The 288358-nt window shown below is 42.2% G+C and overlaps 3 protein-coding genes across 3 annotated transcripts; all 3 read right to left on the minus strand.

The window, feature by feature from the left end:
• Positions 1-1480: 1480 nt before the first annotated feature.
• LOC104478706 (uncharacterized) lies at positions 1481-2281 on the minus strand. Its single transcript, XM_010119127.2, has one exon. The coding sequence runs from the start codon at positions 2279-2281 to the stop codon at positions 1481-1483; it is 801 nt and encodes a 266-aa protein (XP_010117429.2).
• A 7173-nt stretch (positions 2282-9454) lies between these two features.
• On the minus strand, positions 9455-210959 carry COL22A1 (collagen type XXII alpha 1 chain). Its single transcript, XM_086742654.1, has 64 exons — positions 210869-210959; positions 205601-206167; positions 167795-167869; positions 149528-149639; positions 140329-140452; positions 138111-138386; positions 136968-137048; positions 136245-136358; positions 135610-135654; positions 130756-130809; positions 129927-129962; positions 112754-112807; positions 110089-110142; positions 108675-108728; positions 103803-103856; positions 102107-102151; positions 95398-95451; positions 93597-93650; positions 91863-91898; positions 90185-90214; positions 89272-89325; positions 88285-88338; positions 78480-78533; positions 70900-70953; positions 70469-70522; positions 69263-69320; positions 67749-67798; positions 67369-67404; positions 66899-66961; positions 64053-64106; positions 62792-62833; positions 60686-60718; positions 56765-56818; positions 56186-56239; positions 55562-55615; positions 53426-53479; positions 51782-51835; positions 50790-50894; positions 50224-50268; positions 48051-48128; positions 44509-44544; positions 43525-43578; positions 36818-36862; positions 36322-36369; positions 34776-34889; positions 34545-34598; positions 32549-32602; positions 31713-31766; positions 30119-30172; positions 28759-28812; positions 27890-27943; positions 26768-26821; positions 26151-26195; positions 25136-25189; positions 24080-24133; positions 22094-22147; positions 19510-19581; positions 17630-17665; positions 17299-17343; positions 16814-16993; positions 14540-14606; positions 12163-12345; positions 11717-11794; positions 9455-10740 (listed from the first exon to the last, which is right to left on the minus strand). The coding sequence occupies exons 1-64, from the start codon at positions 210957-210959 to the stop codon at positions 10553-10555; spliced, it is 4845 nt and encodes a 1614-aa protein (XP_086598780.1). The 3' UTR covers positions 9455-10552.
• A 50913-nt stretch (positions 210960-261872) lies between these two features.
• On the minus strand, positions 261873-278246 carry LOC147601860 (uncharacterized). Its single transcript, XM_086742655.1, has 2 exons — positions 278146-278246; positions 261873-263720 (listed from the first exon to the last, which is right to left on the minus strand). Exons 1-2 carry the CDS (start codon positions 278185-278187, stop codon positions 263238-263240), a joined length of 525 nt encoding a protein of 174 aa, XP_086598781.1. The 5' UTR covers positions 278188-278246; the 3' UTR covers positions 261873-263237.
• Positions 278247-288358: the final 10112 nt, after the last annotated feature.

The following is a 288358-nucleotide window of genomic DNA, read 5'->3' on the forward strand; positions in this document are numbered from 1 at the left end:
AACATGTTCAGCTCCCAGCAGGCCTGGCTTAGCCCTTCTTTCCATGAAAGACACAAAGCTGCAGCTTTCTGTACGTTGGCCAAAGGAGAAATAGGAAACAAAGCAGGCAGGGGGCAAAGAAAAGCATTTATAAGGGAAAAAGTGGCTCTTGATGAGAAAATAATGAAACACAAAGATAATGTCAAAGAGAGTAGCCGCAGAGAAAACACAGTGAGCAAAGCTAAGGAGAGGTGGGAGAAAAATGCTGATGAGAAGCTGGGGGAAGAGAGAGCAACATGAAACAGAAAGGAGTCTCAGCGAATTTCCATAATGTAGCACTGATGAAGCCTTTATGCTTATAGACAGGGATTCTCGGAAATGTTCCCTTGCAGGAAGTTTGCATACTCATATTTTAATATCTCTGAACACTTTCTCAGCCTCAGTAGAAGCAGAAACCATTTTGCTAGTACTCCATGCTTTAAATCTGGGCTACCTCTGTGCATAGAATCATAGAATCACAGAATGGTTTGGGTTGGAAGGGACCTTTAAAGGCCTGAAAGGAGCAGGGACATCTCCAACCAGATCAGGTTGCTCAGAGCCCCGTCCAACCTGGCCTTGAATGTTTCCAGGGATGGGGCATCCACCACCTCTCTGGGCAACCTGGGCCAGTGTTCCACCACCCTCACTGTAAAAAATTTTTCCTTATGTCCAGTCTGAATCTGCATCACCAGGGTCCATGGAGCAGCATCACTGAGGTCTATTCTTGAGGGACTGACACACCGACTCCAGGTCCATGCTGCCTCCAGAGACCATGACAGCCCTGCACTGAAACTAATCTTCAGAAGAAGCAGGGTAAGAAATATGCTATGTCCTGTCAAAGCAATGGAGACATCACTTGCATGGTACTTTGTGGGACCTGGACACAGGTTGGTTCTTATCCAGAGCCAGACAGAAGCCTGAGCTGATTCTTCCTGTATGTGGGATGTAAAATATCAGGGAAAGAAATGAGATTCTAGGCTACCTGAAGCAAAGCCAAGTCCACCAGACAGTACAGCCTTAAACACTTCCAGCAATTTCAGCCTGCGCCTTCTTCAAGTCCAGATTCAAGCACCGACTCAGTGTGCAAACAAAAAGTGTGCATTATTTGTATTTACATACCACCGGTCATTTACCTGACTCTGTCCTCTCAGACTAGCTCTTGTTCATTTTCTCAAACTGGACGTTTGGCTGCAACATTTCCTGAGATAGCTCTATGCAACTATAAATAACAAAAATATTATAGTTATCCCTGAATGAATTTTTGAAAGGTATACACCACTGTCAAAAAAAAAAAAAAAAAAAAAAGGACTGACAGAGAAATCACTGCACGGCAGAGAGGAAACTTTTGAGCCCCACGAAGTGATTTTACCAGACTTTGCCATCTGAAATACATTTTGCTTGTCCAGCTGGTTTGCATGGAATAAATCCACCTCAGTCACTTCAAGAGACTGATATGAGTTGTCTAGTGTCTCTGAGTCCTATGAAATGACAAGAAATAATCTTTGATTTCTTCAGGGCCTCTGCTGCAGACTTCAGGGGGAGGACTTTCCAGAGGATTCCCTTCAAAGTTGCACGAACAGTAATTGTATCCCCAGTCCAGGTTCACCAGCTCCCCAAAGCTTGTTGGAAGGGACTGTAGATGGTTGTTTCCCAACCAAAGTGTGCGCAGATTCCTTAGAAGACAGACATCCTCGGGCAGACTCTCCAGTGAGTTGAAGAGCAATAGCAATGTTTCCAGTTTCTCCAGCTGCCGAATGCTGGAGGGGATTGTGCCTATTTTGTTGTCACTCACATCGAGAAAGGTGAGGCTGCTCAGCTGGCAGAGGGGTGAGGGCAGTTCCGTGAGGCTGTTGTTGGCCAGGTGGAGGCTGTGCAGCCTTTGAAGTGCCCCCATTTCTGGGGGCAGCGAGCTCAGGTTATTGTTGCTCAGAGTGAGCCTCTCCAAGTGACTCAAAGTGCCAATTTCAGCAGGGATTTTCTTCAAGTTGTTGGAGTCCACGTAGAGGCAGGTTAGGTTCCTGAGGCGGCTGATCTCTTGGGGAAGCAGCTCCATCCGGTACCTCAGGCAACTTTCTCGTTCTGGGCTCATCTCCAGGACCTGCAGCTGGTCCAAGCTGAAGATTTGTGTGGGAACTGATGCCAGCTCTCTGCCTGAGATCTTGAGTTTCTTCTTCCTTTCATACTTTGGATCATGCTCTGTAAGGTACCTCCAGAGTGGATCAGGACCCTTAGAGGCACATCCAAAAGAGGTGGCTGCATCCATTGTCCCACCAGCACTGTGGCTGGTTGATTGAGACAGTCAGTGACAATTTGCTGCACACTCTACGGGCAACCTCTGAGCTTCTTGGCACATCGAGGCCCTCTGTCAGCTTTCCGCTCTGCCAGGCACGTTACCAACACACATGCAGAGTGTTTGGGTTGCTCAGCTACATCACACTGAGTAAACACTTGGCGTTCTCACTTGATCAGGTGTTTCCCTTCCAGCTCTGCAGCACACACGAAACCCAGCTCCCAGTCTATGACGTTGCAGCCAGTCTGCTGGTGGCAAATATCTGTCGGTGTTGCAAGTGAAACAACGGCACTGTGCCTGTGCTTTTCAGCAGATTGGTTCAAATCCTTGTTTGTGTGTAGCTCTTTCCTTCTGGGAGCACCTAGGGTGCCACTGCCAGAGGAATTCACATTGGTCAGTCCCAGGGTATGGCAATGGAAGAAGCAAGGCTGGGTAGATAAAACACATGGTATGGGACAAAACAAAGCAGATGGTAAATGAGACAAGAAGACAGACTCATAGCTGGTGGCTTGGCAGCTGGGAACCATGAACAGGTCTTGTCCTAAGGTCAGTTTGTGCCTTTAGCATTAAGCAAACACAACAAAAAATCAATTTTGAAATCTGGAAGTTCTCCCCCCTCCTGCTGAGCATATGAATCCCTGCAGCACAGAGACATCTTCTATTTTGTACTGCACTTGCTCTGGCATATTTAAAAGCAAATTTTTATTCCTCACTGGCATAGCTTTTGTAAGAGAAATGAAAAATGCCAGGTTTATCCCAAGCCACTCAGCACAGCATGCGATGTAGAGAGCAAAGCATTTTCCTGGAAGGACAAAATTGTGGGTTTGAAGCCTCAGGCTGCGAAAGCCCACCTCTTTTACTTCATCCTCTAATCCTTAAAACTTTCTGCTGAAAAATGCTTTTCAAGGAGAGGTCTCCACAGCATCCCACAGGCTACTAAAGGTAGAACACAATGTGTTAGATAGATAGACAGTTCAAGCGGGTTTACCAGGTCCGGTGTTGCGGGGTGGGGGGGAGGCGGGGGCGGTGGGCACAGCAGCTCTGCATTCCCACCCTGCTCAGTTCTGACCTCCTCAGCCCAGGATTGTGCTGAGTTTGCAGGAAGCCCATATCCCAGTGCCAGGGGCGTGTGTGACTGCACAAATGGGTGGCGAGTGCTGGAAGACCTCTATCCAGACCATGCTGACAAGAGGACTGTCAGCATCTGAACTTACACTTTAGAGCCTGCTGCTTTTTATTGGGTATCACCCTGAAATACAGATTTTCAGGGCTATTGCATACCGGCTCTTACCCTTGACTTGGATTCAGAGTGCAAATAGCACAACCCTATTGAAATCAAGCCCTGAATTTCCTCCAGATTCATTTTCAGCATCTGTAAGAGAAAACTCTATCACTTGCCTAGTATCCAGAAGTGTTGTGAGGCTTCTTTGGCATTATAAGCTCTTGGAATGCTGGTGGCTGGAGACAGGCCTGCTGAGCTTCCCAGTAGGAGCTGCACGAGTTATGGAGCTGGGGCTATCACAGCTGAGTACGCAACGGCGTGAGCAGATCCTGGGGACACTGAAAGTTGTTACTCCTGTTCTTTAGGGGCACCATTAATGTCACTGGGCTCTGAAGGCTGTGCTAACTTCATCAAGAAAGGCTGGGCATTTTATAGTAAAAAGATTGAGCAGAATGTGAGAAAGTCTAATAGTTATTCATAAGTAAGAAGGGGTACCATAGTTTGGAAATAGATGTACATTGGACATGGATACGGCAGCCATGGAAAAGTGAGATTTTCACTTGCAAGGGAAAGTTGCTAACCAGAAATGACAGACCTCACAATTACCCATCAAAATAAGACTCAAAGTTCAACTGAGCTCTCATCAAGAAAGTGCTGAAGGAGTTATTGCAATGAGAGTAATTTCAGACTTGGACAATAGCCATCTCCCACATTACTAAGGGGAAAAATGTGTTTCAAAGAACACATTGTCAAATACGTCTGTCCTGTGAAATAAACTGAATTCCTGTGTGTGCTGCCTTCTGCTTAAACAGGCTTATCTCTTCAAATGAAAACCTGAGCCTTTCAGACAGCATGTCATGCAGAGCCAAAACCATGGTCAGAGAGAGGTTTTTGTGATGTTGCTGCTCTCTTGCTGAACTTTTTCACACCTGGAGTTTGACCCTGGGTTTTCCTTTACCAAGGTGGCAGGTTCTTTTCTGCTCCATCTTGCAGGACATCCTTCTTCCTGATGCCGATCACTGGCTTATCAGGAATGTCAGAGTATGATTAATGTCTCTTTGTCAAATTGTTCCCTTGTGCTTTCAATATAAGGTTCACAATCCAAAATGTAAAATAAAAAGAGCCCGTATTTTCAACACGAGACCCAGCAGGATATCCTTATTCTCAGTTCAGACAAACTCCAACAAGAATACTGCCAGCATCAATATTCTTGAATCAAGCTATGCAAGGTATTCAGAAGTTATCCCTTACAGTGAAAATCTGTTTTGTAAAGCAGCTCTGAAAACCAGTCTTCTGTTCATCTTCATGGTTTTCTAATCAGTTGTTCCCATTTCACAAGCCAGAAGATAACATCTGTGTTTGTAACTTCCAGGTTTAATCCAGATAGATAAAGCTAAGCAGGCTTTCTTTTCTTAATTCAACTTCACCGTTTATAAAGATGTTGAAAGGAAAGTCCAGACTGATGGACTCTGATTACCTTAAGGACCTCAGACAGGTGCTGACATGGGGATGTAGGAGTCCATTGGGTGGCTGATGCAGAGACTCTTCCCCCAGCAGCGCTGGCTCCGCAGACAGCAGCACGGAGGACTCCTCGTGGTCTCTGATGGATCTTCACCCCTATGCAGGGCTACAGACTGGGTCCAGAGCCTGCCTTTACCCCTAGGCTGGCTCTGTCCTTCTGCTACTCTTCCTCCTCATGCCATGGAATGCCAACCTTAACCCTCAGCAGCACTGGACTCCAGCTCATGGAGGCTGAAAGACGTGGTAGTGGATTTTTTTCAATCTGTGTAGTTACTGTTCAGTTAGTGCAGTATTTTAAGAAAATTTTCCTGTTATTCTCTGTCACAAGAACAGTACAGGTTCATGCCATAACCTTGTCGCTCTCCCTCTGAGTTTTCTGGCTGCTAGTTATATAGCATCTGACATCTCGTTATCTGTAACACATATATTCCCACAGCAGCTCACTGGGAAAGTGAGTTAGTAATGGTGGAAGATAAAGACAGCTTTAGGATAAGCTGAATCACTCTCCAGGGTCCACAGCTCATACTGGAGCCACCAAAGTGCAGGTAACATGCCCTGATTCTGCCTCCCACTGTGAGACATTAAGTATGGGATTCAGGTATCTAGGCATAAGCATCTTACATCGTTTGACATGCTGTATAATCTCCCTTAGGGTCACCGACTGCAGATCTGGAAAGACTCACCCAGGTCCTACATCTTATCTGCCAGTCCTCTGTTGATGTCTCTGGCACCCAAGACATTGTCAGATGGTGATACCCAGCCATGCCTAGGCATCAAGTCCTGCTTCAGAAGCCGTCAAAATTCAGTCCATAGCAGGGCAGAGCTTGTCATGTTACCACATTAAAAGACTGAGCCATCAGTAAAGTCTATTTTCCTTTTTTTTAAAATAATTTTAATTATATTTTTTTTAAAAAAAAATTGTCCGGAATGTAAAAGCTGTGCTAAGCTGTCAGCCAGTTTTGTGGTCAGAGCACACAGCTTGGTCTTAGCTGTTACAGCATTTTTATTTTCTCTCTGGAAAAAGAAAAAAAAAACTACACACATATGGCTTAGTTCTGAACAGAGTAGTCTTGCTTTGACTACACATCTCCAAATAAAAATGTAGAACAGAGTTCAGCCTTACACGGTTTAATTAACCCGTATTAACAACAAGAGGGGGAAAAGGACAGGTCAGGAAAATAGCATCACAAGGCTGTACAGAAAAGAGTCACTCACAAGTGGCAAAGAAGGAAAATAATGCATTCCCTGCTACAGCTTCCAAGAAGCAGCTAATTCAAAGCTCTTTAGAAAACAAGTATAAATTGTTAAATAATGTAACACACTAAAATATTTTCCGCAAATGAGTCTGTTGTTTTCTTTTGGTTGTTAATTTTTTTTTTTATTTGACAAGCAAAAATTTTAATGGAATAATGGTCTGTTTGCTATAGTTCCAATAATTTACACACTAGATTTAAAAAAAAAAAAAAACAAACAAAAAAGAACAATCCATAGTGATGCTGAGAAGCTCATGTGTCATTAGCACCTTTTTATTATGTAAATAATGCATTGCCTGGCTCTCTAATGCAATTTTAACAGTATAGAATCATAGAATGGTTAGGGTTGGAAGGGACCTTCAAAGGTCATCTAGTCCAACCCCCCTGCAAAGAGCAGGGACATCCCCAACTAGATCAGGTTGCTCAGAGCCTCATCCAGCCTGGCCTTGAATGTTTCCAGGGATGGGGCCACCACCACCTTTCTGGGCAACCTGTTCCAGTGTTCTACAACTCGCATTGTGAAAAATTTTTTCCTAATTTCCAATCTAAATCTACCCCCCACTATTGTAAAACCATTACTCCTTGTCTTATTGCAACAGGCCCTACTAAACAGCCTCTCCCCATCTTTCTTGTAGGCCCCCTTGAGGTACTGGAAGACCACTATCAGGTCTCTGCGGAGCCTCCTCTTCTCCAGGCTGAACAGCCCCAACTCTCTCAGCCTGTCCTCATAAGAGAGGTGCTCCAGCCCTTTTATCATCTTCGTGGCCCTCCTCTGGACCTTCTCCAACTGGTCCATGTCCTTCTTGTGTTGGGGGCTCCGGAACTGGACACAGTACTCCAGGTGGGGTCTCACCAGGGCAGAGTAGAGGGGGAGAATCACCTCCCTCGACCTGCTGGCCATGCTTCTCTTGATGCAGCCCAGGATGCGGTTGGCCTTCTGGGCCGCAAGGGCGCATTGCCTGCTCATGTTAAGCTTCTCGTCCACCAGCACTCCCAAGTCCTTCTCCTCAGGGCTGCTCTCAATCCATTCTCTGCCCAGCCTGTATTTGTGCCTGGGATTGCCATGACCCAGGTGCAGGACCTTGCACTTGGCCTGGTTGAACTTCATGAGATTGGCACGGGCCCACCTCTCCAGCCTGTCAAGGTCCCTCTGGATGGCATCCCTCCCTTCCAGCGTGTCGGTGGCACCACACAACTTGGTGTCATCAGCGAACTTGCTGAGGGTGCACTCTATCCCACTGTCCATGTCACCGACAAAGATGTTGAACAGGGCCGGGCCCAACATGGACCCCTGAGGGACACCACTCGTGACCGGTCTCCACATGGACATTGAGCTGTTGACCACCACTCTCTGAGTGCGGCCATCCAGCCAACTCCTTATCCACCGAGTGGTCCGTCCATCAAACCCATGTCTCTCTAGTTTAGAGACAAGGATGTATATCCTCTCTTACCAGAGGACCAGCCAAAAAAAAAAAATCAGCATATTCCTGGGTTTAAACCTCAGACTCAGTCAACAGCCCGTGCTTGCAGGTCAGAAATCCTGCAAATATATGCTCTTTTCTTTCTTACCTTTTATTGTAGGTGACTTTTTAGGCACATTCATATAGGGCTTGCTTCTGTAAGAGATGGCAGCTATAGAAACCTCCCTTTGATGACTATACCCATAGAAACTGGGTGGCTCTAAACACAGATCGTGATCTGGGTCTGCAGCTTGTGTCTGGTACTCCTCTCACCAGTGACAGAGAGTCGCTGGGTAAATGCCATTTCACTGGATGGAGAAAAAAGATGATCTAAGAAAAAGCAGAGAAATGGCACCCACTGAATTCAGGGCACAGAAACAGTCTGGGGTGTCTCCAGGGACAGAAAACCATATGGTAGGGAATATGCTGGAGCAAAGGGAATTAGGCTGCGTCCCCTCTTCTGGGTGGAGAAATTGCAGACCTTCTAGTCTGTGCCTAACCCATGCAGATCTTTTAATTGCTATTAAAATTACAGTTGTGTCCCTCGTGTTCCTAACACAGACTCTTGGCAATGGTTCCAACAGACATTCAAATGAAAAAGGTGGTTATCCAAAAAAAACCCTAGATCTCCTTCAATTAGATAGCACTGCTCCATCTCACAGGGATGAAAGAGCCTGAAATTTGTTTGACAGAACATCATTATTTATCTGCCCTTTGCATGGTGCACTGGGGTGTATGATAGTCTGCGCCATGCTTGGCACATGGAAACACACAATGAGAGATCATATTCAGAGGCTGAGGACTCACTGTCAGGACAGGAATTAAATGTCACATTAACATTTCCTAGTTAACATGATTGACCTGCTCATTGCCATCGCATTTCTTAGAAACGATGGCTTGTGCAATGCTAGGAGGTGTCTCTTGCTTAGGAAACCTGTTCTACCTCACCACTGGAGGGATGGAATCTCCGTCAGCCTGGACTGGGAAAAATGATGCTGTTAAATACAACGGTGATCAAGAAACACAGTAAAATCATATCAAAGAGTTTATTTGCATCGGAAACAGCAAAAATAGCACCACTAAGAGCTACACAGTAAAGACTTTGTTGAACACTGGCATGTGAACATGTTATTTAATTTCATTTTTCAGTAACACAGAGACAAATTTTATCTGCTACTGGGTGAGAAAAAGGCTCCAAGTCTGGCAAACGGTTATTGCTGGGCTTTAGCTTCAGGGCCTGATTCTGGGGTGGTTACAGACAGCTGTGGCGTCTGCTTGGCTTGGCCAGCTTGGAAGCACCATGCCATGCAATGAAGATACCAGGAGGGCAGGGTGCCTCATTTCTGTCTCTGTAAGACCTGATGAGATTTCCAAATACATTCAGCACTTAGCACCTGTGTCAGGTTCATTGTTCCAATCTCTCAATACAAACTGCTTTGTGAAGAAGAGTTTTGAAAATGCAGCTGCTTTGCTGGCTGGCACATATGTCTGAGGCCTGGCCACCTCTCAGATCCACACCTTTGTGGGTGGGATTATTTCGATCAGAGGCTTAAACTCACAAATGACCTATTTTGAATGCCTTTTCAGACTCCATCTCCTCTCTACTTTCTTTTTCCATTCTCAGGTTGGTTTTGGCAATTAGCTGATGGGGAAAAAGGCTAGTGTCTAACTTTTTGCTGTCACCCTCAAACAAAATTTCCTCCAGATTTCTGAACATCTCTTTGCTCTGACCCTTTCATCAGAGATCAACCTCCTCCTAGACCAGCCTGCAACTTCTCGCCTATCCTCTAAAACACAACCTTGCCAATTTATTGACAGAGTGGATCATCCAAAATGGTGAAGTTGGGTCACACTTGGCCTCCTGAGATTTTTAATGCCAGGTGACTCTCTGTTCTGCTCTGGCTGATGTTTTTGGGTGAAGCAGTGGTAGGGAGCTGTGTGTCTGCTGACAGTGAAAAGGGGATTTGGCAGCCCTGAGCTGAGGGAGGACAGCATCGTGGGTTTTTGTAGAGGCATCTCCCTGACAGAAGGAAGCTAAGCTCCATCTGGTAGGACCAAACCCTCTCAGTACTGAAGTTCTTGCACAGGGAGCAGTGAGGAGGTTTAGATCATCTCTGTGCTCTCTTCAGGCTTTACTGTGAGATCCCACATGGTCCCATAAAAAGTAGCTCCTATACCATACAGATTCACTTACGGGCAGAAGAATATTAAATTTAACAGGGATTTTCTGGGAAACACACTGGCTGTTCATAACTTTCTGTCTGTTGTGAGTTGAATGTACTGGAGACCTCTTCCCCAGCTTTGGCATGGCTTTGCCTTCCTCCCCTCCAAGTGGATGGCAGATAGCACCAACAATCCTGCGATCAGCCTGTGTCTTACAGTTAATGCCCCAGGCTGCACAGTGAAGGATTTGATTTCAGTTTCAAGGGTGAGGGGTAAAGCTTTGGAAAGAATTAATGAGATAACAATTTGGCATCGGAATGGTTTTACATAAATAGCTACACAAGGCATTGATATTATATGCACTTCAAAAGAGGAAAAAACTTATTTTTAATGTTTTAATATGCCCTGATGTTAGAGAAAACAAAAACAAATTCACATATCACATCAAAGATAATAATAATAATAATAATTATTATAATTCATAAAAATAATCTGACCGACCGGCAGCATTTGTTGGCTTTAGAAGGCCTCCCATGAAAGAAACACAGTTGAAGTCATCTGACAGCTCTTGGCAGGCGTGATGAATTCAAGTTTTAAAAACAAGTCTGGGGATACTTTCTGCATGCTAGGGCCCTTTGACGTTGGCGGGTCTGGCAGCCAGGCTTGCATAATAAGCACATTGAGTGGGATCACACTGTCCGTTGGCTCCCGGAGGTCCCTGTGGACCCATGAGACCAGGCACTCCAGCTTCGCCTTGAGGGCCAGGTGGTCCTGGCATCCCATCTTTGGCATAGCCAGGCTCCCCTGGGAGGCCTAAAATAAATAAATAATAAAAAAAGCCCTCGGTGAGTGACACCCCCAAGGTGCAGTACTCAGCAGTGTAACATCACAGGAGATGGCTTTGCTGCCAAACTGTGATGCAGACATCAGTTTCCACAGATTTGGGTCTGGCTGACATGTATCTACAAAGACATGACAAGTGTGGCTCATCTGAATGAAAGATTTCCACCCTCTGTGGCATCTTTGGGCTGCACAACCCTGCCATGGCTGCTCTTCCTCTGTCACCACACTGAAGTTGTGCAGCTGTGTCATTAGTGAGCCAACTAATGACATATAGTCCTCACAGAGAGGAGGTGAGGATGGGAAAGCTTGAGGTAAGAGCCAAATTTGGGATATAACTCATTTGTATGAAGCATAGTGGGTTCATTGTTATTGTAAGGCAATGCAGGTCCAGTATGCTCAATACAGCCCATGGAGTTATGAAAGCTTCCCAAAGTTTCCTCCCCCAACAAAGCAGAGTGAAGGCAAAACTGATCAACAGCTCCTAATTTCAAATTAGAAACAAAATATGTTTGCTGTTTCTTTATCAGCAAAGGTAAAGCACAAACTCAAGCTGTATGCCTGAGTCACAGGTGTTGGATATGACCTTTTATAACATCTGAATCTACCTGGATCTCTGGGTTCAGCTTGGTCACAACAAGATTCTGGCAAGGACAGACAAGAAGCTTCACCGTGTATGTGGTAATTAAAGCTTCACTTTGATTAGTCTCAAAGGTCAGTTAACCTAGCTGTTACTGAGATGGATCATTATACCTGTCAATCAGGCTGAGGAAACAATGGTGGCCAGTTATGATGCTAGTGATACATTTCCTCCCTTTGGGCTACTTTCTACAGAAACTGTGTATGCTGTATTTATGTTATCTTGATCATCTGTCTAATACGGCAGAGACCTGTGTCCTTCCAGCATTTCTGAGTGATGTGTTTTGTGGAATATTCTGAATAAACACACCTGGAATTCCTGGAGGACCTATTTCCCCTCGTTGGCCAACACCAGTGTCTCCTTTCTCACCCCTTGCTCCTCTTTCTCCTGTAGAGGAGGAAAGAAAAACAATCAACTGATAAGCATGATCTACAGAACTAAAGAATACTACCATATATCTTCCATCCACACTGAAGCCAATATATTTACTAAAAAATAATTCCTAATTGTGACCATCCCTCTGGGATGAGATGTTAAGTGGGAATGAAGGCTCACCCCACTCCAGTTCTGTACAGAGGTGGAACACAGCAGCAATTGCTGGTCATATTCACCGCCTCTGGTTCAACAGATTGAGGCTGCCTCTAAGACACGTGTCTTGAGGACCACTTAGATGCTACTAACAGGAGAGGTGGACATCAAAGTGTGGTGGACACATCCCTTTATTGGACTTACCAAACACACCAAGTTTCACTTACCTTTGGGACCAATAGGTCCAGGTGGCCCTTCAGATCCAATCTGTCCAGGCCGGCCAGGCTCTCCTGGAGGACCTGTTCTTCCTGGGAGTCCTTCCTTCCCAGGGGGACCAGGAGGTCCTGGTCTGCCATGGGATGCTTTTACATGTGCAGGCTGTATCTGAGCCAGGATATAGGCTAACTTTGCTGTGAAGAGAGGGAGGCGGAATTGTTAGACTAGAAGGTCAGTGCTCCAAGACATGGAGAGCCAGAATCAGTGGCCCAGTAAAGTCTGAGTATTGTCACAGATAAATTTTTCAGGGTCACCCATTTGGTGTCCCCATGTAATCCTTCCCCATAAGCCATGACGGTGCCTCCCTGATGCTCTCTAAATTTTTTAAATCTCATTTCTCAGTAGCTTTAAACTTCTCCCAAATTTCATACTTAATCTCATACTTAATTTCATACTTAATTTCATACACTTCTCTCATCCTATGCTTCTTGTCCACCAAGGATCTGAAATGTTCTTTCCTTTAGTTGTGCAGCTGGTGGATGTTTGTCAAACTGGAATCATTGCTGACCAGAAAAGAAGAGCCTGTTTCCACCTTGCTACACAGAGTGAGATGCTACATGGCTGCTCTGTAGGGAGAAACCTTACTTTTCCTTTTCTGGGCTGTTACACACATGGAGTTAAAGCTAACGTACCAATCTCTGGCTGTGAAGTCAAAAACAGTAAGTAAATCAGCAAATTCTCCAGTTTCTGTACAGGCACACTGCTTGCCACTTCCAGATTCAGACCCTGAGCAGCCTAGAGAGCTCTTAAGACACACTCAGCATCACAAAAAACATCTTACAGAATGGAGAGAGAAGGGTTTTCTATCTTCTCTTCATTGATCCAAAATTTTGAATGCTTTTAGATTGGCACGAAATTTGAAGTCTGTGAGTGCATCCTTCAAATAAATCGCTCTGTTGAATCATGATCTTTAGCCTCAAGAAAATGCCCATAGCTACGTTTCAGCTGCTCCAAGAGCTGTGTGAGGAGAAGCACTACAGCTCAGCATTTCACTGGAGATGAGGTCAGTAGTGGTCTGCAATCCATGTACTTTGAGAGAAGAAGCAGTTCACATCCACTCCAACCCCTCTTTTCATGCTGAGGAGTATCAAATGTCACAGACAAATCAGGAACATTTCTCCTCCAGTTGGGACCTCAAAACCAAGTTTACTTTCTACTCTGATTACTGTTCTGCTTGAGGATTGGAAGGTTCTACAGAGGGATCTGGACAGGCTGGATCAATGAGCCGAGGCCAATTGTATGAGGTTCAACAAGACTGAGTGCTGGGTCCTGCACTTGGGTCACAACAACCCCATGCAACACTGCAGGCTTGGGGAAAAGTGGCTGGAAAGCTGCCTGGTGGAAGACGGCCTGGGAGTGCTGGTCAATAGCTGGCTGCATATGAGCCATCAGTGTGCCCAGATGGTCAAGAAGGCCACCAGCATCCTAGCTTGTATCTGAAATACTGTGGCCAGTAGGACTAGGAAAGTGATCGTCTCCCTCACTGCTGAGGTTACACCATGAATATTGTGTTGAATTTTGAGCCCCTCACAACGAGAAAGACACTGAGGTGCTGGAGTGTGTCCAGAGAAGGGCAACAAAGTTGGTGATTCTAGAGAACAAGTCCTGTGAGGAGCGGCTGAGGCAACTGAGGTTGTTCAGTGTGGAGAAAAGGAGACTGAGAGGAGACCTTAGTGAAGTGGGTCTCTTTCCCAAGTAACAAGTGATAGGACGAGAGGAAATAGCCTCAAGTTGTGCCAGGGGAGATTTCAACTGGATATTAGGAAAAATTTCCTCACTGAAAGGGTTATCAAGCACTGGAACAGGCTGCCCAGGGAAGTGGTGGAGTCACCATCCCTGCACGTATTTAAAAGATGTGTAGACATGGCACTTAGGGACATGGTTAAGTGGTGGACTTGGCAGCTGACACGATGATCTTAAAAGTCTTTTCCAACCTAAACAATTCCATGATTCTATGATTCTACTTTCTCTTCCAGGATTGCAAATTTGTATCTGTTTTAATTTTCATCTTCTCTTGTCTTACCATCTCAACCCAAGCATCTGCAGGAATGAGTCTGCAGCAAAATGAGTCTTTTTAGGTAGCAAAAAGCTGTAGGGTGATTAGCACACGTAATGGCCTTGGGGTGAAGAAGGGAGAAAACCTCTAGGGAACAGTAAAGCTTGCTAAGGACATTTCATTTTACGCAGTCCTCTTTCCAGGCAGGTTTGTCGCAACATTGCTTTCCATAAGCAGGAGAAGTTCAGGTGCCAGTTATACCACCACAGCTATGGAAAGTACCTTTGGTACTCTCAGATATACCTGCTGGCTTCCTAGAGCTGATTACTTACCATCTAGTTGCTTGGCTACCTCCTCTTGGATGAGCCTTCTCAAAGTTTCTAGAGATGGAGGTTCCCCCTAGAAAGTAATAATCACAGTAACAACAAAACATAATAATCACAGCCAGGGGATGTGAAATGAAACCCTCCACAAAGGGTTTAGTGGGTTGCATTTTGTCACTCACTGTATACAGAGGGCTGCACAAACTGCCTGAAAGAGGAATGTAAAAGAACTCTCAAAACAGCCACTGTTCCCAGCCATGGCAAGCCATGGGCTCAATGGTGTAAGCAGGGAGCCTGGCCAGAGGGCATAACTGGTACACTGTCCCTGTCTCCTTCCTAGAGAAAATCTCCCTCCTGTACACTCATAGGAGAAACAGTAGAAGTCGAATCAGGAGACATCCTCTGCCCTACTAGACCATAGTGGAGAGCCTGCCTCCTTCCTTAGCACCACACTTTTCCTTGTAGAGGGAAGTATGCGTGCTCCCAGGGCAGGTAAGGTGGGTATCTGACTTGCTGTAAACAGTCATACCGGATGCGTTGCTTGCTAATATGCCTTATCTCAGGAAACAGAAGCCAGTTTATGCAGGATACCCATTCTTCCAAACAAGTACAAGGATCTGTCTGATTTCAGGCTGTTGAAGGGAGACAGGGGATGGGGCTGCCTCGCCTTGGTCCCTTACCCAGCCTGTGAGAGACGGTAGCCTTCATCCTCTGTCTCAGCTCTTTTGTGCCACAATGCTGCTGAACAGCTGTAATAGCTGTCAAAGCTATGTGAACAACAGCTCTGGTGATCCAACTGAAAAAATGGCAAAAGCATTTTCGGTAGGCTGGAATGAGAATATTTTGGCGTGTGGCTTTCCAAGAAAATAAAATTTTAAAAAGTGTTTTTAAGGTAACCAGACTCTTGTCTTTGCATAAACTCAAAGGAAAAGCATTAAATATATTTTAAAAATAAAACATTTTGAACAAACAAGATCAAACATTTTCCTTTGTAAATCACAAGGTGAGATGTTTCACTTGAAATACACTTTTCTTTTTTTGGCTAAAATAATTACTTGAATTTCAGCCAATTTTGAAAATACTTCTGACCAACCTAAAAACTGCGTTATTTTGTGAATGAGCTATTCACATGAAAGTGTTGCTTTTCCCTCACACCTCTCCTTTTGACATACAAGGGTGCAGGCTGTGCCTTCCATGTTTATAAAAACTTCATGAGGTCTTCTGAATCAGAAGTTACTCTTGATTTTAAAATGTAGATTTTATTAAATAGATAAGGGACGTTTCAATTTTAACAAATAACATTGCTGAAATGTACAGAGTTGGTCTATTTGCTGCTTTCTCCCCAACACAAATCTTGCATGAGAAACAGAGGTGCTTGTTGGTGACAAAAGAAACAATTGTGCCATTAAGGACTAACCATTTGTGATGGCTCTTAGTGAATATCCCAGTAAGTAAATATGATTGTGGAACATACTTTGAAGGCTTACAAATAACCTTTCCAAGTTTTAACCCTATTAGTTGCATTAAGTCTCCATAATTGTAACTGGATTTCATCAAATCTCTGTGTTGTTGAGACACACAAGGAAATGCTTTGTCTAAAATTTACTCATGTTTTACATGAGAGATGATTTCACTGTTTATTTCCCTCTGAGAGAATCTCAAATTCATCCTTAGGACGAGCATAGCAGCTTCACTAGTGTTGATAGCATTTCTCTCATTCTTGTACATACATTACCCTCAGGCATTTTCAGTAGAGAGAATGTTTCCCATTAGGGGAAAAAAAAAAAAAAGAAAAAAGAAAAAAGATAATGTTAAACAAAAATAGGATTTCATGAATTCTGATGAGCTGACTCTAGGATTTCCAGGAATAGAGCAGTGACCTTTCCAAGCCTCAGCATTTTGTCTCTCATAACAACCAGGAGCAGAGGAAGGCATAAGACCTCCATATGAAATGTTCTGCATTAACATCCTTACAGAAAGAAGCTTTTCCAGACTCCAGACCCATGGCCATAGTCACATTAGCTGATGGGGGCTTTTAGGGGTATAAGGTGTCAGGGACTGGATTACTCATCTCTCTTAAAGCTCAATGCAATCCCCCCTAACACATCCCTGAGATGCGCTGAAGCTCTCCGGTTCGTGTATCAAGAGAGAAAAACGCTGCCTCCCTGGTGTAACACACACTTGTTCCAGTTTCTATCAGCCATACTGTAATCTTAGGTACTTTTCTGACCACACACTGTATCAGTAAAATTACTGTAAAAAGCCCTTCTCTGGCAGTCTTACCCTTGGTCCTGGAAATCCTGGCTGTCCTGGGGGACCGGGAGGTCCCACTTGCCCAGTGTCTCCTGGGGGTCCATGGGGACCCATCAGTCCTGGATGGCCTTTATGACCAGGTATCCCAGGATCACCTGGAGGGCCCTTTTCTCCTTGAGGGCCTTTTTCGCCTTTGATGCCAGGATCTCCCTAAGTGACAAAAACCGACATTACCACCACAAAATAAGAGGCAAACTTTTGATTTCCAAGCACAGCGAAAAAACCAAACAGCTGAGCTGGCAAAGTTACTGAATACAACATCTGGTGCATTACAAATGATCCACAAATTATTACTGACAGAGAATGATTAAAGAGAGGGCTGGGAAGGTGGGAATCACTGCAGACCTCTGCAGGCCAAGCTTCACTCTTGAATGACCTCTTTCCCCAGCCCTTAAATCAAAATAGCCCTCTTTATTTCAGTGTAATGAAATAACTAATAAAATTCTCCAACCTACCCTGTCTCCTCTGGAGCCAATTTCACCTGGTTTCCCTGGTGCACCCTGCAAGAAAATAAGGATCAGCATGAAACAGCTATCCATAATAACAATAAATAATAAAGCACATGCCTTCACAATTATTCTTGTGACCTGAGGAAAATGTATTTCCCTATCAGTCCCAGAGATTCCCGAGAGCTCCATGTTTGCTCTCAAATATCAACAATTCCAGAAAAAAAAAATTCCATTTGTTGCAACCGAGGTAGCATCCTTTATGTTTGTTTGGTTGTTTGTTTGGTTTTTTTCCCCAAGACACCAGCCCTACTTTGAAAAAATTAGGAATTTAACTTACCTCTTTTCCGGGAGGACCTTTCTCTCCTGGTTCTCCCTGAGAGACACAGAGAGAGAATTTAGCACTGCACTGCAAGGGGTTGGAAGAAAGACCCTACCTGGTAACCACAATTCTTCCTTTCTGTTTAGAGCCCAAGTTTTCTGCTACACAGCAGTGCGTTTGGATGATTTATCCCTATCCTACTGCTATAGGTCATTCCTGGAAAGACACACCCTGCTATTTAGAAAGCCTTTTTTAGTAAAGTTGCTTACCATGTAAATGTTTGTAAATAAAAGGAAGTCATTTCTACTGAACCAGCTGAGATCAGGACAGATGTTTCCTTGAATGTGTGTTCCTGCTTTCAATACATTTTATTCATTTTTCTTACAGATGTTTCACAAAACTTCATACACTTTACTGGGGCTAGTTTAGCTTAAGCAGTGTCAGTGTTATAGCCATAACAGTGGCTATATTTTGTAAGTAGAGATACCATTTTTTATTACATCAGCTGAGAAAATGAATACAGAGCCAGCGATAAATCAAGTTTGAACCTGAAAGCTTGCCCGTGTTTCAGAACTATATCGCAGAATCACAGAATCGTAGATTCATAGACTGCTTTGGGTTGGAAGGGACCTTTAAAGGCTATCTAGTTCAATACCAGTATCAAATAACCTCAATTTCAACAAGCACCCTACTGGGATCTCTTCTTTTTCCCTGTACTTTGCATTTATAATGTGGTAATCAGGCAATACAATCTTTGCGGTTTAGCATTTTGGTGAAAAAAAAGTCACCGTAGTCCTGAAGTGCAATGATAAAGCAAAGCAAACATTAAACTAGTTATTGCTAACATTCCACCCACTTTCTCATGCTATGAATGGAAAGATTCATCTTTGTAGTCCATTTGCGATCCACATACATGATCATACCTACAATGTACGCATGCAGGTGGCATTTTTCCCAGAACCTGGAAACACATACAGCAACTCCAACAGTGCTAGCATACATCCATGTACACATGAGCAATGTAACTAATCACGGATTTGTGATCACATCAGCTACAAATTAGGCACCATCGGACTCACTCAAGTATTCCTGAGGGCCACTTCAGTTTTAAATGGCCACTACGTTTGCTGCTTTAAATTAATTTTCCAGAGAAATATTTATTTCTCTTTTTATTGCAAAACTCCCTTTCCAATCACAAAAAGAAAAAAAAAGAAACAAAGAATCACCATGTGGAAAATTCAGCTCTGCTAGATTCATATGAAAACCTTTTAAATCTCATTTTAAGTCACAACAGAGCTAGAAACAAAAATATTTACCTAACATTCACCTTTTCCATCCTTCTAGTGGAATGCAACTTATTTCTCTCACCTTGGAAGGGCTAAAGATATTGGATTTAGAGGCTGTGATATTTTCATTCGTACAGGTATTATTTTAGATCACTTTGGGAGATATATGAATGCTTTAATTGCAATGTACCTCTGTTGCTGCTGACAAAGGAATTTTCCTTGGAACAGGAAATATCAGAAATACCCATCTTATTATTGGCACTTAAATTTTCCCTATTTAGCCCTTCTGGGGTTCATGCAGAGATACAGTCTGAGAAAATTAAATACCCCATATCCACATCAAGACTATTGAACCAGCCTGATTAATGCATACATTATCGGGGCTGACTGACAAGTAAATGAGATTATGGATGTTTGTCCATCAGAAAAAAAAAATTTCTTTTTACTGTCCAGTTTCCTTTGGAAGTAAAGGGTATGGCTTCTAGATCTATCAGATCTCCTGCTTATGTTTTTTTTTTTTACCCTGTTAAAGATGACCGTGTCCCATCTCCATCAGTCCAACATTTAAAAGCAGGTAATTAGTGGGTCTAATCCATCCCCAGACATACTTACAGGTGGTCCTCGGGGTCCTATGAAGCCAGGGAGTCCCGGGCTGCCGTTTTCTCCTTTATTTCCTTTAGGACCCTTAGGACAGAAATGAGACAGACACTAGCAGCCCTTTCCCCAACATCTTTTTTTTTCCAGAGCATGTGTTTACAGATACAATGGATCTGGGAAATTTCACTGTAGAAACAGGACTCCCCAAACTGACAAGGAAAGGAAAAAACAAAGTCATTTAGAAAAGCAGATTGCAAACACCATTATTGCATTATTAATAAGCTATGTGGGGTCCCTGTGAAAAGATGAAAAGGGAGTGACAATGATGGAAGTGACAAGAGGTATGTTCAGTGGCTCTTCTGGCGCCGCATGGTTTATAAGGTGGTGTCGTGGAGTGGAACTGCTGTGACGGGCAATGACAGGGAAATGAGGCAGATGTTCATTCTGCTCAAATCTGAGAATACAACTGACAGCTACTGTGCTGTTCTTTTGCCTTTATTTCCAGGTTCAATTTAAAAAATGTCTGCCTTTTACTTATCTGTTGTGATGTTCTGCCAAATTATCTCTTTTTCTTACAGATCAGTGCTGCTTAAATGGCAGTTCATAATGCAGAGCCATTTCACCTACACTTCTGATAATTTTTTTTTTACTCTTATTTTAAACTTTTCTTTCACAACTTGGTCCCCACCTCCTAGTTCAGAACATATCCCTTTTTCTTCTTAGAGTAAAAACTTGTCTTCATTGAGCCCATCTTGTGTAAAGTGAGCACCAATGAGCCTGACAGGCACAAAGCGCATGGCTTTCGAGTACGCAGTCAGCCCTGGAGATTTCAGGGGCCGAGCCGGGTTACTGTGTGCAGGCTTACTATGAGCGCTGTGAATTGGGATGGGCACTGTCAAACACCAGATGCAAAAGGAGAAGGCTGCTGTCAGGTTTTACCTTGTGGCTATAAGTCAGCTGTGGTGAAGGTGGAAAAGAAACCCTCATTGCCATTATAACCTTTTTCGTTTCTCCATTTTTTTTTTCAAAACAGAAATACAATATTTTGGCTTGTCAAACCACATGGTAAAGGAAATTAGTGCATTTCCAGAGACGGCTGGAAATAAATGGATTCATGTATAGCACAAGGAAATACGTCCCCTAATAACCCCTATGAAAGGGAGAGGATTCATTTTAATGACAGAGAAGTATACTGATGAGATGACTGTCTGTTCTGCTGACCAACACTCTCTCATTGTTTCCTATTTCTGATCCTTTATCCTTTTCCAATCTCTTATGTTATTTTTGGACTGTAAATCCTCTGGAGCAGAGGCTGCTGTAGTTGTGTTTGTGCAGGAAGCTGCCTGGTGAGTCCCTGGTCACTAGCTGACTATCTATGTAATGTGATAACACAAAGATGATTAAAAAATAACCCCCATTTGGCACTCACAGGGCAATCCAAAGCCACAGTGGCCTGACGAAGACCCAGAAAGCCAAAACGCAGTAACAGGAATTGGGAACAGGGATGGGTGTGATAAGAAGTGAAGGTTGGAAAGGCAACAGCAGGGATCCACGGCATAAGAAGCAACGGCAGTGGTCCCAGGAAGGTAAGAAGTTACATCAAGGAGAAAAAAGCAGCAGTACTAATTCTTGGCTGCAACAAGGCTGCGAGACTGCATCCCTCCTACTTCACTTATAACCTCTGAGTTATCAGCTCCCCATGCAGAAAGGTGTTGCTTGCTTCACTGAGACCGCTTAGGAGGAGACATCCCCGCAGCAAAGCAATTCATGCTTAGGGCACAAGTCTGTGGTGAGGCTGAGGTTGCTTTGTGGCATTGCAAGGGCCACAAAGAGTGAAGTCCTGCTGCAATTTTTCAGATTCTCCAGCTATGCCTTTGTTTCTATCTGAATTGTACAGCTCAGCAAGCTGTAATGTCTAGGCAGACTAAGAGAGGGAAGAGCCCTGCATTGCAAAAGATGCTGCTGGACACAAAGGTACATTTGTATGGATTTGCTAAATCCTGAACAATTTCCTGAACAGAGAAAAGAAAAAAACAACACCAACAACTCCTCACTGTCCTCCTTACAGCTCTTATAACCATGCTGTTCTTCCACATAGGATGGCCCCAGGGGGATTTCATTCTGCTTCGTGATCTTGGTTCACTGCCCACTGTCTGCTCTTTCCCCAAGTGCCTGGGGAGGATTTTTCTGCTCCTGCTATTCTTCAGTGGCAGTCTGCCAGCTCCCCGAGGCCCTCTCCTTCCTTGTGACAACTCTCTGCTGGATGCACAGTCTCCGCTTGGCAAAATTAAATCTGCTGGTGAAGATGAGGCATGCCAATTTTGTTTCCATACCGAGTAATCAATTATTTCCCTTTTCGGAAAACACTTAACTTTTGCTGGGAAAAAAATGATGACCCAGCTAGCAGCTCAATTCCAGGAACGTAGCCAAATTCCCTTCAATGTCATGGCCAGCCAGTGATTTTCAGATCCCTGATCTTCAGACATGGCAACTTCAGGGATGGCAAGCAGCTACACATAATCCACTCCATCTAGACTTCATCAGTCACCTCTCCTTGACAGAACTGCTTGCTGCATGAGTTTCCCTTCGTGGTACTTACTGGGTTACCTGCTGGGCCAGGTTCTCCCGCAGGTCCAGGCAATCCATTCTTGCCCTGTGTCAAAAGGAAAAAGATTAGTGAAGTAACATATACTACAATTAAAAATATCCATCTACTGCTACACCAACAGGGATTTCTTTAGCATTGTCCAACCTCCTTTCTTGGCAGACTGCAGAGTAAGAATCTTTTATTTCCAATTGTCCCCACAACTTCTGTATCCCTGGTTGCACGGCTGACCCCATCTTAGGACAGAAACAGAGAGAGGTGGACCCAAATTCTCTAGTCTGAAGAGGACCAAAGCAGCACTCTTTCTCCTCCTCCTTCTTTTCACCCTTATATGCTGCATCCTCCTGGATGGATGGAACCACCTACTGTGGCTGCTCCAAGGCACCACTGTTCAGAGAAGCTCCTTTGCACCGTGTCTGAAGCACCTCTTGGCAACTCACTGATCAATGTTAAAGTGCTGAGAGGTATCTCCACATCCCCCAACACCTTCCTATGTTAGAAAACTTCCTCTCTCCAGTGACAGAGGCACATCCTGCAAATTACTGCCTACCCTCCTCTTCTTGGGGCTATCTTGAGAATTAGGGCCCAGAGGCCAGGCATCTATTTTTCAATCATCTCAGGGTTCCCCTTTTTGGAGAACGGAGAGAAACACTTGTTCTAAAACCTTGAGGCATTTGACAGTTACCTGACACCAGACAACTCCGAGTGAGCTAAATCATCCTTTAAAAGGACCCGTTTCTCACCATTCCTTATCAAAGTAGCTGAGCATCTACACTGACTAAAGCTTGGCGAGATGAAATTCTACACCCTGCTCCTCTCTCCTCCCAACTCACCATGCAGAGATGTTTTTCCCTGCATTGCAGTTGAACATAAAGACCAATCCTTTTACTGGCAATATTCAAAATCATGCCTCACAGTCCCTCATTAGAGAAGAAACAAAGCAGAGGAAGAACAAGAGAAAAAGATACTTTGCCCTCCAACATACAAAACCCCACGTATCTCTTCTCCAAATAAGAATATGGCCTGGAGTTATGATAATTTCTATCTCTTCAAATATTTTTATTCATTGCTGGTGTTGTGCAGGGGCATGACACGTGAATGAGTGATGCCAGCAGTACAGGAATAATGAGACAAATTACAAGATAGACACAGGAGGTCTCCATATGCTCCTGCAGTCTAACTTATACCCCTACCCTCCCAGCTCAGAGGGACCTGCCGCTCCAGCTCCTGGCATTGCTGAATCAGCGTTTTGCCCTGATCACGGAACATGTTGTAGAATCTGTTTCACTAGCAGGTCTTCCGAGAAGGAAAAGAAATCACTCTGCAATGTATTAAAGATGTGTCTAGGTTCAGCAACAGAGACCTGCATTCAAATTTGAAAGGGTTGATTTTTAAGAGAGAGTTGAAAAACCCATGAAATTAATAAAAGTAATTTCTCAGTCATCCTAAATGACACTTTCCGAAATGTCAACTAAATTGCCATTTCTCTACTTGAAGTTGTAATAAAACTCTACAGGTGTTCAATTAAACAAACCTTTTCCTAAAATTATGAGCTTTTTTGCAGAATAATTTACAGAGGGCCTGACAAAAATTAATAGTGTCACAACTGGATTCCACATATCCCAAACTGGGCACGCTCAATTAGTGTCTACCTTTGAAAACTGAGGCCATGTGAGAAGTGAGTGAGATGCCAGAGGCAGGACTGGAATATGAGCCCTTCTGACACTGCAGTCCTGGCAGAATCCATTAAACTATTCTTCCCATGGAGTCAGCAATCATCACTCCATTGCACTATTGTAAGTCTTAGTTTCTAGCAATATAATTCTGATTTGTCCTTCTCAAAGTAGGCAAAGTGTTTTAATTAAATATCACCTGAATCTTGTTTAAGACTCTTCTTCCAAAACAGAGTTCTGGACTGCAGGACATTCCCACTGTACACAATGTACCTCCAGAAATGGCTTGTCAGGAAAGAAAACTCACCGGCTGCCCTCTAAGTCCTCGAGGGCCCTGTGGTCCCATGGGACCAGTATCACCCTGAAATGAAGAAAAGTATTCTGGTGAGTGAGAAAGATCTGACATAGAGGCAAGCAAACAAGCATTTAAAAAGGTCCCTAATAAATTACACTGTTCACATATTAGGGGGAAACAGCATCAAAGAAGGCTCACTACCCCCTTTCATAATGTATGAGGAAGACTAGCTTTTGAATTTTAAACATCTATCATTAAATGCAGTCTGAGTACAGACAGAAACAATTATTATCAGGCTATCTTAAAGCTGGATTTCTCAGGGACAGAGATTCTCTAGTATTTCTCAAGAATTCACAACATCGTTCTCTCTTGAGGGAGGCTTAAGACCCCTCATCTTCTCTGAGGGGTTCCATTAGGTCTATCTTCCATTTTACTTTGTAGGGTACCATTTACAGCACAACAGTTTTCCAGTGATACAAGGGGGTGCAAATGAGAAACCACTTCCCCAAGTCCCGTGGCAATGGCAATTGCCAAGCAGCTGCTGCAGGATCCCACGTCAGCTGCACTCTCCCAAGACTTTGCTATGTGACTGCATTTGACACTAATAATGTCAGAGGATCTGTTTGTACCACTTCTCCTTCCTCTGAACAGCAGCATCTTGTTCCACAGGTATTTCATAGATTTCAGTGGAGCTACGCACACAGTGAGGTACGGAGGAAGCGTGACAGAACCTGCCCCAGTGGGACCCGCAGAACGAAGTACTGCTCAGAGGGGGCAGAAAGCAGGTCCACGGCTACGCAGTACAGTGTGGGATTCAAACAATGCACCTTTCTCTGCTTTTCCAAAGATAAAGTTGACTTTTAAGTGTCAGCAGCTGAGCAGTGACAAGGGCCCTCAAATTCTTTGCTACCCTAATGATCTTTGCACAAATCATTCCCTGTGCACTGCTGCAGTGATTCACCCTTTACTGCAGTTTCTGCAGCTGTTTTAGGTCAGGGTCACTTTGAATGAAACTCTTCATTTGTCAGGGAGCAGGAGATTAGTTTCTGCTTAAAATGGTACACTTACATCCTTCCCTGGTGGCCCCTCACGCCCAGCAGGACCTGTCGCACCTGGCTCCCCCTGCAATTCAGCAAAAAGGAAAGAGAGATCAGCTCAAGGTCAAAGACAGACCAGTAACACCACTGTAAAGGGTATGGAGTTTCTTCAATGTTGGATTGAGCTCTGGGAAAACTTTTTAAAGCCAACAAGAGCTTCATACATCATACATGACATGCAGCTTATAAAAATAACTCAGAAGCATCTTCTGTAAGTGACGCACAAGGCAGTGCACTGCTTTCCAGCAGAAAATGTGCTAATGCTAATGCAGTCACTGAAAATCACCAATCCACTAATGATACAGAAACTGTCGTAATTGAGGAAGAGATGAGGAACTGCAGCACTGGAATTTTCAGCTAAGGTCCTGCAAGCAGAGCATTTTATTTCCTTGTGAAAAGTCAGAATTGGGCAGAAGGACATTCAGTTTTGTATTCCACCTTCTACACCAAGGAGCTTTTTGTGCTGAATTGCTCAGAACAGAGAGACGAACTTTTCAGGCAGGATTTGAGTTTTGGGATTTATGATCCACAGGCAACTAAGTCAAAGGGCCAGAGACATTTCTATTCTCATTTCTTTAAGTTTTGTTCATTAACTTATTTTGCACTTCTTAGGCATTTTTGGAGGAGAGCTGATACTTGTCCAAGTGCAGTAGAGTTCCTCACCTTGTATGTCAGCATTTGTACCAGAAGGATGTGGTATGGAGGCATGCTTGAAATTTTCTCACAAAGGGCTATCTCAAAGGGAGCGTCAGAGGACTCAGCTCTACCAGCTGCTTCACCTCACCTGGAAGCAGAACTCCAGCCAAGGGAATGAAGACAGCTGCTGCGATTTTATGCCATAGGCATAGCCCATGGGATTGTGGCTGAAAGCAGCCATCTTGAACACAGACCTGTCATAGTTTTTACCTATTGCCTCAGAAGGGTCAACATCAATTCACACAATCTTTCTCCACAGGATCACCATGCATGTGTTACGTTTTACTTACTCGGGGACCTGGGGGACCTGTATCTCCTCTCTGTCCTTTGAAACCCTACAACAGAGAAAGAAAGCAACAAACACCCATTACTCTGGTGCATGAAACACTACGAAAATTCTAGCTTGAATGTGCACTTAATAAACTTTCTGATTACCGAGAACTGGTCAGCTGCCGTGTCCCAAGGAGTGATTAGAAAGGGCCATGTCACAGGAAGAGCTTTCCATAGCTGCCTAGGCTGCAAGACCAAGACTGTAGTATGTGTATTCCTGGTGTGACCAGCCAATAGATTATTTAACCCTAAATTTAATTGTCCCCATCCTTTCAGAGGACACAGAGCACAAGGGCTACAGCTGTGACTATGCCTTTTGGTAGAAGGGATGTCCCAAGTTATGTGCTTTAACTTCTAGGTAAGGGACCTACTCTTCTCCAAGTGTGAAGGATTTGGAAATGCCTCTGTTTGATTTTTGTGTTTATTTATTTATTTTGTCACAAGGCCATGACTATTCTGTCAGGCCAGCTCTTTGGTTATATGTTTGCATCAGTAAAGGCCTTCATCTGCCCAACAAAAGCTTCCTGGCTACAGTACAGAAGTGTGAATGGATTGAACCCTCCTGAGCAGCACCTACCGGTAAGCCTCTGGCACCCTCCTGGCCTGGAAGCCCTGGTTCTCCAGGTTTTCCCTATGGGAAACAATTACATTCAGGTCAGTGAGAGTTCCAGGTTCATCTCTGCTGTTGAAAACCTCCTACTCTTCTCCCTTAGATGTAACAACACTGAGAACTGCGATTCCCCAGGGTTTCTCCAGCGACATTGGAGTCTGAGCGTGCAAGGACAGTAGTGATAGACATTTCAATACATACCCTTACCCACACTGTCATGAATGAAACCTTTGAGGTTCAAAGGCAGCTTAAACCTTTGGACTGGTGCACTTTTACAGTGTTTTAATGTTGAAGGGGTAATGCACAGAACTGCACCAATACCTAGTAAGCACATACAAAATCAGCATCTGCACTTAGAAACCAGCTGTTTTGGTGCAAGCACACAACTGTGACAAGTGCTGCTCCACACACCAGTTGACCGAATGACTGGGGACTTGGCTCTTCACAGAACCACAAAGTCCCATTTCTCCAGTCAGAAGGAAGCTGGCGATGTCAGATACCAGAAGCATATCCTTCATATAACAAACACAGTAGCAAGGAATAAGATTCACTGCCCAATTTATTAACATTTCCTTTTGGCTGACAACTTCATGGCTCAGCTTTTTTCCCTCAATGAATGCAAATACAGACTAAGTAGAGAAAATCAAATAGAAAACCTCTAATCCTGGACAACTGAACTGCCACAAAGCAATCCAGAAAAGGCTTCTTTTAAGACACCTCCTTTAAACTTTTTATGCCCTATAATCTTCTACCTAAAAAATGGATCACTAGGTTTAATGTTACAAGACAACCTTCTTTCTCTGAAATATTTACTGTAGCTGTAAAAGTTAAATCACTAAGTTTTAGTGTATTGATGGCAGCTGTAAAAGTGAAGGAATGCAGTTTCTTTTCAAGATTGCTAGTATGTGAGTCTTATACACTGCTCAAGAAAATATAGTCCTTCTGGTGTTAAAAAAAAAAAAAAAAAAAAAAAGACATGCAAACAAGCTTCCTGCCCCCCCTCAAGGAGTCCATAGATAGGCAGCTCCAAAAGCAATAACTGGATGCAGGCTCTGACTGCCTGAGCAAAACCGTTTTAAATTACATTACCGGTTCCCCAAGAGATCCTGGCTTGCCATCTTTGCCATCATTCCCAGCAATGCCCTGTAAATGAAATGCAAAACAGGGTATAAGGAAGGTGTCGATAGGAAAGATTGGTGTGGTTTTCATCAGTGTGAGTTTCACAGTGACAGCTCTGCTTCAGCAAGGTACACTTCAGTTTGCCCAACCCTTCAAAAACTACCCTATTTCTATTGCTCAGCCATGAACCTCTCCTTGCCACACCACTGACAACATAAACTGTTTCCCTTTGCAATACAGCAAGTCTAAAGGGTTTCCTCCTTTTCAGCAAGGCAAGCACTCCAACAGTCTTAAACCAGCACTCTAAAAACAGCTGCTATAAATCATTATCATGCCATTATCTTCATTCAGCTAGACTACTTCACACTAGAAATAGCTCTCGCCCTATCCCTATGAAGGCCAAAACCACTCCAAAATGTTGTACTAATACACTTTCCAGAAGAGAAGAGTCTATGCCCAAGATACACTTGATCCTGAGTCAGTGCAAAGGTACTATTTCAGCTGTGGATTCGGATAAACATTCCAGCCTATGAATTTTTGTGCCTTTACACTGAAGCTATTAGTTGATTTCTGTGCTCTGCATAAGAGTATCGCTTCCAATGAGAAGGCAGATAAGGAACATCCCTGTTTCATGTTGGTAATTAACACTTAGCTTTAAAATGGTCAAATGCAGCATTTACACTGTCCTGGGCCAAGGATATAGCATCAACATGACAGATACCATTACAGATCACGCATAGCTTTCAAAGCACTTGAAAAATGTCACCTATTTGTTTTACATGCCTATGCATTTATAAACAATTAATGAATTGAATGAGAAGGAGCTGAATTGTACTCACTGGAATTCCAGGCAACCCTGGTGGGCCCTGTGGACCTGGAGGGCCATCTTTACCCTGGAAAGAAAGCAGAAACACTCAGGCTCAGACAAGCTCCTCAGATGCTTCTATCAGATGAAGATTTATCAAATGTAGAGTTTGACGAGGGACAACTGTGAGAAGCTGGTCTTGTAGTCCATGCCACACGGTGTACAAGGTTTCCTTTAATTCCTTCTAGTTTAAACTGGAGGGCTTTCTTTTCACATAAAACATCCAGTATTAGTTATAAGTTGTTACAGATGGAGAAGCCACTGAAATAACTGATAATTTATTTCTGAAGTTTAATTATATTTAATATTTCGTTCTTAACTTCCTGCATGAGGTGTCCAGTCAGGAAACAGAAGATATATATTTTACACCTATCAAATGAGTAGTTAGGAGAAGTGCCTTGCTGACAGCTACAATAAATCCTCTTACTCTACAAGACTGGACAATAGCACCCCAGGTTTTTCACAGTGTCTCAACCTTGATCATCCGTTTTAAAGGGAATTTCAGCCAGCCTGTCCATGTAATCTCTGGCCTCTCTGCTGAGAGTGCTCACTGATTTAATAACAGCTGTCAGAGGGACCGTCACTGTTCACTTATGATGAAGTTCAGGTTGAAATGGATCTGTAAAAGGCACCTTGCTCATTAGGAAACTCTGCTCTAGAAATTAATCACAGAATTACACAGTCTTAAACTGTTCCAGCTCAACAGCATGCATTACTCAGGGAAGGTTCATTTTTTCCTTTTCAACCTCAAGTTAGCATCAATCAGATTACCTGTCTCTCCCAGAGTTTTCTGATGCGTTACCAATAAAGTAGCATCTGAACACCCTTCAAATTAAACAGCAGTAGCAAAATTCTTCACAGACTTCTCAAAGGTTACATCTGTACCAGTTTTTTCAGTGCTGCCAAGGAATGGTCTCAGGCCCTGGCATCTGAGCAGTCTGTGCCGTGACATTCTTCAACAGGTTGCTGGTTTCATTTTGACAATCCACACACACAGTTCAGGTGTTACCCTGGGTCATGGAGCATCCTAATAGATTTATTCATCCTGCTCTAGAGGCTAAGAGATGTTAATAGCTAAGACAAGAGGTACAAAAACCTCCTTAGAGGTCCCATGGATTGGATTATGCTCTGGCTAATTTGGAGTTTCTTTTGGTGAGTAAACAAAACTGCAAGAGCAGAGTAATCTGTGGTTATTTGTGGAGGTCCTACTTGCAGGTGTAGAATTGATTCAGGCTGAATAGTTTGGGAAGCTTTCAAAGGATATTACAAGGGGTCCAGTTCAGAGAGCTAAATATAGATGAAGCTGGTGGTGAAACACACAGCGTAGAGCTTACTATGTCTCCTGGGTTTCCTGCTGGTCCTATTGGTCCTGGTGCCCCATCTGGTCCCTTAACAAAATAAAGCAGAAATTACATGCGCGATTAACACATTTTGTGCATTTGTCAACATACTCCCTACCACAGCTGGCAACACTGAAGATTTTTCTTCAGTCACTCAGTTCAGCATTCATTCCGTCCTTTCTTCATTCATCACAGAAAAGCAGTGCCAACCTCTGCATTCAATCAGACTCCAAAGCCAGAAATAGTCAGATATTTGAGTTTGGTCCTGGCCCTTTCTTCTGAAAATAGGGGACAATTAGGAAAAAGCCAATCTTGTGACAAAAATAACTCTGAAGAACCAAAATCATGAGAGCAGTTTGAAGCACATGCTGTGGCAGGCAAAATCCTGGAGTCACGAGTCAATGCAAACAGAGGAAAAAGTCAGCAAAAGTTGGAGGAAAAAAGTATCTAAGGGAACATCACATTTTTCTCTGCTTTGATAGGCTCAGTTTTACTTTGCACATTTACTTTGACTGTGAGTCTATTCAGAGGGTCTCATAGGACAAGTTTAAGAGTTTTAATCCTACTGGAATAACCCTATGGCTCTCACAGCATGAGGTTAATACAGACACAGTAAACATGTCTATATTATTAGCTTCTCCTAAAATAATGCTCACGGGAGCGCAAATGACCCACAAAGCAGGTCCACATGTTGTTGCAGCAGCAAAGCATTCAGCATCCCTTAGGTACTACTACTATCTGAAAACAGAATTTTAATCTAATCTTCTTTCTTCTCCTGTTGTTTAGTCAGTGCAATGTAAATTCAGCTTTGAAGAGACCATGCCCATCCCCAGAACAGATGGAGGCTGCACACCCTTAGCAGGGCAGAGCCAAACTGCACTGTAAGCAGTAATACGAGTGGGGATGACTGTGGGCAAAGAAAGGCAGTTTGGAAAGAAAAGCCCTTTGCTCAGAGAAAGTCCAAACTCTTGGAAGACATAAATGGTGATAACACAAGCAAGAGAGCCAAATTATTTCAGTTCTGCTTCTGTACTGTTATCCCTTTTTAAATACAAAGAAGCATAATTGTATTCGCAGAGAGAGTAGAGCTAGGAATGAAAATAAAAGGATAGTGACAGAGGGGGATACATGTAAAAGGCCTTTTAATTCAAAACTAACCCACAGGATATGAAAAATTGAAAAAAATTCAGTCTCATATCACTGTGTAAAATTGAGAACTTAAATATTCTTAGATCTGCTGGTTCTAGACTGCCAACTTATTCCGCATATAAGAAAACACCCATACCCATTACTAAGTAGTCTCTGTGGAAGAGTTTTCATGATCATTGTCTCATATAAAGACAGCGACTGAAGTTTAGTGTTAATTTACAGAATGAGTTGAAGCAATAAGTGAAAAGCAGCCAATGTATTAAATAGCAATTGTCATGAGTGGGAAACTCTATGACACTCAGGGGACCATTAGAACTTGCTGGAGAATGCAAATGCAATGCACAGACAGGTGGGAATGGTCTTTTCTTCCAGATGAAGCTTACAACAATCTTTCTTAGTAAGGAAAATACAGGATCATCCTCACAACAGAGGAACTTACAGGTGGACCAGGGTTTCCGGGAGCCCCTGAGAATCCGGGCATTCCAGGGTGGCCCTGCAAACCGAGAAGACATACTTTATGTGTTATTCACATCTCTAGTTGTATAAAAATTAACTGGTGATTGAACATTGTCAAGTAACATCAAAACAAGACAACACACAGAGAGCTGGATATAAGGAAATAAGGAACCATGGCTTTTTAAAGCATGCACTTCAGAAATAAACATAGTTAAAGATGTACTTTTTCTAATGTGTACTTCAGTCTATGCTACTGGAAGATGAGAAAGGATGTTGTGGAATTCTACAAGGCAGGAGATCAGGCAGGAAACCAAACCTGTTTAAAATATCCTACAAATCTCATTGAAGAGGTGCTGATTTGCACCTTAAGCTGTTGACTCAGCCCTTGGCAAAAGGGAGTATGAAAATTTGCTCTAATTTAGACCATTCTCCTCTTTCATGTGATATCTCAGTCCTTCCTAAAAGAAGTCATCCTTACATTCATCTTCTAGGACAAACATTGGCTTTTTCAACCCAAAAATGCCTGTCCTCCTGCATATCATCTCGGCATTATCTGGGGAAATGACTAAAGGTTGGGTAACGCATCCAATCTAGAGGTGAGGAAATAGATCATATGGGCAGGTTTTTATTGGAGATGGAAATCTGTGGAGGACTGCTACAGTTTCACTCTTCATAGCCCATTTGAGGTTTATCAGTGATAAAGAGCTCCCATCTTCCTCTTCTGCCTCAGAAGGGTATTCCTCTACTGATACTATAGGAAGCATTGATGAAGGAACAATCACTGTGATGGCACTGTTGGAAAGCATACTCTGTTTTTACCTGTTCACCTTTTTCTCCTGCATCCCCAGTCATACCACGGTCTCCTTTAGCACCCTGACAATGAAAAAAAAAAGCCATTGAAAGTCACATAGGTTCAGTATTGCTTCAGCTTTTTGAACTGTTTCGTAAAATAGTTGGACATTTGAGTATAAAACACATAAATTAGGAGTGAGTTTTGCCTTCCCTCCTCTTAAATTCTTCCCTAGACTTTCACTACCAATGTTGAAGCCAGTAATATATGTGAAGAATGGTCTTTGAACATACCCAGAATACCCTCTTTCTAATGTTGTAGTCTCATGGATATGAAGAGGACTTCCACATCCTTAGAAAATAAACAGGTTGTTAGGAATTTCACTAAATTAGATCTTGGTAAGGAATTATCTGGCCAAAAAAAAAAAGTCATCCACAGTATGAGCTAGTAATCTCCTCTCCCTTTGGGGGCAGCAGCAATAAAATGGCATTTCTATGACGCAATGAGAAAATTCATATTACGAAAGTGTCCCCATCTTTCTCTCCCTCTCTCTGTCCTAGTGACAACAGAACAGAGGCAGCTAACTCAAACGTAGATGTTTACATTACCAGTGCTTGAAGTAGGGCAAGAATGGTAATGAATTGCTGGCCATGGAAATAATACTCTGGTTTATTACATGAGAGCTAGGAGACAAGTGAGGGAGAGAGGGCTGCTATTTATTAATTTAAAAAGACCTAATTAATATTGCTAGAAGGCATGAAGCTGTTCACGTGCAAAGATCTGCAGTTCTACTGCTCTGTTTCAGAATGGGACCCAATACCAGTTTGGATGGTGTCGGTAAGGACAACATACCACATCTTCAAAAGTGTAGAGCTTTTTGGGTCTTTCACCGCGAGGATCCTCCTAATGTATTTAAAAGGAGTCACAAAGACTGTCGTTGTGTTTGCACCTTCTTAGGAGTCTTCAGACATTTTCTTTTAATATTTGCAAACTCTCTGAATCTGCCTTTTACTGAATACAAGTTAGGCTATTTATCAATTACTTCATTTTACTTCACGCACCTGTACAGTTTAAAACCAGTCCTGTTCCTTCACCTAAATGTTCAGTCTTGCTGCCCAAATCTCTGCTTTCCCACAGCATATGAGAAAGCAGCAGATGTGGTATGTCTCAGACTGCTTGCTGTTTCTGCCAGTTATTGACTTTATGGGTTACTAATTATTTTGCAAATTTTATCCCGGAATACACTTTTATTTTGATCAACTCTATATTTACTTTTGAGACTCTACTATTCTTCTCACCACACTTTTAATTGCAAGATATAAAATTAATTCATGTATCTCTATTAGCTTGCCCTATTAATAAGGGCAAATACAAATATGTTAAAATAACATAAGCTATTTTAGACATTAAGCCAGTAATGCAGGGAAGTCAGGAGGAAATTGTGATATATCATGAAACTACTTTCTCTCTCCCTCCATTGATGTGGTTTTATTTATTTCACTTTAGGCAGTTGTAAAGGTTTTGATTGTGACCAGGCACTGGCATTCTGAGCAGATTGATGACAGATATCTTCATGGGAGATGCTTGAAATGTGACATTATCAGACACCTTCAGGCACAGAAGGTCAATGTTGGCCTGTGTCCTTAGACTGTTAGGCAGAAGCATACACCTGAAATAGGGAGTTTTCTACAGCGTGTTTCAGGAAACATTCTGAGTCTGTGGATAAAATCACCATGGCAGGTAGTGTATATGGAGTCCAGCAGCCCATCGCATGACCCTTAGTTTAAGGATTCAAGCACGTAGGATTCAAATAGGAGAGGAACATGCAGGGTGTCTACTGCTGAGGCTTTAATTTCGTCCTCTCCTAGTTTGGATTGAAACTTACTCTAAAGCCCTCACCTCACAGCAAAATCCCAGTGAAATTAAATTCAACATCAAGATGTTGCCATCAAGATCCTTCTTCAGCCAGTGCTCTAACTAGTCACAGATAAGTTTTCGTTAGACAACTGAAGAAAACCAACCAACCTTTGGGCCATCCAGCCCAGGTGGGCCTGCAGGACCTCTGGGACCAACATTCCCCTGCAATGCAGAAGAGGTATAGGTAAACACTAGTTTAGTCCATTGACTCCACAGACATCTAAAAAAGATCCAGTACATTATTGACAAAAAGAAATAAAAATCAACCATCTAAAAATATTATAATAAAAACAAGGTTACACCACATTCAGGGCATGATCACTTCCCCAGCTCTCTTACCATTTTCCCATCCTGGCCATCTCTACCTGGTGGTCCTCGGAGACCTTTATCACCTTTGAAACCTGGGATGCCTGGCAGTCCCGGTGGGCCGGGAGGGCATTCACTGCACACGTCCTAGGAAGGAACATGGAGAAATAAATTAGCAAAAGACTGAACGTGCCTAGCAGATCCTGCAGACACCCATTATAAATGCGTCAGTGTGGTGCCCATATAATACCAAACTACCTTTGTAGTTTGACCACACTGGGTAGAATCTGGGTTACTTTGCCTTACAAAAATGAAATGAGGGCAGTGTGGAACAGGGCGAGGGTCAGCAGCTGATCTCACACATGCTCCCATGGGGAATTTCCTATCAGTTCTAGTTGGACAGGTACTAACATTATCCAGGATCAAGAAACTACGGAAAAGCTCTTCCTAACGGGGAGGTCAGAGAGCTGCAAAGCAAGACTACCAAGAACAACCTTGTTCAGAGGCTACAAGACTATTAGAAAATTATGTCTACATCAGTCTGAAAGAGCTGAGTTACTGCTCAGAGGGCAGATTGCTACAGAAAACTCAAGTGCAGCACAATGTCAGAAAGGGTGTTCTGCAAGGGAAACTGTACTCAGCAGCTGGCATGGCCAAGGAGAACTCATTTGATGGAGTTTGTGAAGACCAAGTGAATCTCACAGCATCCTGGCCAAATTCTGTCATGGAGAATTACCACCTCCCTCCCTCCAAAACTCTTTGAAGCCCAAATACCATTCTTCTGAAATATCCAGAAGAATACTTGGCTCCATAAGAAAGACAGCTCTTCAATGAAGGCATTTCACAATAGCAATCTTAAAAGGGTCATTTTGCTAATGAGATTGGTAAAAAAGGGTGATTTTTTAGTTTCTTTTAATCAATAAGAAAAGATTTCTTGCCATGTCCCAAGAATGCTTAAAAATCTCCCAAGTCAGCCCATGTAATTCTATAAAGATTTTGCAGTCAACACCTATCAAATACTGACGTATTTCCCAGACAACTCTCTACAAAGAGTGTAAAAGCAGACAGACAGATCATCACTTTTGAAACATGGGTGCACCTAGGGTTAATTACCTGCATCCATTTAGATGTACTATGCAAATTGACTTCGTACCCACAGTTCAAACCTACTCCAGTCACTGTTGAAGGCATACATGAAAAATCAGACATTTTATTAAAATGTTTTCCCTTTCCCGGTTTAGGTAATATAACTTGGCAAGGTTTATTCGCCCTTGGGAATGCATGGCTCAGAAAGAGCTGGAAAAGTCCCAGAGTTTTTGTAACACACACCATGTTATAAAGATCTTTGTAGGTCATTTCACGGCTGGGGATGGTCAAAAGCCATTGGCTTTCGATCTCCAGCATGTTCTCTAGTGTCCCAATATCAGTGCAAGTAGGAGATCTGCCAGTTTCAAGCTTTGATAGAGTGTTTAAAGGCACCTTTTGCACTTGTAGCTCAGACACTTTCCCATCACAGAGTGTTAGTAAGGTCTGAATCAAACAGACAGATAAACTCCCACTGTCATCAAAGGCTGATTACCTTTACTAAGAGATTTATGTCCTCTGGAGAGAGCAGGGGTGAGGTACCCTGTGGAATGAGAAATTCATTATTTCAGGCAATTTTAAAAGGCATCAAGGTATAAGAAATTTTCCTGAACATGCTTATGGAATCCCATTGGTTTCCCTTGCCCTGCCTGGAACTCTCTGGGTCAAACAAATACTTCACACCCTACAGTATCAATGTACTTTATCACACCTGAGATGAGTTCTTGCTGAGGGTACTGCATAGTGCTGCTAAGAATGTGCCTTTAAAATTTTGGCTGTTATTTACATGTAGGATATGCAGTTATTTTCATACTGTTCCAAAGCCATCACAGATATTTTTATCATAAGTCTTTAACAGTTCTTAGTGTTTTTCCAGTTGCTCTGCTGGGAAAAGCAGCAGTGGAAATGCACTGAACTGCACTTATGAAGTGAGGTGTACAGGTAGAAATTGAGTTTAAAGGAAGATGTAATATAGAAGTGAAGTTACATACTGGTTTTCCAGGAGGTCCTCTTTCCCCTGGATTTCCAGGTAGACCCTGCAGGTCAAAAGAAAGAAAAATTACTTAAATTATCATACAATAACCTCCTGGTTGCTCCTATGCTCTGCTGATTGCTGTGGATTGGCACAAATTTCTGCTTTCTGCCCCCAAGCACCATAGCTCCTTGCATGTTAAATATTCACAACTTTAAAAGTTGTCCCTCTCAATTTTTTGCCATCTCTTAATCACACCCTCTCAACCTCTCCTAAATCTCACTTATCTACCATATGACCTTGTTAAACTCATTTGTGTCACACAAAGACTGAAATTGCTTTAGCTTGTCTCCTGGTCACAGGAAACACAATGAATTGCAACAGTGTGAAGGATGAAGCTTTAAATTCCTGAAGACACTTGTAACACGCAAAATCACGAGCCTTGCAAACAGGTCTCTTGCACTTGAAACAGCAATGAGCCTTTTTGTTTGTTTCTTTGTTTGTGGGGGTGTGTTGGTATCAGTTTTCATGAGATGAAGACATAGAAATGACCAGCATCCTTAGAATTTAAGGTCCATGAAGATGTGGTTTGGAAAAACCCCTCCGCAATGGGCATCTCTTGCCTGTCATGAGCAAGTCATTAGTTTGTTTAAAAAAAACCACCAAGCACAACAAACCAAAAGATTATTTTTAAATCTTTGCATAAAGTAACGCTCATGTGGGAAATTGAATATTTTGAACAGGATAGTTGGTCACTGTTCAGATGGTGGCAGAAGTTTGCATTGCAAGGATCCTTCCAGTGGTGTTTTAAGTTGAACTGGGTGAGATTTCTCCAAACCATTCTTTACTAAATTCTTGTATCCAGTTGGCCCATCATTCTCTGTAATCACTCAAGCATATGCATGTTCTATCCATATCGAGTACCTTAAAGAAAATACAAAATGTCTTCTAACTATCTTAACAATATGCAACAGGCTCTCCTGTGTGACCATTTTTCCATCTACAGGAACAGTTTCTGCTGACCATTTAAAAGCATCTTCTCTGTGTTTAGTCTGCTTGATCTGCACCAGGGTGCACCTGGGGAGATCTCTGGGATGGTGCCAGATTCCCCACCAGGATGTTAATCAACACATTGAAGATACAAGTGATGACTTTCAACCTGTCTAGGCTCAGCAGGGGCTACCTAGGGGACTCTCTGAGACTATCCAAAATTTCCATCTGGAAAGCTCCTTTAAAAATTGGTGAAAAACTTTGTCAAGAAGTGGACTAGGCATTCTGTCAACCACCTTGTCTCAGGCTGGTTCGTTGTCTCCAATCAGTTTACTGTGTTATTTATGCAGATGACCAGATGGGGAGTTACTTGGCCACCTGGGAATAAATTACTTAAGCGCACTGTGTGTACACACAAGCAAAGTCGTGATACCCTGCTACACCACAGTTACAGCTATAGAGCCAACTTGAATTTCATTCTTATATCTCACTTAAAACTTAAATTCCTTACCTCTTGCTAGAGGAGAGAGAAAATAGGAAAACATATTGATTGTTCTTTTTCTATGTCCACATCAAACACTTCTGGGTGAACAACAAACCTTCAGTTACTTTGACTTTCTAGGAGATTAATATTAAACATGAACTGAAGTGAAGCTAAAGTGGAACTGAAATAGTACTGAAGTCCATGGATGAAAGCTTGTTTTGTGAGGAACTAAACCTTCTGCAGGTGAGAACCACGAGAAAATAAAGTGTGAAGGAAATTCTTAGCTCATAATTCCTCACAAATGTTTTTCTTAGGACTTGAGGAAATATAAGGAAACATTACAACCTTTTATAGTTTTGCTACTTCCACAAAACAGCAATGCAGTTGTTAGAAGATTGTGGGATGTTCCCAATGTCCCTTCTCTTTCACAGTTGCTCATCATGAGGCCATGCTTTTGGCACCCTCTCCATTGTGGTTCTCAACCAACTCTGCAAGTGGGAAGAGATTTACCTAAATAACCATTAGACAGATCTTATCTTCCCAGACCTACTTTGTTCAGGAACATTGACACAGCACTTGCTTTATGGAGTACAATACCAAGTAAAGACTTAAGCCATGAGAATCATCCTGGATCAGAAAGCAACACCAAAAAGACGATTCCGAAATGTCTTTCATGCTGCCTATTAATGTAGCTACAAATAAATTGTTTCTACCATAGTGCTCCCTGACAGCACTTTGCTTAGGGTTCTGAAACATGACACGGTACTAGTGGTGGAATTTGAGCATTTAAAGAAGATTTATTTAAATAAGAATATAGGAAAATTCTTCTTTGTTATAAGAAACGACACACAAGCAGAGAGTGACTAAAACTGAAATCCTGGTAAAGATATAAACATGGCTGTGATATCCACATGGCATCAGATTGCCTTGAGATGAAAAAGGGATGGATCTGTTTTCTTGAACAGGATGATGTAGAGCTGGTGATGTCTTTAACAGGAAGTGAAGAGCCAGGATAAGCTATGTGCCATGGCTGACAAATCTGGAAATCACTGCATCCCCAGGAAAAGTCGAACAGTTGAAAGGTACAAGACTGCAAGAAGAGTGTGTTCTTTGAGGAATGCTTGTCTGATCTGGACAAACCAAATGTAAGGCGATGGCACTTCAGCATGTTTCATTATGAGAGAACAGGCAATGGGAAGCGAGAGTCCAAAGTAGAGGAAAGATAGCTGGACTGTAGAGGCCTGGAGCTGGAAAAGGCTGACAACAGGGGCCAAGCTGCAAACATTGCTCAGAGCTGAACAGGAATGGTCTCTAACCGGGAACTGAGACACTGAAAAATGATGCTCAGGGAGTTGATGTATATGAAAATAGCAGAAAGAGAAAACGTATAAGGAAGCCAGTCACATAAAATAATAAAATTGTAGGCTTATGGTGGGGTAGTACTATTAAAAGACTTAAAATCAAATATGAAATGAAATAGCTTAAATAAGTTATAAGTTCCAGGAATAAAAAGCCAACAGGAGGTTTAATAACTGTGCTCTGATTTGAGATGTATGAACACTAAAACAAACACAAAGGCTCCTTAGAACGGGCCTTCTAGCTGTATGGGAAAACTAACTCCAGAACAGAAAATTCTGTTTTTCACACCCAATGGCAGTAATTTATGCACCCACAAAGCTTTTGTAATTATGAAAATAAATGCAGGGGAAGATTAACTCCAAGGTAATACTGGAACTTAGTTATCACAAATAATTAACATAATTAAAAAGTGATTAATTCAGTGTTTATGTTAATTAAAATGATCATAATCAAAATACAGAAAGAGCCTATTAAATGAGTGCCCTCACTGCTAATAGCAGGACAAGAGAATGTCTCAGTCCGATTGTTCTTTAATCTAAGGGAACTGAATAGGTATGTTGAACAGAAACATTTTAGCTCCCAGCAGACAGGCAGAGGAGAGTGGATGCTTCCAGAAAAATGTGTAGTGTAAGAGTATTTGGCTGGAGAGTGTCTGCTCCTTTAGGGTCATCTGGTCAAGGACAGACCTTTTTCAATACAACAAAGGAAAATAAGGAGGAAGCCATGAGTAAGAACACAGAGGGACAGAAACCTGAGCAACAAATGGGAATCAAACCTGGAGAGCCATGCTAATTGATAAAGGCATGGGGGAGTAGGAGGATGTTTATTCCAGCAAGGTTATCTGATGGGGGACCTTATCAATTTGGAAAACAAGAGAAAAGGAGGAAACCAGAAACAAAATATACACAGACTTGACAAGAAGCAAATCTCACCACTCACACTAATTGATGGGCTATCAAGAAACCACAGGCACCACTTCCAATAAGATCAACCTGGACTTTGCAAGTGATAAGACTGTAAACTTGGGGGACCTAGGACTGGGAGGGGTATGAGAGTTGATAGAGATGCACAGATCCTTGAGGGGATATGCAAGGCAAGCAGAATCGTGGGTTACAGCATGTGTGCCTGGTGCTGGCTGCTGTATCTTCCCCAATCCTGGTGTGTATTCACCAAAAAACTTTAAGCTGGACCAGCCAGAAAGTAGGAGAACCTTGGGTCCTGGCTGGGGTATCAGGAATGCTCCCCCTTCCACTGCAGATCCCTGCAGTTTCCAAGTCCAGGATCTACCTGGACTTGTGCAAGGCATTTGACATTGTCCCTCAGGACATCCTTCTCTCTGAACTGGAGAGACACGGATTTGATGGACAGACCACTCGGTGCATAAGGAATTGTCTGGATGGCTGCACTCAAAGAGTTGTGGTCAACGGCTCAATGTCCAAGTCGAGATTGGTGACAAGTGGCGTTCCTCAGGGGTCGGTATCGGGCCTGGCTGTGTTTAGCATCTCTGTTGGTGACATGGACAGTGGGACAGAGTGCACTACCGTGGTGGTGGAACACTGGCACAGGTTGCCCAGAGAAGTGGTAGATCCCCCATCCCTGGAAACATTCAAGGCCAGGTTGGATGAGGCTGTGAGCAACCTGATCTAGTTGAAGATGTCCCTGCTCCTTGCAGGGAGGTTGGACTAGGTGACCTTTAGAGATCCCTTCCAACCCAAACTATTCTATGATTCTATGATATTTGATCAGGTTGTTTTGAAACAGATGTTTCAAAAGGTGACCTTGGGCAGTGCTGTTGCAAAGAACATTGCCATGCTTTTAGGGTACCAGAAAGAAGTCAGAATGTAGCCATGTAAAAAACCCAATCTATTCATCTATAGGAGATAATTCTGGCCAAAGCTATTGCAAAAGAAGTATTGATTCTTTCACCTCCCCAAATACAACTGTAAATATGATTTGGCAATATCATGGAATACAACAACTTATAGCAGACACACTTCCAAGAGTATCTGATGAGTCTCTAACTGGAAAAATAATGCAGAGAATAATCTAATGTATGAAAATGTGATTTAAAAAAAATTATTCAGACTCAGAAAAAGCATGGACTATATTTGCAAAGACCACAGCAAAAGACAAGACATTGAGGCAAGTCATTACGGCTGTTGCCACTGAATGGCTTGGGAATTACATGGTAAATTCATATTAGCAATTCGAATTGCAGCTTTCCTAAGTGATAACATACTGTTTAAATACAACGGAGTACAAAAATGGGCATGCCACAAAGAATACAGGAATACCACATTGATATACAAGCAAAAGCAGAACAAAAAATCCTTTGTACTAGTCATAAACAAAAGTGGAGATCAAGAAACTGCAAATGTATGATCTTGTCAAAACAGGTATCCCTGCTGTTATACCTAGAAATACTAAAATGAGCCCTGTAGTTACATTCACTTTTCCTGAAACACAGGTAGAACTGCTTAATGGGTGATCAGTCAGAATACACAGATGTCTTAAAAGACACATGGAGTGCAATTAAAATAATTAATGTAGTAGAGGATGCGTTTTAGAAGTACCATGAGGAATGGTTCTGTTCGGGCAATCTTCTGATATGAAGACTGCAGTACTGTGTCTCTGAGAGCTGACCAGTCAACACTGATCTGAGTACAAGCAGAAAGAGACTCAGAGAAGCTGGTGCTGACACTCTCCTCACAAAACAAGTTGTAATAAACCCATCTATTCTATCTTCTGTGCAAAACCTCTACGTTAAAAATCTCAAACGTCAGGGATAAGGTGAGGAGCTCTAGGGGCAGTCAGCAGGACACAATCAATTCTGAATCCGTGGCTGCTCAGGGACATGGTGATGGAGGTACTATTTTCTCCACAGCTCATTTCTGTTATCATGAGCTGTGGAGAAACGCCGTCCATAATAATTTGTATTGTGACAAAGGAGGTGGGAAGAAAACTACACCTTCTTCTCCAAACTCTGCAGGAGGAAAGGAGACCCATTCCATAGGAAAGTACACTGTTTAGGCCAGCTGATGTATGTCAGTGAATCTATACTAGGGGTGAAAATCGCTTGCCACGGGCTTTGGGCAAACTGGTACCTATTTCAGATGCAACAGCATCATAAAGCAGCGCTGAGGAGAAGAGTTACAGAAGGCCACTGCCCCCTCCCCACAGCGTTCCCTCAAGGGGCATAAATACAAAGATCAAGCCTTTCAAAATCTTCAGAGCCCCCTTGCTGTTTTTCCTCCAGGACTGGCTTCCACATCACAGAGCTGTCTGACCAGCAGAGGAAAAAAAAACCTCTTCTCTTTCTGACTCAACACTGCAACAAAGCCGGGCAGTGAGAGGGGTCAGCTTTCCAGCTGGGAGCCTACCACATTTCTCTGTATCCCTCAGCTCCATGACTCACCCACTGAGACAGCAGGAGCGAGAACAACGCATCAAGAGGTTAAAATGCCATCTCTCATGCACAGCAGCAGCAGCAAAATGAACTCACAAAGAGCTTTTTAACAGCTGTGGCCCTGTTTTCATAGAAATATTACAGGTTACTTATTTTGGTGGCTTCTAAGAAGTTCCTAGACAGCTTAACGATCGTCCTTTTCCAGTGTGCGATCATTCCCCAGTGTATGCTGCCAAGTCCCTTCTCTACTGTCATTTTAAAATGATTCAGTGGTAAAGTCCACGGCTTCCTTGAAAAGGTTACTCCTTACCTAATTGTTTTTTCCTCTGACATCCTAACATGTAACAGCTCCACTTCTGTGCATCATCTCCCTTGGACCGTCCTAGCAACACTCAATGACTATGGTTGAGTATGAGCACAATTTTTAGGTAAATTAGATTCAAGCATTGGCAAATGCCTTGAGCACTTACACTTTTATTTTACTTACATCCTGGCCAGGAGGCCCCTGTGGTCCAGGGATACCAGGTACACCACGGGGACCCTGGTAGAGAGAAAACAGAAAAACCCACCAACGTGAACAGTACTCATCAGGTGCATCTTAGCTGATGAGAAGAAATTCTCAACCCAATAGTTAGTAGGAAAAAAAAATAACTAGCAGTTAAACAACTATGAGGGAATTTAAGGAAAAAAAAAAATCATGTTGCACTATCATAGTATCAGTAATTTCTGTACCTCAAGGGATTTTACATGCATTTCTAAAGTCAAGTCTCACATAACTTGATTGCAAAGGTAATGATGGCCCTTCATAGGCAGGAAATTTTAAGAATAGGGAGAAAATATGAGCAAATGCAGGACTGTAGAGGAGAAAAGAAGGTTCATCTCCTCAATGCAAAGCTGGTATACTAGCTAGGGCTGCCTATAGTGCTGGAAAATCATGCCAGTGAGACCAGTGTGTAATGAGACCACAGTACACACCAGTGGATTGCATCCTTGTAAAACTGCATGTTGAGGATCTAGGTGTGTTTGGTGACTACTGAAATGCAAGGTTTTCTTTAAAACTCAAGTGAGAAAAATGCTTGAAAATGGTTTATTTTAAAGCGTTGAAGCCTTGCTATAAGGAATAGGAGTGTGCCTTGCATTATGTTCTTTGAAATACTTTTTTTTTTTTTAATGAAGGGTTTAACAATGGATTCATTCTTTCTTTTGTAGGACTATTGGCAGGTAAGGAAAAGTTGCCACCATGCCAAGAGTCTTGTTCAACTGTTCTTCTCACAATCGAATATAGCAGAGAAGAAATCGGTAATGCACAAGTGAAGTCCCCTTTGGAGGGTCAGCCACTCAGTGACCCTACCATCCTTGGGCAAAAAGAAGCTAATTAAACATGCTTTTATGAAATAACTGGTAGAAACACAATCAACACAGTTGTCCCCTCCCCATAAAATCCATGTTTAGTTAGAAAGACATACTGTACCAATGACCCTTTGTCTCCTGGGGGTCCCACAGGGCCCTGAAAACAAACAGAGAAAAGAGAGCAATCAAAACACTAGCAGAGCTTAACATTAACATCCCCCTTGGATGATCAGGGTGGGTCCTGAAGCACCAAGATAACAAAAAACGGAGAAGGAAGGGTGACGAAAAGGAGGAAGTTTGGTAGGCTGCTCAGGCATTGTGGGAATGTGTAATACTCACAGCATGATATTTAGGGGAAGGATCAAAGGCAGAGTAAGGAAGACATTGAGGTGGATCACGGAGGAAAAAGTGTGAGAAAAAAAAAAGAGAAAAGGGGACTAAAGAGGCCAACTGTATGCTAGCACGTTGCTTGTTTGTCTGAGCCCTGCACTTCACAGTCCTTCCTATACTCTCATTGAATCCTATTCCTAACACTCTGCAACACGGGTGAGCTCATGAATCTGAGCTCGTGTGGCTGAACGTTAGTGAGCTTTAAGCCAGACGAGATGGTCCATAAGAGAGTTCTGGGTGCCAGCAAGTGGGGTGTGAGGCTGTGAACCCAAGAGTCTTGCAGGTCTGCGTGCCAGCAGCTGGAGGACACTGGGGTGCAGGGGCCTGGGTACTGAGCAGAGTAGGTGTGCAAGACCATCTGCTGGAAAGACCCACATTTCACATATATATCCCAACAGTGGCCTTCAAACCTCATCAGCCGAAGAGAAGAAGTAGGATTGAGACATCCTTGCCCATGTTTCTGAGAGTGCTGTTTACGTTTACAGCAGCGTCGATAAAGGCATTATTTTCTGCACTGATCTGCATGGCCACACGGATGTGTGTGTATGTGTGTGCATTGTATATGCACATGACCACTGGCAATACGTGCTCAGCCTCACTACTGGATGGACATGGGGACACAGAACCACAGCACCCTCACATCTGTTGGGCTGGGACAGGAGAATTCCCCCAGGTCCTGAAGACCACTGGGAAGACCACAGCTACCTCTAACACAAGAAAAAGCATCCCACCGGATCTGTGTGCTCTTTAAATGAGGTCAAAGCAGGGAGTCCAGTGGGCTTGCATATGCTGTTTGTCTAGGGATGTAATGTAAAAAGGTGCAACAGAGTAGAGTGAGCCACTAGAAGGTCCATTTGTATAGGAACACCACAGAAGTGATGTAGCACCTGTATCCAGCATGGATGAGTCAATCCGGCATTCCAAACACATCCAAAAAAAAAGACTTAACCTAACATCTCTGAGGTTGTGTTGGAATAAATTGTCTCACACTACGACTCCTCTCCCTTTGGTTTCTATTGCAGGCATATTAATTTGCTAATCCTCATACAGTCCTCCATGCAAGATGTTGCAATGCTCTGCTCAAGCAAAGGCTAAATACATAACACTGAACGCATAATAATATGAACAGGGCAAGGCACAGCAAAAGCAAAACCCTTCTGCTTATGAAGCACACGTGTCCATCAGGCAACTTCAGCATCAGCATGTGAATTCACCCCATTTCTGCAAGCAGTTCCCCCTTCTGCTTGTGGTTCAATTGTGAAGAACACACTCTGCTAATATTCAGTTTACGGCTCAGTGTTATGCAAATAGTAAATCAATACTTCAGCAGACAAAGTAAAAAACCCTCATCTATGAGGGTTATATGCAGGGAGAAAAGCCTGAGAGAGGTTAAGGGCACAGGAGAAAACAGGGTGAGGACTCCAATTAAAAAGAGTTGCTGGCTCTCAGCTCTGAAGCTGAAGGTACTATATACAGAGTTTTGTCACATTGCTAAAAAGGGTGTAGGCTGACACCTTTAATTCAGTGTGTAATATGCACTGAAGCAGCTCCACTGACTTAATTCTATTTTTTTTTTTTTCTGTGGGACTCAGTCTTTGTGAAAGGCTGATGGATTTAAGGTTATACAGTGCTTTTCAAATTCCAGAGTCTTTGTGCTGCAGCTGAGGTTATGATGAATGTACAGTGGAGAAAACCATTATAATAGTAATTTAAAAAAAAAAAACTATTTAGTGAAGCAGATTAAATAAATAAAAATAAATCAATCAGGAATAGTGTGCTGTGTAGGCGACTACTCATCCTGATAGTGATCAAACAATGATGACATGGGAAAAAAGTAATCCTCTGATGTGAAACAAGTTACGTCTACATTTGGAGTCCAGTTCTTAGTCATTTGTGTTCATGGACATGTGGATGCTAAAGTCCCAATGAAGAATAACTTCGTTATCTGGTATATATCAGGATGCAGAAGTGAACTCACCTAGCCCTGTACTTAATTTAGAAACTAGTAATTAAATACTAGCCACTGCCTAGTGACTTTCAAACAAGCCAGATGCTCATTTGCTAATTTCATTTTAATTTTAATATTAATGACAGAACATTAAGAAATGCAAGAACATCACTGTTCCTTAGATAAATCATAACAAATAACACCCAGCAAATCTTCACTCATCAGTCACCCTGTGAGGACTGTGAAGGCCATGAAACTGTCACAGTACGAAACATGACTAACCCCGTCTGCATTGACACACATAGTATTCAGTGAGGTAAAAGCAAATATTAAACAGAGATACACCTCAGAAAGCTAGATCTGTCAACTAGTATTAAACAGCAATATGACTTATAATTTCAAGGTAATTTCCTGTACTAATTGGGAAACTTATGTCTAGATAATCAGAGCATGAAAAAAATGACTGTGATTGGTACAGCATCATGGCCTGTACGAGGGGTTGTAAAAGAATGCAAGGTCTCAGATGTCCTCTAGCAATTACAGTTAGGAATAAAGTTTGCCTTCTCCTAAACATATTTCTCCTGCATGTTCAGTGCATATCTGAAGGACTCTGTGCAGGGCTACAGTGAGAGCACTCCCACATCCCCCTCATCTCAAGAGGAGTTGTACATGCCAAATACTGGAATGATCAAACTCCTGTGATATGAAAATCCAAACTTTGCAGAGCAGACTCCCAAATAACCTTGTGGCCTGCTGATACGGTTATACCTTCAATACCGACAGCAAGAGCTGAGGGTAGAGCTGGATAAGGTGCAACTAAACCTTTGTGGGAACATGGGGACAATGGCTTTCCTGGGACATGGCAATTTAAGTAATCTGATTTTGTATTTCCTTATCAGAGTGCTGACTGTGTCACTGATGCGGGCATGTGTGTCATGCTCATCCCTTCTAATGGGGTGACAGCAGGTTTACATCTCCCCAGCAGACCAATCCTGCTGGCTTAGCACATATCTGGATTCACATCCACAGCCAATGAGTCAAGATGACTCAGAAAAGTCACTAGGAACAGTCAGTGATATCAAACACTCCTATGGCACTTATTTCCCTTTCTCTTTCAGCTAAAACGAAATTAATCAAGAGCCTTCACAACAGATGTGTAGACATCTGAGACACAAAGGTCAGCCTCTGGACCAGTTTGTGCTTTGCATCTTTAGAGGGTAAAATGTTCACAGGCTCTTGGGACATGCGTTGCTGAGCTCAGGCAACACATTCCCCAGATGTAAGATTTTATCTTGTCACAAGTTGCAGCAGGACCTGCTACTTACAGGGGGTCCAGCCAGTCCGATTCCCGGCACGCCTCTGTCTCCTGGCTGTCCAGGGAGGCCAGGAGCTCCCCTCTCACCCTGAAACAAAGGAAGATGTTAAAGGAGAAAATGTGCTGAAATGCTGTCAAGTTTTACAATAGAACATAACACCGGTACATGCAGAACAGATCCTGTCCAAAGAGGAATGGTATCAGGTTGTGGCAGCATGGGGATACTGCACAGTCGTGGTCATATCATGACAAGAAAACTGCCCCCTTCCTTCACACGAGCCCCAGCCCACCGCTGCGAGCACTCACAGCATCAGTGTGTGCCACGTCACATAACCAAGAGGGAACACAGCCTCTACAAGTATTTTAATTTATTTTAGTGCACAGCATCCAATTTCCAGCATTTGCAATTGCCTGCAGAGTAATAGGCACTCTCCTTGGCTTGAGGAAACACTAAGCACCGTAACATGCTTTTCTTCCTCTGTGTTTCTGTGGTAGATGGCTAACCTGCAAATATTGCTAAATACAGATTATTTATCCAGGGAAGACAGAATTAGGGTTGTTCAGTTACATCTTAATATTCGCCTTTCTTTTGCCAATATGTGTCTACTCACAGAAGAGTAAGAATAATTTTTTTTTGTAAAAAAATAACTCAACAGTTCTACCACTGTCTCTAGAGGACCACACTACAGAAGGAGAGATCTCCCTTCTAGAAAACAAGATTTTCAACAGTAAAACCTGCAGAGCACAAACAAGTACTTGACATTGTTTAATGGGCATTGTAGACAGAGGGTTAAGAAAGAATTCAGCTGCAATACTTAAATTTAATGTCTGTTCTCTTGTTTTAGGCAGGAATCAAGTAAGATTTTTATGGCTTGTATTGCCGTTGTGAGATTCAGTCTCATGTTTGCAGTAGACTTATAACAATGGGTCCCATTTGTGTTATTTATTATTACACTATTTCCAGCTATGTAGAAGCATGATAGAAAAATTGTTACCTGTGGCTTCTGCCCACCCAAAATTCAGACTGCAATATCTCTTTTTTTTTTTCTTTGCTTTCTTTCTTTCTTCTGAAGCTAATTTTATATTACAAAGAAACAATACTGCAAGGGCAGTGAGAGAAAATGTGTTCTGATCAGTTCAAACACTCCGGTAGACCCCTTATCTGTTATTTTATTCAAGAACATAATTTCAATATAAAAAGTTCAATAGTTCTTCCCATGCACAATTAAGATTCTTACCATCTTGTTTTGATATTGAATAGAATACTTAATGAGATTTCTTTTAGTGTTCTTTTCTGGCTTGTAGGTTAATTCTCAGTCTAATATTGTGTGTGTGTGTTCTGAACTGTCAAAGATATATACAACAGACTACAACGCATTTATACACAATGCAGCAAAACGAAAAGAAAACATTTCATAGCAGTTTGGTTATTTAAAAAATACAGGACCTAGATAGATCTAGTCTCATACTGCTATATTCCTACTTATATAATTTACAGAATCTGCTTCCATTTCCTATTCTTCTTCCCATCCAGATCAGGGCACGGTCATTTCAAAGAGGAGAATTTCTGACATATCTGATTGAAGATTCAAGCACAATCCAGATGCTCCCAGAAGCAAAGGTTTTTGCTGTTTTATTCCTTTCTCTATTTCCTGTGTACTTATGAGGGAATAAACATTACTTTCAGCTGAATAAATTACTGTCATTAATCTCCTCAACTAGGTAGTCTTTGCCTTAACTACAATATAGGAGGGCAAACCATGACTATCTGGTTCCATTGGAAAATAATTCACATCTTTCTTGGAGAGAGGTGAAGGAAATGAGTGCTACACAGGAGTCCTCTTTGAGGGGCTAACAGGTGGTCTTGAGAGTAGATCATCCTTTAGCTATGAAACGTCTCTCTGCCTGCATGGATTAAAGGTCCTCAGTCACAGCTTCCCTGAAAAAGTGTGCATTCACCCCTTAGTCTGTGTTTAAATCACATAATGCTGGAAGAAATTTTAAATGTGGAAAGTGAACACAGCTAATTCATATCTTAACCTTCTAAAAGGCTAGAAGTGCATTTTTAAGTGATGGCTTCACAAACTCTATTTTCCAGTGAAAAACGGACCATGTTTCCAGCATAACTTTTCCTCCAGTTCCTTCAACTGAGAGAAGCAGTCCACAGTAAAATCCATGCTCACCTTATGTCCAAAGGGTCCTGGCAAGCCTGGTGGGCCTCTTTGCCCCTAAAGTGACAAAGTCAAAACCAGGGAACAGTTATTATGCAGCCAAACAGGACCCTGGACTTTGAGATAGTCAAGGCAACAAGCATCCCCACCACCACCCTCCTTGCCTCACGCAGTCCTGGCAATATTTTACTGATATCATGGACACAAATTAAATAATCTGCTAACTGGGCTAGAATTTCATGCTTTTAGAGAATTTCCGTCAAGGTAACCATTTTTGTACTCACCACAAGGACAACGGTTACTCCTTGTGATCTCCATTTTCAATGGCCACTATGGCACACTGAAGGGGGTTTAATGTTCAGAAATACAGCTTCATCTCTCTCTGCATTTTTGGATGCCGCACTGTGATCTGCAGCATTTTGCACAGACAGGTCTTTTATGTCTTCAGGTAGAGAGTCTGCGAGCACTTGTTACAATGCAGCGTAACTCTACCACAAATCTACCGCTCTCCTGAAGAAGTCATGCTCGTCTATCTCACATTGAACTACTCAGGCACAAAGCTCTCCAGCAGTACTTGCCTGTTCTCCATCTTTACCCTTACCGGGCAAACCTGGCTCTCCAGCAGGCCCTGGCTGGCCAGTTGGCCCAGGTAAGCCCACTTTTCCTTCTTTTCCAGGATCACCCTGTAGAAGACAAACCAGCAAAACTTAGTAGCATACTAAAGACTATTCACATCTCAGATCTTTCATTGGGACTGAAACAGGTGTTTTTTCTAGACTTCTCATCTGAATTTCTCTTGGTATCATAGGAAACACTGTTTTACGGGAAGCTTTTTCCTTCAGTAATCTCAAGGCACTTGTAATTTTCCTTAAGGAAAGTAAAAGAAGACTTCAAAATGTTTTGGGTACCAGCTGTATAAGAGAGCCCTTGGTCCACACATGACCCTGAGGTAGATCTCAATAATCCAGAAAATTATTTGATTGAAGGAGCTGGGGTTCATCCCCTTTTAAATCCCACATATATGCATTTGTGGGGCCATGTTTCTGATTAATCATTCCTACTCCACCAAATTACAAACCCCTGACCTCAGAAAGCTCACTGCCTAGCTCTGAGATGCGACATAACAATTAAGCAAGGCAGGCAAAAAGTAAATGAATGCTCCAGTTAAAAAATCTTATCAGGAAAGCAGAAATCTCAGTTTCTTAACCATGAAAGCCAGTTTTTCTTCAAGTTTTGGATTTACAGTGATGAATAGGAGGTACTTAAGACACTAAATCCCCACTCTAGTCAGGCAATGAGGACAGCGGATCATCATTGAAAAATGTGTAGCAGTGACTTCACTACATCCAGTTGTATCTCAGTGGTTTTATTAGGTAAATTATAAAGCTGTAACAGGGTTAAAACCTTATAGCATGTGTAATAGAGGAGGTTAGACAAAATGATCTAATGAGTCCATGTGTCTTAACCCTCCACGAACCTATGAAATAATTTCCCAGTTCAGACTGCTTCTATCCCAGGACTTAAAATGCCCAAGAAGAAGAAAGACAAATCCATAAAAGAACAAACTCACCTTTTCCCCCTTTTCTCCCGCCTTTCCGGGTAGTCCAGGGTCTCCAGGCACACCCTGGAGAGAAAAGAACTTTAAAGCTTAAAACTTTCTTTTTAGGCAGTATTTGATCCTAAAGCAAATGGATAGACCTGTGGATTGAGTACAATCTGTGTCAAGGATTAGTGTCAGTTTTACGTTTCCCAGTACAGACAACCTGTAATCCAGAAAATACCACAGAAAAGCTCTGCATCAAGTACTCAAAGGAGTTTTTTTTTTCAATATAAAAAAGAGCTGAACAGCAAAAGTAGAAGTTGAGCTAATCTCAGATTTGTGCATTCTCCTTCTACCAATAACTATTCTTTTCCTTCTGTGAAATCCTCAGCAGTTCCTAATCCATTACCAACAAACCCCTAATCATCACCTCTGTATCAGAGAAGCCAAAAGTCTCAAAACGTTTGGTTTTTTTTTATGGCTACTACTCTCCAAAGCTATACATTGCAAAATACAGCTACATTTATTTTACCCTCTATTTCAGTTTTCAATCCTTTTCACACCTTGGCAAATCTCAAAGTATTCTGTGTCAAAATAGGGATGATTTAGAGCTCTAAATTAAATACTGTAACTTCCTAACTCACCAAAACACATTACGGAGTGGTATTCCATTTTAAGATGTGAAATGATATCTTGGCACCAGTAAGATTGGATTGACCTCTTCACAGGATGGAGGTCATAATTATTTTCTTTTCGGCACCAGTAAAAAAAAATTTCCAACTATATTTGCTTTTGTAGGTAATAAATTGGTATTACTGGTATAGAAGTTTGCTTAAAGGAATATGAAATTGGAAAAGGTCTTCATTTTTTTATATCGTCTTTCAGTTTGAAATTAAATCACCACATTAATGCAATTAAATCAAATGTATCTTAACAATTAGTAGAAAAGCAATTTAAGATTTCTTGGATTGCCCAGGTAATAAACTCTGCCTTAAAGAGCCCTCTGTGCTAAACCACTGTGCCTGAATGCATTATAACATGGGGTGTAACTGCTGTCTTTCACTTACTCCGGTGTAAACCCAGAGAAACCCCAGGCACTAGAAAGCAAATTACACTAGTGAAGCAGGAAGTTAGCCCAAAGATTTTTTTTTTTTTTGCAAACACAAAACATTCTATCATGCACAACTTAATAATGGTGACGAACATCTAACGAGGTAAGGAGGACATCGTATCGATTTCATGGCTCTGATTCTAGGATTAAATACTTACATGCTGTCATAATGAAAATAGGAGTTTACCATGCAATTTTTATATCAAGAAGTCGTGTTTTCAAAAGGAAAGGACAAATGAAAGTAAGCCAAAGGGAACAAAACCAGAGAGACAATAAACATTGCAATTTTTTCTCTTCAAGAGCTGGCAGCAAAAATGGCTTTTGCAAATTTGGTGAGGAATGGAGGAATTCCATGCCTCCCTCTTGCTACAAATGAATATGAGAACATGTTTCATGGATACACCATTCCCAGATGCCTCCAGATCTTTCAATTCAATCACAAAAAGGTGTAATGAAACAGCCTTTTGAAAGTAATAGTATACCCTGTGGAAGGGAACACTAAACATACTAAATAAAGAAATCAGGGCACAGATGGGAAAAGAAATACACTGGTGCATACATACCACATTTCCTGGCAAGCCTCTTGGACCTGGGGGCCCTGCTGGCCCAGTCACACCCTGTTTTAAGAAAATGAAAAGTGTGTGCATATGTAATTCACAACTTGTACCACCATAGGAACAAGATGTTCCAAGTGAGATTGGAGTTCATGTCAGACAAGGTGTTGTACAAGCACAAAGCAAAAAATAGCATTTTTATGAAATACTTTATAGCGTAAAGAAGCATGAAACAATACAAAACGGATGGGAACTCTCTTTTGGTGCTTAAAATTACTTTCCATCAAAATAAATCCAAAATCTAAGGATGAGAGCTTAAAATTACCTTCCTAAAGGAAGAAAGTCTGGGTCTGAAACATCAAAAGAACGGGGGAAAGTATGTTGATTTATCATTAAAATGAAAATCTAGGTTGAGAAAATATGCTTTGTTGACAATTATACCTTTCTGTGCTCTGGGGAACAAAACCTGAAAACACTCATTTGCACTAAATAGAGGACCAGCACAAATCATTCAGAGTGTTATCGTTCTGAATTGCAGGTCCTTTCTGTCTGCAAGTAAAAGATTTGAGGGTGGAAAAGCCCATGTGTGTCCCCCCAAAAATGCATGTGGAACATGAGAGGACATATATTTGGGGATTTATGTCCCCATAGAGATGTATGTTTGGGGTTACCAGGCTATACTTAGACATTTTCCTCTATACTTGACTGTATCAGGTTGAAGTTGCTACTCTGTAGTTTGCTCGTCACTCTGCACTGGCCAGGGTTCACCTGCCATCACAGCTTTGCAAGCAAGAGGATTTCTATTAGCATACCCAATCCATTTAGGGCTAAACCAGACAGATTATCTAAAAACATCTGCACTGACAGACTGAAATAATCTATCTGACTTGGAGTAGAATACAGAGAAACCCCTTCTACTGGAAGGGCTGGGCAGTAATACCTTGCAGAAGAACAATGGAAATAGTAGAGAGATTATTAAAATCTTCCATACACCAGCTTTTCACTAAGTGAATGTCTATCTGACACCTTTGACTCACTAAAAGAGAAATAAAGGTTTCCTCATTTCTGTGTTATTTACAATCACTGGTCTATGAGTCAATAGAAACATCTGAAGCAGTGGCAGTCCGTGAAGGGATAGCAAAAAAAAAAAGTGCTTGCATATACCTGCATTTCCATATCATTAACATCCTCCAAGCCACTAGGTTATACAAAGAAATAAAACCAATGGATAGGTTTGGTGGAAGGAGGATGGGTTTTGCCTTTCTCTTTTTTTTTTTTTTCTCCCCAAAAAGCTTAAGGAGTCCTTCAACTAAGAATGAAAGAGACAAGCAGTCTCCGCCTGGGGACAGGCAGTTCAGAGTTTAGGGTCAAAGCACTGCTAAAAACAATGTCTAAGCACAAGCCCAACAAGGAAAGCCATGAACACAAAAGTGGAAGAAGAAATTTAATGCTCTACAATGCTTAATTGGAGCTTCCTATTCCCTCCTTCTTCCAGGCACAATCATCTTTCTCTCAATCATTATTTCAAATAGTTCTTCAGTCTTCCTTCTCTGCTTGTAAAGGAAGCATGTGGCCTTTTATTGAGCTGCAAAGGGCTTATACCCTCTCACAATAACAAAACGAGACCTGAATCCTTTGCTGTTCTTTAGCACAGCCAGACAACAGCAGCACTCCCTACAACACATGCCTCAAAAAGCAGTATGTGATGATTCCTCTGGTGACAAGCCTGTATTAAAGAAAGCAGAATTGACTAAGAAGCCTAAAACCGACTGTGATGAAAAAACTAATTCAGACTGTTGATGAGGAGTGAGCTCCCTGCACCAGCCGGCTGCCTGCGCTTGGCTGATATCGCAGCGTGGTAACAAGCTCTGCCGGCACCTCACCCAGAAAAGAGGGCATTTTGTTAGAGTGGGAGAGTCTTAGCCAACAAAAGATGCACAATTGAGAGCTGGGCTGACTGGGGCATGGATCTGTTTGGTGCAGCTGTGCCTGTTTGCCCACAAGCAGTGACTCTGCCAGCTGCAGTTGAGGATGTGCCCTCTGTCCAAGCAGCCTGGGACTGCAAATCTGCAAGGCATCGACTTCAGTGTCCCTTCAGGTGTGTTACTGTCAGGAAAAAGTGCTGCAAGGGAAGCAGTTACTCACAGTCTCTCCAGGGGCTCCGGCTTCTCCTCGGGCTCCTTTCTGCCCCTTTGTACCCTGTGCGGAAAGAAGAGAGGTACCAGCTGATGAAGGGGGAGTGCCTGCCAGACAAAAAGACTTCAAGATGCCTGGACGTGCACCAGGCAATGTTTTTTGTTAATCAATTCACAGAGGAGTTTAACGTCTGAGGAAATGGCTCCCAGTTCTCTGTGCAGTGAGAAAATGAAATATAAAAATAAAACCCTGAGACACAAGAAGAATTACTAATGGCTGATCAGCTCAGAGGCTGCTTCTCAGCACAGGATGCTGAAACTTGCAGGCATTCATCTGGCTGAAATTCCTTCCTATCCTCAGGCTTACCACCTACTTAATTTCCAGCTCAACTGTGATGGTCTCCCTGCACAGAAGAATTTTTGCCTGCAGTGCTCAAATACAAACAATAGCCATTTAGAAATGGTGAAAACAGACCGCAGTCCAGAGGGTTTGTCCAAATCCTACATACCATGTAGCCCTTTCTTAAGGATTTTGGCAGGACAGAAGCCACTCACTGAACAGTCCTCCATTTACCGGTTGTTAGTTAAAATGTGCACGGTATTAATGATTTTCTTCAAGACTGGTCCCTCTTACCTGTACTCCTGCAGGTCCTGGGACACCTTGTTCACCTGGGACCCCAGGTAATCCCTGTAAAAACAGAGGGAGAGGTGAAGGAGATGAAGGAAACTCCTCCTTTCTTCTGAGAACAAGATGTTTCTCCTTCCTCCCACTGAGAGAACAAAGGGTGGTTTTTACAGAGGCTATGACTGCACAGGACTCAGTCTCTCCTGGGGGCTCCATCCAGATCAAGAGAGGTCCAGACCACAAATGGAGTAGCCAAACGCACAACTTAGCTGGGCCACATCACTTCAAAAGCCCTTAATAAATCCTGTACAACCTTATTGTCAGTAAAACTCTGTCTAGCATACTCCATATTCCTCTTTTCAGCCACTAAGGCCCAGAGCTATAAATTAAGTGCTTAAATTCATGCAGTCATGTAGCTTCCTCTACAGTCAGTACGAAGCCAAGCACCACTGTGGCCATTTCTGATGAGAAAAATATCCTGGCTATGGAAGGAGCATGTCCCCTCCTCATCCTCCAAAACAGGCAGCTCTCATGCCCTCTCCCTGTTGAAGTTCAAAACCAACTGAAGAAATATTTGGCTGTGCTTACAGGTTCTCCACTCATTCCTTGATCTCCTTTCTCCCCTTTTGGTCCGGGTTCACCCTGGTATAAAAGAATAAGACAAAGAGAGAAATAGAAACTATTTCCATGGCTGTATATCACATTAATCCTGTTTCGTAAGAGGGCTCTCTCCACCAGATAACAATTTCTAATATAGAGTAGTTTCTTCAAAGGACTTTGAGGCCAATGAATCAAAACTATGTTATCGCACATTAAGATTTGGAGATCTTTGTCTGGACTTCTTGGACTGCTACAACAACAATGGCGAAAATGTTCCTTTAAAAAGAGAACCATTCTTCCTCCTAAAGAACAGTAGTTAAAGAATTTACCATTCCAAAATTCGATCAGTTCAGCTCCAATGTATTACAAGGCGAGATGATACGACTAACAGCAAGTGCCAGCACCACAGCACTGCCCCTCTGTTGGACCACAGACCTAACGTCATCCTACAGCTGGGGACATTATCCCGCATACAGACAGTTCCCTATTCTGCCTACAAGAGAGGGCGTGTTGAGGGTCTCATCTTGAGCACTTCCAGAAATGTGTATTACGCAGTTTTACTTAATCTCTAGTTTTGTTAGCATCTCCATAAATCCATGCAACTTCTCCTCCTTCCTGCAATGTCAATACACTATTTCATGCACCACCATCATTGATTAATAGGATTAATTTATTCCTGTTCTTCCTCCTTAAAGTAAATTGAAGATGCTTTCAGACAGAAGTTCATCAACTTTGTTCTGAGCTCTAGAGCAATAATCAATAAGCCCATATTTGTACATTTTATACATGGAAAAGGAACAGCACACAATTAAGGACCTAGCTAGAATAAGCCAGGCACTACATGAATACTCGCATTTCTATATTTATATGAACATATGTATTCAGGCAACAGCAATCTTTACTTATTCATTATTTATTACACAAGGTGTTTCAATTATGCAATCAAGGAAGAGTAATAACATCAGTGATTTAAGCTACACACACACGAGGAACAGTGATCAGTCAAAACACAGAGCCCAGGACAAATCAGCTTGAATTTTACTCGCATCAGCTATTTGCCAATCATTTCTGCAACACCTGGCAATTTAAAGTCCATTTGCAAATGATTCTTTAACAGATAAAATAAATGTAACTGCATAAATACTACTTATGTCTGTATTTAATAAGCATTATGAATAAATATTATCATCTGTGATAAATAATAGGAGGAATTTTACTCAACAAGTAGCACCCCGTTGGATCAACTTTCAATGAGGCAGTCCCCTGTGCCATCTAGTGGCCTTCAGAAACATAGAATCGTAGAATGGTTTGGGTTGGAAGGGACCTTTAAAGGTCATCTAGTCCAACCAGCTATCTTCAGAAAGATAACAGACCACCAAAAGTAGTTCAAGCAAAGGGTCCTATGCAACAAACCTGTATGGCTGTGCCTGGAAATTGTTCTGCATAAAGACATTTCAAGCTCTAACTCTTTTGAGTGAGTAGAGCAGCAGAGCACAGACATACAGCATTAAATCTATAGGTAGGAATGCTGTTAGAAAGAGGGAATAAAGGCACATATTACCGGGGAAAACAAGAATGCAAAGGGAAGAAGTAACTCAGCAGGTAAAGGGAGGAAGTTTTTTTAATATTCTTTCTTCCACTTCTTCCTTGACACTTGACTTGCATGATAAGGCAAAATTGGCAAAATTCCAATCTCACGTCCTTGCACAGCCACAATCATAGAATCACAGAATGGTTTGGGTTGAAAGGGACCTTTAAAGGTCATCTAGACCAACCCCCCTGGAAGGACCAGGTGCATCTCCATCCAGATCAGGTTGCTCAGAGCCCCATCCAACCTGGCCTTGAATGTTTCCAGGGATGGGGCATCCACCACCTCTCTGGGCAACCTGCTCCAGTGTTCCACCACCCTCAATGTAAAAAATTTCTTCCTTATATCCAGTCTGAATGTGCTTCCTTCTATTTTAAAACCATTACCCCTCGTCCTGTCACTAAAGAGTGAAAAGCTCTGCTGAAGAGTTTCTCCCCATCTTCCCTGTAGGCCCCCTTTAGGTATTGGAAGGCCACTATAAGGTGTCCCTGGAGCCTCCTCTTCTCCAGGCTGAACAGCCCCAGCTCTCTCAGACTGTCCTCACAGGAGAGGTGCTCCAGCCCTCTCAACACAGGTAAAGGCAGCATCTCTTAACCCAATCTGCCTGTGAGTACTCCCAAATTTGTCGAACCCATGACTATCTGCCGAGACTGTTAACACTTTCTGCTAGTGCTGCGCACTGTGGAGACCTCTGCCCCTGGCAGCTGGACTTAATCCACTGAAACCCACTTCTTTCCTACAGCTCAATGAACAGAAATGAGGAGGTGACAGCTAACAGCTGCTACCAACCTGAGCCAGATCAGTGCTTACAGCTTCCTTGACCTACTCTCGGCAGTGTCCTCCTGTAGTCTGAATTAATGTGTTAGTCATTTCTGTGCCACTTAAAGGAGAACAAACACAGTGGGGGCTCAGCTGTGCCCCGCTGCACTGGGAGATAGAAGGTCGAGTGAGGAGCCATCTCCTGTTTTACTGCTTTTCCCTCTTTTCAGCCATCGTACCTGACCACCATTTTAGTTCTCACACACCTCCGTCTCTAAAAAATATTTAATATTTTTAACTGACTAGCCTAAATAAACATGAAAAAGTTTCCTGCACCCCATGGAAGAAACCGACGTTCACCACCCACTACTGCCCTGCTGCATCAGCGAGTTTCTGCAGAGCTCAGCACAGGCTACACCCAAAACACACAATGGAGCTGCGGTGGAGGGTAAATGGGAGCTCAAACTCACTTGGTTAGAGATTTTCCATTTCTGACAATTACCAAAGTGTGTTTTAAATTAAGTTGTTTTAAACTAAGTACATAAAATAATGGTGATGCTGCCTTTCATCCAGGCTGTGTTTCCTGTCTCCGCCTGTGTCGGTGGCTCCCTGTTACTGTACAGCACGTACTCAGTGGAAAGCAGTGGCAAGTATGGTGTTTGGGAGAGTGTGTGACAGCTTTCAGTACCCTGCTGGTCCTGCAGCCTCTGTGACATAACCCATGACACTCTCCTAAGGCTTATCACCACTTTCTGACACCTTAATTTGTAGAGCTGTGAATCAAAGGTGACTACCCTTACCTCCCCTTCTCCCAAAGCTAGCAACACTTGGTGCAGACCATCACACCCATCCTGCACGTGCAAAATCCCGGCGACCTGCCCTGCTGACACACTTCAAGCCTTTTATTCTTCAGTCTTGCAGCTCATTTACAAGAGTAATGTGCTAAAAGCAAAAGAGAGAACTCCTACTGTGATTGTACCACTACAAAGACCATATAAAATGTCATTGTTCTGCATATTTCACTAGTACATACATTAGCACACTACGAGCCAAGGGGAAAAGTGAACCAAAGAAATCTTGTCTCTATTTTCAGTACTACCTCACATTCCTATTTCGTTCCTCAGCCTCTGAAGAACCTGGCATATGCACTTTCCTTTCTAATGTCAGTCTTACAGCCTATTTCTGACATTTATACACACCATAAAGCCTCCTGATCCTTAACAAGGTTATTCACATAGAAATGGTGTGAGCCTGTGTAATGTCAGATATTTCCCACTATGCGCTGCAGGTGGGAAATAAAACTTCATTTTAAACTTCATCTAAGAGGCTGGGACAGCATACAGCTATGTCCCAGCCATGTTTGGCTTGGATGCCGCTGTTACCAGGACAGATGTGGACTTCTCATCATGGCTGGTTACAACAGTGAAGTTGCCCAGAACCAGACTCAAGCTGAGCTTTTTATGAAAGTATTTAAATAACATGGAAAATGCTAAGGTGCTCTGTGTCTATCAGATAGGACAGACAATAAGCTAGAGGCCATGCGTATTAGAGATGTTACTTACAGGAATCCTAGGGTGTGGGGTGAAGAAGGCTGTCTGGAAGAGAAACCAGATTGTTAAATGAAGGATTGCCGATTTTCCTTGAAAATCTGTAACTTATGTATTCTCCCTGTCATTACAGATTACACATACCATATATCCATCAGTAGGTTTATAAATGAGCAACTCATTGTAACATCTGGCTGTTTGGAAAAAAGCCCACAGATATCAGACGTTTCCTAGAGTATTTGAATCATGAACATAAATTCAAAAAACATAGAATCATAGAATCATAGAATGGTTAGGGTTGGAAGGGACACTCAAAGGTCATCTAGTCCAACCCCCCTGCAAGGAGCAGGGACATCCCCAACTAGATCAGGTTGCTCAGAGCCTCATCCAGCCTGGCCTTGAATGTTTCCAGGGATGGGGCTTCCATCACCTTTCTGGGCAACCTGTTCCAGTGTTCTATAACTCGCATTGTAAAAATTTTTTTCCTAATTTCCAATCTAAATCTACCTCCCTCTATTTTAAAACCATTACTCCTTGTCCAATCGCAACAGGCCCTACTGAACAGCCGCTCTCCATCTTTCCTGTAGGCCCCCTTGAGCTACTGGAAGACAGCTATCAGGTCTCCCCGGAGCCTCCTCTTCTCCAGGCTGAACAGCCCCAACTCTCTCAGCCTGTCCTCATAAGAGAGGTGCTCAAGCCCTTTTATCATCTTCGTGGCCCTCCTCTGGACCTTCTCAAACTGGTCCATGTCCTTCTTGTGTTGGGGGCTCCAGAACTGGACACAGTACTGCAGGTGGGGTCTCACCAGGGCAGAGTAGAGGGGGAGAATCATCTCCCTCGACCTGCTGGCCACGCTCCTCTTGATGCAGCCCAGGATATGTCTCACCACTATGAAAAACTGAACAATCTTAACCTTGAACTATTAGCAATCTCCAGCTCGATTTTCCACTGGGAGCCATCCTCAGTATTATTAAACTTCCTAACTCCATGGCTGAGCTTGGTGTGTACCTTGTACAAGACATATACAACTCAATATGGTTGTTGTAGGAATTACGTAGTCATCTTGAAGGACTAGCCCCCAAAAATAAAAAAAGGATCAAGTTTTGTAGAGAGAGGCAGTATCTTTTATTAAAACTGATAAAATTAGGAAGAAAAAAATAGTCCTTGATGAAGTGAGGGTATGTTGAAATTATCACCTACTTTCATAGCTGAAATAGAAATTATTTTTCCCTACAAACACAGGAAGATTGAGCAGTTGGGCACATCTTCTCTGTATCTAGCCATGTTGCACTGTATAAGCTGCCTTCGCCACCTTGAGGTTTATATATTTACATTCAGTGAACTTCATTGTAGTCATGCTCCCGAAAGTAATTTCAGAGGCTCATTTTTAAAACAATAAATTGATGGTTTTTTAGTCTTTTTTTTTAAATTATTCGTTAGCAGAAAGGGTATGTGCAATCAGATACGACTGGTTTCTGTATTGGATCCAGAGCTGAGCCCAGAATGAGCTCTGGGATGAGACGGTCTTTCTGAGGTTACAGCACAGCATGGCATTGTATGTGGTGGATACTCTGAGAGGCTACAGAACCGCTCAGTCTGAATCCTCCACCCTGTAAGTTCATGTCAATGAGAAGGTGAATCCTCTGCTCTTCCTGGAAAAAAAAAAAGTTATTTGTTCCCTAGAAAGACAAGCTATTGTTCACTGTTGTCTGTTGAGAGTGAGCCAGTCTTATCCTAAGATTGCAGCTGGAAATATCAAGCTCACCCTGGAAAATCTGTATGAACATACTCCCTATTTTCAGGCATGACCTTCTTCAGATAGCTCCCACAGCTGCTAAACAAAGCATAAATCCAATTTAAGTGCCACCACAGGGCAAAGGCATACAAAAATGCTGTTTGCTAAGAGACAGACAGGGCACAATCTTCCCCAAAAATGAAAAGACCAATTACACTTTGATACTGCTTCTCTGAAGCAAAGTGAGATAATCTCAGAGTAGATGGGTCCTAAGGTTTCTGCAGAGAAGTAGGGATCTTGAAAAGCTTTGTTTCTGAGGAATTTGTGTAGAGGAAGCATGATGATGCCTTGAATATTGTTACAGCACAGAACACAATCTTACTTACTGTTCCAGGTAAGCCTGGTGGTCCAGGGGAACCCATGTCACCCTAGACAGAGGAGAAAAATGTAACTAAGGATCTTAAAAGACACTCAAATAAAACTCAACATTATCAGCAGAAGATGGAACATTACTGCATGAGATATAACCCAATAACAATCTGTCAGCTCAGTGACACTGAAAATACCATAGCACTTCTCTGATGGGTGGAATTCACTCCATCGCTCTGTCCAGAATTTCTGCTGTCCTTGCTTTGTTGCATGTAGGATGTTACCCCACCCAGTGCAGGAGTGATATGGAGTTTAATTTGTGTTTTAACTTAAAGTAGATCAAAATTCTTGCTAGAAAAATATGTTTTTGCTGAACTGCTTTTGTGGATGGAAAAAGTCCTCTTCTGGTTTTCATTAAAAAAAAATATGAGTTTCTAAACACAGTTCTCCCCCTAATTTTTTAGTTTAAACTGTACTTTTGCTGGAATATTTCATGAGAGTTATAGTCCAGGTGTCTCAGCTGCCATTAGCTGTCACAAACAGCATCAGTTCCCCTGACACTTCAAAGCCAAGAACTATGAACATCACTTGTTAACCTTCCAGATACAGGAGATTTGGGTGCTTCCTTGAAGATGTCATTTGACCACTCATGAAAGAAGTACCACCTCCCTAGCTGGTGAAAGCCACTATTAAACTGAGGGCTGATGTATCCTCAGAAAAAGAACGAAGTGGTACCCGATTCTTGATGGCTATTGCCAGTACAAGGAGAGCAATTTTTTCACTAAACAGTCATAGGCATCTGCAAGGTCAGTGCTTCATCTTCACATTCATGTTCAGAAAGGTTGAATGTAAATTTTGGTGGACAGCACCTTTGTATAGTTCTCTCATTTTCACCAAAATTAATAGTGTTGTGATAGCAGAAGCCCAGAGCATTCCTTAAATTATTGTTATAGCGTATCATAGGCAGTCACAGAAAACTTCTTTAGAATTTAATTCCAGTCTCATCCCTATCAGACAATTCTAAAACAAAGAAAATTTTCCTCGAATTAAAGAAATTGTCCTTATATTTCATCGACTGCTGACTATTTCTTGGATTAACCAATAAATGGTTGTCTCTGTCCCACACACAGCTTCTGCTGCTACTTCTCTGTAAAGCTCAGCTAAAAAACTTCCAGTGTTTCTAATCCTCCTCAGATATTCTCCTCTATCACTTTTGTCTATTCCCTTGTCTCTTTTCCTCTCTTGTCTAAGGAGGAGCATGCTCTTTTCATGACTCACCTTTTCTCCTCTTTCACCTTTCAATCCTGGGAGACCATCTTTTCCTTTTTCTCCCTAAAAGCAGGGAAATGAAAGCAGGAAGTATGCACATTTTTATTTGATTGCATCAGTCCCACTAGAATATTTTAAACTTTCAGTTGATCTTACCTGTCCTCCAAGATGCAGTGCAAGCAATTAAAAAGGTAATATTTGGCAGATGGCTTCATAAAATCCACACTATTTTCAAAAGCCAATGAACAGTAATTAAGTTCATGGAAAGGAAAGCATCAACCCTAAATCAACTTGCATGTAGAAGTTCCTACTGCCCGATACAGTTATATAAACCAGAATTTTTTCTAGTTGGACAAGAGAGGCACCCAAAGAGGAATTAAGATCCAAAGAGGACATTCATACTACCAGATTTGTTTATAGTAAAGATTTCTGATTAATCCATTCCCTGGTGCCTACCTCTCTACTTTTCCCAGGTCACCTGCTCATCTGAATGAGAAATGCTTAACAAGGCGGTGTGAGTACTCCTCAGAGCACATACACAAAATGTATATAACCTGTATTTGAATAAGAGCTATCTCACCTACATTTATATGATTTTATATATAGAGAGAGAATATATTCTATAGCCTATCCTCTACAATACATATAATATAGCAAAATGAACGGTGATGCCTCAGTTAATTTTTAGAATCATACAATGGTTAGAGTTGGAAGGGACACTCAAAGGTCCTCTAGTCCAACCACCCTGCAAGGAGCAGGGACATCCCCAACTAGATCAGGTTGCTCAGAGCCTCATCCAGCCTGGCCTTGAATGTTTCCAGGGATGGGGCCTCCACCACCTCTCTGGGCAACCTGTTCCAGTGTTCTACAACTCGCACTGTAAAAAAATTTTTCCTAATTTCTAATCTAAATCTACCCCCCTCTATTTTAAAACCATTACCTCTCGTCCTATCGCAACAGGCCCTACTGAACAGCCTCTCCCCATCTTTCCTGTAGGCCCCCTTGAGCTACTGGAAGACTGCTATCAGGTCTCCCCGGAGCCTTCTCTTCTCCAGGCTGAACAGCCCCAACTCTCTCAGCCTGGCCTCACAGGAAAGGTGCTCTAGCCCTCTGATCATCTTTGTGGCCCTCCTTTGGACCTTCTCCAACTGGTCCATGTCCTTCAGAACTGGGCTCCAGAACTGGACACAGTACTGCAGGTGGGGTCTCACCAGGGCAGAGTAGAGGGGGAGAATCACCTCCCTCCACCTGCTGGCCACGCTCCTCTTGATGCAGCCCAGGATGCGGTTGGCCTTCTGGGCCGCAAGGGCGCATTGCCGGCTCATGTTAAGCTTCTCGTCCACCAGCACTCCCAAGTCCTTCTCCTCAGGGCTGCTCTTAATTCATTCTCTGCCCAGCCTGTATTTGTGCCTGGGATTGCCATGACCCAGGTGCAGGACCTTGCACTTGGCCTGGTTGAACTTCATGAGGTTGGCATGGGCCCACCTCTCCAGCCTGTCAAGGTCCCTCTGGATGGCATCCCTCCCTTCCAGCGTGTCGACGGCACCACACAACTTGGTGTCATCGGCGAACTTGCTGAGGGTGCACTCTATCCCACTGTCCATGTCACCAACAAAGATGTTGAACAGGGCCAGGTCCAACACAGACCCCTGAGGGACACCACTCATGACTGGTCTCCACTTGGACATCGAGCTGTTGACCACCACTCTCTGAGTGCAGCCATCCAGCCAACTCCTTATCCACCGAGTGGTCCGTCCACCAAACCCATGCCTCTTCAGTTTAGACAGAAGGATGTCGTGCGGGACAGTGTCAAAAGCTTTGCACAAGTCCAGGTAGATGATATCTGTTGCTCGTCCCTTGTCCACCGATGCTGTCACGCCGTCATAGAGGGCCACCAAATTGGTCAGGCACAATCTGCCCTTCGTGAAGCCATGTTGGCTGTCACCAACCACCTCCTTGCTCTCCATGTGCCTTAGCGTGATTTCCAGGAGAATCTGCTCCATGACCTTGCCAGGCACAGAGGTGAGGCTGACCGACCTGTACTTGCCCGGGTCCTCCTTGTTCCCCTTTTTAAAAATGGGGGTTATGTTCCCTCTCTTCCAGTCATCGGGGACCTCACCAGACCGCCACGATTTCTCAAATATGATGGCTAGTGGCTTGGCAACTTCATCCACCAGTTCCCTCAGGACCCGTGGATGGATCTCATCAGGTCCCATGGACTTGTGCACCTTCAAGTTCCTCAGTTGATCCTTCTTGCTCATGTTCAAGTATGCCATAAGCTCTCAGCAGTAAAGGCCTCATTTACATGGCTAAATTTACTGTCTGGCCCCTGATCCAACTATTTCCCAGAATGTAGATGGTCCTAGAGGTTTGGAGTTAGGCAGGGGAAACAGCAGACACCAGGACTTGGGTGAAAACTAACCCATCAGAAAATGATCCAACCATCTGGAACCTTCTCCAGGGCTCCGTGAGAAGGGAGATATGTGATTTGTTTTTTGCTGTTATTAAATTTTTAAAATGTTCTTAAATCAGGCATGTATTTCTAAAAGTGAGGCCTGAAGAGCCCTGTAAATTTTCTACTGCCTCACAAGCAGTGCAGCATGGGTCATAGCTGACTGTATTTAGGACAGACACTGTTCATTAGCACCTCATCTGCAATTAGGAACAGTCACTAGGCAGTGAAGTACTTTTTTGGAAGGGGTAATTGGTGACCTTGCTGCTTGCAATCAGCTGCTCACCACAGCAATTGCACAGCAATCACACCAAGAGTGTGAACATCATCTAGAGACACTTGCGCCAGTCCTCCTGGCACCAAATTTCTCAAACATATCAAGCTGTGGCTCAAACTCACTCACCTGGTCTCCTTTTTCTCCTCGCAGTCCAGGTAAACCTTGAAGACCAGGAAGACCTGCTTCACCCTGAAAGTAAGACAAAGAAGAGTGCGAAATCTAGAAAGAGGCATCTTATACTTACAAATAAGTTCCTTATCTTCTAGAACCAGCACTCTGGGTTAATGTGAGGTGTGAAGGAAAACAAGCACTTTTAAGCCACTTTGCCTTCCTTTTCTTCTTTATCCACTAGGAACAAGTTGATTGCATTTTCCAAGATTAAATGAAGAATTGGATCTAGCATATTTATGTTCTGGAATTTTTGTATTATTCTGTCCCATCATCAGTCCCAACCACTAATCTGTTGCATTTTCAATTGCAGAGGCAAATGACATGCACAGATCTTGTTATTGGCAAATGGCTTTGTTATTGCATGTGATCACTTTATATCACTCTGACAGGTAGGCCTTGCTGCTAAGACTGTTTTTCTTGCTCACCTGCTCCCCAGATTGGCCACGGCTCCCTGGTTCACCCTGGGAAAACAAAAGCAAGACTTTAACATTGCAAGGATCTGACCCTTTTGTAAGAACACTTTCTCATTAGTAAAGATTGTCCCCTATGGTTCTGGTCCCTGTTTTTCTACATACCTCCCATAAGACACTGAAATTGCCTTCTTGGTGGTTTGGGAACCCAGACCACATGTAGACTTGTGAGAATAGCATCGAACAGGGTTTGGTATTTTGGAGCAGTTCTGCTCATCCTCTTATGCCTCCAACTTCAGAGGAATGTTAGTCTCCTCACTGCAGTATAAGACCTTCCAAAATCAGGCCTTGACTGACTCAATGGCTACAGCAAACTATGAAAGAAAATAGCTTACCTTAGGACCAGCTTTTCCAGGAAAGCCTTCCTCACCCTTTTCCCCTTGTTCTCCCTGCAGGAAATGCAAGAATTTAATATACAAACTCCTATGGTAGTACAGCATGTTTGCAGTCAACAGTGAGGAATATTTTGACTCAAACCCCAAGTATCAGCCTGAAAATGTAAATGGAGCCATGTGAGGATATGTTTCCTGGAACATTTTTCCATTCTAGCACTGTTTGCAAGCACATCTCCAGCACCGATCACCCTACTGGAATAACAAAAAGTCAACCACTGTTACGTTAAAGATGTCCATAGTGAATTACCTGAATAACATAACCTCTATTCAGTTTCTTCAAATTCTATGTGGTTAGAAAGTCTACATTATTTCTTTCAAAAAACATTTTTTAAAAATTGTGGAATTGGGACCTTGGCCACTGTCCCTCTTAGGCAAATACTTCGAAACTGATTTTTCAGGGTGGGTGGTGGAAACATGGAGAGCAGACACTGCAGTGGATTAAGAGCTGAAACACACTACATAGATGGGAAGGTGGTAGGTACTGCATAGGGATGTGGATAAGGTCCAGAGATTTATTTAGTCTCAGAAATTTGTCATAGGCTCCAAATTTCTCACCTTTAGCCATCAGTAAAAGGCAGATGGACTCTGCTAGACTTGGGCTCAAGCACTCAGAGAGAGAAGCAAGTATAAGTTCAGTGTAGTATTGAAACAAGTAGGGGTCATAGTGCTCAAGTATCAGAAGCAAAAAAAAAAAACCGCTGCCATTTAAATCCAAGGCAGTAGACGGCTAAGAGCTGGGGTCCTTATCTCAAAGCAGTGTCATCATTCCCAAAGCCTAGCTTGCCCTGCATAGTCAAAATATGGCACATTTCTTTGACACTTATTTACACAGTGATGTCAAGTCAACCAGAGTGTCTCCTACCTCTAAATCTCCTGTCTCCATTCTCTCACTGCAGAGAAAGCAGAGGAGACAACTCTTCCCAATCATTTGTAGAAGCTTTCAAATGGGGTATAAGAAGCAGGAAATAATGAAGAACCACCTTTCTGCCATACAGACCTACAGAAGCCTTAGATGGATGTCATCTCTTCTTTCCAGTCCTTCAGGAAGGAAAGAAAGGGATGTCTTTGGAGCCTACAGCACTTCTTTGTTCTTCTTTGTGCCTTGTAGACATGCTTTCACCTGCCAGTGTGACTGGCTTTCCTGAGTGACAGTAGAAGCTTCTCTGTTTGCAATGCTCAGCTGTATTTGTCAAATAGGATGAAAAAGTTGAAGACTGGAAGAGGAGCTCTCATCCCTGCTGTATTTACAACCAGCTCCATCTTCATAACAACTCAGTACGGTGTAATCACAGCTACTGACATAGCCCTCGATCTTCACTGGTGGCTTAGTGATGTTGGAGTGGTGAGGTGGTGTTTGGCTCTGGAGATGCGCTCCCCTTCTTGTGTACGCTTGCTAGCTCACCCAGATAAGCTGCCTAAGTAAGCAGCTTAATACCAGTGCACATGCTGTCAACTTGCCTTTTGACCTGGAAGCCCAGGAAGCCCATTGAATCCATCTTTGCCAGGTAACCCCTAAACAAGAGAAAATCATTAGCTGCAAGTCCCTGTTCTTGAAATTGTTAACAGCAAGCTCAGCATAAGCATGGTCATTTTGTCCCTCTTGCCACTGACCTAAGTTTAAGAAAAGAAGAATCACCTCATGCATTTTGCTTCAACTTTTTTTTTGCTACTGTGACTCAAAATATACAAAACTTCTCATCCCTGGAAACATTCAAGGCCAGGTTGGATGGGGCCCTGAGCAACCTGATCTGGTTGGAGATGTCCCTGCTCCTTGCAGGGGGTTGGACTAGGTGACCTTTAAAGGTCCCTTCCAACCCAAGCCATTCTATGATTCTATTCTATGATTCTATTCTCATAATGTATGTATCTGCTGGGCCCTTTTGCCGGTATCCCAGTTTTGGTGAATGACCACTGGATGTCAGTGTTGTTACAGGGAAAACACAGTATAGCGCTTTTATGCACCGTGGATTCTTAAGTAACTAAACATCACATTTTTACTTATCATTCTCTATAAGTCTCTATTATCTGCAGCTCTAAAGAATTTTTAAAGTCTATTTCTGCTTTTAAATATTGGTAATTTCTTACACAATATATAGACTCCTGAAATTAAATTATACAACACAGTGACAGAATTTTTCAGCAAGATAAGAATTAAAATTACTTCCTGTAATGCCTTTAAAATGGTGAGAAAAAGTTTTGTGCCCTTTCTCAGTGTCAGTCAATCGCCAAACACCGCAGGCTGTCGGTGGCACTTTTTCATATTAAGTATTTCATAATTCACCTTTCTTGACTTAACAGCCAATGGGAATTGCCATGCTCTGCTAGACCCGAGATTTTAATTGTGAGCTCTTTAGCCTGATTCAGGAAACTCCATGTTTGGAAGAACAATATCTTGACAAATGCAAAATGAATTCTGAAAGCTATTATACAAAGAAAACATCATGGTCCTAGTGTGTAGGAACAGTAGACTGCATCTGGTAACATTCTTATTCACAGAAGGCATCAGAGGCTAACATCTGCATTAAAGGCAACAGTGTTGGAGCCCACGTTAAAACCTTGTGTGCAGACAAGCTGTAGGAAACGAAGTAAAGACTTGAGAATTAAAGTATCTGAAGTCATTGAGAGTATAGAGGCAAGAGAAGCAATTCCTCAACACTTACAGCTTGTCCCGGTGGTCCAGTTTTACCAGAAACTCCAATTTCTCCTGGCAGTCCCTGAAAAATGAAACCAGAAGAACAACAACAAAAATATCAGTATTTCTGTCCTTTGTAGCTACCTCAGTGGTGGTTGCTGCTTTCAATTTAAACACAATTTTCCCTTCTACCGCAGTCAGGTCTCTGCCATGGGGGGTGCAGCAGACATTGACTTATCCCCGGGTAGCACCGACGTGGTCCCAACACTCAGCACAGAGAAACTGTCCTCTAGGACCAGCTGTGGCTTTTCAGTGAGAAAATACAAGAGAAAACACACATTGTCAGAGGCCCTGACTCAGTTCCCACCAAAATCCATGATCTCCCCGGCTATGTTTTCCTCTCCTTCCTATAAAACAACAACAACAACAAAAAAACAAAACCCAAGCCTGTTTTCTTACTGGTGCTCCAGGTGGTCCAGGGGGTCCAGCAGTGCCTGGGGGTCCTGGAGGTCCCTGTAAGAGAGGAAGCAAACCTAGTTCATCAAACTCTCTGACATTGGCTAAAAGCCTCAGGTCTTTCTCTGCGCAGTCAGGGCCTTATTCAAAACAGCAGAAGCACTGGGCTTTATTTCATTAACTTCTATCCTAAAATGCAAGGTGCTAAGCTGAGCTCCCAGAGAACCATGCTCATAAGCAGAACAGGATCTCCTGCTTAAGCCACTAATTACTATCGCTACAAGGTGAGCTCCATCCTCCGCTCCAGTGCAAGGGATGGAGCAGTTGAAGGCCATCAGTGCTAACGTACGACACAAAGCTTGTCCAGTGGGATCCCTTGTAGCATCTACCGTAATTTAATCTTGATTAATGTGGTTTCAAAATGAACAATTTACCTCTGCAAAAATACCTCTGAAGTAACTAATGAATGGAACAGGCTTGTGGTTTGGGCTCTTTTTTTTTTTTTTTTTGGTGAGGGGGAGTGAGTAAAAATATGAATCCAAGAGTATGGAGAAACAATGTAGTGGATCAGGTGTTTTAAAACAAATGCACTACCGTTTTAGTGCTCTACATTGACCCTGTTGATAGTAAAAGATCCTCACAAACTCATACTTCAATGCACACATTCAGCTGGAAATTTCCTAACACTCTTTCTTACTCATCTCCCTGCAACAGTTGTTTCTCTTAGGAAAAATACTCTCTCAATAGATGCCCAATTTTCAGAGAGATTTATTTTTGTGTATTTAGAAAATTGTTAAACTTGGCTTCCTAGCTGAGAAATTCGTTTCCATACTCTACAGATCTCAACAGGCTGCCTGAGCTGCAGAGATGTTTGTTACTTCCAGCTTCTACTGTAGACCAGGTAGGATTTCTGCTGTGCTCAGAATGAAGCACGTGTTCGTGTAATTTTTTTTGGATCAGGACCTAAGCAAACAACATGAGGATGGATGTGAGAAAGGGATATATGACTGAGTTGAAAATTTACCCTGGTTGTCTCTTGCTGTCTTTCTAACACGATGATCTCATTTATTTTCAGTTTTCAGCATAAAGGCAAGTTCTGGTGTGTTTGTACTTAAAAAAATACAACCAACAAACAACTCCCTCCCACATCCAGAACTTATGTAAAGAATTGAAACTGAGCAACCGATCCAAGATAGTCAGTACTTTCCCTGCTAGACCTATGTTTTCATTCAATATCACAAAACACAGCTGCTGTGATTAAGGTACTAGGAGTCACAGTTCAACATTAGCGTTTCACATTTAAGGAAAAAAATGTAGTGGAAGAGAAGAAAATGGTGTAGAAAAGTGAGCACAAGGAGTTATTTGTAGCATGGTTTGACAGAGAAGGTAGCAGATAACAGACTTTTAAGAACAGACTTGTAAAACTAAACCAGAAAAGAAGACAGTCTCTCACCAGTAGATGGGGCAAAGCGACCAAAAAAGGGACCTGCAGAGGCACCTGGCTCCCATGATCTGCTTTCATTGCAACGCAGAACAGATAGGGAGTCATTCCAACAATAACATCAGCAGAGTGCCTCAAATGTGAGCACAACTGAAAAACCCCCATCTCAAGACTTTTGAGTACACTTCAGAGCAAGGACTATTATTTCTAAGTATTTAGAAAGGACCAAACTGACAGCATTTATTTGTGCTTAAAAAAAAAAAAAAAACAACAATAAAACAGCAGCAGTAGGATAGCCTGTAATGCTTAACTCAAAAATCTCATGCCATCTGTTTTCTTTGCTTCCCATTTTTAACTGAATCCAGATTAAAGTATCTGATTTAAATTATCACCTTTTTCAGAGATCATTTAATGAATTATACAGGTAAGAGTCCCTGTCCCAAATTCAGTCTCAGGTGTTGTCCCTTTAAAACTCTGATCTAGAAGAAAATAATCATGGAGTGTTTTGTTTTGTTTTGTTTCTGGCTAGTGAAGATTTTGATCTGTGCTTCTTAAGTGCTGAAGCAAAACGTGATGTATGAAAATTTTATTCTAAAACAGGAATACACAAACTCAGTTTGGAAAACAAATGCAAAACAGGGATCTTTTATCAAAATATTTAAACTAAAGTATTTTCAACCTGTTGTTTTGAAACAAAAATATTCCAAATGTTCATTAAAATCCAAATAGTGTGTAGAGGGGGGTGTGTGTCATGGGGTGGGACATCTTTAAAAACATTGAGATGGGGGTGTGGATTTTTTTCAGGCTTATGTTTCATCCAGCTCCATTCCTTAGACAATGTAATGCAGGGACGGTTCTCAGGGAAGAAATCTGATGCTCTCCATATTGGAGGAACAGCTGTGCCTGTCCCCCAGGATCCACTAAAGGATGCTCTCCTCTTCCAGTGTGTACCTCATTGGGAAAGGCAGAGTTATTGAGGTCTAGGTTCTACACTCCCTAAGGAAGCTCTGAAAAGGAACAAAAACCTTTTTCTGTGACTACATCAGCAGGCTGCTTGGCCTAAATCTCTTTTCCATGAAAGAAGGGATGGCTATGTTTTAGAGGGAAGCGAACAAATGCCATTCCGAAATGGAAACTGAAGTCTGATGGCTTTTCCAGATACCTGTCTCTGGAGGCAAAGCTTGCACAGCTACATTTTCTGTCTACTATTCCATGCCGATGACTGGATTCTCTTACACTATGAGAAAGGCTTAGATAAGCCCTTAACTTATTTCAAAACAGGCTTGTCTGGGCTTTTTAGGCAGTGTGTCAGCTTTATGAATGAGAAGAACCTCCGGAACATGCAGGAGCATCCTATCTGCAGCCACAATGACAGTGAAATGCGTAACTATGGTGTTTGTCCTTACTTCAAAACCAATTACTCCCTGCAATTTCACCTCTCAGAAAGTCCCCACAGACCCTTCCTGTTGGTTTTGCACTGTCTCCCCTTTAGTTCCACTTCTCTCCCTTCAGAAATGAGGCTGTTGTGGCTAGTTTTGTGGAGCAGTCCACATGTCTCACTATGCTCCTTCCTACTCCAGCTCTCCATTTCTCCTCTGCTGCATCTGAGTGGGTTCTGGGATCAGCTCCTCGAATCTGCTCTTAACTTCCCACCCTGGGCACTACAGCATCCACCAGCACAACCAAAAGCCTGAAGAGCCAACAGATCTGAGCATTTGCCTATGATGTATGCTCTACAGTCAGCTTCAGTGATAGTGCCATAATTCATAAGTGGATGAGGTCTCCAGTTATTTCACCAGATGGCATTGTAATTGGAGTACCAAGAAGATTTTTTAAAATAAAGTTTTTTGTACAAAAAAAAAAAAAATCTGAACTATCTTTCCAGTTCTGTAAAAGTACTGAACAGTTAACTTTGTACATAGCCATCTCTCCAAGACAATTTCTTTCTCCCAGTGAAAGGCAGTATTTGTTTAATTTCATCACTTCGTGTAAAATATGGACATGATCTCTTCTGTCTAGAGAGGAAGATTTATTTCCTTATGTGCTCGCTTTGAGTTGGTTTACTGAATCAGTGCAGCAAATGAGAAAAACAACAAAAAAAACCCCTCCCTTATGGTCTTTAGTTTCAGTACTATTAGCGAGCTGCACAGGTGAAGACTTTTTTTTTCTTTATTTTTGCTAAAGGTATAGATCTCACTAAAGATAGCTCTGAGTAATATCTTCCAATTTCAACTAGCACTGGCATAGTTTGAATTCAATCTGATCTTTGCAACTGGGTCCTGTATCTTTTTCTTATATTTTACGGTACTAACTTGCATTATAAAAAGGATGTTAAGGACACCATGTATTTCAGAGGATATAATTTATTTCCTGAATTATTTAAGAAAAGCTGCACTTGAGCTCACACCCTATGGACAAGTCTATGCTAATTAAATCACTGCCAGCCATGACTATAAAAGGTACAGCTTGTACTGGTCTTCCTTGCAGGTCTTGGTTATATCACCAGGTTATCTAGCCTAAGGCAAAGCTCAATAACAGCCCAGAGATATTGCAAGTGTGAGGTATGGCATTTTTATTTAAAACTCAAAGAATTTTGACTTGTTTTGCTAGGGGAATCTAGCGAGTGGCTCAGTGGACCATTTGTAGGCACCTGCTTTAGGAGAGCTTCAGGGTCCATTGATGATATTAACTGGATCTTCATCAGTAGGAGCTCAGACACCTGCACACCCATTCTTCACCCAGCAAGTGCTTGTATTTGGAGCTGAATCCCAGCCCTGGTAACTCAGTGATACAGCTCAGAGTGTCTGCGCCGTCAGTTAAGACTGAGGCATCAGCTTCCCTCTCTGCTGAGCCTGCAAACCCAGCCTCCATGGCTCGCTCACTCACCATACGCTGCCTAACCGCAGATCTCCTTCCTCCTCATGCCTAGAAAAGCATCTGCAAAGGTACCTCATCAACTGCCTCCAGCCCCTTCTCTGAATTCTTCCTATCAACAGACAATGCGACCGACAAGGTATACTGAGATCTCGGGTGACAGATCTCTGTGCAGAAATGCACAGCCTCCTCATTTCCCGTGCTTTGTGCCCATCCATCTATTTCAACTGAAAGCGCTTTACAGAAACGCTCATTTTTCAGTCTGTGTTTGAACAGCCTACTGCAATAGAAGTTTGGCCCATGATTAAGGTTCCTGGAAACTAGAACAGTACAAATAAATAATAACAGCATAAACACATTATAAGTTCAGATGTCTATGTCCTTGCTGCAGGAAAATAATTCACATCCAGAGGGGAAATAAGACCCAGAGTGTCTACTCCATGGCTTAATGACATTGCAAGATGCACCATTTCTGAAGGTCACTAGAAAATAAATGCTCAGTTTTGGGGGTGCTGACTGGACAACATGGAGCAAATAAGCACATGAACTGGTTCCTCACCACAGCTGACTTAGAAGGAAAAAAAACATTTAAAATTATTTTTTGATTAAACTTTAGTTTGAGTTGGTGTGTGCCAGGACAGCGGCAAAACTAAGGCTACCCTATTGTCACAAAACATCCCCAGGCTAGCTGAGAAATTGCATTCTAGATACTGTTTCAGGATTTGCCACTTGAATTAATTCTCAGATGTGACCACAGCCAGTCAATGGTCCTTGAGAGTCAGACCGACATCATCTCAACTGCCGTTCATCACTGGATCTGCTGACCCTGCTCCGGGTTTGTTCCCTTGCACAGATGCCTGATCCTTCCGTGGCTTCTCAGTTGGACTGAGCACAACAGCAACTATTTTTCTTGACAAAGCCCAACAATAACTTCGGATTATCTTTTCAACATCTTTTAGCAACAATGTGCCTTCTACAGCTCCTATATCCACTCCTTCCTTTTGCTCATACAGCTATCAATGGGATGAATCAGGTTAGAAAACAAAGGTATATTTAAATTTAAAATCGCAGAGGAAAGGAAGGTTATTTTAGTGTCCTAATCTAGTTTATGTATGGCCAACTTAGATCAGTTGGCCCTCAACACCATGGAGACAGCACGAACAGGTGACACAGACTTCCATACATGACTTGGAAGAATATCCAAGTAACCACAGCATAAGGAAGCCGCTTTTCTTCTTGGGTATTTTTGGGGCATAGTCTGATTAAGGCAAAAAAAAAAATGCTGATAAAGTGCTTAAAAAAATCTAATGCCACAAAAAGTGCTGTTAAGCTGAAAAGTAGTTTTGTCACAAAGTGAATGTAAGCACTTTCTCCAAACAGAAATATGGAAATCTGCAGTAATATGTCCAGAACCGAGTGCCACTGCAGGAATAGAAAGAATATTTTTCCATTCTTACAGTTAGCTTGGAGGAATAGTCAGTTTAAGTATCCCTTGATGGGGCTAGCATTATATGCGGTTTTAATTAACATAAAATTTGCTAACTTTATTTAGCTTGTGTGGAAAGGAAAATTACTTTATGCCATGTCAGCAATTTTCTCAGATACATTTATAAAATCGCTAACACTTGCATATGCATTTTTTTCAAAAGTTGCAGGGAACTTGAGCTGAGCAAGTGTGACAGTGGATGGTCAGTGACAGATATCTTATAAATAATGCATCGAGAAAAATTTTTCCCCAAAAGCAAGGAAAATCCTCTCCCACTGGTTCAGAAGGGTGGGGGGTGGGGGGGAAGCTTTTAATCTTATATAATTAAAAGAAACACAAAAAAAAAACCCCAACAAAACAAAAGCAACAAAATATTTTAAATCAATTAGAAATACTTTCTTCTTTCCTCTTGAAGGCTGCTGATGAAATACTTGCAAACCAGATACTGTACCAGAAGAAAAAGTCTTAAAAACATGTAAACCAGTATCAAGTGGTGTTTCACAGGTCAGGTGCCCAGCTGGACACAAGGGCCCTCCTCTGCTCAGGGTCGCAATCCCTTGGATTGCCTCTGCAACATCCTCCACAGACATGTGAGCAACTCATTACAGAACGTCTGCCACCGAAACCATTTCTAGATCGTGTTTCCTGATTACCATGGCACAGCTTGCCAGAGGAAATAAAGGAAAAATCTGCATCTGCTGTCTAGCAGTGTGCTGTTTGTTACAATACATTACCAACAGCTGTAGCAATGGAGGCTCTTCATTCCTGCCCAAAACTCAACCAATTATTGAAACAAAATCCCAAAGCCAAAGACCCAGTTGGTTCATTTATTACTGAAAAGAGAATTAATTAAATGCTCAGCTTTATCCTGAGTGGTCAGCGTGAAGTGAGGTTGCATCTTTCCTCCTTGAGGACATTCCCACAGATATTTTTCTTATTGCAGGGGTGACCCTACAAAGTGACTCGGTCAGCTGAATTTGGCTACAAAAGTTAGCAAGAAGCCAAGCCAGTGGCAAGTGTCAGTGTTGTTCTAATACAGGGCAGAATGGGTTGATCCAAGGCGGAGCCAAATCCTCTCCGACGATTCTTAACATACACAGCATTATTTTGCCCTTTCGATGTTACAGATGGTGCAATTTGGAGCACTAACTTGCCAAAAGCTTTTAAAAAAAGGAGCTAAGGAGTCATTAACTTAAGACATCCTTCCTCATGGGGAGATTAAACATTTAGTTTTAAGTGCCTGTCTACCTTCCTCAATAAGCCAACGCCTATCCCTCTATAACAAGTAGAAATGAGAGTATCAAAACCAGTCTTGTGCTCAAAGAAGTGTGCTTTCTGAATGGCAAATACCTTTTAATCTGCTTCTTCCCTCAAGACTGCAGCACAGGAGGTACATCTGCAATTGCTAGTTCATGCAGCCAACAATTAGCTGAGACACTGTCCTAAATATTCCAGAACAGAAATCATTGCTTTCTGTCTGCGACAATACCGCTCTGTGCACAAGCAATGGGGAAATCACATACGAAACACCTCCTTACGCCCCTGTGCAAAGATGCCAAAAAGCTGTGGAAGGTAAAAATAATGGCTGCCAGACAGGCAGACTTCTCTCAATCACAACAGGATAAATTAGTTTGGCTCTTAATGGAGGAACATGAACTTCAGAGACGGTGCAGATGAGAAGAGAACAAGGTCATGGCATGCTGCATTGCAGTTCCGAGTCACTTGTTGCCACAAAATACGTTTTTCCACGTATTATATGAATACTAAGAAATCATCACTTACCTGAGGGCCGATCAGACCGTTGATTCCTGGGAATCCTGGTTCTCCCTTTTTACCCTGCGTATTCAACAGAGGAGCAAGTATTAGACATCAGGGCAAAGACTGCTATTGACTTTCCAAAGTCTTCCACCCCAAAAGTGGTAAATCACTGCAATGTGGCTACACAAAACACAAAAGCTAGAAACCAAGGCAGCAGACACCCTTTGTGTGTGAAACTCCAGTTGTCTTTGGCAAGTCTCCATCTCCCAGATTGTGATAATAGCCCCAAAGATGAGGTTTGGTCTCGTGCACATCATGGCATCTCCAAAACTCTGCAATCCCACCTGGGTGCTCGCTACCGAGGATCAGAGAAGTCACAGTGTCGACATGCAGCCGAGGAGGTACGAAGCATAGACACATGCTGAGAGGCAGTTTCCTCGCTGCAGTCTAGCCCTTCACCCCTCCCCAACAAAACCAAGCAGTGTTCCTTGCACTGTTTCATGCATTAAGAAATAAAATAATTAAGAACTCTGGCGCATGGATGAATATAAAAGATTCACAGTATCTAAGCCAGGAAACAAGAATCCATGAGGCATTTCTAACTCGGGTTGGCATTACCACCAAGAGACAGAGCTCACTGACTCCTCTGAAAGCAAAAACAGATTAGATATTTCAAAATAAAGGGAAAATCATGTATGTCCAGAAACAATTTCTATAATTCCTGCTGACTGAAATGAGTGAAAAAACTAAAACCATCACAAATAAACTGAGTTTTCACCATTTTTTCCCCAGTTTTGACTGAGTTTCATTAGCTGCTGTGTCAGAATCTGATCTTTTCCTTATTTTTCTCATAACAACAAAAAAAAAACAGTTGTCATACAGAAGAAATTAAGAAGAAAATTAAAGCTGTGACTATGAGGTATCAGAAGTTTGTAGTAATTTCCAAGAAATAGCTTTCTTTTTCCCATTTCCCTAATATCAATAAAAACCTGCATTACGTACTCAAGTACATGCACTATTCATGAGTGCTCCTGCTACTTTTTCAAAATCCATCACTTTCTTGCTTGTCAAAGGCAAAAAGAGCCTGTTTTTAACCTGAAGGATTCATGTCACCACATGAATCAACATAAGTTTTCTAGTTAAAGATGCTCATTTTGCCAGCTGCCGAGGTGACCATGAAAGCAACACTGTTAAAATACTCATTTAAATAAATAAATATGCTTATTAATAGAGAGTACAAAGTGTGCTGTATGGGGCCAGACATGGGAGATGAGTATGACTGCAGGCCACCTCCAGTTCAACATGAGCGGGCAATGTGTGCTTGCAGCCCAGAAAGCCAACCGCATCCTGGGCTGCATCAAAAGAAGCGTGGCCAGCAGGTCGAGGGAGGTGATTCTGCGCCTCTACTCCACTCTCACGAGACCCCACTTGCAGTACTGCATCCAGCTCTGGAGCCCCCACCATGAGAAGGACATGGACCAGTTGGAGAAGGTCCAGAGGAGGGACACAAAGATGATCAGAGGGCTGGAGCACCTCTCCTGTGAGGCCAGGCTGAGAGAGTTGGGGCTGTTCAGCCTGGAGAAGAGAAGGCTCCGGGGAGACCTTATAGTGGCCTTCCAGTACCTAAAGGGGGCTACAGGAAAGATGGGGAGAAACTCTTTAGCAGGGCCTGTTGTGATAGGATGAGTGCTAACAGTTTTAAAATAGAGGGAGGTAGATTCAGACTGGATATAAGGAAGAAATTTTTTACCCTGAGGGTGGTGGAACACTGGCACAGGTTGGTGGTGGATGTCCCATCCACCAGAGAGGTGGTGGATGCCCCATCCCTGGAAAAATTCAAGGCCAGGTTGGACGGGACTCTGAGCAACCTGATCTGGTTGGAGAGGTCCCTGCTTCTTGCAGGAAGGTTGGACTAGATGGCCTTTAAAGGTCCCTTCCAACCCTAACCATTGTATGATTCTATGATTCTATAACTTCTACGAGTTTATGATTCTATATGAAAAGCTGGAGAGCATGAACACACCCTGTTGTGTACAGAACACAAAACCACAATGATACATACCACAGTGATACATAAATTAGTGTTCAGGGCAACAAAATCCCAGTGAGCCACGCAACCTTGCAAGTGAAGAGATGTAAATAGCACACATACCTTATCTTGGAGGTCCACAAGGCTGTGGCTTTAGCAGCTTTGTAGCTCAATGGCATTATCTACTTACAGTCTGCTGAACTGCTGCTTTTTGGAAACTTGGTCACACTTGTAAAATATCACTTGGGGAACCTAGGGAAGCTTATAGCAGCGCCACATTCTCCCCACACCCATCTCAAAAGCTGAGAAGATGGAGAAAGGACATATTTTGCCTCCTGTGACAAGTATACATTGATTGTTCTGTTTCTGTACTGATGGCTGGGCACGCTAACCTGCAGTAGCAATGACAGACATGAAAGGAGCCTCTCCTTTTCTTGGGTATAATGCTGAGAAACTTTGCTGCTTTTCAAAACACTGAGAAATCCCTTAAAGCAGCGTATAATTATACTGACAGAGAGGCTGAGAATGTAATTTCCCATTGTGACGGGGACATTTTGTCCACTAAGAGGTTAGCCAAAACCACACTACAACAGATTTGCTTCATAACATTACCGCCTGTCTGTAAAGTACAGAAATACTTGCTGGGAGAAATTATACCTGGGAGAGCAAAGCTCGGTGGAATGTCACCTCGCCTAATAATATGACAGAGAAAACCAGCAATCATGCTCTGTTCCTTACAGTAAAAATCAGCTAAGTGTGTAAGAATGTGTATCCTTCAACTGTACGAAATATATGTTATTTGCCTTTGAACAACAGGTCAGTTAAAAATGTGTGTTTTATTGGGAATGGATATATTTACCTCACTGACAATTACAGTTTCACTGTGGATTTAATCTACACCATCAATTCTTTCTTTCCTTCTTTTTGTTCATTTGCTTACAATGTGATTTCTGCACAGCTGAACTTTGCCAGGGCAGGCAATGTCATTTGAACATTGCAAGCACCTATAGATACAAGTGAACACAACCATCAGTCTGAAAGATCTCTACCATACAGAAGGCAGTAAACCAAGGAAAACGTTGGCTCCACTCTGCTGGAGGAGAAATTTTGAAAGATATGACTGTTTCTCATCTTGCTGTCCAATAGCCAGAATAGCCATATATTTTCATAGGATGCTCTTCATTGAGGTTTGGCCCCAAGAACGAGGTTGATTTGATACCATAGGAAGCATCCTTAATTGTGAACAAATACGGCTGCTAGCGTAACTGCCAAGTATTTCCTCTGTAAGCCAGATAGGATATTAGGATCATCCTTTTGAGTCCTGTCCTTTTACTTTTACATTACTAGAGAAGCCAGAAGAAATCCAGCAGTGTTAATCGATGTTTGAGCTCCCAGCCTTTTACACTCCATATATATTAAATAATGACAGTAAATTATGAAGTGAGACCATCTTCCTAGACTGAGGATGCAAATACCATCAGTGTTGGCCAGCTAATAGCTGATCATAGGGGCTGTTGTAACAAAGGAAAACAAAGGGTTATAAGGGCTTCTGGATGTTGAGAGAGATTGCACCTTAGGACTGGATCCTTCCAAAAAGTCTACCTAATTTGCTGGCCAAACGTATTCTAGTCTCTCTCCTGGATTATTTACACGTCTCTCCCTGGAGACACCAATCCACTATCTCCTTCCCTTGGACCCTGTGAGTCTAAGGTGGTGGAAATCAAGGGGCATCCATGCTCCCAGAACAGGAACATCATATGCAACAACCCAGTTAGACAGGAAATAGATGGGTGAAGAAGAGGAAAGTCAAATACATGTATTTCTGTCCCAGCATCAAATGCACAATGAGCTCAGCAGCCCTCCAGGGATCTGATAAATTTATCTCCTCCGTGACACCTAACAGGGATAAACCTTTCTTGTACAGGCAAGTGCTCTTAACACATCCCTTCTGGGTGGAGGGTGTGCCTTGAACCCAGTAGTCCCTAGTTTTACAGGACCCTTTAGGCTCTATTGTAAAACAAATTTGTAGCACTTACTGAGACTCACAGCCTTGTAATCTACTTGTAAAGGGTCAAGAAAGGTCTGTTTAGCTTTTTGTGCTGCTCTGACTTCAGGGATAAACATTGAGGGGATGTGGACACATGAACAGGAAAATCTGCTGAAACATGACAGCTGAATTAAAGATACAGAAGACACTCCTTTGAAACTCACTCCTGGAGCTGCACCTGTTCCTCTTGCCTCCAACCTGACAGACTGCGACACCAAACTTGCCAATTAGCTCACCAAAAAGAAGGGTCTTGCAGTTAAATTTTTCTAAGTTATCTCTGTTTCTACAGTCAACTCAATCTCACTCTGTGCTTCACCTAAATTATTTTGCGCATGAAGTAACTTGAAAAAAAGGGGATTATTACTTCTCTGCCTGATTCATGTACATTGGAGTCTTAATCATGGAGAAAGACGTTCATTAAAACTTACAATTTTAAAAGGATATTTCTATTTTTTGTACTTTTGGTTTTTTCCCCAATAAGACTATTCTTACTATCCTATGAGGCTCCTCTATTTTTTGTTGTTATTCTTTACGCTGATTGTTCTTTAAGCATGGGAAAATTTTGACTATGAATTTTTTTTTATATAAAGAAAACTAGGCTGCAGTATGGCATATCAAACTCAAAATGGGTCTAGCTAGCTGCTACCTCATGCTTAGGTGGAAAGTACTGCTATAGGCTAAATAGATGTTTTCTTTTGGTTTCCTTCTGAAATTTCAATCACTAGAATAAAATTGCATCATTTCAATAAGAAATTATTGACAAGAAATTTCAATATCTCTTGAAATCTGATTTATTTGGAGCACGCTTCAGAACCCTGTATTTTGGTTGGATTACCCAAAGATATGCAAGCCATACATCTGCATCTTTTATGTCTATCAATAAAAAAAAAAAAAGGTTTATTTCCAACAAATATTTCAGTAAATCAAGTGTCAAAAAACTTAAGAGCAGAATCAAAGCACTTCCATTCTCTCCAATTTCACAGAAAAAAGAGGAGGACAGGAAGAAGGAAAAAAAAAATCAGAAAATTACCTTAAAATGATACCAGACTCTCAGAGTTCTACATCTTTTTCAGGCAATTGTAGTAAAATCAGAGAGACAGTATTGTCCATCACTCAAAGATCTTACGGGACAGATGAGAACAGCAAAGCTTCTTTCTTCCCACTGTGAGCTCTTGATAGGAGGGTATTGTTGTCAAAATATAGATGTCAGGTGCCAGGCACTTGGAAGCAGCTGGCTAACAAATGAACATAAGCCAGTTGCCTGGTTCAGGTTGGAATTGTTATCTCCTGCCCCTAGACAGGATCAAAGAATGGATGTGAATTGTCAGATTAGCAGTTCAGTAGAGGTACTGAGGACACTAAGCATTTTTTTTTCCGTGCCAGTAAAGCACTTCAAGACCTGCAACAAAAGCAGGCTAACAGAGAACTGCTTTTTCTTCAGTCTGTTCCCTGCTCTGTCAGTCCCAATTCTCCTGCACAGCAGCAAATCGCAGCCTTCGAGCACACTTTCTGTGACTCACTAGCCACCTTTATGCTTTTGAGAACAGCTGTTCTCTTGTCCACAACTTCTGGAAAGTTTGCCTGAGAGTAGCATGGTGGTGCTTTAAACTCCTTGCTAGGTATGGCTAGGCTCTATCTAAAGTTCTCAGTGCTTGCAGATAGCAAGACTGGTTTGGTGACAAGCCCTCAAAAGGTAAGAGACACAGAATGGAATCATAGAATCATTTAGGTGGGAAAAGACTTTTCAGATAATTGAGTCCAACTGTTAAACTAACACTACCAAGCCTATTGCTAAACCGTGTCCCGAAGCGTCACATCTATACATCTTTTAAATACCTCCAGAGATGGTGACTCCACCACTTCCCTGGACAGTCTGTTCCAATGCTTGATAACCCTTTCAGTGAATAATTTTTTCCTAACATCCAATCAAAACCTTCCTTGGTGCAAGTTGAGGCCATTTCCCCTCATCCTATCACTTGATACTTGGGAGAAGAGACCAAAACTCATATCACGACAACCTCCTCTAAGGTAGTTGTAGAGAGGGATAAGGTCTCCCCTCAGTCTAATTTCTCCAGACTAAATAACTCCAGTTCCCTCAGCTGCTTCTCACAGGACTTGTTCTTTTGACCCTTCACCAGTTTCAGTGCTCTTCTTTGGACGTGCTCCAGCACCTCAATGTCTTTCTTGTTGTGAAGGGCACAAAACTGAACACAGTATTTGAGGTGTGGCCTCACCAGTGCCAAGCACAGAAGGATGATGATCGTTGTACAATTGGTCTCAGCCCATCAATCCAGCTTGTCCAGATCCCTCTGTAGATCCTTTCTACTCTCCAGCAGATCAACAATCCCAACCAACCTGGTGTTGCCTGCAAACTTACTGAGGGTGCACTCGATCCTCTCATTCAGATCATTGACAAAGATATTAAGCAGAACTGGTCCCAATACTAAGACCAGTTCTTGTTGTTAAGCAATCTCTAACACAGTCTTAAGCAATCTGTTAATACCAAAGCCAAAAGCTGCCTTGGGTCATCAGAAGCCCTGATGACAGGGCTTCTTCACCCCACTTGGTTATTCAGCCATACATTGTACCACACATTAGCAGAAGACTCTGCAACTGCTCCAAGAAATGTGCAGTCTAAGTAAAGGTGATGAAAAAAATTTTTATGCAAGTACAACAAATGCATTTAAATGAAAGATTAAGCTTGCAGTAGCCATCTTAAGAAATTAACCTGACACTTTCTTTACTATAATACAAATAGTGACATACAAATGTCCCATATATTCTTTCATTTTTTTCAGCAATAACAGGAACAGTAACTTCAGGCTAAAAGAATATAATACTTCCTCTTTTCGTGGAAATCTTCCCAAAATGTATAACGCCATTCCTGTCAGCCAAACTGTCACTAGGGTATTTGGCACAACATGTAATCTTCTATGAAATCTACACACTGTGTAGGTGGTTCCTGCATCGTATTTCTAACACAAGCCAACATCACCTCTGTCCTTGCACAGCTCAGGATCCTTCACTTCCAGTGGACTGTATTATGAGACATGAATTCCTCTATGAAACGGTTCCAAACACATCTTTAGTCCATTAGTAGTTTGTGGTAGTTGCATTACAGCCAACTAAAGTACTGCAGGCTTCTAAGGACTCCAACAAATGTTTGTATCCACATCCGTGTGTCAGGACAGGGGCTCTGTGCTGACTTTGTTTACACCTTGCCTGAGAAACATCAAGCAAAACTGAGGGTGAATCACACCTTTGCAGCATGCTGCTTGAGAGGGTCCTGAAGTCAATCCTGCATTGTAATCTGTCCTTTATGCTACAAGATATTAGTGCAGAATAGTTATAAAGTACCTCAGGAACCGAATTTTCAGTAGGTCTAAGTTGGCGTAGCATCATGTCTGGACTGCAAGCCACCCCCGCATAAAAGAGCAGAGGGACCAGCCGAGCAGATGGTTAGTGATTTTCATCTCTTCTGCACAGGTCTGCTAACAATACAGAAAAGTAGTCCCAAATCTGCCTCTAGCTATGTCTGATTTTTCTGTCCTTGCCACAGTGAAAAAGTTATGTCTATGCTAAATACAAAGGACCAGGACTCCATGTGCAAAGAGCACAGGAGCTTGTTCTCATGCAACTAAACTCTCCTCTCTTACAAAACTCTATCGCAAAGAAGATGGCCTTTGTCAACCAGCCTCCCAGAAGATACAGTCACACTCCTTTGTGGGAGACAACTGCCTGGCATGACCCAAAGGTGTGCTGGGGAACACGCTCTGTGATAAACAAACCCATGCCCACACTGCTGCTTTGGCTGTTTGGTTTGCTCACATACTTGTGTAGCCTTACGCTCCTACCCCTATTTACAGAGGGTGAAAAGGTGAAGAGACGTGAATCATAGAATCATAGAACAGTTAGGGTTGGAAGGGACCTTCAAAGGCCATCTAGTCCAACCCTACTGCAAGGAGCAGGGACATCTCCAACCAGATCAGGTTGCTCAGAACCTCATCCAACCTGGCCTTGAACGTTTCCAGGGATGGGGCATCCACCACCTCTCTGAGCAACAAAATAGATATTTGAGGAGATTTCTGCTCTTGGCATTTTAAGTTCTAAGTCTGTCTAGAGAAATTATTTCTGCAGCCAAATTCATGTGACACGGTAATCAATGCCTGGATTTATATTTGTGGTTTGTCAAGAACTGTACTAATGGTGAATCAGTAGCATCTGCTAATCTGTTGTCTCTCCCACATGTACATTATCCATATAGATCCACCAAGCCCAGGGCTTTGATTCATCTCATGTATTTAGTCCTTGAATAATGATCTTCAATTAAAAAAAAAAAAAATCTATCCACCTAAGATGTCTGGTGACTAATAAAGACCCTTAGGAGAAGTCTAACTAGCTAGACATAACAAACCCTAGGGAAACATTCAAAGACAGTATGGATCAAATGACATCTCTAATAAAATGATCATTAGCAGAAGCATTTTGTGTCCTGTTGCAGATCCTGACAGATCACTGTCCTTTACCCAGCTAATATGTTCTACTAATCTTATTCAAGAAGCAATGTTTCACAGCAGGCTTTAAAAACAGGACAATTCAGAACTTGTCATCCCATAAGTAAAGCACAGCACAGTTATTTGCTAAAGTGATAAGGTGATATTTTCTAAAGACTGGAAAAAATACAAGAAAACAAGTAAATGCCATTTTCCACTGCGGCATTAACATGAGACTGCATGTCCCATCTTCTCAAGAAGAAGATTCCTAAAAAGCCAAGCTTACAGTTCAATTTAATGTCATGTAATTCAATGGAAAGTCTGTAGAAAACCACCTACCAAGGAATATACTTCCTCCCTTTATGTCCTTTGCCCATAAGGCTCCCATGCTTACAAGTGGCTCCTTCACACCAACTCTTTACCCGCACTGGTGCTGACTCAAGTGCAAACCATTGCAGGCAACCCCCATGATCTCCTCTATGGATTAACCTATGATCAAGTCTCTGTGACTACTTTAAAAAGTAACCCATCAGACAGCCAGACAGCAGCACTGAGGCTGAATTGACTGTCTCCACAAAGGTTAAACATGTATCTCACTTCCACGCTTATCTGTTGTCTAGTGAGGTGTTCTTCACACGAATGGGCTGAAGCAAGAAAGGCAGGTTCAGAGCATTCATGTAATGTCATCAGGCTCACTATGAAATTTTCTTTTTGTCAGTACTTGAATATTTCAAGACATAACTCTGAGTCAGAGAAAATCTTTTTTTTTTTTTTTTTTTTTAACAGGAGGAAACTATCTAAGCTCCTGGTGGAGAACGTCTGCCTCCATTATGTGGGAGCTTCTATTTGAGTACAGACCAAACAGAAAAGAAAGCTTTAAGTATTGCAAGTCTTCGCATTTATTTGACTTCCAGGACAACAGCATTTCCCTGAACTTTCAACTTGTCCATATTTTATTAGTGGCTTTACATGTTCAGAGTCATATCAAATATGCTTTTGGCAGTAAGGAGCAGACACAAAGACAGGAGAGCAAATGACAAGAAAGAAATTTTCCCAGGCTCCCACAGGGGATTGCGTACAATCTGTGGACTCCAAGAGGTACTGAAAGTTGTTGGACCATACAGAGGGAACAGAGGAAAGGGTCTGAGCATCCAGGGTCCTTAAATAAGTAGAAAAGTGTATGTAAAGTGAGTTAAACCTTATTGAGCAAAGTCGTGCCCAGCCTTTTGAGATTTACATTAAATAAAAACAGGAACTCACCCGTTGACCTGGTAAACCAGGAACTCCAGGTTTGCCTTCCAGACCAGCCTCTCCCTTTAAAAGTGAAAAGTTTTAGGAAGTTAAATGAGTAAGAAAAACTAATGAACTGTATAACCACTTCCTAGCTTTTTTGTGCAACTGTTACTGCATGGCTACCTAGACAACTCTTACCTGATAATTATGTTGTCCTGTGAGCAGAAAAGAATAAGAAAACAGGATAGAGAAAAGTGACAATGCCCTGATTAAATACAGAGCACAAAACTATATTTAAACTTCATAATTAAAACCAGATTTACCTAAGTAATGCATCTTGAAAATGCCATCAATTTTACAAAATCCAATCAACGATGAAACGCAACAAACAATTCAGAAGTAAGAAAGTACAGAGTATTTGCAAATGAGGCAGCAGTGACAGTCTGAACTGAGATATCCTGCAGAGTTGGGTTATAAAATACAACTAGAATAAGCTACAACTAAGTCAAAAGTAAGAATGCTGGCATGTCTAAATTGTTGCAAAAACTGTGTTGAAACACAAACACAGTACCCAACTCTTATTTTTCATCCACAAAAATATTTTTGCCAGGACCCTGTGGCATGAAGCCAACCTCTTTTACAGCAACCATTCCCTGGCCTTCATTACATGATAGCTTACCAGTTACCAGTGAGTGCCTCTCTGAAATGTGCTGAATGCCCATACAGCTCTTCAGGACATCAGAAAAAGAAAAACAATCAGTTTCTGCATGACAACAGCCTTGAGGCAAAGTCTGGCTCTGTGCAATAACTGATGGTGTCCTGGGTGCCACCTCCATATGTTCAGAGTGGCTATCTGCAGCAGGAGACCTTCTCTCAGCATTGAAGAAAACAGGAGGCTGTGGGCGCTGTTTAAGATCTTAGTGCCTGAATAATGTATAAGATTTTGCATGTGTACCTTACACTAGCCTGAGTTTCAGTTTCTGGGAACTGCAAACGGTGAGAGAAACAACTTACTGGAGGTCCAGGAAGTCCAGGTTGGCCTTGTGGTCCTCGTGGCCCAGGCTCTCCCTACAGAAATGTTTTTTTTTTTAAAAAAAGTGTTAAAGTATCTGTATGAAAAATTACATGGGCACATTATTCATGTTGGCCACCAGTGCAGATCCTATACCATCCCTTTCCTCATAGGTCCTGAAGAACCAGTGCAGAGAACAGCTGGTTTTCTCCTTAATCCTTCATCTACTTGAATTATCAGTGCTCATTAGACTGAACACAGACTGATCCACCCACGCTCAGCAGGCATTTGTCCATAACTAGCTCTTTGTTTTTTCAAAGTTAGTAACTCTACCGAAGACACCGGGCTATCCTGGATATTCTAGTAAAACACTGTGAGTTGGAGTTCAGTGGTGGAGAAAAGTAATTCTTGCAAAAACAGCTTCCACAGGCCTTTCTCCTGAGCCAGCTGTGAAGGACTTTAAAGTATCATTTAGATTATGCATATCATTATACTAAACAACAGGATTAAATAACAAATTGCACACCTACCAACACAAAATAAAAAATTAAATATGTTTTATTTATATGTAAGACTAATAGACTGAAGCAACTTTTCCCTACTTGAGTGCCCATGTTCAGAGAAAAACTCAGAGTTAACAAATCCCTAGACTTAAAGAATTGCGCAGCTGACTCTCTCTAATTTATCCTTCTCATTTACGTTAGACCCACTGCACCTGAAGACAACATCGCCCTCTTTCCTTTCCTGTTAATTTTCTCCACTGTAAATAGGAAAACTTATTTCTTGACGTCCTGGCAATGCTTCTACTCACCTTAATTTTGAAGCATTATTTTAAAGCAAAATCTAATCTAACATGTAGTTGAACTACATAAAAGCACCCTTGCAAAGGAAGAATAGATATAGAATCTCTCTTACTTGCTTTCCTTTCAGGCCTTCAGTAGGTACCTGCAATAAAAATGCAGAGTCATAAAGGAGAAAAAGAGGAAAGACAACGCAGAAGGTGCCAGGGATACCGTGGTCTCCCACAGTGTAATTTTCTCGCCTTGCCATTCCCTCAAGATGAATGTTAACAGCTCCTCAATTCCTGCCGCAGGCTGGAGGACACTTTGTATTTAAACCGCTCAGACTGACATGAGGTTTGCTCACTCAGTTACCTACGACGTAATTTATGTGGCTGTCTGAACAGTGAGAACTGAATTCATTATCCCATTGATACAAATAAGTTAATAAATTCCCTGGCTCTTGTCTTATTTTAAATTACAAAGTCATACTGAATGGGGAAGGCATCATAAAAACAGCCAGCTGGCTTTGGAGATGGTGCACGATTCAGACCTTCCTTCGGCTCCACGATGCAAACCAGCATGGCTGTGACTGACAGCTGTCAGTTTTCTCAGCCTGTTCTCCACCCACCTCCTGGAACTTTAGGCTCATTTTGAGATTTTATAAATATATTTCAAGGTCTCTTGGCAACTACTGTCACATAATTAATTCCACATTAAGCAGGATAGTCAAAGGCTCTTACCCAAACAGGTTTTTTTCCAGAGGTCTCACTTTCCTCCTGCTTTGCTTTCTATCACATTCTAGGTAAGGAAATTGCCTCCTGCCTTCCTCATGATTTCCAAGGAGCTTCTCATTCTTGTCTTTAGCACCCAGATGTTCTTTGGCACAGTGTGACAGTAAATGTTGTGATATCAGTGGCCTTTTAATGCTTTCCACCAGTAGTCCAATAGTGCTGTTTCCAAGTTTAAATCCTGGGTTTTTTTCGGATAGCAAAAGGGATACTCCCCAACTGGGTTGTTACCAGCCCTGCAGAATTCAGTTCTAGACCTCTCCTCTGCATCCTTTGCAGTAAATCTTCATTCTCCACTCACTTGCATATGACCTCTTCACACAGACAATACTAACCTCCGGACATTCATTCTTACGTCCCTGCTAGTGCCGCCTCTGGGGTCACTGAAGGCATTGCTGAAGGCACAGGGATGTACAAAGGCATGCAAATCTAATGCCACAGGAAAGACCAACCCCCCTCTCCTATTTTCTCATTTTTTTTTTTTTATCACTGCTTTCCTGATTTCAGCACATCAGGTCCTAGTTGTCTCATATTCCACCAGGACTTTTTCTGATATAGGCCAAGGAAAAAACATCCCCCCCCTTATCAGAAATTGCCTTTTCTTCTCTCATCTCAATCTCATTTCCAGCCCATGGTACACACACTCAGTAATTCAACTCAACTCTTAACTTCAATTTGCTCTTATGACTTTCACAGATTCTACGTTTCAAAGACCACAAGTCAACAACTCAACAGCTGTCCTGGAAACCACACAGTCCTCCCACAGTATTGCTCTCTCGGATGCACCTGAGGCAATGCTTTTATTGCCTTTTCAAGTCCTGATCTTCACACCACAAAACTGTGTCAGTGAATATCCTTGTTGGAATCCATCACTTGTCTTCCTCAAAAATCTTCACTGCCTTAAACTTCACTTTTTTTTTTTTTAAACATTTAAGAACATCTCTCATTTGTAAAGACCTCCCACCTCCAGCTTCTCATGCAATAATGCCTACAATGCTTGAGAAAGCTAAAAAAAATTCTTACTGAAGAGCCAGGCAATCCTGGAAGTCCTGGTTCACCCTGCAGGGAAACACGAAAAACATGAAAAAACGTAACATAACACAGAACACAACATAGCACAATACATAACATAATACAAAACAAAATCAAACCCTCGAGCATGTTTTCCAACTGCTGTTGTACATTCTTATTTTCAATATCAGCTCATAATTAACAGATATGAACATGCAATCTCAATTAACTCCATTTTCCCTACCCTGCAGATTAATACATTCAGGAACTGGTTGTGTTCTGTGTTACTGTGATGTTATAAATTGATTTTAATGACATTTAGTAACTTAAAATGAATGATGTACTAGGTTCATAACATTAAATTTGAGCATCAAAAATCTTATAATTGGTGTACACATACCACACAAATAAACCTGACTGATCCTTAACAGAGTCTGCAGGATGGACATTTAGGGGCCAAAATGCTTTTGTTTGTTAATGAGCAAAAAATCTTTGCAAAAAGAAAAACTTAAAAAGTGAGAAACGGTGCCATTTTTCTGAAAACATTTTATAGAGCAGAATCACACTAGCAGTGTTTGCAGGACACTGAGGTGCTACACCCTCTTTACATTATTTATTGCCATCTAGGCTATCGATTTGTTCCAGCACATTTTTTTTTTCCAGCTGTGTCCACTATTTCTTATGCCTTAAGACTAAGTCTCCAGAAGGTCTCTTTTTTACTCTAGGTACAGAATGTTGCAAAAATTATCATATAGCTTGCTTTCACAGTCTATTTATTCATTACTTATGTAGGTCTCTGAATGACCCAACATATCTTTCATGCTATTAAGGCAAGTTTAATTACTATTTATTATTTGTTCTAAAGAGAGTCCATACTATGGCAGACGGACTGAAGAGACACACATAAGCTGCACGGAAAGTAATGGAGCAAGAAGCTGAACATCTTCTGGAAGTGTCAAATGCAGTCACTTCAGAGATAAGGTTGAAGTGTTACGAACTCAAGACTGCTCTCTACTGCACACACACTGGAGCACAAAGATCTTGTTCCTCATCACCTCAGTGGATGTGCCCTGCTTGGAAGTGCTTCTGAAACCTCACCTATAGCTGTTGAATCTGAGTGGGAAAGTAATAGGAAATAGAGAGATTTGCTTCTGATAACTGCATTCTTGCATAAGGCTCACTGCCTTATCTGGAGGAGAAAGAAAATGCAGAACTGGACATGCCTTTCCACTCAGGCCCAAGAACTATGTAGGAAATACCAAAACCACAACATTCACCTCTAGCACAGAGGGAAGCATAAGGCTGCCCTGGAAACTCTAACAACTCTGTAAAATAATGAGGTAAAATTGCTGCTGAGAGCAGTGAATAATTATTTTGCAGACAGGAGGGTTGGGCTTTTTTGATTGGCACTGAGTCAGTTCTACATCTCCTAGGTGAGAAAATGGGCATCTACACAAACATTGACATTTCTACTCATCTTTCTTAGGTGAGGAAGATTTACTGAGCCAAACTACTCTCTTATCTCCTACTCCCACTATGAGGGTTCAACCAGACACCATAACTTACACCCATTTCACACTGAAGCAACGCCAGAAAAGTGAAACATTTAAATGCATATAAGCTTCATTTATATACAAATGAGATAAACATTAGGCCAACAGCCCTGATATTTCCAGCACTGGGAGCCCAAGGAAGAATTAATAAATCTGTGTCCAAACCTCTCCCGTGCATCCCATCCCAGCTCACCTTTTCTCCTTTGGTCCCACCGGCACCTGGAGGACCTGGGCTGCCAGCAGGGCCCTATAAACAGGTAAAATGGAAATAAAAATCTTTGTTTTACATACTGCAGGTCATCAATTGCAATTCCTGCTAACGTACAGGAGAAACAAGGCTGCAGGTTTTATTATCGGCAGCACAAATGGTTATGTCCCATTGCGCTGGGGCAGGAGTTAATACAACATAGGAGGCTGCTTTGTCTCTGCTGCATAGAGAGGAAGGGGAATAAGGATGGAGATACCACAGCAGCCAGGACAACAGCAATACAATTTCAGCTGGTTCAGAAGGATTGCATGAAGATTTGCCCACTGCTAGGTGTCTAGACATGAAAAAGGAAAAAAAAACCCTTCAGAAAATCCTAAATTCTCTAATAGGTTGTCATTTGGAGAAATTATTCCTTAGAAGCAGTAAACAATCAGCATCCACCTTCACATCCCTCTGCAATTTCTCACTTCATCCACATTTGCTGCAAGTATAAACCAGTCCTGCAAACAAGGTAACGGGCATAGTGAACACAGTTCATTGTGATTCCAGTGCTGCATCTAGCACCGGAAAATATTTCCATCTTGTAAGATAGTGATAAACACTAACTAGACAAATACTTCTCAGTATAGGGTACACTGTGGCTGAGGAATAGAGCAGAGAGAAAGTGATGATTAACTGTCAAATGCCCCGTGGAGAAGAAGAAAAAAATAAGAGTGCAGCAATCTCTATCATCTCACAGAGTGGAAAATGTAGATTTAGCAAATATAAAGACTACTAATGAGACTGTACCTTGCCATCTAAATACAAAAGACATGTCTGAAATAGAAAGAAAAATACTTCCCAACAAAATAAAGTTGAAACTCCAGCTGCTAAAAGAGTGAGAGCAAGGCATGTGGGCAGCACGTGGGTGCTGTGCTTGTAAAGCATGTTCAGGTCAGACTTCAGCAGTCTGTGTGAGCAGGATCAACCACCTGAAGATGAGCTATCCTGAGGATTTGATGTGCAGTTCCTCCATCTCTGCAAATGCAAATAAGTGCCTCCATATGATCCCTTCCAGAGAGGGAAACTGCACGGGCTAGTGAATAGGATGCAGACACAGCAGCCTGGAGGTTTCAGGCTCAAGGTTGGCAATGATTAGCTGCACGGCTTTTGGCAAATCACTTTTTAGTCTCTGCTTCTTACTCCATCCTTTGCTATTTAGACCAGAACATCCTTGGATGTAAAGGATTCCTCTCATTAGGTATCATATCCTGAGTAATGAAAACAGTCTCGTGGGATCTACAGATAGCAGTTTTAGACAAAGCATTATCTGTCTAATCAGCAGAAATGTACTGGTCTTTTTCTGGTTTCATCTTGTCATAAAAATGCAAATAGTTCCACGTCTTTCTTATTTAAAACAAACCAAATTTATTAAATCCAGTTCTCCCCCTTTCATGCTGAGGGAAGGAAAAAAAATGGTTTATAAAAATCAGGCTTAAACAACTGAATTTTTATATGTGTTTCCTTATGTCTTTAATGAAAATAAGACAAACATCTGTCCTATCATGATTTAAAGATTGGCATTTCCTTTAAGTGTATATTGCATTACAATTTAATTCTAAAACCAAACAAAAAAAAAAAACCAAAACTGCGCCAACAAAGATCCTTAGAATAAGGAGTACAAAAACTGCTGATGCAGTAGGGTCCTGCCATGACTCAGAAGCCACCCAGGATAGTCTCCGTTTTAGAGCCAAACTTCCACTCATGCCAAAGAAAAGCCCCCAGTCGTTGAATATTTGCCACGTACCTGTTTCCCCTCCACACCTGGCTTTCCAGGGAACCCGTCTAGGCCTTGCTCTCCCTGGAGAAAGAAGAGAAGGAACCACTATAACTCAAATCCGTGGTGATCCGTCACTATTCTGCAAGAGATGTCCATGTTGTCCACTCAAGAGCAGGGGAGAAATTCAAGCCAGTCCAACTGAGAAAATGGCAAAAGTCCCCACATCTGTACTACAAAAAGTTGCTGGGAGCCTCTGTCCAGTAACAAGGAGGTGAACCAAGTGTAGTCAGTAGGAAACTCCTTTCATTCTGACTTTGCTAATTGTTGGCACACGTCTATCTAGAGAACTTAGCACCAAATACCTGATATGTTAATTTAGAGATGATAAGTGTCTGCCTGCTGAGGTGGGTTCATGTAAAATGGAAAAACAGGGGAACATCAGTCCAGAATAGCTCTTACAAAAACAATGAATCCACAATCCAGCAATAGCTCATTTTCACCTAGTTAAGAAAAACCTTTCATTTTTCAGCTTTGCTTTCCATAACCTGAGGGAACAATTAATCCATTCCTATGTGTCTTCAGAGTTGGACAGTCCACAAAGTCCACAGGCAATCTATTCCACTAATTTATTTTTAGTACCTGAAGATGTTTTTTTTCCCCTGTACCTAAATCTGACTTTTTCTTCCTACAGTTTCAGACTAGCATGTCTTTCCCTGACCCCCCACAGAGAACAGACTGTTTCCTTCATATTTACTATGGCTCTTTATGTACTTGAAGGCTTAAAAAACTCCCCTTTCAAACTTCTCTAGACTAAACAACCTCAGTACTTTCAACTTTTCTTCATGAACATCTTTTTCAGACCTCTGATCATTTTTGTTGCTCTCATTTGTGCACTGTCCAATTTTTCATCATTTTCACTGTAGCTAGGTGCCTGAAGCTGGACACAGCTGAATCATAGAATCATAGAATCATAGAATGGTTAGGGTTGGAAGGGACCTTCAAAGGTCATCTAGTCCAACCCCCCTGCAAGGAGCAGGGACATCCCTGACTAGGTCAGGTTGCTCAGAGCCTCATCCAGCCTGGCCTTGAACACTTCCAGAGATGGGGCCTCCACCACCTTTCTGGGCAACCTGTTCCAGTGTTCTATAACCCGCATCGTAAAAATTTTTTTCCTAATTTCTAACCTAAATCTACCCCCCTCTACTTTAAAACCATTACCTCTCGTCCTATCGCAACAGGCCCTACTAAACAGCCTTTCCCCATCTTTCCTGTAGGCCCCCTTGAGGTACTGGAAGACCGCTATCAGGTCTCCCCGGAGCCTCCTCTTCTCCAGGCTGAACAGCCCCAACTCTCAGCCTGTCCTCATAAGAGAGGTGCTCCAGCCCTTTTATCATCTTCGTGGCCCTCCTCTGGACCTTCTCCAACTGGTCCATGTCCTTCTTGTGCTGGGGGCTCCAGAACTGGACACAGTACTCCAGGTGGGGTCTCACCAGGGCAGAGTAGAGGGGGAGAATCATCTCCCTCCACCTGCTGGCCACGCTCCTCTTGATGCAGCCCAGGATGCGGTTGGCCTTCTGGGCCGCAAGGGCGCATTGCCTGCTCATGTTAAGCTTCTCATCCACCAGCACTCCCAAGTCCTTCTCCTCAGGGCTGCTCTCAATCCATTCCCCACCCAGCCTGTATTTGTGCCTGGGATTGCCATGACCCAGGTGCAGGACCTTGCACTTGGCCTGGTTGAACTTCATGACGTTGGCACGGGTCCACCTCTCCAGCCTGTCAAGGTCCCTCTGGATGGCATCCCTCCCTTCCAGCGTGTCGACGGCACCACACAACTTGGTGTCATCGGCGAACTTGCTGAGGGTGCACTCTATCCCACTGTCCATGTCGCTGACAAAGATGTTGAACAGGGCCGGGCCCAACACGGACCCCTGAGGGACACCACTCGTGACCGGTCTCCACCTGGACATCGAGCCGTTGACCACCACTCTCTGAGTGCGGCCATCCAGCCAACTCCTTATCCACTGAGTGGTCCATCCATCAGACCCATGTCTCTCTAGTTTACAGAGAAGGATGTCGTGCGGGACAGTGTCAAAAGCTTTGCACAAGTCCAGGTAGATGATATCTATTGCTCGTCCCTTGTCCACCGATGCTGTCACCCCGTCATAGAAGGCCACCAAATTGGTCAGGCACGATGTGCCCTTGGTGAAGCCATGTTGGCTGTCACCAACCACCTCCTTGCTCTCCATGTGCCTTAGCATGGTTTCCAGGAGAATCTGCTCCATGACCTTGCCAGGCACAGAGGTGAGGCTGACCGACCTGTACTTGCCCGTGTCCTCCTTGTTCCCCTTTTTAAAAATGGGGGTTATGTTCCCCCTCTTCCAGTCATCGGGGACCTCACCAGACTGAGTTAGCTGAGGCTAACTTTCAGCAGAAAGACTATTTCATGTTTTATAATATTCTGTTTAAATCCCAGGATAACATTCACTTTACCCCAAACTCCCTCCTGCAAGAAAGCTCCTTATTCAATTGTTCCCAATCTGCAGCAGTGTGGAATTTGTTCTCTTACATGTACAAAGCATCCTGCAGCTGCCTCTTCTCAATGTCATCTTCCGCTCCATACTTCCACATTCGAAGTTTAAATATACCTTATTTTATAATCCGGGTCCTTCCATGATAGAGATGATGATGAGACCAATGACAGACTCCTGAGGAACATTACTGTCGTAGTTCAGCCCCAACGGGGACCAGACTACGCAGTCTCTCTCTCACTCCCCCGACTCTCCGAGAGAATAGGAGGAGATTTGACAAACAAAAGAAAACCAGGAAAAAAAAAAAAAAACGAAACACGCGGGTTGAGATTTGAACAAAAAGTAAATTTAACAGTAATGACAGAAGAAAACAAGAGAGTGATGGAACACAAATACAGTATAATAGCTCACAACAGATCTCTACATCCAGTCTCTTCCAACTAGGAGGACCTCCCTTCAGCACCCTCCTCACTTATATACTGAGCATGATGTCAGATGGGATGGAATAGCCCTTTGGCTAATTTGGGTAAATTAACCCCAGCTGTTAGCTAATTAGTTAACTATCCCAGCCATAGGGGCTACCAGCTTCAGTTCTCCACCCAGCTCAGGTAAATATTAACTCTATCCTGGCCAGAACCAGGACAATTACCTTTCCCTTATGGATTGTGGCCCTTGCCCATTCCAGCCTCTTTATTTTAAAGCTCTTTGAAATATAGACTTTCTCTTACTGCGTAAATACTGAAACCCCTGTAAAACAAAACACTGATTTTGCTTTGACCTCATACATACAGCTGAATAAAAACTACCAAATACACACACACACTCCTACTATTAACATAAATGTGCATGTAAGAACAAATTATACAAGTACAAAGAGTGACCACAAAATATTAGTTTTACTCTATTTTTTTTAATGTTTCAGACATTTTAATTCTGACTACTATCCCACAGGATCCCTGTTAGACCTCTCTTATCATCTGCAAACCCACACTTATGGCATTGGATTTAATTAGGTCCTTTTGAAAACCACATTGATTTAGCAACTCAGAAATAGATTTGCAAATCAATTTATTCCTTTTCTTCCTTCAGAAAGTCAATCACTCTTGTAACAGAAATGTTATTTCAAAATGATGCATCCAAGAAATGAAATTAGAGACCTGTACCCTATGGACAGCAGCTGAAAACCAGCATCAGACATCCGGATCAACTTGCTTTCAGGGCAATGGTTTCCACATTAATGGTTTCCTTTGCACTGACTGAACTACGAGTATCCTGAATTTGAGACTTGCAGTAAGCAACAGTCTGGTGGATTGCTGACAAAATGTGCAGTGTATTCTCAGGAGAATTTTTAACATCACCACACTGCAGCAACGAGTACTTCACACATGCTGTTTCAGCTGCCAAAACAGAAAAGTGTCAATGTTCTTACTGCTAGTAACGGGGGCTGGGAAAAGTAAAATTTATTTACACAAATTAATACAATATAGTTGTTTGAAAACAATCCAAATGATTGTGCTTTCAGTCGTATCTTCAGAAAAATCAGTCATTATAAATATTTTTTTCCATTTTTTTAAAAATGCCAGAGAAAGGGTTTTTTTTTTTTTTCCAAAACAAAGAAAAAGCATAATAAAAGTTTTATTCTCAGTTTTTCACGTCAAGACTCTAGTTCCTTCCCCTTTGCTCTGTTGGTTTTTCTGCTTTAACCAGTGGATCAAAATCATGAAGAGTCATAAGCAACCGGGGAAAACCACAGTAACTTTAGTGCTGGTTTCTGACCCTTAACAGTTAAAAAGTGTAACGATTTGTGAGGAAAATTATTTCCCAAGAGTCTTCAGGGCACTGGGAAAGACTGGAGGAGAGCAAACCCACTGCACGGAGTGACCTGTCAGCAGCAGACCAGCCCTGCTGCCTCCTTACATGAGCTCTGCTCCAGTACAACAGATGAGGATTTACTGGGTGGATACACGCTTACGCAGCAAAAGCAATGTCCCATGCCATGTTGAACTGCTGTACCTGCCCAAATCAACATGCCAAGTATCACGTAGATACACGGCTTATGTTGGCAGGGAAGTGCATCATGCTGATCTCTGCAGAGTCCGTCCTGGGGTCTGCAGAGAGCCCACCGGATGCAAAAGGATGTGAGATACCACGCACACTGTGCAGTGGCTCTCCTAAAGTGCAGGTGTAACTGGTAATACTGGATTTGGAAACATCACTATAAAACCTCAGTACTTACATTGGAGGTCCCAAGATAAAAGAATTTACCAACAAGATGTATTCTTGGATATTTAGCTTTTTTTTTCACACTAGGGTGCAGATTCTATAGACCAATAGAGCTACTGCTCTCATCTAATATAATAAACACTTTTCTCCTCAGGGACAAAGAAACACAGGTTGCGTAGGTGTCAGTATTCAAGTTACAGACTGAATAGCAGACAAGGAAATATTTGGCCCGCTAAATTTACGCCCACTGTTTTCACAGTAGTACTGACTGGCAGAAGTTAAAGCAATGGCAGTGGATGCTCTGAGACCAGCATTAAAGCTTGGAAAAAATCAAAGTACAATTGTTGTAGCAGAGATCTGGCTGCTTTAGGAAAAAAAAAATATTAAAAGGGAGCTCTAATTGTGCATATCCTTTTAATGAAAGAAAACCTAATTCAATTCTTCTCCACTTTAATCTTCCTCTAGCTTAGTCAGCTGCCTGCCCACACACAGCTCCAGCTTCCTCTCCCATCACGGTGATGTCAGAAAGATGGATTTTCTTCCGGGAGCCAAATATTCCAGCAGATTAGACACCTCGCCTCCAGAGAAGCAGTGGGGGCACTGGCTAGACACAACACACTGAGCCAGCCCTGCAAAGGGCTGAGGCAAAAGCACAAGGAAGATAAAGCACAATCCAGCTTTTTGCTGTAGCTGCAGGAGCGAGGATAGATAATATGAGACATGGCCGTGGCTAATTCATCATAAACAACAAAATGGATTCTGGGAACAGACACCTTAACACATGGTAAAGCAAAACACAATATCTCATGCTAAGGTTCTATTGATCATTTTTCCCAGTAGGCAAAAGCTTGGTGTAAATCTCTGGGTTTCTTCTCCAGAAGGAGATGGAGAGTGAGAAATGGGAACAAGGCCATGCTAGCAAGCTAATAACTCCCTCCTTTGCTCAAACTCATGCAGCCAGGTATCGTTAAAGACAGGCAAAGCTGTCAGAATACGGGTAAAGCTGCCAGATCGGCACTGAGATATTCCTATCTCAGCATCAGCTTGAGACATAAGCAAGACTGGCCACTGCTCGGGGCTGCAAGCCACTCGGAGCTGGCAAGGCTTTGACTGCATGAGAAAAGGGGTGAGTTGGGTCTGATTGAGAGCCTGGTGATGTCCATCTCCCACTGCTTGTCAGAGCAGGAGCGGATCAGCACCCAGTTCTCCTGGCAGGGGCAGCAAAACACATTTTTTGAGGCATTTCTAGGGAGCCTCGCGTACCGCCTGGCAGGTCTGCAGCAGAAGTGTGTGCACATCTCGGGTCTCTCTGAACACAATGAGCAAACTGAAATAATAAGGACTTTGTGTCTGCCCAGCTCATCTTTTAGATGCTTATTCTAGCTATAATAGACACTTGGTCTCTTTCTTGAACCATAAATGTGGTTCAAATCCCAGAGTGTCCTGTGCTGTGTAAAACAGCTATTCCCAGACAGGAGAGAGCAGAGAACTGGGAAGCAGCACCATTTGGATGAAGCCTTTAATAAAGAAACTATCTGGTCCTCAATAAAAACTGAGCTTATGGTGATGGGAGAAGACAGAAACATAGGAAGTTGGATAATTTGAGGAACTGCAGTGAGATGGGAAAATGCTGGACGCAGATGTGGTCAGCAGCAGTCAGTGGTTATTCACAACTCTCAGGTTGTGCACATAGCGTGCATGCCCTGTTAGATCTCCTCAGTGGCACACCTTCATTCCACTCCTCCTCCATCCCCAGCTACACACAGACAAGAAGTCCCTAAATGTGTGCTTACTAGACAGCAGAGATCCGTACAGCCCTCCTGCACTCCCACGGGAGGTCATTCCCAAACAGTAGCAGGAGGTGCACCGCAGTGAGGAAACTCCATCATCAGTCACCTCCCAGAGCTGCTGGCCTGGAAGTCCAGCCCACCCAAGGTCCAAAGGCAAAGAGCAACCTAGCTTTTCCTAGCATGCAGCAGGAATACCTTGTCTCCTCGTATTCCCTTTTCTCCTCTTTCTCCTTGTAGACCCTAAAAATAAAGAGAAAAAAAGACTGTAAAACTCAGTCCAAGTAGAGGCATAGTTATCTCCTCCAGTTAGTCACCAAATCACTCTCACATCTGCAGAATCTATCTCTGAAACTCAAAGACACTTTCCATGTTGCCAGTCCTCAAAGTTGGCCACAAGCATGGTCTAAGCACACTCACAGAACAGAGATGACCTGTAGACCCAAGAACATCTGTAATATTATATTGCCCGCAGATACACTGCCCTACTGCCAACAACAGTATGGAGGAACAGGGAACACGCCACAGCTGCAGATGGTCTGGAAAACAACCAACGCTCTACATTTTTCATGTTGCTCGTAAACAGTGAGGACTTAGGTAGAGGACAATACTGATGGAAAAACGTATTGCATAAACAAGCAAGAATGACCATTCCTGGTGGTTTTGGATGCAGCAGCTAGGCAGACAGCAGGTAACTCTGAGATCTGGCAAATGCTAGCTAATCCCTGTCCTGGAGGGCCAAGCACATTTTTGCGCTGTGAATCCAACACCAGTGTTCATCTGGACTGCCTAATTCATCTTCTTCCAGGTATGTCAGAACCATTTGCTGGGGCTTTGTTTCATGAAACACATCGCACTAATACAGGCAATTGACTCAAGGGGCAGGAACGGGTTCCACCTTCCCTTGGTATAGGAAGCACCTTGTATTTCACCTTTATTGTAGCAACTGGGCAACCAACTAACGACTATGGGCAGACAAATATGCTCAGTTAGTTGTGATCTCTCTAAAACTGCCAAAGCTTAAAATTCTTCTTATTCTAATAATACATTTGTATTTAAACTTCAATATACTTTACACTATAGTAGAGGGTTACCTTCAAGCTAATGAGAGCTACATGTCTGGGTTTACTTGGCCCACAGGATGATTTAGGTAATTAAGATCTTCAGATTTCAGGCCATTGTTGACTGTAAGCAAACTGTCCATCTCTAATGACCCAAATTGAGTCTGTACAGCTTCCCACACTATGAAGCAATAACACAAAAATTCCAAAGAGCAATTTTCAAAAGCAGATGGCAGAAGGTTTAAAAATATGACTCCTTTAATGCACTAACAACTATGGGGCCCTCATGTAGACTGAGTAGATGATTACTGCCTTGCTCCTCTCCAGCAGCCAAATGTCGATCTTATGACCAAAGTGGATAGGACCTTCAGTAACAGTGCACCACAAGTGAGTGCTTTCCGTCTCACCCAAAAAGGTGACTCAAGGAGCAGGAAGCCCCCTGACATTTTTGAAAATTTGACTGGAAATTTGCTGAGAGGTGGTATTTTTTGTGTGTGTTATGATGAAGTTTTCAAGCACCATATAAATGGTGCATCAACACAGACCAAAGCAATTGCATTACAGTGGGAGCATCACAAAATCACCAGGTGTTATGTCGGTAATCAAGTGCTTTCTTCTGACATAGCTCCACTGGCTAAAGATCTGTCCTCATTTAGAGAAGTCAGAAGAAACTCAATGAAGTCAAGAAAATATCACTATTTGGACATAGTATAGGTAAGTGGTCAGACATACACTATACTGCTCAATAATAAAAAAGATAGTTGAGCAGAACACACTGAAAAGGTGGAGAAAGTGTCCAGAGTGTCAAAAATTTAATAAGAACCACGACTTACCGGTGCACCTACGTAGCCTTTAATTCCTGGAGGACCTTGTTTTCCCTCAGATCCCTGGCAAGGAAATGAGATTCAGTAAAACACCATAAACTGTTTCACATAAAAGAACAAGAATAAAAACAGTTATTCAGAAATGTAGCCTGCAGTCCTGGGCTCAGAGAGGGCTGTTGAGGCCTCTCAGCTGTGTGAGCCCTAACAAACAGCAGTGTCTGACTTTCCAGCTACGTATCCAAAGTGACACCCCAACGTTTTCCTCTGTCCCCAGTACTCAGACATTAAGGTTATTCCTCTGCTTTCAGTCTTGCCCTACAAACTGCCCCATGCAAGTTTCTTTACAGATTATTTCAGAAGTTTTGGCAATGGCAGTCGTTAGCTGCCTTTGTGTGCAGGGTGACTGAGCTTTGTCTTGACTTTTGAACACAAAGTCAGTGGAACAAAGCACAGAGGTACATTGCTCCAAATGCTGCAGCAAAGGCTGTGTCCCAGTATAAACAAACCACAGATTTCAAAGTGTTATATATTTTGAAGAGTACATGAAAAGAACAAATCAGAACTATATTCTCCAATGTTTATTTTCAGTGTGAGAGAAATGCAGAAGGATCAAGTAGGTTTCAGCAGTTCTTCAGCTGGTTACACACTGAATCTCTCCCTGGAGAAGATGATAAACTGAAATTGAGAGCACTTGCTGTGTGCTTTTATATGCCTTACAATGCCTGCAAATGGACTGGATCTTCAGCTGAGCAGGATCAGCCTTCAGAGCCATCCTACAGAGACAGCCTGGGCCACAAGAACTGGTTAGATCTGTTATATCACCTATTTGGCTGATTATTTTACTTATCTCACTTCCCTTTTCTTTCTGCTTTCTCGTCTTGTTAACTCCTGTATTGGATGGCTGCAGAGGATAAGGCTTCAAAAAAGATCATTTTTTAAAAAATAATTTCTACATTTCATCTCAATAGATGTTTCTTATCCAAAAAAAAAAAAAACAAAAACAAAAAAAAAGTGAGATGTGTTAGCAATGAACTCTTAGCAGAACTTGGGGCAAGTGCCCAGGAGGCTGGTCATGTCTCACCACTGCTCACACTTGCCTTAGCCCAAATGGCAATCCCATTTGGAGCAGTCCCCCTCCGCATTAAGCAATGCATTGCCAAAACCAGTCCTCTGCCAGCAAGGACTTGGCTTGTTAAAGCAGATAAGACCATGCCCTGAAGCTTGTAAGCAGCTCATCATCCCAGCTGTAAAGCGGCAGAGCCTGTGTCAAGTACAGAAGTGAACTGAGTGGCAGACTCAGGCCGGGGAGATTCACAAGCAGGTTAACAAGAGCTGGGCTTAGGTGCACGTAAAAGTGGCTCTGGGATCTCTACAACATCAGGTACCTGAGGACCTCTGCAAGGCCAGGAAGCGGTGCAAGTCCTCTGATGGCAGTGGGAGAGCAGCAGGCACGCCCTTAATCTCTGCCTTCAGCCTGCAAGAAAATGCTACTACCAAAGTCTAGGGAAAACCCCTGCAGAAACAGGGGCCCACTCTGAGTTGTCCAAATTATCAAAGTCCAACTCAGTATCATAACATAAAAAACAGTTATAACACTCAGCAAACGGTATAGATGGAGAAACTGGGTTTGTCTGGGTGAGAAGACTTGCTGATCCCACCCAAGGCCTGTGCTGAGATCATGTCTGGTGAACCAGAGAAGTGAGAGACCTTCAACAGCTGAAGTAAACAAGGAGGAGGAAATTTGTCAAAATGAAACTCTTACCTAATACTTTGTATTTCAAAGGATTTATTTTTTTTTCCCCCTCTCCCTCTGTTTTTTCTATCAAGAGCAGATAACTGTCAGCTCAGATGGCAATACTATAGCTACATCAGTGCCATAGCAATGACAGCCACGAAAAATCTCTTTAATCTTTTATTAAAGATACAGAAAAAGAAGAAGGAAAAGGTGGAATATTTGCTGCAGGATTTTACAGGCTAAAGATCCTGGTCTCAAAAATTCAAGCTTTGTTTCACTGCTATACTATCATACAGGGAGAGATCTGAGGCCTTTTTTTCTCTGGACACATTTACTCCATTTAAATTAACCTGTCAGGTGCCACATATTTATGTGTGAACCTTCTCCACTGACCAGCAGATATTTCTGGCCATCTCAGACCACTGTGGCATTATCTATAACCAGAAGTCCCAACACTGATTAGCAGAAGACTGACTTTGAGAGCTCTTATTTGCTTCCACTAGCTCGTAGCCAGCAAGATCATACATCCTTCTTGGTGAGCAATGAAGTTTACCCATCACGTTTGATGAAAAAGGAAAAAAAAAAAGAAAACAAAACAAACAAACACCAGAAAACCTATACATTTTTACAATGAAGACACTTGGCTAGGAACAATCTTCCCTGGAGACTTCACTGAGGAGGAAAAGCAGTAAAATCAGAGATGACATACTGAGGCCATTTCATTCCTGTAACCCACACATGGACCCTAACAGGCTCATCATCCATTACAGCACCTCTGTGGACTGCATTCCTATTACCAGAAGTCTGCAGGACCCTTATCTGTGTTACTGGAAGCTTCACACAATTAATGAGGTCTGTAAAAGCTGCAAGGCACCTCCTTAAAAGAAAGTCCTGGCAATTCCCACTGAGAGAAAAGACTGGAAACCCCTCAGACAAGCCAGGGGCTGAATTTCCTGGGGTCCACGTAGAGCTGCTGAGCATGCATTGTGCTTGCCTGCTCAATGTAAATGAACGTGGTTTGAGCTGGGAAAGAGTGCGTCCCAACTGACCAGAGAAACTGCAAGGTAGCTCTCTGTGGAGCCTGGGGTAGCCCCCACAGCCACTCTACTGATGCTGATGATTTTAAATAAAAATAAGTGATCTGGCAAAAACCAATCATTACAACAGTAATTGGAAATGTGACCTCTCTGATTGCCAACTCTGCCCATCTCTACACGCTCTGTTCCACACCAGCGAGGTGGTGGTTGGGCCTTACGCTGAGGAGTGAAGGAGTGTGGATTCACATTTTAGATTTTAAAGTCCTGTCAGCAAAGTCAGGATTGTTTCTTAAAATAGCTCAGGCCAGAATCCAGCTCAAGGACACTGCATATAGCCAGCACATCTGTTGAGGTAAATAAAAGTCACTGTGAAAGCACACGACCATTTTATATTTAGCCACTGTAGCTGAGAGGCTGGGGTTAGCCAAGCTCACCTCTTCCCTGGGAGCACTTGGCATGGCCTAGTCGCTTGTCTTTAGGTCCAGCGCCACTGGCACTGATCCTGCCCAGTCCATGGTGCTGAACTTCTATCCAGCACTGCCTCATTACTTGGCTGAACTATATGTGCCTGATGATCCTGATGGGAAATACGAAGCATTTTGGAGGATCAAACCCTCCTGGTGGTAGAGGTAAATGGCTCAGTTTAGCTTGGTTTGTAAAAGCTTTGCAAAACAAGGGTGAAGAACATCATACCACAAGAAACATTATACAGCCTACCGGTTTGTAATTCCAGTATAGGAAACATGCAGGAGAGAGAGAAAAATATGTATTTATTTGTATGATAGGAGAGATGCAGCTGACAGGTATTTGTGGATGATGGATTCAGTTCATTTCATCCACTCCCAAACACGACTGAAGGACAAAACAGTATCCAGAGTGCCTACACTCAGCTCAGCCCAGCCCTGCTTTGCAGCTCTCATTTATCCCCTGCTGAACGTGCTGCTGTGCAGCTCCCACAATCAACCCCTTCATGTTGCTGAAGGCAATATGGCTCCCACAGAGAACTGTGGGACGGCTGCCAAGAATTTCCCCTAATCCACCAACACACCATTGGTTCTGATACTCTCCTGATGAGACTTTAGGAAACGATGACACTTCCCTCTATGAATAAAAAAAAGTTTTGGAGAAAGCACCTTTCCATAACTGAGGAACCCAGAAGGACCTATATAAATGAACTGTTTCATAGAGTCCTCTCTGATAGAGCCAAGTAAAATCAGGACTACATCTGGAAAGGTGTTCAGGTACCTACCTCCTATTTGAGGAAAAAGGTATCAGTGAACAAAGTGGGAGGACTGGATGACCAGATATGGCTCTTCCAGAAGGATGTAATGCTCAAAGATCCTTGTTTGTACAGGAGTAGAACTGGGTGAAGTAAATTTGGGCACTCAATCAATCCATCCTTGCAGCACCTATCATATGCTGAGCTGAATTTGGTGTGCATGATGTCCCTAAAAAAACCACCTGTCAACCTAATCCATTATCTTCTTTTTAAGTCATAGCAACAAGACTGAAACCAGCTGATGGGCTGTTATCCCCTCAGTAACCAGGGAACAAGGCAAGGAGAGCTGAGACCTTGAAAGGAGCGTAAAGAATTGCTCACGAGAAGAGCTTTGAAATTTATGCATATTTTTGATGTTCAGCTGAGTCTCATCAGATATCCAGTGATATAAGCATTGGCTCAAGTTCTATATCAATTTGCCACTGTCTACTGGTGCAAAACTGGAGCTCCCAAAATAGGCAGAAACATCCAGGACCTCTCCATGAACATTTTTTTTTCCAGTTGTAGAATAGGGATAGTAATTCTCACCTGCATCTTTATGAGAGCTGGGAAGGCTTACTGAAGACATGGGCTTATGTGCCCCAAAACACGCTCTCTTCACCTTCTCCATCTATGCTGTTAATTGAAAAAAAAGGTATTTCTTCTCTTTACCTACTTTGTCTAATTGCTGATATCTTAACAGACCCTTGATGAAAATGAGCATTTTGAGCTTCTTCATTCACCAGTGGGAATATCAAAAGTCATAAACAAAAAGTAATTCAAGCAATCCAGACATACAAAAAGTCAGTGAAAAAAATGTACCTGTTCATGCAAAGATGTGGAAAGCTTACCTTTGGACCTGCTGGCCCAGGCAGTCCAAATGCTCCTGGCTGTCCTGGTTCACCCTGCAAGTAACAGCAATATTGATGGTAAATGCTAATCTTTTATCTATAAAGGCTAGGATGGCTCAAAACAGTCATTACATACGGCTTTAGAAACAGAAGTTTTATCCGACATCTAGTCCTGAGTACAATTATCCAGAGATCTGAAAGTTTGTGGTGTGCTTTCTTCACAAAAATAACAGCAGAAAGAGACAAACCAAAAACTGAAGCAGCTATTAATCTGCTCTTCAAACACAACCACCTAGAGTAGCAATAAGTGAGTTCCCTAAGTTGTGAACAGGTTGCACCGACTACAATCTACAAACATGGATTCTTTGGAGACAATATAATGCATTTGTTCTTGAACAGTGACCTTTCAAGTGCAATAAACACATCCTCTAAGAAATTCTGCAAGTCCAAGTACATTACTGTCTGATCTCAGACTGTGCCACATGTGATATGATGAAGTTGCATCAGTTCTGTAAGTTATACTGGAAAACTATCACAATCTTTTCTGAAGTGGGACAAGTGTGGCACAAAGCAGGGACAAGAGGTAATTAACAGGGAAAAAAAAGAGCTTTTCTGCTGCGTACCACTACTTTTTGTGTATGCCTGTCCTTCCAAAGAATCCTTTCCCCAAGTTCCTCCACTTGCCACCAAATGACTGCCATAAAAAGGGCAGTGAATGAGACGATAAAAGTCCACCATTGGGATGAAGATAATTCAAAGGGATGGTGATCAAGCAGGGGAAAGGAGGGAAAGGTCTAAAACACACTTACATAAGATGCTGGAAAATGTGTTTGCAGTTTTATTTCTCAATTGTAGTCCTCTTAAAGACAATATCCGGTACGCTTCATCCTTCTTTGAGCTCACCCTGCACCTCCTTCTTCACTCTTAGCTTTTAGCAGCACACAAGGATTTCAGGTCCTTGCTTCTGTGACTGATATACATCCATTTCTCTGACACCTGTCCGTTGTGCAAGCACAGGATGGTCGCCTACACCCCCTGCCATCTCCACTAGCCGACAACTCTTTGCCAGACATAAAACAAATGGCCAAGCTCTGCCGCTACAGTTATTAACCAACACAGCTGCAGCAGTGAGTCCCAAAATGCAGGCTGCCACAACTGCGCCCTTTCTCGTCTTAATGAATGGTAACAGAGCTGCCTCAGGAGTATCTCAGGATGGCTAATCCATACAACACCTGCCATCGCAGCAAACGTGCGAGGGAGAGTGCTGGGGCTGTTAACCTCCTGCCATTTGTTTCTGCTGCTCCTAAAATGGCCGTACAAATCCCCAAGACATGTTCCACCAATACAGATTGATTTCCACTGCCTGCCTTGGACTGAAAGGCAGGGATTACATGGGAGGAACGAAAAGGCTTACAGCTTCTCCTTTCGCTCCATCCTTCCCAGGGGGGCCAGGTGAGCCCAGGGACCCCTGTAACAACAATAATATTATCATCAGCACAATATTAACACCCGTTGCAAGTGTAAGGACATGAGTAATGCAGCAAGCCAAGAATAAAGAATAAAGAGAATCATTTCAACTCAAACATTTATTATTTACAGTCTCTGGAGGAGCTGTGGCTGACATTAACACACTATGGCCAATTGATGAGCTGTTAATGAGCAACTAGGCACTCTTGGCCACTTAACTCACTTAAGAATAAATTAATATAAAAGCTCTGCAGCTAATTAGACATGTAACCATTGAGTCATCTTAATGTCATCTCCCCTCAGTCTCGCTGTCCACAATTCCATTGTCTCAAAAGCCTGCTGTTTTGTCACTACTTTTTTTTTTTTTATTCCATGCTTGTACAGCATCCATCCCAAAGCTCAGAAGTCTCTAGACACAGCTATAATCCACATAAGTAATGAGCCTCAAAGCAAATAGAAAAGAAGTCTTAAAAAACTCAAGCAGCCCTCAGGAACTGCCCTGGTCACTGAGAAGGGAGTCTTAGAGCTGTGAACGTGCAAAGACACAGAAAACAAAGAAACAGAAAACTAAGTCAACTAGTCACCACTTTTTAAATCTCCCTATGCACCAGGATGAACGGAAGTAAGTCTGTTGTGGCTGGCAGCACCACAGCTGATGGGGACTGCAGCAAATGTGGGAGAAAGGTAAGTTTTGCTGCATGCAGCTGGCAATTTAAATAAGAAATGGAGAATGGAAAGACAACAGATACACAACAGGCAAGCCAATGTGAGGTGAGGAACTGGCTCAGGGCTTTTTGTTCTGGGTACTGTAGCACTTTCTTTTTAAGTGTGTGTTCTGGTTTTGTTTAGTGAGTGGGGGCCGAAGGTGGTAGCTTCTGTAGGAAACTGCTGGAAGTTGCTCCCCTTTGTTCAGTGGACTCGGTTGGGCCTAGGGCAGACCCGCTGCTGGCCAAGGCCAAGCCAATTGGTAGCAGAATGTCCCATGATAACGCCTCTGCAATAACGTATTTAAGTAGGGGAAAACAGAGAAAAAAGAGGAGAAGATGTGAAGCAGCTGAGCAAGGGCAGAGAGGGGGAGGTGCGAGCCCTGTGGACCTTGCAGGCCTCACCCTCTGGCCTCCCGCCGGGCAGCCGACTGGGCCCGACTCAGCCCAGCCTGGCTGCAAGAAGTGGAGAGGAGATGAGATGTGAATGAGATGTAAAAAGATCCTGAGAGGCATCTGCCAGCCTGTTGTGAAGAATTTTTCTTGTGAGAGGAACGGCTGCAGATGCCAAGGTCAGTTCAGAAGGAGGGGGAGGAGTAATGCGGCTCCTGGCCAAGATTCCCCTGCAGCCTGTGCTGACAACCATGGTGGAGCAGGCTGTCCCCCTGCAGCCCATGGAGGTCCACGGAGGGACAGAAATCCACCTGCAGCCCGTGGAGGACCCCACGCCAGAGCAGGTGGATGCCTGAAGGCAGCTGTGGCCCATGGAGGGCCCGCTGGGACAGCTGTTCTAGAGGGACTGCACTCTGTGGAAAAGATGACCCATGCCGGAGCAGTTTCACGAAGGACTGTGGCCCGTGGGAGGGACCCCACACTGGAGCAGGGAAGGAATGTGAGGAGTTCTTCCCCCAGAGATGAAGCAGCGGCATAAAACAATGCGTGATGAACTGACCGCGACCCCCATTCCCTCTTCCCCCCGTGCCGCTCGGGGCGAGGAAGTTAGTAGTGATGATGTTAAGCCCGGGAAGAGGGAGGGGTGGGGGTGAGGTTGTCTTGTTCCCTGTCTCATTCTCCTGCTAGTTTTAGAAATAAAGGAATAGTTTTCCCCAAGTCGAGTCTGTTTTGCCCATGACGGTAACTTTAAGGATTTCTCCCTGTTCTTATCTCAAACCTCGAGCCGTTTTTCCTTATATCATCTCCCCCTATTCTCTCGGAGGGTGGGAGGAGTGAGAGACTGCTTAGTTTGGTCCTGATCAGGGCTGAACTACGACAGTGCGTTGTAAAAAAATGGCTCAAATGAGAAACAGCCATGGGCACTGCAAACTGCCACACCATACCGAGCTGGTTTGCTGTGTATTACTTGGAAAGGGATTTTGCCTTGCAATCCTGAACATTTGCTATTTTACAAAAGGTGGAAAAGGCCTAAATTCTTAAAATCTTTTCTGCAAATGATGTTTAAGGCATTTCTGACAAATGTGTCCAAAATAAATACTAGTTGATAGAGCAAGCTCGATGCAGGATAGTTGTTTGTTTTTTAAAAGGCTGCCACAGTAAGTAGCTAAAAGTCATCTCAGTCCAAAAATTATTTATGCGTTAGCACTAAACATCTATTTTGTTTCATTCTTCTATTCTGCTTTGGAGTTTTAAAAACTTTAGACAAAGTTCATTCCCTTGAGATCCCCAAACATTTGTCAAATCATCAATAAGTTTAAAGATTTTAAGGTGCGCTTTGCCAAAAAACAGAACAACAGAGTAGCCTCCTTTCCTTAGCACCTTGCAAACACAAAACAAGAAAACACAGAGGTAAAACAAAATACTTAGAAGAGGGCTTGTTCTCATTACCCTTCCACAATAGCTTTATAGACTCTGAAACTTTTTACAGTATAATTAATAAAGAATTAGACTTACTTTTTCTCCTTTATCCCCTTTCAGTCCAGGAAAGCCAGGGGGGCCTTCTTCACCCTACAACATCAATGGAAAAAATACCTCATACGAAATGCCATACCATTCTGTGGTATATTTGTGTGTTTTAGTTTGCATAGTTATCATCTGTTGAGAGTTGAGGCCAACTTCTCCACCTCACTGTAAGAATGCTGCTCTCAGTCACCTGTAACCTGCTCATATTTGAACCGGTTCACTTTCAGTTTTCTATTCAAGTGTCTTCCTCTGGCTGAACCCTTCCTCTCCTCCTTTTTGTAAATACCATCCAGAACCAGTCTTTTTTTCCAAAAACAAGATTAGAGACCTATCCTTGTTAAACAGAAGTATCTGAAGCATAGAAACAGTGGTCATCCATACATGGGATATAAAACCACTAGCAGTGCTGGCAAACGCCATGTCACAAAGCAGATCTAAGCGACTGAGAGCTTCTTCTGCATCTGCTTTTGTAAAAATCTAATAACACAGAAGAATTCTGTCGAAAGAGCATTAAAGTGATTAAGCCATTGATGCATATATTTCTAAATTGCCTGTATATACACAAGAACAGTCTAAATATGCAGATAAATTCAGGCCAAATTCTGCCACACTCAGTCTTATATGTGACATTTTTTCCCTGCATGAGTAGTCCAGCAGACTTAGATGGATTCATTCCCAGGGCAAGGTTCCAGTCAATGTCAGACAGAGTGACAAAATCCGGCCTTATTTATTTATAGGTATATTTGGCACTTAAAGGTTAATGAAAGATAGTATCTGGAAAGTGTTTGTGTTGTATATGCAAATATACAGCCATCAGATATTTTTATAATCACATTTCTTGCTAACTGAACCTTCATGAAGCACTCTGTCTAGAATTTGCAATGCAGCTAGTGGTAAAAATCAGATCTGCTGTATTTGAATGGCTCCCTAATGAGAAAACCCATCAATAGCAAATCTGATTTTTAAGGGAATCATTTGCTCTAAGAGGTCAATATAACTTGAAGGAACTGCTGTTCCATGGCAAAGTGTGTAGCACAGGTAGGAGAATGATTTGTGTCTTTTCTACGCAAAATAAAGGAACACGGTTAATTAGCTTCTTCACTTGCCTTTTTTTTCCTCCATGGAGTAGTAACTCCTTGGTACATTTAAATAATTAATCCTAGCATCAGCCAATAAGTTTAATGCACAGTGCTCATAGAGCCATTCACGCTGGACAGGACCTCGCAAGGTTTCTAGTCCAACCTCCCACTCAAAGCACCACCAACAGTGAATTCACACCAAGTTTTTCAGGACTTATCCAATTTGGTGTTGAAAACCTCCAAAAATAAGGTTACTTCTCTTCCCAGATGCAAATGGTAACTTGCCTTCTAAGTCAATAACATCCCAGGAAGAGACAAAGGCTTTTCCTTTTGCATTTTTTATTTATTAACTAAAACAGTGTTATTTTTGTCCTTTTGACTCTTAACAGATCTCCGGAGTCAAAAAGCAGGGGAGAGGAGCTTCAGGGGTGCATCATGCTCATATGTGATCCACAAAGCCCAGCACCACATCAGACAGCCTGGCACAGAGCTAGCTGATCCTTTACTGTAAATAAAGCTAGTGGGTTTTCCCAGTCTGCAGTGGAAATCCTTGAGCGTCCACCAGCTTTACTAGTTCCTCTCCAAGAAGAAAACTGCACAGCAGCAACCTAGACTTTAGATGTCGGTTTAACGTCTCCTGGGGAGCCATCGCTAAACCCCATCAGGCTGGGGAATGGAAAGGGCTCCTACTTCTCCCCTTTTTCCAACAACTCCCCATTAACCCTGGCCAGCTGCTTTGCGTCCCTCACTATGCAGAAAAGCTCGTTAGGCTGAGGGTAAGTTCAGCAGCTGTTTGCACCTCAATAAAAGCACAAGAGATTGCATAGTCTGTGCTAAATCTCTCGTGCTCATGAAGCAAACTGCATAACCTGCAGGAGTGAGCAGTGGAAGAGAGCAGGAAACAGAACGGCATCGGTGCTGCTGTGCTTGCACAGTGCCAAAGTAGCTGTGACAGGCAGGGATGGAAAAGCAACCCACAGCTTGCAGCCTTAACTCACAGCTGGCTGCCAAAACCCCCACCGAGAATGCAGCTAACTGGAATGAAGTCATGTTGCCAGAGCAATTTACTTCACTAAGCATTTTTTTTTCTTTCTTTTTTTTTTTTTGTTTTTAAACTAATCAACTTCATGAACTGCATTGCAGAACAATCACCTTTTCTTTTCATTTGTCCACTGATCTTCTTTTAATAAGGCAAAATCCCAGGCGCTGTGCTCAGCATGACGCTAAGGCCTAGGGAAGTGCTGGTGTACCCAAAAGGTGTCTGTTCTCTCGCCTCAGCCCCTCCAGTCAGGTCAGCTGGGTTAGCAAAAGAGCTCGCCTCTCTCTCCAGCACTTGTGGATTTAGGAGCTCTGCCAGCACATCTATCCTGGAAACCACTTTCTAAAGCCAGGGAAAGTTGCAATTAAAGAACAGAAAAAACTTGGCCAAAGAAAAAAAATCACAGGGGCCTGAAATGACGTTGTACAAGAGGAGTCCTTGCTGGGGAGGTTACAGCTTCAGTAATTAAGCTCAAGAGGAAGGCAGCAGATTTTCCGGAGTACTTTCCCCTTTTCAAGCTCATGAGCATGCTGTCCTTTTCCACTGGAAAGCCAGCCAGCGCTGTTTAGTTTCATCCTCTGTGCTGTACAGCCAGTGGCCTTTAATCGAGGATTTCCACCAAAGTTAACAAGAGAATAAACATGTTCATTAGCTCACCGTTGACAAAATATTTGTCGAAAGAGCCTAGATTTGGCAAGCTGCCATCTGATCTAAAATAACCAGAGGACTCTTCTTGCAATATGGTTGTGAAGTGCAGTCATAGAATAATAGAATGGTTAGGGTTGGAAGGGACCTTCAAAGGTCATCTAGTCCAACCCCCTGCAAGGAGCAGGGACATCTCCAACCAGATCAGGTTGCTCAGATCCCCGTCCAGCCTGGCCTTGAATGTTTCCAGGGATGGGGCATCCACCACCTCTCTGGGAAACCTGTTCCAATGTTCTGCCACTCTCATAGTAAAAAAATTTTTCCTTATGTCCAGTCTGAATCTACACATGAAAGCAGATACTGCCAAGCAAGAGAGGGCAAGCAGGTACTGTAAGCACTGAAGCAGAGAATCATAGAAGCATAGAATCATAGAATGGTTAGGGCTGGAAGGGACCCTCAAATGTCATCCAGTTCAACCCCCCTGCAAGGAGCAGGGACATCCCCAACTAGATCAGGTTGCCCAGAACCTCATCCAACCTGGCCTTGAACGTTTCCAGGGATGGCGCATCTACCACCTCTCCAGGCAACCTGTTCCAGTGGTCTGCAACCCTCATTGTAAAAAATTTTTTCCTAAAAAAATTTTTTGAAGTCATATACTGACACAGACTATGAGTAAACAGAGGTTACATAGCACACAGGCAGCTACATATTTCTACAAATGCCTTTTTTTTTTTTTGCTTTTCAGTACTTATTCTATTATTATTTACTTGAATTACATCAATGCCTCATTTATTTCTTGCTTGGGTCACTCTGCTGGACACCATATGAATAAATATTAAATGACAATCACTGTGCTTCAAAGCTCAGTTAAAATTGCAAGCAACGTGTAAATATAATAAAAAAAATAGCAGAGGCAGAGAGCCCAGGCCAGTGAAATAGCTGCCAAGCAGGCACGCTCTGCAAGTGCGCTGGACTGAAGGATACGGGCACCACAGTGGGAAAATGGGTAGGCTTCAGCTGCTGGCATTAAGCCCTGGGGAAGAAAAGCCCATCACATTCCTTGTAGCAAGGCCAAACCTGGTTGTGCCACTGAAAGGGATAAAAATAATACTGCATACCCACAGGCTGGCTGCATTCCCGGCTTCAACACAATGAGAAGCTGGTGGTGACGTGTAAACCACGCCGATCTGTTTATGCCATGCATTTCTGCTGCCACCCATCTACTTTACAGATATCTGAACTTCGAGGGGTACAGGCTATAGCTTCCAAGGCAGCTTCCCTTAGGCTCAGCCTACATTTTCTGGAGTAGTTTTACACTTTGGGTGGAGTGATCTATTGCTTCCTTGGTCAATAGTTTTGTGGACAAAAACTTGAATGTGTTGTTGTACTGTTGTACAGTTGTACCTGTGAGGAAGTGCATTAACATATGACAGCTTGGCTTAGAAAGTTCCGAAAATATTGAATATTGCAAGCTCATAGGACATAGCACTAGAAAAATCCCTCCAAAAACTCCATCATTCATTCCTCAAATAATTGATATAAATTCTGCAAGAAAATTAGGAACGTTTTCTGGGCCATACCAAAGCAAAAAGTTTAGGCAGAATTTAGTAAAAAGGATAGAATTTTGAATTTACTTGTATTTACTTCTTAATGGAAGTTTTCAGAGCCACACAAAGGCCACAGAGCGAGGCCCCAGCACTGCTTCTGTCCTTCCTGGAGGGTCTCAAAGCAGGACTTACATGGGCACATGGCATGTCCAGATCAAATGGACAAAAGGAAATGCCACATCAGAAGATTCAGAGCACAGGCAGATCCCAGCTGCTGCAGACAGACTACTGGGGTGATGAAGAATAAAGCTACTCCCATTGTCCTAAAGTGTATTATCCATTAAAAATATAGGGGTGAGCTAGGGAAGTATAAACACACCCAGATAGATTCCTTTATTAGCTTGTGGATATCATCAGAGTTATCCCATTTCTATATTTGAGCAAGGATGTCTTCCTGGCACACGAGCATCGCATGGATTTATCAGATCATGCCAGCTCTAGGTTAGTGATCCCTCCATGATCATGAAGGCTGTTTTTTTTTAAAAAAAACCCTTTCATTACATGCTTGCCATTTGCACGTATAGCTGAATTTGTTGCATAGCATCCCAAGATTCACCTCACTTGCGTTATATTGAGTCTCACTACCCCACAGAATCACCTAAACATCATGTATATGTTCTGTGCCCAAATTATATCTACATCCCATGTAGATCCTCAGATGGCTGAACAGAGACAGCTACGAAATTACAAAGTAGAAAACCTTAATTGCTAGATGATATATTTCCTCCGAGTGGGAACAACTAATACAGGGATTTTGCCATATCTAGCTGAATTTATCTGAAAAGAAAGAAACCTAAAATGGAGAATTAAGGGATCTGCAGGTATATGGAAATATGCAGAGACAGAACAACTCAGTATTACCTGATTCCAGAGAGTCATCAGAAGCGGATAAAGGAATAAACCCTCAGTGACGTTTTTAAGCAATCTACTCAAGTTTAACTGCTTTCTTTCCTCCTGCACTCCGTAAGCAGCTCTAAGTTTACAAATATTTTCTCCAACTTGCAAACAGCTGTGGCCTATAATCACATATTTTATTTCAAACTCTGTGTTGTGGTCTACATTAATGGAAATAAGAGCAAACTAAACAAGAAAATAATGGGGAAAAAAAAGTTCAAAACACATAGTTAGATTCTCATTTTCCTGTAAAATTCAAGTAAATCACTGGACTTTTCCTTCAGCTTAAAGAGCAGATGACAGAAGATGGATCATTCTAAGATCAATTCTATACATTGTCTTCATTTTCTCTTCAAAACTGGTGTACATCTAACATGGAAGTGCCACTTTTCTAATCCTAAAATGAAATAAAAACTTCTAACCCTGTCATAAAAGTCAATAAAGGTGTCATTGGGAGACCTTCAAAAATCTGCCAGGCAGAACCCCATGAATCACACACTCAGCATATTGACAGCTGTGTAAACCAGGGGATCTATATCCACAGTAGGATATAGACAGACAAAATAGCAAGAGCTGAAGAAAAACAGAACAAAAGTGGCAAGACAAAATTAAAACAGAAGCAAAATTGAACTGTGCAGTGTTACCACTTCACCATTAACACACCTCTCTCTCCTTTGTTAATTAACTTCACAGCATCCTTGTGAAATGAGGAGTAAGATATAGCAACTGTAAAATTGCTTTCTTCTCACGAGGGTGACAAGTCAGAGGTACAACTGAGCAGAAGACATATGGAAGATCACAGAGTCTGGGACAAAGATAGAAACGAACTCCAGATTTCTTTTGTCCTAGGTCAGCACCCTAACCATAAGTTTACTCTTTCCGTTTCCTGGCTTTTTGGCCCGCATTTAACTTGGCAACCTGATATTCACAAAGAATTAATCAGAAGATCATAGGTCAGTGGCCTACTGCTGATCCGTGGTTACACATTAAAATATATTGACTTCTTGGTGAGAAGAGTTAAGAAGGAGGACACAAGAGATGTTGCACATTGAGTGTGGTCCTTAGGTTCAAATGGCTGAGAACACTTCCAAGAGATTGTACGTGTCTGGAAGGATGTAATATCTTTCTCTTCTAGGTTTTTTCCATTCATGATCTACCAACTTGGGAAGGCTGAAAAGAAAGATTTCACAACCTCATCTCTAGCAACCATAGAAAATAAATATTTTCTTTAAAAATATTGTAAATTTGGGGTTTGTCTTTTTTTTTTAGAGTGGCGAGGTGAAGACAAAGGCTTCATCAAAAGCCAGGGATGGTCTGCAGATCAATTGAGAGGCAGAGCTGCAGTGGATACTTCCTCAAGAAATAAGACATTTTTCTCAACTTGGAGTTCACTTTAGTTCATTCTAAGAAAAGAAGGAAATATTCTCTGCTGGGTCTCTGTATTACATTCTGATTTAATAAATAGAAAGGACATGTGGACATTACACACAGGAGTCAGTAGAAGTCATAGGTTTGGCTATTCCATAGGGAAACCCAGCCCAGTATGCAGACAGTTGGTTAAATTATAGTTATGGGCATTTTTTGTACTGCAAACATTTCAAAGATTTTATTCAATGCATTGCATAGAAGTCAATTGTCCCCAGAAGGTACTTCCCCAGGGGAAATTCAGAAGATCTTGTCTTTCAAGGATCTCTGAACTTATGAACCTTATTACGAACATCATGGACCCTACCATGAGACAAGAAGGTTCCTCATGTGATCCTAGTCACTGAATGTTCTTCTGGGGAGAGCAGGTGCATAATTTTTCAGAGATACCAACAGATATCTTTCTTTGAAGAAATATGATGCTCCACCTTGGCATCAAAATCGGTAAAGCAACAGCTGCGTAGCAGTTAATTTGACACGTGGTCACTCATAAACCTAGCACTGCAGAAAGGAAGATGCATCAGAGCTTACTGATTTGGTAACCAGCTATACCCTCATCAAGGTCACTGCAGAGCTCAGAATAGCCTGGAAACATCCTAAAGACTTCAAAGCTGTTGTTGATACCCAAGATCCTCTTCCTTATCTTCATAGTAGTTGCATCCCTACTGTGATATACCTTCACTCACTACATAAGGGATTTCTGAGAGACTGGGGTTGTCAGAAACCTTTGACAACTGTTCAACTGCTGGTTCACCCATAATCAAGACTGGCCCAAGTGAAGTACTTACTTGAAGAAAGCATCTACGTCTGCAACAGCACAGGAGAGAACGAGGGAGTTGTTTTGTTTGAAATACTTTTGTTCAACAGCGAGAAGAGTTGCCTAGTCAGTTTCTGAAATCTTCAAATTAAGAAACAGCCAAATTTTTTGCAGACCTATTTATGACTGAACATACTGAATAGGAGGCAGAAGATAACTGGAATCAGTTGGTACCACAATTCCACTACAAAGAGGAATAATCTGAGAAATAAACTGGACTACAATGGGTTGGATTTGCAGAAGCAAGATCACTGAAATTCCAGTTTTTCTTGTTTGCATGGCTGGAGCAGAGGGACCTCTATTAAAGAGATGTTTTTCAGACACTTTGAAATGTGAAAAACATAGCAGCTCTGCTCCGACAACTTCCTCGTTTCAAAGTAGAAGCTGATGCTCCTTCTCAGCATCTGTCACACATCAGGGCCAGACAAACAGCTTGCCAAGTGCTAGAGGGGAAGTGTTCATTGAAGTAGAAAAATGACCCAGTCATGTATCATGACATTGATTAATTTATGTCCTTACATCTTTAAATAGCACACAGAAAACAGTTCTGGTCTTGTGGATGATTTGTCACGTACTGGTTGATATTTTGCCTTGCGAGAAAAATCTGTTAATTCCTTTTGCTCTGCTTCTGGGAAGTTCCTGATGCTTCAGATCTCCACACAACCCTCAGAAAATTCAGGAGTTCTGGGAAGAGCGTTTTAGGGCAGAAGAGTACTGTGTTGGGCTACTCTAAACTCCAGTGCCATCTGCTCTTAAACATCGACTGCTATTGACATTCCACATTCACCCCATAGAGTCTGTTCCAGTGCCTCACTTAATTACGTAGAAAGCTTTTCCTCAAGTTTAACCACATCATCTAGTCCATCATTTCTCTCCTCCTTGGCGAGTCCATTCCTTTCAGTCTCTTCCTGCTCATTAAATTTCCAAAATCACTGGTCATCCTTTTCATTGCTCTCTGCAATGAGCAAGATCTCTCCACCTATGTCTTTAAATGTCATGCCCAAACTGAAGACAGCATCCTGTCTGAAGTCTTATCACCACCTACTTATAACTTGCAGTGATACATCTCTGCTGACTGCCTACCTGAGGCTGCTCAGTCAGGTCTTGCCAAAATTATAAATCATTTCAGTGCAACCAGCCATATTTGTTTATACGGTGATGCTGCTGCCTAGGTCTTTTTCATCTCAGAGTGCATTACAAAGGTCATGATCATTCTTCCTATTTTACTTGGACAGTGAGGTACAAGAAGGGGAAGAGCTAAGGCCAAGATCCCCTGTGGAGACAATGAGTCAGAAATACAAACTAAGTCTCCAGAGACCCAACACCAAATGCATCAGATTCTCTTGAAATAACCCATTTCACCTGGAAAATAAACATCTACCATGAAAAAAATCCACTTTTTCCTCACCAGGCACTTACTGCAATGTGCATGTTCATTACCCAGCAGGGTCTGTCACACAAATCACTATCTTTCTGTCAAAGCCAGAAACAAACGGCCTTGTAGACTTTGGGAGACATAAAATCTGTAGGTAGTGCTTAAAGTAAAAGGGTAAGAGACCCAAAAGGGGAAATTAACCATGTCCAGGGTTGTACTTGGGCAAGTAAAGAACAGCATGAATCATGGTGCTACCATGGTCTCGCCAGCCCCTCCACCTGCACCTTCAGAGAGGCCATGAACAAGGCACCTGCACCTTCCCAACCATGAACACAGAAACTCAGCCAGGCAACACCTTTGATCAGCGTAAAGGGGAAAATCTGGCTGCTTAACTAGACAGATGTGAAAACATGTGGTAGGGAGAGGGGCAGGGAGCACTAAAAATGCCTTTGATAGACCAGTGGTAGCAACTTGCTTCCTGTAATGCTTCAGCTCTCTGCGATTCATTAGGCTACGAGATCTGCTCCAGAGTGTATGCTCCAGACTGTTAGAAAAGATTTTTCATTTTCCGTGTAACAAGCAGCTAATCCATACCTATGCACTGCAATATCTCTCTCAGGAGCATCCCACATTTGAACAACAGTTACCAATGACAGAATCAAGGCAATCTGTTTTTCCCCCCTCCAGCTCTTCTATCAGAAGGAGCACAAAGTTGGCAAATCTTTCTCATGTTCTTCCTTTCCAGGCTGCCAAGAGATCTTGGCAGAGAAATCCTCTAAAGAAACAAGTGCTGGAGACTTTGCAAACTTCTGGTTGCCAGTAGATGTCATTATATACCAGCGATGTACCTGCCGGCCAGGGGCAAAGGCTGGAAAGAAATAAATGTTTTCTAAGTTTATGTAAGGAAAAAACCTCAAGTTACTAGTATTCTTGCACTGCTGAGAATTAAGCTGTCACAATGCACAATTAGTATGTGATCTGGCTTCGAGTTGTTTATTACAATCTGCAGCTGTTATTCTGGGCTACAGAAACCCACAGAATTTATCTAAAACCTTCTAATTATTGTTAAGAAAAAGAACTCCATCAAACCACAGTTATTTAGCTGTGCAGAATGTACTTCAACTACAGTTAAGAGGACTCAAAAATACCCAGCGTGCAGACCGAAATTGCCCACATACACATGAGGATTCAAAATATTCATAGTAAGGCAGATACTAACATTAATATACCTCACCTTTTAATCAGAAGACTCAGAAAAGAAATCACAGGTACAAACGACTTCGGTGAGCTGCATGACAGCCTTATAAAATCTTCAGGTGTTATTATACAGATATTTAAGTGCTGGACCGAGAGGTTAAGTGCTGAGTGACCTTAACCAGATGAAGTCAGTAGCTAAGAATGGTTCTCAAAAGAGAGGATTCCCAGCACAAAAAAAAAAAAATAACAAGAAAAAAAACCTGCAGGTATTGCACTTTCACTTTTCATTACTAGGTCAGTTTAAGCTATGCTCACATTATTTTTTATTCTGCGGTAAATGAAAAAGATCTGAGTGCTAAGAACCAAACCCCGAGGAGCCAATGTTTCCACAGCCGCTATCTCAAAGCAGCACCAATTACTGGGCAGTTGGGGTTTTGTTTTGATTTCAAATTTCAAACTCAATTGTATCTCTAAACTTGGAGATGTTTTTCCATCCTTTTACTTTCAAGATGTGCTAGCTCGAAAAGCCCTGCCCATCTACCTAGATGTCGATGTGCAAAGGCTCCTGCTGCTTCCTTAGGCTCTCAGAATCACCCTTCAGCTCAACAGCCCTGCGTAAACTGGGTGGCACTTAAGAATTCTGGGACTTGGTGACAACATCTGCACACCACAGCAGCCCAAAGAAGGCTTGTAACCTCGATGGAGCACGGTCCCTGCACTGGGCTCAAGGTTTCAACAGTGAAAAGGGGACACACATCATCTCTTGGAGTGATAATTATTTTTATTTGGAAATTGCAGGAAAAATTTTGTGCAAGCTCAGGCTACACATCGTGAAAGAGTTCAGAGAGCACATTCTGCTTCTAGGAGCTCAGACAGCAGTTTCCCTTCCTTTGTACTGAAGCTGGTTTTAAGCAGAGGCTCTCACCTTTGGCCCTTGCTTCAACTACGCTGCAGCAGCCTGGCTATGCATCCTGCTAATCTTGACCCCAACTCATAGAATCACTTTCCTGGCTTGGACTTAAGACTTGAGTCATCACTGTGGACCAGTCTGGCAATCTGGACTCAGCTGAACCTGGCTACCATCATCCTGCTCCCTTGCTGGGGGGTTATGGGAACATAAGAAGGATGTGGACCTGTTGGATCGAGTCCAGAGGAGAGCCACAAAAATGATCAGAGGGCTGGAGCACCTCTCCTATGAGGACAGGCTGAAAGAATTGGGGCTATTCAGCCTGGAGAAGAGGAGGCTCTGGAGAGACTTTATAGTGGTCTTCCAGTACCTAAAAGAGGCTATAGGAAAGATGGGGAGAGACTCTTCAGCATGGCCTGTTGTGAAAGGATGAGGAGTAATGGTTTTAAAACAGAAGGAAGAACATTCAGATTGGCTATAAGGAAAAAAAAAATTGTTTACAACGAGGGTGGTAGAACACTAGAACAGGTTGTCCAAAGAGGTGGTGGATGCCGCATCCCTGGAAACATTCAAGGCCAGGTTGGATGGGTCTCTGAGCAACCTGATCTGGTTGGAGATATCTCTGCTTCTTGCAGGGGGGTTGGACTAGATGGCCTTTAAAGGTCCCTTCCAACCCAAACCATTCTATGATAAGCTCTGGCTGGTGAGGTTCCTGTTCTGCCAGGCACAGTATTGCTCTCAGCTCCATCTCCCTTAGGGCTTGGCCGGTCCTTGCTGCACCCTGACTCTCAGGGACCTGACTCTCAAACATTATTATAGCCCAGTTTGTCTAAAATACCACTTCCAGCCTAAGCCTTACTTGCAACCAAGTCACACACACAACCCTTCTAGTCCCAAAAAGCATCCCTTAGAAATACCCAAGCCAAAGCTCTCCTTTGCCGTCCAACCAGCCCACCATATCAGATGCCAGCTCTGTCTGCGGCACCCTTCAAAGGCAGAACTGCACACATTTTCTTGTGCCCCAAGTTCCTGGATGCTAACCAGCCCTAACCCAGAGGCACTGCACTCGTGCTAATTTGGTAAGCCCTGCTGTCAGCACAGCACTGGGGTAAAAGACTTACACGGCTTTCAGGTCAGACCTTTCTTATATGCAGCTGCCTCAGGGCAAAGACAGAGAGCACAGGGCTCTGTGTGGACAGACCGCATCTAACAGAGTAGATTTCCACTGCTTTTCCAGAAGCCCTAAAAATGGCAATAACTTGAATTCAGAAGACAAGCAAGGGAAGAGGAAGCAAAGGCTTTGTTTGAAGGACCTAGCAGGCAAGATATACGAAGACTGGGGGATAAGAGGTTCTCCAGCTTAATTTTACAGGAATAAAGACTAGATGCTTTGCTCAAGATCAGCAAATCTGGGTCTCCTGCAGCCTATCCCAGAGCCTTAACTATATGTCTGCTTTTCTTCTATATGCTTGGTCTTGAAGTCACCGCATCTCTAATAAGCCAAGTCATTTCATAGGTTTAATTCTCATTAGAGATCTTATCAAAATACCCCTGCATTTTTATCACAGCAAGTCATTTCCATGAAAAATACATTATTAGGAGAATATAGACTGAATCTACCAAAGTTGTTTCTCATTTTCATTGCTGTACATGTGATTATTAACATGAAGAGAAACAGATAAAGCACAAAGGGAAAGCTCAGATACTCCTGGAAACACTTTAGCAAGGGGAGTCCCACTGTAATCCATAATGAAACCTTCGTCCACCATCTCTTCAGGAGAAGGTGTGTGCTCCTGGTTAGTTTTCTCTTTCTTGTGGAAAATCACAGTAGTGATCACCTCACCCAACTGTTTCATTACACTTTTCTTGTCTTTCCTACTTTTCTTCAACAGCTATAGACAGTGTTGGCCTGAGCCCCGAATAGGCTATGGAAACTTCCTTCCCCTTCTGCACAAAGAGGATGTTAAGGATATTCAAGAGCTGTACAAAAGCCCCAAGAATAGCTACCAGCAGTCAGGCCAAAGGTCTAGCCCATCTCTATCCCATCTGCAGCCGTGACCTTACGGGAGACTTCTCCAGCCTATTGTCCTGCTATCACAGATCACAGTTTGCAGAGACTCTCCAATATCCTGAAGCAGAGATCATGTCTTTGACTAAATTTTTACAGATGTATCTCTTTAATTAACTCATATGGACTTGTTTAAACACACTAAATTTTAATCTCCAGATTGCAAATAGGAGCTCCAATATCTACTGTATGAAAAGCAACTTAATTTTCTTCATTTTAAACTTGCCATCAGCTAGTTTCATTTGCTTCCCCTTAGCTTTTGCAACAGAAGAAACAGAGAAAGATAATTTTGTGTTGGTATCTCCATACTACTCAAAGTTTGGCAGATTTTAATCATATCCTCTCCAAAGTCATTGCTTTTCCAGGCACCTCCCCACCTGCAGACCCTTTGGCCTTCAGGATGCTAGAAGGATGGCTCAGCACCATTGGATAACACTGCGTACCTTGAAAAGGAAAGACAAGGGTGTGAGTTTTTGAAAGCCTCTAGGTCAAACTTTGTATGGAGGCATTAGAAGGGAGGCTGGCTCATTATGTGGATGGCTGTGCCCCTGGAATGCAGACCTCATACAGTACAGAACCTCCCTTGTCAAACATGATTTCTCTGGCTTTGATCAAGAGCCACTGAAACCCTGTCTTGCTTGAATCGTCCTCAGAAATGCTCTGCAGCTGTTCCTTCTGTCCTCTGTCCTCTCCTGCACCTCCTTCTCCTGGATCAACAGAGGTTTGAAGATTTGTTTTATAATCCTTGCAGGACCAGGCCATCTGGTCTAGCAAGTATCCGTTTGAAAAACCTACAGAATAAAGCCCAAACGCTGCCTTTCATGGTGATCATGTTATAGAATTGGATATTTGCCCATGTATAATAATCAGTTCAATAACATTTGTGCGCAAAACAAGTGGATGAACACACAGTAAAGGGACACAGATTTATGAGCAGAAATATGACAGACTATATCTAATGTCACGGGGATTAAACACTCCAAAGGCTGAAAGATGACAGTCAGCAGTGGAAACTTAAGATCTAACACAGAGCAGTGGCTGCTGAATCACACCTAACTAGGAAAGCCACCTGAGAGCAGTTCATATGAGCACCTCTAGATGCATTATGTTATTTTATTTTTTTAATATCTGTGCACAATTATTTGGTCTGTACATGCACGTTTCTGCACATAAAAAGCATCTTCTACCAACCTGAGATATCTAGGCTTGGCAGAACATGCTGGGCTGTTGCTTGAGCCACCAAAGAGATTGTCCTGCTTTTCAAAGTCACACAAGACTCACATCAATGTGAATTAGGTTTTTATCCACAGCTGCTATTCTCTTTCGGTTTACCACTAATGAAGTGCTTGGCATGTTATGTATTCTAATAGAAGCATAATTTTGGCTTTAACTTAGTGATATAACTGAGGTAATGGGAGAAGCAAGGCCAGTGCCCTTGCTGTCCTCCTAGAAAAGCACAGGATTTGCCCTCTAATGAATACCTCAGACCTCACACAATTACCCTACACACAAAAGCAGGTGTTTGGCACCAGCACATCTGGAGAGCAATACTACAGTAAGGGAATGATTTCAATCTTGTAATCTCAGTCTTTTCAAAGGTGAGACAACGTTTTTCTATTGGCACTTAATATGTGAGCCTTGTCCTTATAAAGGAGCCCAAAGCACATGCACAGCAGTGGTTGCACAGACTGCAGCTGTTTTGAAGTCCAGCATCTCTGATCCAGTTTCCTAGCATTGGCCCATACCCATAAAAAACAATGAAACATAAAGCTGTCAGAGCCAGAGCGAAAAACAAGAATTCATGTTCATGCAGCCATTGCAGCACAGCGGGCAAACAGAAAGGAACGTGAATCCTCTTCTTCTAGGTGTGTCACATTCTCCCATCTAGGAAGGATTTTATTTCATAGGCTCTCCTCTTTTTTTTCTTTTTTTTTTTTTCCCAGGAGTATAGATGGCAAGGTGTGGACTCCCTCAAAGGTAGAGAGACCTTACAGAGAGACCTGGATAGACTAGGTTGGATGAGGCCCTGAGCAACCTGATCTAGTCGAAGATGTCCCTATTCCTTGCCGGGGGGTTGGACTAGATGACCTTTGAAGGTCCCTTCCAACCCTAACCATTCTATGATTCTGTGATCTCCTCTCTGGTAACCAGTGATAGGACATGAGGAAATGGAATGAAGCTGTGTCAGGGTAAGTTCAGGTCGGATGTTAGGAAAACGTTCTTCACTGAGAGGGTGGCTGGTCACTGGAACAGGCTCCCAAGGAAGTGGTCATAGCACCAAGCCTGTCAGAATTCAAGGAACGTCTGGATGATGCTCTCAGTCATATGGTTTAGTTTTAGGTTCTCTTGCAAGGAACAGGGCATTGGACTGGATGATCCTTATGGATCCCTTCCTATGATTCTGTATCCCCAGGCTCCCTTTTTAATCAGCCAGCAATGTACAGCAGATATATCTTTGCTCTCCATCAGCAACAGCACTGACACTCAACTATTGGGCAGACGTGGGACACAAACACACCGGGTATCAAATACACTTCCTCCACAGATGAGGACAAACTGCTTCAGCTGGCATGAGTACCAAAAAAACAGAAGAAGCTGGCCATAAACTCAGGGATCTCTGTGCCTACACATTCATTTGCGCCAGTCAATGTTGTTTGGCTATTCCAGACAAAGAAGTTCTGCACATACTGCGAGATCTTTTTATTTTTTCCCCTCCAATTCAGACCTATTTTTCTAGGCATGAAAATAATACAGATGGAGTGAGGTTTTCCAACACTTTTCTGCTGAGATCAAAACATAAGAAAACAAGAACTTGCTTCAACTGCAGCACAACTCATATTCTAAACATCATGTTTCCCATCAGACTGCTGACTCTCACCACCTGCCAAACACGAGCTGGTTTCCAAAGGCTGAATCCTGAGTCTCCAAGGCTAAACAGTGGCTGTCAGTGGGGGAAGATGGATGCAGAAATGTGTGGTTTATAGCCCCCACATCTCTAGCCTGACTCAACAATATTTCCTGCCAAGAGCAACCCTCATTTAGATTGTAATTTCACATGATGCGTTACCACTATATACAATCAATATATCATAATCATAGAAAGAGCAAATGAGAAGATGCAATGGCTATAAATGTCATGTTCTCACTAGTGCAGCATTCTTCCTTTCAGACCACAACTCAATATTATTTTAAGTTTCCTGAGCAATTAGGTAGCCACAGACCCCCTGGAAAACAGCTCCACAGATTCTCAATCCCATTTTCAGTATGAATCATTACTTTTTCCTTAATATATCCATCTATTTTCTAGACCCTCCTGTCAATCTTTTTCCATTATTCCTCACAACCTGAAATTTCATTTTGGTGATAAGGAAAACACCCACAACCTGGTGTGATATGGAGGTACAGAGAGAAAGAGCTACTTCTCCTCTACAGCCTCATTTTATTGTGGGGAATGGAAAATTTGCGGCCAGAATTGCCTGGAAACCAACATCTTTCTTTTTAATACAAATCAGTCTAGTCATGCTACTTGTTTCCCATTGTTTATCACCATTAAACATATTCCCCAGACAGATAATCTAGCAGGTTACAGCATTTATTCTGTATCCTCAATTTTTACTTCCAAGACTTAATACTCTGTCCTGCCTAATATTTGCAGTAAGAAAATATTCCAGCTTTTGTCCTTCGGGTTATTAATGAAAATATCCAATGAAAAGAAACAGTGGGGCAGTCTCCTCATGACCCAAGTTTAATCCTGTTGAAAATTCAATATACTCAAAATTATACTTTCCCTTTGTTTTTCATCCTTCAAGCCAGTTGCTTTACTGCATTATCCTCACTGCTGCTTACACAAAGCAAAGATTATGATTTAAATTTGATGGCATTTTACATGGTCAGTGCACAAAGGAAACTCAAAGAACATGAAGGGGAGAAGCAATGAACACTCAAAAGCTTTTCTGCGGAAGGAGGCATAACACAATATAAAAGTTCCCCACAAAGATCCAATTGTATCATGTCTCTTGCATCCTGTGCACTCCAAAAGCAACTTCTGAGCTACGTAAGGCAACAGCAAGTGACTCTTATTTAATTAGACCACTGAAGGATTAGATCTTACCTTTTCTCCTTTTTCTCCTCTGCCATAGACTCTGCCCTAGAAACAAAAGAAGAGGGGAAAAGGTATGTTTGATAGTGAGGATGTCAAATGACACTATAAATACATATTTAATAGTTTCCTTGTTATATATGTGAGATACATCTATCCATCCATATATATCACATTTTTATATACAGACACACGTCACAGACAGCTACTACAGGGAAAGTAATTTTCTGTGGGCATAATTCCTTGATAAAAATTCAGTGACAAATTAAAATAGAAAATCTGTCTCCAATTCTCCTACTGCAGTCAGGAAAACATCCTATTTTCTATTCAGGGCAGAGTCTGATATCACATTTCCAAAATCAAAGATGCCAACAACTCTTACTAGAATTAATTTTACATAGGGTTAAAGATTTTCTTGCCTAAAAACTCAATCTGACATTTGCATTCATTGCAAATGGGAAAATCTGTATCTTGGTCATCTGAATGTAAAAGAGTTGACAGAGATTTGCATCTTCTTTGTGTTCAGTTGTCTCATACTGTCCCCATTGGATGTGCAGCTGTGCTAAAATCAAGTACTCCCAAGTCACATATTTTAATTAGAAGGCCAATACTAAGTCAGTTATCAGCTGAATTCAGGGACGAACCCATCCATTTCCTCCCCCTCCAAGAAATGCCATTGGGTGCCACAAAAATCACCTCCCCCCTGGGATTAAGGCCTAGCAGAGGGAGCACATTCAACAGGGCACATTGACATTGTGAGCAAATTCTCACCATGAAGGACAAAACAACTACTTGTATTTCTTTCTCCTTATGTAAAATCAATCTGGTATTTCTTACTTACTGACTCTCCTTTTTCTCCTCTCAGTCCAGGAAGACCTTGGCTGCCACTTTCTCCCTTGAAAAAGAAAAGGTGTTAATACCACAGAGTTAATTCATTCCTTTCTTGACATGCATAGAAATAACAGATGAGATTTCCTCTTACACCTCCCTGTTGGACTCATTTGTGAAGTGTACCATGTTAGTGTTTTCATTTTGTGGTCAGCCTTCCCTTGCTTTGATTTTTCAGGAAGCAGTGCAACAAGGGTTTGACTGAGATTGTGGACACTTCTGGTCCCACCAGCTTCTACTGCCAAGATTTCAGCTCCTGACATAAAGACTGGGTGTACCTCATTGCATTTATACTGACTTGAATGTCCAAGTTCTCAGATTGATATTATATTCTATTTTTCATATGAAAATACTGCTAGAAGCCTTCAGGGCCCACTAGAAAGGCAGAGAGCTTTCTCTTGTGAGGTGCTTCTAAAGAAGAGGAGGAAAGGAACACAGAAAAAAGACAATTGAGAACACACAAATTATGATGGGTAAAGGAATGAAAACTGGAGAAGAAAATACATAGAGAGGAAAATAGAAAATTGTCAATCAAAAACCAAACACAACTTTTTCTTCACTTGTCTTCTAAAAAGCACAAGGTGAAAGAGATAAAGAATCAAAGATGATGCATAATTTCATAAATATTCATCAGATACACAACCAAAAGTGGTGCCAAAAACAGCGAATGCAGAAAAAAAAATACCTGCAAGTCATTTTCACTTACTGCTCTGCAGTCACAAAACTGGGAGAAGGACCAGCTGAGGATATACTGGTCACTAAGACTGGTGTGGGGCTATGTGCAGTGTTGCCACCAGTTCCTTCAATTCCTATAGCACCAGGAGCTGCTGGAGAGCAGAGGGCTCTACCTAGCTTCTGCCTGATTCTCACCCAAAAGATATATACCAGAAACATGCTGTGCTGAGTTCCCTATCCCTCACTAACAAACACAATGTCCTCATCTATTTGTACCTCCCATCTTCTTTTGCTTGTAGGGAGTTTAGGCACTTCAGACTTCAGTGTAGACATGGAACCACGCTGAAAAAGTCTGGAGCAGGACCCTCCAGTACCATAGCAGCAATAAGTCCAGTGTTCCTGGACTCCACAAATCTCCCCACATGGACAACAGAAGGATTTAATTTGTGGCTCTATTCAATTTATCCTGATCCATGCCCTAAAAAAAATGTGCTTAGCTGCACGAGACACCGAGACATTTGTTGGAATCATGCTTTCTTTTCCCCAAATGAAGACAGGCTTTCGAAAGCACAGAAAATAGGAAAGTTTCTTTCTTTAACCTTTATCTTTTTTTTTTTTCCAAAAGAAAGAAACCTTACAGACCAAGTAGCATATATGCAAAAACAATGTCACAGTCAATTCAAGTAGGCAGTGTTCAAAATTCGTACAAGTTCTTATGCGACTTCCCAAAGGCAGGTAAGCAACGTAATTCCTATGACATGGACAAAAACAGGTCTCTCAGAGAAGTAATTTTATCTAAACTTGGATTGTTAGCAGTGCTGGAAGAGAGCAGAAGCCTGCTGACCATCAGCCTAGATCCCCAACCAGCCAGACTGGCTGCCTGCAAACACTGCGGGCAGAGCTAGTACAGAAGGAAAATAAATTGGACTGGGCTGCCGTTAGCATCTAAAATTTATCAATAGGACTCAGTTTCAGGCATGTTAGCCAATTCTTCTAAAGCTATTTCCTGCCTCACTCTTCCCCAATACCATCTCCTTCCAAAACATGTACATTGTGTCACCATGCATTACCCTCAGTTTGGCAGCATGGGTGACTGGGGCAGATGTGTTCATCTCTGAGGGATTTTTTAACTTTTCCTAATAACTGCAAGTGTTCCTGTTTTGCCCTGCCTTTGGAGACTGAAATTAGAGAGGAACAGAAACTCATTATCTTCCCACGCTGGTTATTCACTTCAAATATTTCCACTGGTCAGATGGTATCGTAAGAAAAGCCTGTCCAAACCTCCTCCCCTAAAAGAAGGAATATGCCATGGGAGCTTGGGATAGCAGAGCCTGAACACCGGTCTCTCCATCTTCAATTCAGATAGACAACAGCCACGTTCACTTTATTTAACAGACCCTAAAAATGACCTTTCTTTAAAGAAAGAAGAAAGAACCATGTAGCCATTATTTGTTCTTTGGGTAAAGAGTGAAAAAGCCACCAGCTACAGCTAGTCTAGGGAAAACAAAATAAAACCAAACCCAAAAGCCATCTTAGTTTAGAGAAGGAGAATCACCGTCCTCCTGCCTTTGTCAACCTTTCCAAAGATCCCTGTTTTGGGGCAAAGAAGGGTGTTTTGTTTTTTTAACACTGACCTCTCTCCCTATTAGTATCTTCTGATGGCACTCACTTCTGAGGTGACTCCCATCAGCTCTGTGCTCTTCTTTCGATAAAGCTGAACCAGCTGCTTTCCTGGATTCTTATATGGCTACATAGTCTCTCATAGGGCATTTCTCACTGTCAGCCTCTAAAATATTTTTGGACAATGCTCAAGTACCTGCAGCATACCTAAATATTCCTTGGGCCCTATTTATTTAGGGGTAGATTTCAGCTTTGCCATTCTTCCCAAATAAGAGATACATATTAGTGATGTTATCTACAGAGAAAACTATAATTTTTGACTCAGAGTCCTGATGTCCCTCTGTTTCTACCTTTTCCTGACAATTTCTTTCCCTATTCATTTGTTTACTCTCATCTCTCTGTTTAGTCATTTAATGTGTGGACTTTTCTTACGCTTTACTCACTTGTTTAGCCTGTTTTAATCAAACTTAAGAGTACAGTAGAGATCTTATTATTTTAATTTTTTTTAGTGTTTCTTGAAGCCCCAGATATTGGAATCAAGTAACCAATGGAAATCTTTGGTATTTGTTACCTTAACAAAGTTTTACAGTCCTCCTCATTACACAATAAAGCTTTAAAACATAACCCTTGCACCTTACTAATAAGGAGCCAAGTTGAGTAATCCTAAAACATATTATGGGTGCTAATAACACTATAATGCAGAAGCCACTCATATTTTAGTGGGACCTTAGTCTTTCCTTAATAAAATAAAGGAAAGTTGCAAATATCATTGTCTTCCTTCCCCATAGCCAGCGTTTTAGACTGGGTAGCTCAGTAACACAGCAGAGAGAGAGAGGAGGAGAGCAATATTGGTTCCTGCACATAAAGCAGAAACAGTGACAAGCTGGTCCTTGGCAGTAGTGATGTAAGAACTGCTGTCAAGGGCAGTATACGTTATTTAATCACAACATCTTTTCAAGTCAGGAGCAAAATCTATTACTTGCCTTATTTAGCAGATAGAGAAGCTAAGTAATTTGTCTCAAATCACCACATTTGTACCAAATTGTTGTCAGAGCCTGGATTTAAATTGCATCACCCCCAGCTCCCTGAGACTGTGACACAGTCCTGCCTTGGCTGTATCAGGTTTCAGACCACTATGGCAAGGGAAAAGTCACACACATCTGCAGCTCTTCAGCAACCCACTTGCAGGAGTGGGGCAGCCATTTTGGGATCTGTTGCAGAAAACCTTCTGATGCTGTGCTTGTATATACACGATTCTGTATTCAGCTAGTATCTCCTGCTCCCCAGCAATGTGCCATGTTACACAGTGCAGACACCCTCACCAGCACATAGACCTTGTCAAAATCCTGAAAGACAACGCGATGTTGCTACAGGGCTCTTTTATTATTATTATCATCACTGTCCTTCTGCAACGTCCTCACAACAGTCATGGCTCTGCCATTCTTTAAAACAGCCCATTGTTATTTAAGCTGTCACCGATTAAAATAGAAAGTTGCTATTTATACCTGCATGGAAGCATAAGGAAACATTTTCTGCAGTTTCAGTCAGGCATATCTGAGCATTAATGCCCCCATGTTCTTTCATGCCAGCAGAAAACTTACTCCAAAATACATCTCCTCATCATCCAAAACTTCTCCCTGCAGACAGCAGACCAAGCCTTGCCAAAAAAAAAAACCCACACAACACATTGCTGAGGATGTCTGACCTTCCAAGACCCAGAGATTTCTCCTTTCCCCCTTTCCCCTCCCACCATCACACAGATGGTGAAACCACCAACTTTCACCTCTTCAGCAATGTTGTGAATCTTTGTTTTCTTCCAGTACAAGCACTCACCTCTAAGTCTTACAACTCTGTAACGGAGCTCAGAAAGAAAACATGCTGAATGTTGAATGCATGTGTCTGCATATCAAAGAAGCTTACAGAATGTGCAGGATAATATAGAGGTTGCACTGTGAAACTTGAAGCAGACATCACAACCACCCTCCTACTCTGTTATCTAGGAAGAGGAGTACTAAGGAAAGTGGCCTATATTTAACATCAGATGTTCCTGACTCAGACTATCTTTCTAAGGGTAACAGATTGCAGCTAATCCTTTACCCCAGTCTTGGGGTGGGACTGGGAGGCTGCTACCTAACCTATGGATATCTAGTACTCCTGAGCAAGCCACAGCACAGAAGCAGCACGTGGTCTTCCAGGTGACTTATGAAAGCTGTGCATGACCTAGTGAATCAACACCAACTTGCAAAAATGCCAGTTTAGAAGCCAAAGGAAAAGATTTTGGAACACATTTATTCTAAGAATGACATAAAGCAGCAACAGAGAAGCTCAAATGCAAGTCTGGAGCAAAGATACAAGATGGTCTCCTGTGCTCCTAGGCTCATCCAAAACTATCCAAAATTGGTCATGTGCCAAACTGACTCTTATTTCTCAAAATCAACTCCTCAATTTACTCTGAAACTGTTTTTCTTGTTGTTGTTTTTATTGAACAAATGAACTAGCACATATTACTAACCTTTTGACCTTTAGGACCTTCAGGGCCAATAGGACCTCTCTCCCCCTAAGAAAAAAAAAAAAAAGCATAATTAGTCAAACCGATCTTCTCTTAATGTAACAGAGCAAGGGGTCCAATCTCACAGTAACTGAGGACAACAAAAATGTTTTCAAGTTTTGGTAGAGAATAGACTAAAAATGACCTGCCTTCAAGAGCAATGACAGCAAAGCTGACTTCTCAGAAGTCCTAGTCAGAACCACTATAAGTAAGCACAACACTTTTAAAAGCTATGAGATTTTTTTCAGTGTGCCTGTATTTACCTCCAGAATCTCTTCTTTTTTATTTGAAGAAGGAGGCGCATAACTGAGTTGGATAAGAATAACCATTTTGTTTTCAAGGTTGTTACCAAGACTACCAGCGTGATCAAAATAATTGAATTAGGTAAAGAAAAAAATACCTGAGAAGACTGCCACAGACATCCCACCTGTGAATAGCACATGCCTGACTGTTTCTGTGAAGTTCTTTCCACCTCTCAGTCTTAAAGTGTTTCACAAACAAACACAGCCCTTCTTATAACTCACTTGCATGGTGTCATACTCCTATTTCCAAACCTATCCAGCATGCCTCAAATAAAACACACTCATCTCCACACTCACCTTTTGTCCAGCAGGACAGGAGCAGTTTACAGTCTTGAGGTGGCCAACTTGCTCGCTGCCAACAGTGGGCCTCACTTCCAGGGGAGGTTCTTCCGTCAGGACTGTGACCTGGCACTACATCCAAAAGCCTAAGGTCATGACGAAGCCTTCGATGCTAGAAAGCTTCCTCTTCCACTCACTTTAGAGAAATCCCATAAGCATTACTGGATAATGCACAGCTAAATGAGTTGTAGTGAGGAACGAAAACCCACAAAAGCCATTCATTCAAGCAATAGCGAAAAATGTGGCAAAATGAACAATGAATCTCTTTAACCAGGATCGAGGAGAGATCAGTGAAAGGAGGGTGGAAGTTTCTAATGAGAGCTGGGCACAGGAAACTAAGCAGCAACTGGCACCATTTTAGCTCTTCCCAAATAAAACCAGTGGGAAACATATTGAATATTTCATACTGAATTTCTGTTGTTCCATCATTACTTCAGGGTTTTGTTTCCTCTGACAGTTTGACAAGAAAAGAGCAACTTGGAAACTTCAAATTCCTCATACTCATCTCTCTGCAGTAGTCCTCTTCTGGTGCTGCTGCGTTACCAATTATATAGTTAGGTTTCATTCACCATCATTAAAAAAATGATAATCCCACACTGTCATGTATTTCCTGATTTATGTAATAGATTTTAACAAAGAGTGTTCGTGTAAAAGTTAATAAATGACAAAGAAGAAGCTTACTGGTCCAGAGGGAATGTCACAGCAGGTCTCCAGCTCAGCATGCCGAGAATCACAGTAAATAACCATCCGCTGAAGATCAAACTGGAAGACAAAGTGAAGCAATAGTCTCAGATACAGTAAATTATTAAAGATCGCATGCCCTTTTGCTTGGATACAAACAGTGCAGACGAATACAAACAAAAAACAGATGGGGCTAACTTCACAGTGATCCCATGGATCCTGTAGTCAATATCTATCTCTCTCTATCAATAATGGACCAATATCTCAGCACGCTCCAAGACTGTTGAGCTAATGAGACCCTGAATACGCCTATTAAAATTTTGATCGAGGTTTTCATACAAATAAGGAGGCATGCTAATCCCATGTCCTGGCCAAATTCCTGTCTGAGAAGGTATATTCTGACCACCTCCATCCTTCCTAGGATTTTGTCTAGATATGAAGTTTGTTTTTCTCCTGTTGTGCCTTGCATCTTCTGACCATTTATCCCTATATGAGAAATGCTATTAGCATATTTAATATGCCTATTCCATCCATTTTGCACACCTAAGAAATATTACATGTCTCAAAAACATCAAACAATCACACAAGAGTTATACCAGGTAAGTACTGCTACTGGGCATTCAGGTCCAACCTCTAGGTCTCAACTTCAATTTAACTGGAGCAAGACTTATGTAATATTAGGTATCTTTTCCAAGGAACTAAGAATATTTCATGACTCTCTTGAGTTAACAAGCTTCTTTTTTTCCCTATCTCTTCCTATCATAGGTGGAAACATTCAGAGTGCCAAAATCAGACAGCAAAAGACCTTTACGTGTGTAGTTCAGTACCTGATTCGATTGCACTCGTGGATGATTTTGTCTCTAATTTTAACTATGGTACATTCTGAAACTAGACAGAACGATGAAATGAATTTCTCATTTTTAATCCCTATTACAGTGATACTGGTAGTCTCACACAAAAAGACAGCAAGTCTGTTACATTATGAGGTGCCAATCTGTCTGAGCTATTTAACACAGGTAACATTTCAGTGATGCTGCTTCAGGAAAAGGGTCAATTACAACATAACCCCCCAGAAACCATTCATACGCAGCAAACCCAATGCTGAATGCTACCCCAGCTCTGACCGCCACATGCAGTACTTACATCGATGGGGACGCTGTCATACAAGCGTTTGCCTATCACGGTCTTCCCTTGAATGTCGATATTTTCCCTGTCTTCAATAGGCAGCATCTGCACCAGCCTGCAGTCTATATAAAGCGAGACAGCCTTTGACTGAATGCTGAGGGCAATTTTGTGCCAGTTGCGGTCAAAAAGATCACTGACTCTTGCGTTTCGGAAGACCACTCTCACGGCGTCCTTGGTGAGCCCAACGGCATTGTACTCCACAGCTTTGTTCTCTCCATCCAGTCGGATTGAGACCTACAGGCAGACAGAAATTATTTTGCTGGTAAAGTACAAAACTTCGTTCTTCCTCCTGCCTGCCTTCCATCTCAACTGACACCCCAAAGTCAGGGATGGTACAGCATGTGGTGAGAGGCCCAATCAAAAAGTAGAGGACAGAGTTTTGTGTGAGATATGAAGCTGAACAGGGAGCCTACAACTGTTGTAGCAGACAAGACAGGGCAGAGCACAGGCCTGGGTGCAGACCCATGACCATCTAAAGACTCCTCTTGTGCTCTTTAATACCCATCACATGTTCTCAACCGTCCCATGATGGAGGCATCCATCATTGCCTGATATGAAACCAGTCTGCTGCGCTGTAGCACTGTACACACTTTATTTCAGATGCTTTGAATAGAAAACTGAAACACACAATAATGATTATGCTTTAGGCTCAAAGGAGACCTAGGACCATGTATTACAGAGTGTGTATACAGACAGGCCATGCCACTTAAAGGCAGTGCTGAAGACTGGTTCCTGGTCTAATCTGGTTAACTAGAAATAGAAGAGATGATGCCTAGGGGTTCAGGAAAGTTAGAAGGGTTTAAGGACAGATGGTCTCAAATATCTTCCTCTCTGACTAAAATAATCAAGTGTAACACACAAGAGATGAGATCCTAAGTGACCACCTTAAGCAAAGCCTTTTCAAGTGAGAGTGGAAAAAAAAATCATTTTAATTCTGTATAAAATCATGTCATTCCACTTGATTCCTGCAGAATCACAATCCCACCAGTGCCTCCCTCCATCTTTCTCCCTCTACCTGTCTCTGCCTTCTCCCCGCAAAAGCCATTCATAACAGCATCTTGCTACACCCTCTCACTGTGCAGGCAAAACCAGGCTTTTGAAGACTTTATACTTTTAGCTTATTTACAAATTGATTCCTTCTTTTACCAAAATCAGGCAGCTACCAGCAAGCAGCAAGAAACGGAGCAGAGTGTGAAGGCAAGGGAACAAACAGTGCATCCGCGGGCTGCAGAGCTGGAAGGAGTTTGGCCACCTTGGCACCGAGCCGTCTCTGACGTGAGCAGCCCAGGGTAGGCTGACTCCAGATCTGACCCAGCATCTCCGTGCAGCTGAGCGCTGTGCTGGCTGGAACGCCAATTCTGATCAGCATCAGCTCAGAAGCATCTGCAGTCTGTGAGCTACGCAGGTCTGCAATGTAGTGGCCAAACTGCTACTGACTTTGCATGAAACAAGGCTCATGAGGCTCCAAGGCATTTCTGGCATGATGATTTAAGGCTTTTTAAAAAATATTACTGAGAATCTTGAGTGATTTTTTCTCTCCATACCTAAGCAGTTCAAGTTTTTAGCTATCTCCAAGAAATACAAAGTGATATACATATTCTCATTGTGCAGGAATTAGGAATATGTGTTAGCACAGTAAATTGTATTTCATATAACAAAGTGCAGCTGATAATAATTTTGATTGTAACCTTTTACCATTATCTAAAACTCAGTTAGCTAAGTCCTCAAACTGCACCTGTGAGTTCCCAAAATTCTTTTGAATACCAGTCCCAAAGCAGCAATCCTGCGTTACATGGCAACATGAGCCCATGCCAACAGCCCAGTTTAGAGTCATGGGTAATGCCATCACCACCATGTTTGTACTGAGCAGAAAAATATACAGCCCATCCAAACCACTCCCTCCTGAAGCACGCTTGAACCCCTAAAGCTGGTATATTTCCTTCCCCCTTCCAAACAACACATCTATCTGCATGCTAACAACAACCAAGGTCTACGCAAACCGTCCTTCAGGGTTTGAATTAAAGGTAAAGGATTTCTGGCAAAAGGAAATGAAAGACTGGCAATGGGATTTTTACTACTCCTCAAGGAAAAAGGAGTGGGAGGTTACGGCAAAAAGCTGATTCATCCAGGAAGACAGAAACCAGGCTTTTCTTGCTGGCTGCAAAGGGCCTCGTACCTGTGGTATTCCGTATGTGTCAATAATCTGCCAAATATACCAGTCTTCTTTCCTGGAAGCCTTCCGGAATTTGAAGGTAGTTATAAAAGCATATTCGTCAGGCAAACCTTGTGGAAATACATCCCTGGTGTGGGGAGAGGAAAACAGATCAATGCATCAGGCTTAGCAGTCAAGAGCAGAACTTCTAAAACTCTCTGCGTGTCCCAGCAACGCTTCCCGAAAGTATCATATAGCTCCTACAAAATCTGCTGTATTTGGCAGCCTGCAGAGAGCTGAATGTGATCTCGTGCCCTCCAGGTGTTTCTGTCCTTGCGGAGCCCTTCTTCATTCCAGTGGTAAAGCTCTCAAATTAAATAAGAAACAGTGAAAATCTGCACACTCTAGTATCCATCATATCAAACCAGTTGTTTTTTTCACTTGATGCTTCAGTTCATGCAATCTGTAAACAATTTTGTGTCTCGCCAAATGCACTGGAGACCTGTGACCTCTGAGAATGGGCAGGTACACCTAAAACTCTCTGTAAAAGTACCAAGTTATAGCAACAAATACTGTAATATTTGCCCAAAAACAGGCACTACACCTCATAGTTGTCTAAGATGTTTCTTGGCAGATGACCTGGCAGAACCTTCTCAAACTAAACATTGGAAACAATAGGCAGAAATTTACTCAGTGTGACGCCATGATCCATGCGTAAGTTTGAAGTTACCAAAACTAGTACTTTTTGACTCAGCTCTAGCATAAGATCATACATGATCATACATGATCATACATGAGCATGCAGAGCTGGAAGAAGAGATAACTAACTCAGTATCATTATTTTTTGTCACCAGCCATTCCTGGATGCCCAAGAACAAGAACGAACAAAACAAACATATCCCCTATACCTCCAATTTTTTTTTGATCCAGGGGTCAAATTCAGAGACAATTGTAATTTCTATATTAATAACTTTTAACGGATTTATCCTGCATGGACTTCTCCAGTCTCCCCTTATCTCAGGTAAACTTCTTACATTCACAACATCCTTTGGCAAGGAATCACACAGCTCTGCTACCCACTGTATGAGGAGCCTCCTCTTGTTTGTTTAGGATCTACCTTTGTTCTTATAAGGGACAACACAATGAACCTATTCTTTTTCTACTTTTTATGCCATTCATGATTTTCCAAACTTTGTTTATGATGCTTCTAAGCCATCTCTTTTCCCAACTGAAAAGTCCCTGTTAACTTCATTGTTCCTCATGGCCAACTCAGCCTGTTCCTCTGTCAGTTCGTAAATAGGCTCTTCCTTAAACATCATGTCTTTGCTTCTGGACATCTGAGCAGTCAGGCATAAGCACCCGTTCGAAAACAAAACATAACAGCAGCAATTAATGAAGAGCAAAACAAGGAAGACAGATTCTCTTAAGGGATACTTGACACAGTCCATCACTATGCAGAAACTGGCACAAAGACACACAAAACTAGAGGCTTTTAATGGTGTTTAAAGCAAAAAAAAAAAAAAAAAGTCCTCAGCATTTCCAAAATACTTTGTTTTGCATTTACAGCAAAGGTTGAAAACCAGGCATTCCTAATGCAAAAATATGCAGCCAACTTTTAATCTGCTTTGAATTTCCTATCTTTTTAGCCAAGTTAAAAATTCAGAACACTGTGGTTTCTTCCACTACTGTGGATTTTGCTGTATAAAATGCCCACGCAAGCTATGCTCCATTATAAGCCGGTCTTTCTGCTGAGGACACAGGATTCTGATGTCTTCCAACACAAGAGAAAACTGAACTGGGCTCCCACTAGCTCCTTTATAAAACCCTTCCCTTAGGAGAACAGACAAGGTTGTCTCACTTCTTGGTACTAGCTATTCACAAACTCACCCTCCCTGGTCACAGATCTACCTCACACCAGCATCCATCTATCCCCTGGCACTCAAAATAGCCAGATGGTCTCTTCCTTCACAACAAAATAAGAAGTGTGTTAGTTGTCACTCTTGTGACAGAGTTGCCACGGAGAATACAACTGGCATGACTAGGGCACTGAAAGCCACCAAGAAAGTCTACAGGATGTTTGGCAAGAGAGAGCCAGGTCGGTCACGTCAGCCCTCCCAACGGGGCACCCCACCAGGTCTCCTTCACCATTGACATGCCTTAGTGCAAATTTCCTGTCAAAATGACTTTGTACACTCATTGTGTCCAAGTTTGTCAAAGAAGATGCATGTCTCAGCTTTTAACATCACTGACAGTTTGGGCTCTTTTCCTCCACTCCGTCAAGAAACTTCAGCAAGGTAGTTGACAGCTGAAAAGGCATTGCCTACTGCTCCACCCTCTTGAACAAAAACCACGGACATTTCTACACAAGAGTGCTGCCAGCGGGGGCATTTCCCTGCGTCTCAGCTCCACAAACTCCGTCATTTCAGCATACACGCACAGCACATTTACCTTCACTCACTCCTCACCGTCTATCTTCACTATCACAACTAAGTTTAATGAGTTCCCCCTCTGTCCTGCTCTTAAAGATTCTGATTCACATTTTGGGCACAGACAGCCCTATTGAGCTACTCTCCTAGCTACAGCCCACCACCAACTCCAACCTCCTACTGAATGAAAAGCAAGCAGAGAAATGGTTCCTCATTTAATCCAGTGGTGGAACAAGGGAGCAGAGTTACAGCTCTGGGGGTGCTTTGCTCTCTTCCTGGTCCACACTACATTTGCTATCATCACATTAACAGCAGCAGGACGCGTGCTTTCAATGCTGCCTTTCCCTGATGATTTTTCAGCTCTCCATATGCAGGTGTGCTTGGTTCAAGGTACAAATTAAAGGCAGTGACTGTAACTTTGACATCACTGCTTTGCTGAGCAGGGAGGTATAGGAGCATGTGGTTGAATTTAATCCCCCAAGACACCACGTCGAACCTTGGGTCTGACAACCTATGATGAAATCTGGAAGAGTAGACTGCTGGCCTCTGTGCTGAGATAGTCTTTCTGGATATCTCTGAGCTGGGAACAAGAATATCACCTTGCAAGCTTAAATTAAAAAAAAATAAAGTTTTTCAGATGCTTAATGCCCATAGAAATAGCTGGCAGTTAGGTACCTAAATATCCTTGTGAGTCTGGCCACACCTCATCACACAGAGGCTGACAAATGGCCCATCAGATAGATGTAAACTGATTGAAAGCTATGATGACCTATTACCTGTCACCCTCAACTGATTTTTAAAGGTGTCAAAGAACTGGCTGCAGGTTCCCGACAGAAAAAGGCTTCATGCCAAAAGCAAATCTAAAGACACTCTCCTTGCTCTGAAGATGTGATAAAAGCTGTTTCTGAAGTCCTTGGTCTCTGCATCTTTTACAGACATGCATTACTGCATAAATAATAAAAACTCTCTTTATGAGTTTTCATTTATTTCTTCGCTAGAAAGTGATCTCCATCTAAAAGTTCAGCTTTACTTAGGAATCCAAGGGTAGGAATTGCTTTCCCCAGAAATGTTTTATTTCCTTCTTCCATCCAAGGCTGAATTGAACTGATGATCCATATTATGGAGCTTTGCTGGATGCCTGGTACCTACAGGGAGCACTCTGCCAGCTACTTGGTCTATAATTCTGACAACAGGATAGATTGCAGAAGAGGCCCTTATAAAACTCCAAGACAAGAGAATCCCCTGGTGCTGCAGGTCAGTCTAAGAGTTAATTAACCCAGCTACAAGGTCAGGTGAATCACTTCTACAAAGAAAAAATTATAATAACCAGGCAGAAGACTCTTTTAGCCATTGCCCATTTTCAATATACAGCCTCCTTCTTATCCGCTTTTGTTGGGCATAAGAGCTCACATCTGTGACAATCGGTGTGAGATCCTGCATCTATAATAACACAATGGAGAAAAATAAGATTATCAGTTCTCATTTCAGACACTGAATATAGCAACAATTAATAGTGTACTTGCATTTGGTGAGGACGAGTATAATTAACTTATTTGGGAAACCTGACCACTTTTACAAAAAAAAAAAAAAAGACCCGCCACTATGAAAAGCAACTCACTGTACCGGTTTTGGCTGGGACAGAGTTATTTTTCTTCATAGAAGCTAGTATGGGCTGTGGTTTGGATTTTTTTCTGAAAACAGTGTTGACAATGCAGGGCTGATTTCATTATTGCTGAGCAGTGCTTACACAGAGTCAAGGGCTTTTCTGCTTCTCACCCCTTCACTGGCAAGTAGGCTGGGGGAACACAAAGCGTTGGGAGGGGACACAGCTGGGACAACTGATCCCAAATGACCAAAGGGATATCCCATACCATATGACAACATGCTCAGCATATGAAGCTGGAGGAAGAAGAAAGAAGGGCAGGACATTCAGAGTTCTGACATTTGTCTTCCCAAGTAATCGTTACGCATAATAGAGCCCTGCTTTCCTGGAGATGGCTGAACTGCCAATGGAAATTAATGAATTGATTCCTTGTTTTGCTTTGCTTGCATGTGCAGCTTTTTTTTTACCTATTAAATTGATTTTATCTCCAGCCATGAGTTTTCTCACTTTTACCCTTCCAATTTTCTCCCCCATCTCACCAGGGGGGGAGTGAGCGACTGACTGTGTGGGACTTAGTTGCCAGCTTGGGTTAAACCATGACAATCACTAAGGTCTGCGAAACAAAGTTGGAGAAAGTCAGTTCACTTCCACATGCATCACATCACCAGAGCCTCTTAGAATGACAGGGAAGTGGGGAGAAGGAAAAAGGAAAAGGAAAGGCTTTAGAAGGACTGTCACAACATGGGATCAACCCCACCCATACATCCTTGGCTGATATTTCTTTGGCCTCTACTTGAGAAACCTCAGGGATAGAATAGAAACAACTTCTGTAGGTAATTTCTTCCTGTGTTTCACTATCCTACATGCTGCAAAAAAAAAAAAAAAGTCTATCCTAAATCTCACTTGCTGCAGTTTAATGTTCCTGAAACATTTTTCCACAAGGAACCATGCGAACAACTATTTCTCCTCTCTTTGCTGCAGCCTTTTGTGTGTTTATCAGCTCTCCCCTCAGTCTTTTACTCTCTAAAAGACCAAAAAAAAAAGCCTTAAGTCATTCCACCTCTGTCATGCTTAATCTCCTTTGCTTTGTTAGAAGTAGGAGACTCAATGTCTGTATCCACACTAGTAAATAATGGTCAGGGTCCGTTTGCAGCTATAAGTGCAGGTCAACCAAGTGCTCCTTTCCAAAGAAAGTGATCATATCCAAACTGCCTTTGAGGAGCAGTCTCTGGCATGCTCACCCTCCACACTAGGCTCAGGCATTGTCTGGGATAACATTGCTTGACATCAGCCAAAACTGATTTGACATGAGCACATAAACAGGAGAAGAGCACAAATGATACGGGTCTAGTGCTGTGCCCATAAATTCACTCAGTTTCATTGGCTACTAACGAACAGGCCTACAAAGACCTCCTCAGGTGTGCTCTTAGTAGACATATTCTTGCTAACTTCACAGCAGGACATGTTTATTCTAGACAACAAGCGCTTGTCTGGCAATGGGGGCAGTGAGATCAGGTAGGGGCCACAGCAAGATCCTTCAGCTGCTCTCACTACTTTCTTAGAGCAAAGAGTTGTGTCTCATCCCCGACTTCAGCATCGTGGCCTTTTTCCAACTCCAGCTCCACAAGAAATTTTGGGACAGGTCACAGACCAAGCCTAACAGCTGCCTTTGGTTTGGGGGAAGAGAAGGGAAAAGGGAAAGACAGGACTGGCAGAGAGTGGGAGAGGGTGCAGTATTAAATTACAAATCCCAGCATTGTTGAGGGTGGAGGGGACCTCTTGAGATCATATAGCCTAGAGGAGGTTTTTCTTGTGTTCAGATTGAATTTCAATGTTTTCATTTGTTCCCACTGTTCCTTGTTCTGTCGGTGGACACCACTGAGAAGATTCTGGCTCCATCTTCTTTGCTTCCTCCCCATCAAGTATTTATACACCTGGATAAGATCTGCCTCCTGAGCCTTCTCTTCTCCAAGCAGAAGGATCTTAGTTGTCCCTGTCATTCTTCACATGAAATGTATGTTTGAGAAGAAGTAAGGAATAAGCAAGCGTTCAACCAGTTTTGTGTTTAGTGCAGGAGGTTTCAGCAGCTTTGGGTAGGATTTTTTTTCTCTGTGGATCAGAACAAATGATGAGACCAGGGCAAGAGCTCGTGGAGAAACCTAAGGCAGGTAACTGAAGTCAAAGTTGATGTCAGGAGCCAGAGTCTCTAAACAAACACACCAAGGTATGCATGCCCAAAAAAACCCAAGACTGAGAAACTGGGAGAGACCACACTGTGCCAATAAAATGAGCAAACAGATCATGACTAGAAGCTAGGGCAAGCATCAGGAAGTTCTGTGATGTGGCAGCTGGGATGACTACCAAACCAACCTGGAAGCAGATCATTCAAGAGAAAATTAGGGATGGACACAGCAGGAGGAAGGCTCTGGAATCAGGACTAGGAGAAACAGATGGAGGACAGCACAGGACAGTGAGCCAAAAGTTTGGCATTAGCCGATAAAACAGTAATGAGAAACAAGCCTAAGTACCAAAAACTAGAAATCTGGGGCACAGCTTTGGCCAGAAGAGCGACTAAGGAACCATGAGCAAACAGTAGGACAGCCCCAGTTACCTGAGGAGTGGGAAGAAGCACCAGCCAGATTTAGGGACTAGCCCTCATCCTGCTAGAGAGACGTGTGAGTCGCTCAGTGACTAGGTCATCGATTGCAGCCATGTTCCTGGCTGTTGTGTTTGCTTTCTCACAGAACCATCAAAGGATGCCTCACCACTAAAGGGGAAGAAAGCTCATAGTTGTAGGCTCCAGATCGGAAGATGAATAGGCACATTTCCCAGGCAGCTAAGCTGGCACTTTGTAAAAGTACTAGTGCTTATACAAAAGTATACAAATCCTTTAAGCAGATAATAAAGTGAATTACATATATTACTCATTTCATTATTTTTTTCTCTAATTATGAGATGTTGCTTTCAGTTGCTAAACATTGCTTGAGGTTATCTGCAAGACAGGACAGATGTTTTTGTTTTGTTTATTTTTTCAGTTATCAGTTTTGTGCAGCTTCACAAAACCAGAACAACAAGATTTTATTTTCTGTGAGCAGTGAGCCTGTATACACCATCTCAGAATCTCGACATCCAAATGAACCAAATATGCAGATAACTTCCATGGCAATATATCCTTTTGGGTTCATTCCCAAACCACAGGAATATGGAAGTTAAAAGGCTGAAAACATAAAAGTTCTTCCTTAATTCCATGTTTAAGTTAATCGTTCAAAAGGAAGCTTAGTCATTTCAATCTACTAATTAAGAATTTTTTACTTCTAATTGTCCTGGGCAATAAAATATTCTATTTATTTTAAAAACAACAACAACAACAAATAAATGAGTGCAATCTGAGCAGAGAGAAAGTCATCATAGCTGGTTGGTCTGGCTTCACTCTCTCAGTCTTTCTGGGAAAACAACAACAGAAACAACAATGACAAAGTACTTCAACCCTTAATTTGAAAAAGGAATGCAAATGGACAACTCTCTGTAATCTGTGCTAATTTGTTCCAGTGGTTAATTAAACTCATTGTTAAAAGTGTGCCTTTTTTCCATGCTGTTTTTTAATATCATTAACAGGAAGCCACTCACTTCCAGTCTACCACTGTCCTTTGTACCAAAGACCCTTTACTAAATTTTGATTCCTCAGAGGTTCTTACGGAGAGCGATCACTTCAGTTGCTAACCACTTTTTAATTGTACCTGACTACACTGCGCTTCTCGAATTTCTCACTGTTAGACTTATTTCCCAGTTATTTAAACTTTCATTCATTCCATTCCTACCTACAGAATTATGGAAGCAAGGACTGGACATAGCATCCCAGCAGCGGTGACTGAGTTGCCTGACATGGAAATAGTCAGCTCATACTTGACAGTTCCTGTTTATACACCCAAGGACCACACTAGTTCTATTTGTCATAGTACTACCCGGAGCTCAGATTCAGTAGATCGACATTCCCAGAATTTCTGAAGCGCAATCTGGACTTCTTCAGTTCAAGGGCTTCTTTCTGTGTAGTCTTAGTGGCAACGCTCTCCAGTGATAAAGCACACTACTGCTAGCTGTTTCAAGTCACAGAAAGCAGAGATTCTGCCCAGAGGCTGCTGTGAGCCAAAGTAAGTTTATTCCCCTTCCCACACACAGCAGTTATGGATATACTACTTATCAAGACCAAGCTGTCTTTAGTTGACTGGCCTTCTCCCAGATTATGAATTTATTTACCCTCAGACTTGACATCATGTATGGACTTTAGAGCAAACATTTTTCCTTTCATTATATCATATTTATACATTTTTTTTTTTAAGACTGTATTTTTATCTGGAGAAAGAGGAGAAGGGGAGAAGTGCAAATCAATCCAGGTTGGCTCCAGGACAAAAAAAAAAATACTGTGAAATCAAGCAAATGTAAGTCCTGGGACAATCTCAAAGATACAGTGAGCTGAGTAAAAGAGCTAAAACAGAATTAAAAATAACAGCCCTCATCCATAAGAAGGAAAAGAATTACTATCGATTTTTTAAGCAGAAGTTCAAACCAGCACAGAGAAATTTACTGCAAAAATGTTAATGATGACAATTCAATCTATGGCTCATGGTTACTCACAGAAATTATGCACTCACTCTTTTCAAGGCTAATGCTAGCAGGACTCAAATGACAACCCAAAGAGAAACCATTCTGACAGACTATGACACAACTGGCAGCCTCAGGTCACAAAAGGCTCCAAAAAGCGAATCCATGTTGACTCTAGATTTAAAACTGCACATTCTTTTAGGAGCCAAAACCCATATTAGCTACCTGATAACATCTACTAGGAACTGGTCTCTTATGATTAGGAAATACATATCTCAGGGCAAGTGCTATCAAATATTCCTTTTAAAAGCTATTTATTAAGCCCTAAGTTATTTTGTGAATTTCTTTATACTGCTCCTCATAACCATTGAGATTCACCAAAACCAGTTCATACTTTACCAGGATGAAGCCTGTAGTTGGTGTGGAGGCTCCCAAACACACTGTATGAATTCCGTGCCAGTGGAAATAAAAGAGCTGATCAAAGCAGCAATATATGCATAGGTACTAGATAACTACTGCAAGGTTAACCTAGAGTAACCAAATAATGTAAAGCAAAGGATCAAAGGAAAATAAAATGAAAACCCAGGGTACTCACTCAGTTTTCTGAACAACAGGGAAGCTTCCAAGTCGTACATAAGCACTCTGAATTCCATTTTCTTTCATTCCAAAAATCTGTTTCACACTAAATGAATCCATCAGGTCAAATCCTGTCCATAATGGAAGTGTAAATACAAGAAACTGATCAGACGGTAGGACATGTCTCCATGTGTAATTAGGTAGTTATCTTAGGCCACAAACACAGCATTTCAGAGATTAACCTTAGTCTTGCAGGGAAAAGTCAGAACAAAATTCTGACATAGTCTAATCTGCTTAGTCCAAAAAACTCAAAACCAAGCATAAATTCAAACTGTAACGAATCCTGGAAAGAGTAGAAGAGAGTCTCCAGAAATCAATAGTTATTGTTTTGCATTGCCACAACACCCTGAAAATGCTGTATAATTGATTAATCCCTATGTAGAAAAATGCAGAAGTGTAGACTGAAACACTTACTCATAGGACCATAGAATGGTTTGAGTTGGAAGGGACCTTCAAAGATCATCTAGTTCAAACCCCCTACCATGGGCAGGGACATCTGACAACCCTGAGGAGAAGGACTTGGGAGTGCTGGTGGATGAGAAGCTCAACATGAGCAGGCAATGCGCCCTTGCGGCCCAGAAGGCCAACCGCATCCTGGGCTGCATCAAGAGAAGCATGGCCAGCAGGTCGAGGGAGGTGATTCTCCCCCTCTACTCTGCCCTGGTGAGACCCCATCTGGAGTACTGTGTCCAGTTCTGGAGCCCCCAACAGAAGGACATGGACCAGTTGGAGAAGGTCCAGAGGAGGGCCACGAAGATGATAAAAGGGCTGGAGCACCTCTCTTATGAGGACAGGCTGAGAGAGTTGGGGCTGTTCAGCCTGGAGAAGAGAAGGCTCCGCAGAGACCTGATAGTGGTCTTCCAGTACCTCAAGGGGGCCTACAAGAAAGATGGGGAAAGGCTGTTTAGTAGGGCCTGTTGCGATAGGACGAGAGGTAATGGTTTTAAAATAGAGGGGGGTAGATTTAGATTAGAAATTAGGAAAAAATTTTTTACAATGCGAGTTATAGAACACTGGAACAGGTTGCCCAGAAAGGTGGTGGAGGCCCCATCTCTGGAAACGTTCAAGGCCAGGTTGGATGAGGCTCTGAGCAAGCTGATCTAGTTGGGGATGTCCCTGCTCCTTGCAGGAAGGTTGGACTAGATGACCTTTGAAGGTCCCTTCCAACCCTAACCATTCTATGATTCTATGATTCTGTCTTTCACTAGATCAGGTCGGTCAAAGCCCCATCCAACCTGATCTTGAACACTTCCAGGGATGGGGCATCCACAGATTCTCTGGGCTGCCTGTTCCTCACCACCTCACCACCCTCATAATAAAAATTTCTTCCTAATATCTAATGTAAATCTACTCTCTTTCAGTTTAAAACTGTTGCCCCTTGTCCTGTCACTATAGGCTTTGGTAAAAAGCCTCTGTCTTTCTTATTAGCCTCTTTTATATATTGAAAGGCCACAATTAGGTTTCCCTGGAGCCTTCGCTTCTCCAGGCTGGACAACCCCAACTCTCTCAGCCTTTCTTCACAGGAGAGGTGTTTCAACCCTCCGATGATTTTCATGGCCTTCTTCTGAATCTGCTCCAATAGGTCTATGTCTTTATTGAAAACTGCTAGTCCAAGAGACTTGACTACATACACTTTTCATATCATTTTAATACAACTTAGTCTTAGTCCAGTCAACTCATCATTATCTCACAACAGCTCCATGCAATGCTACAGGCTTGGGGAAGAGTGGCTGGAAAGCTGCCTGGTGGAAAAGGACGTCAGGGTGGATAGCCAGCTGAACAGGAGCCATCAGTGTGCCCAGGTGGCCAAGAAGGCCAAGAGCATCCTGGCTTGTATCACAAATAATGTGGTCAGCAGGACTGAGGAAGTGATCATCTCCCTGTACTTGGCACTGGTGAGGCCACACCTCGAATACTGTGTTCAGTTTTGGGCCCCTTGCTATAAGAAAGATTTTGAGGTGCTGGAGTGTGTCCAGAGAAGGGCGACAAAGCTGATGAAGGGTCTGGAGCACAAGTCCTATGAGGAGCAGCAGAGGGAACTGGAGTTGTTTAGTCTGGAGAAAAGGAGGGTGAGGGGAGACCTTATCGCTCTCTACAATTGTGTGAAAGGAGGTTCTAGTGAGGTGGGTGCTGGTCTCTTCTCCCAGGTAACAAGTGACAGGACAAAAGGAAATGACCAAGGGAGGTGTAGACTGCATATTAGGAAAAATTTGTTCACTGAAAGGGTTGTCAAGCACTGTAACAGACTGCCCAAGGAAGTGGCTGAGTGACCATCCCTGGAGGTATTTAAGAGGTGTAGATGGGACACTTAGGGACATGGTTTAGTGATGGACTTGGCAGTGTTAGGTTTGTGGTTGGACTCAATGATTTGAAGAGTGTTTTTCAATCATAAACACCCACATGGGTCTACGCAGCTCCAGTGTCAATATGGTGCAAGTCACAACGAACCCATGCTTTTGTGACACGAAGTCTCATCTGCTAAACCCTGCCAGGAGCAGCGAGGGTATAACTGTGTCATGCTCCTGACTGCATCCAGTTCCTGGAGGTACAGTACTGTGTGGATGCAACCATCCTACTTTTAGCTCCAAACTGGCTCCACAAGAAGCACATCCAACCTAAAAGCCCCTCTCATAACCAAACACACTGTGGAGGTAGAGGCAAAGACACTGCAACAGACAGGTTCTGAGTGAGCAGGACTGAGCAGAGAACCTGTGTTTTTTCTTTTATTTGGGCTATTCCAACCTCATCTCCCCCTCACACATGCACAATTACACGTATTAACTCCTGTGTGTAATTCCAGCACACAAATCTGGTAATAGAGTAGATTATTTTAATAAATTGATTTTAAACTATAGCAATGATTTTAACTTTGTTCAGTTAGTGAGGTCCTAAAACTTTTACAGGGGAGATAAACATTTTTGTGGGGTGAACTTAGACCCTAAGATTCTTGGGTTTCTTAGTTGCACTCATGAACTTTTCACAACCTGCAGGCTGAAAGCCACTGCAGGGCTTGAAAACACCTGCAACAAAACCTGTGTGGGCCAGTGCCAAGGCAAACCAAGATGTGACAGCAGACAGCAAATAAAACATAAATCTTCCATCATGGAGCTTTTTCTGAAGAAATAGCTTTTTCTGAGGAAATATAACCTTAATTGTTTGCAAAGCCAGAAATGGTTGCCTGGTGCCAAGTTGAGGCCTTTTGTATTACAGTAACTTTCCCAGCTGTCAACAGCTTTTCCCTCCTGTCCACTCTGTTTTCAGCTATTACTGGACATCCAGGAAGGCAAATAAGGCAGTTAAGATGCTCCAGGGCCTCATGGCTCCACCTCATAATCACCACTGCAACAACTCCAGTGATATACCCTTCTGACATACTGTAATCAGCCACAATTGCAGCTATAAATCATAGCAAATAAACCCTCCCAGAATACGAGACCTCCCATCTGGCCATCACATAAAAAGCAGTATGACATGTCCATATAAGCCCTCCCATAGCTCATTTCACTACGTAGCATGTATATCCCTCATCTACAGCAACCACAGAAATGTGAGGAAGGCAGCTGAGCATTGCTGGTAAAAAGAAACCACGTTGACTGGCACAGGAAATCGTTAACCATTCACAGCAGCTGAACTCTGGATGGTGAAGGCTGAAGTGGTGCCCAAGTGATGTTGTAACGTCAAGCCACCAGAGTCCTCAAGCCATGGAGTATTGTTCATGTCATGGAGCTCATAAAACTCCATTGCTTAAAATACACAAGTGCAAGATGCAGTGACAAGAACTTCTTGCTAAGCCTTCCAAACATTAGCTCAGACCCAAACTTGCTCTCATCTTTCTCTGACAACTCAAGCAAATGTGCACATCATGAGCAACCCTGAAGGTGTGCACACTAGCATGCTTCTCCAATAGAAACAAGTTAAGAGTCACATTTAATAAATCTATATTTTTTTCTGAGATTTCCCAACAACATGCAGTTTAGAGAGCCTAAATAGCACCATGAAAAATATGCAAGCAGGACTTGTAATAATGAAAATAAGTCACACTTATAACTTTGACTATCTTATTTGCATTCAGGATTGAATAAAGCACACAGGTAAATCATAATAGGATCTTTCTTATTCGGGCTATGGATCGGTAAATTGCAAATTTCTTAATATATTTTTTATTAAAGAATGAATTAAGGTTATTCTTTGAAAAATGCCATGTAGGTTCATGGGAAAATTAAGCCCTAGGTGTGTCAGACTCCAAACTCAAAGCTAGCAAATAGTTTTGTTTTCATCACACAACAAATTTGTTCTGTGCCAAATTCAGATATTGCCTCCACTTTTGTCAGAGGGAACTATGAAACAAACTCATTTATGTTTACAGAGCACTTCACGTGGGGTTCATCTGGCTAAGTGTCAGCTCTCTAGACAGGGTAATAACAGAGACTCTCCTTCAGTCAGGCACAGAGAGTCAAATTCAGATGCTTCTAGGGAACGATTAATCTCGTACTAAAACAGACGCCAGAAGTGCATGAGTCTCTGCATTGACACAAAGAGAGTTTAGGATGCTCAGGTTGCATGCTAAATCTCACCTAGTAAAGGTCTATAGCTGGTGAGATAGCCTCCACTCTTAGATACTCCATTGCCAACCAAAGCCCCTGGAAGCAAGGGACACTTTGGTTGCTGAAGGATTTCAATAGCATTACAGAAAACGTGGCATCAGGCCACACACCAAACAACAAAGAACTGTTAAGGATGAGATGCATCTTGCCTAATTTTAGCTGTCCAAAAAGGAGACGTCTGATGGACAAAGGTTGCCTTGGTTCCCTTGCGGGTCAGCACAGAAATGTAGGAAGATGACTCGTCTCATGTGCCTCGGACCTATCTACAGACAGGGTGAATCACTATTTGGCAGTGCCTACCTCCTTCCATTCAGCAGAAGGGAAGCCCATACAGACAGTAATTTTCAGACTGCTGAAGCTGGGCGAGATATATTCTATTCGTACGGAATGCTACCCATTTTGTGCAGTGAATGAAGCAGAAGTAAAGAGGGAAAAAATATTAACTACTCACATATAACTCATATTTACACTGTCTCATTTGCCACCGGGATTGAATAAAGGTTGCAGGTTTTTAAATTCAGACCAGTAATATCTTAAGTTTGCTATCCTGACCATTTACTGCAAGAGTCTCCTTAAGCAGATACCATTCCATTTCTAAGTGGGAGAAGAAACAAGCGAACCCAAAATATTGTGATTTGAGCTGAAAAATTAGTCAAGGCAGATTGCCCAGGTGGGACTGGAAAGAACACACATAGGGAAAGTTCAAAATGAATTTGTGTTTTAAAGTAATCTCTAAGATATTTTCAGATGAAGGACAATATAATATTTTTACTATTATTAATAATTTGTCTATTTCACATGCCTGGAAGAACTTTGGTTTGAGTATGTTCCCTTGTTGACCTTAGAACTGGAACTGGGATTGTGAGGGAGACAGCATGATGCTTTTAATTTAGTCTTGAACCACAATGTTCACGTAAAAAACTGGGAGATGCTGCAATCATTTCTCCAGCACTTGAAGAGGAGTTTACACCTGGCCCCGTCTGGCTGCTAACCGTGCAGTGGAAACAGCTCACTTTGATCTTTTCCCAAACATCTCGCTTGCTGTTTAGTCCATAGTAGAGCATGGGTAGAGAAATATGGGCTCTCCATTGTTTTTTCCACCCCCAAGGAGGGACCACGCTGTCAGTGCCATAAGATAAATGAGATCCTACATGTAGCTTCCCATTCGTCCCCACAAGTGAAATGGGAAAGAACGTATCTGCCTAAATTAGTGAGGATAAAGCTACCGTTACCCGGTCATCACACCACACTCGAGCACAGGATGAAAGGGTGAGACTTTCCTGTTCTCAGTTGCTTTGATTTAAAAAGTGGGTTTTTTGTGTATCAGGGCAGGTGTGGTTTCCCAACTGGCTTATAAGCTATTTAATCAGTAATGCCATAAACATGGTAATTAATAAGATGAATAATGCTCTTTGATCATAAGCCTCCTACTTTATTTTAGCTACTAGAACAATATGGGGCCACTGAAACCCTCTAACATGATTACATCTCCTGAAAAGCAACACACCCTAGTCCATTAATGTTAAAACTGAAATAGTGACCTGAAAGAGAAGCTCAGATTCCTAACAGCATACTTGGCTTGAAAAGCAATTTCTTATGCACTGCTCTGCTGATCAAATCAGCCGAATGTCTCTTTACTTGAGAGTAATAACTCCCTTACAGGAAGCAACCCATTTTTCCAGCGTCAGAAAACACTCAGATCTGCCTGTTACAGAGAGAAGATGGGCAAAACTTGGGACTGGACAATTTCTACATCGTCTAACTGCAATATGCAACCAGATCCTCTTTTACAGGAAAGATGTCCACACTGCACCCAACCACACCCTAAAGCATGGCCAAAGGATGATCAAACAGCTCTGAACTTCTCCAGTGGTCCTACAACATTGGTTTCAAGATAATTATTTCAAGAGCAGACTAAAGGGGTCATGATTGGTTGCCCTGAGTATAAGCTGGATTTCTGCCTGGCTCCATTAAGGATCTGATACGGACAGCATGGTGACAGCTATTTATGCTGAGATTTTCTTGTCTGTGCTGTGTTCAGGGGCAACCCCCATCCCCCCCAAAAATAAAACAGCACCCAAACCTAGAAAACCAGAGCAACAAAGGGAACTTTTAATAGCCAGAAAAGACAGCGGTGTGCACATTCAGAAGGTCTTCTCAAAGCAGGACAGAGCCATTAACTTCTGCTTTAGCCTGAAGAAACCTTCTGAGAAAAGTGTTCTGCTCTGCATTCCCAAGGAGCCCAAACCACTGGGGGAACCACTGGGCTACTTCTAATTGTGAAAGTTTCTGGGGAGCCAAGAGCCTCGAGGAGCATGTGGAAAGCAGGTGAGAAAGGAATCAGGAAAGGCATTGGACATGAGAGCCTCAGGTGACGTGTCCAGAATATATTTATTATGGAGGATTTCCAGCCACAAGCACTAATATAAAACAAAGCAGCTTTTGAAGGAAATGCTCCATACTCTGCTCTTGCCCAAACTCTCGGCTGAATTACCAGCCTTGTCAATGTATTGATGGAGTATCATCAGTAGCCAAGGTCAGGGAGGTTGTCATCAGCTACTGTTTCTCTGAGACTTCTTAAAACAGAAATCTGTATTGCCAGTGCGTATACAGCACATTACTTTTACTAGAGGGAGGTCAATGGCAACAAACTTTATGGTAGACTAAAGGAGTGTATAAATTACTAGGAAGAACAGTATCACTTGAGAGTGTTTCAGCAAATCAAGATCTTATCAATTCTCTTGCCTAACATTTCTGCACTCTTGAAAGTTAAGCTGTCATGGATTGCCTGTGCTCACATGGAAGAGCCTGCATGCTCACAAGTTCCTGAACATCCCTTTCAATTCCTTCAGCATCGTGTGCAAGGCTGTTATTACTAAAAAGAGCCCTCATTTTTGTTACCTGTCTTAGTTACTTCCTGTGCTCATATATACTTTTAAAATGACGGAAAAAAAAAATATGTTATCATGCTATATTCTAAAGTTAAATAGTGCATTTAACCAGCTACATCTGGTAATTAGTTACTTGAAGTCAGAGTGTAGATGAGGGGTATTTTTCTTTTACTGTATCTAAACCTTTGGTATCTTTATCTTCCACAATGCTAAGCTGAAAACAGCCATTTCTGGACAGCCAAGATGTGTCTCAGTTGAAGACTGAGATAGAAATAAAAGTGTCCAACTCTGAAGGGGAGACCTATGACTTTATTCAACATGTGTTGCTGTTTTTGTTATAGTATCCGTCATCTGCTACAGCATTTTTGCTGTTCCTGACATTTCTTCCTCCACAGGAAAGGAAATTCTGACAAGAGCTGACAGGGCATCAGATATGAGGGATATTTTTAAGAGCTCACTGAAGTCTCTATCTCCAAGGCTCTTCCACCACATTAAAATTACCTACATCCATATCAGTGTGTCACTGCTCCAACCGTAGTTCCACTTGGCAACAAGAAGCAGTACTTAGGAGGGGGTGAGGTGCACACTGATGTCATCAGCCTTCAATGTCCTGCTCTTTCTGGCATGCTGACAGGAAGCAATCAGAAAGCCCTTTTCCTCTTTCTTGTTGACCAGCTGCTTGGGTTGGTGAGATGTCTATGATGACGACATCGGGGTCAATGTCAAAGCAGCCAGACATTGACTACATTTTCACATTGTCCCAGCATCCCTGTAGGGCACACAGGTGTCACTTGTTTGCTCGTGATAATCTAGACAACAGGTAAGGTCAGAATCCTGCAGCTCAGACACTGTTTAGACCTGTCACATTGCAAATGGTTGCAAAAAGGTGTTTGAAATAGTCTTTTGCTAGACTATTTTTTTTTAACTCTATCTGTCGAAAGATTTCCAAAGATTTAAAATGGATTGGAGTTTTGTATTCTTGCGCTGCTTTATTCCTCTCTAGTTCACCTCTGCAGCAAAGACAGAAAAAGCACCAGCATATTTTTTGCATGGATAATTCACCCCACATCTAGCACTCCTAGCTCAACAGTTTGATTCAGTGTCATCAGCCAGCAGTGGTTATCTGACTTATTCCCAAAGCATTAAGGACCACACCTCTGGAGGAACAAACCAGAGAGATTTACTGGCTCCCCACAAGCCCCACATGAAGTCGCATGGTGAGTAAAGGGGTTGCACAAGTCATTAAAAAAAAAATTAACTTGCTATATTTTACTAGCAGCTTGCAAGGGAATTTTGGAACTATAACATTTTCCAAAGCCTATAGATTAAAAGGCCTCAAGTGTTTTAAAGAAGTTCTTGCTGTTAACCAACTGTCCTCTCTTTCCACAGATGTTACTGGTGGGATTTAAGCAGCACTTCATGCTGGTCTGACTTTCTTCTCACCAGATTCACCAGACTTCAGTGAAGAGAGCACCTAAGAGCTTAAGCTAATAATGAGGCTTTGTTGAAGCACACAGAACAGCTCTTAAGCCAGCATGAAGAAGGTATCTTCCAGCACGCCTACTGCCTTCTACGTGATACTCAACAAGGTAGCTTAGACGATCCTTTAGATTGTCTCAGTTTTATAAAAATAATAAACCTTATTTACCCTCAGTATATGATGCCATCACTCAGGCTCTTTGTACACTGATCCTGGGTGGCTTCCTCTGCATCATGACACTTAGGAGATGCAATTTTTACTTTTTCTTGGTGCCTGCAAAGTAGCACCACAAGAGTCCCATGCAGATCACAAAAAGAGCTTGATCTCAGCTTGAGCACCAGTCCACATTTGGGATTATCAGAAGCAGGAACATTGCTTGAGGTATATCACACACTTAGACCTCCAAAAGGAAGCGAGCATCAGGAGGTAGTGATGCAGGTGAGGAGTGGGTCACTACTGGGCCACTCTGTTTCAGAAACATTAGCCTAAAGCTTCAGTCAAAAACAAAGGGGACAGATACAGCACTTGGTACCCTTATACAGGAAAGATAACAATTCAGGAAAGATAAAAAGGATTTAAAACCAGTAAGAAAATTAATTCAAAGAGACAGGATGAGAGAAAGAGAGAGAGAGGTCAAACCGCAAGCAAACAAATGAATACAGTTATAGCCATCCCGCCTGATGGAAGGTGCTGTTGCAATCCAACCCCTAGCCTGTTGCAAAATCAGGAAATAAATACATCTACAACGGCTGCCTCTGAGGCAGCACCTCTCAACACCTGATCTCATGTTCATAACACACCACTTTATTTGAGGCATTGTTCTGTTTATCTACATCAGTCCACTCTTACTCTTTTGCCTCTCAGTTTTCGGGTAGTTCCAAGTGGCATATTGAACGACACTGAAAGCTAGTTTTGACACCAAACTCTTTGCCTCATTACTGAAGGCTTTTCTGTGCCGAAGTCATTCTCCATTTTCTCAGTGATGGACATTTGGCTTAGTGCCACGGGCCCTCTTTCAGCTCCTTTCCTGCTCCAGTGATTTACAAGATTAAACAGAGGTTCATTATTCCTTTGATGCCCGTGTATGCCAGATAGGCTTGCACCAGCTGAACCTTCCAGGACTATTTGTATTAGACTCTGATTTTAATTAGTTCCTCTGTTTTGAAGTTCTCTTTTGAGTCCCTCAGGCCCTAAGGTGCTCTGTGTTCCTCTGGAATGCCCTAAAATGGCATAACTGCAAACTCATCACTTGGGATAGCAGATATTCATTTTTTTTGAATAAAGGTTTTGTTGGTAGCATCCAAGAGGACTCTATGCATACAGCTGAGAAAAATTACAGCAGATAAGTGTTTATGAGAGTGGAGCAGCAGGACTGATGATTTCAACAAAACTAGCACCAATTCTTACTGCTTGCTTGTACAAGAGGCTAGTATTATTTTTAAGGTAAGAAAAGGTATTTGAGGAAAAACACCTTACTAAGACAAAATTTTCTAGATTCTCCTTGTAATGCTACTATCTGGGCTATAGGAAAACCCCATCAAGATGTTATTTATGAAAATAAAAATATTCCCATTAATTGTAAGTGTTACGAGCAAGGCCTAATAGGAAAGCAGGTAGAGACTGCTCTCTAAGAGACTGTGGTGGTTGCTTTATGCCAGATGACCAGTATAAAACAGATCAGACCTACAATTACACCAAAACCTGGCCATAGCTGTCATCAGGGGCCATTCACATCAGCCAGACTGATTTAACTCCAAGTGTTAGGAGGAGTTTATTGAAACTATATAAGCACTTTCTTCCCATCACGTGTGCACAATGGCTAAAAAAGCTTGCACTGTTGAAGAATCTATGGGACTCTTTCTTCAGGCCCCTCTTTTGCAGCAATCTCTTTCTGAAGCAGAATTAATCTAAAATATTTGGCTCAAGAAATACGTGGAAGTACCTCATGGTTAGCCAATCTATTAGTCTTTTTATTGCCAAAGGACTAGTTGCTTGTTGGGCTATGAATAGTAAAAAATGGAATTTATTTCCTTTTCATCAACCTCAAATGCACTGGGATAAGAAAAAATCTTGGCTTGTTTAATTTTCAGGAGAAAGCAAATACTATTAGTTTAAAAAAAAAAATCCTTTAGGGTCAGTTTTATTTTTATTTTTTTTTAATATGCAGGTAGATTTGAATACTTCATGTGCACATTCCTGTGCATCCTTAACCTTTGTTAAGTCTTTTACATGAATGCAGAAGTTAGAATTTGTCATTGCTGGGATTCAGCTGTTACTAGTTTTCTTCCTACACTGGCAGACTCTACAGTAATTTCAGCTTTTGTTCTCTGTGTTTCATGCTGTCATCGAGCAGCTCAGCCAGGCGACCTGCTCCAGCACAGACCCGATGCCTAGTGCGGTCAGGTCATTCACAGCACCAGAAATTCACTGAAATCCATGGTGTTGGGTAATAATCCTTGACCATACTATGAAAAAAAGGTTAATTTAAAACATGGAGTTTTAATTCAAGGAACTCCTCGCTTCAGCTCCGTGCTGACAGCGTGGTGACGCATACTCTGCAGGATGCTTGAGCGTTCCCAGGCTCCTAACCCAGGCACTCATTTCAGTGGCACCCTAACCCCTGTTTGAGTGGCTATACACTTTAGTTTCCCAGTCCTCTGGTTTCTGTGGAAGGGAAATGCCTTGGTACACAAGGCCAAAAGAAACCATCACAAGTCCCCATGTTGGATAACTGGGAAGTCTGGACACTGGGCATGCCACAGTTCGAGCTAACTCATAGGACTGCAGCAGCTACACTTAGAAGTCACAAGTGACTGGTTGACCTGGTTTTCTTGGAGTAACTAAGTATTAAAACATCCTTGAACATGGATTAATCATGTGGCAACCTCTGCAAAGCTTCAAACATCTTTTAAGTGCCATGATCTAGGCTATAACACTGAGATTAGCTATTGCACAGCACATAGACTCCTAGAAAGCAAAGCTAAAAGGGACTCATAAGGTCACCTGCACTGAAGATGCTCCACCTACCAGCCCAGAGGACAAATTCCCCCCACAGCACAAGTCCAGCCATTTTCTCCAGCTCACAGGAGACTGTAATGACTCTTGAGATTACAGGGACAGGTCAGCTGCTACTTTCCCTATTTACTTCTCATGGATATACAGCAGCTATAGCCAGATGTACATGTCTCAGAAACCCCACTTCAAATTCAGCTCTCCAGATCCTTAGAGAATGGAGAAATTAGCACTCAAGTCAGTGCTAGTTACTCTTTATGAAATTTTGTATAGGCAACTTCCTAGGGCAAGTGGTGGGGCAGAGGAGGAAATAAGAAGCCTTAAGTCTTATCCCCATTGTCATTGCCTGGTGATGGGTCACTGAAAAACATGACAGCAGAGTGCCTGTGCTTCATTCCTCTGCCCCATCTCCCATAAACATCACAGCTGCATCCAGTCCTGCCTACACAGGTATAACACCGAGGATGCAGAGGAGAGTAGCAGGTGTCCACACAAACAGCTAGCTTCACCATCACTGCACATGCACAGTCTTGGCTGGTGACCACCATGTCTGTGCACCTACTGTCTGAAGACAGTGATCCGTTACAAATCCCTGCAGCTATTCATGGAGTTTCCACTTGCCTCTCAGGGGCTTCCCAAGGAGACTACGAGAGGAACAACGCAGACTGCCAAGTGCAAAGTGAGGACAATTGCCCATCACACAGGCGCACAAAAATGCTTTTGTCCCCCGGAGAACATCGGTCTAATGTCCTCGTTCTGCAGGTTCAACAGCCTGGACACTCCAATTTCCTCCTGCTACCATGTGTTTTAGTGGACAAATATAAATAGTCCCAGGGATATTATAATTAGCTGGTGAGTCACTGGCATCTCTGGATTGCAAACTCTGAGCAGCAAACCACAGGACTCTGGAGACATGCTGACAGTTAAACCCAGCCACTGCAGTCTGTAATTGTAGGGTACCAGTTTTACAGCCAGAGCCTCTGTTGTAAAATGCCCAAACATCCTTTACAAAGCTACGGAAAAACACAGAGATCATAAATACACTGGCATTTTGCTCATTTGCACATGGAGGTTTCCAAGATGAGGAAAAGAGTTAGAGGCTGAGGTCAATCCGTGGTATGACCCATAATGCAATTTCTGCTTTTTTTCACACGCGCAGCCTTTGCGACAACTTAGGAGTTAGAGTCAGGGCTTTTATGTTGCCTGCTTGCCCCATTAACATCATCCAGTGTGGCTTGCATGGGGTGTACAATGTGATGTAGCGGTTGGAAGTATCCCTCCCCAGGGTTAATTTCTCTTAGAACTTATGGAAACCATTGCAGGTCTTCCTTTATTTCTGTGGCAGATTCCCTCTGAAAACAGCAGTCAGCATCTGGTAAGGAGTATTATCTCCTCTGGTGGATAATGGATCAGAGCTCAGTCCATTTTTAATTCTAGGGATCATCCAGATTTCCGCAATCAAATCTCATGTCCTGCAGGTCTAGTTTACAAATTACAAATAATTCAAATGTGAAGATTTAAAACCTTAAGAAGTACAGTTCATTCTCAATAACTTTCACATGTTGTTTCAATGCAATATAACGGATCACAAAAATACACAAGGGGCACACCTTCAGGGTGCAAAATGTTATCGTTGTGTTTTCCTGCCTGGTCATGATTAATATTAGGCCCCGATCCTTTGTTAAATGCTGATGGAACCAAGATGACAATTCAGCAATATAAGAGGTATTAAGTATTACATCTAGGATTTTATTCTGAATACTTCAGGGCAGATGACTTAAACTCTCTTTTATCTTCATTTCTTTACTTGATAAAAAAAAAAAATTGTACCCACAAGGATGCTGTAAGAACTTTGTTTAAAGTATCATTAAGCATTGCTTTAAAATATCAGACTTTCTGGAAGAGAAGCAGTGTTTATCCTGGTATTCTAACCAGATTTTTCACATTCTTTCTAAATTCCTGTGCTATTTCAAATGCATGCAGCAATATTTATATTCTGAATTTATGTGTTATGAACTGTTAAGCAGATGCTGCTTCACTTCACTGCCAAAATCTGTATCAGTAGTAAAGCTGCCTCTATATTCTTACCTCATGTCATCCTGTTTTCTGTGGCAGCCCTTACTGAATGCTACAGTTAGTGATTTTTTTTTGTTTAAATGCTATGATACCAGAGGGTCATAGAGTACAATCCTCTGCTATAAGAGGATTCATGACTGTCCACCACTGTTTATTGTCTCCATTACTACGACTTCACTGCTTGTCCCAGTACTTCATATCTCTGACAGTTTGAAACCTTCTTCTAATGTCTTGACTGTATCTCTTAAACAGTTGATACCCATTTCTCATTATACTCTTTGTCCTTTAGCTTGAATGATTCCCCTATCTCCTTTCCACTATTCCCCTGATCTATTTGCAGAAAGCAATAGTATCTCCCCTTTCCACCTGCACGCTGCAAGATTAACCAAACCCAGTTATTTAATCTCCTGTTTGAAAATGGTCTCTCTGGCTCCTGAACACACTAACAGCTACTTGAGATGGAATCCATCTTTCCTGAGCTAAGGAGGTCTGAGCACACTTTTCTAGATAACCAAAGGCCTGTCCACTCTTGTGAATCCTTCCCTATCTCTACAAGACCTACCTTACCTTGTCTAATAATGTTCTTCACCTTTTTTCCCAGCTGTACAGCACTGTGACTTACAAACGTCTGCTGACTAAGACACCATCAGTTTCCAGAGCATGACTTTACAGCACGAAGTCCTGCTGTTGATCCATAAGCACCATAAGAGGACTTTTAAAATAATAGTCCCAAGCCAGCTGGAAAAAATCCTAGGTTTTTGAGGCCAACAAGTTCATCCTACAAGGATATTCCAATCCCAATTTAAACCGTGGTAACTCACAGAGCTAAAACTGGACCCTGAGGAGGTCCACCACTGTTGGCCCTCTGGCTTGTTATTCCCTTTCCTAGAAACTTCATCATTATCTTCCCACTAGGCAGTTTCTGGCTCCCTTTACAACTTTTATTCATCTCTACCCTTTTTCACTTTAGCAGTGATTTTCAATACAGTACTCAACAAATGCTCGCTGAAGTCCAAGTAGATGAGATTCACTTAGTTCTGTTTGTCTAAAGAAAAAAAAAAAAATCACTTGTCTTTTAAAAGGAAAATATGAGTTTAGGCTGCTGGCTCTCTTCCAGCTCTTAATGTGCTTTTTGATGCAGTTATTCACTTGATTATGCGTGGACCCATCCTCCCCACCCCTACGCTCAGCCTCTGACTTAACAAAATCTCACGCAACTTCCACCTCTCAGACACACCACTGGTTCCCTTAATCTTCCAAAGTTTGTCTTTTATAGCTCCTTTTATGATTTATTTTCTGTTTTTACTGCAGACACACACTTAAAGGTAGCAGGTCATGCTATAACTTATATGCAGGTAAAGTATAGAAGAAAGGGCTGGCATTGGTGATGTTCTCTGTGGAACAATTACCTGTGCCATCTGCTGGTGCATTTCACCCAATACAAATATAAGGAAAAAAAACAAAAAACAAAAACCAGAAAGACTTTTGACCCTCTTACATTCAATTCTAATGTCTTGTCCCTGTCTGAGAGAGGGAAGAGGTGTTTAATCTGAGAAGCCTTTTAATACAGTCTTCTCTGTCCACAAAACAAGATTTACTGCAGCTATCAGTCTATGGAGCTACACTTTGCATCCATCTAGAAACAAGCTTGTGCAAGATGTAGCTATGAAGTTCTGCATTAGGAGCCTACTGGGCAAGGACCAATTTTGGTTGTCCTTAAGCTCCCAAGTGGAGCAAAGATACAAGTGTTAACTTCAAATCCTTGAACATATGATGACCTGGGTAGCAGAAGAAGAGCCTCCTCCCAATGCTGTCACCAGTAAATATGCAGAAATTCCGGAGCTGAACTGCTCTGACAAGTGTGAGGGAGCAGGAGGCAGGCTGCTCTTCAAAACTGAAGTGCAGTCCTCTTAGGGGTAGAACAGAAAAGCCCTTCAGCAACAAATAACAGCATAGCACACCATTTTGGAAGAGGAAACACAATACACTAACCCAATAGAATTTTTCCAGTTACTGTAGCTGGGAGAAGGAAATGATTTTCTGTTTGAATTGGACCGAGAGGCCCAAAATGCTATAGAGTATGTAAAGAGTACATAACGAGTGGAACAGCATTTTGGTCCTATACCAATCCATCTCCAGCAGCACAACGACTCTTAGCAGACCCAGAATATCCATTCAATTTTTTCCAGAGAAGAGGCATACATTTTCCTAACCACCAGGAACAGGAAGATAAATAAATCATTATTGTCTCACCATATAGGAGCAATTAGAAGCCTTCTACAAATCCTCTTGTATTGGTGAAGAGGGGCCAGAGATGTTACTTTAATTAAATACTATAAAGATCCTTTTATTAAGTCACTGCATGGCATGGTGAACGTTTACACTTTACAGTGAACAGAGGTTCCCTAGGTCCAATAAATGACAGCCCTATGCTATCATTCTAACCAGGGGAACAGACATGTTGCAATACATTAAATTCTGTTTAGATATTAGGGGAAAAAATACTCAGTGTGATAGTGAACAAACTGGAATAGTAGCCCTGTGGAATGTCCATCTTTGGAGATACTCAAAACTTAACTGTACAAGGCCCTAAACAATCTGTTCTAACTTCAAAGTGGACCTAACTTCAAAGGAGTTCCTGCTTTGAGTAGGAGGCTGAATCAGATCATTTCCATAGAACTCTTCCAACCTGAAACAGTCTACAGATCTAAGAAAGCAAAGGCATCTTTTAAGTTAAAATGCTGAATATTGACTTGCTTTCAAGGAGGGAAGTGGGATTTGAAGATAAAAGGGAAAATAAGTAAAAAACTTTACAGAAGAGCATAAGTATATGTATACACATACATAAATACACATGCATATATGCATCTACACCTCACTCTGCTCAAAACTTTTGCATCAGACCTGAAGTGGTATTCTTGTCCTTTACATTGCTCAGTAGAAGGTATACATTTGAAGTCAGATAAAAGCATGGAATGCATCAATTAGCATTTGAACTAAAATTCAGATAAACTTGAACTAGGCATAGGCAGCCATTTGCAACTCCATTCTTCTGGAAAGTTTCACCTAGAAGATGATCATCTGAGGAGGGACACAGTCCTTCCATTCTTTTGAGCAGCTGCTTCCACTGCAAATAGGTTCCTTCAGAACCAGTAGGGTTATTTGCTGAAGAGGTCTACTGTTTTCACAGCCCAGTGGCGGGAGGACTGTCAGAATAGGTTAATGCTAGAGGTAGTAAAAGACAACAGTTGAAAATGGGTGTTTGGGTATTATGAGTTTGGGTCTGATGACCAGAAAAGATGACACCACCCAGCATTATCCCGGGCTTAGATGTAATCAGACTCCAGTCAAAAGAAAGTGCCTACACACAGCACAGCTGGAACTGATATTTTGTGCTGGCAGTGAAAATCCTCCAATGAAAAAACTCTGAGCGAGTAGCAGAGCTGTCAAACATTGACCATTTCTGCTCATAATCAAGTTGCAGAAGAGCCTCCAACCTCCCACTGCAGTGACTTATGTCCTTGGGTCAGTCACAGATATTCCCAGTACATCCTTGATGGGCAGGTTTTCTCTGCCAACAGCTGAAACAGTCTTGGGGGGCTGGAAAAGAGGCACAGCTCACACATATATCTGACAGATTAAGTACTGCACCTGACTGGAAAGACAGATACATCAAAACTCATAGAAAAGCAGAAATATCACCAGACTAGCTTTCCTCTTGATTTTTCACCAGTGTTTCAGAAAAGATGACTCTTCTTGGGACTTTTCAAATTTTCTCTCTTTTTTTCTTATATACACGTATAAGCATTTCTTCAGTGGTAATTACCATTGTTCTTCATCAAATACATGAACATTAAAACTCACCGAATGTGGACGGATAAAAAAATTCATCTCCAAGACTTATTGCATTCCTCTATCTACTATACTAAGCTCCATTGGCTTTTTAATTTGCTGTCATATCAAATGAAAGCTCATGATTAATTTGCTGTCAACAGATAACTCTTTTCCAGCCCTGCAGTTTCTAATGTAATTCTCAACCGCTGAATATGTGTTGGATTAAGAAAATGCCAACTAGGAAAGGTGCAATGAATCAGAACATCACACTAGAAATGCACAGTTACACCATTTCAGTTCCCAGATGCAGAGCAGAAAAGTCTCTTTACCTGGAATCTCATCAGTCCCTCCACTGGTGTGTTTGAATCGATCTCCTTCCACGTGGACATTTGGACACAGGACATCTGAAAAGGAAAAGCATCAGTACAAAATTATCACAGGTAAACATGTAATTTTGGAAGAAACGGAACTAACAAAGGCTGATATCCTGGGTTTTGCCCAACATTTGCACCTGGTGTCACAACAGTAATTCTGTTCCCTGTCTCTGCACAACCTAAATACCCTTCCTCTACCCTAATGACATGGTAGGCAAGAGACCCAATACACTATGTCTTGTTTCCAGACACTTTTTGATGACCAACGAGCCAAGAAGCTAAACAGAATAGATGACCAGAGCCACTCCCTCAGCTAGGACATCACTCTGGGTTTTTCTCTTTCACTGGTCTGTAAACCTGGATGAAAGTCATAAAAACTTAAGAAAATTGAAAATATGATTCCACTCCCAAATTTTCTGGAAAGAAATTTCTGACAGTCCAACTGACACTGGGGTCCTGTCCAAACTTTTCCAAAAGGACAATTCCTACTCAGAAAAACCTCCAACAGAGAGAGCTAAGACAGGAAAAAGAATCCAGAGCACAGAATGATGAAGTTACTTTAGTCACACCGAGGTCCCATCACAAACCAGAGTCAGAGACAAAAAGTGAAGCCCACTCTCCTGTATCTTACCGTATTACTTGTGATTCCCCTGTTAACACTCCTTGAGGACTATAATTATTTACGTGTCTGCTCAAGCAGAAAGTAGTGTTAAATACAACTAAAACTTTGAAGAATATTCACCCCTCCATACAGGTTTCAAAAAAGTCATGAAAATACCCAGCGTTTGTCAGCCATTTCTCATGCTCCCAGTTAGCGTCAACACAACCAGGTAAACGCTGTTCTGCAGGGAACTCTCTACCTATCCACTTCTTTTCTGACATATCATTGAAGTAACATTTATTTATGCTCTGTTTTTCCCTATCGATAGGTAACTGCACACTTGTAAGCAACGAGGACGGGTAGCTCAGGGAATCACTTGAGAACATAAAACTGAACCCCTGACTTTTCACCACTTGCACAGCGCCATGTTTTTATGTCCTTTCTCCGATTTAAAGAACAGCCAGGTGAGGACAGCTGAGTCTCATTCTTTCATTTGCCCAGTTGTACACATGGAAACATACACATCCTCTGCAGCTGCAATACTCATCTTGATGCATATGGTATTTAGCATCATCTCCACCTGGTGTTTAGTTCATTACTGCTTCAGTATCATTAATTGTTGCACTTGTAAAGGAGCAGCAAGGGTCAAACAATCCCTAAGGGCTGGGGAGCCAGGCGTTGAAGGTGACCAAAGCCCAGGCAACAACCTCACCACTGAGACATAGTCTCACAGGGCTCTGAAGACTTTCTACAGCAGGCCTACTTTGAATTGTGTGTGAAGCTACATCCAAAATCATGAGATAAAAATTGCTTTTCTGAGAACATTGCCAGCAGACCCTATATCTCTCCTCTTGCTTCAGTAAAAAGCCAAATATTCCACCCCAGCAATGAAATCAGATATTTTTCCTGCTTTATAGTGCTAATTAATTTATGTTCCAGATTATCAGCTGCAGATGAGGCACTCACAGCTCAGTGGAAGGAAAGAGGACTAGTAAAAGCCATTGCTAGAAGCAATGCAGCAATCAAAATCAGCCACCCCTTTGCCACAGCAGTGGGGGAGACCAGAGAATGGTTGCTCATATAAGTGTGTATTATCCAGAACAATTCAGATTTCTTTGGACCATCTTTAGGGCTGCTGCTTCTATAGATAAAATTTGGAGTAGTCACTTTTTTTTTCCCACCACACCAGCAACCAATACTGATTGATGCACAAGGTCACGTCATGTGAAAACTAGCCTGCAGTCTCTTGTGCCTCCTGGTGCCTGCTGCTTTGAAAGCTAAGATAGTTCACTCAAACCTGCTTATGTTGTAACATCAGACAGGTGAAACTATGTGGCAGGTTCCCCTCCATCAGAGGTCTGCACAACTTCCCAACACAATGAGGAACCTCTCCCCTGCTAGGAGAACTTTAAAAGCTGAAAAACAATTAAGACTTGCAAGAGCCAAAGTTAGGCCACCTCTATTCCCATTCAAAACCAAGCTGTACTGGCAAAAGATTTGCTTAGAAGTGTTAGAAGCCCTGTTTAGATGCTATATTGATCCTTTAAATTTTGTCTTTGCTAACAACGAATGCTTTTTTTGGTTACAGCCACTGAGTCAGTGCAGTAAACATCACTTCTGAGCCCAGTTTCAGAACTGGAAGATGTATGGCTATGCAGTAAAATAAGCAACATAAGAAATCAGAACGAGCAAAATTTCCCCAACAAACGGAAGGCATGAATAAAAATCACAAAAACGTCACTCGTCTCTGCTCCCTGGATGCCTGAGAGATTCAGAGGGAAGCATAAAACATCTCAGACACAGAAGGGTACATCTTCATGCAACAGGGAGGTAATGTCTGATTCATAGATATATGAATTATCACTCCAATCTTTAATGACATCACACACCCTCCACCAGGTCCAATTAGAAAGAACCATGGCTTCCCACCAGGGAAGTATGAGCTAGTGAAATCTTCCTTGTTTTAGCTCCTATTTCGGACTCAGGAATATTCAGCAAACTCATGTGCTTGCCTTGTTGTAGAACTTTCTTGCTACAAAAAAAACCAGAAATGCCAATGTTAAGAAAATTATTGTCTTCTTCTGGCTCTGTCCTTCATCTTATTATCTCTCAAAGAGCTGTGTCCTCACTTTGGCCTTCATTTTCCAAATGTCCTGTGCTCCTTTTGGCTTCTCCCTTCCTGTCACATTGAATGCAGAAGCATAAATAGTTCACAAGGGGAAGAAAACAATCACAGTGCTCACTTCCCAGCTGCAGAATAATTCATAGAGGACATCCAAGTTATCAGCATGGACACTTGTGTCAAAAGGAGCAGTGGGTCAAACTGAGAGCAATCAGTCCCAACCAGCAATCAGGTCACATTGCTACACCCAGGGGTGAACTGATAGAAAAGGTAAGACAAAAGCTGTTCCTCTTCTTTGGAGCATTTCATTGAGATCTCTGATAGAGGTGAACATTTTAACACCATAGAAGAGTTTTTATGCCTATTCTTTCTGCTACTGCCAGGCCAAACTTTGAGCAAACACTGACGGTGCTTGGACGATTTGCAGCAATGAGCATCCACAGCAAACGGCAGAAAGAGCCATAAAATCTGCACTGCAGTTACATCTCCAGCATTTTGTAAACTTGTACAGATATTGCTAAAGAGAAGATAAAAGTGACTGACCTGAGCTTTCAGCCACTGGTCTTTGTTACATCCTCTCTCGCCATTTCATTCAAATCTGTATGTGCTTGCAGTTGATTTTAAATACATTTTTATGAGCAGAGATATGTTTATGTCCACACAGTTCATGGAAATTTTTAGTAGCATCAGCACTGCTATATATCCCTTTTACAGCTGCACTGGAAATGATGACTTTCCACTGACACCTGCTACATGAGATCAGCCAGCTCTTAATCCATTGCTGAGTGTTACTTTTCAATGCAAATGTCATTCAATAGGCAATCACAATGCCTAAGAACAAATGTATCCTATCCCGGTAGTTACCATACCAACCAAACTGTAACTCTCCACAGAAAGAAATCAGTTTTGTTAGAGATGACCTCTTTCTCATAAAATTATAATCCTTGAATAGGAATACATAATAATTCCCGTTCTGTAATACTTTATTCCCTGGCTTTGATGCCAATTATCATTTTTTTTTGTGAGTGACATCAGGCAAACTGGTCTATTGCTATATATACAAATCATTTTTCATTTTTTAATAGCAACACATTATCATCATTCCGAAGCCCCAAAATTAGTGTTGTACTAGGAAGCTATATATTTTCCCAGGTATCTTTCTTCTCTTTTACTGTTGTTATGTCCTAGTAGCCCAAACTTGCCAAAGCCGACTGCATGTTTTGTGAGGATGGCTGGTGATTTCTGCTAGAGGCCCTTGCTTCTTACAACCCGAAGGACCACCCAGGCCTGTCACCTGAAACCTCTTCTCCTTCCTCTACAGACTCCTCAGCAGACTACTTGCTTCATGTAGGATAACTGTTTGATTCTTGTAGCCTCCTTTTTCACTCCTTTTCCAGCGATCTCCAGATTGCTCAGAACAGTTAGTGGATTCCACATCAGAGAGAATCCAATTCAGCATCACACGAGCCTTGGTGCTGACTCAAGGACATGTTATCTACATGCCCTGCCACTGTGATGATCTTTACAGATAACCACAGACGCATAGAACTGACAGGAGATGAGCATGACACATCCAGGACTCCGTGTTTCCACTCTGATCCCTGTCCAGCCTGTCTGATCCCACTCCAGCCTACAAGGTCCTCTGGAACAGAGGGGCTTTTGATCAGATATCTGCTGCAGGAGCTGCTTAAGTACAGATGAGTAACAACAGAAAATACTGTGAAATAATATTGTACTCATAGTGACCACTGAATCTCCAAGAGAAATGGACACTGTATATCTTTCAAAGAGGCATTCAATTGTTTCCAAGCATTGGGGATATTTGCGTATGGAAAATGTATCCTGAATGCTTTCAAAAGATGCTCACAGATCTTATAGTTACTGTGTGTCTACTATTTATTGGTTTTGATGAAACAAGATAGTTAGGACTGGCATTTACAAAGCTTAGCTTTCACATAGAAAGACTACTCTTCCTAGATTTCCTCCATAAAAAAAAAAAAAGAGAAATAATGTCTTCTGAGTGGTGATTTAGAGAAGAAATAGACAGAAACACTTAAAATTACCCTAAAGGGCTTTGTTTCTCCAGCAAGAACACACTTTCAGGAGATGCCCTGAGTCACAGTCAGAGTGTGATCTGTGCAATGTTTCAGAGAGAACACACCAAGAACTGATTCAGTACACTGGGCACTGAGAAACCCTTATCTCATCTGAATTATCTTAGCATCCTCTGCAGATGTCTTAGACACCAATTTTAGGATGGGATGCACCACTCCTTGCAGACATTTCTCTCTCTGCACTGAATATTGACAGAGCTTGAGTATCTCTTTTGTAATCGATACTTTACTTTAAAGCAGGTGAAGTTAGGTGAGGCAACTCCCATCATCAAACCACTTAAGAACATGAAGGACATGGAGCTCTCTGTCCTGCTTCTGAAATCCTCCTCAGAATCTTCTCTTCACTGAGCCAGCTGACTTGGTATGTTTGAGCTTCTTGGTTCATAGGAAGCATAATGTAGTTTTCTGAAAGTGATCTAACTGCAGATAACACCCTTTTCCTTAAGCAAAACACACTGAGATCTGTTTGATGGTAATAAGTGACTTAAGCCTCACTTCTACATATCATCCTCTAGATTATTTCCTATGAAAAATTCCCAAAGCTGTCAAACAGAGTATATGCACTGTACGAGACATGTCAGCAGAGCATGTCAGCTCAGGAACTTTCACTAGCATTAAATTAGCATTAATAACATATATCAACGTGAAATTGTAATAATAGGGTTGCGAGTTTGGAAAAGAACAATGTGAATAATCTGATAGTTTAAATCTCTTTGTCTCCAAGCCATTTCAAAGGAAAGACAAGGAAAACGGACAGAGAAAAGGGAAAAAGAACTAGAGAAAAGAGCAGAGAGAAAGAGCACATAGAGAGAAAGAGAGAAAGAAAGACAGACAGACAGAAAGAAAAAGAGAGAGACAAAGAAAGCAAGAAAAATAAAAGAGAGAGAGAGAAAGAAGAGAGAAGATGAGAGGGGAAAAGGAAAAGGGGAAAAGGAAAGGCAAAGGCAAAGGCAAAGTGAAAAGAGCTAGTTTGACACATAAAGATTCATTTAGGGTCCATAAACATACAAACGGATAAATGATTTTGTACTGTAGAGGGTTATTAAATTTGCCAAACTCTTGAAACTCAAGCAAGACAGATTCAAATCACAGGGTACTTCTTCCATTCTGACATTTCCTTTTTCTACCTCTGGACGAGCTTACACGAGGAGGACATGAGGGACTCACTCCACTGAGAATCCCAGATCCAGCCTGCGCATACGTCTGCCTCGGGGCTCCACGGGCAGATAATGCATGGGGGAACCACACAGCCTGCAGCACCGCAGGAGCTCATGGCCCATGCTATTCCTCCTTCACCCCACATGTTTATGAATATCAATTTCCTTTTGCATTGTGGGAAGAGAATAATTATTGGAAGAAATGCCTTCTCCAACGAGGCCAATCTGAGTAGCTGTTTCCTTAAACATCCTTTTGAAGGCAACTCCCTGACTTGGAAAGTTTGGTTAAAGTCATGGCACTGTGTCTGCTGTAGTGATCTCAGACCAAGAATGGTGTGATCCTGCTGCCCCTCCAGGCTTTCTGTTGAGAAACTTTCCCTGTAAAGTGCTAAACACAAACCCCAGTTGCCAGCGTTGGATGCTTTTGTCCTTAGGACTCTGCTTAAACAGTTTCTTCATTTTCATTTTTGTTCTTTCAAGAATAAGTAAGCCCTCAGCTGCCAAAGGCTCCTCCAGGGACTTGTGTATAATAAATGCTGAACACGTGTAGCTGTCAAGTTACACAAGAATATAGTGGAGAGGTGAGAACAGAAACACAAGAAGGTTAAAGTAAACATTATTTATTACCATGTTTCTTTTTTTTCCTCACCAAACCAAGGATTTTAAGATTGCAGAATCTCAGCAGCACCCAGTGGGTTGCCAGAGATCCAGCTGCTCTCTGCATCTCCATGATTTTTCCATTCCTGCAACAGAAAGTCTCTGCTTTCTGTTAAAAACCGTTATATTCCCAGCTTAAGAATTTGAGTTGTCTCATCCTCTGACATCAATCTTTAGCCCACCACAAATTCTATCCATGGATAAGGAAATAGTCTAGCAAATGCAGGCCTCATTAAATGCTGTCTCCCAAAACTTTACACTAGAATTCAAAATATTTGCAAGGAATAACTCTTCTTTAGCCACCATCCAAAGATGAATTTGTGATTTTGTGTGCTTTTCAGAGCTAAACAATAATAAGAAAGACAGATTTGGGGGATGTGGGGTTGGGATATGGAGGCACTTGCATAGAGCAAGCTTCATCTTTTCTGTTAACTTTGCAGATTTTTTCTACATTGAAACAAATTTTCCCATTGAAGCCTACACTTACAGGGAGCCAAGGGAGAAAATTTTCCTTAAAGTTAAGAAGATTTCATGAAAATAGTTTCTCAGAGGAGCTTTCCCAGACCCCATTAGCTCTGCTCCTCAATTACTTAGACAGTTTGCTCCAGCACACTTAATTCCCTGCAGTCAGTTGATGACGAAAGTGACTCTTATATATAGCACTTCCTTTATTTGTTCTTTTTTTTTCTTTTATAAAACATTGTACATGGTCTATTAAGAAGCCTCAACATTTAAGGTTTTTTTTTTTCTCCCACTCTTTTAAAAATATTTCTTCTTTTAAAAGAATACCTCCACGCTCTGCCCATCTTCACTAAATATTTTAGTATTTTTTTCAAATGTTCATTGTCAGATATTATTTCCCAGCAAATGGACTGATCCTTAACGTGCCACCCACCCCTAGAAACAAATTCATAAGGAAAAAACCTGGCATATCGTTCAACTACAGTGGTGGCACTGACAGTGTAATGATACTGCAATTGCGTCTATACTAACCTTATAATTTGTAGCGAGCTGTAGGTAAAACAGATCATCACAGCAATTATGTAATTCCACCTAGTTTAATGCCTAATGCAATTCTTGTTCCTTTCTGAAATCACACTGTATCCTCACACTGTGAAGCTTAAAGTTCATCAGGGCCACTGTTCATGGCCATTCATGGCCACTGCAGCCAAGGTGTATCCTGTCTTTTTCCCTTCACATGATGCCTACGTTGATTGTCAATGAGGTTTCCACATTTGCACATGAAGGCACTCCGTCACCACAGTGATGGATCTCACAAACGCTCATGATGAAATGGAAAAGGAACAACAAACCAACAAACCTGCTCTGCAACACAGCTTACAGACTGAGCGAACACGGTTCCTGCCCACCCTACTCCTCATAATATTTTGAGGCTGTGGCATCGTCATATTTTTTTCCACTGAAACATTATTCTAAAAATGCACCAACACCCAACTGAATCACTCTCCAGGCTCCCCTGGCTCCTGAGTAGGTCCCAGATGACTGCAGTGGGAGTGCAGATATCTGCATTTGCAGGGGTCCCTCCTCCTTTTTCAGCACAGCAGCCAGAAAATGTGGTTCTTTGAGTAACCACACTCAGTGCCCTGCGCTGTTCAGTAGTTGTTATATTCCACACAGAGGGCAAGGAAAACTACTGCTAGGTATTATACCCCAGAAAGCCTTCATGCAAGATACAATTAAGGTTCCAGGCAAAAGGATGCTTTTCTTAGACTCCTACAGGAATGGAGAAGCAAGGCTCCTTCAGAGGGCAATTCAAAGCAGAAACCCAATTTTGGTGCCCTGAAAAAGCTAGTCTCTTCCTATTGGTTACAGAGGGAACCTAAGGACACACGGTTCCCAAGTTAGATATCTATCAAAGACACCACACTTACATCCATCCAATTAAAACAAGCATGGTTGGGTGCATTCTTGGGCACTGAGGCCAAGGCATGTTCAAGCCCACATCTATGCTAGTCTCCAAAATAAGGTGGCTGCTGCTGCTGAACGCTCCCTGGCACATTATAAGCACCCATCTGGGCCCTAGAAATGTTCCGACAGAGCGCTGGCTTGCCTAGGTCAAAATGTGCCAGACACCGGTGCAGATGAGTGCATTACATCGCCCTGGAATGCTTCTGGCCACGTTTACGGTTACCAGTTTAGATACAGCCCGTAAATATCATCCTTTGCTAAGAGCTCTGTAATAAAGATCGAAAGGAGACTCTTGGGCAAAAAAAAAAGCTAAATTCGTTTTATGGTCACAGGTCACCAATTTTTAAATGCATTCGGTTCCAACAAGAAAGTGGGAAAGGGGCTGAGCACACAGCCAAGAAATGTTGTATCCTATTCAAGTAGCGATAGGGGAAATGCAAGGAGCTCTGGCATGTGCAAAACACTTGAAGTCCTTTTGAAGGTGAAAAAATAAAAAAAAATTAAAATCTTCTCCTACACTTTACTTCTTATCCTGCCTCACTTACACCAGAATTGTTCACATAAATGTGAAAAACACTGTTTTCCGCACAATGTGTCCGGCTGTGCTATGCATTTATGCCACCTCCTCACCCTGGATCCAAGCTTCTCTCTCTTCTCCTTTTGACACCATCCACCTCCTTTTTTATTTCTCATTTCTGTCTGTCCCGTGCTCTGGATCCTGATTCCGAAAAGGACCATCCTACTCCAAGTACTGAAACCCAAGAGCACTTATGAAGTGACAACCACACAACCTCACCAACGCAGGGAACGCTGAACAGCCAAACAGCCTGATCTCCAGGTTGATCCCATACTTTAGCCTTCTTCATTCCTCAGATGCCCTTTAAAATTTCCTAGAGAAGCTCCTGAATCTTGGTGAGGACCCATCTTTCCAAGAGCTACCTACGCTGCAGGGTTCACTGATGGCCTCTCTCTCTCTAATGCACCCGCACAAATGCAAGAAACTCGGATGGCTGACAGCAAGCGTATATTGTCAAGAGGACTGATGTAATTAGCACCATTTAAGTGAGCAGCATACAGAATTAATTTGCACATGCCCCCACAGGGAATACATGCCACTATGGGAGCATCAGGCCTCGGCACTTTCAAAATAATGTGCTCGTGCCTGTCCGTAAACAAATACACAGACTGTGTGCCAAGGAGCTTGTCGGCAAACAGCACAAGGTTTTGTGGAAAGCAATTAGCAGCTGCAGTGCTGTCCATCCAGCCTGTGAGATGACTGGTACTCCAAGGCATGAGTCCACCCCCTTCTCTCTGGTTGTCCCATCCTGGGATAGAGGTGAAGCTTCACCTTGTAGAGTGTGCTTGATCCCAGTGAAACACGGGGTTTCTCCTGAGTGACTGATCCTTGCCTGAGCAGATAAATTGCCATGAAAACGGCTTCATGCTGATGACCTATAAAATATTCAACAGGGTGACAGCATGGAGTTGAGTTGGAACACAACCTCCAGGAGCAGGAGCCAGCAGCCATGGTGACAAGCCCTTCCCCAGTGGCTGCTCTATGGGCACAAACAGACCATGTCACTCCTGACCCAGGTACTGAGCTCCTCAGGACAATTTAGACGAGTTCATTGCCTCTACTTCATAAGGTGGAGAGAGAAGGGTGCTGCAGGGCTGAGAAAGTTTCCTGCTTGTCCCTGTGTCCCAGACGAAGAACAAGGATTAAAGGTACCACTCACCCAGCTGTGGGCAGAGAAAGCTGCACCACCTACCAAAGTGAGGATCCCAGAACTGCAGAAGGAAGAGATTGGCACATAATGCCTCTATAGGGATGTAGATGGGGATGAATAATCCATGGATGGCAACAGAAAGCACCTCGGGAAGACTCTTTAATCTACTGACCATCTCATGTGTGCAGAACTGCCAAGCACCCAAAAATTTCACTGTTTTCTCTCCCCTTCTCACTCATGAAGTTTTACAAAATAATGCTTTTTTCTTCCTGGGTTTTGCACCATTGGCTATGGATCAATTCCAATATCCATCAATGTAATGAACAAATGAGACTTCTACGGTCTGTAAGAAGAGCTGAGCTGAAACATCTGTGCTTTATACTCCTTTAAAAACTCATAAGGATACTACATGTGCAAGTGCTGATTGTAGAAATAAGAGGAAAAGCATCTCCACTAACAGAAGCAGATCTCTCCTATCTTTTTTCCTGTGCTATTAAACAAGTAATATGGAAGCAAAATTTTGCCAGCAGCAAATTTCACAATAGGGAGATGGTAACAACAGCAGCAAAAAAAATTGCAAAATCTCTTACAGCAATGGCTGGTTTTAGGTTGAACTCAAATATTGTAAAATGCTATTGACACAACAAAGAAGGTGATTTTGTTTCATTTGTTTTTTAATGCAGCAATTCTGTGTTAGTTCTGTAATTGAAACAACTGAGATTAAAAATAAACTCACTGCAAAGCTTCAGTAGGTTTGCTCTCACTGAATAGGAACATTACAATATTTCTGCTATAAAACCCCATCAATCTCACTTGCACTCGGCATTCATGAAAGGCGCATTCCCCAAATGAGCCCAACAGAGCGGTACAGCTACAGATCTGCGGAAGCCGTCAGTTCCCACTGCTGGCTGGAGGCACAAGCCAGTCTGTCCATTATGCTCCCACGTGCCACAACACAGAGACAAGAGTATAGTCTCCTAATCTGAGCACTGTCAAAATGGTGAGATGCCAAGTTAGGGTTTTTAATTGATTTCCAAAAAAAAACTAATCCTGGGAAGACCAAAAAAAAAGTTATTTTATTTGTTAAATTGCTATAAAAACAATGAATTCTCCAGAATAATAACAAGAAATCTAGGTATGGCATTCTGTTACTTCACAGTATTTCAAAAAGTGAATTAATTAGAAGCAACTCAGTTCAAAACTGATGCCTTTTCAGCTGATCAATAAATATACACTGGTTGTTCTCAAATAACTTTCAAGATAGCTCAAGGACATGTTTAAGAGGGACTCTGACTGGCATTACTCTTCTGGTGTAATTATACACACTGCAAATTGGACAGTATCATCTTCCATGTGGGTATTTTTGGGGGCTACTCTAACACTGGCTTTGGGACTCAAACCAGCAGCAGTATAATTATATCACAAGAGCAAAGCAAGGAATTTCTTTACAAATACAAGGCTTGACTCTGGTTAAGCATTTGTTTTTGTTTTGTAAAGACTTGTAACATCACCTTTGCAAAATAGAGGGAGCTTTAAGATAAATAAGTGACTTTAAAAATAAGTTACTTTAGTTTCCTCTTAGAAGAAGTCAGGATAAATTATCGTCCTGGCAGAAGGCAGTTTGCCTCAGCAGTTTGCCTGGTTGCAGTACACATCCTCCCAGAACAAGAGTTTGACCTTTCATGAACGAGTCACTGAACTGGCCATGCACAGGCAGAAGGTAGCAGAGGGAATGTGCAAAGCCCCAGCACCAACTAGAGAAACCAGTCTGACTCTTCTTTGGTGGTAAAGCTCTTCTGAAGAGATCCTCTAAGAGCAAACCATTACCCTGATAATCTTCATGGGGATAAACCTTGGAGATGCTATTGGAAACACCATAGGGATGAAGTGACTGACCACATAAGAATAAAGGCTTGCCCCAGATCAGGTACCACCACAAGCTGTTGGCTTTCAGAGCTCAGTAAACTCAGAGCTCTCTGGTTCTGCCTTTTTGTATGCTACAGAGTCCATTTGGACAAAGACATTATTCAAAATGACTGAGAGATGGCAAGCCCAGTGCCTGCTTCCTTACATGCAAAGAGTTTTAAAGGGTCATTGGCAATGGCATTTGGCATTGTTACCCACTTACAGGCCTTTAAGGGCCTATTTGGGTTTTACAGCTCTCAAACACATTTTAAAAAGCCAGACTGAAAGCACTGGGTTCACTTGTGACTTAAAGTTTTAAAAGATAACTTCAGTCCAAGAATAACTTTATCTGAACAGTCTTATCCACCTGCCACTTCCCATTCATGTCATCAGGCCCACACTTTCTAAGGAGGTTTGCACAAGATCTGGGCACTTCACTCCTGTGGACACTTGCAGGAATGTCTCCTCTGAAGCCTAAAAGCAGCTGAAAGAGAAGCAACTAAGTGGGAAGTGCTTTTGAGGGCATTTCCCCCTCCTCTCTCTGCTATACAAAGGATGTTACAACGGGAGCCTGGAACACAAGTGTTTGGGGGCTATAAATCAAAGCAGGCACAACCTGAGCTCTGTTCCTTGAGTCAGGTGCACATAGATCAAATGTGTTCTTCCTTTCCCTCCCCAGAGTTTTCCCTGCTCAAAAATGCCAATCACTCATTTTTAAGGAGAAAAAAAAAAGAGGTCTGAAATGATGCTTCAGACTAGACAACTCTGCAAGAAGGGGAGAGGGAGAGAATCAACCGAGAGTGCAAAAAGGAAATAATCCAAGAGACAGAAAGCACGTGAGTATCAATCAGCAGCTACAGCCCTGCCACTTTTGGATACTGAGGCCTTTATTCCCCACTAAGAGCCTATCTGTGCCAGAAAAGCTCCCATTTATCAAGCCCTGTGCCGTAATACAGGACTGCCACACTTTGCAATGCACCTGTGCCGCGTTATTCGTGTATTTGGTATCAAATTGTGTGATCCTTCTGCTAGCCTGCCAACAGTACAACCCAAGCCTCCACACAGACATGCCAGAATGAGTTAATGCTGCAAAAGTTTCAGCTATACAGCCATGAAAGGTACACCACAGCGTGAGAGCATGAGTGCTTCGGGAGGACCTGCAAGCTGGAAGTGACTATACCCATCCCCACAGTTCCTCTCCGGGGAGCTGAGCATGCCGACTGTCTGAAAGGGAATGTGGTTTGCATTGATTTTTAAAAATGCATTAAGCAATTGACATTTTGAACTGAAAACAGAGCTTATTCACTTTGGAAAAAAAAAAAAGATATTTTAATAACATCAAAACTTTTTTTCCAATCCCTTTCTATCACCAAAAACTGTCTTTTCCCAGGAAGGTTCAATCTTGACGAATTAGCATTTTCCCTACGACAGGCATTTAGTTAAGAGGTCCCAAACCAATTCTAAGATGTTTCTTTTCCTGCACAATGTAATATCCGCAAGCCCATACATGTGGGATGGGCTCTACAGCGTGGGAGGTGGCTAATTTTATCTGCTGCCAGTTAGGAAAGAGAGATTTGAACTTGATATTTAAATCAGCAACAAATTGCAGGCAGAAGTACAGTATTTCAGGTGGAGAGCCTCTGATGAGTACCAAGGAACAACTTTCAGCAGCTGGCCATCCTGCACACTCCGTTCCAGACTGAGAAGGAAAGCAGTTCCAGAAAAGCTCTTGTGGACTCAGGAAAGGACGCATTGGCTCTCATCAAATGCCCCAGCAGCAGTTCAGCAGGAGAAGCGGTCTGTAGTGAAACCGATCTCCAGAAGGTGTCCTTGCAGAGTCACTGCACATCTTAAAGCATTCATTCCCAGAGGTTGTTGGGTTTCTGTTGGTTTTTTGTTTGTTTGTTTTAATTTGCACACCTCTATTCCTTTTTCAAGGACCTCAGGAATCTGCATTTCAAATTTAGGCCAAGTAACAACTACTTTTCTTCCTTTTGTACTTTTTTTTTTTCTAAGTGATGCTTCTGCAGAGCATATACTGGGAACTGCTGGCTTAGAGAATCACCAATAGCAGGGCTATGGAGCTGTGAAGTGGGATTTCACAGTAAGCTTCCCATCCTCAGTCTGCATCCCCCAGCACGGAGATCCACTGTGATCCTCTTCAGCACAATCCACTGTGTCTTTCCCCAGGCCAGGTCATGTCTGTCAGCTCCAGCACAGTACTGGGTGGACATGGTCGTCTGAACCCCCATTAGTCTATGCCTTTGCACAGTTCTCCTTGCACCAAAGAGCCACACAGGCACTGAGCAGACTCCACTGCTTTAATTTAATTATTTTTTTCTCTATTACATCTATTATCTTAGACATTGCTCCTCCTTTCTGTATTAGCATAGAGGAAGATTACTACTACTGTAAATGATACCTAAAAAAAAAAGTAACTCTTTGAGTTCTTCAGTGGTTATTTCCCATCCTTTATACAGACTGTGTTGGGCACAAAACAAAATAAATGCAGGGAGGAGCAGGGACAGAGTTTGGCTGGAATGTTCATGTGTCTCTACCCTCACAGAGGGCACAGCTAGAAGGGCTCACAAACATCTGGCAATGAATAGGGCAATCAGGGAGCACTACAGGAGAGTATCCCTGCAGAAGGTCCATGAGGGTCATTCCCAGTTGCTCATAAGATCCAGAAGCAATGGGGAAGGTGTGTGAGTACATGCTCCACAGGAGGTAGAGAGCTATGCAGCTACTGATGAATGCAGAGCTGTTATTTGGGCTGGATCATAGCAACTGTCCCTCATGGGCTATGGGAAAATAGTATCGCAGCTTTACATATAACGGACGTTCAGTGAGCTATTCAGTGAGGTTTGGCTTGCAGCTATGCGTTGCTGATGGAGAGGAAGAACAACTAGAAGAGGAGCTAACGTTATCAAGAGGACTGCAATGCCTAAGGACGTCACCAGCTACCTTCTGCAGGCTGGAGTCATCCTCTCTCTTAAAGGAAGACTTGAGCCTTAACTGCACGTGATGAAGGTTTGTGCATGTTTACCTGACCTAGCTTGCAGAGGTACGCCCTTGGAGAGTGGATATTTTATGTGCTGACCTGAGGAGAAAACTTTTTTCTGGACAAGGATCGTAGGAGAATGAGTTTGTGCTTGCAGAAGTGTAGCAGGGCACATACTGCGCTTGGAGTTTGGATGTGAAGGAAGGAACTGTGGTGAAGTCTGCTACAGGATTATGGCTAGACACGTTAAAGGTTTTCATTAGCACTTTCTGATAAGATTATAAATATTCTGTATAATTACCATTAGCTAGAGTGGCCAAAAGCATGAAGTGGCAAAAAGTGTAAGTTCATTACAAAAATTATGCAGAATACACATGAGGGGGGAATGCAGAGAATGGAAAATAGAGCTAAGGAAGTTAATCCATTTCTTAAAAAAAAAAAAAGCCTTTTAATAACTCCGAAACATACCCCACAAGTCCCAGTGTGGACCAGTTGGCCCTTTGCCATCTTCTACTGCAGGGCAATGGAAAGAGGATCCATCAGCTCAGCAAATACCGCTGGTGAACAAAGGCCCCACTGCCAGGATTTGTTGGCACCGGCACCATTCCCACGCATCTTCTCACATCCCCTCCGGAGAGCAGGACTGCCTATGACATGTTTAGTCCCAGTGTCCCTGCCTGGCACCAGCACCCAGAGCTTTGTCCTCTTCCCCTCCCCGTTTCCCCCTGGGTTTTTCGGAGGCCGGAGCTGTCTGCACCATCCAGGGGGTTCCCTCGCACACCGAGCCGACCTCATTGTGCTCTGCCCCAGTGAGCACAACTAATAACCGCGGCTCGCCTCCTTTAATTGAGGCTCTGAATAACGAAGAGCAAGTACCACCCCCTCCAACAAAGGAAAAGCTACTCTCGCCGCAGAGCACAGCTGCCACTCGTGTAGGTCCGCGCTGGTATTTCACAAAAGCTGGTTTATTTGCATGGAAAGTGGCTATCACAAAAAAAAAACAGCTACAAGCAAACGGAAGCCAGCGTGAATTCCAGGAAAGTCCCCATGGCAGAGAGCATGTGCAGCTTTCTGCACCCCACATTTGCTGAGCGCCAGCAGCTTGTCTAAATTATTTTGTCCTGCAACAGGATTTTCTAAGCAGCTGTGGAAGCCCAGAGGAATGGCATACATGCTGGTGATGAAAATTACTGCAAACCAGAGGGTGTTTTTCAGCTCAGAATACAAAACAGATCGGCTTTTCTGCAGGCACTGGTAAGAAAAATACTAATTAGTGCTAAGTGTGGTGATAGGCCAACTCTCTTGCTTAGTTACTCATTCATTAAAGTGAAATTAATCTGGATTTAGATCAGTGTAAATGAGTGCAGAATGTAGCTGGGTGTTTTGTTTTGCGAACACCCATCTTCTGCTGTTGCTTATAGCAGAGAAACAAAGCCAAAAGCACAACATAGGAGACCACAAACTGAGCCCTATCCCTAATGACCAAGGCCTGCTGTGAAACAGTGATGTCTCCTGTTACAGCTGCTAGCCCCTAAAACTAAACTTGAGGATGCAGAAACATTCAGGTGAACAGAAATTAATCCAGACAAGGCTCACACATAATTATTTGGGAGCAAAGAAAGGCAGCATGCCTCAAGTTCCCCACATGGAGAGATCAAAGACAACCTTGGCTTGGTGAGAAACTCTTATATATAATAAATCACATTATTGGCTTTGGCCATGAGGTTCCAGAGCTTCTGTACTTCACTGGGATCTTCATCCCTGCAACATCTCAGATTAGACTTCACAGTTCACTGTACAAAAAACCAAATTCACACAGAAAAGGACACCATGAAGGATGTGATGTTCATAAGGACAGCTTACAAACCTGATAGCGATGCAGCTAAAGGAAAGACAGCATTCAGGACTAACTGAGGCAATGCCCACTCATGCCCCAAAATAATGTAGTATGGCCCAATGCTTCCACACTCAAACATCCCATCTGCTTTGCAGTGCTCAGCACTTCTGTATTTCTACACAAACCCAACTCATTCCTTGGCCAGGAGAGCAAGAAGGCAGAAACAAACTGTTCTCTCCACTCCCATCCACCCCAAAACAAGTTGCCACATTCACACTGCCTATTAGGGAAAGGCTCCTGGCCTGGGACTGTGCTATTCCCTGAACCATGTCTGGTCATTGTTTAGAATGAGCTCATTAGCACACAGTGAACCCATCCCACCGAGTGTCCCATGGTGGGACAGTGCCAGGGTCCCAGGCCTTGTACTGGCAGTGGTGTAGCTTCTAAGGCCTGTGTTAAGACAGCACAGGCCCCTCTGGGTTACATTTCTCCTTGCTCCACTGCGTGTGCACGTGTAGAGTCAGGGTCTCCTTCACTGCTCCTCAGCACAGTAATCTACGGAGGGGGATGCCGTATTTAAAATGGTTCCCTCAGTCCCGGAGCTCACCCACAGCTAGCTAGAACCAGCAGTGATGCGACTGAGTTACTCCAGCACTGATTACAATGGAGACAAGCTTATGTTAAGTCCTAATGTGCCAGTGGTAACTACTACTGGTAGTTTAAGCTTCACCAGGACATTGCCTTAAGCTACTAGTGGTAGCTGTCCTGGTAGACAAGAGGAGACGCAAGCAGAAGGCCTTCCAGATGACAGCGAATCCATCCTACAAAGGCCTACACAGGGAAACTTTTTTGGGCAGGACATGTCTTTATACAACACATGGTGTTATAGAAAGAGGGAATTTCTCATGTAAGAAGTAAGACAACGCAGGACTGAGTCCTTTCAAAATTAAGCTTGGTCCGCCTTGCATCTTTTCTGAGCCATCCATTAGCCATCACATCATCAGCTTCACATTTAGAACTTACTGTCTTTATAATGATCAGTCCCAAGGCCAGTTCCTCTTGAATTGTTCCACCACTGCCTCTCTGGGAAGCAGACAAGTCAAGGGGAGAGGTATGGACGCAGCGCTCTTGGTGAGAAAGTGATCTCTGCAGTGATCACCAGCATGATCGTATGGTCTCTTTTGCCGTTATGTGTTAGGTGTATGGCATTGTTTTCTGTCCCACAACTGACTCAGGATTAGTTACGGAAAAACAACCTGGTGGTCTTCCAGGCCACACAAGAAAACCGCTCTATTGCCTTATGGACAAACAAAGTCTTCAATTTGTCTCTATTCATCTCCATTAGAACACAATTTGCCTTCTAATCAAAGGACGTTTTCAATTTTTTTCCTTCTTCCCATCTTCCACCCATGGCAGGGCCAAGGTGCTGCAAACAACTCCACAAATATAGACACTTACATATTTAAATATCCCTCCCGCAAGGGTCTGAAAGCTCAGAGTCTGAGAGAGAGATACTCTGGTGGCTCTTCTGCTGGAAGAAAGCATAAAGCAAATATATTGGTGACCTCTGAACAAAGAGCCTTTTGCATCTCTCTCTGCCAGATTAACAGATTTTACAGCTACAGAAAACTATGACCAGCATCAAGACCTCTTGCACAGGACATCAGACATCTCAGGTTCCACAGCAATCTCTTCTCATTTGGAAGTGACTCTCTCCTTTCTCAGAATAAACTGCTGTTAAAACCAGCAGTCTGAGGCTGAGCTGAGCAACACCACATCTCTTATAAAGGCATCAGCCTGCACTTTAAACAAGACAGAGGAACACACTCTACCATGACCCTTGGTGATCTTGTTCCAGTGATTAATTATCCTCAGAGTTAAGAAAAAAATTCATCTTACATACTCCTTAAGAAGCAACCTCTGGTTTCCACTTTTGCCTAGCTGAAGGGATTCAGGCAATCCATGTGCCATACTATTTTCCGACGTGTTTATGGTCTGGTTTGCAGGGCAGAGGTTACGATCTACTCAACAATTCCCAAAAGTGCAACAAGTTTTAACATACCTGATGGGCCAAATATTTTCACGTTTCCAAAGACAGGATGGGCACTGATGGTCATCTCTCCTAATACATTATTCCACAAGTGGTTTGGGAATTTTGATCATAAGCAATACCAGTATTTAATGTGATATGAATTTTCTAAGTCAGTGCAAGGTCATTTACAACTCCAAATAAAAGAGTAATTTAAAGCTAAAATTCAGATTCAGCCCAAAGTAGAGAGTGACACAGTAAACAGACTGGTGGTCTTACTCTAAGGGAGTACATTTTAAAATGTTTCCTTAGACTAGGATAACGAAAATACCAACAATGTCCATTCTTTTAATCAGACTACGTTACTGAGACCATGTTTCTCCAAATAAAATAAAGGTGAGAAGCTCCAGAGAGACTGTATAGTCTTTTTAGTAAATATTGAAAATGTAGACCCACATTACAGTGGGGGTCTACTATAGGCCACTTGACCAGGAAGACCGAGCAAATGATGCCCTCTATAGATAGATAGGAGCAACCTCACATTCACAAGCCCTGGTCATCATGAGGGACCTCAACCACCCTCATACCAGTTGGAAGGACAATATAGCAGGGTATACGCAATCCAGGAGGCTCTTGGAATGTGTGCATGATAACATCCTCTTCCAAGCCATAGAGGAGCCAGCAAGGATAAGTGCTATGCTGGACCTTGTTCTCACCAACAAGGAGGGACTCATGGGGAATGTGGAGCTCAAGGGCAGCCTTGGCTGCAGTGACCATGAACTCATAGAATGACAGAATCAGAGAATCACAGAATAGTTTGGGTTGGAAGGGACCTTTAAAGGTCATCTAGTTCCAACCTCCTTGCAGGGAGCAGGGACATCTCCAACCAGATCAGGTTGCTCAGAGCCCTGTCCAGCCTGAATGTTTCCAAGGATGGGGCATCCACCACCTCCCTGGGCAACCTGCTCCAGTGTTTCAACATCCTCATTGTAAAAAAAATTTTCCTTATGTCTAGTCTAAATCTACTCTCTTTTAGTTTAAAACCATTTCCCCTTGTCCTGTCACAATAGGCCCTGTTAAACAGTCTGTCCCCATCTTTCCTGTAGGCCCCCTTGAGGTACTGGAAGGCCGCTATAAGGTCTCCCCGGAGCCTTCTCTTCTCCAGGCTGAACAGCCCCAACTCTCTCAGCCTGGCCTCACAGAAGAGTTGCTCCATCCCTTTGATCATCTTTGTGGCCCTTCTGGGCACTCGCTCCAACACGTCCATGTCTTTCCTGTGCTGAGTGCTTCACAGCTGGATGCAGTATTTCAGGTGAGGTCTCACCAGAGTGGCATAGAGGGGTAGAATTACCTCCCTCGACCTGCTGGCCATGCTTCTTTTGATGCAGCCCAGGATACAACTGGCCTTCTGGGCTGCAAGCGCACATTCACGGCTCATGGCCAGCTTTCCATCCACCATTACCCCCAAGTCTGCTCTCAATCGCTTCATCCCCCTGCCTGTATCAATGCAGGAAGTTGCCCTGACCCAGGTGCAGGACCTCGCACATGGTCTTATTGAACTTCATGAGGTTCACATGGGCCTACTTCTCAAGCTTGTCCAAGTCCCTCTGGGTGGCATCCCATCCCTCAGGCATGTCAACTGCAGCGCTCAGCTTGGTGTCATCTGAAAACTTGCTGAGGGTGCACTCAATTCCACTGTCTATGCCATTGATGAGGATGTTGAACAGGGCTGGTCCCAATGCCAACCCCTGAGGAACACCGCTTGTCACCAGTCTCCAGGGAGACCTTATAGAGGTCTTTCAGTACCTAAAGAAGGCCTACAAGAAAGCTGGAGAGGGACTTTAGACAGGGGCATGTAGTGATAGCACAAGAAATAAAGGCTTTAAACTGAAAGAGTGTAGATTTAGATTCAATATAAGGAAGAAATTCTTCACTACAAGCGTAGTGAGGCACTCAGACAGGTTGCCCAGAGAAGTTTTGGATGCTCCATCCCTGGAAGTGTTCAAGGCCAGGGTGGATAAAGCTTTGAACAGCTTGGTCTAGTGGAAGGTACTGAGGGCAGGGGGAACTAGATGATCTTTAAGGTCCCTTCCAACACAAACCATTCTATGATTCTGTTATATTAATAGAGAGAATGGAAGTATTTTCTCTGGGGAGTGAAGTTCTTCTGATGAAAGGCCAAATTCACTCCTAGTCAGAAACAAGTCTTGAATCATGAGGCAGGTTCACACCTGCTGTAACTGCTGGATCTACACATAGAAAGCAGAGACACAAGACTAGACTATAGGCACACCTTCTCTCCCAATCTGAAAGGAAAGCTGGGCAACTAACAGCTAAGGACATGACAATGTTTCAGTGAGTCTGTATTGGAGGCAGTGCCAGTACCATGTCCACAGCATCATGATTCTCTTGACATCTTACATAAATACTGAGCAAGCCCAGGTTTTCTTCACAAAGTATCTGTCCAGGCAAACGTAAAGCTACAAGTTTAGATCCAATCTATTATTTGCATTAACTACTTTATATATGTAAATAAACTGCTAAATGTAATTGCTTTTGAATGAATATTGCCATGGTGGGCCTTACTAGAATCACTTTCTGAGCTGGCCCATTTTAACTAAGACAGTATCCTCCTCTCACGGTGGGATTTCATCTCTTTATGCTTCACCTTCATTGAAAAGAGCTGCCATAGAAGAATGAGTGTATCCCACAGGGATGCTGCTAGACAGAATCATATGGGAATAAGCACTGTGTTACATTTTCCTAGGTGAAAGATAACATTTTCCTAGGTGAAAGAAAACATTAAACACTTCTTCACACTGTCACCCTAGCACAGCTCCTCCTCAGCTGCAAACCCAAAAGTGTAAGGAGAATCAAACTTGGCATTCAGCCTGACCTTTCAGACAGAAAGTGAGATGAAAAGCTCAACCTGAGAGCTGGAAAACACCCAAACACTGGTTTCTCTTTACTAATTTCAGCTGCTTTTTCGTAGGTACTATCAACCCTAGGAAAGTCATAGGCAATGTGTTAAAAAAAAAAGAAAACAACACCAACACACTTCCCTCCCCAAAATACAGATATTATTATGGAATTATAGATACACTGTAGATGCATGTCTGCATTCTCCACTTTCCCATCCAAAATTATATAATTAAACATCTACTGATTTAATGAAAACTCAGTCTGTACTATTCTGAAATTGGGACACTCCACTCCACCCGTGGAAGCACAGACCCACCCAGCATGAATAGCATTTTTAGCCACCCCTGTGGTTTCCGCCCCTAGATTTTATTTGCATTTACTGAGAGAAAATAACTTGATTCACTTCCAGTTAAATATATATATAAGGATATATATACATTTTAAAAAAAATAGTAGGTGCTATAAAAAGAATTGAGTATAGAAGAGGAGAAAAGAAAAGAGACTGGATAGAGCCTGTACTCCAAAAGAGGATAATTTAAAGGTAGGATTGTGGAGGTTGCTTGAGTCCATTGGGAGATGTGGAGTCCCCCGTCACCGATCACCACGAAGGGCCCATATCCACAATCAGATGAGCAGGCGGCACCTTCCATTCAGTGACCTGACCTTCATCTCCTTGTCACTTTGAAACCATCCGGTCACAGGCAGTGGCTCCCTGGACTAAGCAGATGAAGGGGTGAGTGCCCTCGGTGCACTCAGTCTCGTTGCTTTCTGGTGACAGCAGATTACTTGGAAGCTTATGCTATAATGAAGTGTGGGTGGGGGGAGAAAAACCACAGGCAAACCAACCTCTCTGGCTATGAACTTATTGGCATAAATCTATCTGCTCTTCCTGGCATTTCTCCCTCTTGTTTCACCACAGCACAGAGTTACGGGTAGAAAACACTTTTCCTGAAAAGCTGTTTTTCTCCTGTATGTTTTGTGATGAAGGGAAGACAATTATTGAAAAGAAAAAGAAAAGAACAGAAGATGAAAGGACCACCCTCGCACAATTTCAGCCTCAAGTGCTCCTGGACGACTCCTGAACTGCACCAACATAGCATCGCTCCGGCACAACACCAGCAATGCCTGTCAATCAGCAGTAGAAGAGACCTGAACAGAAAGACCATCTAGAAACCTACAGAGCTATGCCAGGTCCACATTGAGTGCTGGACCATGCTGAGCACATTAGGAAGATGTAGGGACATGGCCTCCCATAGCACATATAGAGTGAGGAATAATCTCCTAAGAAGAATTTCTACATTTGGTTCGCGTATCTTCCCTGCCAGTGGGACAAGACGTTTTTTGTTTTCTAGGATTGAAGAGGCTGGATCCTACACCAGGATCTCTCAACCCCAACATGCATCCTTTTTATGCATGGGTGCACCAAACTTCTCATGGAAAATCTTCAGTTTCCCAGAGCAAGGGGAGCTCCACCACATGTAAATCAGGTCAACCAAGTTTTTGACATCTTTTACTGCCCTGCTGCGTGAGATTAAAAAAAAAAAAAAAACCATTGAATTCACTAGAAATAACTCAAAATTGATGTAAATAGCTGTACAAAACTGAGGCAAATCAGAGTCTAATACTTTCTCAGATGTTTAGTTAACTAAACAATTATTATCTTGCTATACTACTAGTTCAGGGAAAGTAATTAGGAGTGAGATATCACTGAGCATAAACAGAGATGAGTGAAACCACTCCATGCTCCAGATGAGAGTCCCAAAATAAAACTTACTGCTTTAGTTATAATCTAAACTAAGACCATTTTTTAAATGTTAAAAGAACTTAAAAAAAGAAACAACCTGCAGTAGGATCTAAACAAGGAAAAACTTTCTTGTCCCTGTGAGACCAAGAAATGGGTTTGGAAATTTTGGTGAAACATGTTATCATCAAGGCATGTGTCCATGAAAATCAAAGAAAAAAGCTGAGACTTTTCTTTATTACAGGCCCCCTGCTCTAAACCAAATAAATACATCCACCTCCAAAGCCAAATTACTTGAGAGATGTAATCAACTCAAAAACATTTTGTAGAGCTGAATGTGGTGGCAGGGTGCAGCAACCAATCTACTAATTCTATTTTGTTAGAGGTCCTGTGCTGTATTCTTCTGCTGTCAGCAAGTACCCAGGACTATTTTTAACTAAATAATAATATGCAAAATGATTTACAATTAAAATAAAATCCCACCCACTGGGATAAGTTGCTAATTATAGACAATAAAAATCCTTGATTCTGAACCAGCCATAAATTAAAGAGATTCCTGTGTAGCCTCTTACATTGTGTGAATCTGCAGTGTCTCACAGCATATAAAGCTGTGAGCGTGTAAATATTCAGTTGGTGACAAATAAATTATAAATATAATATTAGCCCAGGGAAATTAATTCTTCAGGATATTATCAAGGCCACTACAAAGTCAAAGAACATTTTATTAGGCAGGTAAACAAGCCAAGCATCAGCTCCTTGGTACTAGAAATAGGAACGACTAGTGGAAATTATGTTGAATTTCTGAAAGATTTGTAGCACTGCAGATTTTACACCAGTCCTTAAAAAGATCTGCTAAAAATCACCATGCATGACTCACTATTCCAGCACAGAGCTCTGATAGCTTGAAGGAACAGTTAGCAGATACCTCACTAAATATATTGATTTGTAACTAACACAGTAAATATTCTAGGAAATTTTGCCTTTTTTTTCATGAGATGTTATATACTCACAATTCAAGTAAGTCTCATGGCCTGTGTGATACAGCTCAGATAATGATGACTTGCCTCTGGCTCTCTTTGCCTTTTCATTAAAGCAGTGAGCTTTGGACTAATAGGTCCACAAGTGTAGAAGGAGGGTGATTTCTCTGGAAGGGGAGTCATGGTTGTAGCTTACGGACACGCTGAACTAGGGCAGGAGTATTATGCTCAGTGGTTGCACTCTAACAGGGCTCCTGGGCCTGGGCACTGCCAATATATATAGGAAAATACAGTATCAGAAATTTTAAAAAATGGGTAACCAAGTTTCTTCTTGTAGACATCTAAGTGACATTCCTTCCCACAGAGCCAAGCAGACCTCTCTTACTTCTGCTGGAGCTGTGTAGCGTGTTGCAGCAGAAAGCATTGAGATTATATTTCAGGAATCTGAGATGCAAAGGCCAGTCTGGATCATTTCAGTCCCCTCGGATTGTCTGCTCTGCACACATCCCCTCTCTGTCGTGATCCTTATTATGTGTGCCATGCTTATATACAAGAGTCAAAACATTTAAAACAAGCCACGCTGTCTTCCACTAGAGCAGAGACTACTGCAGAGACAACATTCACATGGACACTTCTGCAAATGGCACCTGCAGTGAATTCATCAAAAACTTGAATAAGGATTTTTTAATTAAAACATAAGAAAGACCTGGACCTGTTGGTGTGAGTCCAGAGGAGGCCACGGAGACGATCAGAGGGCTGGAGCACCTATTCTATGAGGACAGGCTGAGAGAGTTGGGGCTGTTCAGCCTGGAGAAGAGGAGGCTCCGGGGAGACCTTATAGCGGCCTTCCAGTACCTCAAGGGGGCCTACAAGAAAGATGGGGAGAGACTCTTCAGCAGGGCCTGTTGTGACAGGAGGAGGGGTAATGGTTTTAAAGCTGAGGGAGGTAGATTCAGAGTTGATATTAGGAAAAATTTATTTTAAAATGAGGGGGGTGGAACATTGGCACAGGTTGCCCAGAGAGGTTGTGGATGCCCCATCCCTGGAAACATTCAAGGCCAGGTTGGATGGGTCTTTGAGCAACCTGATCTGGTTAGAGATGTCTCTGCTCCTTGCAGGGGGGTTGGACTAGATGACCTTTGAAGGTCCCTTCCAACCCCTGTGATTCTAATTATCTAAATCCATAGTTAGGAACTCCACTGGTTCAAAGTAGTTTGCTAGCTTTCCAGTTCTATTCATAGCCCCAAAACCATCACCAGTTCTTCCAGTGAGTTTTTTCACCAGGTTCTAAAAGTGAATTCTTAGCTTGTCTGTGTGGAGGGTAATTGGTATGGACCAGGGAACCAGACTTGGTTAACACGTGAGCTGGTCTGAGCTGGCATCCTTCCCATTTTGATTCCAGTAGCGTGCAGTTTGTTTTGGGGTCTGACTTTGTAAACAGTGAAAACCAGAAAGGTCATGAAGCAAGAGTGGATTTGTGGGCCTGTCTCAGGATGCAACCTTCATGCTTCAATTAACAACAAAAAAAGGCTATTTGCAGCAAAGGTGTCTTTCAACAACATTAATTAAAAAAAGCTGCCTCTTTCTCTGTTACCCTTAATTGTATTTCAGCCATTAGTTGTTTTTTAAAGTGTTATCTCCTTGCTTTAATGAGTCAACAGACTGCAGCAGGTCGTATCACAATGCACTTTAATTCAAGGGCCCATCTATCACAACATTTAGGAAGGCTAAGATAAAGCAGAGGAACGCATTCTTCTCACAAGAGCAGTCCCTTAGGGATGAAGTACAATTTAGCAGTACAACGCTTGACCCAAAACATATGACAATATTTGACAAGAGTTCTCTAAAGCAGTGTTGTCTACTACAACTGCACAGATATCGCAGCCTCAGGTAGCTGGATGAGAAACGCGACGCATGTGTCTGAGCTTGCAACCACACTGGCCTATATACACATCAGTAACGTAAATCCCAAGAGGCTGATTTACCGGCATAAGGAACTAAATATTATTGTATTCCCAGAACACGGCGGGGAAAGACTGAACTCTTCTGCTTTTGGCTGTCAAAGTGAGGAATCTGGTGCGAGTGAGTTCTCTAAGCTCTCTCAAAAGTTAATGAAAAGAGATAGGCACTCAGAGGTTGAATCACATTGCCTGCCTTGGACAGTCATCTTTGAAAAGGATGAATCACTCTCTGGAGGTGTCTATTTCTTTCCACTGACTATCAAAAAGAGCCTAGACAAATAACTTTCAGGCCATTGCAGTTAGGTGATATGAATCCCACTGAAGATACTTGAATATAAAGATAGAATATTGTTTAATTCAATTTATGGATCTCAGTTCTGATCCAACATCTGTTTTAAACTCAGAAACACCCCCAAGCTATTAGAGTGACTTGCCAGAAAGCGTAGGCTCTCGCGACTGAAATTCTGCTGCAGCATCCTACTTGTGTCATTTTAGTATTGCAGCCTCTCACAGAGATGTTATGTCTTCACTGCCAAAACTGAGAGGTTTTTATAGTAGATAACAAATACACACTATCCATCTTGCTGTAAAACCCTGGGGGAACAAAGCGCAGTGATTTCTACTGCAGTGTAGCTAAACGAAGTCTCGCCCAGAGGTAGTGGACTGGGTTGCTCATGTGTAGTTACACTGCAGTAAAAATGTCCTGTATTTCGTCTTCACTATGGCTTTAACGTGTTATGGCTTTTTATCTACCTCACGGTAAAGAAAAAAAGACTGATGCTTCAGGCTGAAAAGACACAGTTTTATTTTCTATAGTTTATATATATATATAATTACAGATGTAAATAAATATATGTCATACACACACACACACACACATATTTTATCTGCAGATTTCTTAATTTCCTAGACTACAGATCAAGTTATAGCCAAATCGACACGAAATGGTGACTATTAAGCTGGAATGAAATGAACGGAGTTTTGAAACCTAACATAGCGTGAGGCTGCTATTCAACAGTTTAGGACAAGTGACAAAAACCACAGCACCCAGCTGAGCAACCTTCCCTGAAAGACACCCTCCCTACTTCTGGTCGGCATTAGCAGTAGTACTCACAGTTCCCAAAATGGAGAGCATGTCGACAGGCCTTTTATGAAAAACTCTGAACTGTTCTCCATCATTTGTAACTACATTCATACATCAGAGCCTGTTACAATCTCTTATTTGCATTTTAAAGAACCTAATTACTCCTTTATCGAAAAGCAGTTCTCCTAGGTGTTCAAAACGCTCCCACTGCTTTTGTTTCACATTATAAACAAGATTACTGATTTGGAAAGGAATTTGGTCTTTGGGTGTAACTGGTAGGGAACTTGATGGGATTGAAACACTAACCCTACAATTTACTAACAAAAATAGCCCACCAGCTAAACCACGCTGCAGCTCTACCACTGAGGAAGAAATATTCTCAGCAGACCGGTACATTACAATTCAATTTTGCCTGTTGGCTCAGTTCATTTAAAAACAAAATGAGAAGCTGAAATTCAGTGGCAGCAAGGGCTAATAACCTTTACAAACTTCCCCAGAAGAAAGGATGCACCAATTCATATTACCAAAGGATGAAAAAGGAAATGGTTAAGCCATTTGTGTTTGAACCCCAGTAATAACATGAAGATCTCTTTTGCAGAAAATCTTCACAAGGTTTACATGTATCAGAGATCTACCTACAGTTTCAAAATAAGCCCTTAGAAATTTAAATGATGAGCTTTGTTTCTGTCCGTGGCACAGGGATAAGCAACACAGGCTTCTAAAGACAGCTTAGCAAGACACAGAACTGGAAGCTCCCTCATTACCTGTCATAGGAGATTCTGCAGCTCTCATTGCAGTTATTCATCACAAGATTTTGAGGCTTGAATATATGAAGCCAGGAGATCAAGTTCACCATTGCTATGTGAGGTTTACAGAAACATTAATTTCATAAGAAGCTGCGGGGTTCAGGAAACACACAGGATTCCAGGAAAAGTATGATCTGCTATGATGGGACTTTTGAGGCATTGCATGGGGTTTTGCATGTCCTGATGAACATTCACATTTTATCATATGCAGTAAATTTTACCAGCTCCATCAGCAGAACTGGGACTAAATCTCCATAGCATCTTTCCAGAGTTGGAGTTCCCTATCCTAAATCAAAGTACGTCCCCAAAATCAAGAGAGAGCAGAGGAAATCTTTAATTTACAGCAAGTGCACCTAAGCAGAGCAGGGGATGGTCTAGCTCCATTTATAGCTTATGCTGAAGGATACCGTTAGATTTTTATGAGAACAGCCACATAAAGCACAAAAAATAAAAAAGGCAGCAGGCCTGGAACATTAAATAAGTGGTGTTCTTTCAGTCTGAGGTCAGTTTAGGGGCTGTTAATGAAAGAGGAAGAAAGCCCTGACTGCACAATAGCTGCTGAGGTTTAAAACATAAACATTTTAGCTTTGTGAAGGACACATACGAAGGGTTTCCTCCTCACCTCTCTGTTCTCGTTGGAGAGAAAAGCCTGTAACTAAACCTGAAATCTCAGAAGTTTTTGTGTGCCTTGCCCTGTCTCCTGCTCAGCATCTGCCCAGCTTCAGAGGTTATTCATTCCTTATCAGTCCACCAGAAAGCAAACACCAAGGCAGCCAGTGCTACCCCACGAATGAGTCCTCTCTTTTAGCCCATCACTGGGACTCCACCAGTGTAGGCAGAAAGCCTCCTCCTGGTTGCAGCTGGATGAGTACTGGCTCCACAGCCTAATTTTGAAAGTGCTGAGCACCCACAGCTCCTGCAAAATCAATGAGGGCTGCAGGTGGTGTGGAAAAACAAGCTACTAATAACTTTCACCACATGGCAGTAGGTTCCAGCCTCTTGCCTGTGCCTATTTCTGTATTTTGCTTTCATTCCTACACTATTTAGAAATGGCTCCCATAGCCACCATATATTTCCTCTTTCTGTTCTCTAAACGGCACATTACTTTTTCATAAGATGTAATTTCTCCTGCCACTGAGACCCATACTTTTCCTGATTGTCTCAATGTTTCTTTTGAATGTCTGGGACTCACTTTTATTTGTCATGAGTCTAATCGTCTCTCTGCCTTTACAATTAGTTTTACTGTACATCAAGCATTGTTCACAGAGATTTCTTGTCTGAAGCGCAAGAAAAACTGTTACAAGCTAGCAGAGATGCTATCATTCAGCTGGATTCTGTGATTTCGGACAAGATGTTGTTGGCAGTGCAGAGATTCAGTGCTTTACATGAAGTGATTGTGCATATTTTATGATTTGTATGTAACTGTTAAAGAAAGAAAGCAGAGATGAGAAAGGCAAAGTTTAACTGATCTCATTTTATTATACATCTACCTTCAGAGTCCCTTATTAAGGTTCCCAGCAGTCTGTATAAAGCTGCAGGTTTGGACCAGGCTCCTATTCTCAGCTGTATCGAAGAAGAGTAGAAGTAACACCATTTTCTGCCGCAGACTTACTTCTAAAACTTTGTTGTTTGGATGACTGTTGAATTCCTGCCTTTGCTCCCTCAGCAAAAAAAAAAAAAAAAAAGATAAATCAGGCCACAGCTGCTGCAAGGCTGAATTTTCTCATCACCTGATGGCAATGCCTAAGACATTGCTTTTTTGAACATACAAGGGAAGAAAAATAAATCAATAAAGCACTTTTCAAACCTGTAACAGAGCTAACATCTGTTCCAGGGGAGAGAAGGTACCCGAATGCAGGATCATAGAAATATCAACGTGGCTGACAGAGAGTTTGTATCCAAGTGATGGTCAGCTTGTTTATCCCACCTACCAGCAACTCCCGGAAAGATGCTCCCAGCCAGACACCACGCGTGCCTAAGGAGGGAGGGCTCTGTCACTACAGCTACCTCCCCCAATGTTTTTGTTAAACACGCAGTTTATTCAAGGCAAGGAAGCTGTGCTGAAGCCTAGAAGTGGAGTTTGGATGGGAAGAACCTGCCTGGCCATGCACTTTGAGGATCGCAGAGCACAGGCTCACATTTATGGTGGGAGCACAGGGCGGATTTTCTTCAGCTTTCTGAAGTTTTTAGCTAGTGTTCATCAAGCTGATGTGAACTAGCACTGTACCAAAGGATGCAGTCCAGGTCTGCCTCCTGTCCCCTGTTATTTGTTCTCACCTCGCGTCAGTTCCTCCCCTGGGACAACAAATGTCCATGTGGCTGCACGTTGAACTAAATCTGAGTAAAAGCTAATCTGGGAAATAAAACAAAATCATTCATTGGCTCCTGCTGCAGTTCATGATGGGGCCACAGAAATGCCTGTGCTGGCAGATGGGAGAAGGAAGTTAGGAAAAATAAGACTTTTTTAGTAGTGGGGCTGGCTTTAACTAGTCAGAAAACTGCACTGTTGCTAATCTTAGAATAAACCTATTCATTTCAGATTCCCAAGTGAAATAGGAAGCTATTTAAATGATATGGAGATTGCACAGTGGCAGAACAGAACGGCAGTCATCTTCTGGGAAAACAGTGACTTCTACGTGGTCTGTGGAGGAACCAAGGAGCAGCCAACAGCCACTGCTCACTCCCTGAGCCCAAGGAGTTCTGCCTGCCGGACACCAGCTCTGGAACTGTCCTTCTCTGAGCTGGTGGTGACTGGACCAAGTGAAAAATCAGATCTGAGAGTTTTAGGCATTTGATTTGAAAACAAAAATGCTGTAAGAGAAAAAAAAAAAAGTATCTTTGCTGTGCTTCCTGGAGCCATAATCCAAGATACCAGGCTGTCCTTCAACTCCAACGGTAGGAGAAAGTTGCATAATGTCATCAACACTAAGCCCATCAAATATTTTATCTCCTCCCAGGATATCATCTATGAAAAGTGAATTCTTTTCTTCTCCTTCAATCAAAAGATAAATCAGGTGGAAATTCTGTCGCAGGCCTTTCATGCCTTCGCAGGAATTCACAGTTAGGCAGCAAATGTGGAAACAAAAGGATGTGCGATCCTGTCATCTGTGACATGAGAGATTGATAGAGGTTGGAGATGTTACAAAGCCACTGATGCAGCTGAGGAAGAAGAGCATCAAGAAGCAACAGGAGATACCAGAGGTGATACCAGCTGGGTCACTGCCTAGCTGCAGCTTTAAAAAAAAACCTGCAGTTGTCTGCTGAGCTTTCATCATACTTCTGAAACCACCTGGAAGTGACTAGATTTTCAAGTGAGAATCAAAATATTAGTAGCTGCACTTAGCCTGAACATACTGTTAAGCAGTGGAGTGTGGAATATCTCACTAAGGATGCTGCCTGGTTTTAGGTGTGATGTATACAGGAGCTAGAAGCACAAGAGTTAGATTGTCGTCATGGAACATATTATGCTAATCAGACTTTACCCAGTCTGTTAAACCTAAGTTATTACTTCAAAACAGCTCAACCTTCCCTGCATTCAACGTGGAGATGGGTGCCACAGATTTTTCCCAGTAAATGTATAGGTGCCATCTACCAAGCTCTGCCAGAGGACAAGAAGCTATGTTCACATTTATAAGAGGACTCTAAAAGCCATTGCAATGAAAGAGAGCTCTTGTAACAAGACAAAACAAAACTTGAAACTACTGCTAAGCTGAACTTTTGAAGAACTCAAATAAAGACATACTCCAACTGTAAAGTAAAACCAGTCTACAAATTCCCATGTCCACAAATTCTGCTCAACAAACTAAGAGTTAAAACCACTACCACAATTGAGTTCATTAAAAAACTTAAGGATTCTCAGTGTTGTCAGCTTGTTGAGTTCCACCTCCTTTCCTATTCCATGATGTCTAATGCAAAGCTATCTAGAAAATAATGCTTTTACAGCAAAATCTCAAGAGCTCAACAAAAAGTATAAAATGGAGGTCAACAGTTAGGCAAATACTGTTAAGTGGTGATGTGTTCAGATATTTCAGTACTCATGTAAGATTTGACTATATTGGGTCTTTTAGGAACTGTCAGTCAAGATACGACAATTCAGACGCCTACCCTTTGTCATGGTCTTTGTGCATGACATATTTCTAACATTGGAGGCCAAGACGAAGTCAGTCGCTGTTCTTCTGTGAACATACCATGAACCTGAGCAAAGCTGACTTCAGAAAAAGACATCTCTGAAGCTTTTAGACCATTATTTTGAAAGGTGTTCAATGTGTTGCCGTGAAGACTGGAAGCCCTTTTGCATCAGAAACAGAAGAGTGGTAGCATAAGACCTCTATTTTATGCACTGCATACACAACTCAACGTCAACAGACATGTACAAAAAGGAAAATAAATGTTATGAATCATCTGAACATGTGACTGCTTTTGATATTTTCTCACAGGCCTCACTATATCAACTGAAATCAATCACAAACCATTGATACCAAGCAGTCATTGAAACATTTCAGCTTCATCTCTCTGTGTTTCCAAAGCATTTGAGATTCATAGGATAACACAGTCCTTTGGCCTTCCACAAGCTCACAGACAACTGAAAACTGGTTATAGAAAGTCACTACTGGACACAGACAAATGCCAAGCACAATACTGCTATAGTAATTCCTTAGAAAACATCTGCTTGTGTTTCTTCTGTTACTAGCTGTAGAAAAAAAAAAAAAAAGACCTATATCTTAGCAGAGACTGTACCTCTACAGCCAAATGTATTTTCCAGCTGTGAAATCTGACTTTTGCAGTAGGGTAGAGGCTTAGTAATCACACACACATGCTGTGTACTCCAAGGGTGCCAAGTCACAGCCTTCTGCTTTATGGATCCAGTAAAGAGTGTGAATGTTGTTGGAGAATGTTTTTGCTCAGCTTTGCAAACTGCATCTTATCACTTGCCTGGCTTACTGATAATATAATAAACTCAAATATTATAGAATCCCAAGAACTGCAATTTTTTAGTGTTTTTAAGAAACAATTACCTCTGAGCAGGTACAGGTGGTTTAGGTCACCATTGCAATGACTCCTCCATTGAGGCTTAAATTTCAGATTACAGTGTTAAACACCAGTTTCAAGCCAGGTTGACAACATTGTAGGTGCAGTAATTTATCAAATCCAGCTTTAAATCAAATCTGGGTTGAAATCAAAGAAGTTATCTTTCTTTGACAAACATAAACTTACTATTTACCTACCAGAAGCAGATGCTAGTATATTTTTAAATATTTCATAGCTGCCTGTTGTTATCGCTACACATATAAGAAGAAATCCTATTTAGAAAGCATGTAGCATCTCTGGAATTTTTAGCAGGATGTGTCTCTCCTGCTTTCCTGTGAAAGCATCACCCATTTTTCCCTGCTAACTATAGTCCAGAATGTAATGGAGATGTTTGGCAAAAATATCTCCCCCTGCCACAATGTCCCACTGAGCAGACATGTTATTTTTCAATTCTGCTATGCTCACTTCCACGAGATCAAATGAGAGCTAAACTGCTATTAATGCACTTAACGCCATGTTCTTAGCAATAAATCCAGTCAAATATAGCAAGACAGAATGACTGAGTCCCGAACAGACGTCCAGTGAGACCTGAGACAAGTGATTCTGAACAGCTGCTGGCACAAAATCCAGGATTTGCAACACTGCGCGACTCTTCACGTTTCTGTAATACAGCAGTACAAGGACTGGAAAACTCATCACTGGTCAGTACAACAGAAAAATTTTCTCTCTACCATTTCCACTCTTTGATTCATGTGTCTCCTGGGAGCTCACAAAGGATTATGTCTATTAAAACCCTGGCCTGGCTGTGGCACTATATGCTTTTCTCTTAGAATGTGCACGAACTCAACAGCAACTTGGCATGTGCCCTCATCACGTCCTCCACCCACCCGGTGGTTTGTATGCTCCTGTTCTATGCAGTGCTGTCACTAAAACCACAGAAAGTTAACTACAACAGCCATTAAAAGTTTTACCTTCTAAATATGTGTAAGGCACAGCCCTTACTGTGAACTCCTTTCCTGTTCCTACTGTGTTAACATGGAATTTAAAAGTGGCACGTGCACAAGAAAATGCTTGGTCCTGTTCTCCACCAGCCCCAAACCAGTTCCACTTCACACATCCAGACAGCAAAAATAGTCACCTAATCTCTGCAATAATACTTCTGCTGATGGTGCTCTCACTGTCCCATCCTCTGTTTCAGTGGCCAGCTTCAGTGACAGCAAGAATTTCTTGTTTAGATGTGATCTAACATCATGCCCATTAAAAACATTTTGCATGAAAATCAATAAATGAAATAAATAAATATGACAAGACTGCCACAGAGCAGTTTCCTTGCTTTAAATCTATGAAGAAGAGACTTAGGGAGGATATGTAAAGGCCTTCCAAGCAGAAAAGACTGATATACAGAGGAAGAGAATAAACTTTTGGATATCCAGTGAAAACACGACAAAACCAGATTCCAGTTGCAGTGAAAGGGACTGAGGCCAGACACGGAGAAGGTGGTGCCTCCCATGAAGGCTGGAATAGAATCGTAGAATGGTTAGGGTTGGAAGGGACCTTCAAAGGCCATCCAGTCCAACCCCCTGCAAGGAACAGGGACATCTCCAACCACATCAGGTTGCTCACAGCCCCGTCCAACCTGGCCTTGAACGTTTCCAGGGATGGGACATCCACCACCTCTCTGGGCAACCTGTTCCAGTGTACCACCACCCTCAATGTAAAAAAAAAATTTCCTAATATCTAATCTAAATCTACCTCCCTCTATTTTGAAACCATTACCCCTTGTCCTGTCACAACAGGCACTACTGAAGAGTTTTTCCCCTTCTTTCCTGTAGGCCCCCTTTAGGGATGAAGGATCCAGGGATGTTACAGCATCTCACCAGGGTCCTTGGATCAGAAGAACACTGCTCAGGAACAGCTATGACAGCTGTTGCTGTGGAAATCACTCCGTTGCACCTGTGTTTGCTGCCTTAGTTGATAACCCCTATTTCTATCCTGCATCCACTTCTTCTAATCCACCTGCATTCACTGTGTCCCATGTACCTGGATACTCAATCGTCCTTGTCACTGTTAGAATCCTTACATCTCCACCGGAGTGATCTTCAATATGTGCATATTATCTACTCAATGTTCATTCAGCTAATTCCCTCCTCTCTGCTCCCTTCCTTGTTAATGTTCATTGACAAAAGTCTGATTCTCTTTGTTCTTACACTGAAACCAATCCACTTACCAGCCTGTTTTCCCCTTAAATGTTCCCATTACCTAATAAAGCTAAACCCTTCCCCTTCACTTAGGCTTTTAGAGCCTTCATTGGTCCTCAAAGGACCCACTAATGCAGGTGGAAGCAAACACTCTGAAGAGTGATGGCTATCACACTCAGGATGAAGGATGCTTACAGCAATCCTTTGCAATCTAATGAGGAGTGGTGTGCTCACACATGTGGACACAGTATGGGCTCAGAAAGCCATAGACAAATGTCGTTATGCTCTGACAGATAGGTAAATGATTTTTTTGAGAAGGTCACAAAAAAAAGACCCCAGTACGAAGTACTGAAAACACTTGCTTTAGAAAAGGAATGTAATAAAATTTCACAGGAAAATCACCTTTTGTGAGTTCAGGAGCTACAGGAGGAAGTTGAGATGGTTGAGTGTGCCCACAAGAAGGGTTTTTCCTTTATTCCACCCCAGTCATGTGTATGATGAAATGAGATTATCAGGGAAAAAGACCCAGCTCCTTCAGTCTGCACAGTTTACAGCCAATATCCACCATGACTCTCACTCATATTTGGGTTACACTGTCCTTACCCACTTTTATTCGGGCTGCAAAAAAAACCAGTAGTGCCTAAATATCGTTGGGTAATGGGTTTATGCCTGCTTGTTCTAGTCACTGTTTAAGAAGCATACATAAGCCCAGAACATTAAGTTAGCACTTTTTCCTTACAAATGGAGGTAACAGAGAGCAATAAAAAAGCCTCAAAATACAACCTACAAGGCTTGGGTTTTTTCAGGCAACTTACTGTCACCTGATCTCTTCTCCCTGGTACCCAGCGATAGGACGCATGGGAATAGTTAAAAGCTGTGCTGGGAGGGTTTAGACTGGACATTAGGAAGAAGTGGTCAGGCAGTTGGACTAGACAATCATTGTAGATACCTTCCAACTGAAGTAGTCTAGTCTAGTCTAGACTAGTCTTTTGTACTCTGTTCCATTCTACTCTACTCTGCTCTGCTCTACTCTACTCTTTCTTATTCTATTCTCTCCTACTTGACAGTAACACAAGTTTCTGGCCTGCAGACCTGGTCATTTTAACACTGCAGTGTGTTACAGCATTACACAGGGAGTAATCAGTTGTCTTTCAAGTTCAGACCCAGGAATCAGAGCAGTGTCTCATGATTTTCACCTAAAGAAGTCACAGCAACCACAGCAGGCACTGAGAAAAGCAACAAAACCAGGTAATTTGTATGTAGTCACAAAGAATGAGAGAGTGATTTGTCAGTGGTGGAAGGAGAAAGGACTATGCAATTGTTGTTCCCTTTCAAGTTTTGGGAGATACCAATCATAATGCCATTACAGTCCTCTTCACTGGCGGCTGGAAATTCAATGCTTATTTATTCAGTGTAAATTTCACACACTGTTCTCCATTAAAAGCCATTCAAAACATCACCAAGGTTTATATGGTTGATAGCCAGAGCACTAGTGAATGCCAATTGTCAGTAGACTTGGGATGCTGAGAGGGAGAAAAGCACAAGTGTCTAAAGAATCATTTTCAGCAGCATCTGGAACACTCTTTTCACAGTATAATGCCAGAAAATAAGTGGGAAAACTCCAGTTCCTATACAAAATAAACCAAATTCTGCACATAAATAAGATGTCACCTTTCATGTTCAGTAGTCCAACGTATTATAATTAATATTAGAATCAAAAGGGAATTCACTAGAAGTTGACCTATATTTAATGCTGATTTGGGCAGAAGAACCCAGAAGTGAGCACATCGTCATGCTCCAGGTAGTAAAATGACTTTTTACAGAGTGTAACAGAGTGGAAAACACTAAAATAAGGAATTATCAGTACAGAATTATAAGCGTGAAAGAAAACAATCACAGCTTTTCATACCTACATGATAACTGAACCTATTATAATTACGTAGAAGAACTGGGAGCTCTACTTACTTTCACAGAGACGTCTTCTCAGCTTCCCCCGAATTTTGTCGATGGCGTTGTAATCAGAGACATGAAACACGTGAGCGGACTTGGGTTCTGAAGCAATCTCATCGAGTTCCTCTTTTAAGGCTTCGCCAACACCTACAGCAAAGATCCTAATCCCAGCCTGACGGGCTGCAGTGGCTGGATCCAAGACATAATCCTGGCTCCTTCCATCAGTCAAAAGTATAGCCACTTTCTTAACAGTTCGATCACTAAGTCTTCCACCAGCTTCTTTGGAGAAACTGTAGGTGTTGATGTACCTGAGAGCATCTCCAGTGTTCGTATTACCCCCATAATACTTAATTTTTCGTGCGGCCTCTTTGATTTCCTCGCGAGTTTTGTACTTTCCCAGGTCAAACTCTGTGGTTGGACGATCACTGTATCGCACCACACCGACACGGGTTTTGTCTGGGCCGATCTCAAAAGTTTCCACCAAATTAGATACCCACTGCCGAACTTTCTCAAAATCTTCTTTTCCAACACTGGAGGAGGCATCCAAGATGAAGACAAGGTCATAGTGAACATTCTTGCAACCTGCAAGAGCGGCAGAAAATATCACTAAGGGAAGATGAAAGAAGAGTACCAGACATACCAAATATTCCCCAGGCATGGCTCCCTAGTGAGTAATTTGGAGGACGCAGTAAACCCTCTCCGTGTCCTGCAGGGAAAGTGCAGATTCTCAGCCTTTCTTCCTTGTGATTCACCTCATCTGTTTCAGGACATCTATAGCAGATCAGCACACACTTTGCTTTGAAATGCAAACCCTTTCTTTTCCTGCACTACTAACTGCCTCTGCTCAATCTTTCACCTACACCATCTGCATGCATATGAAGCTATTTTTCTCAAACTTCATTGCAGCTCCTTTGCTCAGGCAATGCTCTACCCTGACCTTGGCAGATCAAGAGACCTGCCCTAACCTTGCCTATGCCAATTCTGACCGTGAGTAGTGAAGCTTTCATGTTTCCTCTTGCACTAACATTATGATTTATTTATGCTTAGCTAGAAGCAGTTCTTTTGCTCAGCATGATGTCTTAGTGAAGCAAGTTTCTAACAAGATTACTTTGATTTTTGAGGCTCTGCCATTGACTATTGACTAAAGGATGACTCACGGAATACTGGGATGGCTTCCTTGACAACAAAGGGCAGTAGCTTTGTACGGGCAAAGTTCACTTATCTCCATAACCACTCTTTTGGCTCCAGCCATGATATTTGTAATCTGAGGCCTGTGTAATCCAAAAGGCAAATGTATTTTAATTGCAGCTTGCTTGCCCTATGAAGCCAGACTGGTCATATATTTGTCAGCCACTTGCCAGGAATGTAGATCTGCCAGGAGATGTTTTTTAGCTCTTTCTGAATATATGCAAGCCAAGAGGCAGTGGATTCATAAATGTCCACAGATGCCAACAATTTATTAACATAATGCCCAAACTGGACAAAATTTATATATATACACATATGTTTATTTGATTCACTATTATAGACCATAGTCCCTAGCAAATTAAGAGTTTCAAGATTGAAGGCTGCTCTACAAAGTCAGTTTGTCTATGGTAACAACCACCAACCATTGTTTCACCAGTAGTTCTTGTCTCATGTCATGTCACAATGTACAACTGCTTGCTTGAACCAAGGGTAAAAAGCTAATTTGACCAACCATGCAGAGAACACATATGGTACAAGACAAGAGAGCTGGCCCATACCAGTGCCTATGCCACTTTATTTCTCTCAGAGTAACAGGGCTTTTCTTGTCTCAATGAACTGGAGATGCCGTATCTGTCCCCCAAACTGTTGACAATCACCTTTAAAGCCTGATGCTTTGCCAGGGTCTGAGCAGGTATCCCATATCTACCCACACCCACTGAGAGTAGATCTGTTCTGTTGACTCCCGTTTCACTGCAGGGCCCTGATTCCCCCAATTGTTCCCATCACAACCATGTTAATGACCTCTGCTGGGCACTGACCTGGACTGACCAACCTACCTCCTTCGGTCAGATAATCTGAGAGTATTTGTGAGAATACACAACTCCAGGGTATGTGCACTAAGGACAGTTTAGCTCTCCATACATGAAAAATTGACATTCCCACTGTACAGTTTGCATGTTTTCACATCAGACTGGTTCCAGCCAGGTCGCAACAACCAAGGGTCCATCAGGGACTAATACCTTGCAGCTCTCTCACCTCTGTGCACTTCCCTGGAGAATGGCTGACCCCGGCTGCTGTCTTTAGTCCTGATCCAGCTATTGACTTGCTGGCTCGTGTTTCTGGCTTGATCTTGGACCTGCTTCATTGCTATGAGCTTGTCTGGGAATCTGGATTGTCTGTTGAGCCTGGCTGCCATCACCTAGGCTTGCCCTGCTCCCTGGCTGGGGGTGGTGGGACCCCCAGCTCCTAGTTCCCTGTCCCTTAGGAAGCAGTCTGTCCTTGCTGCATTCCTGACCAGAGCTAAAGCACTGATGTAAATAGATCGATATGGATTTTAGCTAAGGACTAGGATTTTTTTCCCCTGGAACAGACCGAAGAGTATGGAGGTGTTACACACAGTTCACTCAGTCAAGCACTTGCATGACAGCCAGCTCAGTGAACAGAAATATGAATCATACTAGCCAGACGTAGAGGGAATGATGATGTTGGTGTATCTCCTCATAGAGTTCCAGCATTTGAGCCTACAGGAAGGTAACAAAGTCTTCTCCCACACCCAGATTTAACCTTACAGTTCAGAATTATTTGATCATGCTGAGGCTGTGCACCTGCCCTGAAGAAGACAGGAATCCTAAAAGAGCCCACTGCACTGGAAAGGAGAGCGTGGGTAGCTCAGCCACATGAAGAGGATTTAGAATCATAGAATTATAGAATGGTTTGGGTTGGAAGGGACCTTCAAAGGTCATCTAGACCAACCCCCCTGCAAGGAGCAGGGACATCTCCAACCACATCAGATTTCACAGAGCCTCATCCAACCTGGCCTTGAATGTTTCCAGGGATGGGGCATCCACCACCTCTCTGGGCAACATGGGCCAGTGTTCCACCACCCTCAGCATAAAAATGTTTTGCTGATCTCTAATCTGAATCCACTTCCCTCTATTTTGAAACCATTTACCTTCAGGTAAGCGTGAAATACTATAGGTAGGCATTATAACACTGTAGGTCAGTGCCCATGGAATTGCATGATGGCTGTGAAAGGGGTTGAATATACACGAGGTTGTGCTGCAGGTGACAATGGAAAATGAGCACCATCTCTTGCCGTGTTAACTTCCATAGCAGAGTGCATCCCAGGTGCTGCTCTTCCTTCAGTGTCTATGGGAAAAACCTATGCACTTGGGGTTGGGAGCAGGTCAGGAAAAACCCATCCACATAGGATCACATTGGAAACAACCTGTCCACGTGAGATCGTTTCCTGTGATGGCTTTTTGTGAGTGAAGGAATGCTTATCCCTAAACACAAAGAAAGGTCTGTCTGCATACATGCAGTAACTCTCTCAAAGGTAATCAGAGTGTGGAGATGATGGTGTATATAATTTTATACTATGGGATGTAAGTTACATTACATCTGTGTACATCAGCTAGACTGCCAAGTGTAGGTCTGCTTGATTTTTGCAGAATATAAAGAATATAATGTAGAACAGTAAAAAGTAAGCAAGAAATCTCTGCTTCTCCCTCCTCAGAAATTCATTATTACATTTATCTATTCTGTCTGAAAGAATATTAAGTGAGACTAACTAGACAATGTAAAGGTTTGAGTATAAAGCCCATGAGGTGTGCAGACCTTCCCGTTGCTCATTTTAACGACTCTCAGCAGGTGAGATGACTGCAATTTAGAAACAGACAGAACAGACAGAATGAATCCTATCTGTGTGCAAGGGCAGTGAGCCTTAAAACAAGGAGGGTTTAAGGTTTAAAAAATGATGGCTATTCAGGCAGTGTTGCAGGGAAGAAAAAGATGGTCTTTCAGGATCATTTTCTTAGAGGCAGTGATTCTCTGCTTACAAACCTGATGGCAGCGAGATTAAATGCTGCAGAAAAGCTTTTAATAAGTATTAATCTGCATTTTTAGCACAGTAATGTCCACTGCTGGACAAAATTGATTGTTTTCCAAGAATGCTATAATAATATTGTTTACTGGCAGGAACAGTTCATGTTAAGGGGATATGGGAGATAATTCATAGAAAGTGAACTTTCAATTTTGTAATTACAGGAATGCTCTCTGGAAGCATAATTCCAGGAGTTGTGTTCATCCACTCAGACACTGAGTCAAACCTTTTGCAGTACTGCCATTAAAAATAGTTCACAAACAAGCCATAAGCTCAAAATTATTCAAAGTAATCACAGAATGAACATATAAATGGTACCACCATATCCTTCCTGTGACTGATCCACAGACAGAAAAAAAAAAAAAGATATTTCACTTTGTTGTTACTAAGTACTTATTCCTGTTCATCCAGAAAGGCTTATATAGATCACATAACAAAACTGTAAAGCAGCTATTCCTTAGACTGAGAGAAGGTCTGAAACGTCCTTTTCTTTTGTATAAATTACCCAAAGCTACAGAACAGCATCTTTCCTAGAAAAAGAGACAGAAAGTCTCTATCTAAAAGTAATGTTGGGCTTTTATATCAATAAACTGTGTGGGTCTGCAACCATTTTCTGTTCCTGAGATATAGTATCATTCACATCCAGGTGACTCAACTCTTCCTACTACCCCTCAAGAAACAACCTCAAGACTTCCTCGGCTGCCCCATCCTCTAATGCATTCAGTGGCATTTGGGGGAGAGTGCTCATCAGCACAGGCCAAAAGCCATGCCACGGACCACACTACTAACTAGACAGTATGAACCAAGACAGGGTGTGAACTGTGCCCTGGCCTTGTCTAGCTCACTAGGAAAGTCCTGGGCAGATGGAAGATTCACCAGGTCTAACCTGAAACCCACTGAAGGCAACAGAAGAAGTGATCTCTGTTGCCAGCACAGGGTAGATGAAGCACACCCAGAGTAAACTGCGTGCTGACCCCTTGCTCTGGGTAGCTGAGATAACCTTCCTAAGCCTGCAGCAAAATCAGAGACCCTAGGTAAATCATAACCTTGAACCCTGAGCTATGTCCATCCCCTAAAGTCCATCTTATGCCTTTTCAGCAGTAAACATCTCGCTTGGGTTTTTTATTGTTTTCCTCCTAGCAATGACAGCTTCTCAGCCACGTAAAAGCCGCAGCAGCTACTTAGCAGGAGGCCATAAGCTGAACCACGTGTACCTGCTCTTTGTGCCTCAATTCTTTCCCCACTGAACACGAATGTGAGAAGAACCAGGAGATGGGGCACGCAGCATCTTCCCGTAAAGGACATATCTCCTTTCTCACATCAGCTTGTCTTTCCTCCGTGGTGAGAAGCTCGCTAGAAATCCAGTCCGTAGCCTAGAAAGAAAAATAAAGAACAAGTGTTATCTTATTGAAACATAAACAGAAGTAATGATGCAAGTCATGGGAGCAACATTTTGGGGAGTTGTCTCTTCCGCCTGTCATTTTACTTGACTAGACACAAACTGCTCAGACGAAGCGGCGGGAGTTCACCTACTTTTCAAAACCTATAGCCTTTCACTGGCTCTATTCAGTGCGCAGCAGTCTGAATGGAGAAAGGAGCGAGATTACCAGGTTATTATACTTTAATTGAGCCCAGTGCCAACCACACAATCAATGCACTGGAGTGGAAACCATTCCTGACCTGGCCCTCCCACGCATTCGTCATTAGGAGATGCACAACGCAGAGCCGAAATACAAACCACTGCAAATCACACACAACCGGTTACCGCTTCACCCATTGCTGCTTTTCAGTTCCTGAGCCTCAGAAATGATGAACATTAAAAATGCGTGGCTGTTTTCATATACATAGTTGATCCTTCTCTATAGGAGTAAACTCAACAGCTTCAGAATGCTTCTTTCAATTGTTTAATTCACAGAAGTGCAAAAGCTCAAGTGGATGATCTTCAATTTAAGGTGCTTGGTTTGACCGAAGCCACAGAAGTCAGCTGGTACTATGGGAAGCCAGGCAAAGTGGCTGGGCTGTTAAAAGTTTAGTTATGTTTTCTAACACTAGACCAAGTTATTCATTTATTTATTTGTTTGTTTGTTCATTTATTTATTTACTTCTTGCTGTTGTTTTAGGATTTTTTATTAGATAGACCATAAATTCATTGCAGTTCTATGTACTATGTACACACAGGGGAAAACAGCTTCCCCTCTGTAGTTCTTTACTGCTTAAGGAATTGTTCTGGGAAACTTTCTCCCAGCTCCCGAATCCATCTTTTCCTCTTCAATGCACAGATTTCTTCATTCATTTTCTTAGAGAATTTCTTCTTTCTCCATCTTTTAACACGCACATCAGCTCCTCGCTGCCGATAGCTGGGTAAAAGAGGCATGAAGGGGATGCTGTATGTTGTAGATCATTGCTGCAGGGTCAGTTATGCCTTCTAGGATTTTTTTTTTCAAAGGAATAGGGTACTGTGCAAATCACAGGCAAAAAGAATGGTGGTGTCAGCATTTGTTCAAAACCAGTCTTTATCAGTCAAAAGCTGGGCCTGTCTCTTCCATGTGTCTCAGAAATCAAGTGCACGTCATAGTGGTTCAGGAAATAAAAAAGGGGGAAATCTTATGTACTTGTCAAGACGTAGCTGTAAATCCTTATTCCCAAGGCAGAATACAGGCTCCTGTGTTTTCAGAAATCTGTATCATATGCAGACAAGGAGAAAGCAATACACCTAATAAGCCCTGCACTCTGCAAATAGAATTTGGAACGTAAATGCAAGGAGAAAAAAAAAATAAAAATAAAAGAAAGCAGGCTTATTAAAGTACCCTCCGTAAATCCACAGGGCACAAGCAGGTGCTGTAGTTTGCACCTCAACCAGACGATGTCCCTGTGAGACAGTGAGGTGCCCAGGTTCCAAGGAGATGGAAAAGGCTGCAAGGTAAAAAAGGGCGTGAAAATATCACCCTGCCCTACAGTAGTGAGAATCTCCTTTTAAATAAATACATTACTGAAATACCAACCAAGCCGCCACCTGCAAAGGGATCAAGACAAGCATTGCTTAAAATAGATATGGGAGCCTTCAGCCCAAGGTTTTTTCTCCTGTGTATTTTTTTGGAAGCACTGGTTTCTGGCGCTGGTGAGGGGCAAGCAGGTCAGAGATGGCAGCAAGAGACGGGAAACCAGATCTGCCATCCAGTGCTCTGCACTCCCAGTGCTGAGAGCTCAAAACGTCCTTTCTCTGTGTCTGGACTTGCACGCCTGCAAAGTTTTATAAATACATCATTTAAAACGGTCTTTGCCAGCTGCTGACCCACATGAGGCCAGGATAAAAGGAGCAGAGCACCAGCTGGTGTCAGTCAGCAGAACGGCGGCGGGATGGACCAACGCTGGCTCCACAGGCAGCCGACACGGTGTGATGGGGGAGCTTGGTGGACCTGGCTCTCTTGGTACAGGCGTGACTTCTGCCCCAGCAGAAGGGCAACCTACATAACCAGGTCTGAGAGCTGCGTCTCTAAGGCGTCATTCCTCTCCACTCTTTGCCAAAACACTTCAAGAGCGCATTGCTGCATTATGAATGCTGAAAGGTGGCTCAGAATAGTCATTTAGGCTAAAAATAGCAGAAAATAAACCTCAAATCAAATCAGAACATCTGCTTAAAATCTATCATCATAACTTCGTAGGTTTAATACACATTTGTGGTTCAATATTATTCTTGCATTCAGGCCAAAATACATCATTTTATCCATTTTTATAGCATGAAGAATGGAATCAAGTCTCTTAACTTGAAAATACTTTATGTATGGATATTTCAGTGAGAGAAAGTTGCCCCATCCACATCAGCAGGCTCATATTATGGCAATGAAGTCTTCAAGGGTATTCGAAGAAAGATTGGAGATAAAGCATTTTTAGTGATGGTTTATTTCCCACCTAAGTCCATCACCTTGAGACTGAACACAGTTTGAGATTACAGCAGCTGATCAATGACGAAACATTTATTTCCCCTTACAGGAGAAAGGGTATAAAAGAAGCCAAAAATGGGACAGTTTAGGCTTCAGAGTCATCCAAGAATAAGAAATTCTGTTTAGTGGATCCTATTTCCAAATGGACAGCATGGATTTTTTTATTATTATTATTTTTACTTCAGCTTATCATATGGGAATAATTTTCCTCAAAGTGGCCTAGGTCAATGTACATCCTTTAAAAATATCTCCTTTTTTCTTTTATCTCACAAGCATTGCTTTGAGTTTTCCTCGTGACACGTTTAGATATGCTGCAAAAAGAACTTACAAATCCTATCACGTCTGAGTTTATTACCAAACTACGGACTCTGTGTCTGCGAACATGTTTTTAATAGTTAAATGAGAAAAAAAGAGGTGAATAATTCCGGCTATGTGCAAACATGATAGGGGAATGGCATCCAGGCTGAAGAGTATGTTGGTAAATGTTGAAGTGAGCTCTCTACACTTAAAATACAGGCATAGTACTAAGCTATTCATACCGCCTCACAGCTGAACAAACAATATGCAGAAGATAGACACAAGCTCTGTATAACCTGCAGCTTTGGTATGGCTTTTTCAGGGGAGTTGGTATGGAGTTTTAGGTCAGTGAGCATCCATGGCAAGGCCTCTCTAGTTTTGAGCAATAAGTAAACACTCTTCAGGAAATGTATACTTGTAAAGACCAGCACTAAAAAAAAAAAAAATAGAGCTGAAGGAGAACTAGCTCTTCTTGTCACAAAAGTACTTTAACATTTTGGTCACTGTTGGGCTTCCCTTGTATTTTCAGGGATGCTGCTTTGTCTTCTTTAGCTTTATCCCTTGAGGCTGGGAACAGAGCTAGGGCTCTGCTCTCCAAAGCATCCAGTACGCACGCAGAACCGAATCGCATAACTGGGCTGCATTTCATCATGGAGTTTATTCCTGATTGAACCAAAGTTAAAGAATACCCTGACATCAGTTTATTTAGAAAATTAAACCTCTGTCCATTGCGAATAAGACAATGGTTTTTTCTGTCCTACTCTCTCTGTCTTTGTCCCACCAGAGGCTGATCCTGAAGGGACAAACATACAGGGACTTTGTTCTAACCCTGCTTCTCAGATAATTGTGTCGCATTATTGTAATTCAAAGACAAGGAGGAAAAACTTGTATGAAAGAACAAAGCAAAACTTTGTTTAGAAATGGCATCTTCAGATGAAGGGAAAAGAAAGTGCAGATATAAAGAATGTGGCAGAGAAGAAAACTTCATGGCATTTCTAGGGTGAGCAATTTAAGCACAAGCACTGGATATTCCCTACCTCAGCCTCTCTAGAGGCTCCTCTTCTGTCCTGGTTTGAGTGGTGTCACCAACACCAAAACCCACGTGAGCTAGTGATTAGAGTCAGAGACGGAAAAAACAGAACACTTTCGGTGATCTCTTTCATCCTTCAGAGGAGTGATTCAGTCACAAAATTGTATTAATAAAACAAAACCAAACTGGAGTCAATAATAAAATGAGCATTTGAGCAGCGTGATGTAATAAAACTGCTTCTACCTAATGTGAACAAAAGTTCAAAGACCCTACAGGGACAGTGAGAAGATCAGTGATTCAAGGCCAAATATAAAAAGCATGTCCAGCTACGGACTTGAGTCTGCTCATTAACATATCTGAGCTTTTACTTACATTTTACTGAATTATATGGCTGAACTGTTCATCTTACCGTTAAATTCAAAGAAAGCTGATACAATCATTGTGCTTAACTTCATCAATTCGTCTGCTGCCATTGAACATCATCGTGCACCATATAAGTGTTCTAACTGCTGGCATTCGTAATGTAATTTTAAATGTCTTTTGTATGCTCCTCTGAAGAAGAGGTTAGCTTGGGGTGAAAAAGACAGTGTCCAATTATACAGCTTTCACATGCAAAAAAAAAAAAAAAAAAAGAAAAAACCCAAACAAATCCAGAACACTAATATATCTGACATCTTAGTAGAGTCAGCTTGTTGATCTTGCCTCTTCCAACTACTGAACTAAGCGATTTAATTATCTAAATTATTGCTGATATGAGCAGGAAGCCAACCATATAAAAGAGAGATGGGACTTTCTTCCCCCCCCGATCAGCCCATGCAGTCGTATATCTTTGTTTGATGCTTTTAAAAGAAATCATCCAATTGCATTTCTGGAAGATATGCATTTTCCCAGGCCTGATCCAAAGCCAACTGTAGTTAATGAAAAGAGGGCCATTGATTTCAGTGGGCATTATTTCAAAACCCATATGAATAATAGAGCAGAACATTCTCTGCTAACACCAGAGTTGTTCCTGAGGTACTTGATGTTCAACTACCACTGATCCAAAGCCTGAAAAATCAAGGAGGAGGCTGTCAGCAGCTCCACTGTATGTTGGATGGGGATGTCCATGCACCCTGTCAGTGAGCAGCTCTCCAATATCTGCTCTAAGCATTGGCAAGGCTGCATAAGTAGAGCTATTTCTTCTCTTATATCAAATATTAAGTCTCAAAAGCAACTTCTACCCCAGTCTCTAAAGAACAGATCAGATGCAGAGAGATGGTTAGCAGGAATGCTAGCCAAAGCGATCTGTCAGCTTTGTAGGAGATGAAATGAGGTGGTGGGAAAGATCAGCAGACCGTTCAAACCCATCAATGTGTTTGCCTTAGCTGAACTCTATTGCTGCCCTCAAGTACTCGGTGCTGGAACTACCCGGGCCTGTGAATGATTAATGTCACTGCTTTTGGAAATAAGTTTGATTGTGCAAGCAATAAAGTCCATACTGAACAATCAGAAGGAGAAAATAATAGTTAGGTGTTTCCTAAGTGACAGGTATCTGTCCAGGAGATAGAACGAGACAGGAATTGGACAGGAAAAAAATATCATACAGTGTAACCAAGAGTCTTAGAGGGCCATGAAGCCTTCTCCAAGGGGAGCTGGATTAACTCAGCATTTCCTCATTTCTGTGTGCTGCAATTTGCAGGCTTAGAAATGTTCTTTTCACCTCTGTGGTGTTGCATGTGCACGCACAGAGAAACCTGAGAGAAGGTCAGAATCAGAATTCATCCGCTCCTGATTCCTTAACCTATGCTTGGATCATGCATCCCTCAAACCAACCTCTTTATAAATGCATCTGCCACAGAGGCTTTACAGCAAGCTCTTACTGGTTGCCTGCCAAATCGCTGCAATTCTAGAATATCCTAAGTGGCAGACGAGGACTTTGCAATGTATTTTTGCCTGCTGCAGCCACACTGTGTCTGCAGGCTAAAGCCTTGATGCAATACCCCTGAGTATAACTTTTCAATGATTTGTCCGGAGAAAGTAACTCCAGATTTAAATTGTACACGTGCATGTCAAGCTTAGAAATCTTTCTACTGAACAGCCAAGAGAACCCAAAACTAACCTGCGATAAAAAGTCTCTATGATAGAATCTCTCAAATCCTGCAGTTTGTTGTTGAGGAACTACCAAATCCACACCACCATTCCCAAATTAATTTTGTTACCTCTCCTATACACAGGCTGCATTCACATTGTGGGACCAGTCACGTGCTGTGTCTACATCCCAGCTCCCTGGTGGGACAAGACACTGGTGAGCTACATTCTGCAGTACCCCAGCTGCTGTGCCCAGGAGCACAGATGTCACAAAGTGATACTCCAAACCTTTTTGATCTGGCCAAATGGGTAAACCAACTCTTAAGGACATGCCATGGAGTCTCTTTGTCTCCCAGCATAACTTACCAGGAGCTAGAAACAAGCTACATCCTTTGCTAGTGTGGAAAAAAAGTACATTTTCAAGCAGTATGTTTGAGAAAGCTGCACCCAGCAGTTCTTCGGCTTTGCATCATCAACCAGTCTGTAAGGAAAATCCATACTGCACCATACGAACATGTGTGTTTATTGACCCGCCAGCTGGTAACCCTGTCTCACTTCAGCTAATAAGGAGTTTGCCATTTCAAAAGAATTTCTACATCTCAGATACTGGCTCTGTATAGAACACTATTCCACAAGCATCTTGGTTAACCTGACTGAAATAATTACCAAGAAAAAGACTTGCAAGAAGTGTCTCAGAGTGTATGTGGGGCCCAATGGATTAGGGGAGCTGATAGAGGGAAGCTTTGCCTATCAGATTTGGGAAAGCAATGTCTGGAAAGCAGGGTTTGCCCAAGAAGCATGTGCCAGCACCTGTAATGCTCGCACTGCCAGCTTCTTTCTCCAGGTTTATTTCCTAGCTGGGAAAACCAGGAAGAATATATTGAATCTGAAACTGAAGCATCAGTTACATAGATCTAGATGCATTTTTTCTTTATAGTAAAGCAGCCTCTCAGGGCTACATTTTTTCTGAATCAATTATTTCCCCTTAATTTTCTTAATTTCTTAATTGTCTTTTCCCCTTAATTCCTTTGGAAAGCATTAGTGTGAACCTCTTCAGCACGGGCTGAGGAATTAGGAACAGAACAGGAGACTCAGAGGTCAGTTAACTAGTCATAATCTTATTTGGGAGCTGCCCTCTCCTATCCCTGAAATATCCCTAAATATATAATTAGAGTCACATAGATTGCAAGGCGTTTACGCAGCCACATTACCCCTCTGCAGTGGCTCATCCATTGGGCTGCAAATGTATTTGAATCCTGCAGATATTAATACAATGAAATTATTAGATACGTAATAATGTATGAATGGTGGTGGACTTACTAGGGGGGAACAAGCACTCCAAACTACATGACTTAATAGCAGCTGCACAACTCACTCATCCCAATGATGACTCCATCACACCCTGGCTAAGTTAGAACACTTGTCTACACTCCCCTGCCTATTTCTTTCAAACTTAACACAACTCTGAAACGTTTCTCATGTTCTCAGCAAAGCAGGGTTTGCAGCATACACATGTCCTGTAACTGGAAAGTCCACCATCTTCATGTAATACAGGGTACACTGGCTATTCAGGGTAAAAAATAACATTATTCATTGACCTTCATGGGACGAGAGGCCCAATTCATATATTTCAATTAACAACCTGGCTGCAGGATATCCAGAATAATAAGGAGTGATGTAAGCAAGATAAAGATCAAAATGATGTCCATAGAGGAAGCAAACAGTTCAAACTGTAGAAATAGTTTGCTGTGGAGTGGACAGTCCTGAGATTTGTCCCCAGTACTACATAGAAACATAGAATGGTTTGGGTTGGAAGGGACCTTCAAAGGTCTTCTAGTCCAACCCCCCTGCAAGGAACAGGGACATCTTTGATGATCAGAGTGTTCTTACTGCTGTCTGTGTGGAGCACGTTGATTTATTACAGGGTCAGAGAACACCAGTCCTTTGGCCAAAGCCCCTATAACCTGTACAGGGAAAGTCCCACAAATCCCATTTCCTCCCAAGCAGAGGCAGAGCTGTTCCAGCACACATTAACTATTAGGAAGAAGACTTTAACACCGCGCCCCTCAAGGCTATTCAACATGAGAGTGCTCTACTCTTACAGAGCCCATTTCCTGCTTTTTATATCTCTGTGGAAGTTCTTGAGGCTTCTGGAATGAAACCTAATATTTTCTTTTTTAGTACAGTAGAGGATTATGTCAGTAAAAAGACCCATATGTCATGGCTTTATATAGTCAGCTAGCAGAGACGGAGCGAGGAATTGGGATGGGGTAACAGCCTAAATCTGTTTGGAAAATAGGCAACATACTTTCTAACAAAGAGGAGCCTGGTGAATGCATTTTCCAGAACCCCGAATGGGCTAATGCAAGGCAGGATTGCTTTGGATTTTTTGTCCTATGCCTTATGACAATGGCATGGATAAGGATCATCAGAATCCCTACAAGTTCCAGAAATGAGCTCATGTCAATTGTCTGTCACTCTCAGGGTTATTAACAAGGCTATGCCAATTTGAAATGTAGCACACACTCACCCAACACTTCCCCAACACTCCTGGTGAACTGTCCAGATGAGAAAAAATTTCCAAACGACAGGAATATAGATGCCCTCTACTTGCACTCTGTGGGTAAATTTCTCCTCCATATGTTCCAACAAGTTGATGGCCATTTCATTTCATGAAAGTTTGTACAGAAATAACTACTACATTTGATCAAGAGATTTAGTATTGCAAAATCTTTCCATGATCTAATTTCCATGGTCTTGGCCTTCGTAATGAAACCCAGAACTCTACTGTGGACACCAACACACTAGCAAAACTGAAAGATCTGTGAGCAGAAGCCTTGAAAACAAGAATAATTGAATCATTTAGGGTAGAAAAGAACCTTAAGATCATCGAGTCCAACTATAAATCTAACATTGCTAAGTCTACCACTAAGCATGTCCCTAAGTGCCACATCTACACTTCTTTTAAATACCTCCAGGGATGGTCACTCAACCACTTCCCTGGGCAGCCTGTTCCAGTGCTTGACAACCCTTTTGGTGAAGATATTTTTCCTAATATCCAATATAAACCTCCCCTGATGCAACTTGAGGCCACTTCCTCTCATCTTATCACTTGTTAATTGGGAAAAGAGATCAACATCTACCTCGCTACAACCTCCTTTCAGTTATTGTAGAGAGCGATAAGGTCTCCCCTGAGCTTCCTCTTCTCCAGACTAAAGAATCTCAGTTCCCTCAGCGGCTTCTCACAGGACTTGTGCTCCAGACCCTACACTTCACTGCTCCTCTCTGGAAGCGCTCCAGCACCTCAATGTCTTTCTTGTACTGAGGGGCCCAAAACTGAACACAGCATTCGAAGTACGGCCTCACCAGTGCTGAGTACAGGGGGACAATAACTTCCTCAGTCCTGCTGGCCACACTGTTTTGGATAAAAGCCAGGCTGCTGTTGGCCTTCTTGGCCAACTGGGTGCACTGCTGGCTCATATTTAGATGGCTATCCACCAACACTCCCAGTTCCTTTTCCACCAGCCAGCTTTCCTGAGTTCCAGCCAAAGCTGTCTGTTCAGCCAGGCCAGTCTTCTTCCCCTTCAGCTCATCTTTTGGTACACAGGCATGGCCTGCTCCTGCGACTTCAAAATTTCCTTCTTGAAGAATATCCAGCGTTCCTGGACTCCATTGCCCTTCAGGACTGCCTCCCAACAGACTCTGTCAACCAGGCCCCTAAACAGACCACAGTCTGCCCTCTGGAAGTCCAAGGTAGCAGTTTTGCTAACCTCCCTCCTGACTTCTCTCAGAATTGAAAACTCTGTCATTCCATGATCACTGTACCCAAGACAGCCTCAAGCCATCACATCAACCACAAGTCCTTCTCTGTTCACAAACAACAGGTCCAGTGGGGAACCTTCTCTAGTTGGTTCACTCACCAACTATGTCAGGAAGTTATCTTCCACACACTCCAAGAACCTCCTAGACTGTTTCCTCCCTGCTATATTGAATTTCCAATATACATTTGGTAAGTTGAAGTCCCCCATGAGAACAAGGGCTATTGATCATGAGACTTCTCTCAGTCACTTATAGAAGATACCTGTTTTGACTTGAGAAGACGCAGATAGCAGGGTTACATCTTCAGCTTTGCTGCTTGCCGAAGCTTTTTCTCTTTACTCAGCACTTGCAGGAGGCATTTTCCCCTGTGTGGTATCCACTGTCTGAAATCCACCCAATCTGGGTATCTCCATGCTCTTGTCTACTGAGAATAAGCATTGCCACCTCTCTTTTAAAACATGAGAAAGAAAAAGGACAGCTGAACGGATAAAGAAGTAGGCAGCTTACAGGCAACCCTTTCCCACCAGGTATTCTAGAAAAATACCATTCTTTGCTTTCTTGTTGCAGCAGGGTCACAGGGTAGAAAGCAATTCATGGTTAAATGACATGGCATCATGGCAGAAAAGCATTTTTGGAACTGACCTGAAACACAAAGCAGGACTGGAACCCATTCAGGATTGCTACTTTTATTTCTCCTAATGGCATAACTCAAATTGTTTTAGGCAGAGGCAATTCTAGGAAGACCCAACAGCTGAACTCTAAGGTTAGACATCTTAACCAGTGTAGGTGTCTGCAGTGTGAGAAGGTTGTATGGAGGATTCGAGACTGAGAATCGTGGAAGTGAGCACCTCGAGTCCTTTTTGGCTCTAACCTGAAATGCCTCTCTCTCCCGTGAAAGGAGCTGGGGCTAGGAGTAGAGAGGAAGACTCAACTTCTCTGGTCACAGAGGTCTGCATTGTGGATGTCTTCACCATCACCACAGACTCCTTTAAGATACGGGAAAGAAGCAGCACAGCCTTAATGAAGCACTAGGTGTAAGTGATGGCAAGTTGGATAGCATATCCATGACACCTTGGCCAGCTGTCTTTGCCCAACACTGCGGCTGCTATCAGCACCGTCCTAGCAGAACACACAAAGAGAATATGCAGGAGTCAAGCAGAAGTAGAGTTTATCCAGTGTCACACTGACCACAGTACAAGACTGAGATAAAACACACTTTACTCCTCTCAGTTTCTGAATGCAACACACAGAAAATGCCTGCCTGTGAATCCTTCCATGACCTTGCCATGAGCCTGGCAGTGGGAGACCTGCAGCAAAGTTCTGCCCTGACTCTTTTCTTGGCATTGCTGCTTCCAGAGCTGTGAGTAAGAAGAAAAACAGGCAGCTGATGAAGAAGACAGTTAAAAGAAGGGGTAGGACAGCATCAGGCCAATGATCCTGACATAGGTTGGAAGAGTTTTGAAGCATCTCAACTCACACTCCATCCCATCCCCTCCACTTTGCTTCCTTCCTTTTACTTCTTCCCATGAGTCTCAGAAACAGTAGCAGTCACTCTATGGTAAAAAAGAGAATACAGAAAGGGAGAGGGCCATGAAAGAAATAAAGGAGTATAAGGAATTACATGGATGAAACATGGAACAATATCAAACTCAGGTCTTCCTAACATTCTCATTTATTCATATCTCAAATACTCATAACTAACTGTAGGAAAAAGTGTGATACTAAGCTGTCTCAAAAAGACCTGAAACTTAAGAGCTTACTTGATTCCCTTTCCTTCCTTCTTCATATGTAATACCCTGAATTTGTATCTTAAAAGAACAGACAGCTATTGGGTAGGCAATAGTAGCTATCAAGGATTTTATCTGATAGTTGGAGGGAGGCTATTTTCAAATGGATAAGGTCTCAAAAATTTTCAAAGTTCCCTTTGCTTCCAAAACTGATGATAACCTTGCAGACTGAACTGTTATCTCAGGAACAGACTGTTGATCTTTAGGTATAGTCCTTTTTATGATACTGTATCTGTATCCATGTCCAGGTTGATTGCCAAGAGCAGTGCAATGACATCAGGAAAGCAGTATTTCCTTGAAAATAGAGACAATTGAAAATTGGAGAGCCAGGATCAGATGGTAGAACATAGAGTAGTTACCAGGAAAATAATAGCAAATGTGAAATTGGAAACTTCGGTGGTGGAGAAAGTACATGGAAAAATTGTAGAAATGGAAAAGAAATATCCACTTAGATAGCAGTGCTAGAATTTAAATCAAATTACACCTATGCCTTTCTGGACTTTAAAGATTGACTTTAAGATACTGTATCAACACTAGGCTAATTCCAAAGACCTTGCAGAGCTTTGTCTGGGATTTATCTCATTTAAAGTTTAGATGCTAGATGTCTAACTAACATTGCACGTGGTTTTATACTTGAGCTCCTCAGGATGGGTCCCCTTTTCAGTTCACGGAGGGGAAAAAAAAAAAAAAAAAAAAAAAGAAATCCATAGCCAGATTGATTTTATCTCTTTCTAAGGAGGATGAGTAAAATAAATGAACTATATACAAGAAGTGCTTTTTTTCCTGAGGTGCAACAAAGGGAGCCTAGACAAACAGCTGAGATTTAGATATTGATATTTCAACAGATGTCTATCTGGTCAAGGTGACGTAAGAAAGTCCGCCACAAGCATCAATGACTAACAGATGGTAATGGTAATAATAGGAAACTTCAGCAAGTTCAGAGGCAGAGGGTGAAAATAGTTGAGTATAAAGTCTTTGTCTAATGAGGAACAGAAGAAGCACATGTAGTTGTCTTAGAAAAGCAGATTTCGGTATAAGGACCAAAACAGAGCTAGGAAAAGCAATGTCTTTTTGAGCTTTTACACCAGTTTACACAAAGAGAGCTTAACAACATCCTACATAGGATTTAGTCCAGTTTCTGGACTCATAATGGACATGAGAACTAAAATTATGGGGCATTCATGGAATCCTGGATGGCCTAAAGGCTTAAACTTCAGTCTGGGTTTTCTGTCCAAACTGCATTGGACGAAGTCAGCCCTGATGATCAACTGTCTTAAACGCCAGTGGGCAAGGCTTTGCTCTCACTGACTCTGCAAGTGGGCTCAGGGACCTGAAGACAGTCCTCACCAATAAAATAAAGGTTACAAAAAGGCACCGAGTACCATGTCTTTTTCTACGCCTTTTTTGTCACTAGATTTCCTGCCCCACTGTGCAGCAATCAGGTACCTCTCTTTGCTTTGCTTTTGATGACAGGGAAAATACCAAAGTACTAATACACCTCCATCATGGACAAAGATGCACATGAATTTATTCCATATACAGATAAGCAAATATTTCAAGCACAGTTGTTCTCTGAAAAGTAACTGTTTAATCTATGTTGTCAATTACAGAAAAAAAAAAGATGATTGGATTGTGCTTGTTTTACTGTTTTGTCTCTGTGTTAGCAAGACTGTTCTTCATTAGATAAAAACAGATGTTGTAACTCTTGTTTACTGTGGGTATGTATAAGACCTAATAAAAAGTATGAAAGTTTTTCAAATTCATGTTGATGTATTCAGGGAATAACTCTTATTTATAGATTATTACAGATGAAAGGGACAATTACATACAGTCAGACCTCCTGGCTAACATAAGTCCAAAATTATTCTTAACAATACCAGTATCTCATCTGTATCTTGTCCAAAAGCTGCAGTACTCTTCCTGCTTTCGAGAGTCATCAGTCTTGATTTATGAGACAGAATATTCCTGCTCTGGGAACAACTAGAAAGTTGTACAAGTGCTCAGTTGCCATCTCCTGATGTACTTGAACTCTGGAATAGATGCATTCATCTTCTGTTTGCAGTGTCCTTACATCACATACATTTAATCTGAAACCTGGGTAGCCCTGGCTCCTGGGGCCCGAAACAAGTTGCTAGGCTGGTGGTTAATAATTAAAGAAGTTGAATTTTTTCCCTGCTAAGGTAAACGTGAAACCCCACAATGCTATTTGCTACTCCTTAGCCTAAAAAGAACCCAAACAGACAAACAAATAAAAAATGAAATTAAACACTAGCTCAGTTACATTAGTAATGTTTCACTTGTACAATAAAGAGAAAAAAAATGAATTATCAAGATCAACATAGCACCTCGCCTTTTTCCACTCCCTCCAGAAACCCCTAAACACTGCTCCTGCTTAGCAGTGGCAGCTTAAATGCTTTAGGAGAGAATCCAGACAGAAGGTGATGCTGAATGCTGAGACCAAGAAAAACGATGCACTTGTGTACAACTAAACAGTAAGTATCTCAAGAAGTTCCCCACAAAACCCTGCTGGTAGCTATAGCAACTGCATTCACTGTATTTTTACTAGAAAACATTTTTAAAAGCTACTTAAGAAAGTACATTTTTCAGCCATTATTTACGTATCTAACTTTCAGGCCATTTGATGCAATCCTGCTCCTTATTCAGCTTCCACTTCGCATGCATGGCATGTGAGTTGCTGGGGTGACTCCCAAATTCCGGGAAGGAATTTTCTCTCTGAAATTCAGCAGGCTTAAATCTGAACTGTTGAACTGTGGCTTTCATTTCCAGTGAAATGCCATGCTGGCTTGAACGCTTACATCTCTCAGGCAAATCGGATGTCCGAGGAGAACTACACTTAAAGCAATAACTGGTGTCAGTCCCAAAGCACTATAAAGGGGACAGTAAGAGAAATAATCTTTAAGAAATCTAAATTGTTATATCTGGGGAAATATTTGCTGTATCAGGATTCTGGTTTTGGTACATTTACTTATTAGCAAGTGCTGTAAAGAAACAAAACTTCAACACAACTTGGGATACAAAAGTCTTGGAGAGCCACTACACTCAATCCATCTTACATAAATTACGTTTTTCCATTACATGATCTCCTCTGTGTGATTGACATCATACAGTACAATTGCCATGTCTGACATTTATCTGTTTGAAAGGGATTTCCCCCCTGCTTTGAAATAGCGATTTGAGACCAGATGAGAGTGCTGCTGGTTTCCTGTATTCCTCGAATCAGCCGCCTGAGTGGAGGACTGCTGTGGGCTTCACTCTTCCCTCCGGTGTTCCCATCTGCAGAAACAATAGCTTTGGCTCTCAAGTCTGAGAGAGAAGTACACCAGCACTTCACATTTGGTCTCCCCTGTGAGAAGACAGAATTGTATTTCCCTCTGAGATGTACGAAACAGAGAAAAGATGGAAAGCATAATGCAGATCTTCAGTCTTGGTGCAGACCTTTCCACATCTGAAGTCTGTGGAAAATATTTGTCAGAGCAAACTGTAAAGCACAAAATCTGCTCTCACACCCCCCGAGTTTCTTCTCACTGACAATGGACCACTTCTTACTTTTCCCCACCACTCCATTCGTTTGAGGTACTGATTCACTCATTCACATGTAGCAGCTTGTCTAACTTGCCCATGACTTCAATAATTATGAAAGGTTCAGCATGAAAAACAAAACAAAACAAAACTCACAAAAAAAAAATCATTCATTGCATATTAATAGATTTCTTCTAAAAGCTTTGCTTTGGGATGCCTTTTATAAAAGCTAGTCCATTACTTTTATAAAGCATTCAGTTATATCCACAGAAATCCCACTGCATGGCCATGAGACAAGTGTTTTCCCTGCTTTTGCATACTTTTTAGTTGAAGCCTCTGTAAGGTTGAAAGCATTAAAATAACAATGATAAAAGCTAGAACACTGGTTTTGGCATTAGGATTTTTGATGTCCACCTTAACCCAAAACAGATAGCTGCAGTTCAATGCAACAGAAACACCAGCTCTTCTGTCCCATGTTGCTGTGATGTTATCACCAATGCTATTCAGCATTCCATTATATTAAAGCATTATGATACCTGGAAAATATTCACAAGTTATCATCTTGTCCCTCATAACATCCTAGAGGCAAAATCATTTCTTGCCCACATACCACTGTGGAAGAGTGTCAGCTTTATGACTCCTGCCTATGAATTACACCGGGAGGACTCGGTTTCACTGGCAACAATTCAACAACAGGAAAGTCAGGACAAAGAAATTACTTCAAAGGAACATGAGTTATTGGAAAAATCATGCAAGTGCAGGCTAAGTATTCAAGCTTAACACATTTCAGTTTCATCAGATTCCAAATAGTAGGAACAATTTTTTTTTTTTTTTTTTTTGTAGCAGCAAATCTCTGTATCTCAGAGCCTGGCTCCATCTTGATGTGGAGCTGCATCTCTATGTATTAGTGCAAATCCAAAACCAAAACAAAACAAAACAAAACCAACAACAACAAGAAAAACCAAACTCCAGTGGAATTACACGAGTGCAAAGTATGAATAAAGCCCCACAGACCCTAATGCTGAGGCTGACCCACTTTCCTCAGAGGGCAAGCTCTTAAAATGAATACGTTACCAAAGCACTTAAATCCATTCAACAGCTACTCTAAGATGACTCTTCCACTTAATGAGAGACTTCTCTTCAACCACAAGTTAAAAATAGGAGCATCGCCTTTGCATGGTGTGAATTCCACAGCGAAGGGAACATTTCTAGGGAAAATGCAAAGATTTCATCTAGGACTGGATTATATTCTCCCGTTTCTCATCTCAGGAAAAGAATGAAGGGAGGGAAAAGTATTTTTCCCACCACGAGGCTCTCAGCCATGTAAGACCTACCTTATTTCCCAGCACTGTCCTGCAGCAGAGGAATGCCTTTCTTGCAGGCTACAGCCCTGCAAGTAAACAGGCAGGGATGGGCAGGATGTGGGCAGAACTTGGGATCTACACTACCCCTCCCAGGGACCAAAGTAGCCTCACAGCCACCACAAATGCAGAAGAGGATGGTAACGAAGGGCTATCCCCGCTGCGGAGCCTCCCACAATTATTGCCTGGGACACGGCTGCCCTCGGCTCCCGCCCGACCCGGGACAACTCATGGGCTCTGCTTAACCTCCCTCTCATCTGCAGGCAGATGCACCAGTCTGTGCTGGTCCCAATATCATAAAATCGGCACTTGTGTTCTGGGGAAGGCACTGGTATTTGCAAATACCCATTTAATTCAGATTGCTGCCTGGCAATCAGAGGTCAGCGGCTTCCAGTCCGTGATTTCAAGCATTTCCTGATGCAATCACCCAGAAAGGATATCGCCAGAAATGTTCTAGCTCACCTGGTTTTGCTGCAGAGAGCAGTCTGAGTGCATTATTTTTTTGTAAATTGCCATATACAATTTTTAAAAAAAATTTAAGTCATGATTTTAAAAATACAGATATTTTAAATTAATGAAATTATTTTAAAAGTTATGTATTTAAAAGGTTTTAACCTGAACTCATCACATCAGCAGAAGCCAATGCAGACTATTATTTTTTTAAATACCACAGCCTAGATGATGTGGTACAGAAATGACTACAGTATTTTCTAGCTCTGCTGATTTAGTAACACAGCTTGCAAAAAGATCAATGTTCAGATAATCCCACTGGTATCTTAGCATACCTCTTAGCAGATTAAAGCACTTCATAATTTTTTACTGGAATGACAGAATCTGCCCCTAAATAAAGACACCACAGTAGAATCCTCAGTAAATTTGGAGTAATTTTCCACTTAAATCTGTAACACCAAACACATGATTGAAACCTCAAATCACAGATAACTATTGCTAGTGACAGAGGTCTTCTTAGATTTCATGGATTTATTCCCAGAAATTATTAAACCTCAGGGAAGGATTGCATTAGTTTTCCTATCTCTGTTTCCCATTCTGCTCAGGCATTGTTTAAACCATATCCCAAATAATTGATTTTTACTCTCTAAGAAAGCATCAGTTTCAAGAAGGTCAGAGGCCCTTCCCTGAGCTCAGGTGATAAAATGGAGGAAGAGATGTCTGTGCCTTAAATATAGAGTTGTATATAAAGAAATCCCTGAGTTTCCATCCATCCAGGTTTCTTCTGCAATCTTTAAAAGCTCCTTATTTTCGTCAATAACATTTCTTATTAAAATTTGGGGATTTGGGATCCCACGGCCTATAGCACACAAGCAGGCACTGAAAGAGAGATGCACGCTGCTATTTTTATACTTGGTCACCAAAGGAAGCAGCTTGCATTTTCAAATGCTTCTTAAAACTTTCACTTCAGTAGAATCATTGATGGAAGATTTAAGTGTCCTTCAAGTGTCAAGTTAATTTTTTTTTATTGAATAAGACATTAGTACCCTATTTCTCCTTTCCCCTAGAAAATAATAGGACAATCTTTTGAAAATTTGCCCCTAGTATCCAATACTTGACATCCTCCTTTTGCAAATTTTAGCTTCTAATTCCCATTCTTTTACCACGCTTTGTGGTACGTATCAAAGTTATTTTATACCTCAGAGGACAAAATTCATAGACTCTTTTGTGATTCAGTTTGACTTCTCCAAGAAGGTCAAAAGTTTGTCTGTTGGAATAAACCATGAGCTAAAAAGGACCTTCTCCAGTAAAACACAAAATTGTGCAAATCATATGGCCAAAGGACAGTGCCGCTTCAACGTGCATCCTTTAAAATGATAAAGCAAGCCCAACAATAATCCAGATGCTTAGGAAGATGACTCTGCTCTTGGCAGTAGGCAACACACTTGAAGCAGCAGCAATGCCAAAAGCATGAACAGGTCATGACTGATTTTCTTTGAAATCCAATAAAACATCAAGGAGTCGTGAGACCTAGTGTAAAACCAACCAGACCCTCCTGGTCACCCATCTGCTGCTCAGGGGTCTGCGTGCTGCTCTTGGCCTTCTCACAGCTCCCAAGCAACATAAAAAGCTGCTGAGCCGGGGGTTTTCAGGAAGAAACAGGCGTTTGTCAACTAATAAACAACACAGGCAGATGGTGGGACAAATAGGGGTAGGCTGGACAAACTCATTCCCCAAATCTTCTTTTAGGCTGCTTAAGTCTCCTGAAGCACAACTGTGTGTATCCTCACCTCAGATCTTGTTTCAGTGATGGACCCTGTTACAGCAGCTTGGGGAATTTTGGCAGGGGAACAGTTCAAAGTGAAGCTCTGCCCTAAAGAGTTACCTGTGATTTTCCCATGATAGCTCTTCCAAGTTTCTCTATCCTGAGTGAGCCTTTTAAAAGCCTAAAATAAAATACTTTCTCATCTGATCCGTGAGATGCCACCATGCCTCAAGTCACCCACCGGGATACATCGCTCAGCAAGGCTCTGTTACGAACTAAATTAGAAACAAGTCCTGGAGGGATGAGAGAGGGTTTATAACCAGGCTCCTCACCTGTCACCTGGTCTTTAAAATGCCAAGTGTTCACATGAGGGCTTGGACACTGAAGGATTTGTTTCACAAAAGGCTACCGTGACAGGGCGGGAACTAAGCTTAGTCTGGCAGTCCGAGTCCTGCACCAAGAAGAAAGCTCTCCTGTCCCACATCATCTGTGCTGGGACAGAAGCAAAGGGTGCTCTGTTTATCAGATATGATCCTTGAGCCAGAAGGGTTTACAAACTAATAGACAGGATTACACATATCCCCTGAGTTCAAGATTCAAAGGTGTTAACAGCCTCCTCACACTTCCCATACTTATGGAGGGTATTTAAGGAGAAAAACTCCCCTGACAGCTTCCCTGCCACCCAATATGGCATCATGTCGCAAAACAAAGAAGGGATTAGCACTTATCATCTGATCAGGCAAATAAGTTAGCTAAACAAAAAGAGCTGGTAATGAGCAAGAAAAGCTGTATGCACGATGGCATGGATCCCCCCACCTAGGCATGGATCAAGAGTATTCATAATACAGTTATTTAATTGAGAGACTTCATAGATAAAGGCCAATTTTTGCAGACAGTGTGGGACTGACAATGGAAAAATCCATGTTCTGTGGAGCCTTTTAATGAAAAATCAGAATTAATAAACACTATCCCATGTAGAACAGGAATAAGTGAAATAATCATTTACAGAAGTGTGTGTTTCACAGAAAATTGTCACCATGCTCCAGAAATTATTTTTGCTGGATGGTTTCATCACAAGAGAAACTCTGTCTTCATGTCAGTATTGTCTTAAATCAAACCAAAGAACCAATGTAATCCCAATGTTATTCCCCAAAGTCAATGTAATCCCTCCTCCTGCACGGGCCCTGGAGGAGAGAAGGAAGAGCTTTCTTGAGATAATGAGCAGTCCAACAGCCTACTACATCCTATATCATCTATCCATGATGGAGCACTTAGCTATGTGACATCACCATCACACTGCGTAACTCCTGAAAGATCTTAAATCTGATACTTGGGATAAAATCGTCACATCACCTTGCTACAGCTATTCTGGATCCTCCTGCTCACCTGAACTGCTCTGATAGTTTTAATCAACACAACACTTTTCTGGCAGTGCTGATTTATTGAGAGAGAGATGCCACCGCATGTTGAGCAGCCGCCATGGGCCACCTTCAGCCTGACGATGGGGAATGCGGTCCTGCCAGTTAACTCTGCTGAGCGATGGTCTGCGGCGTTATTGAAAATACGGGGATTAATCTGACCAAATACAGAGATTTACAGTGTAGTTGTCTATATCTGAGTAAACCACCTACCAACCCTTTATAATCCATAGAGAGGAGCAGACACTTCTAGGGAGTAATACATATCAAAACAGATCAGATGAACCATCCAGCAAAAACCTCCTATTTTTCTTCACCAGCTCTAAAGGGACTGAGGGATGTATGATCGAGTGGGAGGGTCTCCAACAGGCATCTAAAACTAGGTGAGGCAACCCATCATGATATCTAATAGTTTCAAAATAGAGGGAGGTAGATTTAGATTAGATATTAGGGAATTTTTTTTTATACTGAGGGTGGTGGAACACTGGAACAGATTGCCCAGCAAGGTGGTGGATGCCCCATCCCTGGAAACATTCAAGGCCATGTTGGATGAGGCTCTGAGCAACCTGATCTGGTTGGAGATGTCCCTGCTTCTTGCGCAGGGGTTGGACCAGATGATCTTTGAAGGTCTCTTCCAACCCAAACCATTCTATGATTTTATGATCTTGGGCTGAAGGGGTCCATCTCCAGACATACTGGGCCTCTCTCCTTGGGGCAGACAGACGCAAAAAAGGTGAAATGCCACACAAATGAGTGGCACAGTCACATTCCAGGGCTATGCTCATTTATGCCACATGTCGTGGCAACGATTTATGGGAATTGATCCCACAATATGATGAATCTTCAAGTCATTAATAAGGAGAAGGACAAAGGCATACAGCTAAGGAAATTAAATGAGTTAACACAGAATTGTTCTTGCTTATTTATTGTAAGGGTTTTGTGGTTTGGTTTTTTATCTTATGAATCCTGCAGACCTACAAAGCTGCCAGCCCTCAGCAATTCCTCCAAGTAGGAGGAATTCAGCGTACCTGTGAGCTCCCTCTGTGGCTTCCCCAGCTGGCTGGGACCTGCCTTATGGGTCATTACCTTCAAAAATACTCCCCAGGAGAGAGACTGGAAGTGAAAACACAGGCATGGAAATGAGAAGTTGAAATAAGAGTCAGTATCTTTGTTTATCATACCAGTGGAACCTGGCATAAGGGTACTTTAGTAGGCATGGTGGTGTGAGGTTGATGGTTGGATTTTATGACCTTGGAGGTCTCTTCCAACCTTAAGATTCTATGTTTCTACGATACTTTATGCTTTATCTGTTTTGCTGCATGCTGTTACCAGTCCTAGCTCAGAAACCGCTGAAGGAAAGTTGATCTCTCTTTATGTTAGTACACAGCTCAATCGGGTCGTGTACAGGAAAGCAGCTTTCCTCTGACTTTTCTGTATTGCCATATCTAAAATTAGCAACTTAATTTTATAGCCCACTCATAACTGCCACAGCCTTCCTGGGGTGATGGTCCATAGTCTGGGAACAGCTGCTAAGGGAAGTGAAAAGGATGCTAAGGGAAGAAAATATGACAATAGAGGTATCTACTGAAAAAGAAAAAAAAAAAAAAGAAAAAAAAAGTCCAAGAAGGCAATAAAAAAGACAGAGCATTGAATTAAAAAGAAGAAAGTACTCTGAAATGCACAAATAATTTGAGGAAAAGAGAACAGAAAATGCATTCAGTAATAAAATCAAGGGATGGCAAAGAAAGAAACTAAAATAAGTCCACTTGCAAACTGTTTCAATTTCAGGAATCAATCACAAATGTACTTATCCATATAATTAAGAAAAGCCTCCAGAAAGCAGAAAAAACCACTCTTAGAAATACTGTAGAGGTGGTACCATAATAAAACAGCAAAGCAGGACAGGGGAAATGGGTTTGAAAGAACTCAAGCTCAAGGTGGCTTATGAAACGTCAGACTTGGACAAAGGTTGTCAACCCATCTGTTAGGAGTGAGCGATTTGCTCCTGCCCCAGCCTCCCAGAGCCGTTGAAAACTTCTATTACCTATGCTAAAGCGTTGTCTTTTACAAAAGGAATTATTTTTTTTTTTCCTTCCTGCTGCAGGAATGGGAAGTCGCTGGCCATTGCAGAAGTAGATCACCAGGTCCCGTGTTCAGATTGAGAGCATCCCAGCCTGTGATGCGGCAGACGGTATAAATGCGGAATGTTTGAGCTTTGCCAGCGCTCCCAGATGACCAGGTGAATTTCAGGTGCTACAGAAGAGCTGTGCCTTGCTGCCTCTTAATTAATTTCCCAGTCAGGAGTTAAAATCACTGTCCTACCACTGAAACGGATAAAGGGTTGCAGGGACGCCCAGTACAAGAAGTACTTTGAAATGGGTACCAGCTGTTGTTTCATCTCTAAGAACTGCAGTGGTAATCGAGACAGTCTGTGCAGATTATTTGTAGCCTTTATCTGCTGATGAAATTAGAATTACTGAAGTTCTGTCGTACAAGTGGTAATTAGTTTTATACTAAATGTGGAGCCAGCAGAAATCCCCCTGGTACCCCCCGCTCTAAACTTTCCAGCTCAAAGAAAATCTTTGAAACTGATATGGAGAATAATTCTTCCTACAACAATCAATATAAACGTGGTTTCTCTGGGAAGAAATACCTGGATGCTGCCAATAGGCACATAACTCAACACAGTTAAGCAAACAGCACTGCAAAAATTGCACTTGGGTAATAGGCAGTCAAACCACAACCAAGTGTCGGCTAAGCTTAGATCAAATAGCATGAGCCCAAAAATATTTTAAACTGTCAATGGTTTAAACTTCCTCTCAAATGTGATGTGAAATACGGCAGTTTTAGCATCCCTTGTTAAAATCACTTAAGAATCAATATTCAGGACGTAACAATAATCAAATCAAGTTGCTTAAACCGAACTCAAGGGATCCTTCTATTTTGCAAAGAATCAAAGATTAATTTCTAAGGAACTGAATCAATGCAAAGTAAATAGCTTCTGATAAGCCGGGGAAGGATAGCTTACATCTACTGCATAGCAGATAAGCTCTGCGATAGCAGTGCTCCCTGAGCAAAGCAAATGTAGACAACTGCATAACCAGGACTGACAGCACTTGCAAAATATGACCCGTAACTCAATTTTGTTCATTCCTAATGAACTGTTGAGGCTAACATAGCTTAGAGAAGCTTTGTGATGTGTAAGCAGATCAGCTCCAGGTTTGGCACCTGGAGCTGGCCAAAAGGCCAGCTCTGCAGCCACGTCCACCCTGGTGCGGAATCTGTGACTCTTCAGTGGGCTCTCAGGCTGGGCTGCTTCGCTCCTCCTGTAGCGCAAGAGTCTGGAAGCAAGTGCCAGGGCTCACGGGCACCTGCCCTCTTGTTATTTCTCAATTTCCTCCATACTAGGGAAGAAATGGAAAGTTTTTAAAGAGTATTCATACTGTTTTACAGGAAGAAGCCTTTCAAAGTCAAAATACTTGCAGAAATCTCATGTTCTACACAAAGATAGCAGGTATTTTCCATCAAAACCTCAATGTAATGAAGAACAGCAGTCCAGTCCACTTTCAGTCTCCTAAACAAAGAAATTAACTTTTTTTTTTTCAGGTTTTTTCTAGTAGCACAAGGAAACAAAAGCTATCTCACTACTTGCATCACCTGTGATGTGAAATTAATTTCCACTAACCAGTAGGAAGTAACATATCTCTTGTATATCGATAATGTTTATTATAGAGGTGGGTTGTTTCTTTTTTTACCCACTCCAGATTAACTGTCTAATCTATACCACAAGTCCATGGCATATGAAACACCCACCATCTACCTACCTACTGCCAGTTCTGAAACAGTTTTCTCAAGGCAATAATAATGCGTGCATACTTTTTCCTTGCTAGGTGGATTGTCAGCTCTTCAATCTTCACAGACCTTTTAGTGATGCTGAAAAATTAAATATTATCAGCTGCCTCCCACTCTCACATTTAGACTAGGAATGAATAAGCAACTTTTCCCTCAACTAGAACTGTCGGTCTTGTTTTGCAGGTTCTATTCACATGATAAAATCTTTCACCCTAGTCAGTGAACGTGGACATCAGGAGTAGGGTGGGGAGAAGAAATCAGTGCACGCTGCCCTCCGTGTCCCTGGCCAAGCTCCTCTGCTGTGGTTGTCAGCCTGGGTTTTGGAATTGCTGGTCACAGTCCCCACGGCAGCCAGCACCACCCAGCACAAAGGAGATCGTATAAAGGAAAGGAAAAGTCCTGAGATGGAAAACAAGGATTGTAGCGTTCTCAGTGTTACATGACTATCTCTGAATAGAAGACTGTGTCATTTTTGTTCACATTTCTCAATAACTGGAGTAAAGACACACTGCAAGAGTCACAGAAGTAGTCTGGAAGCTCAGTAAGGTAGCTTCATACACATGTCTCGAACACAAAAAAGGGGAGCCTGCCTGCCCCATTTCACAGTTTCCTCTCTCTTCATGGTTTCAGAGCCATGCCAGAGTAAATCTGGCTTCCCAGGGCCTCATCGCTCCACACAAAATAGCTGTGGCCAGATTTTCTAATCATAGAATCTTTAAGGTTGGAAAAGACCTCTAAGATCATCAAGTCCAACCACCAACATAACACCACCATGTCCACTAAGACAGTGGTCATGGTTACTGTCATCAGTAACATGCTCCAGGACAGAAAGGGAGAAAGATGTTAGAGGACAAGTTATTCCATACTTTCTAAAAATTGGATCCAGTTACTCTCTCCTTGTAACTCGAATTCTGGAAATGTTGCAGCTCATTAGAGAATATATTACTCAATTAGTAAGAAATCAGAATGCTTTGAACTAATAAAAACCTTTTTTTTTTTCCTAGAATCTCAAGGTCACAATTGATGTAAGAACTCCTTCTAATATTTTTTCTCATTCACATGTGGAAGAACTGTTTGTGCACAGATTCAGTGACTTGCTATAGGCTGTGCAACATCCCTTGTCCATGGCTCCTGACTATAGCCCAGTGGGCTTTTCAGCTGTAATGTTAAGGCAAAAATCCTTAATTCCACCTGTAATTTACTGACCCTTGATGTCATTTATAAATCAAGATCCACATCCCTGGAAGCGTTCAAGCACAGGTTGGATGGGGCTTTGAGCGACCTGGTCCAGTGGAAGGTGTCCCTGCCCAGGGCAGAGAGGTTGGAATGAGATGATCTTTAAGGTCCCTTCCAACCCAAACCATTCTATGAGGACTAACATCTCCTCCCTCCAAATCTAGCAGTTTTAAAAATAAAATTTGAAATGGAAAACTAAAAAATAAATGTTATGATTTATGACCTCACAAGATCTCATACTTGCTTGCCAAGGAGAACGTAAGTCCAAGTGTGGCTTGAGCAGACCACTTCAAGTTTTAAGACGTCCAAGTGTCCCAAAAGCACAATGGGAGATCTTTGCAGAAGTTTCTTTCCCTGCTAAAGACATATCTCTGCTTGGCTCCACTAACTGAGCTGGGACAGAGTTACCTCAGCTGAGCTTTGCTCGTGCCAACTTCAGAAGCCTGATGTGGCTTCCATCGAAGGGGATCACAAAACCTTCAGCAGCACAAATCGTCAGGAAAACACCAAGTAAACTGAAGTATACAATGCAGGAAATTTATAGAGCAAGCCTGTGTCCAAATGTGACTAGATAGTGTTCAATATGTTAATTTCCCTGCTCTTTTCCTATTCTACCTGCATTTGCTACAAGAATTTCAAAATATGTTCCAAATTCCCCAGTTACAGTTTAGCTATTTCTGTAGATGCTGTCTCCTCCTTTTCTCATTCCCAAAATTTGAGCCCTGAAGCTCAAAAATATCTTCATTAACAGTTGGTAGTGCCTCATACAAAGTGAGCAGTATCCAGTAAGGACCAAACATTACAATCTTTAGACTAATTTGGCCAAAGAAAGACCTGCAGGAATGGGTCCTCTCTAAAGAGCTAGCTGTAAAGGTGGAAATGCCCTGCCACATCTTCCTTGCTAGGGAAAACAGAGTTGGAAAGGCTGGAAGGGAATATTCCAGCATAATGGGAGACAATACATAATTAAAGTTTATCTAAAAAAGACTGGGGAATTTGGCCTTGCCTGAACAGCTGAAACAGCCCAGTATCACCCGTATTATTCCAGTATGGTGGAACAGATAAGGTGTTGATACAATGCCTTTTTTTCTTAAAGGTTTTACTCCTCATTATGAGAAAGGGGAAGAGTTTAAGAACGGTTTTTAAAAGGCAGGAATTGCAATCACCCAGCAGTGATTAATCAAAACAGGTTTTAGAAGAAAGTCTTGCAGTATGACAAATTGAAATATCCTTTGAAGCCGAGATAATTACCAAGCAAATCTCAGAAATGTATTTTACCAAGAAAGTTATCACATGCTGGAAACAAAAGCGGTCTTTTATTCCTATTATTTTCAGTATCATAATCTCCAGAATCAAAAGCTAGCTCAGGCGTGTAGCAAAGATGTTTGCCCTAAAACCATATGAAATGTCAGTAGAAGTAAGAAAAGACTTATGTGTATCTATAGGTGCTACAGACACACTCACCCACACATTGTCTGGGTCTCTGAGCTCAGAGAAACTTCCCACAGACCACAGCAACAAAGTAATTCTTCTACCTAATTCTTCCTCTGTTAGGTCCCCACTGGGGACCTTGTTCTTCCACCATGCCAACATGAGTCATATTCATGAGTCATACTGATACTTCCCCCACAATAAGTCTTCCATCAGATGTGCTGTTCCAATCCAAAGCCACATCTCATTCATGGCATTGGTCTCACTCAAATTTGAGAGACAGTCACTCCAATTAGAGAGAATACTATTTGATAAATTGACACTGATAAAACAAGTGAGATTTGGCCCCAAGCTCATCCCAGGAAAGAGCAGCACCATCATCTGGAAGTCAGAGACCTGGCTTCTTCCCTCTGCTTTGCAATGTGTTGAGGACTGCCCTTCTGCAAGTTACTTGGAATAATACTACCTAGAGCCAGATGACATTCATCAGTGGGAAGGCTGCCCGTTGCTAAGTTCAGAACAGGACTCTCAACTTCTCCAAGACTCAGTTTCACCAGAAAGGATCCCAAAAAAGCACATGGCCTCTTATTAGAGGCCACAGCAACATAAGACACTTATGGAAGATACACAGTGAATCTGCAATCTTCTTTTGTAATAATATTCCATAAACACTTCACTGATGTAAATTCTAATATATATCTTCATGGACTTGGTAAGTCTTACTGCAAGTTACTTCAGAGCACCATCCCAACTGTAGATAAAGAGCATAGTCTTTGTGTATTCAGAATAGCAGCATCACACTGGGAAGTACGCATGACAGTTGGTAAAGGGATTGAAACTTCAATAAATGCTTACTCTTAAAAAAAAAATTAGTCATAGAGCTTTTAAAGTGGAATAAACCTTGCAATTGCCTGCCTAACCTATTTGGGAAACTCCCCCTACTATTTTATCAATTAGTATTTAATCTTCAGTATTTATACAAACTCTTCTAAATCAGATGTCTAAACAGGCGTTTGTAAAAGAAAAAGAGAAGACGCATCTAGAGTAATCTTGGGTGGAAATTAAGCACACAGTTACACACATAGATTTCGCAGGTGCATCTTCCTGATCACCATTCCATTAGTGAGCTGTGTTATTTCAAGGGCTTAATCAAAATAAGTGCAAACAGGCTCAGCACTGCACACATGCTAATGCCTGTGAAGTGTCAGCTGTGAAGCAGTCCATACACTTTTTTAAGAACATTAGCTACGTAAAAATACAGAAGCGAAGGAGCTGCTGAACCCGGCAGCTTAGAGGAAGGCTTAGAGGCTATAGTTAGAAAGTAATGCAGACCACATTTGTAATAAATATGAACTGAAGAAAAATTTATCCTGTTAACACGACATGGTATTCCCACATATTGGTAGAAAATGAAGTGTCACCCAGACAGAACACAAGAAGGTGTTCAGTCATTAAAATCCCGAGCTACGTATGATTAGGAGAATCAACCCTAAACCCAGCAATGATAATGTAATCTTGGCATCTGTAAGCCTCCTGGCAGCTCTGAACTTTCTCAATGCATTTCCTCAATGAAGGCACTGCCATTCCTCAGTCTCTGCCTCACCATCTGCAGTGACGGCTCTCTGCACCCACTAATCACAACGCGAGGGCTGAAGCCGACCCAAGTTGAGAGGACAGGCTCACTTAGCAGTCTATGGCCTGAAAACCTTGTTGGCTAAAGAAAAAAAAAATAAACAAACCCACCTTAAGTATAACGTAACACTATTCCTTCTGGATTTTATTTTTAAAAGACAGATCCTGTTCCTGCATGTCTGCATACTTAAAAAAAAAAAAAAATTACTATTCTGAAATTGAGGTGCCTCCTTGTGCAAGAGAAGAATGAAAACACCAAAGCAAAAGGTTGTGTCACAGTGCCCCGGGTGCCAGGCTTGTAAACCCCCAAATGTCCTCTTACCTGCACAAACACAGCACCACCCAAAGCCGTAACCGGTGCCCGGCTCTGGAGCCGCACTCAGCGCCCAGCCGAGCGGGGCAGGCAGAGCTGTCAGCCACGGCGATGGGCGTGCAGGGGCAGGACACGCACACGGACACGGACGGGCACACAGACCCTCCAACACGCCCTGCGCCCACCCGCGCTCACAGGGACCGGCTGGTGACAGAGCAGGGGTGCAGAAAGCGCTGCATCCTCTGCCCCGGCCCGGCCGGGGAAACCGGGGAGGAGAGAATGGAGTGGGGGGAAAAGAAAGAAAAAGAAAGGAAGAAGGAGAAGGAAGAAGAAGGAAGGAGAAGGAAGAAGAAGGAAGGAGAAAAGAAAGAATGAGAAAGAAAGGGGGAAAAAAAATAAAGAAAAAGAGAAAGAAAGAAAAAGAGAAAGAAAAAAAAAGAGAAAGAAGGAAAAAGAGAAAGTAAGAGAGAAAAGAGAGAAAGAAAAAAGAAAGGAAAAGAAAGGAAGAAAGAGGGAAAAAGAAAGAGAGAAAGATAAAAAGAAAAAGAAAGAAAAAGAGAAAGAAAAAAAAGGAAGAAAGAGATAAAATAATTTAAAAAAAAAAAAGGAAGAAAGGAAAAAAGAGAGAAAGATAAAAAGAAAAAGAAAGAGAGAAAAAGAGAGAAAAAGAAAGAAAGGAAAGCAAGGAAGGCAGGAGAGAGGGGGGAGGGCGGGCAAGCACGGGGACGGGGGCAGCGCGGCGCAGCGGCAGCCGGAGCCGGGGAGCGCGGGGCGCAGCGGGACCTGGCGGCGGGCGGGCGGGTGCGGGAGCCGGCCCAGGCCGGGCGCCGAGGCGGGAGAGGGGCTGGGCTGCGGCGGCCGCGGAGTTTAAGGAGCGAGGGGAGGGGAAGGGGCCGGGCGGGGAGGGCTGCGGGCCCCGGGGGCGGGGGGGGTGCGGCCCGAGGAGGGTGTGAAGGGAGAGGAGTGAGGGGTCCGGGGGGCGGGAGGGTTGAGACCCTGCGATCCGTGGGGCTGAGGGACCCAGGGGGTGGGAGATGCGGGGAGTGAGGGGTGTGTTTGAAGTAAAGAGGCTGGGGGTGCCCACCCAAGGGGCGTGTGGGGCGACCTGAGCTCCCTGTCCTCCACGAGGAGGGGCAGAGCAGTGTGCCCCCCGGAGGGGACAGAGACCGGAGGGAGACGTATCCCCAGCAGTGCGGCAAGGAGACGCCCGTTCTGGTTTCCCAAACAGGTGGCCTCTGCTTTTACCTCCTCCCTGAGCTCAGTGTCTAAATAAAAAACCCTCAGCTGGGATATTTTCGCTTGAATTTCAGCTCGGAGTTGCGTGCTGGAGCCACTAGTCCTTCACCCCTCCTCCAGGCACATCCATCCATGGCTTTTCCCCCTGAGGAAGCTTTTCCGTTGAGCCAGGATCTACACCAGGTTATGGAGATGTTCCTGCATCTGCTAAAATTTATGGAGATGTTCCTGCGTCTGCTAAAATTTGTGTGGGATTAAGGCCTTGGGCACCAGCAGGGTTGAGGCCGCTCGGCTCCATGGATGTCAACACAGCTTTGGTGGCAGATTGTAGTTTTATTTTATCTGGTCTGTCTGCTACGTGGTATCAACAGGGGCAGAAACTGATTTCTGTTAGGTTACAGCTCATCCTCGACCTGAAGGAGCACTGCAAATACCGCTCCATGAAGTTTTCAGCTTCCCAAAGAAAAATCGTTGACCAGATTCAGTAATTCCATGCATGCCATATTTCAAAATTTATTGGGGAACAGGTATTCACTTTATATACATACATATACACACACACGCATGATCTCCAAGACTTTGCCTCTAATTGCTGTGGGAAGGAAGCAGACTTAGACTGGGACAAATTATAAGGTGCTCACAAACTACTCCAAGTGCTCCAGGGTGTCCAGAGCGCCCAGGAGGTCTGTGAGCCGCTGTACCTCTACGAGGCTTCCCCCTGCATGATGCCTCCAGCAAAATAAAGCTCCCCTTTACACCAGGCTATTCATACAGCTGAAAATCTTTTGACAGACACAGAGATTAAGTGGAGTCACTTCAGTTTATTTCAGGTACCAAAGCCTGTGGTGCATGTGGTCGAAACGTGCCTAAATGGAGAGGATTTCTGTCCTGTAAGATGGCTGGGGTGGCAGCTCTCCAGAGCTTTCTTGCCAGTGACCAATGTTATTTTCACTCACCCCTGTCTCCTCCCTGCTACTGCCAATGAGGCAAGGTATAATAATGTTATCCTTTGCACGTTATTAAGACCAATTCAGGCCATCCTGTGCGTTTGTGAGACCTGTTTCATCCATCAGTTCCTCCCTTCCTGGGGCAGAAGGCATTCCTTATCCTGTATGGGTACAGAAGGACTTTGCTAACAAAGAAGGATCATCACCTCTGCTGTTCCCTTTCAGCTCTCCTGAAGGGATCATTACCTCAGTATAAGTGAGAGCCTGATTCAGCAGAGCATTTAGGTACATATTTACTGATTTGGGACTTGAAGTTAGCATTCATAGTGTGGCTGTTTAAAATTTCTTTGCCGGACTGCATTTTAGGCACAGGTTATTATAAAATCTGTTCAGAGGTGTTTTTTTTTTAAGAAAGAAAACATCTGTAAGTGAGTGTAGAGAGGTGAAAAATTTCTTCAGGACCCACAGCCTTGAGTACTGCCTAGCTTCTGGAGTGGTTGCACGATTTATTCACAGCTCTGCCATCAGAATCAGCTTTCATTAGTCTACCAAAAAAAATAGATGCAGTATCTAATTCTGCATATGCATCTATAACCCTGAAAAGGAAACATCTGTCTCAGATTGTTCCCATTCCAGCACCCAGAACCTGCATCAAAAGAAACAGGAGGATAGGATGTTGCTCAACTCTACTCTAATGTAGAAAACCAAAATTTTTCGCATAATTGAGTGCTTCAGTATCTATATCGACTTTCTGCATACCTTTATCTTCAGGCAGCTTTATTTTTCAACCCAACATGTGATTAAATATTATCTTTATCTAATGTCAAGATGTTAAGTCTGTGGGATGCTGGTGGTTTTCTCTCTAAGGCTTCACCTTCCCAACAATTTGGTGACACTAACAAGAAGCAGATCTTTTCACCAACGCATTAGCTTGATCAGCTGCAAGAGATTAAACCAAGCGGTGTATCAAAGACGAGTGTTGCATACAGTGCAGCAAACCTCACTCTGTCTGTAACAGTGCCCTAGGATGTGTTTATATTTTGCAGCAGATAGTATTTCAGCTGCTGCATATAATAATAATCTGTCAGCATACTTCTGAGCAAGCTCAGTTGTTAAAACTGTTGCTTCTCTTAACAGAAAGGAAATCCTTCCTCTTTGCAGATATTTTGTCTCCAGTGATCTGGGGAGAAACGTAAACTTTTAAAAATATGTAGATGGTAATTCAAGATGCTGTCTTATTAGGATTTCTACTGGAAACAGCACTGAAGCAGCAGCTCAGAGGGCTATGACGACCATCTATGCATGGATACATAACTCAATTTCCCCATATTTTGCCGTTCTTCCTGTTCTGATTGTGAGCCTTTGATTTCCATTTTCACCCTGGGGTTAGGAATATAAGAGATGGCTGTACCAGGTCAGTGTAGCCTGATATCCTGAGGAATGGATGCCTCAGCAGGTGTGTAAGAAAACAGTAATCATTACGCAATGCTTCCCCAGAATAGCTTCTCAGTCTGTGATTGTGGCACGGGGATTTCCTCACAAAGACATGGTGTGTGGCTTGAACAGCTCACAGCCCTTTCTTCTTCAGTAAATTTGACCAGCCACATTTGGATCCATATAAATTACTTCCAAACGTTTTGTGGCAACGTGTTCCGCAATAGTTCACTCCCAGGAATTATGCAGTCTGCAAATCACAGTGCCTTCACTGCCTGAAACGACTAGTTTGATCACAGATGTAACCATACCACCAGAGCCATCAGCTGACTTTTTTTTTTCCGCAGTAACTTTGCTGCAATTGTGCAGTGCTTTTTCTTCTGACTGGTTAATGGTGTCACAGGGCTCTGACAGGTTTCTTTTACAAATTTCCTGAAAATTCTGGTGCTGGCAAGGCGCAGATCAATAGCTGTGTGTTGGCAAGTCATAAATTCCTAGGAAACAAGGAATTACATCACTGGGGAATACTCTTGTGCCTTTTATATTTTGATATATATTCTCTTGTACACATTATATGTTATAGTCCCAAATAGCTTACATTTCAAGGCATGAAGCAGATTCAAATAGTCTCTCTTAAAAAAAAAAAACAATATCTAGCATAGAAATGGTTTTTTTTTTTCTTTCCTGCAGTGTAGAACTTTCTATGCCAAAACCTATTAAAAGCAATGAAAGAAAAACAGGAAAATTCTACAGTAGAATATATGCTGCATTATGCATCCTGTGCTCTTGTCACGTTATTGTGCTGTATGTCATGGTCTAGTTTGTTATAGGTTTTATAACATACATATATCATGACACTATGCTATTTTGGCCTTACTTGTTATTATCTTACTTTGCTGTTAGTGAATTACAGGATTTTTAATTCCCAAATCCTGACTCAAATAATTTCTGTTTGATGAGCACTTCCTGCAGCAGTTTATCCAGTACTGAAAGTTATGAAGTCATGAAGCATGGAATCCTCACTGTTTAGTGAGAAGACTCATAAAGTTAATCTAAAACCAAATAAAGTTTCTACTAATCCTACAGTACTTATTGGAATAAAACCTTAAAGACTAAAGAGAACTAGCAACAAATATATATATAAAAAAAAAAAAACACCATCATGAGCAAAGACTTTCAAAATTTCCTGCCTGGTCTTTAGAAAGATCATTTGTTAGTTGACTACTTGAGCCACATATAATTAATTCCTGTATTGATAATTCCAGCTACATCTAAATCCCATTTAATCGAAAACAGTTGTAAGAGCAATGATAACTCACACAAATCATTATTCTTGTTATATTCTAAGTATTTCTTGTTTCCTGACTTATCTAAGGATAGACTCATACTGCTCCATCTCTCTAATGCACAGTGTTTATGTTCATCCATCTCCACAGTCACCGACTTCTGACTCTTCATTCACAAATCACCTTTATAAAAATGTAACTTTTAATTTGATGAGTTAGGAGATGCTGTACCTAGATCATATCACAAGTGCAATATTTAGAAAGACCCCATTTGTCTTCTGTATGTAATTTGGGATGGAAAATGCTAGGCCAGAGAAAAGGAAAAAACTTTCTTCATGATAGGCCAACCTTTTAAAACTCATTTTTGTAAAAGATAACTGTTTTAAACAGCTCAGTGGACTGACGTATGAGGAGGATGCATAGTGGAGCAAAGTTTATATATATAAAATAAATTTGATTAATCACATGGCTCCCTCCACAATAGTCTGCAAATGCAATGCAAAAGCCAAACATTAGTTCTAGTTCATTATATAAATATCCATGAGGGCCAAGTATCACATAATTCACATAGGTCTGATTTAATTATTGCAAATTAAGACTACTGGTATCTTTAGTAGCTTCTGTACATCAGATAGCTGATCACCGGTGACAGGACAGTTCTATAATTAAATACTGTTTCTTCTCTCCAACTTCTCTGGTGTTGAGTTCTGGAGCAAGGTAATCACATCCCACTTGAAATGAGGACACTTTTAATGATGTTGATACAGTGGAAGGGGGCCTTTAAACATGGGCAGAGGGGGTTTTCTTCAGCCTCTTCTTGAGAATGTAATGCAGATTGAGAGAAAAGGTACATGCTATACACCACCTTCCTAGGTAATCTCAGTTTTGCATATATTCTGTTTTTCTTTAAAACTTCTACTGCATTGAAATCAAACAGTTATTCTATTGAAAAGACAAATATAACAGAAGCAGGAATTAAAAATATTATTATGACTCTAGAATTAAGGGTACCAATGTAGATATAAAATATTGCAATCTATATTTTGAATGAGACAGTTAACCAGCTTCTTTCTGATATTACATGATCTTGTAACAATACCTATAAGAAAATAAATTTATTCTGATATCTTAGTCAGCACTGTGACCTTTATTTGTGCTGAAATATCCTTTACAAGCAGTTGATCTGAAATGGTTTGTTCTCCAGCTTGTGCTGGTTGATATATCCTGCAACAGCTCCACATCACTAAAACTTGTTTGTGTGCTGAACATCCTTGCTTAATTCTAGAACCACACTGGAGTATTTACAACTGAACTTTCCAGCAGTGTGAAAGTAGTAAATCAGTAAGAAACTGTGCATGTCATACACAAAGGAAATAGATGAGGGTGACTGGTACTGTGGGCGTAAAACCTTTTTCAATGCACATTTGAGATGAGGCTATCACTCATGTACAAAGGAGATGAGCATCCCAATCAAGTGCTAATCGTACATTTCCCTTTTTACACTATATTAGCCTGTCATCTGGTATGTTAGATGGTTGGAGGCTGATGGTTTTTATCCTGCCAACCACAGATTCCCATGCTTACACCACCCAAGTGTCCTTCTCTGCTAAGCCATTTTAAAAGCCCAGAAGTATTTCTATAACATGTTTCTCCATATATTTTCAATGCAAAATAGCACTCTCAATGTAGAAATAACTTTCCAGTGTGAATAATTTCGTATCATGGTACCTTCTGGGTCTATAAGTCACATTTTGTATCCCATTGAGAGGCAAAAAGTTCATTTTAACCAAAGATAAAGTCAAATTTCTTCTCCTATGACTTCCAGAAAACAAAGTTGTGTAGATTTTTATATACAGAAGACAAAAATAATGACCCAGATTGAATATGGCTTATTCATGGCCTCAAGCCAAGACAAACATAGAAGGAAATTTCTAAAGAATAAGTTTGAGAAATGAAGATGATATTCTCATATAAGATAACTTATTTTAAATGGCAACTACGCAATGTTTTTTCTAGGTTTGAAATATTACAATTAGTCTGGGAAGAAAGGTTAGAGGGTATTGAGCTGGTGAAGTGGTCAAAGGGAAATAATACATGCATTTATTACATGGATATCCATAACTCACGTATTTACTAGACAGAGCCTTTTTTTTTTCTTTCCATTAGATTTCAACATACAGAGAAATACAGTGTCAGTAATGACAATAGACAACAAATGCACCCAGCTGCTACATATGTACAGATGCAGCCAGGTGGTGAAAAAAAAAAGAATATAAAGTACCTTTGTCAATTGAAGAGTTTATTATATTTCTGTTTGGTCCTGTTAAAGAAATACTAACATACTAGCTGACATATGATTTGAGAAGAGGCATAAGGAGAAAAAAAAAGTATATATTTTGCATTTTGAGAGGGGAGTGCACTGAAGACAAGGTTTATCCTGTGTCATAGTTCAGCCCCAACGGGGACCAGACTACGCAGTCTCTCTCTCACTCCCCCCACTCTCCGAGAGAATAGGAGGAGATTTGACAAACAAAAGAAAACCAGGAAAAAAAAAACCAAACACGCGGGTTGAGATTGAACAAAAAGTAAATTTAACAGTAATGACAGAAGAAAACAATACAGTGATGGAACACAAATACAGTATAATAGCTCACAACAGATCTCCACATCCAGTCTCTTCCAAGTAGCAGGGCCTCCCTTCAGCACCCTCCTCACTTATATACTGAGCATGATGTCAGATGGGATGGAATAGCCCTTTGGCTAATTTGGGTAAATAACCCCAGCTGTTAGCTAATTAGTTAACTATCCCAGCCATAGGGGCTACCAGCTTCAGTTCTCCACCCAGCTCAGGTAAATATTAACTCTATCCTGGCCAGAACCAGGACATCCTGTCAGACAGGTGAGATGAGCTGAGGTGAAAGTGGAGAGGAGCATAATTTTGAAGATGATTTTGTGTGGATGATACAGCACACAGCTGGGTGATCCAGAGTCTGTTGCTGGATGCAAGGGGCTGCAAGTTTGGTCTTCAGACATAATGTAAAATATGAACAGATGGAAAATTTGACTGGAGAAAGAATTGTGATAATTTTGAGGGAACGCTAAAGAAGCTTGAATTTCACAGAGTGCACATCAGGCAGCTTGGGGCAGGATGACAGGGGGACTTAGCAGAGTGGTAAGCCAGAAGAATGATTTTACTGGTTGTGTTTTGGAGACAACAAGTAGTGGGATATTTGAAGTGGGACCATGTATGTGTTTCAGAAATTACAAGAACATAAGAAGAGCTGTACTGAGTCAGACCAAAGTTGCACTTAGCCGCTAATCTTGACTCCACTAATAGCCAATGAAACAAGGCACATCTACAGTGAAGCTTTCCCAGAATAATCTCCTTTGCTCCAGTAATTTGTAGTTTAGTTTGTTCCTAGATGAGCGGGTGGTTATCTAACAACTTTCAGTGGATTTCTCCCTCATGAAATATACAATTCCTTTTTGAACCCATGCAAACTCATAGAATCATTGAATCATAGAATCATTAGTGCAGCTTTTGCACTCTGAAAGACTTCTCTGCACCACAAAATGCAGAATACATGCAAAAGCATGGTTTTGCACATTAAGGCATCTGTTCTTTCCTCACATTGATATCTTTAGTCCTCTTATAATCTGTTTATAACTTGAAATGTATTGCCCACATTGTTCCCAGGAAGACCCAGGCTCAAGTTGGCAAGGTGTTTCTTAGTCCTTTGCTACAGGGACCACAAAGTCACTCAATGAATGATTGGTAGATCCCCAGAGGTGTTCACTGGAGGGCTTGTCCATCTTCAGTTGGACATCTGAGATACATCTCAGCTCAATCTGTATTACATAAATCAACTGAGGTTGTCCCTATGCTGAAAGCCTCAAGATGCCAAGGTAAGCTTTGGGTCTCAGGTTGAGAACTCCTCTTTCAAAGTGCAAATCATGGTAAACAATGTGAAAAGCAGATGAGCTTAGTCTAAGAGTAAACAGATCCATACTTTACTGTCAGCAAAGATGTGTTTCTTCAGAGATTATTTCCTGTTCATTTGCACTGTCTCCCCTTCTCAATGTTTTCTAGAGTGTAACGCCCAAAGCAGCACCCAGTGCTCCAAATGAGGCCTCACAGGCTCTGAGCACAATGGAATAATTCACCCTCCTACCCATTAATACTTCCCACAGTAAGATTTTCCCTTTTCTACAGTAGAATTCTTCTTCTTATTGCAGGAAATCTACATCTGGGAGTTAACTGCAGTAAATCAGACATAACACACACCATAAGAAGACTGTGGAAGAGGAAGGCAGTTAGTTGTATTAGGGATATACACAGTCTCATTGAAAGTCACCAGCAAACAAAATAAGACAAGACCAAGCCCTCCTCTGGAGGAGGATAAATAGCCAGATGATAGGAAAAGAAGACAGAAATGCTTCTCTGGATTAGCCACTAGTATTTTGACCCACACAAGGGTGTGTGAGGAGATTAATTCAATTGCCCTAAGAAACAAAGATGTAGAAATAATTTTTAAAAAAAAAAGAAAGAAAAACTCAGCATCAACATAAGGTTAAAAGCCTCACTAAAAATATTTCCTATTGAAAATGACCTTTTTTTCTTTCCAGAATTCCCAACATCTTTAATGTGAAAATATAAATTTTCAATACTTTTGATAAAAGCTTGTGTCGGGGAAAAAAAGTTTGTGAAGCAATCTGATCTTTTTGTAGATTCCTTACAAAATACATTTTTTTATCAGGTCCTCTTAGCTACCCTATGCACAGAATAAATGTCAGACCTACAGGTATGGGTTTCCCAGGATACTCAGTTATGGCACACATGGAGGAAGGCACTGTACTTGGGGTCTAGCTCAGGCAAGGCCAGACCCTTTTCTGGTAGCAACAAACGTGGTAAGCATCAGATACAACAATCCGTCATGATCAGTAAGGTCATCTAAGAAACGGGAAGGCAGATTTGACCTTTACCACCTCTCTGCCCTCCCAAATGCCAGAGCAGTTAAGGAACTGCTCTTGTTTCATCAGATGGGACATTAATCTCTATCTAGTCCTTTCAGCTTGTTATGTTCTTTTTACTGGGATGAGGGTTATGCGGGTCTGGTGAAAAGCCTCGTCACAACAGATTCTTCATGGGCTTTTTATAGCTTTCTCACTAGTGATAAAAAGAAATACTACAATGGAGCCAGAAACTGGCTCAGTGATTTTAATGGAGTGTTCACATTAAAAAATGTCTCCCTGTAGGATCTAACTCGTGGTCTCAAAGGGAGCCTGAGAAAACATTTCCCCTGCTTCTGTCAATGCTGAGTGCTCCTCTCCTAAACTGCAAATCCTACTTAGGTGTTCTAGCTTGTGATGACTGTAGGATATCTCACTCCTGTCAGAAACTAAGCAAAATATCAGCAGTGAGCACAGCAGCGCAGTTACATTCTCTCCAACACAGTCTGAGATGTCACTTAAAAACTCAAAGGAGTGGTAATGCTACCTGGTGTATCAGTGAGCTTCATTCCATGAGCGTCACCGAGTGTGTACAGAATTCATCTCACTGTACCAAAAATATGTATGTTGTCAGGACATTGAGACCAAAGAGTCTTAAAGGTTTTGAACCTTGCCTATGTTCATTATCCATTCCCATGTATTTTATCAGCCACCATAAATTCCTCCACATAAATGAACAACTAAAATATACGCAACTCAAAGAACAAAGCTTCTACTTGGCTCCACTAAAAGTTAAGGTTTTAAGTCACTTGTGAGTTTACTTGTGATTTCATGTGACCATGTTTTGAGGCAAATAAACAGCTTCATAAGGTTCTTCCATTTGCAGAAATCTGGGTGGCAAGGTGGCACCTGGTGGCTCATCTGAACAGTGAACTTGGCTTACACGGATAAGGAAAAATGTGAACATTTAGCCCTGCAAGTGATTTATTTCTGAACTAATTACTACATCGAAAGTCCTAGTTCCTCTAGAATGATCTCTCAGGTCAATCCCGTATTAGTGTCATCTCGCTTCAGCTGCCTTCAGAGGGGACTCCCAGTTTTGGAAGCTCCCTGGTGAGACAGTATCACTGCAATGGGATTATGACTGTGAACTAGGCAGAAGTGCCTCATGGACTGGGTTTGCCATGTAGGCTACCAAATGAACCTGATAACTTAGACCATCCCAGTGGAAGTCTGTCTAATGTGGGTAACAATGATTGTCCTCAGAAATTATTATTATTTTCCTAATACTTGACAGTTATTCAAGTTAGAAAGTCTTTCCTAAATGTCCTTTGCTATGATGCATACTACCTCCACAGAATGAACTGGGAAAAGTTAATCATTACTTCTTTACAACAAAGAAATTATCTGATTACATAGTTGAACAGTGCTGTTGGGTTACCCCTCAGCACTCTCTTTTCTAGCCTAAACACAACAGATTATTTCCTATTCTCAAAAGCTTTTGCCAGCCTTGTTGTTTTTTGCTCATGCCACTCTAATTACTTTGTGTATTGTCACTGCACATACTCATCCATTCATAAATGAACATGAATAAAGAGAAATAATTTAATCTCAGCTTTTTTCCAGCATCATGGAGTCAGTTGTACATTTACTAAAATTCACTGTCGTCCATCATCCAAGTCTCTAATGAAGATAACTGATTAACTGTGGATTCAGTACAGACCTTGCTAGGAGCCTACTCAGCGTCTCTACTCAAACCGAGTGAATAATTTTGGGAGCGATTTTCCGATCTGTCATTCACACGTCATCTTTTGCTCATTTTGTATATGTGAAAATGTCATATCAGACTTACTAAATGCCAGCAGAAGTCATGAAGTACTATTATGTAACTTCCCCCGTATCTACTAATCCATAACTTTTTAAGGAAGGTGAATAAATTTATTTAACAGGATGTTACAGATTACTGGACCCAACAATTTAGCGGTCTGAGAACTTGAACAAGCTTCATGAGTGAGGATTATACCATGCTTTTAAAAAGGAACATAAAATGTCAGACTTAAAAGCATTAACCAATCTCTCACAGAATTAAACCATTTTCCCATGCCCACAGCATCCCACAGTGATCGCCTCTGAGGTTAATGCTACCTTCTTTAAATATAAAAGATGACAAATGTCAGACAGAAAGTATTGCCCTGGATGACCTATGGGTCTGTTTGTTCCTCTAGTGCAGATGGGATCTGAAAGAGGATCTTTGAAATACTTTACAAAGTATTTATTTCAAAGTACTTTTATGGGTTGGTTCACATTCCAAATAAAAATTCCTATACAGTTATTTAGAATACAGACAAATACGTTTAATCCCTTCACCTCTTGATCTGGAGAGGGCATTACACTAACAGAAAAGAAAGGCACATGTAGAATTGACAACAGCCGTATGGCAGAACACTTGATTTCATTTGCAGACCAAAAGATGCTTATCCAATACTCTTAAACACTAGATTTCACAACACGTCATGCTATGTTCTGTTTCAGGCCCTACGTAAGAAGAATTAAGTGGCTGAACTGGAAAGTATTCAGAGAGCGGGATGAATACGCAAAAGTCAGGAAAACATGGCCTAAGAAAATAGATTGAAAGGAGTGGATTGTTTAGGCTAACAAAGAGGAAATTGAGAGTGGACATGACAGAAATCCTGAAATATGTATGAGGTTGCTGCATACCCATCTAGGTTAGATCAACAAGCAATGGACTTCGGTTGCCTTTAGGGAGGTAAAGATAAATTGTCAGAGAAAAAAACAGAGTATTCTTAAGGCTACTGAAATATATGTGAAATCTTTATGCTTGGAAAGTTTGAGGGTTTGGGGTTTTTTTTTGAGAATTTGAGAAAGCACTGTTAGGACAGATTTGTGTGGAGCAGGAACATGGACTAGATCAGAAACTCTGAAATTCCCTTAAGCCCCGTTTTCTGTGATTCATTGTGCTGCAGTATTCACACCACAGCTGTGGCTCCCTGGCCGTATCTTCATCTCTTTACTGAATGCAGTGGTAAACCTCAAATTGTCTGACAGCTTAGCTATTGCAGAGATGGTGGTGATGGCACTGATGCATCAGTGCTGGATAAACTTCCATGTATGTTGTTTATGACACTTGTACTTGGGGCCCTTTTCCCCTGTTTTACTTCCATAGTTGAGAACTGGGATTTGCCTACTTTTGCAGGAGCTGAGACTGAAAGCTGAAAGATTTCAGGGCACATTTCTGCCTGAAGTAACTGGAGTCCAACAGCTCCTAGTTTTTGAAGATTTGCTTGCCTTGCTGCTGAGCACACTCACTTAAATTCACAGATCTGAATGTTCAAGAACTACAGGATCATCTCACCTGGTCTCTTTTATTTTATCTTTCACTTTCCTACTGAGACAAATCAAATCTCTTTGCTTAATATATATTCAGCCTTTTCCCTTTGGTTCTAGGGAAGAGGAACAGCACTTATTTTAGCATGACCCACAGAGAAGCCATCCAGAATAAAAGTGTTAAATACTTAAGCAGTACCAATTTTAAAAAACGAGAGTTGAACCAGGAATGGAGTTTGGTAGCTTTTCTTTAGGGGATAGTGAATCTTTTCATGTCAGCAGTTTACTTTTCTTTGTCATATTTGTCTTCCTTGAACTGCACAGGGTTGTTTTTGTTTCGAGTTTCATTAACAAGTCCAAAGTGGAAAGAGAGCTGCTGTATTAATCAATAGCCGAAGGAAATAAATTTCTGCTCTTTTCTGCAAATGTGTTGCTGCACGATGTGCTTGCCTTGGGAGAGTTTTATTCATGACAGAAGCCAGCCATCTGCTGGAGTGCTGCTGCAATAACCCTGTCTAGGACCGCCGGACAGAGCTGCTTGCTGATGTTTGAAAAAAAAATCCACATTTTTCTTCAGACTTCATGAAAAAATAAGCAGCTTGGAATAAAAGGTGCGGAAACTATGCAGAGAGCCCTTAAAAGTAGGCCATTAAAGGTATAAAATGCTGACAGAGGTGAAAATGTCTGTGATGAGCAGGGATAGAGCACAAAACGTTAAGCACAGATTTACCATCTATCTGCATGGTGAGAACCTCACCAATGAAAACCAGAGCACTGAACCAGCTGCTCCTCAGACCTTCAGACGAAATGGACTAGAACATTGTCCTGGTGTGGGACCCACCACGACAAGCCAACCAAAGATACTTCTTCCCCAGAAAGCAATGCCATCTCAACAGCTTGCTGCCTAAACACATACTGGACTTAGCACGGAAGAACATTTTGGGATTGTGTAAAATTTAGGCTGGAAGGTTTTAAGGGGGTTATGGAAATGTGCAGAATGTGTTATGAGATGTTTAGAGGAAGAACTGAGGATGGTGAAAGGGAGGGATTGAGGTGAATAGGGGAGAAACAAGAGCAGGGAAATAAAGGGAAAAGGAGCTGGACATGTATTACCATGCTACTGATGATTGCATTCATCTCACTGGACAGACAGTGCTTGGTCCCTGCAGTCTATCCTATGTCATAGAACCTCAGAATCATAGAAAGGTTTGGGTTGGAAGGGACTTTAAAGTTCCAACCCCCCTGCCCTGGGCAGGGACACCTTCCACTAGACCTGGGGCTCAGAGCCCCATCCAACCTGCCCTTGAACACTTCCAGGGATGGGACATCCACAACTTCTGTGGGCAACCTGTGCCAGTGCCTCACCACCCTCATAGTGAAGAATTTCTTCCTTATACCTAATATAAATCTAACCTTCTTCCAGTTTAAAGTCATTAAAGCCACATCTTCATGAAAACCTATTTCCAATTACCCCTCTCTATTTTAAGTGTGCATGTCTCAATGCTAGTAAGCTACAAGGTGGGCTGGCTGGTGATGGGGATAAGAGATCTGAGTGCCAGCAACTGGAGGAGACCATGGTCCAGGGGTTGGGTACTGGGTAGACTGGGGGTCCCAGACCATCTTCTGGAAAGACCCACAGCACGTGTGTATATTCCAATAGCAGCCTTCAATCCTGATCAGCCAGAGGAGAGGAGAGGATTGAGCCATCTTTGTTCACGTTTCTGTGAGTGCTGAGTTTGTTCATGTGGATGTCAATAAAAAAAATAAAAGCAATCTCTGTGTGCATCGGTCTGTGTCTCTGGGCACGTGTGGAATCTGCAGTGTGTGTGTGTGTGTGTGTGTGTCTCTGTGTCTGTCTATTGGGAACACATCCTCAGCCTCACTCAAGGCTGGACCCGAGGATGCAGAACCACAGCAGCCTCACAGATATCAGGCTAAGAGAGAAGGAAACTCTCTGGGTCTTGAAGCCCAGCAGGTTTGGCTACTTCTGACAAAATGGGAGCAAAATCCACGTCTGATCTTTTGGTAACTAAGGCCAGGGGAGAAATTATCAAAGGCATCTAATGTATTCAATTTTCAAAGGTAACTGAAGGAGGAAAAAGGAGGCATGTGGAATGAACTGACTATCATGTTCCGCTAGGAAACTAGGACTGTGTTTTTATTCTTTTCCTGATGGAATCTGTAGCCCCTGGTCCCAGCCTCGTCCACACTACTTGCCACCATGGCCAGATGAAGAAAGGACCACCTTATCTCACCCCGAATGCTCTGCTCTTTGTCCCAAATTTTAGGTTGATATTTAGTAATGGTGTAGGAAGCCGTACCTCAGAAGCAAGAGGCTGAATATACTGCTTCAAGGCAAAGTTGATTAGCATATTTGCTTGGGTAGAGAGGTGTATCCCTCAGCTAATGGGGCTGAAATAATAATAACTTGCTTAATAGTCTCTGGCAGGGACCTGGTGCAGCACAGCTTAGAAATGACAGCTTGATGATAGAACAAACTGGTTGATTTACCAAGTGAATTACCACTGGAAGTGCACCCAGACCTCAAACTGTGATTTTTAACTTAACACCAAAGTTTACTTCCCGCCCACACAACCCTGGCTTGCTTACATTTTCATTACCTTCCACTGACATATCTCTAAAATGAGAAAAAAGATGAACAGAGGAAACTTAGTGATGGAAAAACATTAATTGAATTAAAGACATGAAAAATTATGCCCACTTTCAAGAGGAAAAAAAAAATAAAAAAATTCCACACCTCTGTTCCTGGTACAGCAGTTTTGGGTTTTTGAGACTAAGAGGCTGCTAAAGGTGACTTTTCATCCTGCTGCCTCTGGATATGGAGATTGTGCTGCTGGTGGGGTGACCACACCAGGCACTATCACTGGGCTTCCCATCCACAGCAGAGTGGTAGCATCTCACTCTGTGCATCCAGCTTGGCACTGGCATGGCCGCTGGGTCTTTTCATAGATGGCAAAATAGTCTCACAGTTAAAACTAACCTCTGGAAAAACAGTAAATACAGAGCATGGTCCCTGCCATCTGCGTGAGCGTCTTGGGACAACTCTGGAGTACAAGGTGTCCATGCCCAGGCCTTGGCAGAGGGGCTGCAGGGCGGCCTCTGTGAGGAGAAACTGGGGCTGCCCCAGGCCGGACACAGCCCGTCCCAGCCAGCTCCACCGCAGGACACAGCTGAGTCCCTCAGCCAAGCTGGGGGTGTCAGGAGCGGGGAAAATCAGTTTGGGAAAGGGCCCAAGGCAGCGGCCGGGGGATATTTCCTGGAGAGCCCAGGCAGGAGCAGGGTGTCCCTGCAGGGCTGCAGCCCGGGGAAGGGCCCGCGCTGGAGCAGGGAGAGGTGTGAGGAGGGAGCAGCAGCCCAGAGGGGCTGGGCTGGACTGACCGCAGCCCCCAGCCCCACCGCTGTGCCCCTTGGGGAGAGGAGTCGGGGGTGGAAGGGGGAAAGTGGGAATGGGAAAGACCCTTGGGTTGGGAGTAGGTATTGTTTTAACCTTTTTGTCTTTGTTTTTCACTATCAGAATCTATTTTAATTGGAAAAAAAAATTTCCCTGTTTCAAGTCCATTTTGCCCCTGATAGTAATTGATAACTGATCTTCCTTTCCATATTTCAATGCACAAAGTGGAAAAAATGGGAAAAGCTGAGCCCAAACTTTCATTTTGCAGCAAATTAGCAACCAGAACTCCACACTTCCTTCTCCACTAAGTGATCGGTAATCAAGCAATTATTTTTCAACATTTTTTTCCTCCACACTCTCAGGGTTAGTCTGCATCTACAACTTAAAATGTGCAGCTTGGATAAAGCAAACACTACCCAAACACGTCAGCCGAATCACCTGAAGTCAAGAGTGCAGAGAGGATGTAGCTTATATCCGAGTGACTTTCACCTAAGACATACTGAGTTTTGCTTTTGAGGTGTTTTTAGTGTCTCTGGTTTGAGCTGAGGTATCTCTCACTGTGCATTTGACTCCTCTCCAACACACAGTGTAGTGTTATTAGAATAAATCCCTTTTCAGGTGTCTGTCAGGAGTTGGATAGGTGTAGCTGCAGGTGGTGGAAGAAAAAAAAAGATTGCCTCAGAAATTCACTGAAGTCCTGCTGATAGATTCTCATTGACTACAAAACCAAATAATAAGTCCTGGTCACACCAAGACCTCATGTGCTCTTTGCTGATCTCAACTTTATTGGAATTTTTGGATCTTTCTTGCTCTGAAAACCTGGCAGATGCGTTCACAAGGTGCTTGCATGCTGCTTTCTGTTCCTTACTGGGCCAGAAACACTCAAAAGGCCTTTCAGAGCTTCTCTTCCTATTTCCAGTAGGAATTAGCAAGAAAATAAATATGAGAATGAAAAACACACTATGTGTTCTGTACCTATAAGAACCCATCCTTTGGGTTTTCTTCTGTGTTCAGCTGGAGGATCCATACATCCTTTATTTTAATGGAACCAATTTAATCTGCTGCTGCTACAATAAATTTCTGGAGATAGAAGAAGTGTCAGCAGCCTGCCCAGAGTAGAAACCCATGTACTCAAGGAACAAAGTTAAAAGTACTCTCTGCTAATGATTTTCCAGTGCCGTTCCTTTTATTGATGTTTCTGCTGCAATTGCCTTAAAGCATGTCAGCCCAAGGGCCTCAGTGAATATTCAGAGGAAACAATTATGTTTAAAATCATGTCTTTCTCAAACTGAAAATTAAGGCAACCTGTTGGTACAAACGGCCTGAGAGCATTAGCACATTGATCCCAAAGGCAAGCATGGTGCCAGCTCATTTCTGGAGTTGTGAGGCTGTTTTCCAAGAGTTTAATGTGCCCAGGTTACACGAGCAGGAGAAATCAGAGCAAGCACTTACATTCTCTCAGCCTTACACTGGCAACTAGAAATCCCAGTTTGGAATAACAGTATTTTCCCTGCTGCTGCTGAGCTCTTTTGCAAAGAACCCTACCACTGTTTAAACTCCCAGTCAGGCAGTACCAGTGGGATCACAGCCTCTGATGTGGGATCCTTGTCCTTGTGATTCACCCTGGAGAAATGTGTGGAGAGAGTTTAGTGCAGACTCTTTGATTCATTATTAGTGGGCCCAACAAAGGCTCCTCCAGATTTGCACCAGCTGCTGGATGGAGACTTTGACTGGGACTTTTAAAACTTCCATTTTTCACAATTTGAAGAGACAGGGAAAAGCTTACAGCAAGCAGCAACCACAGTCAGTGTAAGGACAGTCTCTGGGGACCTTCTAGGTTCCATGTTTCTGGTTCTTATCTTTCCCTTCCTCTAGTCTGTTGATGATTGCATTGTCATGTCCTATAATTCTGCACAAATTCCATATGGTGATCACCTACAATAAAAGGACAATTGCAAAGGGAATCTACTAATAAGTAATAATAAAGATAAAAAATCTTAGTCTACCACTCCAGATCCTCACTTCTAAAAGCTTTCCTGAATCTCTTCTTTGTTGTCTTGCCTTCCATCCAAGACTGAGTTTTCCTGTTGCAGGCTGAAAGGAGAAAGAACTGCAAGCAAACACTCAGTGTCTCTCTCCAGGGACATTTCTGCACATTGTAGGGGACAGCCAAGAAATTTGGCTATTTCATGGTGTTCCCATCTGTTTCAAGTCGTGACTGGGATCCAGTCATCTCTGGGTTGTCCTCTTCACACTTTCAATGAGCCACCATGTCTGGCTCTAGAGGTCTATGAATCAATCAAGCATTTGCCGTTTTTTCCTCATCCCAGGAAGTGTTATTTTGCTGTACTGTGAGGCCTGTAAAACATTCTGGGGGTGGAAGGTGCTATTTATGAAATATGCACTATTCCTAAGTGAGATAATTGTGCCACTACTCTGCAATTTTTGCTCATCACTCTGATTTGGACAGGATCTCACTATCCAACTTTCTCTGTGCTTGTTGTGTCCTCCCACTGTCCCTTTATTTTACATTGAGGCTAAAAAATCTTTGAGGTGTCGTGTTCTGCTTTTCTGCAGCCTAGGGGAAAGGGATGGAGCTTACTTTTCCAATACAGAAAATAAATTATTTCCTGGTTTCCTGTGTTGCAAAAGCATTGCAAGTAAAGGCAGAAAAGTGGAATATGCAATCAAAGAAGTTTTATCTTGGAACCATCTACTGAACAGATAAATGGATATGAATCTTTAAAGCACTGTTTGTTCCTTTATTAACTTTATTTACAGAAGAAAGATCCTCCTCATTATTTAGTTGCTAGATTTTTTCCCTTTACACTCAGTATTTGAGAATGTTTTTATGGATCAATTAGATCCCAGCTCCACTGATTGTGTCATCCCCAGTTCAAACACATTACTGGGTCAGATTTTGTCTAATGTCAGTCTGAAGACAAGGCAACTGAATTGACTTCAAGGATTGATGCTATACACACGCCATATAAACGGGAGCAGAGCTTGGTTCCCCTCCACGATACCCACCTTGATGTGGCCAGAGTTCTCTGGAAAAAAAAAAATCCTTTTTCCCCTAATCTTGCTTTTTCAATTGGGTTTTTCTAAAATTACATTTGCCCTCTAAATATTATTTTATGTGTGCACAGGACTACTTTTTTATTACTCACTTTATGCACTAGTAAGCATTAGATAACATTGAAGCCTTCCTATTTTCCTAGCAAAAGGCAACATTTTGGGAGCATCCTCCTCTAACGTTTTGGATAAATATGAGAGTTCCCCTGATGCTCTTGCATTGATACAATTTTCCATTATGGAAAACATTTGACTATCATCATATTTCAGACTGAATAGATTTAAAACCATAGCAGAGCAGAAGGATGCACAGATTCAGAACAGAGAGTGGAACATGATATTCCCTAGGCTGCTTTTCCAGCTGACACTGGCAAGGCATTTCTAAACCAAAGCCACCATTATTCTTCAGTATACAGAAGACTAAGGACGAAGCCCAGATTTTTCAACTATTTGTATCGTGTCACAGAGCTCACAGTGTTCCTTGGCACTTTGATACTGTGGTTTATTGCCTTTAGAGTATAGTTTAGACACACTTTAACATGACAGAAGTACAGTCAGTCAGCCGAATTAATGTGTTCTTCCCTGTCCTTGCCTCCTTCATGCTGACACAAGCAGTGCTGAAACCATTCAGTAAATCAAGTCTGGGAGAGATGTTAGTTGAAAACTCGTATTTCATGGGAATTTGCTATGTTAAATTCTCTGTTCCAGGTCACTGTGCTGCTGTTTGAGAAGCAGTGCCATCATAAGGGGGTGGTGGGAAGGTCTAACCAGTGCAAAGAGCTGGGACAGTGTACATTTATACTGGACAGCAGCGTGAGTTAAAATGCTGCATCCAATTCCTGTATGAATTTCTCAAGATTCATCTTCCACTACATTTTTTATATCTATTTTTTCCTTCTTCATAAAGAACCTTGGATGAACTGCAGATCAAACTTGTTCCCTGTCACGTGGAAGGTAAGCTTCCCAGAATTCAGATTATCCTTCTAACACTTTTCCAGTAACTTAATATGGATTTTGAAGCATGAGACACAGAGCATTAAGTTTCTTGTATAGCTGAACACTGGATCCTGGAGACACCATTTCAGCCATGACCTTGCTAATGCTAGAGGTGGAAAAGTTTTTTAGTCCCTTCCCCTAATCAAAAGTCTTCTGCCTATGCATCCAACAATTCACCACTGCAGCCACAGAACAAAGTTGGGACCTCTAAGTCCTTTTCAGTCTCACTGTTTCACATTTTTAAAGCAATGCTTCATCATTTGTTCCTGGACACATGTTTTAATGCATTTAGTCGCATTAAAAAGCTAAGTAAAGGAGCAGAGCAATAGCAAGTCGTTCTGATACATGTAAAGACCTTCCCACAGTTCCAGACAATTGCAGGTTGTTCATTCTAGCTGAGAAGTCACTGTATTTCCAAAGCAGAAGTCTCAACTAGGTGGGCTCAAACACCCATTTGAGGAATCTTCTTATCTCATGGCTTAACGAAGGGCAACAGTTTCTCAGCTGAGCCAAGCCAAACTCAAGAACTCAGCTGTTCTCTCATGCCATCCCTCTTCTACTGTAAACTGCAAATCTTAGTAGCATTTTCTGTGGAGATCACATTAATATTGTCTGGAATATTGTTTGGCTGAGAACTTGTGAGGTGCCACCAAAACACATTGGGATTGCAGTTTCATATTCACAATTAAATATGTTGAGTTTATGAATTAAATTAGTATTTCTCCTTACTACCCAGACATCACAAGGGGGACATATCTCTTGCATTTTTTATTGCTGGCTTAGCATCTAATTTTAATACTTTACTTTGTGTTGAACTGTTACAACAATCCGTATTCAGCCTAAATTATCTGGCCTGCATAACTTTGAGCCTTCATTCTCCAATTACTCTCACCATAGAAAACTGATGGATAAACTCATGGCAAGGCACTGGATGATTGATTTCCGTAAGTACTGCTACTGCTGCTGTGACAAATGTGAGTGTAGTTTCAGTCCTGGTAACATCTGTTTTCTATTCAGCAAGAAATACTCAAGAATGAATTACAAAAATCTCTGGATGCTGACTTTTTTCTTAGTAAAGAGAACTATCAAGGAACATGTCATCAAAAAAAGGTTTCACATTTTCTGGTATTATTGTAATGCAGAAGACTCAAATATTTTTCAAGACCTCATCTGCTCTGTATTTGGCTGTCTTCATCCTGTACATAGAGGAAAGAATAAAAGGCAAAAGTAGGCTTACCTCTTTGCCATAATGAAGTTGCTTCACTCTTCTTTTCTCTTCCCCCACCACCCCAGCATGTTTAAAGGCTGAATCCTGCTGTTTCTAGCTACCTTTTGTTTCTCCAAAGGTATCCATGCATTTTTTTGCCAACTCTTGTAATTTTATGGCAAGTCTCGCCATTGTTTTTTTAAGTCCTAACTTCTAGGACAATGAAAATATAAGGATTATACATTCCTCCCTTTACCGAGAAATCAGGAAAGAACAAAAAGGAGTAGGTCTGAAGAAATCAAGGAGAAGCAGTCATCTATTAGATGCTGCCTTCTGAAGAGTTCAGTGAATATCTTCACACTAGCTGTAAGACAATGAAGAAGAATCAGTGTAAAGTGAAAAGTTACTTTTATTGTACATTTTTGCACTACATGGCTTGGTTAGTAGCCTTACAAGTGAATAACTGAAAACATAAACCATACAATATAAGAAAATAGAGGTTGAAGGACATTACAGATCATCTAGCACTTGTTGTGTCTGAATGAAGGATTAACTCTTCTGAAAACATCCTTGGCAGGTGTTTGTCTAATGTATTATTTAAAATTTCAATGACAGAGCTTCCAATCTCTGTAAATAGCATTCTTCAATGTTTATTGTCCTAAAAGGTATTTCTCCTTTTTTGACTTAAATGTCTCTTGCTAAATCTTAAGCTAATTACTTTTTGTTCTGCCAACGACAGACATGAAGAACATTTTAGTCTTGTCTTTCTGAAACAAACTTCCACAGCTCTAAGTGGGAGGGCTGTATTCTCAGGAGCAAATTACCTTGTTTCTTTTCATCTTGCCCCAGACACATTATTTTCTAGGTTCCTGTTTTTTTCTTGGTCCCTCCACCCAGTCCGCATCCAGATTTTTCCTGCATGGTATACGTGCAGGAAAAGTTGTACTTGGAAGTCTTGAAAAGTTGTACTCCATGCTGGACTCAGGACTGTAGCTGGAGCCTTTCTAGTGTTGAACAAAGTAGGAGGATATTTGACCTATGACCCACTTGTTTGAGCATCTCAGAAATGACAGAGGTGTTCAAAAATATTAACTTATTTTCACTTTGTGGTCTACTAATGTCTCCAGACACTCTTCTGAAGACCTTTATCTAAGCAGTTAGTCTAAAATATTTTACTGGGTAGCTGTTGTGTCTAAATCTCCTATGCGTTACATGGTGTGTGATATTCAGACTTCATCCACCTGGATGATGTCTCCCAAGGCCATCCTTCGAATAGACTGCCTTCTCACAAAAGAGGCTTCATCTAATTCCCCTTGCTTTGCTCCTCGTTCCTTCTGCTTTTTGGCCACGTTTTCAATGAGCTTGCTTGCATCACTGAGGGTTTTTTGTGTTCGTTGACCTGCAGATTTCTGCTTGCCTTCTCCTGCACTTGAATCCATGGCCTTTAAGGGTTTGGCTTTCCCATGGTCTTCCTGCTGCTCTTTCATATGCTTTACTCTGAATCGGCGCTGAGAAACATGCTGGCAAGGATCAGGGATGCTGTCAGGGCTGTTAGACTCTTCATGCACATCAGATATCTGAAGAGTGGGGATTAGTGGCTTATAGAGTGTCTTGGGAGCCTCTTCAACTCCTGGCTGTCTATTCAACTTAGAGGTTGTCTCTGGAGGTAAAATAATTTGAATTTCTCCCAGGGGTTTGCAACTTTTAGGGGGTAGGGGATCATCTTTGTTCTCTGGAGCAGCCTTCTCACTCAGCTTTACTTTTGAAGGTTTTCCAGCTCCCCCTGAGCCAGATTCTTTACCCTTTTCAGATGGGGCTCATTGCTGATGGAGTTAATAACAGCCAGTTTCTGAGCAGCCATTTGTGCTTCTCTCTGGAGGCTCATAATTTTTTGGAGCTGGGCTTCTTTGACTTCCACGGGGATCTCTAGAGGGGCCAACTTCACTGGCCTCTTCAGGATGACGTTCTCTGTGCCACACAACTCATTTGCACGATGCAGGCTGGGAGACAAAACTCCCTCTTTTTTCACTTTTTCTGGCCGTAATTTTTTCTCTCCCTGGGATGGCCTCTTCTCAGAAATCCTTGGAGAAGGAGGGTGGAAACCAAGGTTTCTATGTTCATTTCCTGACTTGCCTCCTGCCAAGAGGAAAACAGGATTTTTCTCAAGCTGCAGGTTCACAATGGTGACTTCACTGACAGTGCAGTTATACTTGGGCTTTTCTTCAGCCATTGGGGCACCCTTAAAGAAAGAAACAGATTTGAAAATCACTATCATATATTGTATTAAACACCACTGTAAGGTTTTTATATGATGTTTGGGAGTTTGACAAGAGTGCAAGCATACTCCTCATAATCATAAATCCTAAGAACTGTGCTCCATATTTGGGCTTACTCCAGGCTAATCTAAAATAAAGGGAAAATTTAATCTCCATATCTGGACACTAAATAAGCCTAGCAACTGAGGAATCGGAGCTTGTCTCCTCCCTGACTGTCACCGGTGCATCTCAAACAGCATTACCATTCTTTGTACCACTCTGCCCCAAATATTGAGTGTCCTTTCTAAGCAGTGAGCAGCACCAGACTGTACACTGCAGTCACTAATGTAAAGGAAGGTTAGAACCTCCTTGGACATGGAAAATGCCATGTGGCATCAGGAGATGAGCTCTGTCCCCGCTTCTGCCCAAACAAGTCAGTCCTTTTCCCTAAGGTCCCTTTTCCATTCCCACTCTCTGTTTCTTGTACAGACTATATATTTTGTGGGACAGTCAAAAGCAACATTCTTGACTGTGTCTTGGACTTCTAGACCTTATTATCATAAAGATATTTTATTAAATGCTAGTATTAACTTGTTTTTCCTCTGATGAGCAGAGAACATGAGCTATTTTATTTCACAGCTTCTCTCATCTCTTCTAATCAAATCTGCATTGGTAATTCTTGTTTGCTGATATTGGTGGGATTTTTTTTTTTTTAAGTACCTGAGCTTAGAATCATTGTAAATAAAAATTATACTCCTCCTGCCCTTTCTGTGTCTTGCTGTCTTCCAGGAAAACAGCTAAGGCTGCTTACAGCTCTGGAAATGCAAAGCAAAATAAAATAAATAGAAATAAACCCTTGTCCTAAAATGCAGGCACATAAAGCAATGCGACAGAATGAAAGCTCCAATGTAAAGTGAGGTATGGGAATGGAAAAGATGAAAAGGTAAACAATATAGGACCTACAGTTTATAATTTTTAAAAAAGATCTTGGTTGAAAAGCCTTTTAGCTGCCTTTAAAAAGTAAGTACCCAACTAAAACCCAGCCACCTATCCAAGCCTATAGAACAACCTGCCTAGACAATGCCTCTTTCTAGCTATGGTCATTTGCTGTTTTCACGCTAGTTTCAGACAAGAGTAAGTGATTGAATCATTCTCTGCTGCATTCATCTGAGGAAAATTCAGCTGAGTTAAGCTGGCTTGGAGAAATTTTACACACCACCTAAATCCAATTGGAGCCCTAATGTTAATACACTTAAACCCTGTCCAGGGCTAATGTGCAAGATAAGCTGCATCCTCTGTTGCCCTGAACACATTACTCAGTACCTTCTTAAAATGTCCATCTGCTATGTATATACTTCTTAAAATTTAATTAAGTAATTGGCCCAGTCTTGTGTAGGTAATTGCTCTGTGCCCAAAATTCCCTTTGCAGTCAGTGAGAGACCCATACAAAGAATGACTGCTCCATGCTCTCAGGATCAAAGTATTATGATAGTGATATTATCAAAGGGACCAGTAGTCTTTATTTAGAAACCACAGCCTTCATGTAATTGAAATACTTTCCTTCCTGGTCTCAGCTTGCTGATCCTTCTGATCTAAAGTGCACAGTAGAGGAAGGGCAGAGACAGAAGGGTCACGGTACATTATTACTATTTTCCTAAATTTATTGCATGCAATGTAACACGGTGGTAAATGAGCATGCAGTGGCCTCAGATCTAGGAAATTTGGTGTCCCCTATAAACGGGAATCCGATGACCCTCTACTTAAGCTATTTTAGTGCCCAGACTGGATGGTCCTCAGAGAGAGGTGCTTCTGCTATTTTCACTTCATTTTGATATCAGGAGTCTCTTATTGTAGGGCAATAAACACTTGATTTATAGGCACAAAGTGAGATTTGTAATAAAGTCTTAGGGAAATATAATGCCATTTTGAAACCTTGTTCACCAGCTAGACGACTAGGTCAATAGAAGGGATCGAGCTCAGGTTTCTTTCCAGTCTTGGTCCTCAGCCTCTATTGTTCTACAACATATAAAACCAGACAGGTTTAAAGCACCCTCAGGAGGCCTGAGGTTTTCTGTTAGTGTCTACCTGGCAGAAATCAGGAACCAAAATGGGCCAAGCACATAGGATGCACTTCGATATCCTGACAACCAGCTGGACTTCAGCCAGGGAGTCAATCCATCAGCAGGATGAAGCAGCAGGTTCTTGTGCTATCACAAAGCTCTGCAGAGCTTGAGATCTGAACCACTATTTTACGTAAATGGCTTTCCTGTATGGCTCCAAAATGCTCCCGCATTTCAGTCCTATTGTGAACAGAACCACCAGGAGACAATACTGGGATTATAGTACACATTGTTATAGATACATCATGGTTAAAGGAAACCTTTGAAAATCTCTGGTTCCTTTAAAAATCCCTGTTTTCCTAGTCACACTTGTGAAGTTTCCTCTCCTCACTCAATGAAATCAGATTTATAGTACATTACATAAGAAAAAGAAAAAGAAAATAAAAAACAAACAAAAACCAACTCTAAATCCCAAGATCTTCCTACATAAGCAAAAGCTTTAATCTCATTGCTACAGGATAATCTGTAGTGATAAGCAGATGTTACACAACTCAGATGCTTTTCCTTCCCATCATCACGTGTATCAACTGATTGCTGCAGTTCAAAGGGGAGGACAGAAATACCTAAGAAAAGAAGTTCACAGATCAAATCCTCCAGCTTATCTGGTTGAAAGCTTGTCCCCAAAGTGGAGTTTTTTTGAGTTCAATTCCAAAATAAGCACCAAGCCTCCAGTGTGCCTTAATTCTCCATGTGATGCCTGAAACTCTGCTACTGAAAAGCCCTCTGGCACTTGGAGATCCATTACACATACTGTCATTCAACAGAGGAGATAACAGATGCAATTTAAACATCTAAGAATGAATGGCTTTGCTTCTGCTGCAGATTCTGCATATACAGTAAATAGCTCAGGTCCTTGTGAATGGACAATGCAACAAACAGAGCCAGTGCCCAAATGACTCCCAGAAAAGCATTAAGTATCCAACCTCACAGTACTCTACTTTTGTTAGCTGGCTTGAAGGTCACATCTGCAACATCAGGGACTTACATCATCATTTACTCGACCAGAAAAATATAACAAAACAATGTGGTTAGTCAAAACATAACAGTTTCTGTAATCAGCGGTACTGAAGACAATGCTAACATCACACCTAGCTGTCTTTCATCCCAAACCAACCAGATACCGAGGCCAGGTGAGTGAGGGGACTTCACACAAGTCCCTGCTGAGTCTCCTTAGCGGAGGATCCAGAGATCATGTGTCATCCTGCTACAACTATCTTTCCATTGCTCTACTCAGTATCTTAAAACAACAATGATAGCAAGAAGAGTTTCAAAAGAGAACAAAGGGAAGATATTTCAGTGGTCTGGACGTCAGCCCAGTATCAGGGAACTTCAAATCCCTTTTCTACCACAAGCTGCCCATGTGATGGCAGGGAAGATGTTTTGTCCCTCTGTGACTGTTTTCAGTTTGTACTGATTCCCTCTCCTAACTCATAGGAGTATTTTGGATGTCAGTTACTAGAGAGTGTAAGTTACTCAGCAACATGTGAAATGGAATTAGGTTAGTTCCCAAAATAGGTTCAATTCCAGATAACTTATTTTTCAGAAAACAACTGCTCCTCAGAAGGCAATATATGTTGAATAATCAAAGACAGAAATATGAAAACATCTATAATCAGTTGAAAATATGTCAAGTAATGCTGACCATGTATGCAAGATTTTTCTCAATGCTGCTCTACCAATTTCTTTATATTTTGTAGGATTTTACAGGTACTTAGTACAAGTTTTGCTTTGTAGAGGACTTGTTTTTACATATGGGTTTTATTTCACAGGTGAGAGTGTTTTGGACATGACTTAGTATTTGCAATCATTAACTGAAAAAACTGTTTTGTGAAAACATATTTAAAATTTGTTCATAAAATTTTGGGGATCTTAAGAGGAATTACACCCTTTTGTACAATTTAGCACACTCTCATTCCTAATGTTATCATTGCTTTAACAGTTCCCCCCTTAATACATGAGGAGACCAGTCTAAGTTCTAGGAAAGTGACAGCAGACCTGCCTTTGCAGGAACACTCGATTTGCAAATTATGGAGTCTGCAAGACTTCCTGCATCACTGTCAAGTTTTACTGAACAACCTAAGTCTTGGGAAGCTTCTTGCAGAGAGTTGAGATATTGTAGGAGAGAAGGGAAGGTACAGAACTCCTGTCCTGGACTTCTTATTGGCACTCTGTGATAACAAGTCATATAAACTAACTTTCCCAACTTCCACTCCTAAATAGGGACATCATTCTTTATTTAGACAAAGATTTGTAAAAAATGAGCAAGTAATATTAGACTTCTAAATCTAGATTTAAGATATAAATAAATGACCTGGTTTTTAACAGTAACACTGGCTTTTCACTTACATTCAGCCAATTTATTTAGGGATCTAAATCATAATTCAAGTTTCTAGCTTCAGTTTCAAAAATCTTAGCTCAGCTGTCGGAATAAGGAGATTGATTTCCCAAAGTTCTGAGCACCTGTAGATCCCAGCTGTTTCAACAGGACTGTATGAGAAGTAAAGGTCTGCATCTGCAGCTGGACCTCCAGAACTGGACTGGGGTGTGTATATGTGTCTGATATTACAACACTAGCCTAAATCTTCTCACTGCTGTGAGTGGAGTGAAGCGTAAATGAAAAATGCAATATTCCCTGCTAACTGCCAGCTCCTGCTTACGTTACATGGCCACAAAGACAGCAGCATGAACAGAACTTGCAGAGACAAAGAGATTGAGCTCTTCCCTTGACAGTTTTTCTTAATTTAGAGCTTGGCACTGTAAAATCCAGAGAGATGGAGCTATCTGCTACAATGGAAACTCATGGCTAGGAATTAATTTGGTACCCTACACTATCCCACTGATAACAGAGGCCAGCACCTTGGAGGCAGTGAGAGCAGCTCCGCAATCATTCAATCTGCCTGTTCTCTGGATGCCACTCATCCATTGCACTCAGAAATACCCAAGGAGACAAGCACCTTTTCTCAACTCTCCCCTGCAATATTTCATTCAGGACGGAAGAATGAGCATCTCTGTCTTCTGAAAAGAAGGTATCAGCAGTGCCATTATATTTTCTTAAAATATATAGGCTACAAAATTCACTTCTTAGAAGAGAGACCCTCAAGCCCCCATATCCCATCTCTCCACAGAATTGTGGGATTGTTACTCCTGCCAAAATTGTTCCTTTTTGGTTTATTATTAGACCAATTAGGCCAGAAGTGAAAAACTGGCACGATTGCATAGGCTGGCACCTTTGGAGGTACCCTTTGACAAGAACAATTTAATATAAAGAGGCTTCAGTACTAAAATCTTCCTGAATGTCCAGCTACAATGTTAAAAGCTCCTCTCTCACTTTCTTACCTCTTGCTACAGTACATTTTCATCTCCACAGCTCCAACAGAAGGGGCTGGCATTCTTTCTAGCCCAGGCTTGCCTCATGTTTTAGTGAGGGCATGCTCCCAATGGGTTGCTTCTGCATAGTCTCATCAGACCAGAGGATTTGCTACAGTAGGAAAGGCTTTGGGAAGGCATTTGTGAGCTATTTGAAGGTTGTGCACAATGGACAGCAGTCAGCACTGCAATTTTGAGTTGTTAAAGTCCAGTCTGAGCTGGATGTCCAGGGGACCCTCAACAGAAATGGAGAATGACTAGTTCAACCTCTTTGAAAATAGGTACTTCAGACAGTACCTCAGAGGGTGGGGTAATTCGTCTTCCAGGAGATCTTGTCCCATTTCAATGACTTTGTGGCTCCAGTGGCTAAACGTAAAGGAAGGAAACTCAGACTAGGGAGCGAGCAGTGGACAGAGTCTGCGAAGGAGATCTCGTCTCTTTAATGGCTGGGATGAGCCCTGAATATTTGTTCTACTCTTTGTGATAATTTTCTTACCCACATTCTATGGCTATTGCTCACTCTGTGCTGTCACTCCACGAATACATTTTTCAAATGTTCCTGTTAAGCTGTAGACAGCATGTAGTGCTATACCAGTATTGATGTTAAAGCAGAATTACCTGCTAGTCCTGTTAATCCACTGATGCTTTGACGGCAGGAGTATTACAAATAGAGCTTCTTTGTACAAAATGATTAAACATGACCTGAAAGTCCAGAGCTTTCCAATTCCCTGAAAACTTACAATTTCCTTGTTGAATGCTGTAGCGTTTAAGGCCAGAAGAGTCAACGACAGTCCATCCTCTGATCCACTAATGACATGGATGTTGAAAGATTTTGATGTCACTTCTTTTATCCTCAAGCCTATTATCTGACTCTTCTCCTTTTTGCTCTTCAAACAGAGGCTGCTTTATAGAGAAGTGCAGTGGGCAGGCAGGGGATGTCGGAACTGTTACTACTTTTTCTATGGACTTGCTCCACAGCCATAGACAAGTCACTGAACATCTCTATGCCTTGCAATCAAGGCAAACCCTTTAGTTATTTTGCAACAATTGGGAGTCTGTTAAATCTGCTGCGCTGCTCAAGAAAATCACTATAACCTCTTCCAATTTAAATTTACCTCTAACTTCTGCTCATCGCTGGTTTATTCCATTCTGCCCAATGGTCCTAAAGTTGTGCAGTGTTATTCAGCTCCTGTGCTCTGAGAAGGGCTACATTTCAATGACATGTGGATCCCTGCACCATTTGGAGGCCGCTGCAGGACCTTCCAGATGGTAGGCAGAATACATTAATCTATGTCACGAAAATTTAATTCATACGAAGGTAATAAAATGCATATGTATATGTGGTGGGTTGACCCTGTCTGGATGCCAGGTATCCACTGAAGCCGCTCTATCACTCCCCCTTCTCAACTGAATGGGGGAGAGAAAATATAATGAAAGTCTTCTGGGTCAACACAAGGGCAGGGACATCACTCACCAATTACTGTCACAGGTTAAACAGACTCGACTTGGGGAAATTATTTTAATTTGTTACCAATCAAATCAGAGAAGGGTAATGAGAAATGAAACCAAATCTTGAAACACCTTCCCCTCATCCCTCCTTTCTTCCCAGGCTCAACTTCACTCCCAGTTTCTCTACCTCCCCCCGCCTCAGCGGCACATGGAGATGGAGAATGGGGATTGCAGTCAGTTCATGACACGTCATTTCTGCCACTCCTTTCTCATCAGGGGGAGGACTCCTCACATTCTCCCATTCCCATTTGGTGTCTGCAAAGTTGTTTCACTCCTCTCTCCAGCTGAAATTGCTGTGTGCAGCACCTTTTTCACCTTCTTAAATATGTTATCCCGAAGGCACCACCACCGTCACTGATGGGCTCAGCCTTGGCCAGCAGTGGTCTTGCAGCTGGCTGGCATTGGCTCTGTCAGACACAGAGGAAGCTTCTGGCATCTTCTCACAGAAGCCATTGCCATAACCCCCCCCCCCCCCAAACCCCAATACACTATAAAATAGGCAGGACTAATACATTAGCATTCAGGGCTGAATCGCACCAGGATACAGGCACACACAGCTCACAGTAAACTCAGCTTTTTGGCTATTATATCAAGAATCAATTGAACAGAGTTATTAAGTGCAGATACTCTGGTTTTTAATAGAATATGCCAACACACTAGCTACTGTACTGTTAAAATAGTCCACCCCTCTCCATAGTAAATTTATCTCAATCGTAAGAAACCAGACATGATTTAAGAGAGAAAAAACATAATAATAGAGAATGTATGTAACAGCATGGGCTTGCTGCTCCATTTGCATTGACGTCAGAGCAAACAAGATTAAATGAAGGCAAGCGCAGCTACAGAAATGTGACCTTAAGCACAGACCCAGAGTTGCAGATATTGCCAAAATCTTAGCTGTAACTCCACCTGGTTTGCTGACGTAGCCCCAGAGATAATGACTTCAAGAAGCAGCTGAAGATCCCTGTGGCAGCTGGCACAGTGAAAGCTTTGATCACTTTTGAGCAAAGGGCATAGTGCCACAGAGAGGAGGCAGAATGGGGCAGAAAGGATCCCACTGGCACAGTCCTCCACAAGGAATCATTGAGGCTGCCAGAATTTGCAGCAGCCTCTTAGCTGCTATAAGCTCTGCTGGGGCTGCTTTGGCCTCTACCTTGTCCAGGATTAGAGAAAAGAGGAAAAAAGGCTTGATCTGATTTTTCCAGTCACTCACTCTCCTTTCCTTTGCCCAGTGTAACCTTGACACTCTTGAGATGAAGTCTTGGAAAGCCCAAGCCACACGGAGAACCAGGCTGCTGGGAACAATGGTTAATGACACCTTCAAAAAGCTAAGAACCATTGCAGCTAAAAATCTGTTACCATAGGAGCAAAACCCATTCAAGTCTACCCATTAAAATAAAGCATGATTGCATGGTGACATTGCCAAAATCTGTACCACTGTTCACTGAACAAAAAATGGAAAAATATCCACAACCAAGAAAAATATTCTCTGGCAAGGGAACATCCCTTCAAAAAAAAAAAAAAGGCAGATAGATCTCAGTATTCCCAGGCAGTGAGTGAACATGTTTCCTTTGACTTAAAGAATGGGGTTACCTGCTGCACATCACTTAAACCTCTCAAAAACAGGTTGAATTGGGGTATAAATTATTTAATTACTTCACAGGCTCTTACTGCTGTCACCATTATTTCACTTTACATTTACTGTAAAACAGATTCCACTTTGGATATACAGTGTAAGTACCCTTCTAAGGATTCAAATGCAATCAACCAGAACAGCAATTTCAGACTAATTCCTCTCTTTAGAGAAAATAATCCAAACACAAAGATATCTCTCCCTTCATGTCTCTGTGTAGAGAAGGTGTTCTGGAATGGTTAAAGCATACCGGTAGAGCTTTGGCAGACAGGTTGCACAGTAATACCTTCTCCAATCAATTTGTCCCAGCTGAAGAAAACTGGAGATACTTTATCCATGAACTACTGAGAATTAAATTCTGATCCCATTTTCTCCTTGTGGAATCTCTTTCTAGCTACAGCCAGCTGGGCAATTTTGTGTTTCCTGCAGCTAGAGTGCATAATATAAACAGGTAGGTTCCTTGTGGGAGATTAAAAAAAAAAAGATGTAATAATAAAACTTAGCCAAATAACTGCATTCGATTCAGGTTTCCAATCAGATGCTTCTGTTACACTCACATTACCAGGCCAAGCAGTGTGCTATGAGGAACTAAAAACCCTCTCAAAATTTTGTCCCTGTGGCATAGCGAGCTTACTGCCTTTCTGGTCTTGATTCAAGCTAAACATTCAGCCAATATTTTGGGGAAGGGCAGGAGCTTTTGAAAGCCTCTTGGATCAAGTGTAGGGATCTTGTATCACTTTCTGATCTCAGCAAGAAGAAATGGGGTTTTTGTTTTGGTTTGCTTTTGTTTTTTTTTTTACCCATGCAGCTTTACAGGTGCAAACATGTCTGAAGAAGTATTTGGCTTTGATGGTGGTGGGTTTGAAAAAAAGCAACACATCTCTAATCAAAGTGCACCAAGCGATTTCCCCCCATCCTTAGGAGCCCAGGGAGCTGAGCTGTATTATGCTATCAAGCTTATTACTAAAAGGTCATTGAAGACTTGGTGGATCCTTCATTGCGTTTCTTGTGCCCTCTCTTTGACCTATAGGACACAAATCCTGGTTTTGCATTGATTGCAATGTGTCCTATTTTGAAATCTTACAATAATTATCTCATGCACAACTTGCTGTTCCTGGCCACATGAATCACTGGTGGTGTCCTGGAGACACTTAATGTACCATTAAATGTCCACGCAACAGCAGTTCTAAATTCTTCTGAACTTAGAACTTAAGGGATGAGATGTTAGCACTTTCAGAGTGACTTGTGTTTTTGAGCATGTTCTAGTCCATTCATCAAGAGTTGGGGTTTTTTTTATTCAACACTTAGCAGATGACTTTACTTAATCTGGAAATGTAAATAGACCCTTTACTTCACTCTGACTCCGTGCTCAGTTCTTGGACAATGGCAAACAATTTCAAAACAGACAAAAACTCATTGCAACTACAGCACTGGTTCCACTATTCGTCTCCTGACTTACAAGGAACCCTGTACAGTTATTGGAATAAGCAGTACCTATTCTACCAAACCTGGGAGCATCAGAATTTTTAATGTATTAGTGTCATTGCAGCAACTGCCAATTGATAGTACACCCTTACTTTCAGATGCCCCCATTAGTCCAAGAGTGCACGTGGGAGGAGGATCCATTCATTTCATTGTGGACTTTCTGAATTTGGTCCTCTCAGCTCCCTAGGAATTTTGATGACTTTACTCACCTTTGATTTTATTTATTTTTCTCTTACTTATTATCATTGCTTTGCACTCAGGAGTTAGGAAGAAAAAAGTTAGTTTTTCTCCTGAGAGGTATGCACATTTCACTAAAAAGAACATCCAAAGTCTGGAAAAATAGCAGCTTCCCAGCACAATCCCAGGAGTAAGGCAGCCTCGTGCTCCTACAGATCAACTGCTATCCCATGAATTCACAAGGACCTCTTCTACAGGAACAGCTGGGTATGGAGACAACTCCAGCTCTTCTGTAGAGCATAGTCTAAAGCTACAGCCAAGATGTCACAGCTTTCTCCAGTATGCTCTGTGCCACCAGTCACTTTCTTTATATCATACATGTGTTTTGAAGACCCTCCTAAGAAATTATTGTTGTTCTGCCTTCAGTACTATAGCACTGCACTCAAAAATTCAGCTCTCAGTGGGACTCGTTCCATTCATTATGGTGGGTGTTAGAACTAAACCAACGAAGAGATCTTCAGTGTCATCAGAAGTTGGATGTGTATGCTTCAACAGAGACATAAACCCTGGGAAATTGTTCCAGATCCTAGAAGGTCTTGATTCTGCACCTTTTGCAGTCACTGATGATATTACCCTTGATTTCAAAAGAGACAGAATCAAGATGGAAGCTTTTCAAAATTCACCAGGAAAATTTTACAAATTGCATGTAGTCTTCACTTTATTTTATGTGTGGCTGAAGAAAATGAAACTTCCCACTCATTTTCCTCTTGGGCACAATTTATGTCCCTTAGCTGAGCATCCAGTGTAAACACCTATACATGTGCCTCACTACATATGTGCAAACAGTCCCATCAAGCTTCCTTACAAGTGGAGAAGGGTGCACATGAAACCTATCCCCTTTCTAAATTTCATGCAAGGCCTAAAATCAAGTGTTAGCAAAGTCTTGTCTCCTCCTGTTCTGGGAAAACACTGATTTTCCCTCGTTAAGCAGAACTGTGTGCTCATTAGTTTCAGTAGGATGAGCCTCTTGGCTCTGTTAAAAGTGTCTCTGTCTATACCAACAGTTTTATGTTCATAAAGAAGTCACCAGTAACAGCACTGTCTCCCAAAGACACCAGACTACCAAGATGCTTACTCTTAGCACCTCCTAGCACCTTGGCTTGCTCTTAACTCTTTGACCTTCTGTCCATCTCCTCAGAACTGTGGCTCCCCTCACTCTGTCTAACAACCACATCTGCTCCTGACCCCTGTAATTTGCTTGTGAAAGAGACAATTTCTCCCTGTAAGACTTGGAATGGTTTTTGTTTTATTTTTCTCTGATGAGAGGTACAGTGGGCTACCTTAGCCACCAGGTTGGTGTGTCTTGACGCACATAAACGCATCTTCTGTGTGTCGAATAAGTAACACATGTTACTTATTCCAATTCAGCAGCCTACTGTCTTATCTTGTCAGAGTGCTTTGAAAGGCAAATCCTATCAGAGCATAATAAGAAGGGAAGTTAAAGCTATTAGTACATAGCACTTTCTTAACAGGTTGAGGGACAGAAGACAAGCTCTCTAATCAGCTTCAGATTCATTTTCTTTTCTTTCTCATAGTCTTGAATAATGACTAAATATCACTCATCCAGATGGCTTTGGATGCTATTAACATATCCAATAAGTAGCTCAGAAAGGTAGCTAAAAGGCAAATACACGTGAACAGGCATTGCAGCGCACTGACTGTGGAGAACCAGTGGCTGCTCGTTCCCCATGTCTAGGAAGATCTTTAGGGGAAGGGGTCCACAATGAACAGAGGCATGTGCTGGAGGTCCTTCCTGACAATTTTTTTTCTGGTGAAAAAAAAATAGAGGCATAGAGAAACCTAGAGTGAGTCAGGAAGGCACATCATACCTATAAAAAAGAGGTCTCATTGAAACTAGTTTTTTTTCCTAATATTATCGTTTGATCAAGTAGCAGAAAGGCGAGTCCTACTTCTAGTCCCTGTCTCCTCCATGGCACCGTATCCCTGGTTGGGTTCCTCACCTGAGAAGCTGTATGTCATAGAGAGAGGGAGAATTTTTTCCATGGCTACTGTCATTAATTACCTTGATAATTAGTCTCCTTAAAAGTTCTACTTCAGGTCTGAATTATTACTCATTTTTCATCCTGCCCAACCCCACCACACTGTCTACATGTATCATTTGGCAGCTGGATGGTATGTGCGTTGCTGCTTGGATGAAATAGTTGGTACCATGTGTGTCTAATTACCCTCAGTAAAGCCTCTGCTCAGGGTTGTTTTTAAGCATCTCCTTCCCAGGAAAGGTTGGAGCAAGGGTGAAAGGATTAAAGGGAATCAGAGAAGGTTATTAGCATCATTCAAGATGATATTTAGCCATTTTAGAGCAATGAACAACACCTTGTGTACTGGAGATGTGTATAAACTGTGTACTGAACATGCGGGGCTTTTAGTTTCTGTTGCCATCTCAGACTGAAGTTAGGCTTAAGCTGCACATGCTTTCTTGTTTTAAATAATGACAAATCAAGCCCTTTCAGTACCCTGCAGTCCATTTGGTCCAGTTCCTCAAGGCAATGTAAAAAAAAAAAAAAAAAAATTGAGGGAATCAGCAGAGATCTCAGCTTTTAATCTCCAAGTTCTTAGACTCAGGAGGAAAAGCAAACCTAACCACTCTTGGTGTGGCTTGCATACTGAAAGGGGAACAACACACAGATTCACTCTCAGCATTGTACCTCAGGCCTTTCACAGTTTTTTGTGTGCTTTTCCAGTTTTATAGCACCGATGTGCTGGGAAAGCAGCATGACTAGCACCACTGAAACCAGAATAGAAACGCCAGCTCTTTCCCCATTTCTCCAACAGGAACTCGAAGTGCTTTCCTCATTTGGAAAACTACACAGCAGGACCTCAAGCTTACAAATTCCCTATGTTTAATACTCTTCTTGTGGCATTTTCCCCCTTAGCTGCCTTTTCATATTGCAGGAATAAGACTAGCATTCTCATCTGCTTCCCATTAATTTCCTTGGTCAACTCTTCGATCTTGGAGATCTCCTTAAGGAAATTAGGCAAATCAGACTTAAAATTCTCCTGAAACCTTTCCCCAGTAGTGAAAAGCTGATGGTTGTTGTTATTAGTAGCTTGGCTTTAGAACTACTTATATGACTGGATAAGCTAGTTTGTTTTAGTAGTACCAATTTTCTAATCTATAGGAGACAGTGGGGATTTCAATAGAGAAGACAATACATCATGAAAAGCTATAAACATGTCTTACTTATAGAAAAATCCTAAGAAATGTACTAAGGAAGGATACAGAAAAGTTTTATTTAGATCCCTTTTTAAAAATACATAGAGTTTAGTAGAGGTCTCCTGGGTTTTGCACCCACCCCAGAGGACTGAATAGGAAGAGTGGACATTGTTGGGGATGCAATGAAGTTGGGGGGAAATACTTCCCTTTTATTCACAGCTACAGGCCTCTTCCTCTAAAGCTTACCCCAAGTGGTGCTTTAGAGAAAGATGCCAAGGGCTGAACAACTGTGTTGCACAATGGGAGATGGTCCCTGCGGGTGAAGAAATTTGTAGAGCCTAGACATTCAGTTTCCAGCTGTGTGAAATTGTCACTCTGTTAGTAATAACTAGAGGAATTGATATTGCAAGCTTATCTGGCTTATCTTTTCCAGCATTAGTTTCAATTTTTACACACTCCGAGGATCACTGGTTCCTGTTCACAACCCCTGTTAAATATCCTGAAATATATCTCTTCTGGAAATTTGTTCTGTTTCAGCCATTCTTTTAAATAGATGCTTCCACAAGGAGGGATTTCCAGCCAGTTTTTGCAGTACAGTTCATTGTTTCCAATCTCTCAATTGCCATTACTATGGCAATCAAGTGCCTCTGCAATGCCCCAATTAGAAAATGTCTTTTTTATTTGATTAGCTCCCAAGTTCAGTCTTATTACTTATTAATAAGCTCATTCCATCCATGGCCTGCATTGATCCCTCTTATCAGCCCTGCCTCCTGCTCTGTTCTCAGCTTTCTCAGAGTAACATTTTCAAAGGTAAAAATTTCCAGCCATGTCTCTAAGCAAGACTCATGTACGATCAATAAGAAGCCCACTGCTTCCACACTTACCAGCCGGCCCGGCAGTTCTTGCTTTGCTCGTTGTTTTATCATTCCCGAGAAGTGTCTCCTCCTCCTGATGAGATCTATGTACTCTGCGGTATTTGAGCTGCTATGGCAGGGTATGCAGAGACCAGGTGCCTTGCTTGCTCAGGAGGACTGAAAGGCTTAGAAATCCTACAGAGAGATAAGGAGTGGGAGATTAGGGTCAGCATTACTGCAGTCACTCAGGGACTGAAGAGATTCGGTGTGCCAAAAAAAGCAAATGTGAATGTGTTGTATTCTTCTTGCTTCTTTAAAGAGAGAAGTATTCTTATTTTAAGCCCCCATCTTTAAACAACCCCCCTCCTCCATCTGTCTTTTGCCCATCGTGCACCTTTTTCATCCTTTCATTCTTTTTTCTTCTCTTCTGTGCCCTGCTTGTCCTTCACCTTGACTTTGCTCTGTTTTCACTGGGGAATGTGGTCCCAAAATCCTCAAATCGTGCCTGCCCTGCAATTAAGGTGTCAATTCCTAAAATAATGCCCCCACATTTTTATTTCAGTATTTAACTAGAAAGTGTCTGATTTCCAGAAGAATCAGTGATGGGGTTTCTGGATATATTGGGTTTCTGAAAGTCCAGTTATTTGTGTCATATCCACATCCCAGTGAAAGATGGGGTGCATAAGCCCAAAGAACACTGGTAGCCTACAGTGAGGTATGTGGAGCAAGAGGTGTTTCAAGTCATGTCAACCCTTTGGTGTTACTCACTCTGATACCCTGACGATGTAAGTTCATTGTACAGAGTAGAAGAACCTTCATGAGGTCATGCTGTAAGTGCAGCAAGTTTCAGTCCATTCTTACCAGAGATTTTAACAGTCCTAACCCTGGTCCATTGACAGTGCTTCCAGCTACATGCCAAAAGGGAACAAGGCAAAGTGACTGTACTATTCTGTGATTCTATGATACCATGTCTCCACAGTGACAGCAAAATTGTTGTGTTCAGCTAAGGATAGCAACCTGCTAGTACTCCAGTTGCATCCCGAGAGCTACTTGTCCCTGCCAGCAGCCCTTATGGAAGCACCAGTTGAAGCCATGACATGTGAATCACAGTTGTTACCTGATGGCACCACTGTAGCAAGATGAGTTTAGGCTTGTTCCTTCCAACCAGTTCTCAATCCAGCAACAGTGTGCTATACTATTTGGCTGTGTTTATTTGGCTCTGCTTAACTACCCTTCAGTGTCACAGATGCCCAGCTTTTCTGTGTTGTCCTCTTCCTGCGTCCTGCCACTTCCAGGTTTTGCTTTCCCATCATACAGTCCCATTATGAGGTTGTCAGAATTACATAGATCTTCTGGCAGTAGACAGGTGCTTTGGTCTATACTCCTTCACACCCATGAGTCTTTTAAAAATAAAATCCTGATTTCCAGATTTTTTCTTTTTTTTTCAGTGATTCTTGTTTGGAGAAGATGCAGATGTTTCCCATTTGGCCGATGCCTCCCTGTATCCATTGACAGATGCTTGGCAACATCAGTGCTTATTTGCAGCCTCTCATCAGATGTACTGATGAATGTCATGTTTGCAGCAGTGTTGTCTCTGATGTTTTTCTCAGGCATTCTATTGAGGCAAGAAAATCTACTCACAATTTCTGTCACCCAGTGTCTGTGCTCTAGCCATAGAGTGATTCCTGAGCCTGTTTATTTTTCATTTCTGGCTTGAACAGCTAGGAAAGCTGGACTTTTATCAGGACCAAAAGGAATAGATCAGTTCAGTTCCAGGCATCCAGAAAAGAATCAGAACTTCAGAAACACACTGAAATTTAATGATCCATACAAATAAATTAAATATGCTTGGGTACATTCTTTCATACTGAACCCAGCATGCATGGTGCACCCCATGTCTATGATAATTAAGTGTACTAGCCTGCAAAAGAGGGTGACTGCATTCAAACTGCCTCCTTTGCAGGGTCCTTGACAGGTGCCAATCTGTGCCGAGAAATCCTGGAAGGATGCTGGTTGTCATGGACCAAAAGTATGTCAGGGAGTCTTCCAGCACTTCAGCTGCACAGACAGCCCAGTGCCAGCACCCCAAAATATTCCCTGCTCTTGTTGGATGGACTAGAGCAAGATGTATCCTCAGAGGGGCTGGGGACAGAAGTTATTCTGTCAGGAGAGATGAAGGTTACAGCAGGGCTGAGTTTGGGAAGATCAAGATTAGAGTTCTGTGCTATTCGAAGTGTGATCTGCCCAGTCTGGATTGCCGATCACAACAGGATTGTACAAGGAGAGAATTCAGTTATACAACCAAGGATGATGACTGGTGGCACTGGGGAGAGCAGTGCCCTCTCTCTTCTGGTTTGAAGAGTCAATGATCTTAGTCTCCAGAGACTTTATTGTTTTTGTAGAGGAGTGCCTTGTGAGGAAATAAATTAATATCTCATGCTTTCCCACTGGGCTATTTATTCTGGAAGGTCAGTCATCTGCCCTGTAAATAAGTAGTGGGTATATCACTATTCCTGCCATGGTATCCACATTTCCCATCTATCACTGGGTAGCAAGATTGCTGTGCTATAAAAATGGAAGCCAGGGGAGCTGCAAGTACCTCAGAGCAGCAGCAGATGAGAATTGACTTTCAGCAATAACCATGATAAACCACATCCACCCAAATAACGTGGGACAGTAGGGACAGGAGCCTTAATTGTCCTCAAATTGTGCCTCTGCATAGGAATTTGCTTAACTGCATATTCCTTCTGTCTGCATATCAATATGGGAAAATCCAGACTAATTATACTGTTGTTCTGGGACACTGTATAGGATAAAATAGGAATGAAAATTTCACAGAATATGAGTTCCTAAAGCCAGCTTGAGTCAGTTCACACACCCCAGCATGAAGAGCAAGAACAGATCCAGAACCTGCATGTGCAGCTGCTGGCTCATGCAGGATCAGTGCACGAAACCCCAGACCTTCCTGTGGTCAGGCTGGACACCAGGACTTCCCAAATGCTCCTGGACCCCGTTGTGCTGGGCACAGTCTAAACACCATTGAACAACAGCCCCTCAAATATTTACAGCCCATATGGATGATGCAGAGGCAGGGGGAGGACGTGGAAGCAGCAGAGGGGATGTGATCTATTCCAGTCACAACAGGAGGTTAATTGCAGCCATTTGGGCAGCCCAGCTGATGCTGCCTTCCAGCTCCCTGGCTGTTATGGACTGTGTCTTTCTAACATTTTGGGCTCTTCTTTCTTGCCATCAAAGTATTTTACTTTGATTTTTTTTTTTTTTAGCCTGATTGAAGTGGCTGGCTCATATTAGCTTTAGGAAACACAGTTCTGGGCCAGTTTCATCTCTAATGAGGAGTCGATGCTCCTGAAGGCTCCCAGGAATTCATCCTCCTGGAAGGACCAGAATGACTCCCCACACTATAAGGTAGATCTTAACTTTCCTAAGCAGAATAGGTCCTTCCAGACAGTGATGATTAATGGCTGGAAAGATTCAGCAGTCCCAGTGTCACTTAAAAAAAAAAAAAAACAATAAAACCAGGAAATATGACTTTTCCAGGAAAAAAAAAAAAAACCTGAAAACCAAAAAAAAGATACTGCATTTGGGTGTTAACATGATGAATTAAGCCCAGCACTATGGGAACTGGTTGTTTAAGAGAGAGCTCTCTGCTACAGGACTTTCTATCTACTGTGCCAGGATCCTTTCCACAGATAACACAGTCCATAGGACAAGTTCTTCAACCCTTGTGAAAATGGGCTATTGATTTATTTTTTTCATTTAAGATTCTGTCCTTTTTTATCCCTGACATGTTTTGCTGTTGTTTGTCTGAAGTCCACTGAGCTGCACCAAAGTGAACAGACAAGAGATATGTGCTTGTAGTTTGGCAGGGAATTACTGGAGCTGGGAGTTTTCATTACCAAAAAGAAAGATGGAAAAGCCTAAGTAACTATTTTAATCAATTGTTCTTTCTAATGACAGCAGTTCATGGAGTGAATTACGTATTAATGTTTAAAAACCCTGTAAATCAGAGCTTGGAGTGGACTTTCTGGATTGAGAGTCAAACAAAAATCATCTCTACGTGTCAATATAATACCAAGGCTTTTGGGAACCCAGCTTGTGTATATTAACATGAATCTTCTTTTCAAAATGTAGACTTAAAAATGTCTGAAAAGCACCATGAAGACAGCAATCAACATCTCTGAGGCAATATGTAAGGTTACTGAAGGGTCTGCCTAACTCCTCTCAGTTGTTTCAAAAACAATGGCAGTAGATCACTTTCCTGTGTACCATAAATACAAGCACTCTCTCTCGCACATCCTCTTGTATGCACACACACAGAGAAACAACAGTCCAGCCATGTTTAAGGCTCTCATGCCAATGCTCTGTCCTGTTTTTTCACCTGCCTTTGAAAACAAAAACAAAATATTCAGAAATTGCCTCAGGCACAAGTGGGTATGGCTCTCAAAAGATTATGTGGGAAAAAAAAAAACAAACAAAAGGCTTTTGTAAGAGAAGTTAAAAAGAAAAAAAAAAAGCATTTAAGTTTTTCAAAAGCAAAAACAGACACAATCTTGTTCTAAAGTGTATGTGAGGAATAAAGGAATAGCAAAAGGCAAATTACACTGAAGACTGAAATACAATGGAGATGGGGAGTAAGCAGCTTATGGGCTGCTTTCATACAATAAAGAAAATCATGAATAATTTTCAGAGTCACCTTCCGATCTCACTGCCTTTGAACAACATCCCTTATGTAAGCAGAGGCTCGTCAGAGCAGACCTGTGCTGTTTTCTGCCTTCCATTTGCACCACTGCAGGCATCGAGGACAAATCCGATCACAGCCCTCTATTCTCGTACAAATGAGAAATAATTTCAGCTGCATCTGTTGTGTGCAACATGCTAAATTACAAATTAGTTACTCTTTGTAGAAAACAAGGCTAGGCGACCTCTTACACCTATCTACAACAATTATGGCAACAATTGTGATACAACAATTTTTTTTTCAGGTCCAAGACAGTTGTCTATCTGTAGTCTTTACTCACTGTTAAAGACCATCTCTAGCACACTGGACTAATCGTGAGGTTGGCAGTGCTCAAACTTTGCCAGAATGTTACACTACACTGCCATTCTTTCTATTACTTTTAGTGTTAATTTCAGCTTCCTCTGTAACAGCGCTGCTTCACATTGCAATATAGTTCAGTAGTTTGTCATGAATTTTTGTGTATCAGTAAATAAAACCTTTCTGCCTATGTCAAACACAATATAAGAACACTTAATATCATAATCTTCTGTTTCTCTCACTACAGTACTCCAGTCTTTGTGTGGGTGCAGGCTACCATGAAGAAGACTCTGTGATTTTTCAGCAGTTGGTTTCAATTGTATTCACAAATTTGGAAATGTTACACAGAAGAACAGCTCCCAAAGTCTTTGACCAAGAAACCTCTCACTGAACTGAAAGGTTAATTAAACATCACATACTTTAATTCATTGTCGTAGTTCAGCCCCGATCGGGACCAAGCTATGCAGTCTCTCTCTCACTCCCCGCACCCTCCAAGAGAATAGGGGGAGATGGTACAAGAAAAACGGCTCAACGTTTGAGATAAGGACAGGGAGAGATCCTTAAAGTTACCATTACAGGCAAAATAGACTCAACTGGGGGAAAACTATTTGTTTATTATTAACACCAAAGCAGGATAATGAGAAAGAGAACGAGATAACTTCCCCCCACCCCTCCCTCTTCTCAGGTTTAACATTATGTCTACCTTTTTCCCCACTCGGGGTGGCACAGGGGGGAACAGGGAATGGGGGTTACAGTCAGTCCATCACAAAGTGTTTTACTTCACTGCTTCCTCCTCAGGGGATGAACTCCTCACATTCCTCCCCTGCTCCAGCGTGGGGTCCCTCCCAGGGGCTGCAGTCCTTCATGAAACTGCTCTGGTGTGGGTCATCTCTTCCACGGGGTGCAGTCCCTCCAGAATGGCTGCCCCAGCAGGCCCTCCACGGGCCACAGCCTCCTTCAGGCCTCTACCTGCTCCTACATGGGCCTCCATGGGCTGCAGGGGGACAACCTGCTCCACCATGGGCTACACCACGGGCTGCAGGGGAATATTGGCCAGGAGCAGCATTATTCCTCCCCCCCCTTCTTCACTGACCTTGGCATCTGCAGCCATTTCTCTCACAAGAAATTCTTCACAACAGGCTGGCAGACGCCTCTCAGAATCTCTTCACATCATCCATCTCATCTCCTCTCCACTTCTTGCAGCCGGGCCGGGCCGAGTCGGGCCCAGTCAGCCACCTGGCAGAAGGCCAGAGGGTGAGGGCCGCAAGGCCCACACGGCTCATGCCTCTCCATCTCTGATCCCACTCAGCATCTTCACATCTTCTTTTCTTTTTTTCCCCTTTTTAAATACATTATCGCAGACGTGTTATCAGGGAATATTCTGCTACCAATTGGTTCAGCCTTCGCCATCAGTGAGTCTGCCCTAGGCCCAGCTGAGTCCACTGAACAAAGGGGAGCGACTTCTAGCAGTTTCCTACAGAAGGTGCCATAATAGCCACCCCTCACTAAATATAACGCAGACACTCACGAAGTGTATATGAATTGAAGATATAAAAAAATAACTTTTGTTTCCTGAACCTATTAAATTCCTGATATTTATCTTCAGTTTGTATCAAAAAGCAGTTAAGATTTAAAAAAAAAAATATTCCTAAGAGACGCTCCTCATGCCACAGATAAAACCGCATGAACAAATAAATGAAAAGAAGCTGATGGTCTGGAAGCTGCCCTGGAATTTAGAGATGAAAATACCCAGAATCACATAATCGCTGACGTCGGACAGGACCTTTGGAGATCATCTTGTCCAGCCTCCCAGCTCCAAGCAGGGTCATCTGGAGCAGGTTGCTCAGGGCTGCGTCCACGTCCCTGCGCTGTCTGACTCACAGCACAGCTCAGAGTTCCGGGCCACTCGTCAGGTTGATGGGCAGTTTGAGCACAGAAAGCCTTCCATACAGCATTTCTTCATGTGCTTTTCAGAGATGTTAGTGCTAATATTTAATTTTGTAAGATGTTCTTGCATGGATACATGCAGAATGGGGAAGGAGAGTCACCAACATTACAAATGCCTGGATGCCTTCACTCCTCCTTTGGTATGGGCCATGACCTTACAGTTTCCTTCTGCATAAGGACTGGCTGAGACTCTGCAAAGCCAAGAGCTTTCTGACACAGTGTCATTCTGTTTTTCCTGTTGTGCTGTGACTTCTTTTAGTCTAATATTGCAGTTTGGTAACGAAACTCTGGATAGCTTCCTCCTTGCCCTAAAAGAATGCTGTCATTTGCAGTCTTAATGCCTGGAGGACTCTCTGATGCCTGATGCAGTTTATGAGATATACTCAGGAGATGGGCTGATGCCCCTAGACTGTCATACTGCTACAGTGCTACTTGTAACTGGTACAGTGACGTCTCATTTTAGATATGACAGTTTCTTCTTCAGTGGGTTCAATGGACCACATCACATTCTGTGTTTTGATGAAGTAAAAGGCTGTAAAAATTGGCCCTTCTTCTGTTTTTCATGTTACTGTGTTGTCCTTTGAAGTATTAGCTAATGCTAATTATTCTTAATGCTAGTATTGACATATCATACTCAAGCTAAATAATTAGAAGAAGAGCATCTATGTTCTTGTTAGCTAAACCTTCTAACAAGCACAAGCATATGTTCACTTGTTCAAACTTTCTCCTGTCTTCTGCAAATTACCAGTTTAAGATGACCACTGTGCTGTTTGGGGACCAACCAGGGCACTTTGGAGTGAAGCTGAGCCCTCATCCAATGCATTTGAGTGCTCAGTCAATGTTCATGCTGAGAGTACTCACAAGCGCCCATCCTCTTTCAGACTTCATACACATACTGAAGGACTCTAGGATTGTACAGCTGACAGAAAAATCATACCCTTCCAAATTTAGAATCATAGAATCATAGAATGTTTTATGTTGGAAGGGACCTTTAAAGGTCATCTAGTCCAACCCCCCTGCAAGGAACAGTGACATCTCCAACCAGATCACGTTGCTCACAGCCCCATCCAACCTGGTCTTGAATGTTTCCAGGGATGGGGTATCTACCACCTCTCTGGGCAACCTGTTCCAGTGTTACAATTTGTTATTGTTGACTATGCAAGTAACAGTCAAATCACATAGAGACTTTAGTCGTTATGGTGCTTGAAGATTTATAACATGACCAATGTTTTGACCCCCAGATACTTTGCTCTTTCTTAGTACCATCTTAAGGGTATCTTCTGTGATGGTGGTTGTCTGATGGAGCCATTTTCCTAATCTTCTGTGGAGGATTGGACTAGCTGGACATCTACAAGATACATCTGCATCTACATGTGTCTGATCTTTAATCAGATCTCAAACTGTACCTGCTTATCAACAGCCACAAACAAGCTTTTCCATGTTCTGCAAGCAAAAACTGTACCGTGGTCCTGACAACCAGATGTCCACCTTTTTTATCAATATCCTTTTATTCCACTAGAAGGGCTGGATTGACCTCCAGGTGAATAGGGAACTGATTTTCTGTATGCATCTCAAAGCCCTGAGAAATGCATATTGAAGCTCTTCTCTTCCTAACTGCCTCATCACCTCAAGCAGGGCTGCTTTGTGCTTCTATAGCTTTACCTTGATGTGATTGTGTTTCTCTCCCCTTTTCTGCTTTGCCTGACTATAGCTTAAATTGTTTTTGCCTATCATTTCTCATGTGATCTATGTTCTTTGCCAGTCTACTTCTTTTTCTGTTTCCTCTGTTTTCTTCAGCCTGAGCTCCTGCATTCATTTATTACTTATTGTTTTTTGCATTATTTAGACAAAAATTCAAGGTCTGATCTAACTTGATGCTGTTATCACAACACTTGCAGGAGGTTTCTGTGTAGGTTTGCAGGTGATGTGAGTAGACCCACAATTGATCCAATTGTGGCTGAATAGAAAGAGCTCTTGGCATCCTCATCGTTTTTTCCCCGCTGCCTCTTCTAGTTCCAACCAAATCTCTGCTGTCTCAGGAGATGTATAAAACTCCCTTCCCAAGCATCTGCACTTTCTGTACAGAGAAATACACTCTATCCATCTTTGAAATTGAAATTACAGATGAAAATCACTGTCTATTCCCATTGGACTAATACAGGATTGATTTTTTCCACACAGAATGTTATCCAATCTGATCATAAAGGACATAAATGATTGTGGTTTTTATACCTTTCCTGGGAGACTGTGCCACATCTTGATCAATGTCTTTGTAAGGAATTTGTGTTGATTATCAGATTTTTTTTTTCAGTTTTAAATTCAACCTGTTACTCTGAGTTTCTTTCCGTTGTATGCCCCAATTGATATTATTGTTGCTGTTTAAGTTAATGAGGTAAGCAGTGGAAATGTTTAGCTGCACTATGTTTATGACTTAAGATAAGAGGCTGTTGCAAACCCTGAGTACTTACAGAACAAGGTGATGGTATAACAAATTTGTACAAAAAAAACCCCAGTCTCAAAAATACACAGTCTTTCTTTCTGAAACCTACTGTGTATTATAGAATCATAGAATAGTTTGGGTTGGAAGGGACCTTTAAAGGCCATCTAGTCCAATTCCCCTGCAAGGAGCAGGGACATCTCCAACCACATCAGGTTGCTCAGAGCCCCGTCCAACCTGGCCTTGAATGTTTCCAGGGATGGGGCATCCACCACCTCTCTGGGCAACCTGTGCCAGTGTTCTACCACCCTCATTGTAAAAAAAAAATTCATGATGTCTAATCTAAATCTACCTCCATCTAGTTTAAAACCACTACCCCTTCTACTATCACAACAAGCTCTGCTAAAGCCTTTATCCCCATGTTTCTTATAAGCCCCCTTTAGGTACTGGAAGGCCACTATAAAGTCTTCCTGGAACCTCCTCTTCTCCAGGCTGAACAGCCCCAACTCTCTCAGCCTGTCCTCATAGGAAAGGTGCTCCAGCCCTCTCATCATCTTCCTTATTTCCCTTTTTAAAAATGGGTGTTATGTTACCTTTCTTCCAGTTATCGGGGACCTCACCAGACTGCCATAGCTTCTCAAATATAATGGACAGTGGTTTGACAACTTCATCATTGCTCCATTATGAAAATATTTAAAAGCTTATTCAGGTCCCTAAACTGCTGTCCTTCTGTGTTTATATATGGATGGTCTCCGTCCCAAGAAGTTCACAGTCTAAGTAACAGGATTATCAAAGATATAGAT

This window comes from Chlamydotis macqueenii, chromosome 2 (genome assembly GCF_036417535.1).
Source record: "Chlamydotis macqueenii isolate bChlMac1 chromosome 2, bChlMac1.mat, whole genome shotgun sequence".
Classification (NCBI taxonomy): domain Eukaryota; kingdom Metazoa; phylum Chordata; class Aves; order Otidiformes; family Otididae; genus Chlamydotis; species Chlamydotis macqueenii.

Excerpts from the sequence above, each read along its gene's own strand:
- COL22A1 (XM_086742654.1), bottom strand. The coding sequence starts at position 210,959 with ATGTCCTTTACGGGAAGATGCTGCGTGCCCCATCTCCTGGTTCTTCTC. Across the intron at positions 44,545-48,050 it reads TCGGACTGGCTGGACCCCCT|GGCCCTGTGGGACCCCCAGG; the intron begins GTAAGTAGCAGG and ends GTTTGTTTTCAG. Across the intron at positions 14,607-16,813 it reads CAGGATTTCCAGGACCAAGG|GGGGAACCTCCATCTCTAGA; the intron begins GTAAGACTGCCA and ends ATTACTTTCTAG.
- LOC147601860 (XM_086742655.1), bottom strand. The coding sequence starts at position 278,187 with ATGATAAAACAACGAGCAAAGCAAGAACTGCCGGGCCGGCTG. Across the intron at positions 263,721-278,145 it reads AAGAACTGCCGGGCCGGCTG|GGTGCCCCAATGGCTGAAGA; the intron begins GTAAGTGTGGAA and ends TCTTTCTTTAAG.
- LOC104478706 (XM_010119127.2), bottom strand. The coding sequence starts at position 2,281 with ATGGATGCAGCCACCTCTTTTGGATGTGCCTCTAAGGGTCCTGATCCA.